This window comes from Sminthopsis crassicaudata, chromosome 1 (assembly GCF_048593235.1).
Source record: "Sminthopsis crassicaudata isolate SCR6 chromosome 1, ASM4859323v1, whole genome shotgun sequence".
Taxonomy (NCBI): domain Eukaryota; kingdom Metazoa; phylum Chordata; class Mammalia; order Dasyuromorphia; family Dasyuridae; genus Sminthopsis; species Sminthopsis crassicaudata.
The window spans coordinates 515,654,303-515,942,660 of NC_133617.1; the positions used below are offsets into that span (position 1 = coordinate 515,654,303).

At 34.6% G+C, this 288,358-nt stretch overlaps 2 protein-coding genes across 8 annotated transcripts in view; one reads left to right on the forward strand and one right to left on the reverse strand.

Moving 5' to 3' along the window:
* The window catches only part of AOPEP (aminopeptidase O (putative)), a 504,306-nt gene extending 497,028 nt beyond the window's left edge, over nucleotides 1-7,278 (forward strand). Inside the window, 3 exon segments of the mRNA XM_074281675.1 lie at nucleotides 1-75; nucleotides 2,352-2,496; nucleotides 5,902-7,278. The exon segment at nucleotides 1-75 is cut by the window's left edge and continues 12 nt beyond it. Coding sequence (XP_074137776.1) covers nucleotides 1-75; nucleotides 2,352-2,492 — 216 coding nt within the window. The 3' untranslated portion in view covers nucleotides 2,493-2,496; nucleotides 5,902-7,278.
* A 29,864-nt stretch (nucleotides 7,279-37,142) lies between these two features.
* FANCC (FA complementation group C) lies at nucleotides 37,143-218,416 on the reverse strand. 7 transcript variants are annotated; one of them, XM_074281678.1, is made up of 16 exons: nucleotides 218,276-218,415; nucleotides 203,866-203,894; nucleotides 173,875-174,083; nucleotides 167,349-167,433; nucleotides 160,989-161,083; nucleotides 116,803-116,916; nucleotides 115,487-115,551; nucleotides 105,623-105,787; nucleotides 100,188-100,347; nucleotides 75,797-75,849; nucleotides 74,350-74,449; nucleotides 60,921-60,996; nucleotides 58,754-58,835; nucleotides 56,597-56,771; nucleotides 50,261-50,443; nucleotides 37,143-38,464 (listed from the first exon to the last, which is right to left on the reverse strand). In XM_074281678.1, exons 3-16 carry the CDS (start codon nucleotides 174,037-174,039, stop codon nucleotides 38,303-38,305), a joined length of 1,680 nt encoding a protein of 559 aa, XP_074137779.1. In that variant the 5' UTR covers nucleotides 174,040-174,083; nucleotides 203,866-203,894; nucleotides 218,276-218,415; the 3' UTR covers nucleotides 37,143-38,302. The 7 variants fall into 7 exon arrangements, with proteins under 7 accessions (XP_074137779.1, XP_074137782.1, XP_074137778.1 ...); XM_074281681.1 differs by lacking the exon at nucleotides 203,866-203,894 and adding an exon at nucleotides 170,351-170,532 and having other exon boundaries at nucleotides 218,276-218,414; XM_074281677.1 differs by lacking the exon at nucleotides 218,276-218,415 and adding an exon at nucleotides 206,922-207,042.
* Between the last annotated feature and the right edge of the window lie 69,942 nt (nucleotides 218,417-288,358).

Below are 288,358 nucleotides of genomic sequence, written 5' to 3' on the forward strand. Positions count from 1 at the left end.
TGGTGTGAACTTGTTATTAAACACAAATACACTAAAGCATATGAAGATATTGAAAGATTCCTTCTGGAGGATCAGGCAAGTTACATTTGATAGGTTTAAAGGACAATTATTTTAGGTTTGTAGGTCTTCTTGAGACCATAATACTAGAATATGATTACTTTAATATCTATTTTGTGTCTCCTCCTAAGAGAAACTCCCCCAAATAAATACTGTCTTATCTCACTGTTGAATTTTTACATGTGCACGCACACAAATAACATTTTATTTACAGTTTATACACACATACACACGTAAGTTTTTCCTTTTTGGAATAATTCCATTATTGCTAATAAACATAATTCAATCTCAATCAATTCAATCTACTTTTAGGAGTATTTCAAGTGAATGCTATCTGTAACTTATCATTATATTTAACAATATTACTTAATGGTTCTTATATACAAAACACCCAGACAGAATAGATTACTTTGTGGTTACCAACAGCTTTTTATCATTTGGTCTGTTGTGCCCCGGAAAATAAACACAGGTATACTTACAAATGTGTGTCTCTGATATCTAAAAATTTGCAGTTCTGTAAGTTCTCTTTTATTTTTGATAAACATTTTCATATCTTTTTTTGTCTTTCAAATAGCACATTACTACCACTACTTTCACCCCTCCTTGCTGTGACTGTTATGGCACATGTTTTTTGAAGTAGTTGCTTTTCTATACTTCTAATCCAGTATTAAAGAATGACCATTTCTAATTTTGCTGTGGTTAATGTTTTCAGTGATGTAAACTTTTGCTCCCTTGATGTGTGTTGGGGCTCAGTGGAATGTAGCTTTTGAACGAGATAGCAAGCATTAAATAGTTAGATAGAATGTATCCATTTTAAAAGTGAAGAATAAAACAAAAAGACTTTTGATAGCATTCTGAGTGTTTGGGGGCAAGCAGTAAACAAAGACCAATTATCCCCACAAAGAGTACCATACAACTTCTGGCCATTATGAAATGTCACATGTGCCTCACTGGAGTAAGAAGGAGGTGGTTGCAAATACAGTGGGAACACAAGGAGAATAAGATAAAGAAAGAACTTCTCCTTAAGGTCTATACTAAAAAATAAGTTTAGCTATTATATTTAGAATAATGATTTTTTTTAACCAAATAAAGATGAACATTTTAAAGCTTTTTCTAGGGAAAGAATTTTTGGAAACTATAACTACTAAGTTTTTATCCTACTATCTTTTAGATCCTTTTAATTTGCTCCAGGAGGGTGCAATCTGTGGCATAAATGAGCTTTGGACTAAGATTGCATGTGAAATTAAAGTAATTCTTAGCTTGTCCAGATCATAATTGACTTGGCTATTTTAAAAGTCTGGGAAAAATGCAAATGTGACTGTTTTCAGCATGTTTGTTGAAACAGAAAAGCCAGTGTTTGCAGCCTTATTTTGGACGCTTACATGGAAAACTATCAGGCTGTAAGGAACTGAAATGCATCTTTCCTAATTGCATCTTGATTATTCTTCCTGGCACTGGCTGCCTCATGATGTCATGTTAGCATCATTATGCGTTAGATGGGAGATTTGTCATTTCTCTAGTATGTAATAACTTGGAAGAATTGTGTGTGAACTGGCTGAAATGTATCTAAAATCTTAGTCTCTACCATGCATCATTAAGACCAATAGTAGAGTCTTTTTGAAAAAGGAACCTAAATTACATGAGTATGTGCATATATGTTTCTCTCAACTGAGGCATTTATTCAAGTCAGTAAAAACAAGAACTTGATATCTTCTATTCAAAAGTAGCCTATGTTATGCCCTTGCATGATCTTGGGTTCTCTCTGGTGTTCATTTTATCTTTAAGATGAGTGGATCGAACTGTGATGATTTCCAAAGTCCTGCTTGTCTCTTAAAAGTTAACTAAATCCTCACATTCCAGTGACTGAAAAACAGCTTAGAATAATTGTCAGCTTCTTTTTTCCTTCTTGATGACAAGAAAGGGGAGAAAAACACTAAAAACAGTGGGTTTTAATAGGACTAAGGTGAAATCTATTTTTTTTTTTAAATTTCTATAATTGGTACAATTTTTTTTTTTTTTTTGAGGCTGGGGTTAAGTGACTTGCCCAGGGTCACACAGCTAGGAAGTGTTAAATGTCTGAGACCAGATTTGAACTCAGGTCCTCCTGAATTCAGGGCTGATGCTCTATCCACTGCGCCACCTAGCTGCAATGAGATAAGCTTTAGGTCTGTTATCATACACGCACAAAGACATAAATATTTTATAGATGTACTTACAGATAGTTTTGTTGTATATATTTCATCATATCCTCAGTATTTAAGCAATTATTATGCTATATGTATTTTCCTTCACAGGCTATGGGTGTGTATCTTTATGGTGAATTGATGGTGAGTGAGAATGCAAAGCAACAACAACTCGCTCACAAGTGCTTTGAGATGACCAAGGAAGACATGGACAGATCATCAGCCAAAGTGGTAGCAGAAATGTTATTTTAAAGAGGTAATTCTTTTATCCTCTTTCTCTCCTTTGTTTGGTGCAAACATAAAAGTGCCACTCAGTTGCTGTAATAAGGTGTCTAATCAACTAAGAGACAGGGAAGGCCTGTCTACTGAACAACAACAGTACCTTTTCATCAAGTTGCTAGAATGGATCAGGAGTTGAGAAGGGAAAGAGGGTGGCTTTAAGCAGTTTTTTTAACCATATCTTTCTTTGGTAATTTGGCAAAGCTGAAACATCATGTTTTCTAGTGAAATGGCTTTTACATTTAAAGCTTCAGTAAAATTTGCTTCTGGCCACATTTAAAACTAATTGACTAGAGAGAAGCACTAGCGGTCATATTGAGGAAGGACAAAAACCTGAATGCAAAAAACTACCACATGTAACTTAAGATTTTTTTTTTCTCTCACAAAAACGAATGTTACTTCCCACACTGGAGTCCTGAAAATGTTTTCTCCTTTTAAGTTGTGAAAGTACCTTTGCACCAGCATGCTCAGCACATAACTGATTAGGTTTGGTATGAGAGTCCTTTCCAGCCCAACATACTTCACATTTTTGCTTAATGATATAACATATCTTGACAGTCTGTTCCTCTTGTTGGATTGTTGGGGGAATATTTTTGAATTTTTTTTTTCCTTTTCACTTCAATTTGTAGGATCAAAATTCAGCCTTCTTAGTTTAGCAAGTGTCTATTATGGCTTGTTTTTAAGAAAAGGATCCTAAACCTTCCAAGTTAATTTTCCTTTTAGACAATGTTCAGGTTGTTGGGCTAGCTGGTAATTGTTTTAAAACATCTTATTTAGATCAGAGAGCAGGTATAATACCAAGAATACAAGTTAATTATGATTTTTTTTTTTTTTTAACGTGGGAACATGCACTCCTTCTAATTGGGTAATAATTACAATTCTTTGGTGTACTAAGGATAGTAAATCTTAGACTCTAAAAAGATTTAGGACCTTAGAATCTAAAATTCTTAGATCTAAAGAGAAAGTTTACTTAGCAGCTAAGCCTTTTCAAATCACTGCTTTAATAAGGAGCAGTTGAGAACGTCTCAATTATACTAAGCCCTTTGTTTTTGCTTTAGAGTCATTGGTATAGATCAGATTGCCCCTTTCTGACTGCACAGAGAATTAATATTTCTTCAAATTCTTTGAGCTACACCAAAGCAAGAACATGGAGCCCATTACTTTGTTTTGTTGCTTGACTGGTTTTTGTGGACAAAAAAATCTTATTGAATCCTTAGGTTGTTAAGGAATCATGATTTAGCCCTACACTTTACTCTGAGGACAGATCTGGAAGTATTCCTGTTGCAGATCTGCTCCTTTCTTCCTTTGTAATCTTTATTTTTATTCCCATTCTCCTGCCTCTTGATTATAGATTGACATTATAGAGTGAATTCTGGGGCCTGTTTTTTCCTTAATATGAAGTCACATCGGGGGTTGATTGCTGATATTATTAGGGATTTAGTATAGGTTGGATTTTGGTGAAGTGGATTATTTCTCTCAGGTTAACCTTTCTCAACTTCCAATTATACAGTTTTCTTCTTGGTCTATAAGAGTATCCCATGGACTAACTACTCATCCTTCTTGGAACCTATTTGTTTGAAAAACTAACTGTGCTTCTCAAATGCTAATAAATCCTGTAAATATATCTGGTTGTGCAATTGTCAGTGCCCTTGTTTTTTTTGTTCCACAGTCACAATGATCTATTTATAACTGACTTGTTCTAAAATAAATAAATAAATAAATGCAAGATCTTCACAGAACATGGACTAACCACCAAGAAAGCAAACAAAAAACCCAAGCCAAACTACTCACCTGTTCGGGTAAATTAACAAGCCCATAAGATGGAGACAGTCCTAGTGGAAACCTTTTGTTGTGAAAGTATGAACTCAAGAGGACACCATGATTTTCTTGAGTGCTCTGGCTGCTTGGGTTCCTGGCATGCTGATTTGTGACTTAAAATTAAAATCACATTGCCAGGGATTACCACGCAGCCATGACGTTGGCTGCTCTTCCAGAAGCCATAGATAATGTCCGTAGACGTGCCGTAGAACTTACTTGGAAACGCAGAAAGAATTGACCGGCGAAGATGTTCTCCAGCTCTTTAATAATGCTCAAAGGACGACCTCTCTAACAAGGTGCAGAGCTTAGCTGATTGGTGAACAGTAATTGATTTCCTCTTTGTTCACAGTGGCTAAGTTCTGCACCTGAAGAGAAGGTGAGATGGGAACCTTAAATGGGAACCAATGGGGCTCTGAGATTGCTGGCCAAGCAGCCCCGCTTAGGAAGTGGCCGCTGTCTAAGAGATGAAGAGGAGGAAAAAAGATTGGAAACTTACTGAAGAATGTACGTCACCTTGTCAAGAATATGAAGATCTTCTGCAAGTCCTGAGGCTTGTCTACATCTCAGGAACCTGTGCTGATTAGCTTTGTCTGGAAGGTAAAACCTACTTAGGTATAAAGGAACTATTCTTATGAAAACTTGAGCTCGCCAGAAAAGTCATGGAGGTCAGTGAAAGCTGTGTAATGGTGTGTGGGGGTATGTGTACACCTCTCAGAGGATTGCTTGTCGTCCGATTTGATGGTTTGGCAAAATGTCCTTTGTGTTTATAGCCTCAACTCTTTCTAGACTTCTCCAGTGATTGGCTGGTTCCCAGCGGAGCTTCCAGGTAGCAGGTAGCAGGGCTGCTGTTCTGAGCTGTGGATTGGACCCGCCCTCCGGTGCCTACTGAGCTGATAACAGTTCTGATTTTACACACTGGCTCAGTTCAGCAGGAACAGGAGTCGAGCCCGAGAGCAAAAAAGACAACGTCCCTTTTGTAAAGGGCACAGATGCTGACCAGAAGCCATACCTGGCAGGGTGAAGACGGCCCCGAGCGCCTACTGCAGCAGCCTGATGGAAATGGCTAGTGGTTCACAGAATAAGGGGACAAAAAAAACTGAATGTTTATATGTTGTTTGCAGAATCACAGATATGTGCAGATGTGTATGTAAGCCCCTAAAACATGAATTTGATTAACTTAGAATGATTTTTAAACCAATATATAGACTATATTTCATTGTCTCCTGTTGCTTACGTGCTCTAAAACTCACAAAGACATATACAGGTGTTGTTCTATGGTATTTCTACCAAATGAAACCTTTGCTGTAATTTCTTTCATCCTATAATAGTCCATGGGATGGTCAAGCTCATGTCATGTAGTTTGAATGCAAAGCAGTAGGATTGCAAATTCCAGACTTAAGAGTTATGGGCTGTAGACACTATTCTTTTCCTGTGCCCTCCAATGAATCTTTTTTTTCCCAAAGCTGAGTGGCAAGGAATACAAAGACACCTCTTTATTGAGACTCTTTACAAGAATTCTTTCGTTGGGACTGAGTAATAAATTTTATTGCTGTTTCCTTTGCAGGAAAGATCACAGAGAGATTCTTTTAATATATCTACTCCTAAACTCTGGTGGTACTAGGATTTCATTGACCCTGGACATCAAAGGAAGGATTATATGACTGCTAAAACAATCAGCTGACAAGAAACATTTATTTCTTTTTGCTTATCTCTTCCATAGGCTTCTTTCAACTGAACATATAGAAAAAGAAACTCCACACACAAGTTTACATATATGCTCCCACACAGGACCTCATTGTGAGAGCTCCATCTTATTCCACACAACATGTCCAGAGTTTTTTGTGTGTGATTCAGATCTGCCATGACAATCTCTATGCAGACATGCAAGCATCTGGTAAAACCTGCTGAAAAGAGCTGGTTCCTTCTACATGTGGGACTGAATAGATAGAGTTCAACATTTCCAGAAAGAAAGCACATGGTTTCTATCTAGGGGGGCCAGCCAGTGGCCAGATGTATTTAGTGCTGTTCTTTAAGCCATTTCAGCCAATCATGCCCAATTTGTTTTCTGTGGCTATCCATGTTTGGAATTTTGTTCTGAATTTTTCCAGGTATTTTTAAAAGGGTTATTCAGAGATACAGCATAAGTTTAAAATGTTCTCCAAATAAAATATAACATAAAAAATTAAAAATGTTTCACTCTTAAGAGGTTTCTTTACAAACATTAACTGCCTGAATTTTAGGCAATTTTTGATGTTCTTAGAGACCTTTCTAATGAAAAAACTTAGTAGATGATTTAATATAACTTGTATAGAAAGGGAGACAGTTTCTAATTTGATAAGGACTCCAATCGGGTAACAGCACACGTGGATTTATTTATTCATTTCTGTGGGAAGAGATAAAGACATGATTTTAGACCTTAATGCAGAAGGTTCATTTTCCCTCTTTTGCCTAAGGAGAGATAAGCCTACAACACTTGACTTGGGACTGTTGGACAGACTACTGGTGCTTTGAATATGCGACGGGATCTCAGGAATCACCAGCTTGTGATGACTACATCAGATTCCAGCTCTCTTGAGCTCCAGCCCCAGAGCAGGAATGGAAAGCTGAACCTTCAAAGGAAAAAAAAAGTTTTTGTTTTAGAGGCTAGGATTTGCCAGGGGCCCTTTACTTTCAGTCTTATTATCTTATTATGTAAATATACTTTATACTTTAGAAGCCCTTTGTGGATGAAGCATCAGGTCTCAACTGATTTGCCCCTAATAATCAAAGGAAGATTTTCCTCTGAAGATTTGCCTTGTTGAGTTTATAAATAACTACCTGTGTTTACCATATTCAAATCTCTTTAATAATTTTAAGTACCACAATGGTGGGGAAAATGGGAAAATTTGGTATATTGTTGTTTGTTTGTTTGTTTTAAATAAAACCTATTTTTCTAAGATGACATTAGAATTTTTTTTCCTTTAGTATTGAATGTCTGTGATTGACTGATGTGAAATGAGGAAGGGAGTACACTATGTGTAAGGCAAAGAAAACTTTTATTTAACATCATGTTTCCTTGTCACTTTTTCCATTATTTACTGAACTCAGATCAGCATCTTCCTCCAATGGAATGGTAGAAACTAAACATCCCAGTGTTTCCTTTCCAGAAATCAAAGCCAAACCTTTCTTTCTGCCCCAGTCATTAAGACAGAGTCCCGCTGATGATTTGGGTAGTTTTGTACACAGGGGTCTTTTTTAATCCCCTTTCTCTTTTATGCCATGCTTCACCAAAGTCCCCAAACTTGCTTTTAATTACCTGGGTTATGGCCAGTCAGCAACTTTAAAGTTCAGTCTTTCAAACTCAGTAAGGATTAGGAGATAGTTCCCTATCCTGCTGAGCCAGCTCCTACACTGGCTACCAAAGTAGTTGTGCCATCAAATGGACTTACAGACTGCTATTCATTAGAGTTTTATGCCCCATTTCACATGTTTTCACAGAGGTTATGTGGAATACAGCTTTTGCTACTTCTCCTTTGTGGAAATAGCAAAAACTTAGAAAATCTTCCAGGTCTAAATACTAGGAAGGGATTCAGAAGAGATCACATATGTGACTGCCTTTATATACTAAGGATTTTCTTGGAAGCAAAATAAAAAACAGGATTTTAAAAATAAAATAAAAAAACCCTTTCAAAATTAAATCCAGTAGATAGAATACTTCCTGCCCTTTTTTTATTTTACAACTTGTTTCAAAACATTTATTGCCAATAAAAGATATCTGTTCTGGTTTAAAAATTATCCCACATCAACTTTATGATATTACTAAAGAGAGCAACAGGCAAAGGATAACTTTAAAATAAAGATTGATAGCATGGCTTAGACTATGGTTTATCCTTTTATCCTTGATCCGAAAGTGATCTTGATGAATATGAGTTTTTCATAGGAAGCATAATGGAGTCCTCATTCATACCAAGTTTTAGAACTTGGATATCATCTAGTCTCAGAGTTCTTAACTAGTTATTTTTGTGTCATAGACCACCTCTGACATTCTCATTAAACCTATGCATCCCTTTCAGAATAACATTTTTAAATGCACAAAATGATATCTTTTGTAGGAAACAAACTATACCAAAACATAATATCATAGAATAGAACTGGAAAGAATCTTTAGAGGATAACAAGAGAACCATTGTAGTTTTTTAGATAAAGAATTTCAATTGACCTGGAATCTTTTTCTCTTCTGTTTACTACTTTTGTATTTATTTTGGAACAGAATTTGTTTCTTTTACATCAGCTAATCTGAGTGGAAGAAGAGATATTGTACACAAATATAAAAGCGCTACATATTTTCACTGGAAATTAATTTTTACATTAGATAGGACTGTACAGAAGTGATGCAGAATTATTAGAAATAATACCATACACAGTTACAGCCTGATGTGAATTTCTATTCAGAACAAGAGAGAAGAGTGCACAAAGTAGCTGTCAGGACTTTCTTCCCAAAGTCAGCAATAAAGGCAACAGCATGCAAACAGATATTTTGGAATTAATTACCTTCCTTGATGGTGGTGGTGGTGGAACTGCTGCTGCTGCCGCCGCCCAGATTACATTCTGGGATCTTTATCTTTTAATTTTCAATAGTATTTTATTTTTCCAAATACATATAAAGAGTTTTCAGTATTCATTTTTGTTCTAAATTTTTCTCCCCTCCCCCCCGGTATTTTATTCTCCTCTATCCTGTTTAGCAAGTAATCTAATATAGATTAAATATATGCAATTATTTTTAAAAATTTGTGTAATTGTCATGTGCAAGAAACATCAGACTTAAAGGGAAAAAAATCATAAGGAGAAAAAAATCCCAAACAACAACAAAAGGTGAAAACACTATGCTTCGATCTATACTCAATTTCCCTAGTTCACTCTGGGTGTAGATGGCATTTTCCATCTCAAGTTCATTGTGATTGTCTTGGATCACCACATTGCTGAGAAGAGCCAAGTCCATCACAAGTAATCATCACATAATCTTGTTACTGTGTACCGTGTCCTCTAGATTCTGCTCATTTCATTCAGCATCAGCTTATGTGAGTCTTTCCAGGCTTTTCTGAAAATCATCCTGCTGGTCATTTCTTACAGAACAACAATATTCCATCACATTCATATGCCATAATTTATTCAACCACTCTCCAATTGATGGGCATCTACTCAATTACCACTACAAGAAGGACTGCTACAAACATTTTTGCATGTGTGAGATCTTTTTTTGAGGAGATTGGTGACTTTTAACGCTCTATCCACTTGTATTGATCAACTAAAAAAAAATTAAATTAGTAACTTTATTAGCATAAGTAGGATATGAATTGGAAGATTCAAACTAATTTATTAGACTAGTAGGGAACCTTCATTAATGGTGTCAAACGATTTTTAGCCAGAATTACCTTAGAAATTATTTTTATTTCTAAAGTATTTAAGATCCTCTAGAAAAGAGAGAAGAGTGCATAAAATAGCTGTCAGCCCAGTTCAAGACTTTCTTCCCAAAGGCAGCAATAAAGCAGCAGCATCTTTTCTAGAGTAAAATGTTGCTGGGAGGACAACATGAATTCTTGAAGGCAAAAGATGTTAATGGGGAAAAATTAGGAGACAGGAAGAAGCATGGGATTTAGGGACTGGTAAGCCCTACTAAAAGTAGTGCTTAGTTGGAGAAGAAAAGAGATGAAAGTGACTGAAATTGATAAATTTTGAGAATCGGGGAAACCAAGTCAAAAGAGAGTAAGTTGAGATTTGAAACTTGTCAAAGAAAATAACAAAAGTAGCAACACTTTCCCATCTTAGAAAACATGGTCATAGAATATTCAAGCTATAGGGTCATAATTGGTTAATGCTCTTTACTGGGTGGTGACTGGGCTTATTAGGAATGGCCTGAGAAATAGTTATATATGATTAAATGTAATCAAATAAGTGACTTATTCAGAGCCTCAGTGTTTAGAACTGGAGAGGAACCTTAAAGGCAGTAGAATCTAATCTTTTCATTTTGCAGAGGAGAAAACTGAAGCTCAGATTGAAGGGATTCGACCACAGCTCCTTATAGGTAGTTTGTTGGTAAAAACAAGATTGAAACCCATGTCCCTTGGACAGGCAGCTCAGATTTAGGATCTTGTAAAATGATTCACTATGAAGAGAAAATTGCATTATAAGCATAGAAACATTTCCAGCAGAACAAGCCAATAATGATAATAGTTTGTGTTTAAATAACATTTTTCTAGCAAAGCTATATATACAATATATATGGGTACATACACGTGTATCTTACATATATATGTACACACATATACGTTATATACATAAACTAAATAACATGAAAACTTGGGAAGCTTATTAGTGCCACTGATTTCCCCTTGCCAATTACCAGAACCTTGCCCAGCAAATAAAGAATAGTCCTCAAGCCAACCCGATTAATTTTTAAGTAGAGATTCTTTGGATAGATTTCTAGTGGGGCAAGTGTCTGAATTTAAAACATCTTTTTTTAAATTTACTTTTTGGTTTCTTTGGTAATCTTTTTTTCTCTTTTCTTTTCTTTCTCTCTCTCTCTCTCTCTCTCTCTCTCTCTCTCTCTCTCTCTCTCTCTCTCTCTCTCTCTCTCTCTCTCTCTCTTTCCTCTTTCTTTGATGAGGCCAATTGGGTTAAGTGACTTGCCCAGGGTCACACAGCTAGAAAGTGTTAAGTATCTGAGGGCAAATTTGAACTCAGTTCCTCCTGACTTCAGGGCTGGTGCTCTATCCACTGTGCCACTTAGCTGCCCCAGGTAATCTTTAAAAAAAAAAAAGTATTAAAGCTGTTTATATACAAAACATATGCATGGGCAATTTTCCCACCATTGACTCTTGCAAAACCTTTTGTTCCAAATTTTCCCTCCCATTCCCTCCTCTAGGTGGTAAGTAGTCCAATGCATATTAAATATGTTAAAATATATATTAAGTCCAATCTTGCTGCACAAGAAAAATTGGATCAAGAAGGAAGGAAAAGAAACCTGAGAAAGAAGACAAAGTGCAAACAAATAACAAGAGAGAGAGTGAGAATGCTATATTGTGGTCCTCATTCAGATCCATGGTCCTCTCTCTTCATCACTGAAGAATTGAAACTGGTTTGAATCATCTCATTGTTGAAGAGAGCCACATTTTGGTAATCTTTTGTATTTCATTTTATGCATTTATAAACATTGTTTAAAGGGAATCCTGGGCTTCACCAGACCACCAAAGAGGTTTGTGACACACAAAAAATATATAGATCCTTGTTATAAAGAGTATGTAGGATGCCTGGATTCTCCTAAGTGCCTGAGAAGCTGAATCTGTGTTAGGAGAAAGAAGAGAATAGAAAGTGAATGATTTAAAAGTTGAAAGATAGCTAATATCTACAGGCAAGACCTATTGGATAAATATGCTAAGTTCCCTATGTTATAGTTACTTCACTGGTTATGTGTTAAGTGTCTTCAACAAGAGGGAAAGAACAAATATACAAATCATATATGGAAGGGATGGAGGGAACATGTTAGGAAAAATTTTAGGAGAGATTTCCTTCTTGAGGTGAGCTATATTAGGATTGCTTTATGGAACGTTTGGCCTTTGAACTGACTTTTGAATGATATCTTAGAAATGTGACTAATTGGGGCAATATCTGACTCAGAAAATTATTTTTAATCCATTTTTTTTCACCAGGGAATAACTCCATTCAGAGTATAAAGTTATTGACCACCTCTAATCTGGAAAAAAAAAATGAAGAAATTGAGAAAAATATTAGCATTGAGGAAGCACCTTTGGCTAATGGAATGACATTTTACACGTGCCACAGAATAAAAAAGTGGAAATATGTAGATTTTTATCATTCTCCAAATTTGTGCAAAAAAAGAATAAAAGGGAAATTGCTTTCAGCTACGTGCTTTTAGTATGGATGCTATCCGGCTTCTTTGTCCAGATGGCCAGGAACTAACTCTTTAAATATATGTTATTCATTTGAAAACATGAAATCTGATAATAATTAGAAGTAATCTTGATCTTTTAAAATACACATAAAAACAAAAACACATAAGAAAGTATAAAATTATTTGAGAGCAGAGTAAGACAAAAGCCCAACATTAGCTAATTATAACTACAGTATGCTTACCAATATAAGCAAGGTACGTAGGTCAATTACTGCTTCAGAATTTGGAAAAAATATTTTCTAAAACCTATAGAGTCTTGGGGGAAGAGTTCAGGGGGAAGGACTGCCTTTGAACCATTAGCCCCAAGGCATAAAGATGAGGAGACAGTGCTGTGCAGAGGAAACATCTAATAGGTCAGTGTAGCTACAATGTAGATTGTATGAGGAGATTAGTTTGGGGAGTGAACAGCTGGCTAAGAAGGTGGTATCTAAGAATAGGATTTTGGCTTCTGGACCAGAGCTTAAAATATAGAAAGGGAGGACAGATTCCTGGCCAGAGATGAAGTACACCTAACAAAGGCTGGTAGGAATATATTTTTCACTTAGCATAGTTCTCATCTACAGTGCTTTAACTATAAAAAGATGGGGGTGAGCAGAGGGCAAGGCTGTCTCTGTTAACCCTTGAGCCAGAGACTAGAAAGAGTAGCTATACTGAAGAATTGAAGTTGACATTCATAAATTCATAGCAAACAAAAACTTTAAAAAGGATCCAGTAATAAAATTTCTTTTAAAAATATTTATTTTTTCTCTAAATTTTTCTGTCTCTGCAAATGCTCAAGTTTAGGTTTCCCTCCCTGCAAAAAAAACCCAACTCCAAACAAATAAGAGAAATTGCAGTTTCTAGATAAAAAAGAAAAATTTGAACTCACAGCTATCAAATTTGGAACAGGGTGGGGTATATATTAAGATATTTCATGTAAGAAAATTCAGCAACCATAGGAGGGATGCATAGTGGAAGGCATATGGATAAAGGTTAGTAGAGATGGAAACAAGCAGTTTTGTCACTGAAGTAAACTACAGACCACCTGTCACCTAGTACAGTGCCTAGCACAGAGCAGATACTTAATAAATGCTGGTTGGTTGATTGAAAAAGGAAATTAGTTTAGGAAACAGATCACAAGTCTGGCACCAGAACATGATATAGTAGTGATGGGGGATTTAATTATCCAGACATCTGCTGGAGTTGTCTGCCAAAATCAGAATAGCTAATAACTCTTACTTGCCTTAATGATAATTTTATTCTTCAAAACATGAAGAAATCAACAAGGGAAAATTCTTCTCTGGATCTGATTCTCACTAACGGGGAGGAACTATTGTTGTTGGGGAGTAGAAATGATGGAAAACCTGAAGAGAAGTGACTTTTTCCTTGCAGTACACTAGAAATCCAAGCATGATCTCATTTTGCATCCTAGATTTCTGGATAGCAAGTCTCAGAAGAATAATAGCATCCCATGGACAAAACTTCTACAGGGAAAGTCAGAGCAGAAGGAATGGTAGAATGAATGAAACTGATGACAGTCAAAAGGGAAATAATTATAATTAAGAGGGGGAAATGGGATTGGTTTAAAAAGAATAATCTGAATGCACTGAGAATTGGGTCTAATAATAGTGAATGAATCATGGTTGTGTTCTGAAAAAGTGTTGGGTGCTAAACTTCATAATGAGCCAAAGCTGGCAAGGGAAACCAAGGAGCCCTCCCTCATCCCCATTCCCCCCTTTTTAAAGCCATTATTAAAGGGATAAGAAAAGGATAAGTCCTTGTGGTGGATAGAACAATAAACTGACAACAGTTTTTTGGTTTAGTTTTTTTCATTTTGCTTTTGTTTTCTCTGCTAAAAAGAATGACCTTTCTCCCCCCTCCCCTCCTGGACATGCCAAAATAAAAATGCAAGAAGGAAAGTATTCTGAGCATAAGAAAGATGATAATAAGTCTCCTGGTCTAAATGAAAAACTGGCGACCACGGTTGCTGAATCATTGTGATATTTGAAAGACAGAAATGAAGTACCACAAAAGTGGAAAAGGAAACTGTCCTACTCAAAAAACAAAACAAAAAAACCCAAAAAACCTGACAACTATAGACTGGTGAAGTTCACCTTGGGAAATTCTAGAATGAGAAGTTGTCATTACAAACAGCAACATGACTTTGTCAATAATTTATTGTTGTTCTCTTGTTCTATGTCTGACTTTTCACGACCCCGTTTGAGGTTTTCTTGGCAGAGATACTGGAGTGGTCGGCCTTTCCTTCTCTGGTTCATTTTCCAGATAAGAAAACTGAAGCAAACAAGGTAAAGTGACTTGCCCAGGACCACGCAGCCAGTAAGTGAGGTCATACTTGAATTCAGGTCTTCCTGATTCCAGATCTGGCATTCTCTCCATTCCAGCACTTCTCTGCCATGTCAAGAAAAGATCATCCCAAACCAATCTTCTTTTCTTTTTTTAATGTTTGTTTTACAGAGTAAATGTCAGAAACTCTCCTTAAACAGGTATATGGGGACAATGATTTAGATATAATTTACATGGGAAAGTAAAGTACACATTTATTAAATGCCAGACACTGAACTAAGTCTTTCTCGTTATTGTCATACCCATATACTAGAAGGACTTTTGATAAAGTATTCTTGCCAAAAAGGTGGAGAGAGATGGGCTAGCCTTTTGAGTGCACTAGCAAATGTTCATGGCTAGTTCTCTGAAGGAAGAAAAAAAGATTTACGCATGATACTTTAAGTTTAACAGGGATGGCCTAATATTTTCTTCATCACTGTAACTGGATAATAGACAAAAAGACAAGTTAAACTGATTTATAGCATGAGCTGATTATCAAGTGTAAATGCTCACTGAATATTCAACACCGGGCTCTCACAAGCTGGTATGAGCTGGATCCAGCAGACATAGCCTTCACTAGAAGGTGGTAGAACTGGATGGGTGTACAAATTCAAAAGAACAGCTAGATGGTGCAGTGGATAGTGCTAAGCCTGGAGTCTGGGCAAGTCATTTAACCCTGTTTGCCTCTGTTTCCTCATCAGCAAATTAACTGGAGAAGGACATGACAAAACATTTCAGAATGTCTGCTAAGAAAACCTAAAAAGGGCTCATGAAGAGTCAGACAACAAACAACAACTAACAGCTTTAAAGAGTAGTCTGTAATGTATTGAAGTCAGTGTGGATGGAAGACTCCATTGGAGTGTCCCTGAGAGTCCTTGGTCCTTTTTGGTTTAAAATTTTTGTTGAATATTTAACATGTATTATACTACCTGCCAGCTAGGGGAGGGGGGGAGGGGAAGGAAGGGAAATTTTGGAACAAAAAGGTTTTGCAAGAGTCTATGTTGGAAAAATTGCCCATGCATATGTTTTGTAAACAAATAAATAAAATAAAATAATATTTTTGTTGAACTTGAAAAACTGTATGTAGACGGCATAATCAACCGAACTGGGAAGGATATTTAACCTTTCTCAGCATTCTTCGAGCAGAGGTTGGATGACCATTTTTGGCTCATGCAGTAGTGATTCCTTTGGGATATTCAGACCAGATGGCATCTGAAAATTCTCCCTAAACCCAAATTCTGTGATTCTGAATGGCAATAAGGATCCAAAAAGATATTAACAGACTCTAGCATAAGACTACACTTAACAAGATCGAGGCAATAATAAAGAGATAAATGTAAAGTCTGTTGGGTACAAAAATGAACTTCACAGTTAGAAGAGGCATTGTGAGAGGCATGGGATTGAAGCTTAAAGTGAGTTATCAGCAAGTCAAGTAAGTTAATTTGGGGCTGCTTAAAGAGGAATAACTTCCAGAAACAATGATAATCCCTCTGTGCTCTGCCCTTTATCATCAAACCTCACCTAGAGTACTGCGTGAGCTACCGGGTACCACAATTTAAGACAGATATTGGTAAATTAGAGAGCATCCAGAATTATGAAAGACCTGGAAGTCTGGTACCTTGCCCCAAATTATGTTGTATTGATTTTGTGTATAGTTCCAAATGTAATTATACAAATGTATATATACAAATTGTTATAAATACAGAACCATTCCAGGGAGGTTGGGGCATTTACTTTTCTATTAAAAGTGGTCCTTGGCTTATGACTCCTATTGACTACGTTCAGTTCTAGGGGATCCTGCCCTCTAAAGAGAAGTGTTGAGGTTTTTTCCCTCAAACTCTGACCCTTTACAACCGAAGTCACATCCCCAAGTAGAATCCCTTAGAAATTGGGGCTCATCCTGAGTCTAAAAAAGGGGGATAGAAAAGTACTTAAGTGTTGTGCAGGCGAGGTCTAGAACAGCTATTTCTTTCTTACAAAACAAACGCCCATACATTGAGAAGAGGTTTTCTCTCTCCACCTTAAAATGACTATCTACTCACCACATCTGTCATAGGGGTAGAAGGCGGAGGGGAAGGATTGAGAAAGAGCTCTGATTTTTCTATTTCATCTCAGAGAACCAAGTATTTCATTGCTGAGCCAAAACATTTATGGTGTGACTGAAAATGACCCTGAAGTCCCACAAATCATGAGGTAGCTGAGGGTAGAGCAAATGGATTCTCATACCAGTTCATACTCATCTTTAATGTATGGCTATGTTGTATCTCCTGAGAGAATGTAAGTTCCTTAAGGACAGCAGTTTGCTTTTTTGTCTTTATGAATTTCTAGTGTCCAGCAGAGCATCTGACACAAAGTAGATGTTTCATAAAAGCTTATGTTCATATCATATGAGGACTGATGGATCAACTGGAAGATGGAAAGACAATGAACATTTTTTTGATATTTGTGAATGAAAAGGCCATTATTAAGTGCTTCTTATATGCCCAGCTCTGTGCTAAGCAGTATCTGTACCAAAATTAAAACCCTTCTCCAGAACCTCAGGGGGAGATAATATATAAAAGAAAGGTCAAGTATAAGGCTGAGGGGAATTCCCAGAAAACTAAAGTTCCTGCACCTAGATTTATGTAACCTACAGGTTACATAAATAGCTCAGGAAATGTTGAATGTTTAGCCTGGAGACGATTAAAACCAAGGTGGGACATATCAGTATCTGAGTATTTAAAAAGCTGTATGTGGATAATAGACTACTCTTGTTCTCTCAGCTGTAAAGACCAAAACCAGGCGCACAGGTGGAATTTGCACAAGTTTGCAGGTTTGATGTCAGGAAAAATTTCCTAATAACCAAGAGTTGTCCCAAAGTGGAATGGGTTATTTCAAGAAGCCACGGATCACCCCCTTCTGGGAGGTCTTTTAGCAACAATGATGGCTACTGATCAGGTATGTTGTGTTGGAAATTTCTATTTGGGTTAAAGTTATTCTAGACTAGTTACAGAAATCTCTCTTGTCTCTCACAATCTGCGATTCTTTGTGCTTCTCCAAAGAATTTTGGCAAAATTCCACCTTTTCTTCTACCTTTCCTATATCTCCAAAATTTTACTTTTGCATATTAAATTCCTTTTTTCTAATACTCATTCTAAAAGGAATGGAATCATCATTTCCATGTTAGCTTTTTTTCTCATCATTGGTTGATGGCAGTCAGATCCAGAATTTAATTTCCCTTTGTTATTTCCTCCCCCTCTTGAGTTCAAAAATGATCAGTCTTTCGCCTTTGAGAAGAGAAAGGCAGAGCCCTGACAAATGTCCAAGTAAAATAATCCCCCCATTACCACTGTATTATGCCTCTGAACCAGTTCTGTGATCGTTTTCCTAAATTCACCTATTTTTTCTCCCTGAGTGCTCTATAGTATAATCTCATGTTTCTGCTTCTAAGGCTATTCACCTAATTGGTGTCCAGTGTGGTACTTAGGTTGATTCCTAGATTTACTCAAATGAATAAATGTTTTTACGTACAATGCTACTCTGTATGCACCTCGTTCCACCAAGTCTCATCGATAAGTATAAGGTCAGATGCGCCTTTTTCCTTTAGAATCTCTAACTCACTTTGCTTATGACCTAGATTTAGCTCATTTGTGCAGGGAGATTTGAGATGCTTGCTTTAATTGTTGGCTGCTTTCTTGGATTTTGTTTCCTCTGAATTTTGGTACAACTCTCCTTTACATTTGAGCTGCTCTCTGCAGTATGTTAGTTTGATAGCTATACATGGGTGATTTCTTTTCTATCTCCTTTTCCCCGCTTCCCTTTCAGTTTAAAGCCTTTTTGATTAGATTTGCACAGGGAATACATTTTTCCTAGGATTGGCTAGGCATCTTCCATCCTTGATCTGGAGTCTTATTATTATTGAGCTATGACTGACTTCATGGGCTCTTTTTGGGATTTTCTTGACAAAGATACTGGAATGGTTTGCCATTTCCTTCTTTACTTCATTTTACAGATAAGGAACCTGAGGCAAACAGGGGTGGGTGACTTACCCACAATCTGAGTAAATGTCTGAGACTAGAGTAAAACTCAGGAAGATGAATCTTCCTGACTCTAGCTCAGCACTCTTATCTACTGAACCATTTAGCTGCCCCCAGCCTGAAACCTATATTCCTGTATTTTAAGCTCTTCCTATTCCTGTGTTTTCAGCTTTTCTTTACTGCCATATTTTTAGCTGTCCGATCTGAATTGAGGTTTTTTTTATTTTTTTGGTGGGGTGAATGGGAAGGGAGGAAGTAGTGAGGAAATAGTGCTCCAAATTACCTTTTTTTTTTTTTTTTTTTTTTTTTTTTTTTTTTTTTAAGCTTCATGAGTTAATTGAAAATTGAATAGTGCTGTAGCTAAGACTTTTCATCTTCAACTTGGGAAACTAATCCAGTCAAGCAGCAAACAGAATTAAGCAGTGTTTATGGAACTGGTTTTAGCTTTTCTTTTTGATGCTGAAAAATAGACTTGTATTTACCATTCACATGTTATCACTCTATCCCTCAGAATTCATGGCCTATAAATATGAAGCAAACTAAACTTTTAGGCAACAGGAAAAGGAAACAGCAGCAGTTCTTGACTTTATTAAGCCATCATGTGCACATTCTTGGGCCTGCTGTTCTCCCACATGCTTGCAAGGAAGCAGGAGTGGTACTCATTCCCCCACACTTTCTTCTGGCTGCCTCTAATTTGTTTGCCGCTGACCTCCCTATTAATCATCATAGAAGAACTTATTGCTTGAGCCAACCTGAAATGGAGAGATAGCAATGAGTTCTCGAGGAGGACAGCTCCTGTCTACACCCACACACTAGTTAAAACTTATTCACTTGTTTCTTATTTCAATTCTTGGAACAAGAAATATTCCAGAGAAATGTGAGATGCTTCTGGGAACAAGTGTATATAAAGAGCAGCAGTATGAAGGAAAGATAAAGAAGGCTAGTAGTGGAGACCCCCACTACTAGCCCCCAGTGTCCATCTCCCGGAAATCCTTTCCTTCCTGCATCCCTGGCGTGACCCTCAATCTGTACTTGGGCTTTGTTTGGGTTCCAGCAAAGGAAAGAGTAGTCCTGGAGTGACTCACAGAAAGAAAAGGGCAGGAAATGGGTGGGGATCAGTGAAGGAACTGAGGAGTTCCTCTGTTCTCTACTTTGGTTTGACCTCTATTTTAAGAATTAAAGGATTTAAGGCATTTGTTTTTTTTATAGGAATTTCTTGTTAACACATGAGGGTAAAAAAAGTCAAAAGACTAGTTTGCTCTCTTTTTTTTCAATGTAGAAATATCTAACATTAGCAAACAAATACAAGAAGAAACTACTTTAAAGAAAGTTAAATCTTACCTTAAAAAAACATCACCTAGAAAATAAATTTCAAATGTATATGTATAACCAGAAACCAGCCCATTAAGCTCAGAACTGATGAACATACTTTGTATGATCAGGTGCTATGACATAATTCCTACATAGATTTTAGAACTTGTGCAAGCATTATGGAATTGCCTCTGCTCTGAGAGCCAGTGGTGATGAGGAGCCTCCTTGACTGTGGAGCCAGAACTAGAGTGTATTCAGAATGCATTAGGCATTCAGAGCTTGTTCCCGTAGTCTAACTGCTTGCTACGTGACTAAATTCAGTAGGAGAAATCTTCTGAAAAAATCAGGAAAAATCTCTCCAAGAAAAAATGTGGCCTAGAAATAAGCATCTTTGCATTTATTTTTCCTGTGTCTCAGGAAGAGAGATTGGAGGTGACTTCAAAGTATCAGACCAAGCCATTAGGAGAAATGGGATTGCGGTCCATTACATGTTCAGCATCAGCCTTCAAGAACAAGGAGTCAGTCCAGCAGCCCAGCAGTGGCTGAGACAGGGCCCATCCAGTGGCCATGCCATACTTAAAACATAAATTTAGAACAATGCTTTATAGAAACTGACCCTCATGGTTTTATATATGAAAATTGGAGGAAACTTTTTGCAAGAAGTACCTGTGATAAAGACCTCATCCATTTCTCAAATAGAGAATTGAGTCAAATATAAAAATACAAATCATTCTCCAATTGATAGTCAAAGGATATGAACATGTGTTCAGACGAAGAAATCAAAGCTATCTATAATCATATAAAAATATGATTAGAGAAAGGCAAATGAAAGCAACTTTAAAAAACTTTCCAAACTGTTGATTAATTCTTACCTTTATTATAACCTATTTATAAATGTGAGGAAAGGTAGAATGCTACCCAATATCTTTTACAAGGGAAATGTATGGATTTTAGACCTCAAGCAAAAAGATAATAAAAATGAAATTTGTAGATAATATCCATAAAGAAGGATGCAGGGTGTCTTTCAGGTAAATTCAGAGACACACTGACTCCCATTCTTCTCTGCTACAAGTTTGTCTCTTTGTTAATTTTCACTAGTAGAGTTAAAAGGCGGGTCTAGAGGCTCAGAACAGCCTCTGAAATGAGCTCTGGCATAACCTCAGAAATTAGCAGAATTGGAGACGTTCATTTTCTAATCATTTTTGCTCCCAACCTGGAGTAAAATTCAAAGAATCTCTTCTCCCACAGGATAGTCTCTTTTCTCAAGCTTGAAATTAAATCTTGTAGAATTAGGTAAAAACACTGAGAGTATGAACAACTTTTTAGAAATATCAAGAAATATAAAAACAAAGATAAACATTTAGATGCCCACCAAGGTTAGGGTATGGGAAAGAAGAGGAATGATGCTGAAGAAATATATTGTGATTTAAATTCTAAGGTGAGGAGGAAAGAAGGAGTTGTGAATTAGCCTTTACTCTTGCCAACCATCACAAGCATCAATCATCCTTGTTTCAACTGTCACAGTCATGATCCCATGCTCCTATTTTCTGTCCATTTCTAGCTCTTACTTCTTTCCTCTCCTGCTTAATTCCTTGAAACCAATAAAAATCCCTTCTTCAAAGCTGTTGCATTTCTAAAACAAACTGAGCTCTTCTGAGTACCTGATGCACAATCTAGCACAAGTATTCTCAATCACCAGAGAAAGTTTCTCCCCAAACTCTCTGATCTAGAGTCTCATCAACCCAGGGTTACTTGCCTCCCACAGTTAAAATTTTGTGGTCTTTGGGGAAAGCATGTAGGGCGTATCAGACATCTGCAAATGTATATTGTAGCCAGCACAATAAATCAGCATAACAGAGCATCTCACATATCAACTCTACATTAATTTCATGCATTAGATACAGCACAGTACAAGAATATCTGCCAAGTTACTTCAGTGACAAAATGTCTAAAATATATGTAAGGTCTATGAAATACAAACAGAACAATAGTCTGTATATAGCATGCAAGCAAACAATCATAAATAGCAAAAAATAGCTATAATAGCAATATTGATGATTGACTTATATAGTAATATAGGCATATTATTAGCATACATAAATATAACAAAATATGCAATAAATCAGATGTAGTTACAGTACCTACAGAACACTAGCAAATAATAACATAATATTTACATCAACATGATGCATGGAGTGCATTTCTCATAGTTCCTCTGGAAACCTGGTTATTACATTGATAAGAGTTCCTAAGACTTCTATAGTTTTTGTCTTCTTACAATGGTATGGATATAAAGTATTTCTGGTTCTGCTCACTTCATTCTGGAACAATTCATGTGAATTTTCCAAGTTTTTTTTTTTTTTCCTGAAACTGTCCCTTTAATAATTTCTTACGGCACAATAGTATTCCATTATATTTATGAACCATAATTTGTTTGGTCATTATCCAGTTGTTAAATACCTGCTTAATTTCCAGAACAAGAATAAATATTTATCTACATATGGTTTCTTTTCTTTTGGGAGGTATTACTAAGAAATAGCTGGACAATTCGTAGTTCCACCTGTTTTTCTAATTTTTTTTTTTTACTTTTCTAGTCTGAGGGGTGTAGAGTATAACTTCAGAGCTGCTTTAATTTTCAATTTTGGTTGTTTGGAAATTTTCTTTTTACATGTGGCTATTGGCTATGATGTTTAAGCTCTATAGGATGTTTCTGCACTCCAGGAGTCTCTCTGTAAGTAGAAAATGTGTTTTCTCTGGGTTTGGCCTTTAGCTGCTGCCTTCATTGGAAGTAAAGTCCCTTTCAGTCCTAGGCAAGACCTTTTCTCTAGCTCAGTCTGTCTCCCAATTTTTTCTCCTGACAGTCTGTTTAGCTAATTGTCCATCATTTCTTCTGTCTAGCATTAGACTCTCCTCTGTGCATAAACAGAGGGACCCCATCATTCTCTCATCAAGTAAGTTGAACAATCTCCCAACAACTTGATATGAATTAGCTTTTTACAATCAGCTAACTTCTTTGTTTCCTAAACATGGAAATTTCTCATTAAAACTATTATTTTGCTGCAGTTATTGTTGATGTACTTAGGCATCAGGCGATAATTTGTACTTATCTTAGTTTTTTTGAACTGAAGTCATAACTACTTGGAGGGCTTTCTTTAATCTCTCTCTTAACTGAGATGTGTTGGATTTGAATTCTTGTATCTTCTCTTATTTGTAAAAGAAGGAATGCCTGTCATCAAATTTCAGCAAGTTTGGTATAAAAGCATCAGGCCTCTTCTTAATGTGTGATTGAAACGTTCAGGCCTCCTTGTGGATGGTAACCTAGTTTTTCACTTTTTGGTCCTGGCTAAATCTTTGTGTAACTTTGTCAAAATGGATCCTTATTGAACTCCAGAAATAATTAGACTAAGAAATGATTCTCCAACGACACTTTGGCAAAAGTGGAAGTTATTTGGTTCTGTTAATTATTTCTGTGAATTCCTAAAAAACCAAACCAAACCAAAAGAATACTTATGTTATCGTCTTCTCTGGGCTGAAATTATTACATTTTGTTGAGAAATTATATAGCCTAAATATTTGATAGGGGCTTTTCTTTTTTTTTATTAATTTTATAATTATAATTTTTTGACAGTACATATTCATGAGTAATTTTTTTTACAACATTATCCCTTGTACTCACTTCTTTTTCGAATTTTCCCTTGATAGGGGCTTTTCAAAATTGACTCTGGTCAATTGACAGCTTTAAACCACTTTTCTTTAGTCAATCAATCACTTTTATCAGTTTCTTCTTATTCTTCCATTATCTTACTTTTCAAATTCAATTTAAAATTATCAACATAAGCACCAAATGTAATTTTCACATACTGAGAGTAGAGCATAAAAGGTTTGTAGATGAATAATGAATTTCTCTTTCATACCATTTCTTTTTTGAAAGTATATAAGTTCCATACATTACTTTCAAAACTGTCCTGCTTGTCTGTTTCCCTTTGAACTTCCTTGTTCTCTTCATTAAACATTATTTTCCAATGCTCCTTTCTTTTTGAGTTATTATTACTAATTCTCTTCTACCTAACCCTACCCCCCCCCAAAAAAAGTAAAACCTCTTAGCACATAAGCATAGCCAGTCAAAACAAATTCACAAAATGGACACATCCAAAACATGTATAGGTTTCTGTACTCTGTGTCCATCAACTCTGTCAGGAGATGAATATCATGCTTGAATGATATGTCATTATACTAATCAAAACTGTTAAGTCTTTCAATATTGTTTTGAAAATGTTGCTCTATAATTTGTAATCTTGGATGTATTCATGTCACTCTGTATCAGTTCATATTACCCATGATTCTCTACAGTAGTTTCTTTCCTCCTCTGTTTTAACACACTAAAATTCCATTACATCTTATTATGATTCAACAATTTTACTCTTTCCCCCCCATATTTAACAACCCTCATCCCCATTTATTATTCTGTTGAAGTCGATATATTTCTACACCAAACTGTTATGTGTTGATTGTTCCTTTCTCTATCAGATAAAAATGAGCTTCATTTGGTACTTCTGCTTATCCATTTCATGAAAAATGGCACATTCTACCCCCTCCTTTTTTCTTTCATTCCACTCTAACGTATTCTTCCCTCTCCCTTCTCTTATCTTTTCTCCTCTTCAAATTCCCAAAACAGAACCATTTGCCCCAACCATGTCTTCTATTTTTTTTTAAAGTGTAACTGAAGACATTGATATTTTAAAAGGAATTTCTTTCCCCCATTAGTCTGTGAATACTATGTTATTATACTCAAATAAATTTGCCTTTATAAATTTCTCTTGACTCTTGCGTGTGTTTGTTGTTCCAAGTTCTTAACTCAGCTCTGGTGTTTTTCTCAGAATGCTTTAAAGTGCTCTATTTCATTAAAAGTTCATCTTTTCCTCTCTGGGAATTATACTTAGTTTTTGCAAGGAAGTTATTCTTGGTGACATAGTCCCTAGAATATAGTAAATACTTATTCAATTTGACTTCAAAGCCAATTCTTTCTACTTTTGGAATACTGTATTCCCAGATATTTTCTCTTGTATATTAGAATCTTGTGAGATCTTGATGGTAGATACTTTGAATTTGAATTTCTTTCTGGATATTAGCAACATCTTTCTCATATTTTTATTCATCCATTCTTTCATTTGACGAACGCTCTGGATTTTTACATTCCTGGGACTTTTCTTTTTTTGGGTTCTTTTCATGGAACTGATGGTGAATTATTTCACTCTCACTGTGCCCTTTATTCTTCATACATCTGGCAAATTTTCATTTTTAACTTCTTGAAATGTAGTGTCCAGGCTTTTTTCAGAGAATGCAATGATTCTTAAATTATCTCTTTTTGAGCTGTTTTCCAGCATTTTTTAAGCTAATATTTTTTTAAATTAAATTTTATTAAAAAGGAAAACCACACCCTTCTCCTTTCATTGAGAAAGGAAAACAACCTCAGTTACAAACACTAATAATCAAGGAAAACACATTTTTGCCTTTGCCATGCAAAAAAAAAAAAAAAAAAAAAAAAAGTCCCATTTTGTACTTTTTTACTTTTCCCCAGGAAGTGGTAGAATTAGTATTCTGGAATAGTGGCTGGCCAAATTTCCTAAGTAAGTCTTTCAAAGTTGTTTGACTTTATAGTGCTGCCTTCTCTCTTTACATTGATCTGGTTCATATCACTCCTCATCAGTTCCTACAAGCCTAAGTTTCTCTGAAAATTTATTTTTTTTTAATAGCACAATAGTGTTCTATCACACTAATATTATAATGTGTTCAATCATTAGAGGGCAAGCGCCCTCAGTTTCTAATTCTAATTCTTTGCTATTACAAAAAGAGCTCTAAATATTTTTGTACATCCTGAAGAGTTTGTTTTGCTTAGCATTAATCCCTCCCTTAGCTTTCCCTTCTCTAATCTCTATCCTCTTTCTCCCTTCTCAATTTCCCCTCTTATTTCCCTGACAAGTGAAACATTCCTGTGGCCAACTGCTTGCTTTGACCAGTTTAGATAAGTATGGTTCAAATATCAGCTACTTCCTCACCCCTTTCTCCTTTTTTGTATATACACATTTACTTGCACACCCTGGTGATCATTTCTCCTAGTCTTTCTCTCCCTTTTTTCTCCCCACTCAAAATTATCACTAATCTTTTATCTAATTAGGTTCCTTTTATAATTCTAAATAATAACAGATTTCAAAAGGGACACCTGTCATTTCCCCATCTTAGAGTGTTTATCCTTGTGTAGATCCTTATGATTTTTCACTGTTTACTTTTTTTAATGTTTCTCTTTGTTTCGCTTCAATCTTGTGTTTGCATTTCAAAGTTTCTACAACTCTGATCTTTTTTTTTTTTTTTTAATCAGGAATATTTGAAGGTTATCTATTTCATTAAAGGCCCATTAAACCACTTTCCCTCTCCCCGCAATAAGAATATCCTCAGTTTTACCGAATAACTTATTTGTGGTAAAGTCATATCATTTGTCTTCTGGGATACTGTATTCTAAATTTTCTTTTCCTTTATAATGTAGCTGGTTCACATTACTTAAAATTCTTTTTTTCTGACTGTTTGCAATATATTTTCTCTTAAAAAATATTTTTTTTTAGTCAGCCAAAATTCACCTCATTGTCCCTTCTTCCCCAGTTGAAAATATAAAAAACAAAGACTATTACAAACATGTATAATAAATCAAATTTCTCCATTGGCCACATAAAAAAAAATATCATTCTGTATTCTAAGTTTATAAAGCTTCTCTGTCAGAAGTTGGGTAGCATATTCATTTGTTAGTCCTTTAGAATTGTGGTTTTTGCTGATAAGAATTCACCACAACTGAACATTGAATAGACATCGTAAGCTAAAAATGTCCAAAATGGAATTAATCTTTCACCCTAAACATTCCTACCCTACAAACTTCTGTGTTAATGAAAAGGGCAATACCATTCTCCCAGAAACTAGGCTGGCAAAACTGGGCGTCATCTTTCACTGCTTTTTGTATCTTGAAACTCCCATATCTAATTTGTTGCCAAATACTGTCAGTTTTTTTTCTCAAATATGCTCCTTTCTTTCCTCTGAAATTTTCTCCATGCTGTTGCAAGCCCCAGATTGTTGTAGCCCATTTAGGGGAAAGGGAAGAATCTGACTGCCTCAAGTCTCTCCTCAATGGGGCCCACCTTCCATTCGTCCTTCTGTGCAGGTCCAAATCACATCCCCTCCAGCCCTTACTCAGTCCAACAGCCCCTTATTTATCTCTAGGATCCACTACACAATCCTCTCTGACCTCCAAAGCCCTTCATGACCTAATTAATCCCTTTTGACCTTTCCCATTCTGGCCTTCTTGCTGTTCCACAAACAAGACAATCCATCTCTTTGCTCCAGCATTTTCTCTGGCTGTACTCTGTGTCTGGAATGCTCTTTTCTTTATCTCTACCTATTTATTTTCTTGACTTCTTTTTTTAGTCCCAAGTAAATCTCATCTTCTTTACCAACTTCTTAATTCTAGTGTCCTTAACTCTCTTATTTCCTATTTATCTTGTACCTACATGCTTGCCAGTTGTGTCCCCCATTAGAGGGGCTGTCTTTCTTCTCTTTTTGTGCCCCCAGTGCTTAGAACAGTGCCCGGCCCAGAGTAGGGACTTAATGTTTTCTGACAATAACATTCCATAGCATTTGTCTAGAACTTGTTTCACCGTCCCCCAATTTATGGACACCCCTTTAGACTCCCATTCCTTGATACCTCAAAAAGAGCTGTTTCTGTATGTAAATTTTGTTTAGCATTGATTCCTCCCCAGCACTTATCCACCTTCTAATTCCTCTTCCTGTTTCTCTTTTTCTTGTTTAAACCTATTTCTAAGCCCAGGATGTGTCTCTCTGGATTGGTTTTCCTTCTTTTGACCAGTTCAGATTAGAGGGAGCCTCATCTCTTCAGCTGCTCCTTCCCACACCTTTCTCCTTATTAGTATGGATGTCTGCTTGATTACATGAGATAATTTACCCTTAAATTCCTCTCCCTTTCTCCCTCCCTCCCAGTATATTTCTCTTGCTTTCTCTCTCCCTTCTTTTCTTATGAACAAGACAGATACAACAGAACACAAGTTTTGTCAGTTAGACTTCCTCTCTAAGCCCTCATGATGATAAGGTTCAGAAAGGACACATGTATCATCTCCCCATTTTTGAATGTAAGCAATTTGTCCTTGTTCTTTATTATTGTTCATTTATGTTTATCTTCTTGTTTCTTTTTATTCCTGTGTCTACATTTGAAAGTTTCTTAACAGTTCTTTTCTTTCCTTATGAATGCTTGGAAGTTCTCTCCTCCCCCCCCCCCCCCATCCGCTCAATAGTATTATGCCCAGTTTTGCTGCACAACTTATTCTTGACTCGAACTCATCTCCTTTGCCCTTTTGGAATACTATATTCTGTTTTCTGCTTCCTTTATAGTGGTAGCTGCTGCTCCTTAGGTACTTGAATGAATTCTGTCTGTTTATAGTAGTTTTTCTTTGACTTGAAAATTTTGGATTTTGGTGTAGGAAGTTTCATTTTGTTTTTTTGTTTTTTTTCCTAGGAAAAGACCTGTAGATTCTTCTATTTTTATTGTGCTATCTTGTTCTAAGAGATTTGGGTGCATAAAAAGGTAAAAAGAACTCTTGAGAACTTTATTTCTGTTATGGGTAAAAAGTACATGTATAATTTGATTTTACTGTTATAATATAAAAAAGGAATAGAGGCAGAAAGGAGATTATACCAGAAAAAGGGAAAAGTGGAAGTAAAAAGAGGGAAACTATATCTCACCAAGAGGCAAAGAAAACCTATTGTATCTAAGAGAAAGAGGCTGGAGGGGGATGAACACTGTGTGAATCTTACTCTCATCAGATTTGGCACAAAGAGAAACTATTAGACATATTTGGTTTACAGAGAAACTTCTCTCACCTCATTGAAAAGTGGGAGAGGAAAGGGGAAAAGGGAAGGGGTAGGCTAAATAGAAGGGAATACAGAAATACTAGGGGAAAGTTATAAAGAAGAGGGAGGGACTCTAAGGGGGAGGGCTGCTTGAGGCAAGTGGTTCTCATAAATTAAATACTGGGGAGGAGTGAAAGGGAAAAAGGAAAGAGAAAAGTATAATCTGGGAATAATAAGATGGCAGAAAATACAGAACTAGTCGTTTTAACCACTAAAGAGACTTGGGCAACTTCCTTTAAAATAAGATCTCTTGGTTCAGTTTTTGGTCATAATGTTCAGATCAATAATAGACCTGTACAAATGGTCGAGGTTTGCATTGGGCATAAAACAGCAGCTAAAAGACTAGGAAGACATCTGAGAAAGATTGTATTATTTGATGTAAAGTATCACAGGATCCACTTTTAAACTTTTGTAGGGTTTTTTTTTGGGGGGAAGGCATTTTGGGGTTAAGCTAGAACGTGTTAACTATCTGAGGCTGCATTTGAACTCCTAACTCACTCCAAACTCCAGAACCAGAGCTCTTATCCACTTCATCAGACAGAAAAGATGGAAACCACTTGTTAACAGGGCTTGCAAAAATTGAGATTCCCATTACTGGCCTGGGCTAAATGCTGACATAGCTTCCTCCAAGTTTAACAAATATTATTCAACACAGAATTGCCTTTTAACTGTATGATGCAAGTTGGATTGTTTGAGATTAGTGAGGATGAGGAATGATACAGTAAAAGAGAAAATACAGAATAACCCAGCTGGAAAAAAAGACTACAAAGAAAGATAGCTTGAGCTAAAGGATAATTTACAAATGTTATAACAATGACAACAACAAAATATTTCATTTGTGGGTAGTTGCTTGAAAAACTATAAAGGTCTTTGAAAAATGAACTGAGGGAATCTCAGTTAGTACAATCTGGGAAAACTCAATTTGACTTTCAGCATATTTTCTCATAGTGGGACCACTGAAGCAAAGCAAGAGGGTCTACTGATTTGAAGGCAAAAGCCTACAAAGCAGAATTGTTGAAAGATGGAACTGTGGACAAAACTGTTCTTGGAAAAACATAGAGCCAAAGGAACAGAGGCTGCAGCTGTTTAATATGAGAGTGCCACCAATAGGGCACAACCAAAAACAAGTTAGAAAGGTGGGCCAGCTGGTCATGCAAATGGCAAGTAGAGGGAGATTGGGGCAAGTAATTTCATTTCACCTTATGAGAGGATTGATTTGGGAAGGCCTGGATTGAGATCCCAGCTCTGTTAGTTACTGACTATATTATGGGAAAAGTCTTTCTGGATTCTCAGGATTCTCTTCAAAACAATGAATCTAAAACTATTTCCAGCTCTAATTCTGTGAGCCTTATAAGTACTCTGGATCCTCAAACTCGGGTATTTTTAACCTTTAAAAGCTTGAAGTGTTGTGAGATTTTCCTTTTAGTTTAGAAAATAAGTTGGTCACTTCCAGTTGATCAATGATGATCAGAGGTAGCTACACCCAGAAAAGAAACACTGGGAAGTGAATGTAAATTGTTAGCACTAATATCTGTCTGCCCAGGTTACATGTACCTTCAGAATCTAATGCTTATTGTGCAACAAGAAAATGGGATTTACACACATGTATAGTATCTAGGTTATATTGTAACACATGTAAAATGTATGGGATTGCCTGTCATCGGGGGGAGGGAGTAGAGGGGGGAGGATAATTTGGAAAAAGGAATACAAGGGATAATATTATAAAAAAAATATATAATAAAAAAAAAGAAAAAAAAAGAATGGGAAGGCAGGTTTGTGGAGGGCTTTAAATGCTAGGTTAAAAAACTTAAATTTTGGAGCCCCTGAAGATGTATGAGAAAGAAATCATCCAGCAGTAAGAGAAAGAGATGAAGGATGCAAGAGTTTTTGATGAAGAACATATGGGAAAGATATAATTATATAAATTAAAAGATCAATAAAAGTTAATCTCTAAGTAACAGAAATCATGTGAAGGTCCTACTGAAGAGTCAATGATACATACCTCCACCCTCATGGCACAGAGATAGGAAAACTACTAAGTTCTTGAATATGTTGTCAGAAAAGGATATTTCTACATAGGATATTTTATTTTGATAGTTTTTCTTTGCCACAAGAAAGAACTCTATTTAGGGGAGTAGAGTGAAAAATGACCTGCACAAAAGCAAAATATATCAATAAATGAATTTTCTAAAATGTCACAGTAAAGCAAGATCCCAGAGGATATGATGAGCAGCAGTGGGGAGAGCATCAAAGGTAGGGAATGGAGGGAGTGAATGATAGAGCTAAACTGAGTGAAAAATGGGAGAGAAGGCAAGGTTAAGAAGTTTTCCGATGATAATGATAGACTGGAAAGTTCTGAGAAGAAAAATCACTGGTTTTAGCAATAAAGAGATTATGAGTTAAAAAAGAAAAAGAAAAAAAGTTGGAATTTATATTATATTAGTATTCACTGATAGGGTAGATCTGATAGCAGCTGAGATTTCCATGCAAAAAACCCCAAAACAAAACAAAATAAAAAATCTAAAAGAAATACTAATTTAAGGGAAAAGAATATATACTGTTTTGATTAGTTGAAAAGGCTTAGATTTGGCATTGAGGTACAACAAATTGAAAAGAGAAGTAATGAAATTTTTAGATTTCTTTTCTTCTACTAGGATATAGAGAGCAGGTTTCTAGATAGAAAAGGGAAAAGGATAATGATCTCAGATGGAGGATGGACCCATAAATCTTTCATACCTGTAATTTTCAAATTTATACTTGGGAAAATTTGGGTCATGAGTCTGTAGTCTTTTCCAGTGTGGGGATACTCTTTCTTGTAGCTTCTGTACCAATGAGCTCCCATTTTCTGTTTTCTGATATACCTAGATTTGATTGCAGCTAATAACATTTTTGAGAAAACTTGATTTCTGAAGCTAGAAATAAGATGAGCAGTGTGAATGAGCAATAAAAATACCAAAGATTTATAACTACCATGCTGACTAAAGTTCAAGGAATGTGTGTGCAGATGTCTCCTTTTAAAGTTACAGATGGCGTTTATGGACTATTTTCCTTTAAACTATCTCAGAACAGTAACCCTATTTTGGAACAGTCAAGAAAAGACAGTTTCCTTTAGGGGCCAACAAAAACGAGTCTAAAAAGTCATTTCTCTCCTGCTTTCTTTCTTGATGTTTTTAGGTCTTAAGGTCCTTATTATATAGTAGGAGTTCTGGTCCAACAGAATGTCACACATTTGACCATTTTTTGAGCAAAGCCCATGCAATTTTCAAGTCTTTCAGGAAGGCAGAATCTTTTATATGCTGGGGGAATTAGAATGAATGAAAATCTCATTCATGGTCAAACTAGTCTTTTAACCTAAAACTCAAATACAATAGGAGCTACTGGCATGCTAGGGCAAAGGACAATATTCACTTAAACTTGGATTAGAGAGTTTTGGATTATATATCCAATCCAAAATAATATGATTATTGACTCAAAGTTTAGTCAAATTTGTGGAACAGCACATTATAACAGTTCTTTGTATTGTTTGTTTATTTTTAGATAATCATGTCTTTGAAAGGCAGTCCAGAGTAATATAGAATAGAGAACTGGAATTGAAGTGACTTAGCAAACTCTCTAAGTTGCAGACATGATGCTGGCCTGAACTGGTGGAGGGAGTTTCCTTATCCACACAAATGAAAGCTCTAGACCTTCCTTCTCCTTAATATCTTTATGATTTTTGTATGTCCAACAGCTAAGTGATCAATATTATTAATAAATAGATTTTAAAAAAGAAAACTATAAACAGTGAAATACTGTCAAAGGAAAAGTTTTATTAATAGAACCAACCAGAGAGGCTAGGGGTGAAGCTAAATGAAAAACTATTTTCCTTTCTTCCTTGGAAGGCAAAATAATTTTAGATTCCTGATTTCTATGAGGAAGAACATTCCTCACATTTGTTCCCACTAGACAAATTCTTCAGGGTTTTTCCTCCCCCTCTGGGTAACATGGGGACAGCAGTCTCTTCTGTTTGATTTTGCCTCAAATGTAATATACAGGACTGACATCTTTTCATGGTCTCTTTCTTAAACAGAAAATGCAATTTATCACTTGTTGAAATGTTTATATTACTATCAACATGATTCCCTCATCAGGTAAGATCTCTCAGAAAATGGAGGCTGTAAACACAAAGATGCTAATAAACACCAATGTAGTACAAGTAATCAGTGGGACACGGGTAAAGTGATCTTTGTAGAAACTTAACTATCTCGTACATTTTACTATTTACCTGAAGGAATGCTTCCTCGACTTGCCAAGAAGCTCCTGGTCCGCTATATCAGAAAGCATATTGGTTATTCTGAAAATGTATTTGAGATATTTGGCTACAATACAATTAGACTCATTCCAGCCCAGGATTTGCTGAGGTCAATAGGCAGTTACTGTGATACTCACATGAACAGAGCAGGCAATCCTCCATTTTTCAAAACTCCCTAGAGAAACGTATGTAAGTGAGAGTGGAAGAAAGGGTTGTGAGCTAGTTTCAGAATAAGAAGAGGATATGGGCGTCAAAGATTTATTCTTACATCTTTCCAAAAGGAAAAAAATAGAACTGCTGAATGACATAATATAGATTTTAAAAAAAACTCCTAAAAATCCCATATAAAAAAATCTCCCATTAAAAAAAAGAATGTCAGACTTCAGTCCAATGGGAGACCTAGATTCTGGACCTAACTCTGATACTAAACTAGTAGACAGTACTTTACCTTCTTATGGATTATTATTACAAAACAAAATTGTTGGGCTTGATGATTTTTATGATATTCTAGCTATATTCTTAAAAGTAATGAAGCCAGCTAAAGATGTTCATATTCCTAGCAATTTTGAATCCTGACCTACCCAGGATCTGATCCTGTTGTTAATTTCTATAGATTTCTGCTTGCAGTTTCTAAAACATTTGGTCCTGTCCTTCCTTCCTTCTTTCCCTTCCTACTCCCTTCCCTCCTTCTTTTCTTTCCTTCCTTCCTTCACTTTGACAATCTAATGAAGTGGAATTTTGGAGTTGTTTAAACTTGCATTTTTCTCATTATTAGCATTATCATTATTGATAGTCTGAATTTCTGTCTTAGAAAACTGCCTGTTGCTATTTTTCAACCTTTTATCAAATGGGAATTTTTTTGGGGGGGGTGAGACAGTTGGGGGTAAGTGACTTGACTAAGGTCACACAACTAGGAAGAATTAATATCTGAGGCCAAATTTGAACTCGGGTCCTCCTGATTTCAGGGCTGGTGCTCTATCCACTATACCACCTAGCTGCTCTGATTTTTTTTTTTTTTTATATTCCTAGAAATTTGAATAAGTTCTTTATATATTTTGGAAATGAGATTTAAAATTTGGTGAAATTTATTTACCAAAGAAAATTGCTTTATTTTTTCTCCCTCTATTTATGGACTTCTAGGGTTGTGCTGATAATTTTTTTTAAAAAATGGTTCCCTGAGGGATGAGGGGGAGAGAAAAGTAAGCCCAAATCTATATTAAGATTTTTTTCTATCACTTACATGTAGAGATAATCAACACAACAATATGTCAATTTTAATTTATAACATTTACCAATCTGCAAGGTATAAAAGTTTACACTCAAATTTTAATAACTGGTTTTCCAAGCTGGTATAAGCTGATTCCAGCACACTCCTTTCCTTTTAGTTCTCTCCACATTCCCTATAAGGCACTCTGCTTTGGGTCTTCTTTGGAGATCTCTATCATGTTTTCCTTGTCTGGAGAAAATTCATTAATGGGAAATCTCATTATATTGCAAGATTGAACCTCCCTTTTCTCTACAAGTGGAGGGCAAGGCCAGGGGTTCTAAGGCCACTATTTAAAGAAGAGGCTCAGAACACTTTTTCTTCCCATTTCTCAGTAACTACACTGCTTTTGAAATTCCCTAGGACTTTTTCATCATGCTCCAGGAATGGGTATTAGCTTTCCCAATTAGTAAGTTCTCTGATGGCAGAGACCTTTTATTGACTAATTTTAGTTGCAATGAATTTGTTTATAAAAGGCCTTTTAATATTGTGTAATTAAAAATCATCTATTTTTGTTCTGTTATTCATTCTGTTTGATTATGAACTGTTTCCTTATCCATAGATCTGAAAGGAAATTTCTTTCTTGATCTTCTGATTTATTTCTAATGTTATCCTTTAAGTGGCAAGATAAACCACTTAGTTTATCTTGTTATGCACTGTGAAGTTTAACTTATATGTAATTTCTATCAGACTGCTTTGCAGTTTTCCCAGAAGAATTTGTCAAATAAATTCTTAGAACAGTAGCTAGAAAATTTGGGTTTAATAAAAACTGGTATACTAGTTGCATCTGCTTCTATTATGTTGTATATCCAATTTATTTAACTGATCAGCCTATTTTTTACTGATAGCAAATGTATTGTTCATTATTGCTTTGTGGTCATCATTGATATAGTATTGGTAGGCTTGTTTCCTTTTCACTTTTCCTCCTCATTTCCCTTGAGATTAACATCTTGCTCCACTAGATCAATTTTATTATTGTTTTTCTAGTTCTGTAATCTCCTTTTGATAGTATGGCACTAAATAAGTTTAAAAAAAAAACTTGGGTAGCTATTATCATTTTTTATTATGTTGGTTTAGCTTACCTATTGTTGTGATATGGAGCCACCTGCCAGTGGCTGCTGGAGGTCTAACTCAGACCTGTAGAATGGATTTCTTCATGTGAGTGGATGATAATATGAGGAGTTCGAGAGGCAATTGTATTCTCTGACCTCTCTCCTCTTTCCTCTGCCTCCAATTTATTTCATTCCCAATCCACAAGCATCAGTAAAGGCTGCTTTGCAACTCTCAAGTGTTATGATTCACAGCAGTGGAGGCTCTTGGAGAATTGACCTGCCCCTTCACTTAGGCATGGTCCTTAACAACCTATGAGCAATTAATTTTTCTTAAATTTTTAAAGTCTGAATTCTCATAAACCTTATTTTGTATTCATATTAGTTCATATATATTGTATTCATATAGTTTCCACATATATTTTGGCAGATATACACTTGTATTTACATAATTTCTTGTCAGTTATACTCAAGTATTTTGTGTTTTCCATAGCTATTTTAAATGGACTTTCTTTTTTGGGTTTTATTGATATCATTCAGAAATCCTAATGCTTTAAGTGGATAAGTTTTAAATCCTTTAGTTTTGCTGAAGTTATTGTGTCAATTTTTAGTTTGCTTTCCAGAGTTCTTTATGTAAATCATCACATTAACTGCAAAAAGTGATAGATTTGTTTCCATTTTACCTATACTTTTAGATTTCTTTTTGTTGTCTTATTGCTGAAGCTAGCATTTTTGAACTGTATCAAGAGCTAATAATGATAGTAGACATCCTTGCATTTACTCCTAATTTGGAAAAGAACTTATTCCCATTATATTTGATGCTGGCTCTTAGTTTTAGATAGATATTATCACATTAAAGAAAGGTAAATTTACTCCTAATTTTTAATGTTTTTTTAAAATGGGAATAGGGTATTATATTTTGTAAAAAGGCTTTTATATACATATATATCTATATTAATATAATCACAGTTCTATTATGTCAATAGGTTTTCAACCTTACATTCTTGGTAGAAATTCAAACTGGTTATAGCATGTAATCTTTATATGTTGCTATAATCTCTTTGCTAATATTTAAAATTGTGTGAGCTCCTTGGAAGTGAAGACCATCTTTTGCCTCTTTTTGTATCTTAGCACAGTGTCTAACATACAGTAATTTATTAATAAAGGTTTATGGATTGATCGAATGAATATGCCTCAGTCAATTTTTGTTTTGATTCTCCTTAGTTTAGGTATCAAGATTATATTTGAATCATAGAATATGATAGAACCTTCTTTTCCTATTTTTAGGCACTTTTTTTATAAAAACCTTTTAAGCCTGGAAAGACTCATATGAACTGATGCTGAGTGAAATGAGCAGGACCAGGAGATCATTATATACTTCAACAACAATACTATACCATGATCAATTCTGATGGACATGGCCCTCTTCAACAATGAGATGAACCAAATCAGTTCCCGCAGAGCAGTAATGAACTGAACCAGCTACACCCAGTGAAAGAACTCTGGGAGATGACTATGAACCACTACATAGAATTCCCAATCCCTCTGTTTTTGTCCACCTGCAATTTGGATTTCCTTCACAGGCTAATTGTACACTATTTCAAATTCCGATTCTTTTTGTACAACAAAACAACTGGACGTGTGTGTGTGTGTATTGTATATTGTATTTAATTTATACTTTAACATATTTAACATGTATTGGTCAACCTGCCATCTGGCGGGGGAGGGGGAGCGGAGGAGGGAGGAAAGAGAGGAAAAATTAGAACAAAAATGTAAAATCACCCATGCATATATCTGGTAAATAAAAACTATTAAAAAAAGTTAAAAAAAAAAAACCTTTTAATTGCCAAGTTTGATTTCCCTCCCCCCCTCTTATCTTTCTCAATTTATCTGCTATATTTGACACAACTGACCCTTGTGTCATATTGGATGCTCTCTCCTCTTACCTGCCTGACCATTCCTTATTTTCCTTTGGCTAATTATCTTTATTAAGCCTCTCATCTAAGGGAATTCTCTCAGTTTGTCCTCGGAGCTCTACTTCTCTCTCTCTAATCTTTCCTTTTATAGCTCCAATCTCACCTATCTGCAGATGACTCATCCATGTTCTCTCCATCCAGTCTCAGACCTTCTTGAACTTCAGTCCCGTAATAGGCTATCCCAGAGACATGTACAAAACTGAGTTATGTTTCCTCAAAACCTCCCCAAGTTCTTAATCTTGGCATTATCCTAGACTTTTCACCCAACCCCACATAGCTAACCAATTGCCAAACCTTGTTAGTTATTGATACTTTCACATCTCTTACATTTGATATCCCTCACTTCTCATAGCAAAAAAAAAGAAAATTTAGTTCAAAAATTGTAAACTCTTCTCTTTATCTTTTAAAGATCTACAAGTTGGCCAAACCTATCTTTCTGGCCCCACTGGACCTCTGTTCCAGTCAGATGGGCCCAGACTGTCCTGCTTTACCTGTTTTGTTGAGTCCTATTTCCCTGTGAGACATAGTTCAAGGACCACCTTCTACACGAAGCTTTTCCTGATCTAACAGCTACTGTCCTCCCTCCCAAACCACTTTATCTTTAATTGCTTTGTGTCGATTTTTATTTATTCTTTTCATATTACACACACACACACACAGTATCCACACTGCGTGGCACACAGTAGACACTTCATAAATACTTGTTGACTGATTGTTTTTCAAGACTCATGACTATGAGTTATGAAGCTAAACTCCTTTTACTAGTTCTAAAAACATGGAGGAAACATTTTCAAACCAAAAATGATGGCAATAATGATGAATTATTACAAGAATTCACTTTTCATTGTATAACACCGTAGTTCTTGAAGGAGGTCTTTTGCCAATTTTCCTGGTCTTTGGGTTTCAACACCAAGATGATTCCATCTGTATGTAGTACGGGCAATGAGATTCAAAAACTCATTGACTATTTCATCAGTCTGAGTTATCTAGAATTGAAGTAAAATAGAGAGTCAACTTAAAATATTTCCTAGATAAAGGAGCAACTGTTTACCTAATTAATGCATTCCTTTATAAATGAAAAACAATAATATATTTTATTAATCCCATACAAAAGATCCTTTTCCTTTATTTTGTTTTTAAAATGGGGAATGTCTGTTCTCCCAGGAAGATGACAAAGTTAACTAAGTCATTTCCTAATGATCACTCTCTTCCACAGAAAGCTTTAGCTCTGAAATGTTTTGGGCTCACAAAAGGCTATATACAAATTAGGAACATTCTAAGAGAAAAACATTTAATGGAATTTCTGTTGTAAGCACTTGGATTGTTAGCAATGGTAAAACCAGATGAATGTGTGGTTGCCTTGCTTTAAAGTTCAAACATTACAAAAAGAGGGAAATATTGAAAGTAGAAGGGAAAATTCTTCCTATTTCCAAGCAACCTTAAATATATTTTTAGGCTAATGACTCACCTGTGGTCATGTCTTAGGACATGTCCAAGATTTCTAACACGCTAACCATCTGGGGAACAAAAAACACAGGAATGTTTATTCTATGTAATAGAGCCCAGAGGACTAACTAGTTCTGTTTATGCCTGAAAGCATTTTCCTAGGCCAATTAGTAGAGGGAAAAACACAAAAAGACAAAGAAAGGAAATAAAAACTCAACTGTGGGGGGGATTAAGGGGAGTACATGATTTCCAGATAGAGGAATATAATAGGAGTCCTAGGTTTGAAAAAGCCTGATTTGTACATCCTCTTCATCACAACTCTGGGTCTCAGGGCTTCCTCTTCCTCCCCCTCTGGCCCTTCAACTCCAGGGGCAGCAATAGTAGCAGAAGTACAGATGGTGGGAAAGACTTGAATAGCTACTGCTGTTACTATGTTTACTTGGCAAAGTAGGAGAGAACAGGGATTGCAAGCTTGAAATTGGGGTGTGTGAATTCACATATGTTCAAAAGGTATATACCGAGAGCATGGTACAGTAAATATAATAATGGGACCTGGAATCAGAGCATGTGGTTTCTTTTTTTTTTTTTTCTGCTTTGGAATATTGTTTATGAAAGCCCATTGTTACAGAAATGGGCATAGATCTGACCAAGAGGATGACTGGAATCCACATTGAAAGAAGAGAAGAGGGAGCAGAAAGGTACAGTGGAGAACACTGTAAATATCACCTTCATTACAATTTTGTCCTGGAAAAGCTGGGCTATGGACTCACCATAAACAAAGTATTTGACTTGAGCTATTTTGCACTCAGAAGTGGGATTATCTTTTGACTAATCTACTCAAACCCTCCAGATCTGGCCTACTTTTTAAACCAGTGTTAGAAGGGCCTCCTTTTGGGAAAGAGGAGTCTAAAGATTGTATCTTGGTACTCATTTTACTTCATTAAGGCCAGAGGATCACAGATAGCTGAATAAGAGAGGTCTTTAAAGATATTAACTAATTCCCTTATTTGGCAGATGAGGAAACTGAAGCTCATTCATTTTAAATGTATAAATAGGATTTGGTTTCAATCCTATCGCTGCCACTGACTATCTAGAATTCAGAAAAACATGAGAAGACTTATATGAACTAATATAAAGTGAAGTAAGTAAATCAAGAAAACAGCTGCCATTTCTGTTGTGGCAAAGAAATGGAAACTGAGAAAGGTATTCATCAATCAAAGAGAGGCTGAACAGTTATGGGATATGAATGTGATGGTACTATTATGCTGTAAAAAAATGTTGAAGACAGTTTCAGAAAAGCCTAAGAAGACTTACAGAAACTGATGCAAAGTGAAGCAAAAGAGTCAAGAGAACAATGTATACTGTTAACAGCAATATGATAATTACAGTCACCTATGAAAGATTTACTAATTCTGATCAATAAAATGATCTATCACAATCCAAAAGAACTCATGATGAAAAATGCTATATCCCTCCCAAAAGAAAATTGAATAACAACTATTGCAGATAGCAACAGTTTATTCTTTTCCTTATATTTCTTGTCTTTTTTTTTGGGGGGGGGGGCAGGGAGGACATGGCTAATGTAGAAATGTATTTTTTACATGATATCAAAGTAAGAATATTATATTGCTTGCTTTTTCCAGAAGAGAGTAAAGGAAAAGCTCCATGGAGGGGAGGCAAGAATTTGGAACTGAAAATAAAAAATTTTAAATGTAATTAGGCAACAGTTAACCAAATTTAAAAAGACCAAAGAAAACAGCACACACAATAACTATGAAACTTAGCAGTGCATAATAATAATGACTAAAATGACTAAACTTGGTCACAACAAAGAATTGATAAAATGTACTTCCTTTTGTTGAAAAGACAAGGGAGGGGCAGCTAGGTGGCGCAGTGGATAGAGCACCAGCCTTGAATTCAGGAGGACCCTAGTTCAAATCTGGTCTCAGACACTTAACACTTCCTAGCTGTGTGACCTGGGCAAGTCACTTAACCCCAGCCTCAGGAGGGAGGGGAAAAAAAAAAGATGGGGAATTGCAAAATTACATATGCAATATTACACAGATGTGGCAGAAATGATGGATAGTTTTGCTAAACTTTTTTTTTTTTCTTTTATTACAGGGAAAAGCTTACTAAGAAAGGGAGGAAAAAGTATATATATATATGGAAATGAATGTAAAAACAAAAGGCATCAATAACAAAAAGGAGGAAAGGATTTCAAAGACACAGGATACTGTACAAAGCAGTTAAGATATAGTCTTTGTCCTTGGGTACTTACAATGTATCACCAGAAGAATACTCTGAAAGCCTTAACTCATTTGCTAAATGGTAGAAGTTCAGCATGATTTTAAAAAAGTAACTTTTTCATTTATTGCTCACAGGTATGGTGATTCATTATGATAATGAAAGTCTTGATTTTCTTAAAGACATGAAAGAAACTGTATTTTAATTATTATTTAGGAACTACATTCAGTTTTATCAATCAGAAAATATTTATTAAGTACATACTACATGCCAAGGACTATATTAAGTAATGAGACAAAAACAAAAGTGAAAACAGTTCCTCCTCATGAGGAATTTATATTCTAAGAGAGCATGGAAATATCTCATTCTATGCAGGATCCATACAGAATGAATACCAGGGAGGAGCTGAGAGGATCAAGAAGAGATCATATAAAGGTGGTCTCTGAGCTAAGTTTTTATGGAAACCAGGGTAATGATGAGAGCATTCTAAGCATGATAGACTAACAAAATGAAAGCAGGAAGATGAGAGAAACAGAAAATGGCTCAATATGGCTGGACCATGGAATGTGTGGAGGGGAAAAACTGGAGAGACCAGAACTACAGAGAGGGTCCAGGTGGTGAGACTTTAAATGTCAGATAGAGGAGTTTATATTTGATCCAAAAGGTAACAGGTAGTTATTATATGGAATGAGGATAAAGAACGTAATATGCTCTTATCCATACTGCAAGTTAGGAAAATCACTTTTGTGGAGGATGATATGGAGTAGGGAAGTACTTGAGGCTGGGAAACTAAATAGAATCCAGTGAAGGAGTCCAGGTAAGAAGTGATAAAGGTCTTAAACTAAAAAATATTATAAAAATAAAAATGCCATCTTTTGGCAGCTGAATGACTATGTAAATAACTATAGGAAGATAGTGAACCTAAGTAATTGGAAGGATGATGCTACCTTCAACTCTAATTGCCATGAGTGGACAAGAAGTGGGTTTATGAAATGTTTTGGACATTTTGAATGTTAAGATGTCTATAGAATATCCAATTCAAATGTCTTAACAGGCAATTAGTTGGTGATGTGGACATGAGCTCTTCTAGAATTGGAAATGCACGACTGGGAAGTTATCTACACAGAGATGATAACTGAACCCCTGGGAACTAATGAAGTCAGTAAATGAGAACATATATAGAGAAAAGAAGAGTCCAGGCAAAGACTTGGATAATGATCCAGAAAAGGACCAAGAATCAGACAAGTACAAGAACCAGATATGAGTAGTAATATGAAAAACTAGAGGAAAGACTATACAAGAGTAATGTCAATTGCTGCAGAGGTCAAAATACTGAATGTTCTTAGGATGAAATAAATCCAAAATCAGCCTGAGGATTGAAAAAAGGATCATGGACATTGTGGGTGGAACTGTGAATACATCCAGCCATTCTGGAGAATGATTTGTAACTATGCTCAAAAAGTTATCAAACTGTGCATACCCTTTGACCCAGCAGTGTTACTACTGGGCTTATATCCCAAAGAGATAAAGGGAAAGAAGGAAAAGGGACCTGTATGTGCAAAAATGTTTGTGGCAGCCCTCTTTGTAGTGGCTGGAAAATGGAAATTGAATGGATGCCCATCGATTGGAGAATGGCTGAATAAATTGTGGTATATGAATATTATGGAACATTATTGTTCTGTAAGAAATAACCAGCAGGATGATGTCAGAAAAGCCTAGAGAAACCTACATGAACTGATGCTGAGTGAAATGAGCAGGACCAGGAGATCATTATATCCTTCAACAACAATACTATATGATGATCAGTTCTGATGGACGTGGCCCTCTTCAACAATGAGATGAACCAAATCAGTTCCAATAGAACAGTAATGAACTGAACCAGCTACACTCAGCGAAAGAACTCTGGGAGATGACTATGAACCACTACATAGAATTCCCAATCCCTTGATTTTTGTCCACTTACATTTTGGATTTCCTTCACAGGCTAATTGTACACCGTTTCAAAGTCCAATTCTTCTTGTGCAGCAAAACAACTGTTTGGACATGTATACATATATTGTATTTAATTTATACTTTAACATATTTAACATGTATTGGTCAACCTACCATCTGGGGGGGGGGGGAAGGAGAGGAAAAATTAGAACAAAAGGTTTGGCAATTGTCAATGTTGTAAAATTACTCATGCATATATCTGGTAAATAAAAACTATTTTAAAAAAAAAAGGATCATGGAATTTGACAATGGAAGATCAATTTCAGAAATATACTATATACAGAATAATAGTAATGTTCTGGGATGACCAGCTGTAAATGACTTTGTTATTGTCAGTGGTACAATCATCTATACTTACTCTGGAGGACTTATGATGAAAAATCCTATCCATACTCAGAGAAGGAATTGATTAAGTCTGAATATAGATCAAAGCATTCTTTCTCTCTTTATTTTTAATTTAATTTTTCTTGAGGGTTTTTATTTTCATTAGTGTGGGAGATCTATATTTTCTTTCACAATTTGATTTTTTATGGAAATGTTTTGCATAATTTAATATGTGGTTTCTTAATTGTGGGTAGGGATAAGGGAGAGAATCTAGAACTCAAAAATCTTAAAAACAAATGCAAAATCACTTTCAAGAACAGCTGTAAATAAGTGATGATATGACAAGTCAGATATCAAAGATTCTTTTTCTCCCTAAGTATCTGTTCCTCTTCAGTCCCCTTTGCTGAATCTTCACCTGGATCACTTACTCACTGATTGTGAGTGTCCCATAGCGTTCAGCCTTGGGCCCTCTGCTCTTTTATTTGGATTCTCATCAGCGTCCAAGGATTCAATTATTTATATGCTAATCATTTTTAGATCTTCTTATCTAGTTCTAACCTCTCTGCTGACCTCTAGTTTCAAATTTCTAATGGCTTATTAGACAGCCTGAACTGGATATCACATAGACCTCATTATATTATTCCCCCACACCTCCTCTTCTTCCTAACTTCCCTGTTACTGTCAAGGACATCATCATACTCCCATTCACCAGGCTCCTAACCTAGTGCCATTTTTGATTCCTCACTCTCTTTCACACTCAAACTCAATCACCAAGGTCTCTCCATTCTGTCCTCAGCCAGTGCAAAATGCTCACTTCACATCTGGAAGACGGCCAAAGCCTGCTGGGGTCTCTCTTCCTCAAGTCTCCTTGACTCCAGTCCATCCTCCACGCAGTAAGCTCCAGTGACTCTATATTATCTTCAGGATCAAATATAAAATACTTCATTTGGCAGTATGGCCTTTTATAATCTGATCCCTTCTGATTTTCCCTTGTCCTTCATTATACTCTGCAATCCACTGATACTGGCTTCTGTGCTGTTCTTCAAACAGTATACCCCCACCCCCATCTTGCAATTTTCACTGGTTGTACCCATATGCCTGGTATGTTCTCAAATACCAGGTATCTTCACTTCTGGATTATCCTTTCTCTAGGAACTTTTCTTGATCATCCATAAGTCTAGTGCCTCCCTGATTTCTTATTCATCCCACACAGAGCTTTTTGATATACATTTGTTGCCCATTAACTTCCTCATTAGACTATTGGCAACTTGAGAGTAAAAACTATCTTCTGTTCTTCCTTGCATCCCCAGCACTTATCAAAAGACAGAAATGATAGAACAGAAAAAAAGCAACAAAATGGATTCAGAGACAGAAAGACCAATAGAGAGGTTTGTGGCAAAAGTAGCCAGAGAGCCAAGAAGTGAAAAGAAGGTGTGAGAGGAGAGTGAAAAGTCAGGGCCATGGAAAGGATGGATGGGAATGAAGATAGGGCAATGAGGGACAAAGTAAAAATGTACCCAAAAAGATTAAGGCAAGAATAAAATGATCCTGTGTTAATTGAATTTGTGAAACACTATGAAAGATGTTGAGAGAGCTGGCAGTGTGTACAAAAGAGAAGAAAAACAGAGCCAAGTTGTTTAGGGTTTATTGAATTTTAGAGTGTATAGGGGATACAAAGGAGCCATAGAGAGGACGTTATTCACTGAAATGATCAGAGAATCCTGTAGAGGTATAATTCTGATTCCTGCTTAAAGGGAAGACTCAGATGATTGACTTTTCAGGGATCTAATTTAGGAAGGAACTGAATGTTCTTAGGACAAAATAGATCCAAAATCAGCCTCTGGCTGTTCCAGAAGGAGGTATTTGATCTCCTGCTTGCCAGTCCTATCACACAAATCATCTCTCTCATATCCAGTGTATAAAGCACTTTCCTTTCATATCCCCCAATTTTGCATGTCTAATTAAACCAGAAACTAGAGCTGGAATGGATTGGAGTAGTACTCAGTCTTGTCAGAATGATCCATTTAAATCATAGTAAGAAAACCTCTAACATGAAGTTCTTGCTTCACCAATCTTAGAATGCCCTACCTCTGGCTGACACAAACATTAATAATAAATCTAGCCTCTTTATAAAACAAGCCAGTTGGTAACCACCTGCTACTTGGAATGGGAAGCCCTTAGAAAAGAAGGTCTGATGATCTTATACAACTGTCACAAGAAAATGGTCATAAGGACTTCAGAAATATTTAGCTAGAAATTCCTTTGTCAATTATATTTAGTTGTATTACTCAGGCTGCCTCTGATATGTCAATTCAGCCATTGTTACAAAGCTTAATTTCAAATGCTGATAAGGATAAAGTTGGTTTTCAGAACATCTGTAGGCATGGCATCCAGAAGGTACATATATTCTACTATGATGAGCAACAAGATGGCCAGATGGCACCCAGCTGCTAAAGATGCATATTTGTTTTGTTAGTTTCAGAAGCCAAGGCATGAAGGGAAATATTGGCTTTTTATCATTTAATGAACTTCCCTACTATCTTCAGTGAATATATTCTTTCCAACTGATCTGATTTATTAAATTTAATGAAGACACATTAGGATTTTCCACTGAGTTACTGCTTTCCATCAGTCTCAGGGTTAGTTTAGGAGCATTAATTTATAGCCATAGTTTTCTATGGGAAATGAGCTGCTTGTTGAAAGTAGCAAACTTCAGAATATAATTTAAATGTAGGACTCTTCCTTTACAATCTAACAATTGATAAAAACTTGCATACGAGGTTGAGTTTTGCTGTGGACACTTCAATAAAGTAGATCCCCAGTCCTGCATCCAATTATTAAAGAGAAATGCAGTAGACATAACTAAAGCAGGGTTTTGGTATATTTCTTATGTGTTCTTTTTCTGTCCCTTTCTCCCATACTGTGTCATCCACAGCAGGACATGATCAATGGAATACTGCCTAATTCAGGGACTAATAAAACCTCCCAAGTTATCCGTGACCCTCAGGAAAACTGAGGTCACAATGTGGGTCTATTCTCCCATTCCCATGGGTGGCAGAGATTGGGAGTACAGTAGAGGATGTGTGTTTCCCTGGAGGAATGAAAGGGGCAAAAGAGAGCAGAGAGGAGGAAATGCCTTGTGCTGATATTTTCTACATAAGTAACAAGGCCTGCAGGCAAGTTCTTGCAAGGCTAGGGTTGCTTCTAAAAGATGCCGACATGCGTGGAAATGGAAGTCAGAGAAGCAAACAATGAAAATGCTGACAAAGCCTTCTAATAGGCTTCATTGTTGATTTACCCAAAAAAAAAAAAAAAAAAAAAAAAAAAAATCCTGAAAGGATTCTCTTTATGAGAAAAGAGAAAAAGAAAAAAAAATGAAAAGAAAAACAGCAGCCATTCACTCATCACTAAATGTGTGTATTGCTAAGAAGCAACATGGATTGCTGAAAAGAAGGCCTTTCTCTGCAAACCTCCAAGGTTCTGTGATACTCAATTTTAAATGTTACTTTATGTAATTCATAATAGTGAAGATCGCTATAGAAAGATGAAAAATGTAATATATAGTTTGGAAGGAGGTTAGAAAGATATACACTGTCTTCTAATTAATTAGGGATTATAAATATGAACTTGGTTGGATTTGCAGGGTAGGGAGAAGATCTTGGTTATCTGGAATATTGCAAAAATTGTAGAGGGACCACTAAACTATGGAGAATGTGCTAAATTATCTTGGTTTGGGGTTTGGAACCCTCTATCTACTGATTCTATTAGACACTCTTATCTCACAATTAGAAGTGAATGAATTTGGCCTTCAAAAGTAAGAGGTAACAAAGACCAATCAGATCCAGTGTTCCTGATGCTCAAAGTGGTAGAAATGTGGGCTCCTACTTCTATCTTTTGACTTCTTAAGGTCATGGCAATATGAAATAACATTAATTAAAAGAGTATACAGAACCCACCCATCTGGCACAAGATAAGATGAATGCCTTCCTCTCTCACAATTCCTTCAAGCTATCTCATGTTCTCTTGGCTTTTACCTTTGGCCACATATTCCCTTTTATCATTTTATTGAACAGGTTTTTCTTTACCTTTTATTTAATATACAGCTTAGCTATTCCTGTTCACACTTGGATGTTTCATATAGTAAGTTTTAAAATCACTTGTAAGTTAATTGAAAGGCCATGGTGTAGAACTTTGTACACCATAAATGTTTAAAAAAAAAAAAAAATCTTGCTTTCTCCCAACTTTCAAAAAGACTTATTATTTAAATAAAAATGAAACATTCTCTGTCCTCAAGAGATTATACTTCATTTTATGTGGATGGGAAAAATTCTACACATGAATAAATAAATAAATGAACAAATGAATGAAATGTAGAGCAATCATGGTGTGGTGTGGGGGATGGAGAGGGCAAAAGCAGGGAATAATCAGGAAGCTCAGAAAAGGCCTCATGTAATAGATAGCACTAGAGTTGGTAAGAGAAGGTATGCCTTGAAGGGGGCCAGGATTCCAGGAGGCAGGTGACAGAGGTTTGTAAAAGGGACAGAGTATATAGGCCAGTTTGTTTGGAACATAGTATATATACATCAGGTGTAAAAATATGTTGAGCCTTGGAGGGAAATAAAAAAAAATCTGTTGAAGTCAGTGCATGAGCAGTCATTTTTTTCAGTCATATCCAACTTTTCATGACCCTGTATGAAGTATTTTTGTCAAAAATACTGACATGGTCTGCCATTTCCTTCTCCAGCTCATTTTGCAGATAAGAAAACTGAGGCAAATGAAGTACAGTGATTTGTTTGAGGTCAGATTTAATCTGAGACCTTCCTGATGCCAAGCCTGGTGCTCTCTCCTGCACCCCGCCCCCAAAAAGCCACTTTGTGGAGAGCTGGAAATGCCCCATGGAGGAGTTTATATTTCATCCTAGAAGCAATAAGGAGCTAGTAAAAGCTTTATGATCATGGCCATACGAGTGCGTTCATGTATGTACCTGACATTATGTAGGGGATGGATTAGAAAAAGAATGGATATAGGGAAGTCAGCCAGCAAACTTCTGCCATACTCAAACTCAAATTGTGTGGAGACAAGACTGAGGAGAAAAACAACAGGAGCAAGGATGGATTTATGTGGAAAGATAAATATTTTTGACAAATTGAGATGAGGTGTAAATGGGGCACAAAGGAGGGGATATCTAGGAGGCATTTGAGAAATATGATCCTAGATCTCAAGAAGAGATGACTGCACATAAAAACTGTCCACACTGAAAGAAACTGATTTGATCCAACTTTGAAATAGCTTTGGATGACAACTGGAAACGAGACATACCCTAATCAAGTTAGTCAGCAACACTATCTGTTGTGAAAAGAATGTTATTCTTAGGATTTTATAATTTTTTTTCAAGAGTTACATAATGTTATAAAACCCTCATTAGAGCATCATGTCCTGTTGCCTCTAATTTTCTTCTTCCTAGTCTGCCTTTTCCCAAAATAAAGTTTATACTCCCTTAGCTAATGGCTGCCCCACTGTGCTCCCACTTTCTTCCACTGATGCCAGAAGCATGATCAGCACTTTCTTTTGAAACAGTGAAAATTACATATGAGTATAGAGTCCCACACCTTACCCTGGCATCAAACTCAAGCAACTGTTGTGACTCAGAGATAGCTAAGTGAGATATTTGGGAGCTGCCTCATTTTATTTTTTTAAATATATTTTTGAGTTCTAAGCCAAAAGAGTTTTCCTGCCTTATTATTCTGGAATTATTATTCTGAAATTATTCTGGAAGCAAATGAGGCATACCACATACATAAAGAAATTAAAAGAGCTCCAGAAACCCAAATTAGCAGAAGCCAGGCCCTCATAAGGCTGATATACTACATAGGAAGAGAGAAGCAAAAAAATGGGTTTTTCTCGAGTTTTCTGCAAGTTTATATTGCAAGGCCTTTCTCTAGACACATAGGCCTGGAACTCTTTTTTTGTTTTTTTAATTAAAGCTTTTTGTTTTCAAAACACATGCATGGATAATTTTTCAACATTGATTCTTACAAAGTCTTATGTTCCAAATTTTCCTCTTTCCCCCCCACCCCCTCCCTAGATGGCAAGCAATACAATATATGTTATACATGTTAAAATATATGTTAAATATTTATACAATTATCTTGTTGCACAAGAAAAATCAGATCAAAAAGGAAAGAAAATGAGTAAGAAAACAAAATGCAAGCTAACAGCAACAAAAAGAGTTAAGAACGTTATGTTGTGATCCATACTCAGTTCCCAAGGCCTGGAATTCTTGAAGGTGATGCCAAAATTGAGACATAAGGGTAGAAAAAATAGAGTTTTAGTTTTAGAATGGATTTTTCTGATATTGTCATGGACCCTAGAAAAATAACTCCCTAAATGTTTATCTCCCTAGAACAGAGCAATCTCTATGGCTCTTTGCAATCACCCTTTAATCAGAAGGCACTATGAAATCTGTTTTAATTTGCCTGGTTCTTTAAGCCATAGTCCAGAATTCATATATTATTTCTTTGTGATAATAAAGAGTTGGGCCCATAGAGCAATGAATGCTTTGTGTCTAAATATCCTCTCAGAAGCTCTTTTTCTTCAAGAAGGATACTTAGACAGTCTAGTTTCCTTTAGTTTGGTGCCACTCTTGCCATAGGATAGACCATGGCCTTTTTGTTTGGTTCCTGAGGGCCCTTCCAACTCTAAAACTGTGGAGCTGTTCCCTGGGTTGGCAACTACAGACTAGAAGTAAAAAAAAAAAAAAAAAAAAAGACACTTACAATGAATTCTTGGGCAATCTTATGTCCGTCAGGAGACAACAGCAGGAAATTTAAAAGGAGGTGCCTGATTAACCGTTGAATACGAGGGTGTCTTGTGTCTGCCACAGTCTGCAGATCCTTCACTGAGAGGGGAGTTTTGCCAAAGAGTTTCATGATGTGCCCGTGTGCTTCTGCTGCATCTACCTGGTAGGAGCAATCAAAGAGTGACAGATTAGAGAATGCAAAGCAAGCAAGCTCAAATCTAGGATTTGTTCAGCACTATGCAACCAAAGTGGTTTAAGGAACCCCTCACTTTAAACCCAAAGCATTAAGTATGAGGAGGATGGGAGGAAGAGGCAAGGCATGTCGGAGCTTACACATGACTTCTCCCCCACAAGCCTAAAGTGGCAGAATAGACATTTCTTGACTTCTTGGGCTTACACAAGCAGTCGGGGCATCATGCCAAGATTTGATCTTTTTTTTGTAATGAAAGGAAACCAAGAAAGTCTTAGCAGAATGCAGTGAGAATTTTACACTGTGGGAAAAAGAACAGAGGACTCACTTCAGGATCACAGCTACAAGTCAATTAAAGCCCCGTGCGATCTGACCTCCTTCTTTGATCAAACATGCTGATAACTGTGCAGGTTTAGTTTGTACTTTGGAATAGTTAATACATGTGTTTTGAAAGTTAAATACACACATCTTTTACAGGACAAAAAAGGCTTCAAAAGTCAGCATAATAATGGGAAACCACTGCAAGATTACAAGCAGTTATTCTAAGAGAAAAAGAAATACACATTTCATGCTGGGATTTATGCTTGCAACAAAAAAAAGCAGATCAAACTGTGAATGGAAAACAAGATGCAAATTTAAAGACATGATTTTGAAATGCCACAGGGATCCTGGGAGAACTATCTTCAAGCAGTGTTCTAAAGAATACTCCATCCTGGGCTAAGAATTCCCATGACTGATTTTATGTAGTTTGGAAGAGTCAATTTTTGTTGTTGTTGTTGTCATTGTTGGAAAGACAGATCTCCCTCACAGAGGACTGTCACAAACACCAATACACTAGGGGTGTTGTCTGAAGTCCTTCTGACACCACACAAGACCGTGAGAAAGTATGAAGTCCTCCTCTTCTGTTGGCCCAGGACTGACCCCAAAAGAAGCAGAAAGTATGCACTTTGATTATTACTTCTTCTCACTTGCCATACTCTTCTCCATCATAATCTCTCTGTTGAAAATCCCCTCACTCTTGTATTCAGGGATTCTTGGGCTATCTAATGTGTCTGCAATAACTTGAGAGTTTAAAACATGTCTTTCTTCTCTTATCCCACTTGGTTCATGATGTCTGCTGCAGTTTCATTCAGAAAGGATGTGTTCCTTTCTTCGTCCTCCTGATCTGACAAGTTACCTAGATACTCTTCCCTGATACCCCTTTGCCCTCCAATGTACCGTACATATTATAAACTGCTACCATAGATTTTCAAATAAATTTTCCTAGAAAGGACATGAATTACTTAAAGATGAAAACGCACAGAGGGTTTTGATTCTTTTTAAATTCAGAATTACCCATGGGGGCTACTGGTTTATAACATGAGATCAACAGAAGGTGAGAGGGGGAACCTTTGTGTAGAAAGGTGAAAATGACTGAGAAGAAGGGATAGAGGAGTTGTAAGGGGAGACCATGTCACAAATGTGCTTAGATTGCCAAATTCCTCTAATTCTGATACCAAGCTCTCTGAAATACACCTTGACCAAGACACAATAGCTATGGCTTTAAGATTTACAAGAATACCAGTGTTCTTGGATAGGCCGAGCGAATATAATAAAGATGACAATACTCCCCAAACTAATCTATTTATTTAGTGCTATACCAATCCCAAGAAACTATTTTAATGACCTAGAAAAAATAACAACAAAATTCATATGGAAGAATAAAAGGTCGAGAATTGCAAGGGAACTAATGAAAAAAAAGTCAGAGGAAGGTGGTCTAAGTGTACCTGATTTAAAGCTATATATTATAAAGCAACAGTCACCAAAACCATTTGGTATTGGCTAAGAAATAGACTAGTTGATCAGTGGCATAGGTTAGGTTCACAGGGCAAGATAGTGAATAAAAATAGCAATCTAGTGTTTGACAAACCCAAAGATCCCAAATTTTGGGATAAGAATTCATTATTTGACAAAAACTGCTGGGAAAACTGGAAATTAGTATGGCAGAAACTAGGCATGGACCCACATTTAACACCACATACTAAGATTAGATCAAAATGGGTCCAAGATTTAGGCATAAAGAACGAAATCATAAATAAATTGGAGGAACATGGGATGGTTTACCTCTCAGACTTGTGGAGGAGGAAGGAGTTTGTGTCCAAGGGAGAACTAGAGACCATTATTGATCACAAAATAGAACATTTTGATTACACCAAATTAAAAAGTTTCTGCACAAACAAAACTAATGCAAACAAGATTAGAAGGGAAGTAACAAATTGGGAAAAAAATTTTTACAGTTAAAGGTTCTGATAAAGGCCTCATCTCCAAAATATACAGAGAATTGACTTTAATTTATAAGAAATCAAGCCATTCTCCAATTGATAAATGGTCAAAGGATATGAACAGACAATTTTCAGATGATGAAATTAAAACTATTTCCACTCATATGAAAGAGTGTTCCAAATCACTATTGATCAGAGAAATGCAAATTAAGACAACTCTGAGGTATCATTACACACCTGTCAGATTGGCTAAGATGACAGGAACAAATAACGATGAATGTTGGAGGGGCTGTGGGAAAACTGGGACACTGATGCATTGTTGGTGGAGTTGTGAAAGAATCCAACCATTCTGGAGAGCAATCTGGAATTATGCCCAAAAAGTTATCAAAATGTGCATACCCTTTGACCCAGCCATACTACTACTGGGCTTATACCCCAAGGAACTACTAGAGAAGGGAAAGGGTCCTGTATGTGCCAAAATGTTTGTGGCAGCCCTTTTCATAGTGGCTAGAAGCTGGAAGATGAATGGATGTCCATCAATTGGAGAATGGTTGGGTAAACTATGGTATATGAATGTTATGGAATATTATTGTTCTATAAGAAATGACCAACAGGAGGAATACAGAGAGGCTTGGAGAGACTTACATCAACTGATGCTGAGTGAAACGAGCAGAACCAGAAGATCATTATACACTTCAACAATGATACTGTACGAGGATGTATGCTGATGGAAGTGGATTTCTTCAACATAGAGAAGAGCTAATCCAATTCCAATTGATTAATGATGGACAGAACCAGCTACATCCAGAAAAGGAACACTGGGAAATGAATGTAAACTGTTATTTTTACCTTCTGAATCCAATTCTTCCTGTGCAACAAAAAATTCGGTTCTACACACATATATTGTATCTAAATTATACTGTAATATATTTAACATATATAAGACTGCTTGCCATCTGGGGGAGGGGGTTGGGGGAGGAAGGGAAAAAATCTGAATAGAAGTAAGTGCAAGGGATAATGTTGTAAAAAATTACCCATGCATATGTACTGTCAAAAAATGTTATAATTATAAAATAAAATAAAAAATTAAGGAAAAAAAAAAAAAAAAGATTTACAAGAATACTGAAGTGCCCATAAAATCTTTACTGTTAAGTTAAGCACTAAGATAAAAAGGAGTATGTTTCTATTACGTAAATTGCTAAGTAAACTTACCTGTTTACTTAGTTTACTTACACACTTTAAGCAGACAGTTGAAAAGAATTGGATATGGAATCAAAGAGCTTGGGTTCTTAGCTCATTTTGGTCATTTGCTACCTATGTGAACTTGGCATTATTTAATCTCCTTTAGGCTCAGTTTCATGTTCTATAAAAAGATGGGGTGGAAGAGGATGCCCTTCAGCTGAAGAAGGACTGAAAAAATAGTTTTAAATGTAATAGAATATTTTTCTGCAATAAGAAATCATAAAAGGGATGGACTTAGAAAAACCTGGAAGGATTTATATGAATTGATGCAGAGTAAAGGGAGAAAAACAAGCACAATTATAAAGTGTTATAACACTATAAGATAAAACAACTATGAATGACTTAATTGATCAATGCAATGTCCCATCTTGATGTCAAAAAATTATTAACAAATGAGCCAGGCTTTCTATTTCTTGAAAGAAGTGACAGAGTAGAAGTGCAGAATAATGTATATACTTTCAAGCATGGCCAATTTGTAGGGTTTCATTTGTTAAATTATACTTGTTACAAAGGAGAACTTTTTAGGGAGAAAAGAAAGAGTAACAGGAATGAAGGGGGTTAATTATAGTGAATAAGAAAAAAAGAATAGAAAAAGAAAAGGATGAAATAGGTATCAATGAAACATTAAAAGTATACATTAAAAAAAAAAAAAAAAAAAAAAAAAGCAGAAGTTGGGACATTGCCAGAACCATATTAAATCAAATATTTCCTTTAAAAAATCCTGCTTGTAAAAGATGTCATATGTAATCCTTTATTTTTTTTCTGTTCTTGTTTATATAAGGAAATATTTGTGTTTGTCAAGTTGATAACTTTTAAATAAAAACATGAGGTTGGATTAGATGACCTCTAAGGATATTTCCAGCTCTAAATCTATGTTCCTGTGATTCTCGTTAGGCACGGTGTTATGGCAAAGGAGCCAGTCCTTGGATCCAATTCATTTGCCTTTTCTCCTTGACAAGCAGCCTGTGTCTGAGACCTGGACTGGCTTTTTCAATCAGTAAACAGACCCTCAGGTTACAAGCCTTTTTTAGAACTAGAAATTAATGCAATTACAGTTTAGTTAACACTTTGTTTCAGAAAAGAAATTCTTCAGTTTCCTTAGCATGATGTTAGTAGGCACTAAACTGATTAACTATGCCAAAGATAATAGTTATCTCATATCACTTTAGATAATAAGTGGATTAAAGCTTTGGCTAAAAATATCAATACTTTTCTCTTGCTGATACTCATTCACAGGGTTAGAAAGCTTTAAATGAAACTTTCAGACTTTTCTTCCATTTATACTTTTATGCAAATCACAATAGAGTAAAGGAGGCTTCCTTGAATTTTTTGAGTTTTTCTGTTGCTTGAAAAATGACAACAGTAATACAGATGACTATGTGAATCCTCTTTGTTTCTCTTTGTCTTGTCATATAGAGAAGAGAGAATTTTGACTTGGAAAAAAACAAATTTTGGCACCAATTTATTTCTTTTTTAAAATAAAGAACAAATTAAGTAAACAAACTTAAAAAAAATAAGTAAAGAAACAAATTCAAGGATATCACCTGGGAAAAACAGTGATCCCAATATGCTCCAAGCCACTGCTGTGGGACTAGGATACTCTATTTAAAGAGATAAGTGAAAAGGATGACCACTGGATAGGTGAAAATTATTGCCATAATATGATTTGTGTTCTACCCTGAGAATTTGTTCTAGACTTTGCTCTGCCACTAACTCAATCTATGACTTTAAGTAAGTCAATTTTCCATTTTTGAGACAATGTTTTTAGTCAACAAAATCAGGGATTTGGAATTGCTGATCAATAGCTGCAACCTTAAGACTCTAGGTCTCAAGCTTTAATAAGTGAGTTCTCACCATATCCTGTTGGAAACTTGGGCTTTGTGCCACTTTCTGACCATAATCATATTATGCTATTGTACACCCCCCCAAAAAAATTCCACTTTTCCTTTATGAGCTATCTTCTTCATTGGTATATAGGATCTCAGAATTTAAAACAAATAGTCCTTTTAAAAATCTGTCTCTCTCTTACAGTTCTGATATTCTGTGCCTCTAAATATCAAAAAGAAGGAAAAATAATATAAGGATAAATATGGGATAATTAAGATAAGTTTTTCAAAAGGCATATAATGGCACAAAAACTATATATCATCTTCCTTATGTCTCTGAGGAATTTCTAGTGCTTTTTAAAGAAATCTTGCTCCTTGGACCAGTTTTAAGAATAAGATAGGGCAGCTACGTGGCATAGCATATAGAGTATCAGCACAGAAGTCAGGAGGACCTGAGTTCAAATCTGGTCTTAGACATTTAATACTTCCTTTTTGTGTGACCCTGGGCAAGTCACTTAACCCCAATTGCCTCAGGGGGAAAAAATAATAAAACAAGAATTTACAGGGAGGAAGAGCCTGTATAACCTGATTAAGGGCAGGAGAGGGGAAAAGCAATTTATTTTACTTAAATGGCTACAGCAAGAACCTGGGCAAACCTTAGTAAAAACATAACACTTCAGTTGAATGTCATGTTCATTTTCTGGCTCCTGCTTATAGGAAACATCCCCTTCCATGCCCCTACCCCACAAGCCCTAATTAGTTATAAATACTCCTAAGGCAATTCTGCCACCCACCATTGTCTGAGTCCTCTGTTGATTTTGATCTTGTGGGTTATAGTAGAAGGCCAAGAGCCATAACAAAGTTGCAGGGGATTCAGCTCTCAACATCAGTAATTCCTCAGCAGCAATATCAGCCCATTCTCCAAAATGAATAAATAAAAACCAGTGTTCAAAGAAACTTCTGCAGGATCTGGAAGAGAATTAAGATACATGGCAGCTGTGTAACTTCACTCTCCATTCCCCCCACCCCTCCCAGTTCTTAAAGTTAACATAATGTTTGCAGAAATGCCTCACTCACTGCAGTACTTATGACCACAACTCAGGGGGCATACCTGTTTAGTTTCAAGTAAACAACTAACAGTGCCAGCTTGTTTCCAATCCAAGGCATTCAAAGGATAGTTCTCAAAAATACCTCTTCTTGGGAACTTTGGGCACAAGTTCTACTAAGTACTTATTAATTTTTAACCTTCAGAGTCTTCGTGATTGTGCATGGACTTTGAAAAAGGATTTTCTTTTCATGACGAACAGGAATGTTGTAAAATTAAGATCTGTAGATGGTACCTTTGGGCTATCTAACTGTTCTAACTGAGCTGCTAATGAGAATGGGGCCTCACCAGTTGTACATGTCTGCTTTCCAGCTGGCTGAAGAGCTATAAAATAAGAAAGAGTATTCACGAAATCCAGATGGAGTCCAGAAAATGGCTACCCTGGCCATTCAGTGATAATGGCAGATGTGCTAGAGGCACTGCTGCCATGGTAGGGCAGTGCTGTTTTGTAGCCAAAGTAGACAATAAAGTCTGTTTCTCTGAAATCCTTTTATTTATCCCTAAACTTTATTCGTTTACCTCACAAAGTCCATTTCAAACCTTTTCTACTCTGCTCAAAACCACCATGTCCTTTCTTTTAGAAGATTGAGATCCTCCAATTCCTTATCTTCCCCCCCTATTTGCCTTAAATTCTCTCATACTTTCTTCCAGTATAAGGCAAAGAAGTGGCCCTCTTTTCAAATCTAATCCAATTATGTTCCTAATCCTTTTCCTTTGGTTTCCTCCACAATCTTACCACATCAATTATCTCCTCTCTCTTTTAATCTTGCCCTCTTTACTCATTCCTTTCCCTCTATTTACAAAGAAACTCATCTCCTTTACCCATGAAGTCTTCTCTTTATTCCAGAGTTCGCAAAAGAACAGCTGGCATTCATTTCTTTACTTTTCTAGCACATATTTGTCAGCTCTCTGAAATCTGGTGTCTGCTGCTGCTACCACACTGAAACTATTCTCTCAAAGGCAAAACTTGAATATCTGACAAAATAATAATCTAGTGGCATTTTCTTATCTTTGATTCTTATGATGTACTTGACACTGATGATTGTCAGCTCCTCCTTTAATTCTATTTCCTTAGGTCTTGTGACATAGACCCTTCTGATTTTTTTTTTTTTTTAATTTTTAATTTGCCTTGTTTGTTAGTTCTTTTAACTCCTTCTACCCATTAAATGAATTATCCTCTAAGGCACTATTGTCTTTGTTTCTCCATTTAAATGTCTTAATGATCTCATCCATACCTACAGTTTCTATCATCACTATATTAGGAATATCTGGACTGAATTCTCTTCCTCTAGCCCTGATATTGTCCTTAGCTACAAATCTGCACTGGCAACTTTGTCTCTTTGCTGTTTTCCTCTACTTGGGTATTCTCAATGTCACCATATCCAAAACCTAACTTATCATTTCTTCCCTAAAGCCTGATTCTCTTACTGATTTTCAACCTTCTAATAATACTATTCTCATCTCTTCTTATTGCATTTTATGATTATCATTGTAGTTCAGGATGTCATTATTTCTTACTTGGATTATACAGTAATTTACTAACTGGTTTCTTTGCTTTTGTTCTCTCCTTCTTCTACTCCAATCCATTTTAGTTAATTTTGCTAGATTAGTTTTACTAAAGTATAGCTCCTAATCACATCACTCCCAGAAAGCAAAAATAGAAATATTACCCCAGTGATTCCCTATTGCTTAAAGAACCTCCCTTCCCAAATCCTTCAAGGTGGTCACACAATAAATGCTTACTTCCTACAACTCCTTCCCCCATCCCAACTTTAAATGAGATGAGAAAATTATAAAAAACATGGGAAGCAAAATACAAAAGCAACTAAAAGATATTATTGCTCACTGAGTACGCTGGTCTTCAACAATTTTTTTGAGTATTTCTGAAATGTGATTCAAATGCTGGCACCAAAGTCCATGTGGTAAATCTAGGGGGGAAAAAATCAAAGAGAACTAAAATATAATAGAGACAAAACTATTAGTTAAGATTTGGAGATCTTGTGTGTGGCAAGCTTTGTACCATTTTTCAGTTGTAGAACCCACATCTATTCCACACTCATTTTTTTCTAAATCCTATCTATTATGTGTCCTTGTTAGCTCCTGGAACAAAGTTTCATCTGTATTACATAAGGCTAGAGTTCAAAGGATTCTTCAAATCAGGCACAGTGTGGGCAGAGATCGTATAAGCTTCCTGGAATTCAGAGTTACTGTGTCCCTGTTTTCCCAGTTCTGTGCCTCTTCTGATCATAAAAGACCAATTATATCAAAATATGTGGCGACTTTCTGAAACATTCAATAGGGGATTAGAAACAAATTACCCAACTAACTCTTTTACAGTGATGACTTACCTCAGCCTATAGGTAGGCTGATATAAAAACAGCCTTCTTTTCAGGTTAACATTTATTGTTAACATGACTATGCTATGATTTTGAACATGTCCAATTTAAAACACAATTTAAAACTATATATAAGTACTGAATTTTCAGAGTCGAAAACAAATATCCCTCAAATTTATATAAAGTATGTAAAATAAAACATTATTTCTTAATTATTAACATGTCACAGAAACTACAGAAACAGTATAGACAAAAACCCAAATTGGCAACATTAGACCTTCGGCAATTAAGAGGGCTTGTCTTCTATTTAGGTAGCTTTTTTTTGGAAACAGTTTTTCTCACTAAGTGTTTTTTCTGCTGAGATTAACAAATTACTACTTGTACCTGACATGAGTGCTTAGGTCAGGGCTTTCCACTCACGACCCCTTTTTGACTTAGAAATTTTTATGTGACCCAGCATTTACATATATAGAAGACATACCAATTAAACATTTACTGATAATAAATCATAATTTTGTGACCCCTCCCCACATTTAATTACATGAGTTTAAGAAGTTTTGCTCTAGATAACCCTATGAAGGCACATTGGATTCTGTGATTAAGAGAACTTGAGTTGGCTCAATGATTTGAAGGGAATGACAGATAATTTTCATGTCTTTCTGTCATATCATTTATTTCAACTTTCTATCTTATCATTTATTTCATGGTCCCAGGAAACTGATGCTTCTTGTAAGACTGAGGGTTTTAATACTAACACATCCATGTTGTCTTATTTGTAGTTATCAGAATTTTCAAGAAAACCTCCTTCAGAGATTATTTTGTATCCAGTACATGATCATTTTGACTCAGCTGTCATGAAAACCAATACATGCAAATAAGTCTATCCCAGGTGAGCTAGTCATACTCAAAGAAAAAGCAAACCTTTCCTTTATCCATTGTGACAATAACATGTTGTAATGAGAGCATCAAAAGGATTTAGAGAGGACTTCCAAGCCAATAAAGTAAATCCTAAAGAACTTCAAAAGTTCTTTACTTTTTGCATTCTTCCTACTTCTGGTTACAACCTCTAGAAGGAGAATTTAAATGACATACTTAGAATTATCTCTTTTTCACAATTGTGCTCAGTAATTAAATTTGTTAAAGAAAAAAAAGCACTAAAAGGAAAACATTCTTTCTTAATTTATTTTTCAACTTCCCCTTTCTTCTGAGTTCAGATAAAATACATGTCCTTTCTATCTGTCCATATCAATATTATCTTTCCTTTTGATTTCAAGTTTCTGGTGTTAAAGAACCATGCTTTCTTCCCAATTCCATATTCAAGAATACATCAAATAGGTACTGTCCAAAACAGGGCAAAAATAAAATTAGGAAAATCCATGTTCAAATTAAAAAACAATGTGAGGTTAAATAATATAGTAAAACAGTAGTAGAGATTATAGGAAGACTTTAGAGATTTTCTGTATCTAAACTAGTTATCTTTGTCATAATCAAAATATTCTATATTCAGGTGGTAATTTTTATAAATATAGAAAACTTATGTGGGAATATTTCAAATACTACATACACAACTTTTTTTTTTTTCCTTTTTCCATTTTATAAGTGAATCTACCTGGGAAAATCTTAACATCAGTGTTCTCAGAAGTTATTTTATCACTCATAAAATCTAGCTCAACTTACCTTTTGGGTTTTGGAGTAATACCATGATAAGAGATGGTGAGGTATAAGGAAAGTAGGACTTAAGTGGAAATTTCAGCTGTAACATAAAAAAAAATAAATCATCATTTAAAAACTAGATATCAAAACCAGCTCAATTAGAGAATTAGGGAATTCTGGTAGGATGAAAACAATTAGAAAACACGATGAATATTTTTCTCAAGAAACATGGACTAAGAAATGATAGATGAACAAATCCAAGAGGCACTAATGTTTGATATCAATTTGTAACGAACTTTGTAGTGGAGAAGTCCAGGACCTGAGCTTTTTACCATATTTACTAATAACTTGGTTAAGGATATAAATGTCATATTTATCAGCTATAGAAGAGTCAGGATGCAAAAAGGGCTTTATAGTCCAGAATATTAGGCCAAATCTAATAAAATGAAATTTAATATGGGACAAAGTAAGGGGAAGTTATAAAGTTAGGTAGGAGTTTGTCTGAAAGACTGTAGTGTATTTCAAACTTGATATAAATCAATAGGTAGCATATGGCACCCCAAAAAGCTAACTCAGTCTTACACTGTATGGGAATCTCTGATGTATTGCTGTGACATATGGATAACCCTAGGTTTTCAAAGGCTATGCCAAGTCAGTGAAACAGACTCTTATCTACCACATTAGAAAGCCTTGACAACTGATTATGTCCATTTTCTTTTAAGTTGCACTCATATGCTTTGTTTATTATTAACTATTAACATTTACAGATTATTCATAAAGGTCACTTGCAAATTCAGTAAAGCAATTAAGTAAAATTTATACAATGACTTAATAAGAGAGTGCTTACAACATTTAACATCTATAGCAAGCTCCCTCTTTTCTATTTAAAAAAAATTATAAAAATTGATTTTTTTTTTTCTTCTTCACTCTTTCTACTTACTTTCCCCCACTCTGGGGGGAAACACCCAAAAACAAATTTCTCGGAACAAATTTGCATAGTCAAGCAAAGCAAATTCTCTCAATGGATGTTTACAAAAATATGTCTCATTCTTCACCTTAAATCCATCACCTCTTTAATGGATAGCATATTTAATATTCAATCCTCTGGGATTATAAATAGTCTTTGTATTGATCAGAGTTCTTACAGCTTTCAAAGTGTTTGTTTTTAAAGTGTTGTCATTATATAAATATATTTTTTTTTCCTGGTTCTGCTCATTTTATTTATGTATTTTTAAAGTCTTTAAAATTGTATATTTAAAAAATATTGGTGACTCTAATAGATATATGATGAAGAAAGCCATCTGCATACAGAAAGAGGACTGTGGACTGAATGTGGACTTTTTTTCACCTTTTTTGTTGTTGGTTTGCTTGCTTTTTGTTTTGTTTTGTTTTCTCATTTTTTTCTTTTTGATCTGATTTTTCTTGTGCATCATGATAAATGTAGAAATATGTATAGAAGAATTGTACATGTTTAACATATAGTGGATTACTTGCTGTTTAGGGGAGGGGGGGAGAGGGGAGAGGAAAAATTTGGAACACAAGGCTTTGCAAGGATGAACGTTGTAAACTGTCTTTGCATGCATTTTAAAAATAAAAAGCTATTATTAAAAAAATATTGGTGTTAGTAAAAACTGTTCTTCTGGTTTTATTTCATTCTGTATTAGTTCATATAAGTCTTTCCATGTCTTTGTGGAAATATTTATCCCCTAATTTCTTAAAGGTAAAATAGTAGTTCACTACATTAATTCACAACTTATTCAGCCATTCCTCAACTGAGGAGGATATCCATATATTATCAGGGTTTTTTTGCCATCACAAAAAGAGTTGCTATAAATATTTTTGTACATGAAGGACTTTTTCCTGCCTCAGAGTTAGGTTAAAGGGTATGTATGCACTATTAAACATTTTGTATATAATATCAAAATGCTTCTCCAAAATAGTTGTACCTATTCACAGGTCCACCAAACATGCCTACATGGTTTCCTACAACCTCTCTTAACATTTATAATTTTTTAACCATTTTTGTAAATCTGATGTGAGGTAGAATCTCAGAACTTCTTTAATCTGGATTGTGTCCATTTTCCAAGGATAAGGTTAATGTAGACTGGCTATTTGATGATACTTTTTGTGTGTGTGTGTGTGATACATTCTTTAGCCACTGCAAACATTAAAATAATGAAAAAATACAAAACAATCTCAGTCTTGCGTGACCCATTTTCAACCTATAATGGCAGAAGTTACTAGGATGCACATAATTTTCAGACTTTTTATAAATATTAACTTAGCCATGAGAGTACTGAAATATTAAATTGAATCATTTACCATTTTTTCTAAAAACAAAACCCAGAAAAGGAAGGGTCAATTAAACAGAAGGGTTAGCTACAAGTTCTTCTTGGAGGCAATAAGACAATCAGTCAACAAACATTAAATGTCTACTATAGTATGTCAGGGGCAAGTTAAGTGTGGCACAGTGAACAGAGCTCCAGGCCTTAAGTTAGAAAGACCTGAGTTCAAATTCAACCGAGACACTACTAGTAGCTATGACTCTAGACAAGTCACTTCACCCTTTTTGCCCAAGTCTGCTAAACTGAACTAGATAAGGAAATAGCAAAACATTCCAGTATCTTTGCCAAGAAAATCTCAAATAGGATTGGACTCTATTGGAAATGACTGACAGTGATGACAATATGCCAGACACAGGGGACACAACAAAATGGAAAATCCATGGCTGTGTGTGTGCTGTGTGTGTGTGTGTGTGCTGTGTGTGTGTGCATATGTAAATAAAGTAATTAGAAGAGTTAATTACTTATCTGCATTCAAAGGCAATAAGAAACATCATTTCATGGAGCAAATAAGTATTATAGTATTGCAGTATTTATGATAAGTATTTGTCAAAAGATAACCATTAAAGTAATTGTAGTATGCCAACATCTGTTTCAGAGGAAGAAGAGGTAAAGGATTAAATTCTCTATATTAATAAAAAAAAATGTACTTTGATATTTTGGGACTTCAATTCAACAACTGGCATAGGTGGAATGATGAAAAATCCAGTTCCAAATTGGGGAATGAAAGTCTGTCAAAAGTGTCAGACACAGCAGATAGGTCAAGAATGATTAAGACTGAGAAAGTTTGAGATCTAAATGAGCAACGTCATCTACAGAACTTTTTAGTATAAACTGAAGAAAAGAACAGATTTGAGAAATGCAAAATGTTTTCAAAAGTTTATGTATCTATTCTTTTCACTGTAGGACAGTGGGGCTGTCACATTTTGACTCTAACATCAGTCTTGGAAATGACAATGAAGAACAGAGAGGATTCTGGGAAGATGGCAAAATAGGCCGGTGTTCAGCTCTTCAAATTTCCACATAAAAAGACAAACACAGCAGAAATAAACAGGAGTTGTCTCTTAAGACAACATGAGAAGACCCCAAGAAAAACTCAATCTTCAGAAGTGGAGAAAAGAGCAAACATAGGATGACTCAGTGCAACAAACAAAACCTGGGGGCAGATTGTTTGGAAGGTAGCCTCAACTTCAAGAACTTTCTTTAATCAAGGACAGTGCAAACTTGGATGGCTAAGTAAGAGAAGACTGAAGGACCTTTTCCTGTTGAGGGACACCAAGCCCAGCTTCGCTGACCGACTGGGTCTTGGTTGCAGCTGCAGGGGAGAAGCAGCTAGCATATGTCTGGGGAGTACAGAGGGGGCACTGCTGGCTGTGGATATTTGCAGAAGAGTGGAGTCCCTTGTTTCCATTCCAAAGCAGAGAGGACAGCTGTAGTTTGCTACTAGAGGGACCTTAGGGAACAAGAGCATTTGTAGGACAATATGGCTAGGGACCCTTGGTCTGGCTTGGGAGGAGAGAGGAGTGCCCAAGGATGGGCCCTGGGACAAAAGTCAGAAAATAACAATAAGAAGGACATGAATCATGAGTTTTTATTCTCCATCTATTGGGATTAGAACTTGAATATAATAATAAGATGCTGAAAAGAAAACAAAAAAATAAGCAAAAGAGAAAGAACTCAACCATAGGTTGCTACTATAGGAATGAAGAAGAATTGGGTTCATATTTATGGGAAGACAGTGAAGCTTAAAAAGCCATTAATTTTGATTGAGAAATGTTAAATGTCCCCAAACATAAAAAAAAAGTTCTTGGAAGAACTTTAAAAATCACCTAAGAGAGATTGAGGGGAAAAAAAAAGGAGCAATCCAAGAAAATTACAAAAGGAAAGTCAACCAACTAGAAATAGAGAATCCAAAACTTAAGGAAGAAAATAATTCCTTCAAAACTAGAATTGGGCAAGGAAAGCTAATGACGTTATAAGACACCAAGAAATAATAAAACAAAATTTTAAACATGAAAAAAAAAAATAGAAGCACATGTAAAAAAAGCTCAGCAGAAAAATAACAGATCTGGAGAGCAGATCAAGGAGAATATAAGAACAGCTAGACTACCTGAAAGATATGATTTTTAAAAAGAATCCCGATATAATATTCTAAGATATTATCAAAGAAAATCACCCTGAAGTTTTAGAGCACGAATACAAAGCAGCAACAGAAAAAAAAAAAATAAAAAAAATGTGAGCACTATTTGAGAGTGATCCTGAGGAAAACTTAAAGGAATATCGTAGCCAAGTTTCACAGTTCCTAGGTGAAGGAGAAAATATTAGAAGCAATAAGAAAAAAACAATTTAAACATCATGTAGCTACAATGAGGATTACACAAGACTAGCAGCTACTAAGAATCAAGTTGAGGGAATATGGTTAGTGCTGGAATCTTACTCTCATGGAAATTAGGTTAAGGAAGGAACAACATATATATCCAGAAGGATATGAAAGTGTTCTAAATTCAGAAAGAAATAAGAGGGCTAGACAATGGGGAGTGGGGAGGGGGAGAACATAGGATAAGGAGGGACTCTTTCAGGGGTGGGTAAGTTAAGGAATAGAAGGGGTAGCATGTAGAAGTAATTGAAGAGATGTGAACAGAAATGGGGTAAAAAGGATGAGACTGATAGTGAGGAAAAATAGGAAGGAGAGAAATATACAAGTAATTATAAATTAGAATGTAAAGGGATGAATTTACCCATAAAACAAGAATAAACAGCAGATTAAAGATTTGAATTCAATAAACACAATAAAAATGAGAAATACATACCAAGATAAAATAAAAGACTGGAGTCGAATTTATTATGTAAAAAAGCAAGGGCATTATGTAAAAAAAGCAACTTAGCAAAGTTAAAGCTAAAATAGATTTAAAGAGAAAAATAAGGAAATCACATTATGTGCCACCAATATTATTCAATATTGTTTTAGACTATAAAATAACTAGACAGAATAACTTGAGAGTATACCTATTAAAAGACTTAAAAATAAGGCCTTGAGAATAACTTTGATGAAGATAGTAAGAGAGAAAAGGAAAGCTTTTGCAAATGATATTCCATGACAGACCACATCTTTACAATTACAAAAAGGACTGGAAGGTAAAGATAAAACAAGGTTCCAATGTTGTTGTTTGTTGACCCTATAAAAGCATTTGATATGGTAGAGCAAAATGCTCCCTAAAAGCTTTTTCTAACATATCTATGTCAAAATTATATAAGATTCCTTGGAAGATGTAACAACAGAGATAACGGTTTTGTTCAATTATTAATAAGGCATACAATAGAGAAATAAATGCTTGCCAAGAGACTTTGCCACCATTATGAGGATGATTTTATAGATCAATGAATCAACAAACATTTATTAAACATTGATTATGTGTTAAGCCCTGTGCTAATTTTACAAAAAAAAAATTCCTACTTGCCAGGAAGTTACATTCTAATAGAGGAGACAACAAATGAATAAGTGAATAAATAAACATAAATTGAAATAACTAATTTGATATGTAAGATCCAGGAAAAATTAAGTGAACATTAAAGACCAAGTTTAAGGTTAAATTATTTACTCCTTAATATGTGAAAATGCTATCAGTACTTTTATATAATTCTAGAGGTAACAAGAAGCCAGCCTTCTATGGAAGATTTTTAAAAAGTCCTACTACCAACATCTCAACCACTTCCTTTTTTGAGGTGCCTCTTCAGGACTCTGAATCCAAAAGTCTTGGGTCACTAATCCTGCTTCCAAACCCATGTTCTTTAGCTATCAATGAAGGTATCTATATAAAAACCTTATGAGAATCATCTATCCAACGGCATGTTTAACAAGGGCATTAGTAAAGAACAAGCAAGCTTTCACATGATATTCAACAATGGAACACATATATAACATTTCACAATTAACTAAAAGATATAGAGAATATAAAATTCCATTGTGCTTAAAAAGCATTTAGTTAGGTAAAATAAAATATTACTTTAGAATCTTTTTACAACAAGATATCTCCTATGCCTTAAAAATACAGTAGAAAAAATCTGGTTAAAATCTTTCTGATCTTAAACGCTAAGTAAGGCATAAAATAGAAAGCTGCAAGCTTAACAAACTGCATGCTTGCCAAAGCTATTTGCTCTAATGCAGAATGCAAGTTGATAAAATTGTTACTGTGAGAATGTAGAGATTCTTTGGTTTCCTGATATTATGCTGATTGCAGAACTAGACCATGATAGTCTCCTTGAAAAAAATCTATAAAAACTCAAATGAATTTTGTCTGTCCTTCCACACATGAAAATAATGATGGATGAAGAATGTCTATTGGTTAGATTATAAGATGGATACTTTATAAAAAGCACACACACATATATATACAAGTTGGTTGTTGAACTAAATGGAAGAGTAGGAAGAAAGTAGCCTGGACTGCCTTTATGAAACTGAAAAGTTGCTTTAATGAACTGAAACTTTTGATGAGAAAGCAAAGGCCCATATTTTTAATATCAATATTCTACTGTTATACTATTCATGTTGTTATTGAGTTGTTTCAGTCATGTCTGACTTTGGTTCCATGATCCCATTTGGGGTTTTCTTGGCAGATACTGGTATGGTTATTTCCTTCTCCAGTTTATTTTATAAATGAGGAACTGAGGCAAACAAGATTAAGTGACTCATTCAGGGTTAGATAGCTAGTAAGTGTTTGAGGCTGGATTTGAACTCATGAGCATGACTCATCTGGACTCCAGGCCCAGTGTTCTATCCACAGTGCCTCCTCGCTACTCTAATGCTATTCTAGGGTAGTGAAATACAATGATCAACAAGAGTTTAACAAGAGTTAAAAATCAACATCACAGAAAGGGCGAAGAAAAGTAACATATTTGGTGTGACTAGGATGTCAAGGATGACAAGCTGATGTCAAATTGAGGAAGAATAAGAATAAAAGATATCACCAAAGAATTGTATGAATAGAAAAGAAGATACAGTCATTAATGGGTTCATTCAGTGATTGTGAAAGAAAGGAAAGACAGATGGACAGTGAAAATACTCCATGACTTCATGGACTTCAACTCTTCATGTAGATTTCTTATAACAAATTTATAGAAGTAAATGGACAAGAGTCAAAAAAGATGGGTAGGCATGAGTGTCCTATTGGAAGAAATTACCAAATCATAGATCCACTTAAACAGGAGCATATAAATACATAAATGTGTTCACAGAGAACAACCCTACAATATGACATTGAGAAAAGCTGAAATTAATTTAACAGTCTTTACTCAATTTGGTTATTACATTCTAGATAAATTATTTTCTCTGTTCAAAAATACTGAAACTAATTAAAAAAAAATTACAATCCTGATTTCATTTACAGTAAGCCTAAATCACAAACCTGAATTGTAAAACTATTAAACTTAGTTTTTGTTTTTACCCCTCCCATTTTGTTCATTCCCATAAATACATGGCTCCACTACTATAGTAGTTGATGTTCATTGCCTCTTGGCTCTCTTTGCAATGTTTGAAAAATCACTGGACTTTTCCTGTAAAACTTGGTCATATCCACTCATGCTGCTTTGACCATCGTTGCTTCCTCCATAAGCCCTACTCAGCTGCTGGCTAGTTGGATCACCATAACTACACTGATTTGACAAACCCATGCCTCCCAACATTAGTTCCCCTATGTATCACTGCTTGCTCCTGTGCAGAATTCAGGAAGAGCTGCCATAGCATCTTTATGAGCAGCAAATTCAACATCTGCTTCTACAATCACACTGCCATCAGGTCCAATTTCAATGTGTACTTGAACTCTGTGTGTGTGTGTGTGTGTGTGTGTGTGTGTGTGTGTGTTTGCGCACGCATGCACACATGTGCACATGCATACATGCAGGTCTTTTCTTATTGTTCACAATCTTAGTAAAATGAATTCCCAATATCGGACTTTCTATATCATCATATAATTCTTACAATTCTAAATTATCTTCCAGAATTGTTGAAACCAATTTTCATTTTTATCAGTAGCAAGTTAGCATGTCTATCATCCTAATCAATCTAACAATAAGTTTTTCCAACTTCAACAACAATACTGTATGAAGATATATTCTGATGGAAGTGGATATCTTCAACATAAAGAAGATCCAACTCACGTCCAGTTGATCAATGATGGACAGAAACAACTACACCCAGAGAAGGAACAATGGGAAGTGAATGTAAATTGTTAGCCTCACTGTCTATCTACCCAGGTTACTTATACCTTCGGAATCTAATACTTAATGTGCAACAAAAAAATGGTATTTACACACATATATTATATCTAGGTTATACTGTAACACATGTAAAATGTATGGGATTGCCTGTCATCAAGGGGAGGGAGTAGAGGGAGGGGATAATGTGGAAAAATGAATACAAGGGATAATGTTATAAAAAAAAATTACTCATGCATATATACTGTCAAAAATTTATAAATAAAATTTTAAAAAATTAAAAAAAAAAAGTTTTTCCATCTTTTCCTTTTTTTTCCCCCTAAGCTTGGTGAGTGAAAAGAACCTCAGAATTGTTTTAATTTGCATTTGTATAGTTTAGAATATTTTTCAAGTTGTTCTTGATCATTTGCATTGTATTTTTCAAAATGCTTTTCACGTGCTTTGATCAAATGTCTAATGGGAATTAGCTTTTGATCTATATATTTGAACCAATTCTCCAATGTTTTAGATAAACCAGTTTTCTTACTAATTGATTAGATGGTTAGACTTTAATCAGACATATTCAATGTAAAGAATTTTTGTAATAGATCTTTTTTTTAAAAAATTCTTGTCACTATTTTGTTTGTGTAAAATATTTCTAAACTTTAGTTTATTTAAGGATATCTAAAATAGGGCATTATTTATTCTATATCTGATTTACATTTTTGTTGATAACTATGAAACATAAATATCCTTTTGTTCTCTTCTAATTTTTGTGGTATGATTTTTTAAGGTGAATTCACAGTAACAAGAGTACCAATAATAGCTAGTTTTTATAGAGTGCTTTAAGATTTGCAATCTCATATTTCATTTTGTCCTAGGTATTAATATTAAAGTTTAAAAGAAGGATTATTACTGTGAATTCATTTTGTATCTTACTATTTTACTAACAGTGTTATTAATTAATTTTTTTGCTCATTTTCTAAGTAAACTCTCATATTATTAAGGATAGAGACTGGACCTATGATGTCACTAGTATAAAAAAACTATCCGTAAAGACAGTTCTTGATAAGTTGCCTACAAATTCTACTGAACAGGCTGAGGCCCAAAGCAGATTAAAATGCAACTGGAAATGTTAAAAAAAAAAAAAAAATAGGGGGGCAGAACTAAGATGGTAGAATAAACACAGGGACTTGCCTGTCTGATCTCTCTCCCCCGACCTCTCCAAATTCCTTTAAATAATAATGTTAAATGTATTTTACAGTATCAGAATACATAAAGATGGAGCGGAAGAATTTTCCACCTAAATACAACTTAGAAGGTCAACAAGAAAGGTCTATTGCACCAGGAGAGAGATCTCAGTAGCAGTTCCAGTGCAGGCAGTGCCAGTGCAACCCCAGCCTTAGCCTAAGAGCTGGTAAAGCAGCTCCTTGGGGCCTTTGAATCACCCACAAGACTGGTGGTTTCCAGACCTCTCACCCAAAGATGCTTTCCTAGCACTGAGAAAGGACTCTGTTGCTTTTGGCACACTGGAACTTATAGGCACAATGAAGTGGAGACCCACCTCACAGTTCCAGGACAGAAAAGTATACTTGTGGTTAGGTCCCTGGAAGGACCTCTGAAAATGGGTGCACAAAATCCCAGAAGTTTGGGACATTATACCTTTAACTCAGAAAATAGAGCCCTACTTTAACAAAAAGTTAAAATTGGGAAAATGGACAACAGAAAAAGATTCTGATCAAAGAAAGTTACTGTGGGTGACAAAGAAGAACAAAATACACCCTTGGAAAATTCCTACATCCAAAGCCTCCAAGAAAAATAATATTTGGTCTCAGGCCATATAAGAGCTCAAAAGAGATTTTGAAATGGAATTTCTCTTTGTATCTCTTGCTGTTGCATTTTGTTGGTGATATATAAGAATGCTGAGGATTTATGTGGATTTATTTTGTATCCTGCCACTTTGCTAAAATTCTGAATTATTTCTAATAGCTTTTTAGCAGAGTCTCAAAAGAGATTTTGAACATCAAAAGAAATAGAGGAAAAATTGGGAAATGAGAGTAATGCAAAAGGAAATTTGAAAAGCTAATGAGGAAAAGAATGCCTTGAAAGCAAAATTGAATGAATGAGAAAGGAGGTACAAAAGTTCTTTAAGGAAAATAGTTATTTAAAAATTAAAATTGAGCAAATAAAAGTTGATGATTTTGTGAGAAATCAAGAAACAATAAAATAAAATAAAATAAATGAAAAAATAAAATACAATAGAAATATCTCATTGGAAAAACAACTGACCTGGAAAATAGATCCAGGAGAGATACTTGAATTATCTGAAATGATCAAAAAAAGAACCTATATATCAAGAAATTATCAAGGAAAACTGTCCTGAGATTCTAAACCCAGAGGATAAAATAACAACTGAAAGAATCCATTGATCACATCCTGAAAGAGATCCCAAGATAAAAACTCCCAGGAATATTATAGCCAAACTCTGAAACTCCTAGGTCAAGGAGAAAATATTGCAAACATCCAAAAAGAAATAATTTAAGTAAAATGAAACCATACTCAGGATAATACAAGATTTAGCAGCTTCTACATTAAAGTATTAGAGAGTTTGAAATATAATATTCTGGGGAGCAATGGAGCTAGGATTATAACCAAGAATAATCTACTCAGCAAAACTGAGTATAATTCCTCAAGGGAAAATTTTAGTGGATATTCAATGAAATAAAGAACCTTCAAGCATTCATGATGAAAAGACCAAAGCTGAAGAGAGAATCTGATTTTCAAATTCAGGTTCAGGAGAAGCATAAGGAGGTAATTAGGAAAGGGAAATCATAAAGGAGTTTATAAGTTTTATATGTTTATATTCATACATGGGATAATGATGCTTGTAAATCACAAGAACTTTCTAATTATTATAATACTTAGAGGGAATATAAACAGAGGGCACAAGTGTGAGCTGAATGTAAAAGGAAATATCTAAAAAATATAAAATTAATGGGTGAGAGAGGAACATATTGGTAGAATGGGAAAAGAAGAGGTGAAATGAAGAAAATTATCTCCCATTAAAAAGCCAAGAAAAAGCTTTTACAATGGAGAGGAAAAGAGGAAGAAAGAGAGAGGAGGAGATAGGGGAAAAAAGGAAGAGAAATGGGGAAAGAGGGAGGGAGAGAGAGAGGGAGAGAGGGAGGGAAGGAAGGAAAGTAAGTAAATATTAACTCTCATCTGATTTGCCTCAAAGAGGAAATAACTTATGTATAGAAATCTATCTTACTATAGTAGAGGGGGAAAAGAATATGACAAGGGGGTAAAGTAATAGAAGACAGGGCATTTTGGGTGAGGAGTGATCATTAGTAAAACATTTTTAATAGGGTCAAGATGAAAAGAGAGAAAGAATAGAATAAAAAAGGGGGAAATACAGTTAGCAACAATATCTGGGAAAATAATTTTGAAGTAAGTTTTTCTGATGAAGACTTCATTTTTTAAAATTGTAAGAAAATGAGTCAAAAGTATTTTTAAGAAAAGAATAATTCCCCAATTGATAAATGATCAAATGATATGATCTTTGCTCAAAGGGCTATAATCATCCACATCTTTTGACCTAACAATACCACTACAAGGCATGAATCTTAAAAGAGATTTTTTTTTAAAAAGAAAAAAAAACCCTGTATATACAAAAATATTTATATAGTAGCTCTTTGAGCAAAGAATTGGAAATTGAGAGAATCCCATCAATTGGGGAATGGCTGAATAAATTTATATGATTATGATAGAATATTGTTATTCTATGGGAAATGATGAGCAGATTAGCCTTAGAAAAATGTAGAAAGGTCTTCATGAACTCAAGCAAAGTGAAATGTATTATATACAAGGTAAAAGCAATATTATGGGATGATTAGCTGTGAATAACTTTACTATTCTCATCAATACAGTGATTCAAGATTATTCTGAAGGATTTATGATGAAAAATGCTATCCATATTCAGAGAAAGAATTGATTGTATCTGAATACATATTGAAGCATTTTTTTTTAGCTTTACTTGTTTTCTTTTTTTTTTTCCCCTTCTCTTTCTTAAGGGTTTTTTTGTGAGGGGGGCAGAGATCTATGTTTTCATTCTCAACATGACATTTACAGAAATGTTTGTATAACTTCTCAATGGAGATAAGGGTGGGGAGGAAAGGAGAGAATTTGGAACTCACAGTTTTAACAACAAATGGAAAAATTGTTTAACTGGGGGAAATAATTCCTCCCCCCCCCCCCTTGAAGCAACTGGAGTTAAGTGACTTGCTCAGGGTAACACAGCTAGAAAGTGTTAAGTGTCTGAGAACAAATTTGAACTCAAGTTGAACTGACTTCAGGGCTGATGCTTCCACTGTGGTACCACCTAGCTGCCCCCAAATAAAAATATTAAATAAAACCCCAAATGTTGAAAACTATGCTTACATGTATTTAGAAAAATGAAATATTAATGAGGAAAAAAACAGAACATATCATTAATTTGTAATATCCTAAGTTAATATGCTACCACAGGAATCCATTTCTATTTGAGTTCTTTTTGAATCTGACACCAATAGCCTTGGGCCCCAAGAGGTTAACTGACTTGCTCAAGATCATCAAACCTATGTCAGAGAGGAAAGTAAAATGAAATATTAATAAGTTCAAGACTTTTTCAACTTTGTTTATAATTTCTTCCATGCATTTAACCCCATGCATATGGTTATCAAGCCTAAATAAGGAATGGATGTCAAGAGGAGATGTTATTAGTAACAAAGAATAAAGTTCAAATGAGTCCTAAAGTCAAATTCAGATAAGAGTTGACCAAGAAGTAGTAAAAGCCAAAACCTTATTAACGGCACTACAATCCACCAGTATCACTGAAAATAAGACCTTTTTTTGGTAGAGAAAAATGATATAATATGACAAACCTGATCATTATTTTTCTGGAAGGCTTGAACAAAGCATCGTGTAAATACTTGAATAACAGTCAATACTTCTGATGTCCCATTGGTTTCCAGTAGTATATTCCTAGAATTGTAAAATCAAATTAAGATAGACTTGACTATTAATATAAACCACACTGGCATTAATTGGAAGGAGGGAAAATAATGAAAAACAATTTTTTTTTTATGCTTTAAACTACCTCATCAGATTTCCTAAAAGCTTCTTAAAAATCCTGTTGACCAAAACTTTATTTCAGCATGTTTTTATAATTCAGGATAAGCTTTATCATATATATTTCAAGATCATTCAATTAACAATGATGAAAAAATAGGCAACTCTTAAGTATTACCAATTTTGTAAACCAAGAAACAAAACTCAAAGAAACAAAATAACCTTAACACAAGTAAGTAAAAAATCTAGGTGTAGCTCCTCTATTTTGAATTCTGTTAAAAAAAAAAAAAAAAAAAAAGGAACCACTGTAACACCTATAATCAAAGTGACAAGTTTACCTTTCATCAACAACATTTTATTTCGTATTTTTATCTAAAACATCATCTAATTCACAACCATATTCAAAAGTTTTCTTTTTTTCTTATTTATCTTTATAAGTGATATCTTTTGAGCATAAGATGTATCAACTCCCTTTGTTGAAGGGTAGAACTTTTAGAAGTTTTTTAGAATATACATCTATGTCCTAGAAAGTTAGTCCATACACAAAGAATTGTCCTTAAATACCACAAAGGTGATAAGAACCTTCTACCCTCAGTTCAGTCTCAAGATGTCAGGTTAACATACTTCTCTACCCCTGTGACCCCAAATACACAGTAAAAATCTATTCATGACCTTATCTCTCTGCATTTTATACTAAGAAACCTAATTCACTTTCTAAGGAACTAAGGCCACTAAAAGTAATTTTCTCATTAATAGAACATGCTGAAGAAATACAGTTCATGAATTTTAAGATTATACACATGGCTTATTTTCCTTTCAGAAGAACAGAAGAACTAAAAGCTTTTCTTAGACTTTAAATCAGCTCCTAATGAATGGTAGGCCCTCAAGTGGTAAACTGAACACATTGTATCCCAGTATTCTGAGCTGAAAACTCCCATGAGGAATTAATCCACTACTGCCTTGACATTATCAATAGAACCACAAAAAGGAAATAACATGATAGATATCTTAAATAAACCTTAAGTTTACAATTCCAAATTCATACTTTCTATTCTGAATATGATGATTTCCTGTATCTTCTATAGATAATTGTGTTTTTCCTAATATAGGAAAAAGCTAGTACAGAAAAATATGCAAATAGCTTAAATGCCAATTGTCAAAAGTCTGAAGTTATACTTGTCAGACATTGAAATTTAGTTTAAAAACTGTAAAACCATTTTAGATTAAATGCTACCAAGCCATTAGATGATTGATACTTACCAAAAAATTTCATCAACAATTCTGAATATGCTGGGATGGCAAGCTGCTTGTGGCTATGAAGAAAAAAATAACAAGAAAATGAAAATTACATTAACAATTAGTTCTTATTACTAAGAATATAAATTATTATATTATTATTCCCAGTGTAAGAAAAATAGCCTCCTGGGCTAAATAAGACTAAAATCATATTCTTTCCTAGGCTAAAAAAAGAATAAAATCATTATTCAATGATTCTTATGATGGGAAGAAATGAGCACTCATTGTTTATTCCCCCCAATTTGGTATTTACACTTACTGCTTTTTATATTTAGTTTTATCTGACTTGCTCAATTATATTATAATTACAAGTGACTCTTTAGACATTTTCTCATTGTGGAAACAAAAACAACCAATCAATCTAGTGGTTTAAAAAAAAAAAAATTTTGTGATTCTTCCTACTAAAGTAATTTAGGATTAATTTTATTTTATTTGTTCTCTATTTTATTTGTATTTATTTCTTTCATATTTAATTAATATATACTTATGTATGTAAGTCTCTTAAAAATAGGAATTTTTTTCATAGTTTTGTATTGCCCAAGACAGTATCTGAAAAGAATTTAATAAAAACTTGTTGATAGATTGATGATGATAATAGTGATGTAATATTAAAAACAATATATACTTAAGGACATTATTTTGTGAGTAGTGGTAGCAACAGATTAAAATTGAATAATCTGATCCAGGAAAGTTAAAGTAATTTGCCTAAATGAATTATTTTGTAAGTGGGCCTAAAATCAGGTGCCCAACTCACAGCGGCATATATGATTATTCTGGAGGCAAATGATTATTTGCATAAATAAAAAGAAAATTTGTAAAGTTTTATGTGAATTGTCACCAGAGAAACCTTATTGGCATAAGGTACATAGGATATAAACATTTTTTAAAGTCCTACTGAGTTGTAAATTACATCAGTTTCTCTAGAAAGCATTTTCCTACAATGGCTTAAAGAGAAAATTTCAATTCTATTAAAAAAACAAACAACATCCAACTAATAAAAACTAAAAAAAAAAAAACCAAAAAAAAAACTTTCCCAATTCCCAGAAATCATGATATTGTTTCTCAATTTTTCTTTTTGTTTCTGACCACACTCTAAAAAAAAAAAAAAAAAAAAAAAAGTAATGAATCTCATTTCTACTCATTTTATTCAGTTTTTAAACTGTTTTTAGTTGCTGCATTGAACGTACGCCATCTAGTGTTCATGAGCCATCACAGCTGCTGCTCAGGCAGGAGGCAAAGAGCTCTTGGTAACAGAAGTCTCCAAATCACCTCTGATAAAAGGAAATAGTCCTGATGTGTTGGCATAATATTTGGTTTTCTTTTAGAATGGAGCTCTATAACTTGTAAGTTATAATTCTATACTTAAAAGTGATATCGGAATTAAACTTTTTTTCATTTTTTTATTTGTTCCTAACTCCCATGGAACTTGGCATCCGTATTCAAACTAACTACAATGTTCCATAATTAAATTACCTATTTAAGAAATGTTTGGCAAAAAGGTTAGATCTATGAAATATGAAGAGAGCCAGATTACTTTTTTTTTTTTAACTCTTAACACCAGGGAAGTAATTTTGCTGTTTTTTCAGTTTCCTCAAAAACAAACAAACAAAAACACTCAAAGATGCTAGCATTACCACAGATAAGGCAAAAGTGGTCTATTAGCACATTTAGAGTGGAAGTGGTTCTGGATTTATACAGAAACATTTCCTTTGTGCTTTTATAATTCTGCTTTGTGGATAGAGTATATAGTACCTTCTCTGATATGGGGATATCATGTTAGATAGTCTTGTGGCTAAGCATTTCTGATGTTTTACAGTCAATAAAAAAATTCTTCAGATATACTTTGAGAGTATCCTTATATCACTTCTTCTGACCACCATTTGAGTGCATACTTTATGTGAATTCTTCATAAAATAGTGTTTTGGATGAGCATGCATCTGGCATTTGAACCAGGTGGCCAGTTCATCAGAGTTGTGCTTTCCACAATAGAGTTTGAATGCTTAGCAGTTCAGCTCTCAAGAAGACTGCAGTGTCCAATACCTTATTTTGATATCACCTTCAGAATCTTCTTGAGAAAATTCAAGTGAAAGCAGTTCAAACTTCTGACATGGCATGTTAAGATTATCCAAGTTTTACAGGAAAACGAAGATGCAGTCAGAATAATGGCTTTGTAGATTTTCAATCTGGTATATGGTCTGAAACCTCAAATTTCCCACACTTTTCTTTAGAATCTCCTAAAGTCTGAGTTAGCTCTGCTAATACATGCAAAAATCTTATCATCTATGTGAGAATTTCTGAAAGATATACTGCTTATGCAAGTAAACTTATCCACAACATTCAAAATTTCTCCATTTTTAATCAATGGTTCCACTATATGGTTGGTACAGTGCTGGCTGCAGAAGAATTCTGTTTTCTTGGAGTTGTTAGGACACAATTAGCACTGATAGCAAAGAATAAATTCATACTCTGTTGCATTTCAGCCTCAAAGACTGCACTGAATGTACAATCATCTGGAAACAAAAAGTCATACAGCAACTCCCTCTCCACTTCGATCTTGGCTTGTAGCTTTTTGAAGTTAAATAATTTTTCATCAGTTGGAAGCTGATCTTAATACTATTATCATCCTCATTGAAGCCTTCTCATGTTGCAGAAAACATCAAATTGAAGAGCATGGAAACAAGCACACAACCTTGCTTCACTCTATTGGTGACTGGGAAAGCATAAAATTATCCTTCATTATCTGTACAAGTATACTATTGTGGAACTGCCATACAAAAATGATGAACTTCTCTGGGCAATCAGATTTTGCCACCATCTTCCACAAGCCTTCATGCCCTTGGTCAGATCAGATTGCATACAGACCTCTGTGCTGGCTCTAGGTATTTCTCCTGGAGTAGTCAAGCTGTAAACACCATACCAACTATTCCTCAAATCTTTCTAAAACCATCCTGGCTCTCAGGTAGATGACCATCTTCCAGGCAAAAAATCAGGCTATTAAGGAGAGGTCTAGCAAGAATCTTGCAGCAATGACTAAGAAAGAAAACCCTTTATGATTGTCACAAGACAATTTATTTCCTTTATAGAAATGGACAATGAAAGGATCCTTAAACTCTCAATGGATGATTTTCTTTTTGTCATATAATCTGAAAGATTTCATCCAGCTTCTGTGTAAGCAATGGATTCCCTTTCTGCTGGGATAGAATCAGTACTAGGTGCTTTGACCGTGGAGAGGAGCTTAATGGCATTCATTATCTCTTTTTCAGTTGGAGATTTGGCTAGAAAGAAAATGATTACAACCTGAGGCAAAGAATCCATGGCTTCAGCATTAGTTGATGACAGTCTATTAAGGACTATAGAAATGTTCAGCCCTTCTCTCCAGGATCACGTCATACTCACAGCTCAGTGTGGCTCCATCAGTACTGAGCAGTTGAAATGTACCAGAAAGTGCCCATAAGCAGTCTTCAGGGAATCACAGAGGCTCTTGGGATTTACTGCTGTCAGCACAGAATTGAATCTCATCTGTCTTTTTGCTAAGGGAAGAATCCTGCATCTCTCCTAGCTTCATTTGCACTGTACCAGAATTCAACAAATACTGATTTCAATTAGCAACTTTTGAGTAAAACAAGGCAGGCAAACTAAGGTTAGCTTATTCATCCTCTCCAAGATAAACTTTCACTTTCAGGAAAAGTGGTGGCCCCAAACAAAAGGACTATTAGGAGACTCAGTGTTAACAGGGTAGAGCCTTTCTCCCTGTGTTTACTGCAGACCTGGAGGGAAAGCTGAGTCAGCACACAGTAATCATGAAGTAGAAAAGGAGTGAACATATTTGCTTATCTGGACCAGAACAACTGTAAACATCAGAATTGGTTCAATGAAAATGATAGAGAAATTCTGGAGCTAATAAATGAAAAATTAAAATTCCATAGGATTTATCAGCAGTGTATGGGATGGCACTGGCCACTAAAACAATCAGAAGTCCCAGTATGAGTGCAGAAAAAAGTTAATTACTTTATCATGAGAAAGTTTTGAGGGGGTGAGACACCCTAACAGCATTTGGGGATCCCCATGATGAGGCTTAGATTTGGGGTACCCAAATTAAATTAGGGTACCCATCTGTAAGTTTGTTGTTCTCCATCCCCCAAAATTTGCTGCTTATCATGATATTATCTTCTCCATATGGCTTAATTATTTTCATTTGTGAGCTATTTGAAATCCAGCTGAGGATATAATAAAGAAGTTGACTTGATTTTCATTTCCTACTTCATAACCACACATCTGAAAAGGAATGTAGAAAGAAGACAATTGAGCCTATTTGGTATTTATTAAGTGCTTACTATGTACTAAGCACAGGGAATATCTATTCACTTATCATTCCTTGCAATATGGCTTCTGTCCCCAATATTCATCACTGACTTCATAACTGAATTCCAATAGTTTCTTTTCAGTTCACATTCCTTGATATCTCTTTATTAGCCTAGATCCTTAACTTGATATAGTTCCTTTTTCTAATTTCCACAGTCTGGTGATTCTTTTCTCTTTTCATTTTCTTAGGATTATATCACTTTTTCCTCTTCCTGTGTAAAGTGGGGGGGGGGAACAGTCTATCCCCATCTGAGTTAAACTGAATATAAAAAGATGAATTAACTTCTAATAAATACTGAATAATTATATTGTGTTTGTATCTTTGTGTATATGGGTGAGAGAAGGCTTGTTATTTTTTTCTATATGCTTGAGTAAGACTGATTTTCTACTTTTTGGAGTCTATGTTTGTTTAGATGGGCAGGTTACATGAAACAGCAGCCCATAATATGGTGAAATCTAAGGAAAAATATGTCTACCTTGTCTATCATTTTTGATACTTGGTTTTCAATTTCAAAGCAAGGCAAGAGGCAGCATTCTAATAGTAGATATAGAGCTTGTGCATTGTGGCTAGCCTCCATTCCCCCCCAAAACCCCATGGTTCAAATTCTTCTTTTGACATATACTGACTATGACATATACTTAACCCTGGAAAAATCAATTAACTTCTAAGTGCTCTAGTCAATTCTAAGTCCCAGAAAAAGTATCTACCCTTTATCAATGAAATGTCAAGTCCAGTCCTAATTTTTATTCTATTCTAGTACTAAGAATAACAAGAGAAAAAGTTCCTCCCCTTAAGAATATTACATTGTCCTAGAGAGATATAATTTGTACATAGATTAGAAAACAAGTAATTTAAAGAGGAAAAATGCATGTTCTGAGGGAATTAGGAGATATGTATAGAGTATATGACATCTAAATTATACCTTGGAAGAAGAAAAGAGAGAAGATTCTGAAAAGAAAATGGAGTAGGTCAATAAATTTCAAGTTCTCCAGATTTCTCCCACAAATTTATTCCTCAGGACAAAGATATATTGGTGAAAAAAAATCAAGAAGACTTGGGACAAAACAGAGGTCCTCCGGGTACAATCTAAGAACCAATGTGAAATACAAATACTTCTGGGCTAGCTCTACAGAAACACCAAGTGGGACTTTTGGGGGCTAACTGGGTTTGGCTGGAGTTTCAGCAGGAACCACAAAAACTTTCACCTCTTGGACTGCAGAAGTTGGTCTGAGTCCTGGGGTACTGAGGGAACTTCACTTGATTAGGAATGCCAGGCCCAGCTTTACTGCAGAGATGCAACCAGTACACCTGGTGAGTGCAGAGGCAGTAGGACGGTATGATGTTAGCACTTGCAGGAGAGAGGAGTTCTTGGCTTGAGGTTATAGGTCAAAGGGGAGAGGCTGAAGTGAAGACAGAGGCACCATCCCCCCACCCCATGGATTAGAGGTGCTTACACTAATACTACTTCCCATTTAAAAAAAAAAAAATGAACCTTTTCTTTGGGGGGAGAGGAGCCAAAATGGTAGAGAAGGCACACATGACTTTCTAAGCTCCTCTCATACTCTCATGACCAATTATTAAATTCAGCCTCAAAAATAGTGCTTGACTGGTAAAATCCACAAAGATTAGAAGTACAATAACTTACCAGCCAAAGATAATCTGAAAAATTGCCAGAACAGGTTTTCCTGAGGGGCCAGGGCAGATCAGCGCAAGCAGGTTGATAGGAGAAACTAGCATTTGGAGCGGCCCAGCCTCTGTGGCTAAAAAAGTTATAGAGACAACTCTGCCAGAGACTGTGCTTCCCTGGACAGAGCAACTTCCAGTGCCATATGGGACTTTTGCTGGGTAACTGCTAATACCCACAACCCCACAGTGGGCTTTGGCTTGGGATAGTGACACTTTCACTGCTCAGCTTCTAGCCTCAGGGCAGTAGCTAATCTGAACAGTGGGGTTCTTCACAGGGCACTTCCACAGCTAGACCTCGCAGGCCTGAGTCACTTCTGGTGGGGAACTTTTTCCCAGAGCACTCCCGTACCCTGCAGTTCTTTGCAGCCCGTTGGCAGAACAGCTACTGTCCATACATCTATACCTGCTCTGCAGAGGAAGCAGGTAACCTCTTTGCCCGGAAAGCAGATCCTACAGGCTTAAAAAAAATGAGTAAAAAAAATCAAAAGGACAATCAATAGCTTCTATACAGAAAGAGAACAGGTTTTCAACCCCAGGAGACTAATAGCAGACAATCTCCAGACAATTGTTGGTCCCCAACACAAAAGGCTCTCCTAGAAGAGACTATTAAAAATTTTAAAAGAGAGCTAGAAGAAAAATGGGGAAAGGAAAAAGGAAAAGCTATGCAAAAGAGTAACAACTTCCTGAAATGTGAATTGGAAAAGGTAAAAAATTCCCAGGAAGTGCAGGGAAAAATAATTTGTGAATTGGAAAAGGTAAAGAACTCCCAAGAAAGTAGGATTTGTGAATTGGAAAAAGAAAATAACTCACTAAAAAAAAAAAAAAAAATTAGTGAAATGGAAAAAAATTTCATAGAGCAAAACTACTCATTTAAAAATTCAATTGGATATATACAAAAAGTTAGAAAAAAAGCTAATGAAGAAAATAACTCATTAAAAATCAGAACTGAACAAATAGAAATGATTCATTGAGACATTAAGAATCAGTCAAACAAAACCAAAAAAATGAAAAATTAGGAAAAAACATTAAATATCTACTTGGGAAACCAACAGATCTGGAAAATAGATCTAGGAGAGATAATCTGAAGATTATTGAACTTCCTGAAAATTATGATGAAAAAAAGAGCCTAGATACTACTTTACAGGAAATCATCAATGAGAACTGTCCACATGTAATAGAATCAGAAGGGAAAATAGGCGTTGAAAGAATTTATCAAACATCTTCTGAAAACGACCTCAAATAAAAACTCCAAGGAATATTATGGCCAAAATTAAAAACAATCAGACTAAGGAAAAAATATTACAAGCAGCCAGGAAAAAACAATGCAAATGCCAAGGAGCTACAATAAAGATCACTCAAGATCTGGCTGCCTCCACATTAAAGGATCAAAGGACTTCGAATCTGATAATCCAAAAGGCAAAAGAATTTGGAATGTAGCCAAGAATAAACTACTCAGATAAGCTGAGCATTTTCTTCCATGGAAGAAGATGGAAATTTAATGAAACAGATGAATTCCATTTATTTCTAAGGAAAAAAACCAGATCTAAATAAAAAATTTGATCTCCAACCATAGTAATCAAGAGAAGCAGAAAAAGATAAAAGGAACTCTTGAATACTATATTTCTGTTGTGGATAAACATAAAGTCCAAATGTATAATTTGATTTTACTGATATAACATAAAAAAAAGAGAAGTAGAAATGGAAAGGGGATAATGTCAGAAAAGGGGAAAAGGGGAGATAAAAAGAGGAAAACAAAACTCTTGAAGAGGCAAAGGAAACCTATCATATCTGAGGGAATTTAGAGAGGGGGAGGAACATTGTGTGAATCTTACTCTCATCAGAGTTGGATCATTTGTTTCTAAGGAAAAAAACCAGATGTAAACAAAAAAATTTGATCTCCAACCATAGGACTCAAGAGAAGCAGAAAAAGGTAAAAGGAACTCTTGAATACTGTATTTCTGTTGTGTTCCACAACAGAAACACAAAGTCCAAATGTATAATTTGACTTTACTGATATAACATAAAAAAAAATGGAAGTAGAAATGAAAGGGGATAGTGTCAGAAAAAGGGAAAAGGGGAGATAAAAAGAAACAAAACTCTTGAAGAGGCAAAGAAAACCTATTATATCTGAGGGAATTTAGAGAGGGGGAGGAACATTGTGTGAATCTTACTCTCATCAGAGTTGGCTCAAAGATAAAATAATTGACATATTTGTTTTACAGAGAATCTTCTCTCACCTCATTAAAAAGTGAGAGAAGAAAAGGGAAAAGGAAAGGAATAATAAGGGAAGGGTATAAGAAAGGGGAAGGAATTTCAAAGGGAGGAGGGAGAGATCCTAAAGAGGAAGAGCTGTGTGATGCAAGTGGGGCCCACAAGTTTAATACTGGAGAAAGGGGCCGGGGGGGGGGCAAGAAAAAGAAAATCATAATCTGGGGATAATAAGATGGCAGGAAATACAGAATTAGTAATTTTAACCATAAATGTAAATGGGATGAACTCTCCCATAAAGTGGAGACGGATGGCAGACTGGATCAACAGTCAGAATCCCACAATATGTTGTTTACAGGAAACACATTTAAAGCAAGGAGATACAGGGTAAAAGTAAAAGGCTGGAGCAGAATCTATTATGCTTCAGATGAAGTAAAAAAAGCAGAGGTAGCTGTCCTCATCTCAAATCAAGCAAAAGCAAAAATTGATCTCATTAAAAGAGATAAAGAAGGAAACTATATCTTACTAAAGGGTAGCATAGACAATGAAGCAATATCAATACTAAACATATATGCACCAAATGGTATAGCATCTAACTTCCTAAAGGAGAAGTTAAGAGAACTGCAAGAAGAAATAGGCAGCAAAACTATAATAGTGGGAGATCTCAAACTTGCACTCTCAGAATTAAATAAATCAAACCACAAAACAAATAAGAGAGAAATTAAAGAGGTAAATAGAATATTAGAAAAATTAGGGTTGATAGATCTTTGGAGGAAACTGAATAGTGACAGGAGTATACTTTCTTCTCAGCAGTTCATGGAACCTATATAAAAATTGACCATATATCAGGACACAAAGACCTCAAAATTAAATTCAGGAAGGCAGAAATAGTAAATGCTTTCTTTTCAGATCACAATGCAATAAAAACTACATTCCACAAAAAGTTAGGGGTAAATAGACCAAAAAGTAATTGGAAACTAAATAATCTCATCTTAAAGATGATTGGGTGAAACAGTAAATTATAGACACAATTAATAATTTCACTCAAGATAATGATAATGATGAGACATCATACCAAAATTTGTGGGATGCAGCCAAAGCTCTAATAAGGGGAAATTTTATATCTTTAGAGGCTTACTTGAATAAAATAGAGAAAGAGAAGATCAATGAATTGGGCTTGCAACTTAAAAAACTAGAAAAAGACCAAATTAAACCCCCCCCAATCAAATATTAAACTTGAAATAAATATTGAAATAAAGAAATAAATATTGAAAATAAAAAAAAAAACTATTGAATTAATAAATAAAACTAAGAGTTGGTTTTATGAAAAAAAAAACCAATAAAATAGGTAAATCTTTGGTAAATCTGATTAGAAAAAGGAAAGAGGAAAATCAAATTGTTAGTCTTAAAAATGAAAAGGGGCAACTTTCCACCAATGAAGAGGAAATTAGAGCAATAAGGAGTTACTTTGCCCTAAGTGAAATGAATGATTACCTCCAAAAATATAGGCTTCCCAGATTAACAGAGGAGGAAATAAATTGTTTAAATAGTCCCATTTCAGAAAAAGAAATTCAACAAGCTATTAATCAACTCTCTAAGAAAAAATCCCCAAGACCAGGTGGATTTACATGTGAATTCTACCAAACATTTAAAGAACAATTAGCCCCAATGCTATATAAACAATTTGAAAAAATAGGGAATGAAGGAGTCCTACCAAATTCCTTTTTATGACACAGACATGGTACTGATACCTAAACCAGATAGGTTGAAAACAGAAAGAAAATTATAGACCAATCTCCCTAATGAATATTGATGCTAAAATTTTAAATAAGATATTTGCAAAAAGATTACAGAAAATCATCCCCATGATAATATGCCATAATCAAGTAGGATTTATACCAGGAATGCAGGGCTGGTTCAATATTAGGAAAACTATTAGTATAATTGACAATATTAATAACCAAATTAACAAAATCCATATGATAATCTCAATAGATGCAGAAAAAGCATTTGATAAAATTCAACATCCATTCCTATTAAAAACACGTGAGAGTATAGGAATAAATGGTCTTTTCCTTAAAATAATCATTAGCATCTATTTAAAACAATCAGTAAACATCATATGTAATGGGGATAAACTGGAACCATTCCCAATAAGATCAGGAGTGAAACAACACTATCACCATTACTATTCAATATTGTATTAGAAATGATAGTTTTGGCAATAAGAGTGAGAAAGAGGTTAAAGGAATTAGAGTAGGTAATAAGGAAACCAAATTATCACTCTTTGCTGATGATATGATGGTATATTTAGAGAACCCCAGAGACTCTACTAAAAAGCTATTAGAAATAATCCATACCTTTAGCAAAGTTGCAGGATACAAAATAAACCCACATAAGTCATCACTATATATCACTAACAAAATCCAACAGTTAGGGCTACAAAGAGAAATTCCATTTAAAGTAACTACTGATAGTATAAAATATTTAGGAATCTATCTGCCAAGACAAAGTCAGAAAATATATAAGCAAAACTCCAAAACACTTTCCACACAAATAAAGTCAGATCTAAACAATTGGAAAAATGTTAAGTGCTCTTGGATAGGGCAAGCAAATATAATAAAGATGACAATACTACCTAAACTAATCTATTTATTTAGCACTATACCAGTCAGACTCCCAAAAAACTATTTTAATGACCTAGAAAAAAATAACAAAGTTCATATGGAAAAACAAAAGGTCGAGAATTTCAAGGGAATTAATGAAAAAAAAAAAATCAAATGAAGGTGGCCTAGCTGTACCAGATCTTATATTATATTATAAAACAACAGTTACCAAAACCATTTGGTATTGGCTAAGAAATAAATTAGTTGAACCTAGAAAAAATAACAAAATTCATATGGAAGAATAAAAGGTCGAGAATTGCAAGGGAACTAATGAAAAAAAAAGTCAGAGGAAGGTGGTCTAAGTATACCTGATCTAAAGCTATATTATATAGCAGCAGTCACCAAAACCATTTGGTATTGGCTAAGAAATAGACCAGTAGATCAGTGGAACAGATTAGATACAAAGGTCAAAAAAGGGTACATCTATAGCAATCTAATCTTTGACAAGCCCAAAGATACCAACAATAGGGATAAAAATTCATTATTTGGAAAAAACTGTTGGGAAAACTGGAAATTAGTATGGCAGAAATTAGATATGGATCCACACTTAACACCATATACCAAGATAAGATCAAAATGGGTCCATGATTTATGAGATAATAAATAGATTAGAGAAACAGAAAATAGTCTACCTCTCAGACCTGTGGAGGAGGAAGGAATTTATGACCAGAGGAGAACTAGAGATCATTATAGATCACAAAATAGAAGATTTTGATTACATCAAACTAAAAAGTTTCTGTACAAACAATACTAATGCAAACAAGATTAGAAGGGAAGTAACAAATTGGGAAAATATTTTTAAAGTTAAAGGTTCTGACAAAGGTCTCATTTCCAAAATATATAGAGAACTGACCCTAATTTATAAGAAATCAAACCATGGTTAAAGGATATGAACAGACAATTCTCAGATGATGAAATTGAAACTATATCCACTCATATGAAAGAGTGTTCCAAATCACTACTGATCAGAGAAATGCAAATTAAGACAACTCTGAGATACCACTACACACCTGTCAGATTGGCTAAGATGACAGGAACAAATAATGATGAATGTTGGAGGGGATGTGGGAAAACTGGGACACTGATACATTGTTGGTGGAGTTGTGAAAGAATCCAGCCATTTTGGAGAGCAATTTGGAACTATGCCCAAAATGTTATCAAACTGTGCATACCCTTTGACCCAGCATTGCTGCTATTGGGCTTATATCCCAAAGAAATACTAAAGAGTGGAAAGGGACCTGTATATGCCAAAATGTTTGTGGCAACTCTTTTTGTTGTAGCTAGAAACTGGAAGATGAATGGATGTCCATCAATTGGAGAATGGTTGGGTAAATTATGGTATATGAAGGTTATGGAATATTATTACTCTGTAAGAAATGACCAGCAGGAGGAATACAGAGAGGCTTGGAGAGACTTACATCAACTGATGCTGAGTGAAATGAATAGAATCAGAAGATCGCTGTACACTTCAATGCTGTATGAAGATATTTTCTGATGGAAGTGGATATCTTCAACATAAAGAAGATCCAACTCACTTCCAGTTGATCAATGATGGACAGAAATAACTACACCCAGAGAAGGAACACTGGGAAGTGAATGTAAATTGTTAGCACTACTGTCTATCTACCCAGGTTACTTATACCTTCGGAATCTAATACTTGGTGTGCAACAAGAAAATGGTATTTACACACATGTATTGTGTCTAGGTTATATTGTAACACATGTAAAATGTATGGGATTGCCTGTCATCGGGGGGGAGGGAGTGGAGGGAGGTGGGGAATGGTTTGGAAAAATGAATACAAGGGATAATATAAAAAAAATTACTCATGCATATATACTGTGGAAAAAAATTCTAAATAAAAAAAATAATAAATAAATAAATAAATTGAAAAAAAAAATAGATTAGGTGAGCAGTAGAATAGGTTAGGTTCAAAGGACAAAACAGCCAATAACTTTAATAATCTAGTGTTTGACAAACCCAAAGACCCCAGCTTTTGGGTTAAGAACTCACTGTTTGACAGAAATTGCTGGGAAAATTGGAAATTAGTATGGCAGAAACTAGGCATTGAACCACACTTAATACCATACACCAAGATAAGGTCAAAATGGGTTCAATTCTCAGATGAAGAAATTGAAACTATTTCTAGCCATATAAAAAGATGCTCCAAGTCATTATTAATCAGAAAAATGCAAATTAAGATAACTCTGAGATATCACTACACACCTGTCAGATTGGCTAGAATAACAGGGAAAGGTAATGCAGAATGTTGGAGGGGATGTGGGAAAATTGGGACACTGATACATTGTTGGTGGAATTGTGACTACATCCAGCCATTCTGGAGAGCAATTTGAAACTATGCTCAAAAAGTTATCATCAAACTGTGCATACTCTTTGACCCAGCAGTGCTGCTACTGGGTTTGTATCCCAAAGAGATCTTAAAGAAGGGAAAGGGACCTGTATGTGCAAGAATGTTTGTGGCAGCCCTCTTTATAGTGGCCAGAAACTGGAAACTGAATGGATGCCCATCAATTGGAGAATGGCCAAATAAATTGTGGTATATGAATATTATGGAATATTATTGTTATGTAAGAAATGACCAGCAGGAAGATTTCAGAAAGGCCTGGCGAGACTTACATGAACTGATGCTGAGTGAAATGAGCATGACCAGGAGATCATTATATACTTCAACAACAATACTGTATGATGATCAATTCTGATGGACGTGGCCCTCTTCAACAATGAGATGAACCAAATCAGTTTCAATAGAGCAGTAATGAACTGAACCAGCTACACCCAGCAAAAGCACTCTGAGAGATGACTATGAACCATTACATAAAATTCCCAATCCCTCTATTTTTGTCTGCCTGCATTTTTTATTTCCTTCACAGATTAATTGTACACTATTTCAAAGTCCGATTCTTTTTGTACAGCAAAATAACTGTATGGACATGTATACATATATTGTATTTAACATATACTTTAACATATTTAACATGTATTGGTCAACCTGCCATCTGGGGGAAGGGGTGGGGGGAAAGAGGGGAAAAGTTGGAACAAAAGATTTTGCAATTGTCAATGTTGAAAAATTACCCATGCGAAGTAATAAATTGGGAAAATATTTTTACAGTTGAAGGTTCTGATAAAGGCCTCATCTCCAAAATATACAGAGAATTAACTTCAATTTATAAGAAATCAAGCCATTCTCCAATTGATAAATGGTCAGAGGATATGAACAGACAATTTTCAGATGATGAAATTAAAACTATTTCCACTCATATGAAAGAGTGTTCCAAATCACTATTGATCAGAGAAATGCAAATTAAGACAACTCTGAGATATCATTACACACCTGTCAGATTGGCTAAGATGACAGGAACAAATAACGATGAATGTTGGAGGGGATGTGGGAAAACTGGGACACTGATGCATTGTTGGTGGAGTTGTGAAAGAATCCAATCATTCTGGAGAGCAATCTGGAATTATGCCCAAAAAGTTATCAAACTGTGCATACCCTTTGACCCAGCCGTACTACTACTGGGCTTATATCCCAAGGAAATACTAAAAAGGGAAAGGGACCTGTATGTGCCAAAATGTTTGTGGCAGCCCTTTTCATAGTGGCTAGAAACTGGAAGATGAATGGATGTCCATCATTTGGAGAATGGTTGGGTAAATTATGGTATATGAATGTTATGGAATATTATTGTTCTATAAGAGAGGCTTGGAGAGACTTACATCAACTGATGCTAAGTGAAATGAGCAGAACCAGGAGATCGTTAATACACTTCAACAATGATACTGTATGAGGATGTATTCTGATGGAAGTGGATATCTTCAACTTAGAGAAGAGCTAATCCAATTCCAATTGATCAATGATGGACAGAACCAGCTGCAGCCAGAAAAGGAACACTGGGAAATAAGTGTAAGAACAGGTTCATCTTCAGAGGAGAACATTATTACCCCAAGAGTACCACTAAATGGCTCCAAGCCCAGAGAGAATTTATAGAACATTAAAAAGAATTTAAAAATCAAATAAGAGACATTGAGGAAAAAATAAAAAACATCCAAGAAAAACAACAACAACAAAAAAGTTAACCAAGTAGAAAAGGAGATAGCATCTAAAAGATGAAAATAACTTTTTGAAAATTAGAATTGGGCAAGGGAAAGCCAGTGAAGGTATAAGAGACCAAGAAATAATAAAATGTAAAGAATGAAAAAATACACAGAATGTGAACAGAAATACAATATAAGAAAAACAACAACCTGGAGAACAGATCAAGAAGAGAAAATATAGTAATAATTGGAATACCTGAAAGCTGTGACCAAAAAAAAAAAAAAAACCCAAAAACAAAACCTGGACACAATAATGCAAGAAATAATCCAAGAAAATTATCCTGGTGTGACTGAACATGAGGGGAAAGTAGAAATAGCAAAAAAAATCTGCTGATTATCCTCTCAAAGAGATCCTTTGTAGAAAACACATAGGAACATTACTGCAAAATTTTAAAACTCCTAGATCAAAAAGAACATTATATAAGAAACCAGAAATAAAATGAACTTAAATATGTTGGAGCTATAATTAGAATTGTGCAGGACTTATCAGCAACCACAATAAAAGACCAAAAGTACTGGAATCATATATAGTGGCAATCAAAAGAACTAGGTCTGTAGCCAAAAACATATCCAGCAAAATTATCCACATTAACCAATGGGGGAGGGGGGGAGAAAGGACATTCAATCAACTTTAAGATTTTCAGAATTTTCTATCACCCAAACCTGAACTCAGTAGAAAATTTTAACATCTGTCAGTATCTAAGAATAATTTCAAGGAACTTACCTAGATGCCCCCTGTTTATGTTTTTTATATAGAAATGTATACTACATGTTTAAGATTGACATTAGTAAGTATGTAGCTCAAAAGATTTACACAAAGGAGGTAGAGATATTAGAGAGGGGAGAAAGCCTCATAATTTTGAAAACCTACTAACACTGGGAATGGATTAAATAATCACACTATATATCCTTCATGAAGGATATAGCATCCTCCAAAATCTATTAAAAAACAAAGGAGATGGAAGAAACTAGGCATTGATCCACACCTAACATGATATACCAAGGTAAAGTCAAAATGGGTTTATGATTTAGATATAAAGAGCGATAGTATAAGCAAATCAGAATATATGATAGTTTAGCTCTCAGATCTGTGGAGAAGGAAGGAATTTGTGACCAAAGAAGAACTAGAGGTCATTATTGAACAAAAAATAAATAATTTTGATTATATTAATTTTTTTTCAAACAAAACTATTGCAGGCAAAATTAGAAGGGAAGCAATAAACTGGGAAAACATTTTTACATTCAAAGGTTCTGATAAAGGTCTTATTTCTAAAATATATATAGAACTGACTCAAATTTATAAGAATTCAAGCCATTCTCCAATTGATAAATGGTCAAAAGATATGAACAGACAATTTTCAGATAAATAAATTAAAACCATTTCTAGTCATATGAAAAGGTACTCTAAATCACTATTGATCATAGAAATGCAAATTAAAACAACTTTGAGGTACCACTACACACCTCTCAGATTGGCTAAGATGACAGGAAAAGATAATGATAAAGATAGGAAGGGATGTGGGAAAACTGAGGCATTAATACATTGTTGGTAGAGTTGTGGATTGATCCAACCATTCTGGAGAACAATTTGGAACTGTGCCCAAAGGGCTATAAAACTGTGCATATCCTTTAATCCAGCAGTGTTTCTACTGGGCTTGTATCCCAAAGAGATCTTAAAAAAGGGAAAGGGACCTGTATGTGCCAAAATGTTTGTGGCAGCCCTCTTTATAGTGGCTAGAAACTAGAAACTGAATGGATGCCCATCAATTGGAAAATGGCTGAATAAGTTATGGCCAGATGAATATTTATGGAATATTATTGTTCTATAAGAAATGAACAGCAGAATGATTTCAGAGAGAGTCTTAAATGAACTGATGCTAAGTGAAGTGAGAAGGAACAGGAGATCATTGTACACGGGACCAACAAGATTATATAATGATCAGTTCTGATGGACACGGCTCTTTTCAGACCTATGAGATGATTCAGACCTATTCCAATAATCTTGTGATGATAAAATTTAAATAATGAAGTCCTTGACTACATTTAAAATAATGTACTTTATCAAAATTCTGTTTGCACCACTAATGTAAAATATACCTATTCATATATTTTTCTCATTGTGTCATTATCCTTTTCTTTATTTCTGCCAGTACTAAAAAACACTAAACAAGAAGAATGTAAATATCCATTTTACATTCAGGATCTATTTATTTCAAAGTATACAAACTGCTTTCAACAACTTTTAGTTTGGAAAAAAAAATATTCTTTCTTTTTAGTCTTTACCAAATATTGTTTATACTCAAAGATTTTTTTCTAGTACATACAGTTAATGTTTAATTAGTGATCAATCTGTTACTCCTTCAATTTTTTTGTTTAACTTAAGAAATATTAAATATACCACTGCTTTGTAAATGCACAAGTTTATTCTAATACTATGAGTAAGTAATGGAAAGAAAGAAATACAGAGCAAAATAGCAATCATTACAGGTATGTATTATTTTGATTGTTAAATAAAAATCTGAACAAAGCAGCATTGCTATAACAGGATTTAAACCCAGTTTCTTACAACCAGATGACTTTTGCATACTGATCTGAATGAAGAAAATCTTGGTATTCTGTTGCCTTAAATATGAATCATTGACTTCTAAAGTTACCCAGTTCTACCAATACTTTAGTTCCTTTAATCTCTCTGACTATTCTGCAAATCTCTAATTCTAGTAGGAAAAAATAAATTTCTAAATGACATTCCCTACCTTGTAAAAGGATGATTTATAAACATACTAATACAATGTTGGTAGAGCATGTTGGGATTTTCTCTTACTATGCTGCATATCAATTTGAAATTATGCAAGAAAGGAAATACAAACCTAAGTAATTTCTCATTTTAGCTAATCATACTATTTGGCATATACTCCAAGGAAGTCAAAGATAGAAATAAAGGTCTAATATATTACATCCCCAAACATTCAAGGCTGCCTCTTTGTAGTAGTAAAGAATTAAAAACAAAGCAGATGCCAATCAAAAGAGGAATAGCTGAAAAAATTCTAATTTATGATTAATGGATTATTATTTTAGGAAAAAATTTTAAGTTTGTGGAATTGAGAGCAATATGGAAAGACTAATCCCCATGGTAAAGAATGAAAGAAATAGTATCAAAAGAAAAATGGACACATAAATATTAGAATGTAAATAAAAAGATCACAGAATATTGAGTAACTAAAAAAAACAACCAAGGACTTCCAAACAGAAAATGAAACATAATCATTTCTGCCAATGGCAGAAAACTAGAGGACTACTAGTAGAATATTATAATATGTTGTCATTGTGATCACTTTAGCAAGGTCTGGCATATAAGATCAGTGACTTTTTTTTTTTTCAGCTAAAGAGCCATATATATGCCTAAGATAATTTTACTTAATGACTTTTCTTGGTTAGTGAGGTGGATATAATCTGTGATGTGGTAGGTACTAAAACTTTTTTTTTTTTTTTTTAAAGGATGGTGTCAAAGGATCTAGTGCCCCCCAGAGGCTCACAATGGTTAGTTTAACCAGTATAGGGAGTTTATAATCCTATCTTTTAGTTACAAGTATAGTTGTTCTTTGTAGTTATGTTTTTTTTTTAAATCTATTTTACATTATTAAATTACATACTACATATTGAAGAATTAATGTTTTTAATGAAAAGACATAACATATTCAAAACTAAAGCATTACTGAAAGGTTATTCAACCATAAACAGTGTATGTAGATTTTGTTCAGGACAAAATAAATACTTCAGTTTTTTACAATATTGTCTTAGATATTAGAAAATAAAATAGTGGATTAAAAACTCTGCAAATAAAGAATTTTCATTTGAGACATTTGATGATCTCACTGGGAACATAAAAATAACCCAATTTATCCTATTCCACATATAAGCAAATAAAGATAACATTGACTTGAACACTTCAGAAAACTTTGCCAATAGAGAAGAAAAAAATATTAGTAGAATCTTACTTTAATCTCTCTTAGCAGAGTCTTAGCTGAGAATCAATAAGGAAAATTTGATTTAAAAAAATAATATATCTACAAAAAATTGTAGTTGCACTACTTACTTATGCATGTGTGTCTTTCCTTTATCTACTGTTCCCTACCTCTTTTTCATTAACAAATCTAGTTGTGAAAGGTGAGTAAGTAGTTCTTTTGGACCTAGCAGGAATGTCAGTGTTGTGGATTGGCCAAAGGAGTGGGGTAATGGAAGGGCATGGGAACCAGAGTACAATACTAAAGCCTGGTATGCTGGATGGTAGCACAACATAGTGTCACCATGCCACCCACTCAGCACTTTCCACTCTCATGTCGAATCCAAACAATAGCATTCTGGGCTCCAAAGCCTGAATCTTAACTGGAAAACATAACATACTTCTGATTCTGAGCCAGGCTTGGGAAAGTGGATGGTGCCAAGAAAGCTGCATAATTAGTGAATGGCTTTCAGAGTTTGAAGTGACATCAGTTTTTAAGGTCAGAATCTGAATCTACGGATTACAGTCTTCCTGTACCCTGGCTGTCAGAGAAATACAAGGACATCTGCTTCTGAAGAGTTTCTAACACAATTTACGTAGTAAATGACAAACTATGGTTAACACTGTGATTCATTGAGGGGCAACAAAATATTGTGGGTAAGCATGTAGGTAGAGGAGAGAAAGCCACAAGATGAGTTAAAAAAGCAACTAAGTTACTGAAAAATTATTTTCATTTAAGAAGCAAAATGTCCTTTTAAAAAGTTAGTGCCATTCACATTCTCTTTATTTTCTTGTAGTTGTATTGGAAAATGCAGTACCTCCAAGTTCCTAAGAGGTCAGAAAACATTTATGAAAGTTATTTCCTAAAGGACAACCTGTAAAAAAATTTTTATCTTTTTGTTTTTATTATGTCTTGGTAACTACAGAATTTCCAATCTAATTCTGTATTTTCCCAAAGGATAAAAACACAAACAACATATTCTCTATGAAATACAAGTTACTTAGACCATCACACTTTAATTACTCTCAGAATTCAAATGTAATGTAATGGCTATCAGGTTTCTGCTGTAAGAAGAAACACATAAGCAGTCTTATACTAGTTGGGTTCTATAGACCTCTCTGATATTTATTCATAGTCATGTCACTATTCCCTGATATTTTACTGTAATAAATAAGTCACATAATACAATTATGGAACAGGTTATTCAAGTTATGTGATAATCAGGGATGTCATTAACTCATTCTTTTTTTTAGTTGACTTTAAATGTCCTAAAAAGTACTTTCCAAATCAGTCAGTGACTTTGTATTCTTCATTTTGTATTGTAATTACCTTCTTGAACTGTAATGTACTCAAAAGTCATATTCTGCCAACGGCATAATATATTATTACTTTTTATGACTTCTCCTTCCTTGAAAAAAGAAAGGCCTTTTAAACATCGTAATATATATTCTGAAATTTGGTGGCAGTTTTTGGGTGAATATCATGAATCATTTGCCCTAGGAAGAAATAAACTGCCTGACTTAATAAAGAAGAGAAGACATATGTGATCCTGACAAAAGATGGAAGTAAATACTAGATGTTCTAACAATGCTTTTCTTTAAACTTTCTTTTTCTTTTCTTTTTGTTTTAAATCATGAAAGCTAGAATATCCTTCAAATAAACTAAGTCCCATTGAATCTACCTACAGAATAAAACAGTAAGAACTTAAATTATTACAATGTTACCCTAATTAATTTAATAATTCTAATTCTGAAAGGACACAAAGATAAAGGAAGAATCAGTTTCTAAAGAATGAAGGATAAGGCAAAGATTATTATAAGTTTTATAAAAGATAATATACATGAGAGAAAATACTGCTGTAAGAACCATAATAGAAATAAGTTAAAAAAAATTTAAAGGAGACAAGGATGAGAGAGAATGTATAACTTAATAAAAAAAGCTTAGATTTAAATCAAAGGGAAAATTTGAGAAATAGTTCCATTTATATATTAACAAGCTTAAGAACATCTCACATGAAAAAGATTGCATAATCTACATCCTAAGTAAAAAGGAAATGGAAATCTATGTTGCTTTCCTGGCTCCCCATCAGTTAATTTCATATTTGTGGAAAAAAATTATTTTCTTCTCCATATTTGATTTACCAAGTTCAAAAAATAGTGAAGACAGTCTTTAGTATCCACGATTTCTTCTGGTTATGAAAATCAATGAGAAAATATTTAAATACTAATGAAATTCACTGAAGATGCAGTATAGATGCAACATGCCACACTTTTCTGAGTTAATTGTTTTCCATAATTTATCTATATTCATATCACAGTTCCTAAAAAGACCAACTCTGATTCCTCCAAAAAAAACCCCATAGCTATTAGTCATTGAGCAAGTAATGATCAAGAGAGACCAGCCAAGATGATAGAATCGAAAGAAGCAATACATCTAAGCTACTCCCACCACTATTCCAACAATGATATAAAAATGCTAGATACAGTAATGATCAGGAAATCAAAGGAGAAACTACAATAAGTCATCTTTCTACTCTACAAAGTATAAATTTAATCTATGGGCAAATGACCAGAGAAGGAACAGTGAAATAATTACAAATTATGAGACTCACAATTAAATCAATAGTGAAGAGACTCATAGGGTACATCACAAACCCAGACCCCGACCCCGACCCAAACTCATACCCAGTAGCTAAGGCATTTCCCAGAAAGCCCAGAAACCTGTATTCTAAACTTAGAACTTGGTAGGCCAAGTTGACCTAGTCCAGTTCAGAAGGTCATGGAACACAAAATCAGCACAATGACAGTGCACAGAGTTTCCAACTCATGGTTGGTTCAGAGTCGATACTGGATTTAATTACCTACTCGAAAGGAAGCTTAGAGTGGTGTTTGGGGTGTGTTTCTAAAAATAATCAGTGTCCCAAAGCTCCTAGCTAGGGTAGCAATTCCAAGTTACCTATCTAGAGTGCTGGAAGAATAACTTTTAAAAACTAACAGTTATCATAACATGTTGAGAGAAATGAACAGAACCAGAAGAACATTGTACAAAGTAACAACAAGATTATGTGATTAACTATGATAAACTTAGCTCTTCTCAATAATGTAGTGATTTAAGACAATTCTAATAGACTTGGGATGCAAAATGCTATCTGCATCCAGAGAGATAATTATGGAGACTGAATGTGGATTTTTAGCATAGTATTTTTACCATTTTTGTTTGTTTGCTTTTTCTTTCTTGTGATTTTTTTCCTTTTTAGTTTGATTTTTCTTGTAAAACATGAAAAAATTAGAAATATATTTAAAAGGATTGTACATGTTTAACCTAAAACAAATTGCTTGCTGTCTTGGGGAGGAAGGAGAAAAATTTGGAACTCAAAATCTTCTAAAAATGAATGCTAAAAACTTATCTTTACATGCATTTGGAAAAATGAAATACTATAGAGGGAAAAAAGGGGATTCAGAAGTAAGAACTTGAGAACAAGAAACACACTGGGAGCAAGGTAAATAAAATCATGTGGAAAGTCACCAAGGATCTAGTGGATTACAGCAGTAAACACCAGTGTCAGAAAGCAGATCAGTCTGATAAGGATATATTTAGTGAAGGGGTTCCTTTGGCTATTTGTTGGGAAGTATCTATTATTTCAATGCAATGCAAATAAATATAACACAAAACATTAAAAAAAGCTATCATGAAGCTAAGATTTCCTAAGACACAAACACAGTAGAAAATAACTTAAAATACCTCTAAGAAAGCTGTAAAGAAAAAGGACTTATCCATAAATTAGAATTCCTAGAAGTAATGATGCAAAAGTTTAAAAAAGTAGTGAAAGTGGTAGTGTAAAGGAAATGAAAGTTGTTATGGGCCAGAACTGTACTTGAAGCAAGGATTCTTACAAGGTATTAAGTCAGTGGAATTGATAAGACAATGGTTATTTAGTTTAGTATGGTGATTAATAGTTCTCTAGTTCAATAAATATATTTAGTATTTAATATAAGCTCTACCAGATTCACATCTATGATAATGTAATTAGAATAGAGCATATAAGCTGGGACAAACTCAGCCAGGATCAGAGTTGGGGAAGACAGAGGACTGGAGGTGGGAGGTCAAGCTCTTGGAGCCAAGAAGAGAGATTCATTCCATCTTCAGTCAGGCTCCTGGTGGCTCTCCTGTGGGACTGTGAGGCTCGGAGACAGACTAGGAGAAGACAGAGAACTAGAAGTGGGGAAGCTCAAGCTCTTGGAGCCAAAGAGACAGATTTACTCCATCTTACATCACCATGATGGCTGGCCTCCTGCATTTCCTCCACTGAGACTAAACTAGCCCGGGATTCAGGCAAGGAAACAATAAAGAATTTGAACTTTAACACCCGGCTATTCTCATGGTGATTAATCTGCTGAAAAGAAGGCTTGTCCAGAGACCTCTAGAAAACCAACAGGAACACTATAGAAAGTGATAGAGAAGAGAAACGTAAAATATATAAGAGAAATGGAGGAAAGACTTTGAAAGAGAATTTATAGCTTAACACACTTCATCCAAGTAAAAGATTCCCTGAAAATTAGAGTGAACAAGGAGTTAATGGACTCCATGACAAAAGAAAATCATTAATCAAAGAAATAAAAGTGGGGAAAAAAAACAGGAAAAAAATATAAAATATCATATGCCAAAAACAACTGAGATAGAAAACTGAGGAGAATTTAAGGATCATGTACAACTTTAAAACTCTGACCAAAGAGCCTAGACATTGTATTTCAGAAATCATAAAAGAAATCTGCCCAGATCCCTTAGAATCAAAGGGCAAGGCAGAAATAGAAATAAACCACCAGTCACCTCCAGAAAGAAATCAAAATGAAACTCCAAGGGACATAGCTTAAATTCAAAAGTTTCCAGCTAAAAGAAAAAATACTGTAGGCATTCAGAAAAAAACCCAGATTTGAACTCAGGTTCTCCTGACTTCAGGGCTAGCGCTCTAATCATTGTGCCACCTAGCTGCCCCCTTAATTGCCTTTTTAAAAAAAAATTATAGCTTTTTATTTACAAGACATATGTATGGGTATCCTTAATTGCTTTATAAATAAGAAATCAACAAACATTTGTTAAAACACTTACTACAGGCCTAACATGTCAAGTCTCTATTTAATTCCCCAAACTGTGTGCAAGGCACATAGGAAGGATGCTCTAAATTTCTACAAAGTAGAAAACATAAAATGAATTTTAAAGGTTACAACTAATTTTGCTTGTGTTTTTTTCCCCCCTGAGCTAAGGCAAAATAACATTAAGCATAAAACAAAAATTTCTCTCATTATCAAAATATCATACATACCAGTAATGAATCTTTTATAAAGCATTCCATCTCCTCTGGAGTGGCACTTCTGTGTCCAGAAATTAAATTTTCAAAAAGATGCAGTGTTGCTTTTTCCAGACTGGGAAGGTGACGAAGCCAGAGAGAGAGTACGGCTGATTCAGAAAGGGCAATCTTTTTCCTTTTATGAAGAGAGAAAAAAATATGTATATACATATAGATAAGTTATACATTTACATCCATATGAATGTATATATGAATGTATATATGTATATTTTAAAAGAAATAAAGTTCAGAAAAAATTGACAAAAACTGACACAATTATTCATAATGAACTATAAACATTTTTCTATCTTCACTAGTGAATTACCTTCAATTAATTAACTGCCTTCAATTAAATGTATCTATTATACAAGAACACATCCTGGAACCTCAACTCACTAAAGAACTTTTCAAAGAAGCAATACCAAACCTAAGTTCAATTAAACAAGGAAAAGGTAGTATATGAGGGAGAGGGAAAGTTCATCATAAAATAGTGGCAATATGGCAATAATTGTTTTTAGGAATGACAGTCAGGAATATAGCAACCTTATTAACAATTAAAAAGCAAAGCCAAATGTTAAGCAACTGCCTACATCACTGGCAATATCATCATTATCAAAGGAACCCATTAGCTAGTAGAATAGCAATCGGGAAGACCATGGCATAATTTACCCTTTTTTCTACTAAGGTCCAAGTACAAAACATAGTTCTCATGTGACTAGAATGAAGACTCATCATTCTGTTAAGATAAGCAGACAACCCTGATTCAAAACTTGTTTTTTCATATGAAAGGGCATCATTGACACTGGGCAGCATCTACAGATGTGGAATACTTTGAAATACAAAGGTGCTGATGCTTCCAAACATCAGGGGAAGCTCATTTCAGATAACAGGTTCATTTGATGCTCACTCTTCCAATCCCTTCTTTCATATTTGCATATTCTTTTTATGTTGCAATCCAATTCTGAGATCAAAAAATTTACCTTTTCTTCTATTTATAGGAGTGGATTCATTTTATCCTTTCTTTTCATTCCTTTCTTCAGAATAGAGTAATCCAGTCCTAGAATCTTTTTTTTTTTTTTAACTCCCTTAAAAAGCCTTTGAAAACACCAAAGTTCTGAAGAGACTGCTTTTCTTCTCCAATTACTAGAATGTTACCACATCATCATAGAATCCTTTCATTTGTTAAAATAAATTGAATTATCTATGTTTCTCTTGACTCTAGCATTTGCACTCCAAATTTCTACTCAGATTCAGGGTGCTTCTTTTACTCTTCATGATTGTCCCAAAAAGACAAGAAAGCAAACGGCTGACTCTCCTAGACCTGCTTTCAGATCTTTTTTTTTGCTGCCATCACTCAACCACCTATTTTTGCTTAAAGTTCACTTCGTTTGCTGATGTCCTTGTTGTCATCATCTACTGGTCACTCTTCCTCCTTCATGAAAAAGTCTGGTTCCTAGTTCAGTCTTCTTTTCTCTCCCTATTCTTTGCTCTCATACTTAGAAGTTTCAATATCCATTCTTTTATAAAATTTCTCTCTCCTTATATTTTATCTAAAATACAAAATACATTTTATTTTTCCTTACTCCTAAACCTATTCTTCATCCCTACTACAATTAGAGTTCCACATTTGAATCTTCTGTTCACTTGTGCTGTTACTTATGTCCTGCCAATTGTTTATCATGAAAATCACTCACACTATCTATGTTTTCTCCTCCTATTACCAAACTACTGAACAATGATAAGGGAAGTCACAAAATCAGACTGTGTCCATTACAAATTTACATCATCTATTCTCAACAGGGCTCACTATTCTGCTATATTCCTTTTGTTTTCTAGTCTAAATCTTCTCAAATTTCCAATATAGTTACTGTTCCCTTTTCCCTGGGAAAATCAGTGTCATCTGTCTTAAGATCCTTTTTTCAAACCTGATAATTAATATTCATGTATTTTACACTTGGTCTCATCTTGTGCCTCGTAAAAGTGAAGACCCCTAAGAATCAGTCCTAGACCTTCTTCTCTTTCTACATTCTTTCAATTAATGATCTAATCTATTACTATAGATTTAATTATCATGTTTAAACAAATGACTCCTAGTTTTATATATCTTATCCTATCTGGCTTTCTGAAACTATTATCCTTCATTACTATGCCTGTTGGACACCTCCATGTTAATATCCCATAAGCATTTCAAACTCACGTCCCAAAAATAAAACAAAACAAAACAAAAAAATACCTCATTTTTTTCTTGCACCTAAATCTGCTATTCTTCTGAATTTCTCATTTCTGCTGAGGGCACATGAGCTTTACACAGGCTCTCCATCTTATACTTCCTTTACTTGTTTCACTCATCCCTATATTCAAATAGCACTTGAGGTTCGTTAATTCTGTTTGACAATATTTCTCTTCTGCATTTATTTCTTGTGCTTACATGAACACTACTCTAATTTAGGCTTTCAATATTATTTACCTGGACTGATGTTATATCTTCTTAATTGGCTTCCTTGCTTCCAGTTTTTCCTCTCCTATTATCTGATATTCCTCTCTTATTCACCACAAAATTTGATAAAAGAGAATTTCAATTGTTTGAACTCTCCTGCTCAAAATCATTTAGGTATCCATATTGCCACCAAGACAAAATTCAACACCTCTTAGTTTGAGATTTAAAATCTTTCATAATCTAGCTCTTTCCTTGCTAGTTTTGTTTAATATTACTCCTATTCATGTATTCTCTAATAATACTAAGTCTTACACTCCATTTCTCACCTTTGTCAGTTATGACAAGTTGGAATGTATACTTTTAGAATCCTTAAAGTGATTTTTGGTTCAGCTGCCTTTCACTAATACTTTTTGCTTGTACTCTCTTCTTCTTTTCCATATACATGATGAATCTCTCCTCTAGAATATAAACTTCTTAGAAGCCTTCTGTTTCTGTATCTCTAAGGGCTTACACACCAGTGCTTTACATAGAACAGGTACCAGATAAATATTTGTTAGCTGAACTCCCAAATATGCTGAAGTCCCCAAAATGAAACTATGTATCTTAGAAGAATCTGGAGTCTTAATATAGGAAAAGATAACAATTTATGAATTATTGAGGCTAAGCTGATTATTATTTTTGAAATATTTCTTAAATTTAAAATAATACTGAAAAACTAAAGTTGTTTTATTGTTAAATATATTAAAATACAAGTAACACTGTTTCTAATACTTCTAATAGATATATGGAGAGCTCTGAATAGCTATCCCAGAAAGAATGGAATAATACTTTAGAAATCTGGACTCAGTCAACTTCTATGACTACAACCACAGAAATGAGTAGCCAGAGAATTGAAAAGTTCCTTAAAATTATCAAAACCTCAGTGGAAGAACAAGTATCTTTTGATGGAAAAAAGAAAGTACAACTCTAATCACATGAAAACATAAGACTAATTTTTTCCAAGAGCAAAGACACCCAGTCAGTTTTTGTTTATTTGTTTGTTTTTTGCTGAGGCAATTGGGGGAACCAGGCAGTTTTAACACATTAAATTCCATAAGTATATTATACTAAACAAATAGCCAAATAATGGGCAAGATATATGAATTAGAGAAATGGTGTGGTTTGTAAATGACCACATAGGACATGACCTTTATTTATTTGTCTGGAATTCTGATAAAAAAATAAGATAATTAAATGCTCATTCTTTAAGACCACATATAATCACAGAATTATAAAATATTTAGACTAAAGGAAACCTTAAGATACCTGTTTCAAATTCCCAACTTCAAGTTGGGATAATCTATAACAATAATCTCTCTTACTTTTTAAAAGAAAATTGTATAATATGCAATGTTAGGAGATAGGAAAAAAAAAAAAACAACAAAACTTGTAGTGAGTGACTGACTCAAATATCACAGAATCAACATGCAGTTCAGATGTTCTGTCCATGGGCAATCATCCATGGAAACTCTCCAAAATCTTACACCACTGCTTGTGGAACTTGCTGAGCTGAAGCCACAGGAATTGGACAAGTGAAAGACCACCCAGTATTTTTGAACAGTCTGTTCCTTATGTATTTGCAGAGATAATTTTCCAAACCAAATAAATTGTGTTCACTGCTGTAGAGAACCTGCTATAATATGTAAAAATAAGAATGTATGAGGTTAATGCCTATTTTGTAGAGCCAATGTTTTAAATTTTCTGTCTATTCATTGGTAGGTGAAGTATTCTGTTATTTCTAAGCAAATACTTCCTTTCCTCCACTCAATCCTGAAAGAATTTTGTTAGGTTTCTAAAGAATGCTGAAGAGGCACTCTCCTCTGCTTTGAGGTTAGTTCAATTGCAGGGTTTGGTAAATGAGGGAAAAGAAAAGCTGCTGAGATTAAAAATTAGGAGTCATCTGTATTTTAGCAAAATATTCTTCTCTACTTTAGCAAAATTAACTGTTTAATAGAACAAGTAGAGGTTAAGGTAAAAATGAAAAACAAAAGGGCAGTTTATTTAAAAACAATAATAGTTTGGGAAATTTTCCATAAATGTAAAAAGGGAGACAGACAAGAGATAACATAAAATATTTACTCTGTTGACGAATATATATGAGGCATATTCAAACAAGAATCTGACTTAGTGACTATTTAAGAGACACATAAAAAAAAAATGACAGTCAAGTAAATGCCAATGAAAATTTAGATTTACTAAGTCATTTTCACAAAGGCTTCAAGATCCTAGAAGAGAAAAAGTAGGTATGTTTCTGAGCATTAAATTAAGTGCTTGCTCTAGATTTGACAAGGATTTACTTTCTATAATTCTTTTCATAAATCTGCTTTAATAATATACAGATGCATAATATTTCAGGTAAAGTGAAGCTAAAATGTTTTTTATTTCCAGGAAAGTATCTCTCTCTGATTTTTAAGGATTACATAAGAAAAAGAAATCAAACATTTATATTACAGCATTAGGGAGTTTAATATCAATAATAATGATTTCTGAGGTATTCTTATTTTTCATACTAGTCTTTGTGGGGAACTTTGCATGTCCAAAAGAGTCTACCTATAAGTTCTCTCCAAAAATTCTAAAGTCCTTAAAGAATTCAGGATGAAAGGAAGTAAAGAAATCCTAAATTCCAATAATGGTTAAATCATATGAAATTTTATTATTATAATTATTAATATAAATAGGCATCTCTTACAAAATATAATTAAATCAAATACTGAAGTTTTTTTAATCTCATTATTTGAGACTAAGTAAAAGATGTAATTACTAAAACAGCATTTATTTATATTGAGGAAAGAAAACAATACTCCAAGTAATTCTAAAGAAAATTACTCTAAATTTGAGAATATAGCTCCACAGTTCTATACATTTGTCCATACAAAGACAAAACAACAGAAACATAACATCATTGGGGGTAAAGAATACATTTTATGTGACTTACTGCAAAAATGATTCATTTACACCTTCTAAAAACTCAGAACAAAGGATTTCCTTAGGTTCATCTCCTTGGTAGGTAAGCAAAGCTTCCAGCAAGGGTAAGATATCTGGCAAAGTGAGGAGTGGAATACAAAGCAGGGACATGGCCTTTATTTGTTTGTCTGGAATTCTGATAAAGAAATAAAATAATTAAATACTCATTCTTTAAGACCACATATAATCACAGAATTATAAAATATTTAGACTAAAGGAAACCTTAAGATACCTGCTTCAAATTCCCAACTTCAAATTGTAATAATCTATAATAATAATCTCTCTTACTTTTTAAAAGAAAACTCTATAACCTTCCCTTATGATCATTCCAATGTTAACAACTCTTATACCTGGGAATTTAACTCATACTTTTTCTTTGTTTTATCTTCAAAGAAAATAGAATAAAGACCACATAACAAAATTATTGATCAAACATATTATCTATTAGGTATTCTATATGAGGAATAGGAGAAAATTTTTTGAGATAAGGTTCATTAAACTGTTTTTGTTTGTTGTTCAGTAATTTCAGTCATGTCCAAGGTGATCTTGATGACCTCTTTTGGGGTTTTGAGGGTAAAATTACTGGAGTATTTGTCTTCATTTCTTCAGTGGATCCATTTTATCAGACAATCAGAGGTTAAGAGACTTGTCCAGGGTCATAGAGCTAGGAAGTGTCCGAGATTGGGTTTGAACCCAGGTCTTCCTAACTCCAGGTCCAATGCTCTATCCACTGAGGCACCAGCTACCTCTTAAACAAACATTTATTGAAAGGCTACTATGTTTAAGAAAAAGTTATGACAATGCTATTGTTATGCCACAGTTCTCTTTTATTGTCCTGACTCAGTTTCCCTAATTATCCTGACCCAATCCTGACTCAGTTTCTCTAATTGTTGTGCTTCAGTTTATAATTGTCAGCTCAAAGCTCCCTTCCCTCTTTATCAGAATATTTGATAAGGATAAAAGATCTTATGTTTTAGAATATCAGAATGCCTCTCCCCATCCCAAGCTAGCGGAATGTCAGATACTGTCTGCAAGTTGCCTCCTGCCTCCCATCTCCAGTGGCTCACCCCACCCTGTCAGAGTCCTGTTCTTGCTCTCAGCACCCGAACTCTGCCCTTACCTCAATCTACCCCTTGAGTCTGAGCCACATGTATATAGGTCATTGAAAGCTCACATTGTTGCTGGATTCTTTGAGATGATAGTCTCATTCAGCCCCGGGACCAAAATCATGGATCCATTTTTGTCCCAGTAAATCTCTCCCATTTAATAAATTATTAAATACTCTCTAATCTCTATCTTGCCTCAGTATTTCTGGCATTACACTATAAAGATGACTAAAACATAGGGAAGAGTTAAGTGCTAAAGCTTATGTAGCATTCACATAAAGCCTTATAAAATATTTAACATTATCTCTTTGAACTGCATTGAGCATTATCCAATTTGAGAGAAAAGGAAATTAAGTATTGAAAGCAAAATTTGAAACCAAAATTTCCCTATTCAAATCCAACATTTTATCCATTATTTCAAATGTACATAAATATTATATACTATATATTGTGTGACCCTGGGGAAGTCATTTAATCTCTGCCTCAGTTTCCTCAAGTATAAAATGGGGAGTAATAATAGCACCAGTCCTTCAGGGTTGTTGTATCAAATCAAGTAATACTTGTAATGTGGTTTGTAAACCTTAAAGTATGCTTTAAATTCTGTCTTTTCATTATTTAACTATATTATTGGCTAGCTTATATCTATCTCATTCATAAGAAAATTAAGAGATGTTTTTAAAGGCATTAGGCAATATGGCTTATGAGAATAAGTAGAGACAAAGTTTCTATCTTACTAGGCAACTGGACGCTGTTTCATGAAGGACAAAAAATATCAGTAGAATTTAACTGTTTTGAACCCATGGCAAAAAAAAAAAAAAGATGGGGAAGAAAAAAAGCATTTATTAAGTGGCTACTATGTGCCAGGAATTTTACTCAATTCTTATAAATATTATCTTGGCAAGTGCCACTTAGTTAAGAAAACGGAGGCAGATAGTGTTAAGTCATTTACCCCATGCAGAAAAAGCATTTGATAAAATCCAACATCCATTCCTACTAAAAACGCTTGAGAGTATAGGAATAAATGGACTATTCCTTAAAATAATAAGGAGCATATATTTAAAACCTTCAGTAAACATCATATGTAATGGTGATAAACTAGAACCTTTCCCTGTAAGATCAGGAGTGAAACAAGGTTGCCCACTATCACCATTACTATTCAATATAGTACTAGAAACTCTAGCCTCGGCAATAAGAGCCGAGAAAGAGATTCAAGGAATTAGAGTAGGAAATGAAGAAATCAAATTGTCACTTTTCGCAGATGACATGATGGTATACTTAGAGAACCCCAAAGACTCTGCTAAAAAGCTATTAGAAATAATTCAGAATTTTAGCAAAGTCGCAGGATACAAAATAAATCCACATAAATCCTCAGGATTTTTATACATTACCAACACAATCCAACAGCAAGAGATACAAAGAGAAATTCCATTCAAAATAATAGTCGATAGCATAAAATATTTGGGAATATATCTACCAAAGGAGAGTCAGGAATTATATGAGCAAAATTACAAAACACTTGCCACAAAAATAAAGTCAAATTTAAATAATTGGAAAGACATTCAGTGCTCTTGGATAGGCCGAGCGAATATAATAAAGAAGACAATACTCCCCAAACTAATCTATTTATTTAGTGCTATACCAATCAGACTCCCAAATAACTGTTTTAATGACCTAGAAAAAATAACAACAAAATTCATATGGAAGAATAAAAGGTCGAGAATTGCAAGGGAACTAATGAAAAAAAAAGTCAGAGGAAGGTGGTCTAAGTGTACCTGATTTAATGCTATATTATAAAGCAACAGTCACCAAAACCATTTGGTATTGGCTAAGAATAGACTAGTTGATCAGTGGCATAGGTTAGGTTCACAGGGCAAGATAGTGAATAAAAATAGCAATCTAATCTTTGACAAACCCAAAGATCCCAAATTTTGGGATAAGAATTCATTATATGACAAAAACTGCTGGGAAAACTGGAAATTAGTATGGCAGAAAGTAGGCATGGACCCACATTTAACACCACATACTAAGATTAGATCAAAATGGGTCCAAGATTTAGGCATAAAGAATGAAATCATAAATAAATTGGAGGAACATGGGATGGTTTACCTCTCAGACTTGTGGAGGAGAAAGGAGTTTGTGTCCAAGGGAGAACTAGAGACCATTATTGATCACAAAATAGAACATTTTGATTACACCAAATTAAAAAGTTTCTGCACAAACAAAACTAATGCAAACAAGATTAGAAGGGAAGTAACAAATTGGAAAAAATTTTTACAGTTAAAGGTTCTGATAAAGGCCTCATCTCCAAAATATACAGAGAATTGACTTTAATTTATAAGAAATCAAGCCATTCTCCAATTGATAAATGGTCAAAGGATATGAACGGACAATTTTCAGATGATGAAATTAAAACTATTTCCACTCATATGAAAGAGTGTTCCAAATCACTATTGATCAGAGAAATGCAAATTAAGACAACTCTGAGGTATCATTACACACCTGTCAGATTGGCTAAGATGACAGGAACAAATAACGATGAATGTTGGAGGAGCTGTGGGAAAACTGGGACACTGATGCATTGTTGGTGGAGTTGTGAAAGAATCCAACCATTCTGGAGAGCAATCTGGAATTATGCCCAAAAAGTTATCAAAATGTGCATACCCTTTGACCCAGCCATACTACTATTGGGCTTATACCCCAAGGAACTACTAGAGAAGGGAAAGGGTCCTGTATGTGCCAAAATGTTTGTGGCAGCCCTTTTCATAGTGGCTAGAAGCTGGAAGATGAATGGATGTCCATCAATTGGAGAATGGTTGGGTAAACTATGGTATATGAAGGTTATGGAATATTATTGCTCTGTAAGAAATGACCAACAGGAGAAATACAGAGAGACTTGGAGAGACTTACATCAACTGATGCTGAGTGAAACGAGCAGAACCAGAAGATCATTATACACTTCAACAATGATACTGTACGAGGATGTATGCTGATGGAAGTGGATTTCTTCAACATAGAGAAGAGCTAATCCAATTCCAATTGATTAATGATGGACAGAACCAGCTACATCCAGAAAAGGAACACTGGGAAATGAATGTAAACTGTTATTTTTACCTTCTGAATCCAATTCTTCCTGTGCAACAAAAAATTCGGTTCTACACACATATATTGTATCTAGAATATACTGTAATATATTTAACATATATAAGACTGCTTGCCATCTGGGGGAGGGGGTTGGAGGAGGAAGGGAAAAAATCTGAATAGAAGTAAGTGCAAGGGATAATGTTGTAAAAAATTACCCATGCATATGTACTGTCAAAAAAATGTTATAATTATAAAATAAAATAAAAATTAAAAAAAAATTTTTTCCCCAAAGGACTAAAAAGTCCATCATATGTGTACACACACACACACACACACACACACACACACACACACACACACACACACACAAAATAATAATAATAAAAAAAAAATGTCATTTACCCCAAGTCACACAGATTCCTATAGCTAGATTTGAACTCATGTCTTCTGGGGGCAGCTGAGTGGCATACTGGACAGGCCAGCCTTGGAGTCAGGAAGATTTCAGTTTAAATCTGGCTTCAGGCATTTTGTAGCTTTGTGACTTCTGGCAAGTCATTTGACCCTCTTTGACAACAAAACAAAACAAATGAACTTAGGTCTTCCTGACTCCAGGCCTAGCACTCTATATACTGAGCAATTCTGCTATCTCTGAAGAATATATATATATAAAATTGAAATAAGAACAGATGTGTGGAGAATAAAATCTAAAGCAATGCACAGCCCTGCCAGAACAGTGTCCAGAGTAATAAAGTTCAGACTGAGTTGAGATAGATAAAGGAAGATATGAATGATAAAGAGAAATTTTAAAGCAATAATTGGGAAAATAAATGCACCAAAGGAAAAAAAATGCATCAGAATCTGAGTCAAATTTATAAGAATGTAAGTCATTCCCCAGTTAATAAACGATCAAAGGATATGAATAGGCAATTTTCAGATGATGAATCAAAACTATCTATATTTATATGAAAAAAAAATGCTCTAAATCATGCACATCAGATTGGCTAATATGACAGAAAAGGAAAACAATAAATATTGGAAAAGATGTGTGAAAACTGAGACACTAATGCTGGTGGAGTTCTGAACTGATTCTATCATTCTGGAGTGTAATTTGGAACTATGCCTAAAGAGTTATCTTACAGCCATATTAGGTCTGTATCAAAAAGACATTTAAAAAAGGGGTGGGGAGACCTATTTGTACAAAAATATTTATAGCAGCTCTTTGGCTAAGAATTAGAAATGGAAAGGATGCTAACCCACTGGGAAATGGCTAACAAACTGTATGTAATTATAATAGAAGATTTTTGTGGTATAAGAATTGGACAAATCTGATTTCAGAAAAACTTGGAAAAGACTTAAACTGATACAGAGTAAAATGAGTAGAACCAGAGCAAATGGTAATAACAATAAGGTATGACAAAAAATTGTAAACGACTTAGCCATTCTCAGCAATATAATGTTCTAAAACCATCCCAAGGGACTCGTGATGAACCATGCTATCTGCTTCAAAAACAAAAAAAACAAAAAACCAAAAACCTGATGGTATCTGAATACAGCCTGAAGCATACTGATTTTTACTTTTTTGGGGTCAAATTTTCTTCCACAAAATGACTAATATGGAAAAAGAGAGTGAGAGAGGGGAAGAGAGAAATGTGATAATGTGATGATGATACACATTATCATATCTCTCTTTCTATACAAGGGACAGGGCAAGGAAGGTAATGAAATGTGGTGAGCCAAGGGGAAGTGACATATAGGAAGGAGTATCAAAAAAAGACTTTAAAAGGACAAAAAAAGATTTAGATTGAGTTATATTTTTTAGGAATTTTTGATTTATTAAGTTGTAAGCAACTTTTATACATTTAATTGATTGTACTGATCTTTAATTTAAAAAAATTTTAATACAAAAATGGATCATGTCAGACAAACTGCAATTCTTTTTCAGTTACCTGATTTTTGGCATGCATGCATGCATGAATGAATGAATGAATGAATGAATAAACAAATAAAAAAACCCTTAAAAACATCTTTTAATTTTCTTATGAATGAGATAGATATAAGCTAGCCAATAATATAGTTAAATAATGAAAAGACAGAATTTAAAGCATACTTTAAGGTTTATAAACCACACTACAAGTATTACTTGATTTGATACAACAACCCTGAAGGACTGGTGCTATTATTACCCCCCCCCCATTTTATACTTGAGGAAACTGAGGCAGAGATTAAATTACTTCCCCAGGGTTAAACAATATGCATCTGAAGTAAGATTTGAACTCAGATTTTCCTGACTCCAGACCCACTGTACTATCTACTGCTATCCACATATCCCCTGTGCTATATTGTGTCTCACCAACATGAAGATGGCTGAATTACTAGACCAAAAACCAAAAGGATCATTAATGACTATCTCATGGATGGAGCACTACAGGAATTTGTGCTTGGCCTAGAGCTTAAGTTTAATATTTTTATCAGTAATATGGACAAAGGCATAAGTGGCAGGCATGCTTATTAATTCTGTAAATGATACAAAATTAGGATGAATAGCTAACACTGCTAGAGAGGGAAATGCTAGAAAGCCTGGCCAAATATTTTAAGGTAAAACTGAATTTAAAATTAAAAAAAAAAATCAACTTATGCAAGATGAGAAAGTCATGGCCAGACAATAGTTTATATGTACAGAATTTAGAAGTTTTAGTGTCACACAGACTCAATAAGTCAAGCTTGGTGTGAAATGAACAACATCTTACATGTAGGAGACATTTACTAAATGAAAGAGGAATAAGAAGGGAATAAGCATTGATACAACGTCTACTATGTACCAAGGGCTGTACTAAGCACTCCAGATATTATCTCATTTGATCCTCATAACAACTCTACACTCAAAGTAGGAGCTATTATTACTCCCATTTATAGCAGAGGGAACCTGAAGCAAAGGTGAAGTAACTTGCTCAGAGTTACACTGTTTGTTTCTTAGTGTGTGAGGCAGGATTTGACCTCAGGGCTTCCTGAGCCCAGCTCTCTACACTAAAGTTTCTTTAAAAGGTATCATTTAATTCTTTATGTAAAAATAAAGAAGCATATCCATCTGATTAATATGAAAATCTGCTTTCATCTTTAATAAGTGATAAAATTATACCTATGTCAAAATATTGTTTCAAAATAATTTCTTTATGATTTATTATCAGTAAATGTTTGATTTTCATATCTATTTTACATACCACTATACCTGGAATTGCATAAAAATTTCTTGGGTAAAAAGGAGTTATGAGTGGAAAAAGTTTAAGAGCTGGGCTCTAGACCATGACACTAGCTATTTCAAATAATAAATTATTTCTGTATTCTTGGCCATGTCACTTAACTTCTATCTGGCTGGGTTTTCTCCTTTGGAGGAAAAAAAAAAAAAAAAGATAATACTTCTAACACTTCTTTTATAAGGGCTATTGTGAGAATAAAGTGAGGCATTTATTAAGCATTATATAGACTTTGTAGTGCTATGTAAGTATAAGCTATTATTGTTACTGAAGTGAATATAGTAACGTAAAAAGCAAATGTGAATCAGGCTGGAAGCAACAGGCACTGAACTCTAATTATCTGACAGAAGAGAAGAGACCAAATACTTTTAAAAGAAAGCATGAATCCATTCCCTGAAAAGGCAGCCGAGAAAACATCAATTATTTCCAACTCATATGACTGCTTTCCCACTTATTATAAAATCTTTATCAGAATAATTTACATATTCATCCAGGCATCCTGATGGAAAAAAAAAAAAAAAAAACAGAGGAGAATAGACAAACTTTTGAAAACAAAACTATATAGTCATTAGCACCATTCCAAAGTAGAAAAGACTGCCCTAGGAGGGAGTGGTTTTCCTCCTTACAAGAAACCTTGGGCAGCTAGGTGGCACAATGGATAAAGCCCCAGCCCTGAAATCAGGAGGACGTGAGTTCAAATCTGGTCTAAGACACTTAACACTTCCTAGCTGTGTGACCCTGGGCAAGTCACTTAAAAAAAAAAAAGTTTTCATTTAGAAGTAGAATCAGGGTGGGTGGGTATGGCATAGAGTTAGGGTGGAGAGCATAGCCATAAACTGCTAGAGAAATCCTTTGCATAATCAACTGCAGAACGACTGCTGAAGTTCTATAAACTGAAAATTTTATATGGCCCTTATATGGAATAATCTTATAAATATCCAAATGGCCCTTGGCAGAAAAAAATTCCCAACCTTGGTAGAGAGGAATGACTTTTCAATTTCAATTTAAACTAGACAACCTCTGAGAACCTTTCTAACCTTGAGATTTTGGGCACCTTCACTAAAATAACTGTCTAGATAATTGGTGGTGAAGGAGCACTAAGTCTGTGTAGCGTGCTGTTGTCTCCAGAAGCTGCCGATCGCTCTCTGGGAGGAGAGCTGCTGTGTCAACTCAAATCTCTCGGACAGATTCTTCTTCCTGTAGAGAACCGTTGTCTTCAGGCAGTTGCCGTTAACTCTCGTCCAGAGAAGTGACTTCCCTTCCTGCAGAGAGCCCCATCAAGCCTGGTCTAGAGCAAAGACTCCCTATCTCTGGAGTGCTGCCCTCTTTATCCTCCCAGAGAATGGGCGTGGGATAATTCAAGGGCTTCTGGGAAGAATTACTTCAGCCAATGAGCTTGCTCCTCCTAAGCATGCAAGCTCTTCCCCAGGAAAGGCCGGAACTAGAGAATAGTCAAAGTACCGACTTAGCACTTAGTAAGAACCTAATATCTCATTATCTCATTAGCACTTAGTAAGAACCTAACAAGTCTGGAATCAGGAAGACCTGAAGTCAAAACTGGTTTCAAGCCTGTCTAAAGCTGGGCAAGTCACTTAACCTGTCTACCTCAGTCTCTTCATTTGTAAGGTGAGGATAATGTAGTACTTCTCTCCTAGGGTTGTTGTGAAGACAAAATGTATTGATATTTATAAAGGGTTGTGTAAATCTTAAAGTATTTATAAATGCTGTTATCATTATTATTGACTAAATCTCTAAATGTTTTAGAAGGTGCTCCAGATAAAGGGGGGAAAATGAGTGGAATGGTGAAGGACAGGAATGCTTTCAAAGTTTTTGCTTTTGATAAAGAGGGAGTCCAGAGTTAAAGAAACATATACTAAGCAACATAAATTATAGAAATTCTGTAGTAGTTGGAGGTGAGGAAGCTAATGAGCTTCCAACTCCTGTGTGGCTGTTACCACTAATCCCTTTTTCCTTCTCTTCTTGTCATCCTCATTTCACATCACTCTCTTCTTACTTAGATGAGATGACATTGCCTAAGTCAAGTTAACTCTATCTTGATCCCAATTCCTGTCCCCCTGGCCCCATACTCTTGAGCAGATTGCTTAATGGAAGCTTTTTACTTATTTGTCATAAGAGTACAATTATGTTTTTATCTAGAATTTTAAAACATCTAATTTTTTTTCCTTTTCTTTACTTCTTTTTTTGTGAGACAACTGGAGTTAAGTGACTTGCCCAATGTTACACAGCTAGGAAGTGTTAGGTGTCTGAGGCAGGATTTGAATTCAGGTCCTCCAGACTCCAGAATTGGGACTCTATCCACTAGGCCATCTAGCTGCCTCATTAAAACATGTAACTCAAAATTTAACTTGTTCATTTTAAAGCTTGGGAAGTACCTACGTTTTTCCCATGCTAAATCCATTAAGATGATTCACTCTGAGTTCATTCACTAATGATAAGACCATCTGTAAAACAAAATCAGTGACAGGTTAATATATATTGCAAACAGAATGAGATCAATTCTATTTTGCTGATGTGAGTGGCATTTCTTGAATAATTTCACTCCCCAAACCTCTCCATTTGTTTTATTTTGTCAGAGCCACTTATACTGTGATAGTATTTTATGTCTGTGATATCTTATTTTTGCTCAGACATATGAACAAAAGTTAGATTGGCTTTCCAAACTCACAAGAAATTATTCTCTAGAACAAGGAATGTTTGAGAGGAATGCCTTGGGTGAATTTTTAAAAATAGACAATCCACAAATATTTAAGATTTAAAGTTTTCAAAGACTAGTTTGATCAACAAATACTTTTTATTTTATTTTTCAAATTTTCTTTTACTATGGAACTTTATAAACATCAACAAAAATAAATATAAATGTTTCTATATAAAAAGACTAGAAAAAGGTTTGTACAAGAAACTATGAATGTATTACATATGGAACTTTAAGTATATATTAAACTTAAAATGAGTGCTTTTATTGTGTGGTTAATAATTTTATGTGTTTCTTTTACGCTCTGCTACTTTATCAAAATTATTTATGTTTTAATTGACTTTCTGGGATCTTGAAGTAATTTGTTATATCATATGTAGTGGAGTTTTTATTTTATTTTTTCTTGTCTTAAGCTTATTAATATCTCAATTTAATCTTCTTATACTATTACAAGTATTTCTAGAATTATATCAAATAAGATTTCCTATAGTACTTTTTAAAATATGCAATATCAATTATTTAATAAACATTTTAAATTGGCTGATATACGGAACAGCATAAACATAGTTTTACTACTAAGATGAATTATTTGATTTAATTTATTCTCTACGATAACATGAAATCTTAAAAAACAAAACAAAACAAAAACCTAAGGATTTCTAAAGTGTAAGATTTGTCTAATACTACCAGGCACTGTTTATATGAATCAAGGAAGTTTATACTAAAACATTTAGATGAACAAATGGGCTTTGTTTAACTTTAAAAAAAAAAAAAAAAAAACCTTAAGATTTAGTATAGCCTTTCCAGGCTTCCTTCTCCTTTTTCATAAACACCTTTTTTAAGTTTCTTCCTTAAATGGCTATATGTATGTCTCCAAGGTAAGAAGATATAAACAGAGCACTGATAAACATCCTTCCTGGAGTAGTGAAATATTTCTATTTACCTTTCTAATGATCCTGTGTTTGACAATGGACATTTTAATACTTAATAAAGTACTCACATTTTTTAGCAATTTAGGATAATAATCTGGAGATGTATACCCAAGAGCTTGACTAACAGTTCCAATTTCATTAAGTCCAAGTTTGGATGATGAAAGTAGATGGCATAATAAACTCTAAAAGAATTATTGGAAAGAAATTAAAAAATTAATTATCTTTAAAAATTATGTTGTCTTATATCTCTTATATAGAATATGGTCTGTTTGTAAATGGTCTAATCCGATGGCATCAAACTCAAATAGAAATGGATCTTTATGAGCAGCATTTTGACCTAGAAAACTACTAATTAACATATCTATGTTTTGTTCTATTTTTTTCAATTTTGTTAAAGATTTCCCAATTACATTTTTTCTGGTTTGGTCTGCTCTTTGTGGGACAAATGTGGTCTAGTCTGTCTGGCAGATAGTACCTACTTACAAGCAGAAAACAGTGTAATTCAAGATCTGAATAATGGGAAATTTAATTTAAAAATTTTTTCACCTGACAAAATTGTACTTTTAAAAAATATGTGATTTAACATCAATTTGAAATAAGATTCCTTCACTAATATAGAAAAAAAAACTTTAGTAGCTTAAGGAGAAATAATTTTGTTTTTTTTAAAAACCTTTTTCTGTAGTATTTTTAAAAGATGAATTGTATGGAAACAGATTAAAAAAATAAGACTGCATCAAAAGCCCATTAATTCTATGAATTCCTTAAAAGAGGGGTAGGATTTTAAATGGAAGAGATTGGGAAAAAGGAACAGGCAGAAAAGAGAATACATCTCTGGCATGGGCAATGGCATAAACATGAGAAAATAGAGGCAGAAAAATCAGTGAGTATCCAAGATATTTTTTGAAGTACGCTGAAATGAAAAGGAATGGTATCAAAGACAATTAGTCTTTTTGGGTTGGAAGGAGTTGTTATGAATAAATCCAGTTGAGGAGAGATTACCTGAACACACATGAAACAATTAGAGAATAAGTAACTCTAAAATATGTGTCCTTTTAAATGCACAAGAAAAATTTTGGTAGAGAAATGTCTATATGGGTCAGAATAACAGTAAAGAGTTAATGAATATTAGATAGATAGAAAGGAGATGAGAAGGCTATTCCAGGAAGCAGAGACTAATAGAAAATATAGGAGAGCAAAATATAATTCAGACAACAGAACTTGGTAATAGGATGGACTGTGTGAAGTACAGTAAGGAGACTAGACAAATAAGACAGGAAAAACACAAGGAGGAAGTTTGAGTTGATGTTTAAGGAATGAAGAATCCCTCTAAACTTATGAGGACAGGAGTACCAAGATGGAATGGTAGCTCACCACAGATTAATCTGATAATAATATGTAGAATGGATGGAGGAAGAGAAACAAAAGTGGGACAGGGCAATGAAATCAAGAGATTATTATTAAAAATAAGGCATGAGGTCATAGGATCATAGTATCATAGACTTGAAACTAGAAAAGGCTTTCTTTAGAGATCGTCTGATTGGGATCTCCCTACCCTACCATTTTATTAATGAGAAAACTGATGTAGAGATATAGATAGAGATGGAAATATCTTATGGAATTTATGAGAGACATTATAATGGAAGGTCTGACTTCTTTAATGGGCTCCAAACACCACCAGGATTATCTGTAAGGTAGTTGTTTCTGAGTGATTAATATTGAATGCTATAACATATTGAATTCATAACATAATTGAATAATAAAAAAAAAAAAAAAACTAGAGTTCTTCCTTTTTTTACCTTACCACCCTCGTGGCAAATAAGATCTGAGTTTCCAAACTAATAAAGTAAAAAGCTTAATTTTTCCCTAAGATGTTACGATATGGTACGTATAGTAGGAAAAGTACTGTCTCTAAAGCCAGAGGAACTGGACTCGAATTATAGCTCCTAAATCAGATCTCAGAAAAGTCATTTATTCCTGGGCCTTTTATAAAATGAGAATACTCATCTAAGAGTCTCTTGAGTCTAATCAATCACCAGAGCCTAGTCTAAGCCTAGTTTTTCCTTACTGCGTGAAGATAATGGGAACCAGTATTCTTCTAGATAAAACCATCACAAAATAACCTTATAAATCCAGGTACAGCTTTGTATTTCTTTCTTTATTATCTCATTTTATAACATCTATAACAATACATTTAATTTCCTTTCAAAAGATTTATATACATTTATAATAGCCATTTATAGCAAGACCAATTTTTTTACTGCCACCTAGTGGCATAAAGCCTAAAACAATGAAGAAGGTAAGATGTTTTGGGGTCGGGACCTTTTATAAGAAAAAAAAAGTTTTAAGTGGAAAAGACAGTAACAAGAACGAATAAAGATAAAGGTTCTGACTCAGAGAGGTTAAATACCTAATAGGCTAATAATCTAAAATAATTTAAATGTGTGCAATGTAACTAAACAACTGTGCTAAAAATATTAATCATTACATTATCACTGGGGTGCTTATTTCCTACAATATCCTTTTCATCTGTTTATTTTTTCTGAGGTAATTGGGGTTAAGTGACTTGCCCAGGGTCACACAACTAAGGAATATTAAGTGTTTGAGGCCAGATTTGAACTCAGGTCCTCCTGACTTCAGGGCTGATGCTCTATCCATTATGCCACCTAGCTACCCCCATCTCTTTATTTTTAAAAATATTTTTACAAAGGAAATTCTGTTTAGAAAGAGAACTTAAAATGTTATTGGCATGAAGGTGAATTTTCACAAGTAAAAATTTTTGAAATATCAATGAATTTACGATGGGAAGATGCTTCAGAAGTAGCCCAATTCAATTCATGCCTAGAAGGAATCTCTATTATAACATATGACAAGGCAGCCCATTCTACTTTCATATAGCTCTATTTATTACAAAGCTTTTCTTAACTTAAAGTTCAAATTTGCCTCTTTGTAACAAAAGAGCATAAATTTAATCCCATATTACAGCCCCTCAAATACTGAAAATAGTCATCATGTCCAAATAATCTTCGCAATGTAAGACTGAAGTTCCCCAGGCTTTTTTGGTGGAATTCCTACTTCATGGATAGTCTTCAGCTTGTCAATAATAATTTTTCTACTGCCACCTAGTGGCATTTGGCCAAAAGAAAAGAATAGAAAAGAAAAAAGAATGGAAGATATTTTGGAGACAGGAATTTTGGTAAAAATAAATTAGAAGAGTCAAGATCAACATAAAAAACAGTGAATGCAAAATTAAACATTATACATCAAGATAATCTAAAAATGTTTCTTAAATTACACTATCCAAATAAGCCAATCAATAATCATTTATATTAAGCACCTATTCTGTAGCAGGTATTATGCTAGATGCTGAAATAAAAAGACAACACTGAAACAGTCCTTACCATTAAGAAGTTTACATTCTATTGAGAAGATGGCATGCTCATAGAAAAACCTATACAAACTAGGGGGCAGTTAAGCAGCAGCTGGGAGGATCAGGAGAGGCTTTCCACAGAAAACTCAGTCTGATCATTCAACCATAACATAAGATCACAGATTTAGAGCTGGAAAGGACTTCAGAGATTACCAAGTCTAATGCTTTCATTTTATATAAGAAGTAAATGAAGTCCAGGATGAGAAGGCTTAAGCAAAATTACCCAGGTAAAATGATAAGCTTTCTTTCTCACATTTTTCTTTGCAAACTTTATAAATACATCAAACATCATCTGAGAACTGAAAGGAACTTGAGATTGATATACATTTTTACTCATAATAGCTCTTTGTTGATGAGTTGTTTCAGTCATATTTGACTATATGATCCCATTTGGAGTTTTCTTGGCAAAGGTATTGAGGAATGGTTTGTCATTTCCTTCTCTAGCTCATTTTACTAATGAGAAAACTGACACAAACAGAGTTAAGTAACTTTTCCATGGTCATATACCTAGTTAAGTGGCTGGATTTGAAGTCCTCCTGACTCTAGGCCCAGGAATCTATTATTGTTCCATCTACATGCTCCTCTAACAGATTTTAGAGGAGAAAAATTGCATATCACTGTCTAACCTGTCATCCAGAAAATTAAAAATGAGATTGGGACTCAATAGAGACTGTACTCAGGCAACCAGAAGTAGTAAGGGAAGCAGCTGCAAGGAATATTCACAATAAAAAGATATTTTTTGAGGTACACTGAAATGAAAAGGAACGGCATCCAAGAACACTGTCAGATCAACAAATGTAGACTTATTTCTGATCTGCTCCTAGCATTTCTCTTGAAAATGTCAGGCAGCAAATACCACATCAACCATTCTTCAATTTTTTCTGAAGCCATAGTGGCCCTTAGATAGATGATCATCTTTCAGGTGAAGGATTAATCTATCAAGGAGGACTCTGGGAAGAATTTTTCCAAATACAACAAGAAAGAGACCTCCCTCTGTAATGTTCTCTATAAAATGTAATGTTGTCTGTTTCAGTTTCTTGGGGTCTCTGGAGGCAGCCTTCATTTCACTTCAGTAATCACTATATGAGTAGCCAGGGGTTGAAGTCCAAACCCTTTATTGTCTCCTTCCAAGTCATGTCTCCTTTCCTGGGGCCCCACTGGCTTTCTTATAGTCCAGATCCTTTATTATCTCCTTTTTGGGGCTGGGCAGCTTTCTGGAGAGCCTTTCAGTCTGGCCTTGATCTTAGTGGGGGAAGTACAGGAGTCCAGGACAGTCACCAGGTCAGTCAGCAGGAAGATCGAAGATCGAACTGAATTTCTCCCCTTGGTTCTGAGAGCTTAAGCTTCTGCCTTTGCCTTCTCTCCGAATATCTCTGAATCTCCCTGGCTGAGGCTTCTAGCTTATATGCTCCACACCAGAATACAAACCAATCATTATATCACTAGAAAACCATTATTTGTTGTAGGGTTAATCAATACTAAACAAGATTGTCTCCTCAATTTCACTTAGTACCTCGTAAGCATCCTTTGTTTCAAATTCAGAGTTCTGGCCCATAACAACCCTCTGGGACTGTCACACAATATTCTACTTCTTTATTGGGATGAACAATGGAAGCATCCTTTAAATCCTGGAGGATAACCTCCTCTTGCCTATAATATGGAATAATTTCAGGCAGTTTACCACCCCTGCCTTTCAGTTTAAATTCAATCAGCATTAGATGCTTTGCCACAGGAGAGGAGCCTAATGGTGTTCAACACCACTTCTTCAATTGAAAGTTCAGCTAGAAAGGGGTTGACTTCAACCTGAGGTATATGATCAATGGCTTCAGCATTGAGTAATGATGATCTGTTCAGTCCACTCTCCAGAATCACATTCTTATCACTAATCAATGAAGCTCCATGAACACAAAGTAGATTCATCATAGATCTCTGACCCATAAATAGCTTCTCAGAATCATGAAAGCACTTTGAATTGTTACTGTTAGTATAAAACTGAATTTCACCTATCTTCTGAACCAAGAATCTTGTATCTCTAATCTTGCCTTTACTACTATATGAGTGACTATAGAAAAGTCTTAAGTGCATGTCTAAAATAAGCCCAAGACTTTTGGGACACCCTATTAAAAAAAAGAATAAATACAAATAAAAACAAAGTAGCTAACTAAAAGCAGACATCCAGAGAGGCTTCAGGTGGAAGGCAGTGTTCAAGCTACATCTTTGAAATTCTTATTATTAGAGCAGTTAGAAGGAATGCACATAGGGGGATGGGTGTGAGTTAATGTGTGTTAGAATGATGTCCAATAAAAATGAAGAGGTGGGAAAGAGGGATGAATTTGGAAAAATGAAAGAAAAATACAACAGGAAATTTTTTCTTACATAGGAGACATACAAAGAAGAGCTTTTACAATAGAGGGGAAAATTGGAAGGGAGGTAATGCTTAAACTTCACTCTCACTGCAACTGGTTCTAATAGGAAAAAAAAACAACACATACACACATACACACACACACATTCTCTCTCTCAAGTTGTGTATAGAGATGTAACTTACCCAAGGGGGGGAGAAGAATGATAAAAGCAAGGGCAAATCAGGGGAGTTAGTGGTGAAAAGTAAAATAGACTTTTGAGGAGGGAGAAGATTAAAAAAAAGGGGGAAAGAAAGAAATAGAAGAGAATGGGACAGAAGTAAATACACAATTAGTCATCATAAATGTATATGTGAATGGTATGCGCTCACCCATAAAATGGAAGCAGCTACCCTTTGACCCAACCAAATAATTTGTTCTGAGTTGGGCCTGAATCAGGCCATTCCTCTGGAAGATTAGGTTCAAAATTAAAACAAAAAGGTCATTCAATGAGTAACCAAAAAAAGATTTGCTTAGTCATACTGATGAGATTTAGATTTAGGGAACCAAAATGAGATTAGGGTTTCTGGTGGTCAGGGAGTTAAATAATATAAGGCCTAGTGGCAGATTCAGGGTTCAGGGAACCAAAGGGAGAGGTTTGGCTCCCTTGCAACTCCTTGGGATTTGGCTAAAGGGTAGGGAGTTTTGGGGAACTCCTTTCTAGAGGTGCAGGGGTTCTCTGTAAAAGAATTTACAGACCCTAAAACCTAGATTGATAAAAGGGTTTATTATAGGAATTGGAAGATTAGAAATCCTGACAGAGAAGCATAACGTCTGGTTAGGGAAATAGGTGACGGTAAGGAGAGGATAAGACTGGAAAAGAATATTATTCCAGCAGGCAGATGTACGGAAAATGGAGTTTTGCACTGAGGATGCAGTACTCAGTAGACAGAAGGTCCTGGCAGAAAAGGGAGCTGCCAAGGTCCATCTGCAAAGACCTTAGTTGATGGAAGCTCATTATGTTGGTTGTCTTGTTGGGGGTTGGGAAACCAGAGCAGATCATTAGAATGGAGACTGGGACAACCAGAACAGATCAGAACCAGTGGGGGCTGGGAGAGCCCAAGTTGGCTCAGATCCAGTGGGGGCTGGGACAAGCTCAGATCTCCTAATGGAATTCAAAGGGATGCTTTTGACCAGGATTTGTGAATCAAAGGCCCTGGCATCTAGGAAAGACAACTTTTTGTCCCTCCCCCAGGAGGGACTGAGAATCTGAAAGAATCACAGATCAATAGGAAATATATTTTCTTAACGGGACCACAACCCACTTCAATATCAAGAGGATATTAAGAAGACTCTTAAATTGAGTGACAACAGTGCAATTGCAATCCACCAGCTAACTACATCGAGAAGTCCTTCCAGCTTCCTGTGGCTGCTTGTTATCCAAGCAATGCAAAAATTATGTTAACAACCTCAGCCTTTGAACCAATCAAATTTTAGGAAGGTCTCAATAGATTTTTAAGGTGTGTCTGTGTGGAGGGGGGGTGAGGAGTAGAGAGAGAATGAAACCTAGCCTAATCTTCACTAGGGGAAGAGTCAGGACAGTATATCTGTCATACTACTTCTAGGTGTATTGTCCTAAAAGTTTAAAAAAAAAAAAAAAAAGTAGCTAGACGGTGCAGTGGATAGAGCACCAGCCCTTAAGTCAAGACCTGAGTTCAAATTTGACCCCAAACACAATACTTCCTATCTATGTGACCCTGCTGCAAGTCACTTAACCCCAATTGCTTCAGGAAAAAAAAAAAGAAAGAAAGAAAGAAAAAAAAAAAAAAAGAAAAGTATCTGTACATACAAATATGTTTAAACAGTTCTTCTGATTGTTGCCAACATTTAGAAAAATAGGGAGTATTCTATTTGGGAACGATTAAAGAAATTATGGTATGTAGATGGACAGTTCCTGCTTGTTCTTTCTCTCCAAGATGAACTCCAATGTATCCTGCATGTATTTTATTTGTAAGCTGGTGTGATCACCATCAGACATTCCTTGCACAAGACACTCTAATCTCCCAACTCCAGGAATTTTCACTGGCTCTCTTCCATACCTGAAATGTTCTCCCTTTTTATCTTTACCTTGTGGTTTAATCCCACCTTAAATAAGAAGATTTCCTATTCCCCACTAATGCTAATGCCTTTGCTCAGGTGATTATCTCCAATTTATCCTGTCTTTACTATGTTTGTATATAGTTGTTTGCATGTTCTCTTCCCCCATGAGAAGAGGAGTTCTTTGAAAACAGGGAGTGTTTTTGGTCCTTCCCTGTGTCCCTTCTTCTTAGTGCATTGCTTGGCATACAGCAGAAGTTTAAAAAAATGCTTGAATACATACTCGCTGCATAATTGGCACATCATTTAAGCTCTTGGTCTCTTCAGCAAATATATGATTAAAAGTTCTGGAACAGTTGCTGCTCAGAAGTTCCCTACACGGATGGGCTCCACAGCCTCTGTCTTATTATTCTGAATATGGTAGAGTTCATAGACAAAATATCTTTATCTTTATTTCAAAATGAAATTTCAATTCATTTTTTTATTCTTAATTTCAGTCATATAGAGAATTTCTATGAATTAAAAACTTGCCTCAGATAAATTTCTTTTGTATATAGCATAGTACATAAGTGCAGGCTTACTAGCTATTACTTCAAATATTAGTTGAACATTATTTTACCAATTATTTAAATTTTTTTAAATTATAACTTTTTATTGACAGAATATGCATAGACAAATTTTAAACAATGACCCTTGCAATCATTTCTGCTCCAACTTTTCCCTACTTTACCTCCACCCTTTACCCTAGATGGCAGGCAGTCTCATACATGTTAAACATTTTAAATTATATCTAAAATACAATATATGGGTACATATTTATACATTTCTCTTGTTGTACAAGAAAAATCGGATTTAGAAAGGTAAAAATAACCTGGGAAGAAAAACAAAAATGCAAGCAATCCACACTCATTTCCCAGTGTTCTTTCACTGGGTGTCGCTGGTTCTGTTCATCACTGATCAATTGGAAGTGATTTGGATCCTCTCATTGCTGAAGAAAGCCACTTCCATCAGAATTGATCCTCATGTAGTATTGTTGTTGAAGTATATAATGATCTCTTGGTTCTGCTCATTTCACTCAGCATCAGTTCATGTAAGTCTCTCCAGGCCTCTTTGTATTCACCTTGCTGGTCATTTCTTACAGAACAATGATATTCCATAACATTCAAATACCATAATTTACTCAGCCATACTCCAATCAATGGGCATCCATTCAATTTCCAGTTTCTAGCAACTACAAAGAGGGCTGCCACAAACATTTTTGCACATACAGGTCCTTTTCCCTTCTTTCCCTTTATCTCTTTGGGATATAAGCCCAGTAGTAACACTGCTGGATCAAAGGGTATGCACAGTTTGATAATTTTTTGAGCATAGTTCCAAATTGCTCTTCAAAATGGTTGGATCCGTTCACAGCTCAACCAACAATGCATTAGTGTCCCAGTTTTCCCACATCCCCTCCAACATTCATCATTATTTGTTCCTGTCATCTTAGCCAATCTGACAGGTGTGTAGTGGTATCTCAGAGTTGTCTTAAATTGCATTTCTCTGATCAATGATTTGGAACACTTTTTCATATGAGTAGAAATAGTTTCAATTTCATCATCTGAAAATTGTTCATATCCTTTAACCATTTATCAATTGGAAAATGGCTTGATTCTTATAGAGTCAATTCTGTATATATTTTGGAAATGAGGCCTTTATCAGAACCTTTGACTATAATGTTTTCCCAGTTTATTGCTTCCTCTCTAATCTTGTTTTGTTTGTTCAAAAGCTTTTTAACTTGATATAATTGAAATTTTCTATTTTCTGATCAATAATGATCTCTAGTTCTTTGGTCACACATTCCTTCCTTTTCCACAAGTCTGAGAGGTAAACTATCCTATGTTCTAATTTATTTATTATCTCATTCTTTATGCCTAAATCATGAATCTATTTTGATCTTATCTTGGTATATGGTGTTAAATGTGGGTCCACGTCTAGTTTCTGCCATATTAATTTCCAATTTTCCCAGCAGTTTTTGTCAAATACTAGATTGCTATAGTTATTGACTATTTTGTCCTGTGAACCTAACCTATTCCACTGATCAAATAGTCTATTTCTTAGTCAAAACCAAATGGTTTTGGTGACCACTGCTTTATAATATCAACTATTTTAAATTAAAAGATGAGACAAGTTAGTTCCTAATCTTTTCTGCAATTTAAAATTCTTATCCAAAGCACATTATTGTACACCAATTTCAGTAGCTTTTTCTTTAAAGTCCTGCATGCAGTGGTTTTTTTCTTGTTTTTTTCCCCCCCTTTTTAAAATTTATATGTCCCATGCCAGTCTAAGTGAAATGATCTACAATAAAAACCTAACTGCCCTGGTATTTTTAGAGCCCTTTTTACTATGAAATAAACACTTAGAAATCTGGAGAATTGCAGTGGTTAGGTCTATAAGTGAAAAGGAAGGTTTCTCATTCAGAGAATATACCAACTTCCATTATTTACACAGCCTATTCTCGAACAGGATGCTGACATAACACAATTCACAGAATTTCCACACTCTAGTCCAATCATAACAGAGTCTGTAATTTCTAGTTTTGCTTACAGGATCTCTTGCTTGCTAGCTAGCTCACTCAATGCTGGAAAAAATACATTTATGCTATATATATTTTTCTGTCTCATATACATAACAGATGGTTTTGCACATACCCATATTAAAAGACTTTAGAAAATAGGATTAAACTAGACAATAAAATGAACTATACAAAATTTGTAGAGACATCTTAAATTTTCCAGGACCTCTTATCTAGATCTTCCCTTCCCCTTTTCATATTCTGCCTTTTACAGAAACATAGATTTCAAATTAAAATGTATCTTACACTAAATTCAGCCCATGCATTTTAGAGATGGAAACTAGAGTACAGGGAACTTATTATGTCTGCCAAAAACAGAAAGAGGGGGGCAGGTAGGTGGCCGAAGTGGATAGAGCACCACCTCTGAAGTCAGGAGGACACGACTTAAAATATGGTCTCAGACACTTAACTCTTCCTTGCTGTGTGACCTTAGTCACTTAACCCCAACTGCTTGGGGGGAGGGGGGGAGATGTGGAGAGAGGGCTAAATGAGAAGTCAGATCTGGATTCAAATATTCCTTCAGCCTCTTATAAGCAGGAAGATAAAGAATCACTTAATATATATGATCCTTAATTTCCTCATCTGTAAAATAGATAATAACCTAGAAGTAACTGGGAGTTGTTATAAGGCTGCAATGAGAATTAATAGGTAAAGCACAATTAAAAGTCCTATCTGTCAGGAATGATTAGCAATAGAGCTGCCATTTGAATGTAGATTCTCTGACTTCAGTTCTTTCTAATAAATCATATTTGTATGCCTCTCATATTGCCCATGTTATCTGCATGTTCTTTAATGGTAAAAACTATATCTTTTTTTTTTAATCTTAATTTTCTTAGAATCATAAAGCTGCAAGAGAACTATCTTATAAAGCAATACACAACCAGTTTTCCATGACCCTGCCATAGATATATAAAAAGAAAAATCCATTTCCCTCAAACACAAGACTCTTTCCCTCAATATAGACATCTCAGATAGGAAGGACAGTTGGTTTTGTCCTTACTTTTGGAGATCTTTGAATTGTAGAGGACATTTGGTACATTTTCCCATTCCTGTATAAAGTTTTGCTTTTAATAGGCTGCTTAATAAATGTTTAAGGGTGGTTTTTTGGTTTGTTTGTTTTTTTTTTGGGGGGGGAGAAGGAGACGAGGTTTATCTCAAGAGTCAGGATCAAAGAAATTCAGAAACAGCAAATGGAGAATACTAGCCAAAGGACAAGACAAATACCAGGTGCTTAGGGTCCTCTGTTTATCAACAGAGGATGGACAGGGAGGATAGAGTGGTCAGGAGACTCACATGATAAAGGAAGGAGATAACTTTTTGCTTTGCCTTTTTTTTTTTTTTTTGGAGAGACAATTGAATAAGTGACTTGCCCAGATCACACAGCTTGGAAGTATTAAGTGTCTGAGACTAGATTTCAACCCAGATCTTCCTGATTCCAGGGCTGGTGCTCTATCCATTGTGCCACCTAGCTGCCTGGGAGGTAGCTTTTTAAAGAAAAGTACACAACTGGTGAGGCGCCTTCATTCACTTATTTTCTATCATAAATCTTGAGAAAGGTTAGGGGAATCCTGAAGGATTCTAAAAAAAGATTCTAAGAAAACATTCTGGTCATCTTTAAGAATCTAAAGGGTTGTCTGTCACATGGAAGAGGATTAGACTTGTTCTCTTTAGCTGAAGAGAGCATAAGCAGGAGCAATGAACAGAAATTATAAAGAAGCAGATTTTTGGCTTGATGTCAGGAAAACAAGTAGACTTTCATATGTTCTAAAATGGGCCCTATCTAGTCAAATCTCACACTCACATTCCTGACACACCACTTTTCATCTCCCTTCTAGCTATCTTTGTACTATTTCTCCCCCATTCCTGGAATGTTCTCCCTTATCAAATCTACATCTTAGGTTTTCTGGTGGCTTCTTTCAAAATAGAACTCAATGGCCTTTTATAGAAGCCTTTTCCATGCTTTTGCAGCTACAAGTGCCTATCCCCTCAGAAATTTTCCAATGAATGTATAAGCACTATTTTTTCTTTAACATAATTATTAACATTACAAAGCACTTTACAAATAACAGCTCATTTTTATCCTCCTCCTTTTCTTCTTCTTTTTTTTTTTTTTTTTTAAACAAATGAGGAAGTTGAGGCAAGTAGGTTTAAATAACTTGCCTAAGGTCATATAGAAAGTTTAAAATCAGATTTAAACTCAGGTCTTCCAGACTCTAGGTCCAGCTATACTGTCAGTTTTCTGACATCAACCTAAATTTTGTCTCTTTGCAGCTTCTATCCATTGTTTCTGGCTCTGTTATCTGGCACCAAACAGAACAAATTTAATTCCTGTTCCATATAACAACTCTTCAAATAAGTGGAGATGGTTATCAGGACCTACTCCTTATACAATCCCATTCAACTGAGTTTCTTCTTCAAGCTAAAAAGTTCTGACAGATGCTCATATGACATGGATTTAAAGTTTTTCAGTATATTGTTGTAGCAATTCATTAGAAGATAAGCATATACAAATAAGGGTCTACATGCTGTTTACTTTAAAGAAATACAATAATCCATGTAGAATATGTATCTATTTTTACTTCAAGTTATTTTGTTTAGTCAGTAACCACCCTTTTTGGATTAGGAACAGTTCATGGTACATATTCAAAAGTCTTCTTTCATATGCAGACAATTAAAATGGATAAAGAAGCATAGCAAAATAATGCTGAGCTCTTCTTTATCTGTAAAATACCTATCCAAAGGAGAATACATATACAGAATGACTTGTCTTCTTTCTAAATTGATCTGGGAATGTCCAACATAAGATAACTCAACAACAACAAAAAACTGAATCCCAGGTAAACAAAACAAAACAAAACAAAACAAAACAAAACAAAAAAGATTTTAAAAGGAGTATAATTTAAAAACCCAAAAAGATACCCAAATCCCAAATATTAAAACATATTATACATGCATCCTTTAGACTTCCAACTAAGTTTAACCTTTGTGCATCTAGCACTGGAAAAATATGCAGCGCTGCTACTGTGGCTAAGACCACACAGCTTTTTAATGGACCAGTTCCAAAGCTTGAAGTTCCATTTGCAAGACATTAACAAAGCCTTTGGAAACATTAAGAAAAAAAGCCAAAGAACTCAGCGACTAGCAAGCCTCAAAGTCTATACTTATCCACAATCATGAAAAGTAATGCCAAGTCAATTTCAATACTCTCATTTTCTTTAAAGGAGTTCCATAAACAAAACTGCCATTCTTCTTTCAGTGAAAAAAAAAGAAAAAGATGAAGGTAGGAAGAGGAAGTGAGAGTCTCTCTTAATTAGGTAAAAACATTTATGCTAATACACAACAAGAATTATAATAGTTTTTTAACTAGTCCATTTGATTTAACTAGTCCTGTTGATTTAAATTTTCTTTCTGTGTAAGAAACAAATACCACACATCTAAATAGTTGACACAGAAGGGAAGCGGAAACTATAAAAAAAAAGGTTTTGCTCCATTTTACTGATACCTAGGTTTAAAAAGTTCTCAAGTAAAAAAAGACATACAAAAATTAATTAACATTTTATATTCCAAATCTCAGATTAATAATATTGTCATGCTGGAGAAACTGAGGCAAGATAGAGATTAGAAAGTATTTAATAATTTATTAAATGGTTGAGATTTACTGGGACTAAATGGATCCATGGTTTGGTTCCAGGGCTGAATGAGACTATTGTCTCTAAGAATCCAGCAAACAATGTGAGTTCTCAATGACATATATACACATGGCTTAGGCTCAGGAGGTAGACTGAGGAGGGAGTAGAGTCAGGGTGCTGAGAGCTGGAATGGGATTCTGACAGGGTGGGGTGAGCCACTGGAGATCTGGATAAGATGATATCTGATATTCTAAAAGCTTGGAATGGGGAGAAGCATTCTGATATTCTAAAACATAAGATCTTTTATCCTTATCAAATATTCTGATAAAGAGGAAGGTGTAAAGGGCCTGAACTGAGCACTGCACTTGGATAATGAAGCACGTGAGACTATTTGCCAATTGGAAGGTTCCCTATTAACTTGTTTGAAGGTTGACCCTCCCCAGCTGTTCTGTGCTGACTTGATTGGTGGGACAAAGAGAGGGAAGTGACCTGTGGGAGGAGTAGGAGGAGGAAGAGGAATTGAGACGTAGAAGCTGACTCAGTCTCTCTGGGCGTTTGAGTGAGGAAGGTTTGTGTGAGGTTGCTAGGCCTAAGCCCCTGAACTTGACTGTAAAAGATCAAGAATAAAGACGTTTAGTGATCCTGACTCCGGCTGATTTCTGGGAAGATAGAGTTCCAGCAGGGAGGGGACTGAGCTTTGAGCTGCAGCAGAGAAACTGAGTCAGGGCTGGGTCAGGATAATTATGGAAACTAAGAATTGTGGCATAACAATACATTTCATTATTTTCTATTTTTAAAAGGACAATCCTACATTATGCTTATTTAAAGAAGTAGATCACCATAATACCTCATATTTATCCAATTTAATTCAACAAACATCAATAGCCTACTACATGTAATATACCATCTTAGTCAGCCAGGAGAAAAGTATAAAAAAAAGTCCCTGCCCTCAAAAAGTTTATAAATCAGTCTCACACTGCATTTATGGAATGAAAGGTACAAGGTTCCATGCCACATCATAAAGAGCCATCCATGTGAGGCTTTAGTGAACTTAATTGGACGAATGTAAATATAAAATTTTAGGACCAGAAGACCAGATTATACAAAAACAAATTATCCAATCTTCAGTGTCTGGCACGTAGTAAATACATAATAAAGACTTGTTGATTGACATAAATAAAATAAATTGATAAATAAATATTGGATGGTTCAGTTGATAAGTTTGGTTGAGCATTAGGAAGACCTACCTAATGCAGCTGGTAGTTCAGTGAATAAATCTCTGAGCCAGGACTCAGGAAGACCTGAGCTCAGACCTGGCCTCAGACACTTGTGACTCTGAGCAAGTCACAGAATCTCCTTCACCAAGTAAGTTGGAAGGATTAAATGGGACAAAATTTGTAAAGCTCCTGGTCATGAGAGGAAGGAAGATGAGAGAGGTAATGATGTTGTGCCACAGTTCTCTTTTATTATCTTGAGCGAGTTTCCCTAATTATCCTGACTCAGTTTCCCTAAATTGTCCTGCCTCAGTTTGTTATACCAGTCACCTTGAATTGCCCTACCTCAGTTATTCTGCCACTAACCCCAGGCTATCACCACTCTTCCCTCTTAATCATCAGAATATTTGATAAGGATAAAAGACCTTCTATCTTAGACATCATGACCCCAGCCCTTCCCTACTTACCAGAATGCCTCCCCTTATCCTGTCAGAGCCATATCCATACTCCTGTTCCCTCTCTCAGCACCCTGGCTCCATCCCTGCCTCACTCAGTCTACCCCCTGTATCTGAGCCACGTGTGTGTGTGTGTGTGTGTGTGTGTGTGTGTGTGTATATATACACACACACATATATATATACGTATATACATATATATATATATATATATATATATATATTTATTTATTTATATATATATATATATATATATATATATATATATGTATGTATATATGTCATTGAGAACTCACATTGTTGCTGGATTCTTGGAGACGATAGTCTCATTCAGCCTGGGACCAAACCATGGATCCACTTGGTCCCAGTAAATCTCTCCCTTTCAAATAAAATATTAAATACTCTCTAATCTCTATCTTGCCTCAGTTTCTCCAGCATTACAATGGCAAGACAGTAAAGAGCCCTATCTAGCCCCTGGCATTCTGCTGTTTTATCTAAATAAGATACACACATGTGCACAGAAACAGATACACACACATTCCAGTACCAAGAAAAAGAGAGTGAATAGATTTTTCTTAAGCACAGGAATGAGCGTATCATTCCTCTAATCAATAAACTGCTCTGTTTGAATTTAAAAGCTTTCATTTTGACCCCAATTCCAACTTTCTCTGCAGCTCTCTTAAGATGTTAACTCTCTACCACCACACCATGGTCCATACAAATTTGTTTCTCTTCCTCACACATGGCAGGGAGCCATCTCTGGACTCTCTAGCTTTGCAATGTCTAATCCACAAGCCTACAATACTTTCCCTCTGAAATGGACAAGAGATTAGCCTCCCCTCCCCACCCTGGATATTGGGTCAAGGGGGCCTTAGCCCCATTAAGAAATACTTAATCAACCATGTTCCAAGAAAAGCTTGCCTATAGGATATTTGCTTAATAATGTCCATATCCTGAGAAGTGTCCAACCTATGGAATGGTTGCCTAACAAGTCTGATAACCCTGATCTATTTTCTTCTAATCTATGTCAACACTTGCCCCTACATCCCGTAAGGTCCCCTGAATCCCCCTATTTGGGTGCAAAGCCGAGTCAAGTTGTAACCACAAGGCAGAACATGAATAGCTTATAAACCTGTCTCTATTTGGGTTCAGGACAGAACTCAATCCAGAGATCCATTCCAGCTGGTAAATAAACTGCTCTCTAAATTGTAATTACCTTGGCTGTCCTGTATTTTATTGCCTGGGCTATTTCACCCTCCACCTCACAGAACCCCTTACTTCAGGGACTTGGCTTAACCACTTTTATGCTTTTTTCTACAAAAGCTTTTACACAAAGCTTTTCCTGATCCTTCCAAATAATTCTCTTTATTGTATATCATATTCTCCCCCTCTCCCCTCCCATCTCCTCCCTTTCCTTCCCCCTCCCTCTTTTTCTCCTTTCCCTCCCTCTCCCCCCCCTCTCTCATTCCCTCCTTCCTTCCCTCCCTCCCTCTCTTTTTCTCATCTCCATTTCCATCTAACCCTCTCCACAAGCACACTTTGTTTTCTGAAAGACAATGTAAAATACTTGAGGAGCAGGGATGGTTTCATCTTTTTTTTTTTAATTTTTTTTTGCTTTTGTATTTTCAGCACCCTCAAGGTCTGGAATATAATAGATACTTAATGCATATTGATTTGATTGATTTCTGGAAAGATCCAATCCAATAAATATTTATTAAAAGCTTATTATGTGCTAAATTCTAGGGATATAATTAATAAGAGATAGTCCTTCCCCTCAAGGAGCTTACAATCTAAAGGGAAACACACACAAGGAAGAAGGAAAGGATGAGGGATATAGAGGACAGCAGCAAAGGAGCATATTGTTATGTAGATATGAAACCAGGTAGAGCAGCAGATGCAAAGTGATGTGGATGAGATATGGAAATTCTTACCAAGATTCAGAAATACAGATTCTTACCAAAATACAGAAATACAACTTATATGCATCTTAAGAATCTCTGGAATATTGAGAAGCTTAGTAGATTGGCTATGGCCAAAAGGAAGAGTGTAAACCGAGGTCTTAATGTAAATTGAATGTGGTAGAAATTATTCAAATTTCAAATACTATCTTAGATCTACTTCCTGAATGTGACAAGTGAAAGTTTCTCAGAGACTGTAGGATAAAGTATGTCAGATCCTAGACCTAAATTTGAGATTGCTCTTGCCAAAAAAGGAGACATCATTGGACATTGGCCAACAGGTCCCTTCCATGTTCCTGAAGAATTCAATCCAACCAATGAATTTAAAAGTCAACAAGATAAAGGAGGATTTGAGGTTTTTGGCTATATAATCCAGCTTTTACTTCTGCACTGGGCCACATCTTACTAGATTGCCATATGAGTTTGCTGGCCTGCTTCTTGCAAGAACCAAATAAAGGCTTTCTGCTTGTATCTGGAGACACCTCCAAGTAGTCAATTGGGGTAAAGGGAATCTAGCATCCTGTCCAACATATACCTATGTGATATAAATGCAAATCACTTAAGATCCTTGTATCTCAACTTACTCAAATGAGGAGATGATCTCTAAGTCTGTGCTTCCATGATTCTAAGATTATTCATTGCATCGAGTTGCTTCTTCTAGTGAGATTTAAGAATAAAGAATGGGGGGAAGAGGGTGGAGCCAAGATGAAGAGCAGACATGGTTTTCTGTGACCTCCTCTGACCTTCTCTGAAACCAAAAGCAGATTAAGCCTCTAAACTAGTTTTGGAATAAAAAAACCTACAAATATTAGGAGTACAACACATTTTCAGAAGAAGATATCTTGGAAGAACTTCAGAACAGGTCTATGTCAGATGGGTAGGGGGATAGTCTACCAAGTCCAGACTACAGAACAGGGAGATGGGGCAAGAAGATAGAGCAGAGTCAGAGTGTTGCAGCTTCCACTGATGAGGGGGGACGCCGAAACTCTCTAAAACTCCTTGAAGGACAGATTCTCCTTGAATCCTGGCCTCTGTAAAAGACCCCTTTTGAAGGATAAACAGCTTCATTCTGTTATCCTAAGAAATGGGCACCAACCCCACTGATAATACAAACTATTGATTAGGCTTCCCATTAAATTAAAGATTAAACCTAGAGACATTCATTCAATTCTATTCAAATTCCAGCTCAAGATGAAACCAGTCCCCATCAAGAGCAAATCCCAGCTTGTAGACAAGCTACAAAAAAGACAAGACTCTTATAAAAAGAGCTATTTTAAACTCAGTCCTTACAGAGGACCTAACATGCCATGCCATACATAGCAGCAACCCTCTGCCTGCTGAAATGATATCTCTTTCAGCCTTACCCTTTCTTAATCTGGCTCACCTATTTCCCTAACAAGACTTTATACCTCTCTGTCAGGATTTCTCTACTAGAAACTTTACTTCTCTTACTTTGGCACTAAGGAATTCAGTCTTTCTATTCATGCATAGCAAAAGCTGACTTCCCAATGCCTATAATAAATCTCTTTTTACCAGTCTAGCTTTTTGGGTTCAAAAATTCCTTTATGAAAGACCTCTGCACTTCCAGATGGGGGTTCCCACAATTCCTTACCCTGTGCCAAATCCTAAGGGGATTTAGGGGAGCCAAACCTCTCCATTTGGTTCCATGAACCCTGAATCTGCCACTAACCTCATGATTTAATTCCCTGACCACCAAGAACCCTAATCTTATCATTTGGTTCCCTGACCAGGAACACCAAAATTTAGACTTCATTACCACCACCTGGGAATCTTCTGTGAACCTCTTAGAATGCTCTGTCCTTGTTGCAAGCAGGTGGTTTGACAGATTTGCCAGAAAAGGCAAATTATAACCCACTAAATCCCAGAAGAAAGCTAAGAACTAGCTGGAATTACCTAGCACCAGAAGTCAATCAGCAGAACTGCCCCAGGGAACATTAAAGCAGCTATCGATCCTCTGATTGAACAGACCTCAAGCCTTTAAAAAATGAATAAAAAGCCAAAATGAACAATCACTATAGACAGCTTTTATGGAGAGAGAGAACACACCTCAAATCTTGAGATTCCTAAAAGCAAAGCAACTCCAGATGAAGCCCCAAAGGAAGACATGAGCTGGTCCCCATTTCAAAAGGCTCACTTGGAAGATTGCATCAAGGATCTTAAAAAAGGGAATTAGAAGAAAAATGAGGAAATGAAATGAGATCATTTCAAGAAGGAATGGAAAGCATATAATGTCCTACAAAAGAGATATGAATATGATACCAATTCACTGAAAAATAAAATGTGTGAAATGGAAAAAGAATGCAACGAACAAAACAACGCAACTGGCCAATTACAAAAGAAGCTAAAAAAGATAACTGAAGAAAATAATACACTAAAAATTAGAACTGAACAAATGAAAGTAAATGACTCAAGAATTCAAGAATCTGTCAAACAAAAACAAAAAAATGAAACAAATAAAAGAAAATATGAAATATCTCCTAGGAAAAACAACTGACCTTGTATAAATAGATCTAGAAGAGATAATTTAAGGATTATTGGACTTCCTAAAAGCCATGATTAAAAAAAAGAAAAAAAGCAAGACATTACCTTACAGGAAATCATAGAAGAAAACTGCCCTGATATTTTAGAATCAGAAGATAAAATAGCCATCAAAAGAATTCACTGATCACCTCCTAAAAGAGACCCCAAAATAAATATTGTGGCTAAATTTCAGAACTATCGCACCAAGCAGCTAGAAAGTAACGATTTAGATACCGAGGAACCACAATTAGGATTGCCTAGGATCTAACAGCTTCTACCTTAAAGGACCAAAGGCCTGGAATCTGATGTTTTGAAAGGCAAAGGAACTTAGATTACAGCCAAGAATAAGCTATCCAGCTAAAATAAGCATTATTTTTTAGGGAAGAAGATGTTGTGAAAGAAAAATCAGATATTTGTGGCAATATGTATAGAAGAACTGCACGTGTTTAACATATATTGGATCATTTAACATCTACAGAAGGGAGGATAAAAATTAGATCACAAGGTTTTGTAAGGGTAAATGTTGAAAATTGTCCATGTATATATTTTGAAAATAAAAAGTTTTAATTTAAAAAAAAAGAAAAGAAAAATCCAAACAAAAGGGAAAAAGCCACAAGAAAATAAAAGCAAAAAGGTGAAAATAGAAGCTTTGATCTGTATTCAATTTCCATCGTTCTCTGGATGAGGATCATGTTTTCTTTCCCAAGTCTATTGGAATGAGGCTCATTTTATCTTAAGAGAAACACATTAAGTAGTCACTATAAATGTAAATCAGCTGAACTACCACAGGGTTTCACAGTATATTTGGCAGTAATCTCTAAATAAATCTAAAATGAAGCATTAAGGACTTAAACAAGAGTTCTCTCTGCAGTCTTAAGGGAAGACCCACAAAGGAAGTGAAAACTGTAAGCATTCTAAAGACCTAGATTACATTAGCTACATTAACAGTTAACTTAGAGATGCCAATATTTCTGAACTTTAAATGTTTTCTCCCCTTAAAACTAAACCACTTTTTATCCATGTCTGCTTCACATAAAATTATGAGCAGTCCTTCAATTCATAGATAAAAGACAGTTCTAAAAGATGATTGGATTCAGCATCTTTAACTTGCCCCAGCATTGCACTTAGGTTCTGAATTTCAAATGTTCTGTCAGAGTCCCACATCAAACATTCTATGTAGTTACTCAGAAATTATAACATTTTGTAGAATAAAGGGTGACTTCAATATGTTCAAAATACCTAAGGAGATTAATTAGTTTACAATCCCCCCCACCTCTATCTCCAAACTTCCCACCCCCTTAAATTACATTGTGATCTGAAGTTTGTTTTAGTAGTAGCTAATAATTAGATTACTGTTTTCTCATAAGTAAAAAGGGAACAACAAGGACAACGCCACTCTCCACAAATGTGCACATAGGTCTAGGTTTCATGCCAGTGTGATTTTAAGTGAAAGTTATTTTAAATCTCTAGGGAAAAAATTAAGATTCAGAAGCATTTAGATTTTCCTTAGGGATGCTCTTGGCACTACCACTTCAATTTTAAATTCTGATTACTGATCATTTTCCCAATTTACATCAAAAAAGCAAAATAGTACTGTTATATTTATACTCCAGTTACATCTTATGATATAAATAAATCTATTTTAATTAAACGATAAAACAGTATGTATCTTTTTTAAAGCAGAAAATTGGCTCTTGGGCCAGAGTAAAGGACACATGGTTAAAGCCACATACATGAAATCACAAATTTCCATTCCATTCAATAAGTAACAAACATTGCTGACACAAAAGAGATTGCAAACAATCTCTGCCCTTGAGGGACTTAAGATACCTATTCACTGAAATAAAAGTAATGTTTGAAGAAAAAAAGTAATACACCTATATTCTTTTACAAGTTTCAAACAGATATTTCCTGGCACAGTGAGAAGAGAGCTGGACTTGGAATCAGGAAAATGAGTTCAAATTTTGCATTTTGCCTTAGACACTACTTGTGTAACCTTGGGCAAGTAATCTGACTTCTTTGACTCATATATAAAGTGTGAGGTTGCAATTAATGGCCTCTCAGATCCCTTTCAGCTTAAAGTCTATGATTTTATGATAATTTATCATTTTTAATGATCTTTCCTAGCTAGAATAAATGTCTGGGCACTTGAATTAATGCCAAAATTGTTGTAAGGATATAAGAGACATTCACAACAACAATACTGAAAAGATGATTAGCTGTGAAAGACTTGGCTATTCTGATCAAGACAATAATCCAAAGATCCAATGATCCAAAGAACCCATAATGAAACATGCTATCCACCTCTAGAAAGAAAACTGATGGCATCTGAGTGCAAATTGAAGCACACTTTTAAACACTTTAGTTTTCTTGAGGTTTTCTTTTTAGTTGTGTTTTCTGTTATAACACGATTAACATGGAAATATTTTGTATGACATTACAAACATAAGTGATATCAATACTACCTACTTTTCTCTAGGAGAGGGGAGGGGCAAAAGGGAAGAAGATATAATTAAGAAATGTTCAATGAAATAAAAATTGATTGGGGAAGAAATAAACATTCACAAGAATCATCTAACATTTAAGAGTCTATTCTGCATTAGGTACACACTGTGCTAGGAAAGGATACAAAGAATGAAACAATTCCTACTTTTTTTTTTTTTTATTATATATATATATATATATATATATATATATATATATATATATTTTATAATATTATCCCTTGTATTCATTTTTCCAATTTACCCCCCCTCCCTCTATTCCCTCCCCCCGACGACAGGCAATACCATACATTTTACATGTGTTACAATATAGTCTAGGTACAATACATGTGTGCGAATATCACTTTCTTGTTGCACAATAAACATTAGAATCCGAAGGTACATGCAACCTGGGCAGACAGATATTAGTGCTAACAATTTTCATTCCCCTCCCAGTGTTTCTTCTCTGGGTGCAGCTACCTCTGTCCATCATTGATCAACTGGAAGTGAGTTGGATCTTCTTTATGTTGAAGATTTCCACTTCCATCAGAATACATCCTCATACAGCATTGTTGTTGAAGTGTACAGTGATCTTCTGGTTCTGCTCATTTCACTCAGCATCAGTTGATTTAAGTCTCTCCAGGCCTCTCTATATTCCTCCTGCTGGTCATTTCTTACCGAGCAATAATATTCCATAACCTTCATATACCACAATTTACCCAACCATTCTCCAACTGATGGACATCCATTCATCCTCCAGTTTCTAGCTACAACAAAAAGAGCTGCCACAAACATTTTGGCACATATATGTCTCTTTCCGCTCTTTAGTATTTCTTTGGGATATAATCCCAGTAGTAGCGCTGCTGGGTCAAAGGGTATGCACAGTTTGATAACTTTTTGGGCATAATTCCAGATTGCTCTCCAGAATGGCTGGATTCTTTCACAACTCCACCAGCAATGTATTAGTGTCCCAGTTTCCCCACATCCCCTCCAACATTTGTCATTATTTGTTCCTGTCATCTTAGCCAATCTGACAGGTGTGTAGTGGTATCTCAGAGTGGTCTTAATTTGCATTTCTCTGATCAGTAGTGATTTGGAACACTCTTTCATGTGAGTGGATATAGTTTCAATTTCTTCCTCTGAGAATTGTCTGTTCATATCCTTTGACCATTTATCAATTGGAGAATGGTTCGGTTTCTTATAAATTTGGGTCAGTTCTCTATATATTTTGGAAATGAGACCTTTGTCAGAACCTTTGTTTTTAAAAATATTTTCCCAATTTGTTATTTCCCTTCTAATCTTGTTTGCATTAGTATTATTTGTACAGAAACTTTTTAGTTTGATGTAATCAAAATCTTCTATTTTGTGATCAATAATGATCTCTAGTTCTCCTCTGGTCATAAATTCCTTCCTCCTCCACAAGTCTGAGAGGTAGATTATCCTCTGTTCCTCCAATCTATTTATTATCTCCCTCTTTATGCCTAAATCATGGACCCATTTTGATCTTATCTTGGTATATGGTGTTAAGTGTGGATCCATATCTAATTTCTGCCATACTAATTTCCAGTTTTCCCAACAGTTTTTTCCGAATAATGAATTTTTATCCCTAATGTTGGAATCTTTGGGTTTGTCAAAGATTAGATTGCTATAGATGTACCCTTTTTTGTCCTTTGTATCTAATCTGTTCCACTGATCTACCGGTCTATTTTGTAGCCAATACCAAATGGTTTTGGTGACTGCTGCTATATAATATAGCTTTAGATCAGGTACACTTAGACCACCTTCCTCTGAGTTTTTTTTCATTAGTTCCCTTGCAATTCTTGACCTTTTATTCTTCCATATGAATTTTGTTGTTATTTTTTCTAGGTCATTAAAATAGTTTCTTGGGAGTCTGATTGGTATAGCACTAAATAAATAGATTAGTTTGGGGAGTATTGTCATCTTTATTATATTCGCTCGGCCTATCCAAGAGCACTGAATGTCTTTCCAATTATTTAAATCTGATTTTATTTTTGTGGCAAGTGTTTTGTAATTTTTCTCATATAATTCCTGACTTTTCTTTGGTAGATGGATTCCCAAATATTTTATACTCTCAACATTTGTTTGGAATGGAATTTCTCTTTGTATCTCTTGCTGTTGCATTTTGTTAGTGATTTATAAAAATGCCGAGGATTTATGTGGATTTATTTTGTATCCTGCCACTTTGCTGAAATTTTGAATTATTTCTAGTAGCTTTTTAGCAGAGTCTTTGGGGTTCTCTAAGTATACCATCATGTCATCTGCAAAAAGTGATAGTTTGATTTCCTCATTTCCTACTCTAATTCCTTGAATCTCTTTCTCGGCTCTTATTGCCGAGGCTAGCGTTTCTAGTACTATATTGAATAGTAATGGTGATAGTGGGCAACCTTGTTTCACTCCTGATCTTACAGGGAAAGGTTGCAGTTTATTTCTATTGCATATTATGCTTACTGACGGTCTTAAATATATACTCCTGATTATTCTAAGGAATAATCCATTTATTCCTATACTCTCAAGAGTTTTTAGTAGGAATGGATGTTGGATTTTGTCAAATGCTTTTTCTGCATCTATTGAGATGATCATATGGTTCTTATTAATTTGATTATTAATATGGTCAATTATATTAATAGTTTTCCTAATATTAAACCAGCCCTGCATTCCTGGAATAAATCCTACTTGATCATAGTGTATTATCTTGGAGATGATTTTCTGAAGTCTTTTTGCTAATATCTTATTTAAGATTTTAGCATCAATATTCATTAAGGAGATTGGTCTATAATTTTCTTTCTCAGTTTTCGATCTACCAGGTTTAGGTATCAGTACCATGTCTGTGTCATAAAAGGAGTTTGGTAGGACTCCTTCATCCCCTATTTTTTCAAATAATTTATATAACATTGGGGCTAATTGTTCTTTAAATGTTTGGTAGAATTCACATGTGAATCCATCTGGCCCTGGGGATTTTTTCCTGGGGAGTTGATTAATAGCTTGTTCTATTTCTTTTTCTGAAATGGGACTATTTAAGCAATTTATCTCCTCCTCTGTTAATCTAGGGAGCCTATATTTTTGGAGAAAGTCATCCATTTCACTTAAGTTATCAAATTTATTGGCATAAAGTTGGGCAAAGTAACTCCTTATTATTTCTCTAATTTCCTCTTCATTGGTGGAAAGATCCCCCTTTTCATTTGTAAGACTATCAATTTGATTTTCCTCTTTCTTTTTTTTGATCAAATTTACCAGAGGTTTATCTATTTTATTGGCTTTTTCATAAAACCAACTCTTGGTTTTATTTATTAATTCAATAGTTTTTTTACTTTCAATTTTATTGATTTCTCCTTTTAATTTTTGTATTTCGAGTTTAATTTTTGGTTGGGGGACAATTCCTACTTTTAAGGAACCTACATTCCACAAAATTATTATTTCACATAATTCCACATTATGTGAAAATAAGCACACATAAAAGTATGTACAAAATTGACAAAAAAATGAATATAAATGAAAATTGATATAAGGAAAAATGAATAAAATGAAAGCAAATAATATTTAAAGGACACAAGTAATTGAAAGAATGAAAAAAGGCTTCATCCACGGAGAAAGTAATACTTAGTGGCATCTTGGAGGAAGAGAAGGATTCCATGAAGCAAAAGTAGTGTTTTTTGATGCACTAAGAGAATGGAGGGCAACTAGTATAGTTAGTATATACTATATAGAGAGACCAAAAATGGTTATCTTTCACAAAAGTGGGTCAAATTTAAATAGAAATGGATCCTTGTGGCAACATAATTGACTTAGAAAACCATGGATTAACATTATCTCTACTGTATTGTATTTTTATCTATTCTGTAAAATATTTCTCAATTATATTTTAATCTGGTCTCCACCACACTGTGACTGGCTGAAAGTTTAACAGTTCTACTGTAGAATCTGAGAAGGGAAATAATGCATAATGAAATTGTAAAGAAAGGCTGGGCTAGATTGTGAAGGGCTTTAAAAAACAGAATTGAGATAGGAAGATCAATTAATTATAATGCCCTTAATAACAATCTAGGCAAAGGATAATAAGAGTCTGAACTAGGATAGTGACTGTGTACATTGATAAAGAGTTTGACATGAGATGCTGAGACAGAAATGAAAAAATTTGGCAACTGAATAAATATGTAAAGTAAGAAAGAATAAAGATAATGTTGAAATCATGAACCTAGGAGGTAGAAGAAAAGAGAAGTTCAGAAGAAAAGTAGGTTTGAGGGAAAGAATGATGAATTCTGTTACAATCATATTGAGCTGGACATATCTCTGAGCAAGATTGACACTTGGACAAAAGACTTAGGATTGGATATATTAATGTGAGTTATATGCATAGAAATGATAAACCAACGAGGCTGCTAAAATCATAAAAACAGAGTATAGAGGACCTAGGAGAGAATATATATTTATTAATGGTAATAATTTCTTGCTTAAATATTACAAATAGTTTGGAATATTTGGGGAAGTTAAGAATTTGTAATTAAAACAAATGATACATTCTTTGCTAAGACAAAATTAGCTATCAGAATATGCTGCCCTGGACTTCACTCAGGCCAATTCCCTGAGAATCTAGGTTCTATACCATAACAAAATGAGACACTCATAAGTCATTCAACAGTTAACAAAATTTACTTAGACCTAAAATGAGAAAGGTATTTAACAAGAATAGACAGTGAATATATCTCAAATTGATTTAGCTAAGCAAAACTTTCTAGCCTGAGTTACACTGTGAGCCAAGTATCAGAGTTAGCCTGGAGCTCCTTATTGTTGTTTGGTATTCAAGCCATTAGGTAGTGGTATTAACAGTGAACCTTTAGTCCCCAGGGACCACTAAGACTCAAGTATCAAGGTTTCAAAGTCTTTCAAAGAAAAATCAACCTAACTTGCAAGGGCAAAGGGTTAGCCTATTGCTCATACCAAACAAGGACATTTTGAGTAAGTCAGAAAATATTAATTGTATTCCTGTGTTCTGAGGATTAAATATCAAGAGATATTGAGACTAAAGTTAAGCAGTATAAAAATGAAAGTCAGCAAAAAAATGGAAGTGATTAATTGCATTCAATTTAATATGACATATTAATAATAATAAACTGTTAATAATCAAAAGTAGAAGTGGTCCCTGAGGAGTGACAGCTTCAACAACAAAAAAGCATTCAATTAAAGAAAGAACTTGAAAAGTAACTTTCATTTGTTATTTTAAATGATTGTGTACGACTTTGAAAGCAAAAAACAGAAAGTATTTTGGAAATGTGATATGTTTCATTTTGTTTCCTCCAAATAGCAAGAGAGTGAAAAGCATATGCTGTGTGATTTTGCATGAAAGCAGACGCAGTAAAGGTGAGAGGTCTAGGATGTTGGCTAGAGAACCAAAGTAAAGAGAAATGTGGGTAGATGGAGAGAAAGAAGTAAAAACAAATTAAAAGAATAGTTATACTTTCTCAAAATAAAAATCCTAAAAAGTCTGTGGAATTCTGTTTACTTGAGTTCTGTTTTACAATCACTTCTGCATGGGGAACAGATTGACTGAAATGTCTATAGTACAGACTGTGACCACCCACACTATGGGAAGCACTATGATTAAAGAGAGTTCTGTATTCTTGTATCTGCCAGCACAGTCTGCTCCATGTTGTAATTATTATATTTGCAGTCTTTTTATAATCTGTTGCATGTGTTGTGGCAAGTCCCCTACATTGTCTAACAAGAAAACCACTGAACAGCAAGTTATTTTTAACTTGCACAAATAACTAGAAAACTGGATACATTTAATATTGTGCTTTCAACTTTTACAAAAAAAAAAAAAAAAAAAAAAAAAAAAAAGTTTAACTTTAACAGCCAACACTTCAATGAAACATGCCACCCAAAATTTTCTTTCAATCCTTTTAAAGATTATACATGTGTATATATACAAACACTTGCAAAAAGATATGCTTGCACAAACATGCTACATATTCTGCCTTAAAATTTAATAATTTATTGAAATTTGCCCAGTGATAAAATACAAAAATACCAGGAGACATAAGTGTTGTACAAATTTATTTTCCATTAAGAGCTTGACTTTGATTGTAGATCTCATTTTGCCCACAAAAGTAGACATCTTTTAAGAATGTCACTTTTAGAAGTTAGGAAAGGAATTGCTTATATATTTATTTAACAAAGTAGAATTTTAATAAAATGAATGGAATTATAAAGAAAAAGAATAAAGAATATTTACTGAAATATTACCGAACAGCAAAAATGCTCCAAGTGTATCAGGTCAAATAAGCTTTCATCTTATGAATACTACTTTTCTTTTTAAAAGTAGAGAAGAGGTAAAGTTTTCACAGGTGAATAAGATTCAACAGAAATTAACAAGAAGGCAAAAGCATAAAGGAATGAGTGAATACTAATTACAAAACCTTATCCAGACCAGGCCACATCTGAAGGAATACTTTGGATACCTGAGATTGACTAGGATTTAACCACCTCAAACATATCTGCCTAAGACTCCCAATGTCAAGAAAAGGGAAAAAAAAAAAAAAAAAAAAAAAAAAAAAGGAAAGGAAAGTAAAATTATCATAGGTTTTTTAATTCTTTTTTTTTAAGCAAGGATACAATCAAAATAACAATAAAAAGTTAAACACAGACATTTATATACTCCTATTTCCAAGAAAGGTCTTTCATCTAGAGAACAGACTCCCTATAATATCTTCACAATAATTAAAGTCCTTGAAACTTTTTACATAGGTTAAAGGGGGAATGAGGACTTCTTCCCAAACATACCACAACACTACCCATAAAATAACTAAAACCACAACCCTAAGCCTCAGAAAGTGATTAACCAACTCTTAAACATTAGCTTCCAGTAGACAACATTTTCCATTTTATTCCTGGAAGTATATGCCCTGGAATCCTGGTTGGTAGCATTATTTCTGAGACAAAGAAGCAGGAAAAAGAGAGACTTCATGTTTTTCTCTCTCCTTTTTCCAGTATTGTGCACGTGTACACACACATACACACACACACACACACACACACACACACACACACACACACACACAATCACTCTCACTCTCTCTCTCTCTCTCTCCAATACTTTCTTTACCTGAGGAAAATAAAAATAATATAAAGTTTAGTCAACTAATTGATCCCACAGCTATAAAATAATTTATGTTCATGTGTTTAATTTTTTTCTTTTTGTTTTAATTAAAGCTTTTTATTTCCAAAACATATTCATGGATAATTTTTCAATATTAACCTTTGCAAAACATTGTGTTCCAATTCCCTCACCCCCTCCCTTAGATGGCAAGTAATCCAATATATGATAAACATGGTAGAAATATGTGTTAACTCCAATATATGCATACATATTTATACAATTATCTTGCAGCACAAGAAATATCAAATCAAACAGGAAAAAAAGGAGAAAAAATAAAATACAACCAAACACAACAAAAAAGAATGAAAATGCTATGCTGTAAAATGAATAAGTGTAAACACTCAGTTCCCACAGTCCTCTCTCTGGGTGTAGATAGCTCTCTTTATCACTGAAGATCTGAAGATCTCTTTATCACTGAAGATTTATCTGAAGATCACTGAAACTGATATTTTTAAGAGCACTTGATTATTTTTCCAGTTGCTTATATCTGACTTTGTGTGGAAAATGTTACACAATTGGGTTCATATAATTCCTGACTTTGTCTTGGCAAGTAGACTCCCAAATATTTTATATTATCAACAATTATCTTAATTGGAATTTCTTTTTGTATCTCTTGATGCTGGGCTTTGTTGGTAATATATAAAAATGCTTATGATTTCTGTGGATTTATTTTGTATCCTTCAACTTTGCTAAAGTTGTGGATTGTTCTTAGTAGTTTTTTAGTTGATTCTCTAGGGTTCTCTAAATATACCATCATATCAACTGCAAGGAGTGATAATTTGGTTTCCTAATTCCTTTAATCTCTTTTTCTTCTCTTGTTGCCAAAGTTAGCATTTCTAATATAATATTGAATAGTAATAGTGAACAACCTTGTCTCACCTCTGATCTTATTGGGAATGGTTCTAGTTTGTCTTCATTACATATGCTTGCTGATGGTTTTAAATAGATGCTACTTGATCACTTTAAGGAAAAGTCCATTTATTCCTATACTCTCTAGTGTTTTTAATAGGAATAGATGTTGGATTTTATCAAATGCTTTTACTCCATCTATTAAGATAATCATATGATTTTTGCTAGTTTAGGTGTTTTTGGTTTTTTTGTTTGTTTTTTGTTTTGTTTTGTTTTGTTTTGTTTTGTTTTTGCTGAAGGAATTGGGTTAAGTGACTTGTCTGGGGCCACACAGCTAGGAAGTGTGAAGTGTCTGAGGTCAGATTTAAACTCAAGTTTTCCTGACTTCTGGGCTGGTACTCTATCCATTGTACCATTTACCTGCCCCTTGTTTGATTAATGATATAGATATATGTTTAAGTTTAAATAATGAATTTTACTCCCAACACAAGTGATAATGGAGGGAAAAAATAAACCACAAACACTCTAAATTGAAGATTCCAAGTTCTTTAGGCGTTTTCTTTATGACACTAATGTTACAGTTTTAATTAATACATAACAGTTTAAATTTATGGGTACAAAACAAAAAAGTTTTGACTAGACTTTGTTTTCATTTAGCTTGATATATTTCTTTTAACACACTTTCAAATTGGAATGGGAAATAATTCAATTCTTTCAATAATCTCTGACAATTCTTAAGATTTTTAATGGATTAGTTCACAACTCCACCTACAATGCATTGGTGTCCATCCCAATTTTTTCATATCCTCTCCCACCATTTTATCATTTTCCTTTTTTGTCACATGGGCCAAACTGACATGTGGGGATATAGTACCTCAGAGTGGTTTTCATTTGCATTTCTCTAATAGTGAGTTAGAGCATTTTAAAAAATATAACTATGGTTAGCTTTGATTTCATCTGAAAATTGCATTTTCATACATATCCTTTGACCATTTATCAGTTGAACAGTGACTTGTATCTTATACATTTGACTCAATTCTCTATATAGTTGAGAAATGAGGACTTTATCAGAGATACTTGCAAAAATTGTTTCCAGTTTTCTGCTTACTTTTAATCTTGATTACATTGGTTTTATTTAGAAAAAAAATCTTTTTAAATTTAATACTATGAAAATTTTGAATTTAATACAATCAAGATATCCATTTTATATGTTGTAATGTTCTCTATCTCCTTTGGTCAAAATTTTTTCCCTTCTCCACAGACCTGACAGATAAACTATTCCTTGCTTTCCTAATTTGCTCATGGTGTCATACTTCATGTCTAAATCATGTACCCATTTAGATTTTATTTTGGTATATGGTTTAAGATATTGATCTATAATTAGTTACTATTATACTGTTTCCAGTTTTCTCAACAGTTTTTGCCAAATAGTGAGTTTTTATTCCAGAAGCTGGAATCTTTAGGTTACAAACAGTATATTTCAATGGTCATTTACTATTGAGTCTTTTTTTTTTTTTTTTAAATTAAGGCTGTTATTTTCAAAACATATGCATAATTTTCAACATTCACCTTTGCAAAATCTTATATTCCAAATGTTTTTCCTTCCCTTCCCCCCTCCTACACAGCAACAGTAATCCAATATATTAAACACATGCAATTCTTCTATACACATTTCCACAATTATCATAAGAAAATGAGAAAGAAAAAATGCAAGCAAACATCAATTAAAAAAAAAAAGTGACCACTTTGGAGATAATAATTCACTAGTTGACAAAAACTGCTGAAAATTGTAAATTAGTAAGGCAGAAACTAGGCATTGACCCACACTTAACACGTACGCCAAGATAAGGGCAAAATGGGTTTATGATCTAAGCAAAAAAATGGGATTATAAATAAATTAGAAAAACATACCTCTCAGACCTGTGGAGGAAGAAGGAATTTGTGATCAAAGAAGAACTAGAGATCATTATTGATCACAAAATAGAAAATTTTGATTATATCAAATTAAAAAGCTTTTATACAAACAAAACTAATGCAGACAAGATTAGAAGGTTAACAATTAACTGGGAAAACATTTTTACAGTCAAAGTCCTGACAAAGGCTTCATTTCCAAAATATATAGAGAACTGACTCTAATTTATAAGAAATCAATTGATAAATGGTCAAAGGATATGAATAGACAATTCTCAGATGAAGAAATTGAAACTACTTCTAGCCATATGAAAAGATGCTCCAAGTCATTAATAATCAGAGAAAGCAAAGTAATTGTATGGATATGTATACATATATTGTATTTAACATATTTAACATGTATTGGTCTACCTCCCATCTGGGAGAGGGAGTGGAGGAAGGAGGGGAAAAGTTGGAACAGAAGGTTTTGCAATTGTCAATGATGAGAAATTATCCATGCATATATCTTGTAAATAAAAAGCTATTAAAAAAAAAAAAAAGTGAAAATACTATGTTGTGATCCACAGTCAGTTCCCCCAGTTCTCTCTCTGAGTGCAGATGGCTTTCTTCATCACAAGACCATTGGAACTGGCCGGAATCATCTCATTATTGAAAAAAGCCATGTCAGTCAGGATTATCATTATATAATTTTGTTGTAACTGTGTACAACGATCTCCTGGTTCTGCTCATTTCACTCAGCATCAGTTTCATGTAAGTCTCCCCAGGCCTTTCTGAAATCATCCTGCTGATTGTTTCTTATAGAACAATAATATTCTATAACATCCATATACCATATTCAGAGATTCTCCAACTCATAGGCATCTACTAAGTTTCCAGTTTCTAGACACTATAAAAAGGGCTGCCACAAACATTTTTGCACATGTAAGTCTCTTTCCCTCCTTTAAGATCTCTTTGGGATACAGGCCAAGTAGAGATACTGCTGGATCAAAGGGTATGCATAGTTTGATAACTTTTTGAGCATAGTTCCAGATTGCTCTCCAAAATGGTTGGATCAGTTCACAACTCCACCAATCATGTATCAGTGTCCCAGTGTTCCTACATCCCTTCCAACATTCATTATTCTCTTTTCCTAGCATCTTATCCAATCTGAGAGTGTGTAGTGGTACCTCAGAGTTGTCTTAATTTGCATTTCACTGATCAATAGTGATTTAGAGAACCTTTTCATATGACTAGAAATGGTTTTAATTTCTTCCTCTGAAAATTGTTTGTTCATATTCTTTGACCATTTATCAATTGAAGAATGGCTTGAATTCTTATAAATTTGAATCAATTCTTTATATATTTTAGAAATGAGACCTTTATCAGAACCCTCAGATATAAAAATTCTCCCCCAGTTTATTGCTTCCCTTTTAATCTTGTCTGCATTAGTTTTGTTTGTACAAAAACCTTTTAACTTAATATAATGAAAATTATCCATTTTGTATTCCATAATATACTTTAATTCTTCTTTGGCCCCAAATTCCTTTCTTCTTCACAGATCTGAGAGGTAAAACTATCCTTTGTTCTTCTAATTTGCTTACAATATCACTCTTTATGTCTAAATTATGAACCCATTTCAACCTTATCTTGGTATAGGGTGATCGTTGTGGGTCAATGTCTAATATCTGCCAACTAATTTACTATTGAGTCTTGTATAACTAATCTATTCCACTAATTTACCACTCCCATTTCTTAACCAATACCAGATAGTTTTCATGATTGCCTTTTCTTAATATAGCTTAAAATTTGGTACAGTTAGGCCAGCTTTGTATTTTCCCCCCATTAATTTCCTTGATATTTTTGACCTTTTGTTCTTCCAGATGAATTTTGTTACTGCTTTTCTAACTCTATAATAATTTGTGGGTAGTTTGATTGACATGGCAATGAATAAATTAATTAATTTAGATAGAATTACCATTTTTGTTATATGGGATCAGTCTATCCATGAGCAACTGATACTTTTCCAATTGTCTAAATCTGATAATTTGTGTAAAAATTTTTGTAACTGTATTCATATAGCTCCTAGATTTGTCTTGGCAGGTAAACTTCCAAGTATTTTATATTGTCTACAATTATTTTAAATGGAATTTCTCGATTTCTCACTGCTAGGCTTTGTTGGTCACATATAAAAATGCTGATGATTTATGTATTTATTTTACATAAAAAATGTTTGCTAAAATTATAATTATTTCAAATAGTTTTTTTATTGAGTCTCCATGATTCTTTAAGTCTGCCATCATATCAGCTGCAAAGAGTGAGTTGTTTCCTCCTTGTTTATTCTAATTTCTTCAATTTCTCTTTCTTCTTATTGCTATAGCTAATATTTTTAGTGCTATATTAAAAAATAATTGTGATGGTAGCTAGGTGGTGCAGTGGATAGAGAACCAGCCCTGAAGTCAGGAGGACCTGAGTTCAAATTTGATCTCAGACACTCAACACTTCCTAGCTGTGTGACCCTGGGCAAGTCACTTAACTCCAAAGCAAAAAAAAAAAAAAAAAAAAATTGTGATAATGGGCAACCTTTCTTATGTTTTTAACTGATCCCCATAACAGATAATTCTTGCTGAGGGTTTAAAATAGATACTACTTATCAATTTAAGGAAAGCTCTATTTATTCCTAAACTTTCTAGTATTTTTAGTAGGAACTGGTGCTGTATATCGAATGGCATAGTTTTTCATCCCACTTTAATAACACGATGACATGATCTCTATTACCTCTCGGAACTGTACTTTTTAAGATCGTAACTTTATACATTCACTTTCTTTCAAAGATCTACTTAAAACTCTAACTTTCCCACTTTGATATGAACTAAACCTATTTCTTGCCTTTCCCATCTTTTGGTCCTCTGACCCAATTACTCATCTTCTGTGTCATTTTAGTCTTATCTTGTTTCCAACTTTAGCTGTTGCCTTACAATCCTATAATCTAATCTTACTGACTTCCTAATTCATTTCCTGGAGCAACTATTCCAAATCTTTTTTTCTTCTTTCATATTTACACTACATAATTTAGAATCCTACTGCAGTGGAAAGACTGTCATGTATCACAGTTCTTTCATCTCCCTTCCTTTAATTCTCATAGTTTCCCAACATCATCACCATACTTCTTCCCCTTTATATTATAAAAGATGCATCTTTACTCCTCCTTAAAACTATTTTCTTAGCTACACCCAGCAAAAGAACTCTAGGAGATGACTATGGACCACTATATAGAATCCCCAATCCCTCTAATTTTGTCCACCTGCATTTTGGATTTCCTTCACAGGCTAATTGTACACTATTTCAAAGTCCAATTCCTTTTGTACAACAAAACAACTGTTTGGACATGTCTACATATATTGTATTTAATTTATACTTTAACATATTTAACATGTATTGGTCAACCTGCCATGGGGGAAGGGAAAAATTAGAACAAAAGGTTTGGCAACTGTCAATATTGTAAAATTACCCATGCATATATCTGGTATATAAAAACTATTAAAATTTTAAAAACTAGTTTCTTAAACCCAGTTGTACCAGACCTAAAACTACATTATAAAGCTGTAGTCATCATTTGGTACTGGCTAAGAAAGAGTAGTGGATCAGTGGACACAATAGTCAATGATTATAGAAATCTAGAATTTAATAAACCCAAACACTCCAGCTTCTGGGATGAGAACTCACTGTATGACAAATGCTGGGAAAATTGGAAAATAGTATGGCAGAAACTAGGTACAGATCAACATCTAACACACTACACCTAGATAAGGTCAAAATGATTTCATGATTTAGACAAAGGGTGATACTATAAGCAAATTAGGAGAACAAGGGATAGTCTACCTTTCAGATCTGTGAAGAAGGAAGGAATTTATGGCCAAAGAACTAGAAAACATTATGAAATGCAAAATGGATAATTTTGATTCCATTAAATTAAAAAATTTTTGCACAAAGCCAATGCAACAAAGATTAGAAGGGAAGCCGAAAGCTGGGGAAAAGCTTTTACAGCCATGTTTCTGATAAAGGCCTCTTTTCTAAAATATATAAAGAACTCACTCAAATTTTTTAAGAATACAAGTCATTCCCCAATTGATAAAGGGTCAAAAGACATATAAGATCAGGCAGTTTTCAGGTAAAGAAAGCAAAGCTATTTCTAGTTATATGAAATAATGCTCTAAAATCACTATTGATTAGAGAAATACAAATTAAGATAACTCTGAGGTACCTCTTCACACCTCTTAGATTCGTTAAGATGACAGGAAAAGATAATGATAAGTGTTGGAGGGTATATAGAAAAACTGAGACACCAATGCATTGTTGATGGAGTTGTGAACTGATCTAACCAATCTGGAGAGCAATTTGGAACTATACCTTAAGGGATATAAAACTGTAAATATCTTTGATTCAGCATAATTATTACTAGATCTGCATTTCAAAGAGATCATAAAAAAGGGAAAAGAACTGACATGTGCAAAAATGTTTGGAGCAGCCTTTTTTGTAATGGCAAGGAACTGGAAATTAAGTGAATGCCCATGAACTGAGGAATGATTGAATAAGTTATGGTATATGAATGTAATGAAATATTATTATTCTATAAGAAATGAGCAGACTGATTTCAGAAAAACCTGAAAAGACTTACATGAACTGATGCTAAGTGAAGTAAAGAGAACTAAGAGACTATTATGCCTAGTACCAGATTATGTGATAATTAACCATGATGGACTTGGCTCTGCAACTAGAGAGAAAACTATGGAGACTGAATATGGATCAAAGTATATTTTCACCTTATTGTTATTTGCTTATTTTTTCTCATTTTTCCCCCTTTTGGTCTGATTTTTCTTGCACAACATAACAAGTATAGAAATATGTTTAAAAGAATTGCACCTAAGTTTCCCTCATCCTCTTCTCTTCAATCCAATTATTTATAATTTAAAGCAATTCCCAATACAACTTGTATCCATTCATCTTTCCTATTCCCATTCTTAATACCCCCAACAGTTTCATTATTACCCATCACCCACTTCCTTACATATCATCAAACCCAGTATTATGTTCTTTATACTGCTGACAAACAATATTTCTTATGCATGCATATGTTCATACATATTCAGTAGCTTATTACTGACTCACAAATGAAATAAAAATTCCTCCTAATATCATTGAAGACCCTCCATAATCTGTATTTGTCCTTCTTTTCTAGTCATTTCATATTGTTCCACTTCACACACTCTCTGTTGCAGTCACACTGGACTATTCCCTCTCCTCTCAATGAGCTCTGTGCCTTTCTTTACAGTATCCCATATATTTGGAATATTTTCCTTTGATTCTTCACATGCTAATAGACTATCTTTCAAAGTCTAATTCAAATACCAGCTTTTTAGTAAAAGCACTTTACTTTGTAACGCTCTAATTTACTTTTCATGTGGAAGTTGCAGTGGTGGCTCACAATAGAAAATATGTTCCTTGGAATCTAGGATTACATCTTATTTAATTTCTTCCCCAGCTTCTAGCATAATTTCCTATACTTAGCCAGCATGAAATAAATTTTGTTGTTGCTAAAAGAACACAGAAAAGTATATTTATTCTAGTTATACAGGGGAAATATATTTACTAATATTTAAAAGTAATACTTATTAAATTGCATAAAAAACTTTCATATAATGACAAACTAAAAATGAATAACAAAAGAAAAGCAAAGGAATTGGGGAAAAGGATATCACATACATAATTGCTAAATATTTGCAACAGGTATAAAACTGTTGACACATAAGCATTTAATTTTATCTATAAGTAGCTGGACACATATACCAAACCATACATTATTTTACAATCTCTAATAACCATCTCCTTATCATTTAATCTGCTGCTCAATGTAGAACAAGGAATATCTGAGATCACACCCTTAGTGACTTGATCACTTAGCTTTGAAATAATTTCCTAAAAGCTTTGAAATTTTAACTGGTTAGTTAATCACTGAAAACACATGTAGCCTATTATGGCTAACCATGCATCACTGTATTCCTTCTTTCTTTTGGAATATATATCAAATAGATTCAGGAGGACCAGCCTCAGACATTTTTAAAACTTTTTAATTGTGTTATCCTAGACAAGTCATTTAACCCTAATCACCTCAAAACAAAAACAAAAAAATCAAACAAGAACAACAAAAACACTCTATCATTTCCAAGAACCTTTGAATGGCAAATGCTTCCAAAATCTGACATGACTTTATCAAGGGAAATGATATTAAAACGAGTTCTGATTTGCTGCTGCACCCTAAGGACCATAAAACTTTCCAAATATGACTTGAAACTGAAATCTTTCAAATGTAGCACTTCTCTGATTAAAACATGAGATTCTTGAAATTAAGAGCAAGGATAATCTTATTTTTTAACTTATATCTCCAGCCTTTTGTATACACTAGGCAATTAATAAATGTTTATTCATTCATTCATATAAGAGGAAAATGAAGAATATATTCAATAAATAGATTGCCTAGTACTTATCTACCAGTAATGTAGCAGGGAAAAGGCAATAGATCATTACATGGAAAAACCCCACATCCTTGTGAGCAATTAAATAACAACTGAAACAACTTTAAGGAACCATTATGCTGATAGAAATAAAAATGACAAAACTTAATTTTAGTGACTCTATGAAGATTCTGGTAGAATTCTAAAAGTTGATTTAATCTTCTTTTAAAATTTTTTTTAAAATTGTTTTTATTAATTTTATAATTATAACATTTTTGACAGTACACATGCATAGGTAATTTTTTACAACATTATCCCTTGTACTCCCTTCTGTTCCGAATTTTCCTTCCCTCTACCCCTCCCCTAGATGGCAGGCATTCCCATACATATTAAATATGTTATAGTATATCTTAGGTACAATATATATGTGCAGAACCGAATTTTGTTGTTGTTGTTGCTGCAAATGAAGAACTGGATTCAGAAGGTAAAAATAACTTGGGAAGAAAAACAAAAGATGCTCACAGTTTACACTTATTTCCCAGTGTTCCTTTTCTGGGTGTAGCTGATTCTGTCCATCATTTATCAATTGGAATTGGATTAGCTCTTCTCTATGTTGAAGATATCCAATTCCATCAGAATACATCCTCATACAGTATCATTGTTGAAGTGTATTATGATCTCCTAGTTCTGCTCATTTCACTCAGCATCAGTTGATGTAAGTCTCTCCAAGCCTCTCTGTATTCATCCTGTTGGTCATTTCTTACAGAACAATAATATTCCATAACATTCATATACCATAATTTACCCAACCATTCTCCAATTGATAGGCATGCATTCATTTTCCAGTTTCTAGCCACTACAAAAAGGGCTGCCACAAACGTTTTGGCACATACAGGTCCCTTTCCCTTCTTTAGTATTTCTTTGGGATATAAGCCCAGTAGTAGCACTGCTGGATCAAAGGGTATGCACAGTTTGATAACTTTTTGGGCATAGTTTGATAACTTTTGGGGCATAATTCCAGATTGCTCTCCAGAATGGTTGGATTCTTTCACAATTCTACCAACAATGCACCAGTGTCCCAGTTTTTCCACATCCCCTCCAACATTCATCATTATTTGTTCCTGTCATCTTAGCCAATCTGACAGGTGTGTAATGATATCTCAGAGTTGTCTTAATTTGCATTTCTCTGATCAATAGTGATTTGGAACACTCTTTCATATGAGTGGAAATAGTTTCAATTTCATCATCTGAAAATTGTCCGTTCATATCCTTTGACCATTTATCAATTGGAGAATGGTTTGATTTCTTATAAATTAGAGTCAATTTTCTGTATATTTTGGAGATGAGGCCTTTATCAGAACCTTTAACTGTAAAAATGTTTTCCCAATTTGTTACTTCCCTTCTAATGGTGTTTGCATTAGTTTTGTTTGTACAAAAGCCTTTTAATTTGATGTAATCAAAATTTTCTATTTTGTGATCAATAATGGTCTCTAGTTCTCCTTTGGTCACAAATTCCTTCCTCCTCCACACGTCTGAGAGGTAGACTATTTTCTGTTCCTCTAATCTATTTATGATCTCATTCTTTATGCCTAAATCATGGACCCATTTTGATCTTATCTTAGTATGTGGTGTTAAGTGTGGGTAAAGTTGATTTAATCTTTTGGGAAAAGAATCCTAAGCAGAGATCTATCAATCTATTTATACCTTTTTTATTTGATGTTTTTCTGTGGGGCAATATATTTTAATATAACTCAAAAGAAAAACCTGTACTCTGAGTGTGGAAATAGGATGTTTCCCCATGATTCCTTTAGAATTGTGGTAGATTACTATGTTTGATCAGATTTCTACAATACTTACCTCACATGATTATTTAAGGATAAAATGAGATATTTCTAAAGCACTTAAGATAGCATATGGTATGCTATAAGTTAATTGCTTATTCCCTTCCCTTGTCCCAAGTCTTTCAAAAATAATTATTTGTATAGTATTATTTTTATGTTATAAACTGTTCTCCTGGTTCAGCTCACTTCAATACAAAACTTTCCTGTTTTTCTAAAATTATTCCCTTCATCATTGCTTATGACCCAATAGTATTTTATCATTGCACATACATAACTTATTTAGTCATGTGAAAATCAATAAACAGTTATGTTTCCATAGAAGAGGAAAACTAGAAGTCTGGAAATTGAAGTAGTGCAGAGGAGGGGGGTTGCGGAGCTCCTGAAAACAGTTGAAAGTAGGTAAAACTGTTAAAACTAGTTGTGTAGTTTAAAAAAAAAAAAAAAAACTGAAAGTAGGACTAAAGGCAATGTGCTTAATTGTTTCATAAATATTAACTTCTCCTCACGAGGAGCTAAGGCTCATTTTGATGGTCATATAATATATGTAGTGGAAGGGGAGGCATCTAAAGGGGTGTATGTTGTAGGAGGTATGCCCTGCAGGAGTCAGAATAAGAGGTGGAGCTGGCAATTTTTTTATAACTCTGGGATTTAAACAGAGGCTACACAAAAGGGGCCTGAACTTGGGGCTGACATGGAACTCTCTGGAAAGTCTCTGAAATGACAGGGATTTGCAAAACAGATGGTGAAAAATAGAAATAAAATCTATGATGTTGAAACAGAGTACAGTAAATAGTCTGTAAGTAGATAGAACTTTGGACTCATTTGCAACAAGTTCTAAGGTAGCTAGTCAATATAAATATATTAAAAAGTATTTTAACAACACTTATAGGCTCATGGGATATATGACCAATAAAACAAAGGACTAGATATTTTCTCCAAACACCAATAACTCTGAAAGGGGAAAACATTATGTGCTAAGTATAGATAATAACTGTAATCAAAGGAGAAAGAAAAAAAGCCCAAAGGGTTAACAGTTTATTAATTAACAGAAGAGAATGATAATATATCATATTTTCATTCACTACCCATCTACTAACATACAAGCTCTAGCAGGACATAAGCCAACCCACTATAGTTTGGAATGCACTCAGATTCCCTGTTTATAGCATATTCTACCCCTGTCTTTCCCCCTGCCAATCTATTGTTAGCAAGAAGTGGGTGTTGGTTTGCCCAGCCACATGAAGTAGGGTGGAAGGGATGTGAATCAGGCTTCTTTCTGCCTGGAGCAGCCCTTTAGATTAGGAAACTCCTAGTCTAAAAGCCTCTGCCCAAATTATACATCTTGCCCTGAAGCAACATTAAAAAAAAAAAAAAAAAAAAAAGCAGTAAATACTGATTCTGCCTAGACAGGGAATTAAACAGTGTGTTTGGCTGTGCCTGCATGGAGCCTGAAAAAAAGTGCACTATAATCGGGGCAATGTAATCCCAACCCCATCTCCAACTCAAGCAATGAGAGGCAGACTTCTTAAGAGAAGGATAATTCAGTCAAAAAACCTAGTGCACAAGTAGATCAACAGAAAAGATATTAAAATTAGGAAGATGGATACTAAAAATATCTAAAAATATTGCAACATTTCTAAATATAACAAAAGAAACTGAACCAATGCCTGATCAACAATGTGATATTCCAAGAAACTGTAGAACATAAGAATTTTCCAGAATTATTCAAAAGAGAAATTAAAAATTAATGTTTTCCACATCCTCCAATAATAAAAAAGATTCTGAATATACCCTCTGATATCTAAGTGTTAATTTATTTATAACTCATATGGATATTTACATATAAATTATATAGATATTTCATAAGAGGCAGCATTGTCTAGTGCAGTGATTCTCAAACTTTTTGGTCTAAGAACTCCTTTACTCTTTTAAACATTGAGGAAAACAAAGAGCTTTTTGTTTATATGGGTTATATTTACAATATTTGCTGTAGTAGAAATTAAAACATATTAGTATTATTATGGAAATGTTTTTGACCTTTTGGATGCCCTGAAAGGGCATCTGGGATCTGCCAGGGATCCCCCAAACACACTTAGAAAACTTAACATAATGGAGAGAAAGACAGGCACACCTGGATTTAAATATCTCCTCTAGCATGTACTGGCTGTGTGACTCTGGGCAAGTCACAACTTCTGAGAGCATTACTATGAGAAAAGTTTACACAAAATATTGTAAGCTCAAGGTAATATAAGATAAGAAGTATCATTGACCCATGAGCAGTTAGAAAAAAAATTTGACTTGGCTACAAAATTTGGATAAAGGGGTCTAGGCTAGAAATTAGCTTAAACCAGCCAAAATCAATTATGGGGAGAAGGCTTTTCTTTACAATGCTTACTTAATGAGGCTCATGCATAGTATCTTCTCCACTCAAGCACTAACACAAATCTAGACACAACAGGGTGAGGAAGAGGGTGTTCCTATGGCATACCAGGAACTGTTCCTCTAGTTAATTAAAGGTTAATGGGGAGGAGACAGAGTAGGGACTAACCTAGAAAGCTTCCTCTAGCTTCTGAACAGCACTCTCTCAGGGAAGTGTGCCCCCTTCTCACTAGTGAAGGCTGCATCTTCAATCCTTTTTTACTCTTTCAATAAAAAAACCACAGATTTTGAAATTGAGTCTTGAGTCTTCTTTCTTCAATGATCTAGACCAGAGTTATCAATCTCATCTAGGCACACAAGAGGACGGTTCCATTTGAGTTTGATACCATGGCTCTAAAAATAACATTCTAAGTTTATAACTTGCAGGAAATGGTGACATGCACTGGTGAAGGAGTATTCTTTTGCCAATGAAATAAAGTCCCTATCCTTATCCCTAGATACTACTATATTAACAATTATGTGTATCATGAAAATCAAATAAAAATAACTACTGAAAAAGTATAAGATAAAGTTCATTATCATGTAATTAAAGTTTCTTCAAATACCTGAGTTTTAGATTATAAGTAGCACAGAAACATTTAGCACCACGGATAGAAGAAGCTTTAAGGAATTAACTTTAAGCAAAACCTGAAGTTAATTTTTAAAAGGTGACTGTTGCTAATATTGCAGCAGGCTATAACTACTACAAATGCATTAGCATAAACAGTATTTAAAATAGTTTTTTAAAATGATATAGTCAAGAATATTTAAATCACCAATTCAAGTGGTTCAGAAAACGATTCATTCTCTCACCCTTATCCAGAGGTTGACTTCCAACTCTATAGTATTCCATGGTTCACTGCAGTACAGACAACATAAGCACCACATTAGAATTTTCTGGTTTTCATCTACAGAAAGGAAAACAAAGAAAGGTAAGTTTTATTACAGTACACACCCAAAACTGAATCAAATTTTTTTTAATTTCCTGAAAAAAACAAAACAATTCCAAATTTACAGAAAACTCAAGATCATTTGTGACATTTGACATTCAATTTTTTTCTTTCCTACATTATATATGCTTAACTGAAAGTTTTAGGTAATTACTTTCCTTCCAATCATAACTGATTCTAAAGATAATCAGTCACTATTTCCAATTTTGATATTTTAAGTATTTGGATGATTATTTTACAAACAATTTTTCTGACTTAAGATGACATATCGAAAGATGTTAGAAAAGCCTAGTTTTAGATATTCCACAGAAATATGTGAAAACAGATACAGAGCAGTAAGCTGCTCAATTCAGTTCATAACTGCACAAAAAATGAGTCAGAAGATGGAGTTTAGAGAGGACAACAATAAGCAAGGTAATGTTAGTAGTAACATGTTAAATTTAATATGTTTAATTTTTTTTCTACAATTCTTTATTTATTTATTTATTTTCCTGAGGCTGGGATTAAGTGACTTGCCCAGGACCACACAGCTAGGAAGTGTTAAGTGTCTGAGACCAGATTTGAACCCTGGTCCTCCTAAATTCAAGGCTGGTGCTCTATCCACTGTGCCACCTAGCTGCCCCAAATTTAATATGTTTAAAGGAACAAGCCATGTGTAATAAATTTTTCATGTAGAATATCTCTTTTTTGATCTTTTTTTTAATAAAAAAAATTGACTTTCTGGTTCACAATTTTTGAAAAAAATCAAAGTAATCTGAGAAAGGAGAAACACTAACAATTTTGGAAGTCAGGAATGGCTTAAAGGAGCAGATGGTACTTAAACTGAGGAAGATAAAGATTTTAAGAGCAAAAATTATGGATAGAAGAATGAACAGCTTTTTACAAAACTACAGGACAACAAGATTTGGTGTCATAACACTTAAGTTTGAATCCTGGCCCTGCCACTTAATACCTGTATGATGCTGCTCAAGTCACCTGACTCTACAGGACTCAGTTTCTTTATCTGTAAACTGAGGGAATTAAATCAGATAACCTATAAGGTCTCTTCTAGATATGCACGTATAAAGACTATTGAGGACTATAAAAGACAGTGCTATTTAGAGCCAAATTTAGAGCCAAACTGAAACACCACTAATTCATATTCTGTGTGTGTGTGTGTGTGTGTGTGTGTGTGTGTGTGTGTGTGTGTGTCTGTATATCACTTCTTAAACTCTATGTTATGGTAGTGATTCATTTATCAGAAAAATAATCTGTCAAGAGGTTAAAGTCATTTATACTAAAATAAATAGATCAATTTCTCAGATGGTGACATAAAAGACCATGGCTACATGTGGTCACTGGACATATGCAATAAGACAGGTATTATAGACATTAATATGCCCACATTAGATATATGTGTAGCCTGGGCAGGTCCCTTAATCTCTTAGTGCTTTAGGCAACTCTCTAAAAATAGAAGTTGTAGAGAAAGTGCAAGTCATTACTGGAAAAGTGAGTTATTTCACTTATGAATTCCCTAAGGCAATGATATTACAGGTCTCATTTTTTTAATTTTTAAAATTAATTTTTATAATTATAACATTTTCTTTGACAGTACATATTCATAGGTAATTTTTTTTTTTTACAACATTATCCATTGTACTCCCTTCTGTTTCAAATTTTTCCCTTCCTTCCCTCCACCCCTCCCCTAGATGGCAGGCATTCCCATACATATTAAATATTTTATAGTATATCCTAGGACAGGTCTCATTTTTAACTCGTATTTACAGATAAAGAAACTTGAGACTCAAAGGAGATGATTGTTTTCTTTTACTTCTGTCTTTATGTATGAAATAGAAAATTGTCAACAAACTAACATTTCTATATACAAGCATGAGGAAAAAAGGCATGGGAAACCATGAATCTATTAAATTATATTTTCAAAATAAAACATGTTAAATTTACCAACATTAACCTATTGTGTTTCTCCTTTAAAATAATAGCTTTTTATTTTTCAAAATACAAACATTTTTCAACATTCACCCTTGCAAAACCTTGTGTTCCAAATTTTTCTCCCTCTCTCCCCCTTCTCTAGACAGCAAGCAATCCAACATAAGTTAAACATGTGCAATTCTTTTAAACATATTTTTACTTTTATCATGCTGTACAAGAAAAATCAGATTAGGGGTGGAGGTGGGAGTGGAATGGGGTGAGGGTGGAAAATGAGGGGGAAAAAAAAGCAAACAAAAAACAACAAAAGTGAAAATATTACATTGCGATCCACATTCAGTCCCCATAGTCCCCTCTCTAGATGTAGATGGTTCTATCCATCACAAGTCTATTGGAATTGGCCTGAATCACCTCATTGTTGAAAGAGCCAAGTCCATTAAGATATTCAGACTAGCTCTCTGGAGGATCTCAGTACCATCCCAAGCCCTGGGTCTTAATGGAGAAGTAATAAGGCGGGACTCACATGGATGGTCAAACATGGAGTTCATTTATTCCAAATTCTCTCACCTTTATATACCCTAATACCCTTATATAACCAAAGCAACACTGCACACGCACTAATATACTGCGTGTGTGGAATCATATAAACAACATGCTATTGTATGTAGATGATTTTTGCCACTTGGTATCACTCTGCTTTAATTGCAGCACAGGCTGTCACTGCCCATTTCTCAGAAAGGCTGAGACTCTTTAGGGGAGATGGGGCACTGACTCAGACATTGTCAGTAGGTTCCCTCTGGGCTGAAGGGTCTTATACCTTACCCAGAGTTCCCCCACTATCTGTGGTCCTCTACACATCACAGGTGATCATCACAAAATCTTCTTGTTGCTGTGTGCAATGTTCTCTTGGTTCTCCTTACTTCACTTAGTTTCAGTTCATGTAAATCTCTCCAGGTTTTCCTGAAATCATCCTGCTAATCATTTCTTATAGAAAAATAATATTCCATTACATCCATATATTATATGGTATATATCACATACTTATACTATATGTACCCCCTCATAATATATAGTATAACTTACTCAACTATTCTCCAATTGATGGGCATCAATTCAGTTTCCAGTTTCTAGCCACTACAAAAAGAGTTGCCACAAACATTTTTGCACAAAGAGTCCCTTTCCCTCCTTTAAGATGTCTTCGGGATATAATCCCAGTAGAAACACTGCTGGATCAAAGGGTACGCACAATTTGATAGCCCTTTGGGAATAGATTCATATTGCTCTCCAGAATGGTTGGATTCATTCACAACTCCACCAACAATGTATCAGTGTCTCAGTTTTCCCACATCCTCTCCAACATTCACCCTTGTCTTTTCCTGTCATCTTAGCCAATCTCAGAGGTATGTAGTGGAATATCAGAGTTGTCTTAATTTGCATTTCTCTAATCAATAGTGATTTAGAGCATTATTTCATATAACTAGAAATGGCTTTGCTTTCTTCATCTGAAGATGTCTGGCACTAAGAAAAACACAGAAAAGGGAGGAGAATGTTATTAGTACAAAAGAGATGACTTGGAAGTAGAGAGATTGGAGGTCTTGGTGAAGACAAAGAATAGAATTAGGGTTTACAAGGAGATATAGAATAATTGTGATCAGATAAGGAAACTTTAGAGTTCATGAACATAGAATTAGAAGATTTGTTAGTTGTGGTAAAATCAAGGGTATGACCATTCCTACATCTTGCTGACATTCTGTGGAGGAGAAATGATAGAAATTGGGGAAGCTAAATAACTAGAATTTAAGGGTAAGATGGGATGACAAGAAAAGATAATGATGAATGTTGGAGGGGATGTGGAAAAACTAGGATACTAAGTTATTGTTGGTGGAATTGTGAACTGATCCAACAATTCTAGAGAGCAATTTGGAACTATTCCCAAAAGGCTATCAAACTGTGCATACCTTTTAATCTAACAGTGTTTCTATTGGGCAAGTATCCCAAAGAGATCATAAAGGAGGGGAAAGGACCCACATGTGCAAAAATGTTTGTGGCAGCCCTGATTGCACAAGTATAACATATATTGGATTAGTTGCCATCTATGGGAGGGGGTGAAAGGAAGGAAGGGGAAAAATTTGGAATACAAGGTTTTGCAAGAGTGAATGTTGAAAATTATCCTTCATATATTTTGAAAATAAAAAATTTTAATTAAAAAAAAGAAAAAGAAAAAGGGGACAGCTAGGTAATACAGTGGATGGAGTACCAGCCCTGAAGTCAGGAGGATTCCAGTTCAAATCTGGACTTAGATACTTAATACTTTCTAGCTGTGTGACTCTGGGCATGTCACTTAACCCCAATTGTCTCAGCAAAACAAATAAATAAATAATAAAAGAAATAGAATTATATCTATTAATAGAATTATTCATTAATTTATCAAAACTATTAAAATAAATTTATATTCTCTCTCAATCAAATCTTGGGGCAATTCCTCCTATAGCTTTATATATTTATACTTAATAGAATTCCCTTTCATTTTAGATGCAACTAATAATAATAATAATAATACATATAGTATTATATGATTTGTAAAGCACTTGATATGAATCAATAAATATTAAATATCTATCATATACCAGGTCTGAACTAAAAACTAGGGATATGAAAAAGAAACAAAAGATAGTCTCTGCCCTCAAAGAACTTATAATCTAACGTGAAACATACATATACAAATAAGTTATGTATAGGATAATATGCATAATTTCACTTGTTCTTTACAAAAAAAAGTAAGATGGATGTTATTGTTGGAAACAAATTTTGAACCCCAAACAAGGGTACAGTAAATGAACAGCCTCAGAATGAGCGAAGCAATTTAAACTTCCAATATGTTCATGTAGAAAGCAGATGTCAAACTCCAAATGAGTTTACCTATTTTACAGAAGCAACAGCATAGTCTTTTATCCCTTCTCCCAAGCACAAAGTCCCTATACCAATCCTCCAATGGCTGGAAAGATAAGGTTAACATTCTTTCCTGATTCTCCTACAACATATACCTCTTGGTATACCTCTCCCACTACATACACTGTATAACCATTAAAATGAGCTTCAGCTTCTGGGGAGAAGCTAATATGAAGCAATTAAGCATGTGTACTCTAGCTAAACTATAACCTTTGTCCTACTTTCAGCTTTTTTACTAAACAAGGTACTATCCAGTTTTACCAAGCTTCAATTGGTTTTGGGAGCTTCCCTAATTCCCTATTCTGGACTACTTTCAGTTCCAGACTTCCAGTTTTCCTTCTCTAAGGAAACATAACTATTTGTTGTTTCTTCCATTATCATAACTTTTTTATAAATAAGGAAACTATGGGGCTGAAAAATCAAGTGACTTGCCCAGAATTACACAGCCAGAAAATTTCTGGGGCAGGGGAACTATGTTAAAATCCTAACACTTTTATTTATTATGCAACAATGCCTCTTAAAAGGCTTATCAGAATTGGAGTGGGAATGGAGAGGGGGTTCATATTTATATGCTATGATATGTAAGGATTTCAAAATTTAAAAATAATAATTTAATGAAAATTGAGTCCTCAAGATAGATAGAGTGAGCACCAGGTTTAGAGTCAAAAAGGGGATGAGCTTTGCAAGTCAGTTCTTAGAGTGTAGTTTCCTCCTCTGTAAAAATGAGGATTTTGGAATAGATCTCCTTTGAGTTCCCTTTCAACTCTAAAATTATGAACATATGACTTCAACAAGGTAGAAAGAGAAACAAAGAATTAATGTATGATCATTATACCCACAAAATATCAATAGAAGTATTAGATATAATAATGCCCACCCTTAAAGTGGACATTCAAGGGGACTGCTAGATGGTGCAATGGATAGCGCACCATCCCTGAATTCAGGAAGATCAGAGTTCAAATCCAGCCTCAGACACTTAACACTTCCTAGCCATGTAATCTTGGGCAGTCACTTAATTCCAAATGCTTCAGTTAAAAAAATAAAGTGGACATTCAAATAGAGGTGGTATAGATTTTATTTTTCTCATGCAAGAAAAAAAAGTTTATTTCCCATGCCAACAAAATTACATAACCACAATAGTAAAGGATCTTTTTCTGCCAGAGAAACTTACATTTTAAATTAAATTTGAAAAAAAGATGAAGAAGCTTATTAATGGAAATTCTACAAAATTTTGAATGACTTTTGAGTAATAATATAAAAATTCAAACTGATATTTAGAAGTCTGTTATTTGGTAGAAATAAATTCATCAAAAATTTGTTCCAGAAAAATAACTCTTTAAAGTCTTACCATATCCTATGACAAAAGGATTCCAGCAAAGCCTTCCCAGCAACTGACCAATTAAGGGAAATCTCTGAATAGCTGTAGGAAAATCCTGTAAAAAAGACCATAAAAAGACATCTCAGAGAGACTAAAATGATATCAATAACTATTTCAAATGCTAGTTATATCTTTTGGAAAAATAGAAAATATAACTGAAGTCCTTTGGGTAGTTAATCAAAGTAAGACTCTTAGGCAATGACTAATTTCATAGGTCATCTAAAACTAACATGCATTATTTCCTTAATGTAATACATGAATTATGTCAAAATTTTAATTTTATGTAGTAGATCAGTGGAATAGGTTAGGTTCACAGACACAATAATTGATGACTATAATAATCTTGTGTTTGATAAACGCAAAGACTAATTTCTGGGACAAGTATTCACTATGTGATAAAAATTGCTGGGAAAATTGGAAAATAATATGGCAGAAACTAGGCATTGACCAACACCTAATACTCTGTACCAAAGAGAAAGGTCAAAATGTGTTAGGATTACTAGGTGAGAACTCAGGTTGTCTGGATAGTGACAAGGTGAGAATTCAGGTTGTCTGGACAATTACAAGGTGAGAACTCAGGTTGACTTGATAGAAGGAGCAAGCTCATTGGCTGAAGTGGTTTTTCCCAGAAGCCCTTGCATTATCCCACGCCCATTCTCTGGGAGATAAAAGAGAGGACACCCAGAGATAGAAGAAGACTCTGCACTACATCTAGCTTGACGCAGCTCTCTGCAGGAAGGGAAGTCGGCTCTCTGCAGGAAGGGAAGTCACTTCTCTGGACAAGAGTTAACAGCAACTGCCTGGAGACAATGGTTCACTACAGGAAGAAGAATCTGTCCAAGAGATTTGAGTTGACACAGCAGATCTCCTCCCAGAGAGCCATCGGCAGCTTCTGGAGACGACAGCTCACTACAATTGGCGTCCACACGTGGGGCAAGGACTTTTGCTTATTCTGACAAGAGGAGCTAGACCAGACCTTTGCAATTTGGCGCCCGAACAGGGACAATGATGAAATTGGTTGGCTAAGTGGCTATAATGAAACAACAGGGGAAAGAAGGGACTTTCCAGGAACTTATGTAGAATATATTGGAAGGAAAAGAATTTCACCTCCTACACCAAAACCTCGTCCACCCCGCCCCCTTCCTGTAGCTCCGGGCTCTTCAAAACTGGAAACAGATAATGAGCAACAAGGTAAAAGAATGTGTGCAAGGTACAGGTGTAAGATCTTAAGACAGACGGACAATCAGTGGCAAGATCATCACAACGGATGGCATTTGACTGGGAAATTCCACTAAATGTTTGGAGCCCAGAGAATTGAGAAAAGGAGCTCATCTGAAGATAGGAAGTGGCTTATGTTCTTCTGCCATATCACTGATGGAAGACACATGGGCAGCAGAATGGCAGATCACCTTTCTTTCTAAATCTTTGAAGAATTCAGTTTTAACTTTTTCTGGAATCACTTTAGGTGTTTTAGTACACTCTCCCCAGGCTCTTCTCATATAAACGAAACGCACTAGTTAACACTGGCAAAAATGAGTGCTGAAGGATACCAATATAGAGCCTTGTATGAGTATAAAAAAGAACGGGAAGAAGATATTGACTTGCATGTGGGGGATGTATTAACTGTGAATAAAGCGTCCTTAGTAGCACTTGGATTCAGTGAAGGGGAAGAAACAAAGCCTTACACCTTACCCAGTGCTTGTGGCTAGGATTTTATTAAAGGCTATTAAGAGAGTAACACAATTATCTGGAATAAGTCCTGAAAAAATATACACATTCTATACTAACGCACAAATTAATGTATGCTGTGAGACCATCCCAGAATGGCAAATTTTATTGGCCATTGCTCCAAATTTTGCACATGGATCTCCATTAAAGATAACCCGGCTACTACATAATTGGCGATGGATCTTTGAAGAAAAGGTTTCTAAGGTTCCTCTTAAAGGACCAACAATCTTTACAGACGCCTCCAAAGAAAATATTTGTGCTGTATACTCTCATGATTTAACCATAAAGAGAGTAGTCAGGACTCCTTTTCAGTCCACTCAACAGAATGAATTATTTGCTATTATGCTAGCTCTTACTTATTACCCAGGAGACGTAAATATAATTACTGATTCAGCCTATTCTGTAGGTGTAGTACAAAGAATTGCCACAGCCCAAATAAAATTTGCAGCCTCCAATATTTATCAGCTCTTTAAGGAACTTCAAGAGCAAGTGAGAAAACATCCAGGCAAGATTTATATCTTGCATGTCCACTCACATAGTGGACTTCCAGGTCCCATTTTTGATGGAAATTCAAAGGCAGATAACCTTCTAACCATGTTAGCCAGTAGTCCTTTATTTCAGGAAGCACAAGAATCTCATTCTAAATATCATCAGGCTGCTCGAGCTTTACGTTTACAATTTGGAATCACAAGAGAGGAAGCTAGGAGCATAGTAAAAAGCTGTACAGCTTGTCTTCCTTTCCACGCTCCTACACTCCCTCCAGGGAAGAATCCTCGTGGTTTGAGACCCAATGAAATCTGGCAAATGGATGTGACCCATTATAAATCTTTTGGTTGTCTATCTTTTATCCATGTCGTGGTAGACACCTTTTCAGGATTCACATTTGCAATGCCAGCAGCAAAAGAGACAGCCCGAGTGGTCACTGAATTCCTTATACAAGCATTTGCAATTATGGGTGTGCCACAAGCAATAAAAACAGACAATGGGCCTGCATATACGTCCAAACATTTTACACACTTTTGTGCACAGTATAAGATTTTACATACCACGGGCATACCCTTTAATCCTCAAGGGCAGGCAATAGTAGAGAGAAGAAAGAGACATTAAGACACTCCTCCAAAAACAAAAGAAAGGGGGAGCCACAGGTAACCCTAGAGAACTTCTAAATTTAGTTCTCTATACCATTAATTTTCTAATTTTTGACCAAGATGCACTGGCTCCGGCAAACAGGTTTTATAACCCACCAGAAGGGCAGTGTCCAGTGCAAGCATCTCCACTGTCCTTAGATAATCGCCAGGTGATGTGGAGAGATCCAGAAAGTGGTGAATGGAAGGGACCAGATAGGTTAACTGCCTGGGGGAGAGGGTTTGCTTGTATTTCTTCAGCAGGAGAAGGAATCAGATGGGTGCCAACAAGTCGTATTCGCCTTGTCCATCAGAGAGAGACAGAAAAAGAGAAAGACCTCAAAATAAAGGAGAAGATCTAAGAAACATCTTACACTGAAAGAGCATGGCTAATAAAAAGACTGTTAAAGAACTTTAAAACCATCAGGAATCATTGGACTTCCTCACACAAGATGAGACTAATGGACAATGGACTTATGGACATTTATAAATTTTCAATTTATGATTATTTGATTATGTTATTTGTCATATACTTCTAGCATGTGTTATGTTACTATGTTACTATGTGCTTATGTAATTTATGTAATTATGTGTAATACTTCCCATATTGATGGATTTATGTTTCAAGGTCATGACTGTCCTATGTTCTAAATCAAAAGAAAGGGGTAGATGTTAGGATTACTAGGTGAGAACTCAGGTTGTCTGGATAGTGACAAGGTGAGAATTCAGGTTGTCTGGACAATTACAAGGTGAGAACTCAGGTTGACTTGATAGAAGGAGCAAGCTCATTGGCTGAAGTGGTTCTTCCCAGAAGCCCTTGCATTATCCCACGCCCTTTCTCTGGGAGGATAAAAGAGAGGACACCCAGAGATAGAAGAAGACTCTGCACTACATCTAGCTTGACGCAGCTCTCTGCAGGAAGGGAAGTCAGCTCTCTGCAGGAAGGGAAGTCACTTCTCTGGACAAGAGTTAACAGCAACTGCCTGGAGACAATGGTTCACTACAGGAAGAAGAATCTGTCCAAGAGATTTGAGTTGACACAGCAGATCTCTTCCCAGAGAGCAATCGGCAGCTTCTGGAGAAAACAGCTCGCTACAAAAATGGGTTCATGATTCAGCTATAAAGAGTAATACTATAAGGAAATTAGAAGAACAAGAGATAGTCTACCTCTCAGATCTGTGGAGAAGGAAGACATTTGTGGCTAACGAAGAACTAGAGAACATTAAGAAATGCAAAGTAGATAATCTTGATTATATTAAATTAAAAATGGCTTGTACAACAAAATCAATGCAGCCAAGATTAGAAGGGAAGCAGAAAACTGGGGGAAAATTTTTATATCCAAGGTTTGATAAAGGCCTCATTTCTAAAATATATAGAAAACTGACTCAAATTTGTAAGAATATAAGCCATTCCCCAATTGATAAAAAGTCAAAGGATATGGACAGACAATTGCCAGATGAAGAAATTAAAACCATTTCTATCATATGAAAAGGTACTCTAAATCACTATTGATTAGAGAATGCAAATTAAGACAATTCTGAGGTATATACACCTCTCAGATTGGCGAAGATGAAAGAAAAAGATAATGATAAATGTTGGAGGGGATGTGGGAAAACTGAGACACTAATGAATTGTTGGTGGAGCTGTAAACTGATCCAAACATTCTGGAGAATAATTTGGAACTATGCCCAAAGGGCTATCAAACTGTGCATTCCCTTTGATCCAGCAGTATCTCTACTGGATCCCAAAGAGATGCAAAAATGTTTGTAGTGTAATGGCTAGGAACTAGAACAGATGGCCATTAGTTGGGGAATGGCTGAATAAGAAAGTAATGGAATATTATAGTTCTTTAAGAAATGATCAGCAGGTTGATTTCTGAAAGATATGGAAAGACTTACATGAACTGATGCTAAGTGAAATGAGTATGTGATGGTTATGGAGATTGAATGTGAATCACAACATAATATTTTTAATTTTGTTATTATTGTTGTTTGCTTGTTTTTTCCTTCTTTTGATCTGATTTTTCTTGTGCAGCCTGATAAATATGGAAATATGTTTAGAAGAATTGCACATTTAACTTATTTTGGATTATTTGCTGTCTAGAGAAGAGATGAAGTGGAGCAGGAGAGAGAAAAATCTGGAACAGAAGGTTTTGCAATGTTGAAAACTATCTTTGCATGTATTTTGAAAAATAGAAAGCTATTATAAAAAATTTCAAATTAAAAATGTTTTTTAAATTTCATTTTTTTCATTCTTAGAAATCATGAGAAGTTACAGGATTTGAAGATAACAAGGACTTTGTAATAATAACATATGATAAGTTTATATTTGATAATTTATAATTAGATATTATACTTAAGTTTTGTGCTGAAACGTAAACCAGTGCCCTAAAATTTGTAAAGGTCTAATGGCACACAAGGCATAAGGGTAAATATTTCTATATATTATTACTTGTGCTCATTGTATGCCAAATGACATTATAACCATTATCTCCTGCTAACAGATGAGAGGAGAAGGGAAGGGTGAAGGCACAGAAGAGAAGGAAAGGAAGGGTCAAATAGAAAGGTATTTTTTAAATAAAGAGGTAGAGTAAATTCTATAGGTTGTTTTGTATTTGGTCTGTTTTCCCTTTTCTGTATGTTTACTGTTATCAATATAGAAATAATAGTCATTTATTGATGCAATAATTTCCTAACATTTGCTTCACATTCAAGGATAATCTTAGAGTTTTGGGAGCTATTCACAGAAGGTCCAATTTAAACCAAGTTTCATGGCTTTGATAAACCAAAATGATATGAAACAATGAGAATGTATTAAATATTATGCAAAAATATGCTTTTGTATACAAGTTTCTAAAATACACATAAATTTATTTGATCATCACAAAGATATATAAAAATATCTAATTTGCTTGATATTTATAAACCCACTAAAATATTTCACATGCAAAGCTTTTAGTTCTTATAAAACTTTAACTTTAAAGACAGGTGCTTTACAAATGACATTGTTTCTGTAATATTTAAAGCACAGATAAGTATAAAATAACGTTATGCTGAAATAATTTCCAAAGTGAAAACATTTTATACAAATGGTAAATGATGTAAAATACAAAATTTTCACTCACCAAAAACAATTATTAGAAAATTATGTAACAGGGAAAATACTTATGTAATATTTACCATACTTCTCAGTGATCTGAGCATGGTGATTTTCAGCTTAAAGTAGTACAGAGTAAAGTTTGCATGTCAGCAAGCTCTTCAAGATTTAAGGGATCAGTTACAATATAACATAGAAATACCTTTAAATAATCCAATTTATGACCTGACAACCAGGATCAAATTCTTGTTTACTTTAAAGAGAGGGGTTTTTAAGCCTACTTGATTGGTCAGGAAGTCTCATGTGACAGTATAACCAATCAAGAAAAAAAAGACTTCTTTACCAATAAATCAGGAACTCAGGAAACACATTCTTGTTTGCATTACCTGTGGCTATTTCCCCAATTTGCCTCTCTGATCCAGTAATACATTAGGTCAATACCACAAGCCTCTTTGCTACCATTAGCTTTCTAACTTGCTGAAATCTGGGGTGCAGATTGTTTCTGAAACTGTCTTCAAAACATTTCATTCCTCCAGTAAGCTACTTACCATATGTTTCAAGGTTTCATAAATCTGCTGCAGGAACTTCTGTAATTGAGGCAGGTGAAGGCAGACATCTTGCTGGGATTCCAAAGTAGTGGCCTGGCCCCATGCAACAGCCTTATTCAGCCAAAACTCAAAATTTAAAGATGAGTCTAGTATATCCTGAGCCATCTCAAATGAGAGAAAAGGCAGAAGAAACAGTTGTGTTGTTCAGGCTACAATTCAAGAGAAAAAAAGGTGACAACTGGTAAATATTAATCAGCAAAACAAGAACATATCAAAAATATTCTACTCTCTGTCTCATACACCACAGCATAGTTAATGATAAAAGTACATGGGACTAAGAAACTAAACCTTTGGTGCTTAAAAAAAAGAAAGCCCCTACCGCTTCAATAGTGGAATGTTTAAATTGCTTCACAATGTTTCCCAACTAGAGATCTGATTTCTTATCATATAGATAAGTCAGATAAATTATATGCATTTATTGAAGGAAACAAAGACTTCTAATTTAGTTATAAATTCAATAATTCTAAAACAAGTGAAAAATCACAAAATCACATGCATAAAGTCACAGAATGGAAATCCATTAAAGAGGATGAAGCTTAGGTCCATTGACATTAAGTGACTTTTCCAAAGTCACACAATTAATGAACAAGTATTTAAATAGTACTTATTATGTTCTAATGAAACAATCACTATTCACAGTTAGCATACATTTTAAGGTGTAAGACAAGTATACCTAAATATATACACAGCATAAAAATAAAATTAATATGGCATAAATATAGGCAATTTAGGAGGAAAAGGAGTAGGAGGTAAGGAAGAATGGTAGATGGGGGAGAGGGTGATCAGTGTAAGTTTCAAGCAAAAGATGAGGTGACTGATGGTGGTGGTTGTTTAGTCACGTCTAACCCTTTATGATATCAAAGCACACCAGATCTTTTTTTTATCTTCCACTCACTCTCAAAGTCTGTTCAAGTTAATGTTCATTATTTCCATGGCACTATCTATCCATCTCATCCTCTGCCACTCCTTCTCCTTTTGTCTCCAATTTTTGCCATCATCAGGGTTTTTTTTTTTTCCAATGAGTTCCACTTTCTTATTGAGTGGCCTAAATATAGCTTCAGCATTTGACCTTTCAGTAGACAATATCAATTAACTTCTTTAAGTATTGATTAATTTGATCTCCTTGATGTACAAAGGATTCTCAAAAGTTTTCTCAAGCATTTCAATTTGAAAGCATAAATTCTGTGATGCTCAGCTTTCCTTACAGTTATAAATTGCTTTTAATTTCATGGATGCAGTTGCCATCTGCAGTGATCTTTGAGTTTAAGAATATAAAATCTGAGAGTGCTTCCATTTCTTCTCCCTCTGTTTTACCAAGAAATGATGGGACCAGTTGCTAAGATTTTAGGGTTTTGTTTTCTTTTGTCTAATTTTAAGTTTCAAGTCATCTTTTGTACTCTTCTCTGTTACGTTCATCAAGAGGTTTCTTAATTCTTCTTCGCTTTCTACCACTAAAGTGATGTCATCTACATATCTGAGACTACTGGGCAAACTGGCCCAACTAGCTAAAACATTGCATCCCAGGAGAAGGATCAGTTCAGCTAAATAGTTAAGCTCCTCATGGTGAAATCTGTGAGGGCCCTCTAAATAGAGAAGAGACATGAGATCCTGGAATTCTGGAGCTATTAGTTGTATTAAATCATGTGTGCCTTACCACTAGTGTACCAGAAGTCCATGTACATTCTTCTTCCCTTTTGGACTCCAGTTGTATTTTTATGGTGAAGTATGTATCTAACATTATGATTTCTAATTACTGATTCTGTTGTGTCATTTTAGTAAATACCTTTGCTAAAGATCTTTTTTTTTTTTTTTAAATTGTACCTGAGTTGCATCTTGGGGGAAAAAAAGGACTCCATAAGGCAAAAGGGATGTGTTCCAAACATGGAAGGTAGACAGTGCAAAAGCACAGAGACAGAAAATGAGAGTGTCATGAGGAATATGCATCAATCACTTCAGTTGGTTTGATTGAAGTGAAGATCATGGGAAGGAGAGGAGACCGGAAGAGGCTGGAAAGATATGGTGGCTTTAGTTGTGGAAGCCTTTAAACACTAAGCAAAGGTGTTTACATTTTATTTTAGAAAAAATATAGAAAGTCATTAGAATTAGTTGGACAAAGGGTTCATATGTCCGGATCATGCTAACAAAATAGTATTTTGGCACCAGTGTAAAGGATGGATTGAAACAGAAAGAGAACAATACAAGGTGATTGTAGATAGGATTTGAATCTAGATCCTTTGACTCAGGAATCCCAATTCTTTTCATTGTATAATTCTCATTTTTTTTTTATTTTGAATTTAGATTGATTTATATCTAGATTGATTCATACATTTGAAGATGGCTAGTATTTGTTTATTCCTTTTAAAAAAAAAATAATGAATACCTATGATGATAATGAATACCTAAAAGTTCTTCCCAGTTTGCTCTAACTACCTAGTATTTTCTAAAATTCGTGTATCTAGACAGTATAATGTCTGGACTAGCTTTCTGGAGGATCTCTGGATGAGCCTCGGTCTTAAGTGGAGGAGTGATGAAGGCAGGAGAGACACCAGGAGGAGATCTCTGTTTCTGTCTCTATCTTCTGTGTCTGTGTCTCCTGTGTCTGTCTAAGTCTGAGTCTGAGATAGAGTTCGAGCTTCATCTTCAGTCCTCTCAGCCCTTAAATACCTCAGTCAGATTGCATCATTACATCACACTAAGTATATGCCAGCTACAGTGATTACATCATTATCTCACACTAAGTATATGTGAACTAGACAACCATTATCTCATCAATCACAAGGAGTATCCTTGCTTCAAGTAGAACACAGATGGGTCATGCCCTCCATGACTTCTCAAGGAGGGAAGTGAGAAATTCCACAGGGAAAATGGGGAGCTAAACCAGATATTCTTAGCAGGTTTTCTCTGGGCTATAGGGTCTTATGCCTTACTCAAAGTTCCCCCACTAATCTTCTGGCTTCTACAAGATAGGACAATGGATAGAGCACTGGCCCTGAAATCAGGAGGACAAGAATTCAAATTCAACTTCAGAGACTTAACACCTCCTAGTTGTGACCATAGGCATTTAACTCCAAGTGCCTCAGCAATAAATTTAAAAAAAAAAATTTCCTGAAACCATTTAAGTCTAGAAATAGAGTATTATTTAACTAAGACAACTTGAAAATGAAGTCATGTTTTGAATGAGTAAATGCAAACAAGAATAATAATATAACCATTCTCTTTGCTTTTTCAAACTTTGGTTAGGTTCAAGTTATACCAATAACTATAGTAATTTAATTTCCTTCATTCTGTCTTTTTAAAGAAATGTCCTCATCTGTAAAATGAAAGTATTAGACTTTAGGACATCTAAGGTCTCTTCCAGTTCTAACTCTGTGATGCTAAGGTCCCAGGCTGACGTTTATTGTACTACCACTGCATTACACAATGGCTGGGGTACTGAAAACTAAAGTAGCAACTAAAGACTCAAATATTTTTAGAATTCATGCTCTGAAGAGTTTATTACAATCTAAAAGTGATTTGTCTAGGATCTTTTATGGCTACTAAGTGTAAGAAGAGGAAGACAAATAGAAGTATCTCCTGAATCCAAGTCCAATGCCTTTCCATCAAGCTCCTAAGGTCAGTGGGATAATGAATATCAGATAATTACAAAAAAATGTCATAGGACAAAGTACTGAAAAGGAGACACAGAATCTTAGAAACGCTAAAACAACTTATGATAAGGCATGAACTTTTAAGGCTAGCTAAAGACTGTCACCAATTAACAGCAGATTAACTGCAGACTACAATCTCCCTTAAGTACCAATATAAATCATATTTGGAAGCCTGCCAGGTAACACCATATTTGAAGTTTGCTTTCCTTTTGTCTCTGATATTTCCCAAATTAGATAACACAAGAATTGAGCCTAGATATATCAAATATGGCTCATTCATCCATTTTAGGTAGCAATCTTGTAAAGATAATTTTTCTGTATATCCCTTTGGTATAAGTCAATCCAAGCTTATCCTACTCTCACTTCCTCATAGAGGAGAACAAAGTGCCAAGTTCAGATTTATGGACAAAATACTAGAAAACACACTGATTACATAAAACTAAAACCAGAAAGAGAGAACTATTTCCCCTTAAAATGTCAATGGTCTCCTTAGTAAAAAAAAAAAAAAAAAAAAAATTCATTTAGAGCCTAGGAGCATTTTACATGCATAAGCAAACTATTATATAACTGTATAGTTAACTGTAAGTTTGAAAACATTTCTGTTTCTCTCTAAAATCTTTATAGTGATCATTCTTAAATTGCTGAAAGGTTAAAATTAAAAATATTTTTACCTATGTATTTTTGATTCTTGGAGAAAATGCTCCTGATTATGCAAATTTTCTTTTCCTTATTTGAGTGGTTAAGAGAAAATACATGCTAATAATATTTTCTTCCTTCAAAATCAACTATTTTCTTTTGCCCATAAGAATATTTATGAAAAATTCCACTAGGAGGAACTGGCTTTTCCTGTGTGTAATCAGAAAAATATCAGTTTTTGAACAGTCTAATAAAAAACATTAACTAGAATTTAAATAAAATTTCAAAATGTAAATAAAATCTATATATTTGAAGCATTTCTAGTACAAAACGTCAATCCAAAATAAAAATATATATAGTCAGGGGCAGCTAGGTGGCGCAGTGAGTGGATAGAGCACCAGCCTTGAATTCAGGAGGACCTGAGTTCAAATGTGATCTCAGACACTTAACACTTCCTAGCTGTGTGACCCTGGGCAAGTCACTTAACCCCAGCCTCAAAAAAAAAAAGGGGGGGGGGGAAATATATATATATATATATATATATATATATATATATATATATATATATATATATATATATATATATATATATATATATATATATGTATATATATAGTCTACAGGTAGCCCAAAAGAATTAAAGGAAGCATGAGGGAAATTACTCTTCTCAATTATCTCCTTTATAGCCAGAAGAATGTTAGTAATATATACTTCCAAACATGAAAAGGAAAAACTTCTATTTCTCCCCTAAGATGAAATTTCTAACACACATAAATAGTCTATAATAATACAATACCCCTTAAACTTGGAACTACTCCTCTTACAGTACATAAAAGAACCAGCTATTCAAGAAACAATCAGTACATATAAATTTTCTCCACCCCAAATAATGCATGCATATATATGGGAAGTATTTAAATATATGTGTATATAGCATATGCTTTCTCTCTTTTTCTCCCCCCCCCCAACCTCTCATTTAAAAGAAGCACATATGCAAAAGTTATGCAAAATAATTGAAGGGCAATACCAAGTGGAAAGGGAGATCAGGAAAGGTCATAGAGACTCAGAGACCAGTAAGATGAACAGCAAATTTCCTATTTGTTATACTAAACCCCTTCTTTCATGTATTATAAAAAAGCCCTTAGTGCTTCATTATTCAATTTACTTCAACATTTATTATTCATCTACCATATATATATATATATATATATATATATATATATATATATATATATATATATATATATATATATATATATAAGGCATTATCCTAGGGTAAGGGGAATACAAAGACAACAAATAAAGTCACTTTCCTCAAGTTGTGAGCAACATATGAATGGGGGAAAAAGGCAAATATGACATGCCATATCTAGTAACGGATTAAGTAACTGATCAGATTTGGGTGGTAAGGGGCAAAAAAGAATTGGAGATGGATGAATCTAAGATTATGCACCTGAGTGAATGGGGATATGGCAATATGTCCAGTAGAAAAGGGGACATTTGAAGAAAGAAAGTTAAGGGGAAAGATGTTCAGTGCAATTTTGAGCAGGTTGAGACTGAGATGCCACAGGGACATGAAAAAACAAGAATAGCAGAGAATCTGAAGCACAGGACTGAAGTTAAATAGAGAAATCAGTGCTGCACAGAGAGATGAGATCATTTATCATTTCTAGAGAAAAGAACTGAATGAATAGGAACTTCTATGATCACTAAAAGAAAGAAGAAAAGTCCAAAACAGAGCCCGAAGGGAGACTCATATTTAGGAAGTGAATTGTTGTTCAGTTGTTTCTTCAACTGTGTCTGACCCTTCATGACCCCTTTAGAGATTTTCTTGGCAAAAACACTGCAATGATTTACCACTTCCTTTTCCAATTCATTTTACAGATGAAGAAACAAATTGAGACATTAAGTGATTTGTCCAGAGTTATACAGCTAGTAAGTGTCTGAGGCTTGATTTGAATTCGGATCTTCTTGATTCCAGACCTTGCATTATATCCACTATGCCACCTAACTATCCCAGAAAGCAAGAGATAAGCTTTCAACATTTCAAACATTTCAACATAATTGATTTTTTTGGGTAATTTTATGTATTTTCTTTTATACACTTTAATCTCAACATTAATGAAAAGTGGACCATAGGCTTCACATTAATGAAAAGTGGACCATAGGCTTCACTAGACTGCCAAAGGGGCAAAAAAGAGGCCAGGAATGTAAATGGGATGTTTATCATCAATCCATGCTATTTAATCTCTCAGAACTCCGTTTTCTTTTTGAGGATCAGCTAAAGTACCAGCCCCTATAAAGAGATTGTCCCAATGCTATTTTGTTTTAATTTTGTATATATCCTATACATTTTAAAAATTTCAAATCCCTTTGCCCAAGTCTTTGAGTGCAGAAACTATCTCCATCTTCATACTTTTACCTCTAGTGCCAAACACAATGCCTGGCATATATTATATATTTCAAAAATACCTCTTAATTGATTTATTGAAGTCTTGATGTCATATAAAATGTTAGAAAGAATTTTATTTTTCCTACAGCTAAAAAGCAATTATTATTTTTATTCAAAGTAATATGGCAATGTAATTCTGTTGACCATTCGCTTGGGCTTAGAATTTGAAGATATAGGTTCTAGTCCTCCAATAACCAAATCACAAAATGAATTAGCTGTGGTACAATGAAAAGTACCCTGGATTTCGAGTCAGTGGTTAAATTCAAATTCCATTATATTATCATGTTGTCAATTACTATACTTATGACCCTGAGAATATCACAACCTCTCTAGTCCTCAATTTATTCCTCTTTAAAATAAGAGAGTGGGACCAAGTGACCTATAAAGTCGCTTCAATTTTAGGAAATCTAGTTCTGAGTTGTTTATTCTATCTGGATGTTAGTTTCCTTATCTATTAAAAAAAAAAGTGATTTATATGATTTTTCATATCCCTTCCTGGATGAATATCCTATGATAGCTTTATTAAATAGATAGTAGTAAATTATATTTCACGAATATAACTGAAGAAAAGCAATCCTAATCAGAAGAAAAATGAAAAAAACATTTCAACAATGTTTTAGACATAGAAGGTACTGAATAAATGTTTATATTACTCTATAAAACAAAAGGGGGGATGAATTTAGATGATGCTTAAGGTCCTTCTGGTTCTAAACTTATGATTTTATAATCTTGATCAACTGGACCAGAAGATAATTAATAAAATAAGAAAATGTGCAGAGGAAAAGGAACATAAACGATATTTAAATTATAGCCAAGGTAAAGTAGATCCTTTCCAAGAAATTATGATTTAATCATCAATAGCAAATAGTTTCCTCATCAGGAATTTTCTATACCTATGAAATCATAAGTCTTCCTAGCCACTCTGCTCCCTCCCAAAAAGTATCAGGTATACTATTTCAGAGCTTTCCTTTTATATTTCTAATTGTTTCCAATACAGGCTTAAACATTTCCCTGTAAAACTTACTTAATAGAATAAAATGATGGGTTATTACTGCAATAGCTTTCTGGCACTGAACAGTCCTAAAAACCCTGACATAAATAGACATCCACCCTTAAATAATTAACATAATTCTAATGGCCATGAGTCATTTAGCTTAGTTATGTTTTATTGGTCTAGTGAGGGTACTATATGAGTACCCTCATGAGACATTGTGTATAACCTTTTAGTCTTTTAGAAGAAGGAGCATGTTATGATTATTTTTGATCATATCTGTTTACACTCTCATTGGGCATTAGTCAAGGTTTATCTTAAAACTTAACAAATACTAGCTGTATGACCCTGGACAAGTTACTTAACCACAATTGCCTCAGCAAAAAACCACAAGTTAGCAATCTGACACATATAAAAGCAAAGGAACAGATTAGAAAATCAAACTAAAATTATGAAACTGCATTAATAATTCATTTTCCATTTTAATTTCTCCCAAACAGCATAATCACTGTATTAGAAAACTCAAATTAAAAATAATTCAAAATTATTTGAAAATTTAGGGTACTGGGGCAGCTAGGTGGCACCAGCCCTAAAGTCAGGAGGATCTGAGTTCAAATCCAGTCTCAAATACTTAACATGTTCTGGACGTGTGACCCTAGGCAAGTCACTTAATCCCAATTCCCTCAGCCAAAAAAAAAAAAAAAAAATTAGGGTACTGGTCAATCAAAAATAAAATTAAGTTCAACAACAATAAATCATAAAATAAGGCATGATTAAATAGATGTGGTTAAAGAAGAAAATGAAATTGGGAAGTCACTGTAAACCCACAAGCAGAAAAGCAAATTATAAATGCTATGAAATGCCATAGTAAAGAGAAAAAAAAAGAGAATATAGAAGTAATTTCACTATATTCAGCACTGTTCAGTTTTGAATCTGAGGAAAGTTAAGTCTCAGAGATTACAACAGAGTCCAAAAGAGGTAAAGATGGACAAGTAAACCATGCTTCCTATGAATTTTCCTACATAATTGTCCCTATTGTTCACCCTCACTGTTAGAGGGAAACAGACTTTGTCCAATCCTGGTATCAGAGAGAACAGAAATCAGGGAAGAAAATCAAGCACCAAGCAGGGGACAGGATTGGGGGGGGGGGGGGGGAATAAGCATATTTTCAAAAAGACATAAAAAACAATGGACAAAACCAAATAAAAGCTAAGTGTTTTAAAGCAATTGTTAAATGAACAAATATTCAGAGAAAAGATCCATTCCAATAGATAAATATTTTGTGACAAATGAGAATAAGTCAATCCCCTGAAGAAAGTGAAGAAGAGGAAGTTGTTCTTCTGGAACAACAGAGCATCTTTTAAAAAAAACTTTGGTTCACTTACATAAACTGATGCTGAGTGAAATGAGCAGGACCAGGAGATCATTATATACTTCAACAACAATACTATATGATGATCAATTCTGACGCATGTAGCCATTTTCAACAATGAGATGAACCAAATCAGTTCAATAGAGCAGTAATGAACTGAACCAGCTACACCCAGCAAAAGAACTCTGGGAGATGACTGTGAACCACTACATAGAATTCCCAATCCTTCTATTTTTGTCCACCTGCATTTTTTATTTCCTTCACAGGCTAATTGTACACTATTTCAAAGTCTAATTCTTTTTGTACAGCAAAATTACTGTTTGGACATATATACATATATTGTATTTAAATTATACTTTAACATATTTAACATGTATTGGTCAACCTGCCATGGGGGGGGGGGAGGGTAGGAAGGGAAAAATTAGAACAAAAGGTTTGGCAATTGTCAATGTTGTAAAATTACCTATGCATATAACTGGTAAATAAAAACTATTTAAAAAAATACTTTGGTTCTTTAGCAATATCAATCTTAAACTATAAGGTAGTAATTATCAATTATTATTATTTAGAAAGCAGTCTTGCAGAAAATGAACATATATTTTATACCCAAGATAAGGCCAAAGTAAATACAGGATATAGATATAATATAAGAAAATTAGACCATGGAATATATTACCTATCAGATTTATGGATAGGAGAACAATTATGAATAAAGAAAGAGATAAAACATTGTAGAGTATAAAGTGGATAATTTTGGTTACATTAAATTTAAAAAGGTTTGTGCAAATAAAACAAATGTAGTCAAGATTAGAAGAAAAACAAAATTGGGAGAAAATATAATTTAATTATATAGATAATTATAGATAATTTCTCAGGTAAAGGTCTCATTTCTCACATAAATAAAAGAATTCTGTCATATTTATAAGAATACAAGTCATTCCCTAATTGATAAATGGTTAAAAGATATGAACAGGTAATTTTTTGATGAAGAAACCAAAACTATATGTAGTAAAATGAAAAAAAAGGATCTAAATTACTACTGATTAAATAAATATAAATTAAAACAACTTTGAGATATCTTATGCCTATCAAATTAGCTAAAATAATAGAAAAGTGACAAATGTTGGAAAGAATATGGGAAAATTGGGACACTAATTCACTGTTGGTAGAACTATGAACTAACTCAATCATTTTAGAGAATAATCTGAAATTGTGCCCAAAGAATTAGAACACTATGTATACCCCTTGACTCAGCAATATTAGTATTATATCTGTAGTCGCTTTGTAATGGCAAAAAACTGGAAACTGAGGGGATACCCATCAATTGGGGAATGGCTAAATAATCTATGGCATATTATTGTAATGGATGAGTAGTTTGACTTTAGAAAAACATGGAAGGACTTGTAAGAAATAATGAAGAGTGAAATAAGCAGAACCAAGAGAATGCTAAACACAGAAATAGCAATATTGTTCTAAGAACAACTTTAGTTATTATTAAGTCATTTCGAATACTATAAACACTCCAATCAACTACAAACGACCTGTGAAGGAAGATGCTATCCACATTCAAAGAAAAAAACTGATAAAAAGGATGTACCGTGTGGTTTTACATACACACACATGTGTCTAATGGTAGCTTTCTCTAGGGCAGGTTGGGGAGGAAAAGGAAAAAAGTACACAACAGAGAACAAATGAAAACTTAGAAAATTAGGGTAGCTTTCAGAATGTTATGTAGTATTTGTTAAATAGTTTTTCAAAATAAAGTGTGAAATGGAAATTCATAGTTTTACATAGTGAATCATCTTTTTATGTTGTGCTGTATATAAGGAAATGTTTCCTTTTTTGTCTTTTGGTATTTAACCAAAATAATTTGGTTCAAAAGACCAAAAAGCACTAGTGAAAATAGCTGAAAAATAATTTATAATATCTAAAAAACAACAACATAGATTAGAATCCTCAAGGATCAGCAAATCTAACAAGAGAACTTAGACCAAAAGTTAAAAGCAATTCTCATAACCTTAGATTCTCTAAAAAAGAAAAAGAGAGAAAACATTAAAATGCATGGAAAGAAGGGAAAATACTGGCCCAAAATTTCTTCAAGTTTAGAAAAGGATTAAGATTTGGAAAATCATGTGATAGCTCTATACAACAAGAATGTTACGCCTGAAAATAACATGAAAGGAGAATGGACCATATAGTCTTTCAAGGGAAAAAATAAATTATAAAAAGGAAATCTTAAATACTCTAAAAAGAAAAACAGCCCAACAACTTTAGAAGCAGAAAACAAATTACAGTAAACCATAAGAGCGAAAACAAAAACAAGTTAATATAGATAACCATGATCATAAATTATAAAGATTAAAGGAAGAAGTACACTTATCAAAGATGATTTTCATTATGAGACGTTTCCAGCACAGAGTCCAAAGGGAAGAGGTATTTCATAATGTGAGCTTCCTTTTTATATACTTGTTTATTGAAGATACCATGCATTAAGACACAAACAATAAACGAATCTCTTGGAAAAAATGTATAACCATTGAAAAGAATTTGGTCTAACTATTCTCAAGAAAAAGAAAGGAGTTGAAAAATGTCCAACTGCCCAGATCATGACATACAATTGGAGACATAACCTATAAGGTGTGTCCTCAATATGTATATCTACGACAGAACAAATGAACAATAAATTGGGCCCAGAAACAAAGAAAGAGAGGGGATTGGCTTGCTTCAAGAAATTGCAAAGATCTTTTTAATGACCAAAAACTTTCCTCAGAAGTGAAGACACATCCATCAAGTGGAGAATGGCTGAATAAGTTATGATACATGAATGTCATGGAACATTATTTTTCTATAAGAAACAATCAGAAGGATGATTTCAGAGAGGTCTGGAGAAACTTACATTAACTGATGCTGAGTGAAATGAGCAAAACCAAAAGCATGTTGTACACAGCAACAAAAAGATTATATGATGATCAAATCTGATGGACATGGCTCTTTTCAACAGCTAAGTGATTTGGGCCAGTTCCAGTAGGGTTGTGATGAAGAGAGCCATCTGTATTCAGAGAGAGGACTATGAAGATTGAATCCTTAGAGTGGATCTAACAAATAAAATATAAACCAATCCTATAAATCCATACGATAGCATAGTATTTTCAATTTTCTTGTTGTTCTTTTCTTGAATTTTGTTTTCTTCATTTTTTTTCATTATTGATCTGATTTTTCTTGTGCAGTGTAATAATTATGGAAATGTGTATAGAAGAATTGCACAGGTTTAATATATATTAGATCTAGGGGTGGGAGGGGAGGGGGGAAGAGGGAGAAAAAATGTGAAACAAGGTTTTGCAAGGGTAAATGTTGAAAATTATACATATATTTTGAAAATAAAAAGCTTTAAAAAAAAAAAGAAAAAGAAAGGGACATCTTACTCCCAATATTCTGCCAGTATTATTATATACCTATGAGACATTAATACAATATCTGAAGAAATGAATATGAATATTACGCAGAGGATAATGGAGAAATGAACAAATGGATATGAATCAGTCTACAACATAAAATCAATGAAGAACATCAAAGAATAGAAATAAAAAACATCAGTGAAATGAATGTCAGGAAAAGAAAATGGCCACATAGTAAGGGCAATAGTTATACTATTTCATTCAATGATGAGTACCACATTTTGAAAAAGACATTAATAAATCTGAATAAGTTTAGAAGAGATGAAAGAACTAGAAACTATCACAGGAATATCAGTTGTTTAATCTAGAGAAAAGATGAACTTGGCAATATGTGACAGGTCTCATCAAATATCTCAATGGTAAACATATATGAGCTTGCTTTACTTGGCCTAAAAGAACAGAATTGAAACATTAATGGAAAGGACAAAAAAAGATTTCAGCCACATAAACAAAAATCGTTCTTCCTAACAATCAGAATTTTCAAAAACTGGTAACTGCTGCCTCTCAAAGTAACATAAAAAATTACTTAACAGATCCTTGAAAATCTTCAAGTCAAAGTTGGATGAACACATGTCAGGAATCAGAAATACTATAGAGGGTATGTGTTAGTTGACCATTGAGATGCCTTCCAATTCTGAAATTCTTTGAGAATTTCTAGGGAATAGGAGAGGTACTGAGATTCAGGTTAGGCTCGAAAGTATTAAAAAGAATTCAGTTGATTTCCAGCATGTGGATTACAATAATAAAAAGCAAATGAGCCTAAGTACCAATCATGAGAAGCTTGTTATGGAAACTGGAGAAAATTACTTAGATCTAAGACATTCCTTATAGTCATTCCTCTACTTACAGACTTGAGAGGTTTATAGATTTTGAAAAGTCACCAAAAATGGGTTACAATATATAATAAGTCAATTTCAGAAGTGGGGGAGAACTCCTGATTGACTAAGAAGAATGTCTACCTTCTGCCAGGCCTTTATAAGTAGTATTTAGGGGTTTCCACAGTGTCCCTAGTATTCTAGGGGCTTTTGTTAGGGTCGGAGGAGGAGTCAGGCATTGCACAATCAGGAAGTAAAAGAGGCTTTGAAGCCTGAGACCCCTGGAAGAGGTGCCACCTCATGAGCTGGAACTCTAGTCCCATTGAGATCAAATCATTAACAGGAGGCTCCTTCTCTAATTGGCTGTGCGTATGTCCTCATAAACCCTATTTAAGCTGTAGAGACAAGGAAGTCACTCTCTTTGATAGGGGATTCATCAGGAGTTCACAAGGAATCAGCAAAAGATCAGCAAGATGTGAACATGTGAATAAAAGATCTTGAGCTTGCACATGGCTGTTCTCAAGACTCTATTGTGTATTTAAACCATCGTTCTAAGAAATGATAGCCAGAGATCTCTGAAGACCTCAGTCAGAGATAACCTTGGTAAAATTGGTTTAAGCACTGCAAAAGACAGTGACCAGAGAATTCTCTGAAGGCCTGGGAAATAGGAGAGACTGGCAATAGTGAATGCAGAGTGGGCATTAACAAGGGTATTCACAAAAGTAGTGAATGCCTTGTGGGCATTCACAGGTTTTCACAGCTTCTAAGAGTCTCATGGACTCTTAACAATGGACCATTCATGACAGTGAATAAGGCAAGGGAATTATGGGGTTTTTTAGGCATAGTTCCCTCATAGTTTTACTTATAGCAAATTTCTAATACAAGTTCATATAAATCCTTAGAGTGGATCTAACAAATAAAATATAAACCAATCCTATAAATCCATAAGTATAATTATCATCAATACAAACTGGATTAATTATGACATTTATTCTTACAACATTGACTACAATTTATACTTTTAAAGTATATGAAGATTGGAAAGAGAATATAATTAAAGGCTTTGAATGTCAAACACAGGATTTTATAGTTAATCCTGGAGGTTAATAGGAAGACAGGAAAGTTTACTGAAAAGGTTGAGGAGTGATAGAGTCAGACCTGAGATTTGGGAATATGGACTAGAATGGGGAAAGATTTGTGGCAGGCAGAATAACCAACAGGCTACTGCAATAGCCCAAGTGAGAAAGGATGAAGGCCTACCCAACGTGCTAACAATATCAGAACAAAGAAGAAGGCTGATACTAGAGATGTTATAAAGGTAAAATTTTTGATAACAGATTGGATATGGAGGTAAGAGAATGAAGAGAGAAGAATGGCATATAAGTTACCAGCCAAAGGAACTGGAGGTACCTTCAACAGTGATAGAGAAATCAGGAACAGAGGAGTGATTGGAGAAAATATAATGAGTAAAGTTTTGGACATGAAGAGTATAAGATATTTGTAGGACAGCCATTTTGAGATATTCAAAATGTAAGTAAATGTGAGACTTAAGATAAGTAGGAAGGCTGAAACTGGATCCAAAGAGTTGAGAACATCACCACAGAGAAAAAAATTGAATCCATGGGAACTGATGAGATCACCAAGTAAAAGTATAGAGGAAGAGAAAGAGGATTCATGACATACTCTATGTGACACTCACAGTAAGCAGGTCTGATCTGAAGATTCAGCAAATTAAATTTAGAAGGAGTAATCAATCAGATGGGTGAACCAAGAGAGAGTAATGTCCTGAAAATCTAGTGAAAAGAAAAATATCAAGGAAGATGGTGATTGAGTGTCAAGGGGTATAGAGAAGCCAAGAAAGTTGAGGACTAAGTAAAGGTTGTTGAATTTGGCCATTAAGTTAGTAACCTGGTAGCTTAGTAGCACAGTGAATAAAGTGCTGCTCAAGAATATGAGTTCAAAATTGGCTTTAGACCCTCACTGCCATGTGAGCCTGGGCAAGTCACTTAAATATCTGTCTTGGCTTCTTTATCTATTAAATGGGAGTGATGACAGCACCTACTTCATGTTATTGTGAGGATCAAATGAGATAATATTTATAAACAGCTCAGCACAATGCCTGGAACACAGTAAGTACTTAATAAATGCTTAAACACCAGTTTTTTGGGTTTTTTTGGAAGGACCACTTTCAGCTGAATAATGATATCTGAAAACCAAACTGTAGAGAGTTAAAAGAGAGTAAGAAGAAAGGGTGGAGAAACCCATTTTAGAAAGTTTTCTCAAGAGGATTTAGCAACAAAAGGTACATATTGGAGAGAGATGGGATGATAGTTAATAGGGATAGTTAAAGGATGTTTGTAAACATCGGAAGAGAGTGAAGATAAGTGATTGAGAAGAGATGATACAGAGTCAATCTTTTGCAATGGAATAGAAAAATTTGTACATGTAGAATGATTTGCCTTGAAAATGAAAAAGGCCACCTCATTATGTGAGATAGTCGTGAAGGAAGAATAGAAGACATATAAGTGGAGGAAGAGGGGGAAGAGAGAAGGGGGAGCTCTAAACAAATAGCTTCAAGGCTTTCAGTAAAAGGAGGCAAAGTTCTGAGGGGAGGAGAGAAAAGGAGAAACTAAGGGAGATTTACTGCTACAATGAGTGAAATAATGAGTTATTTAAGGAGATGGAGAAGGACTGTTTTGAAGCAATCAAGGGTCCAGTTATGGACCCAGTCAGTCAGAATGGTTGCATGATTTTCTTGCAAGACAAATTCAGAAAACATAAGGGGGCAAGGGAGAGAGCGGGGCAGTGTATAATTGAACTAATTCAACAAGGAAAAGGGAGAAAAGTAAATTTAATGCAGGGGCCATGGCCTGGAAAGAAATGAGTGGCCAATTGGAGATCACAGACTGGAAGAACAGGATTTGGGGTTGCAAGATAGAAAGATAGAACAACAGACAACATATTACGATCAAAGAATTTCAGAGTTCATGAATTTCAAATTAGTGGATGATAGCAATATCAAGAGAGAGGGAAGTCTTATAAAAAATAAGGAATTCTACACTATTTGGCAAAAATTGTTGGGAAAACTACCAAAAAGTATGGCAGAAACTAGACACAGGCCAATATCTCACACCATATATCTAGAAAAAGTCAAAATGAGTACGTGATTTAGAGATAAAAAATTATACCATAAGCATATTAGGAAAGCAAGGAATACTTGCCTGTCAGATCTATGGAGAAGGGAAAAATTTATAACTAAACAAGGAATAGAGAATGTTATGAAATATAAAATGTATTATTTTGATAACATTAAATTTAAAAAATGTTGTACAACCAAAGCCAATGCAATGATGAGTAGAAGGAAAGCAGAAATCTGTAAAAACAATTTTTTATAGTCATTATTTCTATACAATAAAGATCTCATTTCCTAAAAAAAAAAAAAAAAAAAAAAAAAAAAAAAAAAAAAAAGAAAGCACACAGGGAAAATAGTCAAATTGATATAAATGGATAAATGGGCAGTTTTCAGATGAAAAAATTACAATAAAGTGCTCTAGATTACTATTGATTAGATAAATGCAAAGAAAAAAAGGGTACTACCTCATACCTTTCAGACTAACTAATATAACAGAAAGGAAAATGATTCATGTTAGAAAAGAGGTAGGAAAATTGGAATAGCAATGCATTGCTGGTAGAGTTGTGAATTGGTTCAAGCATTCTAAAGAACAATTTGGAACTAGGTCTAAAGGATTATAAAACATTGCATACTCTTTGATCCAACAATAACACTACTAGGAGTATATCAGCCCAAAGAAATCACACACACAAAAAAGGAAAAGGACCCACATTTACACAAATATTTAAAGCATTTCTTTGTAGTGGCAAAGAAACAGAAAACGAGGAAATGCCCAATCAACTAGGGAATGGCTGAACAAGTTGTGATATATGAATGTAATAAAAAACTATTGTGCTATAAGAAATGATGGGCAGACAAGATTTCACAAAAACCTAGAAAGACTTACATGAACTGAAGTTGAATAAAGTAAGCAGAACCAGAAAAACATTGTACACAGTAGTAGCAACATTGTATGATGATCAACTATCACAGACTTCGCTCTTCTCCACAATACAATGATAGATAGAAGACAATTCCAACAGACTCATAGAGGAAAATACTATCTACATCCAGGGATAAAAGCTATGGAATCCGAATGCAGTTTGAAGCATACTATTTTTAGCTTTTTTCCCATTTTGTTCTGGTTCTTCTTTTACAAAATAACTAATATGATTATTCATGTATAACCTATATCAGATTACTTGCTGTCCTGGGGAAGAGGAGAAAAGGAAAAAAAATTGGAACTATAAATCTTATAAAAGTGAATCTTGAGAACTATACATGTAACTGAAAAAAATAAAATACTATCAAGTGGAGAAAAAATAATAAGGTCTGTTTTGGATTCATTAATTTTGCAATGTCTATGAGATATCTAATTTAAAATGTCCAACAAGCAATTGGTGATGCAAGGTCAGAGGAAGAGGTTAGGCCAAGCAAATGAATAAGAGAATTAACTGCATAGAGATGATAAATTAATCCATAGGAACTCATGAGACTGCCAACTGAGATAGAATATAAAGGGCCTAAAACAGTCTTGTAGAATGTCCATAGTGACACCCACTGTTACTGGGCATCACCTCTATGAAGATTTAACAAAAAAATTAGGAAGAAAAATAAGATACATGAGAAAGGTAACAGGAGAGAGAGAAGAGTCATAAAAATCAAGAGCCTATGAAGCTCTGATAGGTTGTGATTTGCCTAAAAACACATAGCTAGTAAACAAGGAAGCTTGGATTCAAAATCAGGTCTTTTTGTTGTTGTTGTTGTTGTTGTTTGGTTGGGTTTTTTTTTTACTTTCAAAGTATATCTTTTTTCTTTTTCCTTTTTTTTTTTTTTTTTTTTTTTTGATTATAGCTTTTTATTTACAAGATGGGTAATTTTACAGCATTGACAATTGCCAAACCTTTTGTTCCAATTTTTCCCCTCCTTTCTCCCCACCCCCTCCCCCAGATGGCAGGTTGACCAATACATGTTAAATATGTTAAAGTATAAATTAAATCCAATATATGTATATATGTCCAAACAGTTATTTTGCTATACAAAAAGAATCAGACTTTGAAACAGTGTACAATTAGCCTGTGAGGGAAATCAAAAATGCAGGCGGGCAGATAAGATTAGAAGGGAAACAATAAACTGGGAAAACATTTTTACAGTTAAAGGTTCTGATACAGGGCTCATTTCCAAATAATATAGAGAATTGACTCTAATTTATAAGAAATCAAGCCATTCTCCAATCGTTCAATTGATCCAATTGATTGGTCAGAGAATATGAACAGACAATTCTCAGATGAAGAAATTGAAACTATTTCTAGCCATATGAAAAGATGCTCCAAGTCATTATTAATCAAAGAAATGCAAATAAAGACAACTCTGAGATACCACTATACACCTGTCAGATTGGCCAGAATAACAGGGAAAGATAATGCAGAATGTTGGAGGGGATGTGGGAAAACAGGGACACTGATACATTGTTGGTGGAATTGTGAATACATCCAGCCATTCTGGTGAGCAATTTAGAACTATGCTCAAAAAGTTATCAGACTGTGCATACCCTTTGACCCAGCAGTGTTACTACTGGGCTTATATCCCAAAGAGATCTTAAAGAAGGGAAAAGGACCTGTATGTGCAAGAATGTTTGTGGCAGCCTTCTTTGTGGTAGCCAGAAACTGGAAACTGAGTGGCTGCCCATCAATTGGAGAATGGCCGAATAAATTGTGGTATATGAATATTATGGAATATTATTGTTCTGTAAGAAATGACCAGCAGGATGATTTCAGAAGGGCCTGGAGAGACTTACATGAACTGATGCTGAGTGAAATGAGAAGGACCAGAAGATCGTTATATACTTTAACAACAATACTATATGATGATCAATTCCGATGGACGTGGCCATCTTCAACAGTGAGATGAACCAAATCAGTTCCAATAGAGCAGTAATGAACTGAACCAGCTACACCCAGTGAAAGAATTCTGGGAGATGAGTATGAACCACTATATAGAATTCCCAATATCCCTATTTTTGTCTGTCTGCATTTTAGATTTCCTTCACAGGCTAATGGTACACTATTTCAAAGTTCGATTCTTTTTGTATAGCAAAATAACTGTTTGGACATGTATACATATATTGTATTTAATTTATACTTTAACATATGAAACATGTATTGGTCAACCTGTCATCTGGGGGGGGGGGGAGGAGGGGAAAAATTGGAATAAAAGGCTTGGCAATTGCCAGTGTTAGTGTTATAAAATTACCCATGCATATATCTTGTAAATAAAAGGCTATAATAATTAAAAAAAAAAAAAAAAAAAAAAAAAGAATGTAGGCGGACAAAAATAGAGGGATTGGGAATTCTATATAGAGGTTCATAGTCATCTCCCAGAATTCTATCGCTGGGTGTAGCTGATTCAATTCATTACTGCTCTATTGGAACTGATTTGGTTCATCTCATTGTTGAAGATGGCCACCTCTATCAGAACTGATCATCATATAGTATTGTTGTTGAAGTATATAATGATCTCCTGATCCTGCTCATTTCACTCAGCATCAGTTCATATAAGTCTCTCCAAGCCTCTATGTATTCATCCTGCTGGTCATTTCTTACAGAACAATAATATTCCATAACATTCATATACCACAATTTATTCAGCCATTCTCCAATTAATGGGCATCCACTCATTCCAGTTTCTGACCACTACAAAGAAGGCTGCCACAAACACTCTTGCACATACAGGTCCCTATCCCTTTTTTAAAATCTCTTAAAAATCCCTTCTTTTAAAATCTACTTCTGGATCAAAGGCTATGCACAGTCTGATAACTTTTTGAGCATAGTTCTAAATTGCTCTCCAGAATGGCTGGATGTATTCACAATTCTACCAACAATCAGTGTCCCTGTTTTCCAACACCCCCTCCAACATTCCGCATTATCTTGCCCTGTCATTCTAGCCAATCGGACAGATGTGTAGTCGTATCTCAGTTGCCTTAATTTGCATTTCTCTGATTAATAATGACTTGAAGCATCTTTTCATATGGCTAGAAATAGTTTCAATTTCTTCATCTGAGAATTATCTGTTCATATCCTTTGACCATTTATCAATTGGAGAAGGCTTGATTTCTTATAAATTAGAGTCAATTCCCTATATATTTTGGAAATAAGGCCTTTATCAGAACTTTTGGCTGTAAAAATGTTTTCCCAGTTTACTGCTTCCCTTCTAATCTTATTTGCATTAGTTTTGTTTGTACAAAAACTTTTCAATTTGATATAATTGAAATTTTCTATTTTGTGATCAATAATGGTCTCTAGTTCTTGTTTTTTCATAAATTCCTTCCTCTTCCACAGGTCTGAGAGGTAAACTATCCTGTGAAAGTTCCTCTAATTTATTTATACTCTTTCTTTATGCCTAGGTCATGAATCCATTTTGCCCTTATTTTGGTGTATGGTGTTGTGTGGGTCAATGCCTAGTTTCTGCCATACTAATTTCCAATTTTCCCAGCAATTTTTGTCAAATATTGAGTTCTTATCCCAAAAGCTAGGGTCTTTGGGTTTGTCAAACACTAGATTATTAAATTTATTTACTGTTTTGTCCTTTAAACCTAATCTATTCCACTGATCAACTAGTCTATTTCTTAGCCAATACCAAATGGTTTTGGTAACTGCTGCTTTATAATATAATTTTAGATGTGGTACAGCTAGGCCACCTTCATTTGATTTTTTTTTTTTCATTAATTCCCTTGAAATTCTTGACCTTTTGTTTTTCCATATGAACTTTATTGTTATTTTTTCTAGGTTATTAAAATAGTTTTTTGGGAGTCTGATTGGTATAGTGCTAAATAAATAGATTAGTTTAGGTAGAATTGTCATCTTTATTATATTTGCCCACCCTAACCAAGAGCATTTAATATTTTTCCAATTAGTTAGATCAGTCTTAATTTGTGTGGAAAGTGTTTTGTAGTTTTGCTCATATAATTTCTGATTTTCCCTTAACACATAGATTCCTAAATATTTTATACTATCGGTAGTTACTTTAAATGGAATTTCTCTTTGTAGCTCTAACTGTTGGATTTTGTTAGTGATATATAAGAATGCTGATGACTTATGTGGGTTTATTTTGTATCCTACAACTTTGCTAAAGGTGTGGATTACTTCTAATAGCTTTTTAGTAGAATCTCTGGGTTTCTCTAAGTATACCATCATATCATCAGCAAAGAGTGATAATTTGGCTTGCTCATTATCTATTCTAATTCCTTTAATCTCTTTCTCAACTCTTATTGCCAAAGCTAGCATTTCTAATACAATATTGAATAGTAATGGTGATAGTGGGCAACCTTGTTTCACTCCTGATCTTATTGGGAATGGTTGTAGTTCATCCCCATTACATATGATACTTACTTACTGATGGTTTTAAATAGACGCTACTGATTATTTTAAGGAAAAGTCCATTTACAAAATCAGGTCTTTTGACTTCAAGTCTCATAGTGTTCCAACTATATTACAAAGAATAAATTTTTATTATAAAACCACATATATAATTATCTTATAAAATTCCTTTTTTGTGTGTTTTTTTTTTTTTTACTATTTTTTGATCCTTTCTCTTAGCATAGTGAAGAAAAGTATACATTTACTCCTGAACTGAACACTAAGTTTTACCTAAAAATAGGTAAGCATAAAAAAGTACATTTTTTATATTGTACTAAATTTTTCAAAGCTAGAGACTCTTCTTAAATTTAGTTTTAGTAAATGTGTACAATTTGAAAAATTCTGTGCAACAATAGAAAGAATGCTAGATTTAAAAGATGAGAGTTTAAATAACTAAAATTTTGAGACTTATTTATCTGTGTGACCATCCAGAAGTCATATAAGATCCCAGATTTATAGAAGGAAAGGCCTAATCCCTCATTTTACAATTGAGGCAAATGAGGCAATAGATCTACAGTAATTGGTCCTGAGTCACACACAAACATAATTAGCAAAGTGGAAAACTGAACTCAAGTTTTCTGATTCCAAATCCAGCATTCTAATCTCCTATTGTACTATGCTGTGATATTGCTGCTCAAAATTTCAGTTTCCATATCTATATTTATTAACATGTACCTTTTCTTTTTCTTTTTTTGCTTTTTGTTTTTGCTGAGGCAATTAGAGTTAATTGACTTGCCCAGGGTCACACAGCTAGGAAGTGTTAAGTGACTGAGACCAAATTTGAACTCAGGTCCTCCTGACTTTAGGATTGGTGCTCTATCATACATTCCTTCTTGCCCCAACATGTGCCTTTTCTAATAGGACTACAACTTTGTCTAAGGGCTCAACTGAGATAATACATGCAAAATTTTTTTTTGCAAATCTAAAGCACTCTATAAATGTCTGTTGGAAGGGAGAGTGAAGAGGAAGATAATCTCATAGTAGAAACAACCTTTACTACTTCACATGAGCAATTTATTTGGCCCTCTACTCACTATGCTACTCTATTTCTCAAATGTCAATATTATTACTACTTGGATGAAGATATGTTCATCTTTGTTAATAGGGTCAAGAAAAGTCACTATCAAACATATAATTTTATATGTAATGTTCCACAGTCTATTGCAAGGTAGATAAAATAATTCTTTTTTTGTATACTAGTATGTAAGCTCATTCTCTGGAGATTCACTGAAAGCATCTTTATTAGAATTCTATTGCTTTGCCCATATTTAGATCTGGGTAGCAGTGCAGGCTCACAGTACAGATTCCCAGAAAGATCTCTGTAAAAAGTTGAACCCCTAAAGCTTAGGATATTACATTCTTCACATAGAGCCCTATGTTAATGAAAAGTTAAAGCTAAATAATAGGCTGGGAAAATGAGCAAACAACAGAAAAATATTCTGATTATAGAAAATTACTATGGGGAAAAGGAAGATAAAACACACATTCAGAAGAAGATTACAAAGTCAAAGCTCCTATATCCAAAACCTCCAAGGAAAATAGAAATTGGGCTCAGGACATGGAAAAAAATCAAAAGGAATTTTGAAAATTAAGTTTGAGAGAGGTAAAAGAAATATTGGAAAGAAAAATGAGTGATACAAAAGGAAATTTTAAAAATCTAATGAAAAGAATGCAAAACTGGCCAAAGGGAAGAGGAGGGACAAAAGCTCATTGAGGAAAGTAATTTCTTTAAAATTAGAATTAAGCAAATGGAAACTAATGAATTTACAAGAAATCAAGATTCAATAAAACAAAATAAAAAAAAAATGAAAAATGTGAAATATGTCATTGGAAAAACAACTGACCTAGAAAATAGATCCAGGAGAGATAATTTTCTCTCAGGAAAAGGAGATAATACTGCAAGCATCCAGTAACAAACAATTCAAGTAGAATGGAGCCACAGTCAGGATAATGCAAGATCAGAAGGTTTGGAATATGATATTCCAGAGAGCAATAAAACTAGACTTATAACCAGAATTCCCTATCTGGCAAAATTGAGTATAATCCTTCAGGGAAAAGATAAGACATTCAATGAAATAAAGGACTTTTAAACATTCATGATGAAAAGACTAGAACTGAATAGAAAATCTGACTGTCAAATAAAGGACTCAGAAGAAGCATAAGAAAGTAATCAGAAAAAAAGAAATCATAAGGGACTTAAGATTAATCTGTTTACATTTCTACATGAGAAGATGGTATTTGTAACTTATAAGAACTTTCTCATTATAATGGCAGTTAGAAGGAATAGAGACAAAGGGCACATGTGTGAGTTGAATATAAAAGAATAATCTTTTTTTTTTTAAATGAAATTAAGGGATAAGAGGGGAATGTACTAGGAGAAAGGGAGAGGTGAAATGATGTACATTATCTGCCATAAAAGAGGCAAGAAAAAGATTTTACAATGGAGAGGAAGAGGTAGAAAACCACTCCTATATCTTTGCCAAGAATATGCCAAATGGGGTCCCAAAGAATCAGACATAATTAAAAATTATTAAACACCAAGTGGAATTGATGGAAGAATTGTTGCATTAGTGAGTCTTAAAAGATGTAAATTTTCAGGTACCAGGAATGTTATGATGGGAAAGTAGGAGAGAATATGAATTCATGGGGTATTATAAGTCTTCTATAAAAGTTGTGTTATGTTAAAACATAAAATGCACAGTTGGGAATATTAAGAAATAAAACTAACAAAGTGAAGTTGCCCCAGATATTTGAGGATCTTGAATGCCAGGTTAAGTTTTGAGCAGAGACCAAAAAGGCATTCTATGAAGCTATAATTATAATCCAGGAAGGAAATCTCAAGGGATTACATTAGGGTGGTAACAGTGGGAACAAAGAGGAGTTGAGAGATGATGTAGGGAGATAAAATCTATAGGATTTAACAACAAATTTGATATAAGAGTTGAGGAAAAATTAAATGTCAAAGAAAACAGCAACTCTTTGAACACAGGAGCCTGAATCACAGCACTGGAGATTGGGAAGACTGGCTGCCTAGTCCAAGACATACACAAGAGGAATCATGACTGTACCATACCCACAAAAGTGGTCATGACGTCTCTACTTGAAGATCACCAAGAAATAACTGTGACATCTCAGGTCATCCAATTCCACTTCGGGATGGCTCTAATTGTTAGGAAGCTTTCTCTGACTTCCAGACCAAACTTAACCTCTTCCTACTTCTATTCACAACTCCTGGTTTTGCCTCCTACAGCCAAATAGAACAAACTAATCTCCATATGAGAGGCCTTTATATATTCAAACACAAACTGTCTGTCCCCTTTGAGTAATTTTTTCTTCTAATGCCTAATTTCTTCAACTTAACTTCCTAAATCTTGGGCTCAAATACCTGTACCATGTTGGTTAATCTTCTCTGGACCTTTTCTAATCTATCAATATTCTTCCTAAATGATAATTCTTATAACTGAACAATTTACCTCAAATAAGATCTGAGGAGAGTGGAATATAATGGGATTATTACTTCTCTGTTCCTGAAAGCTAAGTCTCTCCTAATAAAGCTCAAAATCAATTAGCTTTAATTGCTTGCCATAGGAACACTGCTGGATTAGATTGAACAGACAATTGCTATTTATCCATGCCTCCCTTATCTTACATTTTGGAATTTTTAAAAATTAATTGCATGACTTTACAGTTATTTCTATTGAATTTCATCTTATATTCATCTCAGTGTTCTAGTCTATTAAAATCTTTTTCAGTTCTGTCACCCGGAATGTTAGCCCTTCTTCTCATGTAATGGATACTTTTATTCTAGTTGGCATTTAAACATTACAAGGACAAGTACAGATTCCTGACATCTAGCTACAATGACACTGAACCATTAACTCATCTTTGAGTCATCATCCAACCAGGCTTGAATCTGACTATATTACCACATATACTTCCCTCCCTTTTCTCTACAACAATGGTATGAAATACTTTATCAAAAGATTTGCTTAGATTCAACTATATCCATAGCATTTCCCTCATCTAGTAGTCTACTAATCCTCATTTGTTTTTTTAATTTTTTTTTTAATTTTTATTTTAAGGAAACAAGATTAGTCTTGATCTGTTCTTAATTAGTTTTTTCTGGCTCTTTGTAAAAAATAAAGAAACTATATCCTTAATAGATAATATTTTAATATATCAAACTCTACAAGCTACAATAATGAAAGCTTCAAGGAAAATAAGATCATATAGAATGGCCTAAATAAACAATAATATTTAGTTAAATATTAATCATGCAGGGTGATAGGAGGAAGGGAAAGAAGAGAAGAACTTTAGAAAGGATTTTAAATACTGAGAGGAAAAACCCCAGAAATTACAATATAAGTATCGTAAATTTGGAGCAAGAATGGGCCATAGAAGTCAATTCCTTCCTTTTATAAATGAGGTAACTGAGGCACACAAAAATTAAGGGATTTGTACAAGGTCACACTAGTACAAAGTACCAGATTTGAATTACAATTCCCTGAACCCCAAGCCAAGTCTTTTTTTCTATTATATCATGTCGCCCACCTCCTATGATTTCTGAAAAAGTATCTTAAATGATAAAAGGTAATGAAACCAAGAGAAATTATGGTATGATATTATAGTGAACTATATAGGGAAAATATGAAGATCAAAAGCAAAATCTGAGGTCTACATTCATGGCATTTAAGACTAGAACTGGCAGGTTAGATCTAGTCTGGCAAGCACTTTTATGATGAGCTATGCTTTAACATTATGCAACTGTAATTAAGCTAAGAGGTAATTCAATTTTGTCTGTAGTGGTTTTTATAGCATGGAAATATCTCTCACCCCCATCCATTCAATCTTAAAAATAACACTTCTAAAATCTCTTATTAGAAAGATTATCTTATCTCTTCTTAATCCCTTGTAATCTCTTTTAGTAAAATTTCGATTAAAGTTGGGAAGGGGGAACCCCAAAAGTCCCTGACTGGTGTTGCGAGGTGTCTCAAAAGAATTTGTAGGCTTGAACCCATCTCCTAGTCAAAGGGCAAAACTTTATTGCAATTTAACAAAAGTAGACTGAATTATAAGGGAATTCAGTAATGAAACTGAAGCTAGGCGATACACTTACACAGCTTTCAAGCACAGATGTTAATTCTATGGCTCAAGGATAAGGCCCTTAGGGAATAATCTCCAAATAAATTGAATGTGGTCTCCAAAATTTGATTATCACTGACTAGATTATCAGTCAGCAATGAACTGAGAAATAGTCTTATTCACTATTATCCAGGAGTTTGGTCTAAGGGAGTTTCCTGAGGTCAGAAGCTATCTGGCTAAAGAGTGGTTAGAATTAAATATATTGGGAGTTTCCTGAGGCAGACTCCACAGTCAGAAGACCCTGGACCATTGACCCATTAGAATAGAAGCCCCCCTATTTGTTCACCCTGAATACCATTAGTTACTGATTCTGACACTCAGTACCCCTCTGAATGCTGCTACTGCCATCATGCCTCCCCTCTTCAGTATGGACCTCCACTGGGGCCTGTCCCTACAGCTCTACGCCCTTTGTCAGCCTCAAGCAACTCCAGAAGATCAGACTTCTGTTCCTTTGTCCCAAAAGAATTTGAAGGTGACGACTTGAGGAGGGAAAATGATGCAATGTGATTTTGTGGTCCCTTGAAGTTGGGGGACTTCTGTTCTAATGGGTCAGTGGTCTTGGGTCTTCTGGCTGTGGAGTCTGCCTCAGTAAAACTCCCATTCTATTTGATTCTGATTACTCCTTAGCCAAATAGTTTCTGGCCTCAAGAAACTGCTACAGATCAAACTCCTGAGACAATAGTGAATAAGACTATTTCTCAGTTCACTGCTGACTGATCAGGTCAGTGATAATTGTAATTTCCAAGATCACCCTTAATTCATCTGGAAATTACCACGCTACATGATAGACTCCCTAGTTCTTGAACCACAGAATTAGCATAGCTATGGTAGAAGGTGGATAAAATAGTTCTCCTAGGTTCTGTTTCTGTATTGAATTCCCTTACAATCAGTCCTGCTTGGTAATGGCATACATTACTTTTTTTTTCTTTCTTTCTTTCTTTCTTTCTTTCTTTCTTTCTTTCTTTCTTTCTTTCTTTCTTTCTTTCTTTCTTTCTTTCTTTCTTTCTTTCTTTTTTTTTTTTTTTTTTGCTGAGGCAATTGGGTTAAATGACTTGCCCAGGGTCATAGGACATGTTAAGTGTCTGAGGTGAGATTTTTAACTCAGGTCCTCCTGACTTCAGGGCTGGTGCCCTATCTACTGTACCCCATACATTTACTTTCAGTAAATCTTTGCCTCTTAAACAGGAAATGGGTTCAAGCCTGCAAATTCTTTTAAGACACCTCACAATACCAGTCTGGGACTCTGGGATCCCCTTTCCCAACCTCAACATTTCTCATCCTTTTCTATCCTCTGCCACTACCATGTTTTATGTTTTAGATCTTTATCACCTCAAATGTGGGCTATTAGCCTTGGTTGACCTTCCTGCCTCAATCTTCTTCCTACTACAGTCTACCAGGTACTCAACTGTCAAAATCTTAAATCAAGTGCAGATCTCACCATGTCACTCCCTTAATTCAGTAAACTTTATTGTTTCCCTGTTACCCACAGAATCCAAAATGAAATCCCATTTGCCTTTTGAAGCTCTTCACCCCTGGTTCTAATGGGGGTTGAAGTCCCTTTAAGATTCCTTTTTAATTGCCCAACCCAGGCTGACCTTGATTCACAAACCCTGGTCAAAGGCACCCTTTGAATATCTGGGCCCAGCCCCCACCCTCAGCTCAGCTTCCCCCAGCCCTCACCTGATCTGAGCTAACTGAAAAGCCCGCCAAGAACTTAGGGGTACCGCCCATCATCTTCTAGGTATAAAAGAGGTAAGCCGGAACTCCCTCTTCGCAGGAGCCCTTCCCCCAACACATGGTATCCTTCCAGCCATGTAAGGGTTCCTGCCACCCAGCGGCCACCTCTGGCCCTGGCGTCTTTCTAACTGAGCTTTACTTCCAAATTCCTACAATAAACCTTTTATTTATCAATCTAGGTTTTCGGGCCTGTAAATTCATTTACAGGGGACACTGCACCTCATGGGATTATCTTACTATCTATGTGCCGAGAAATAGGGTTCCCCCTTTCCTTTCCCTCATTAGTTCCATCTCATCTTTCTATTTTCTTACATCTCATTCTCTTCCATGTACTCTGTAATCCAATGACACTGATTTTCTTTGGTTCTGATGTAGGTTAAGATTCTTTTCTAATTCCCAGCCCCCATGAATCCCAATGGGAGATATCCCGGCTTTCCCAGCCCCCACTGGATCTGAGCTAACTTGGGCTGTCCCAGACCCCACTCTAATGATCTGCTCAGGTTTCCTCAACCCCCCACCCCCAGCACAAACAGTTCCTTATCTAAAAACCCATTGAATTCTATTCAATTCTAACTCTGGCCGAAACCTGCCAGGAGCCAACCTTCGACTCCACCCACCTTCAAGATTACCAAAAGCCCCCATTATAAAAAGGGGAACCCTGGAGTCCACTCTTTGCAGTAGCCCCAAACATAGCAAACGCTGGCTATGCCAAGGGTTCCTGTCTGCCCGGTGCCAGCCCTGGCCCTGGTGTATTTCTACCTTTAACCTTACTTCCAAAACCCAAAATAAACCACTTTTATTAATTTAGGTTTTTAGGTCTATAAATTCCTTTACAGAGAACTCCTGCTTCACTACTAGACCTCATTTAACTCTGTATCCTTGCGCCGAATCCAAAAGGGTTGTAGGAGAGCTCTCTTTGACTCCCTGAACCTGCCACTAGACCTCAATTAACCCTAATTTCATTCAGATACCCCTTACCTAACTCTCAAAAGTTCTATGCACAAGAAACTCCACTCCCAATTCCATGAATTTTTACAGGCTGTAGCCCAAGCCTAGAAAGTTCTCCATTCTCATCTCCAACTTCCAGCATCCCTGTGTTTAAGAATAAACTTGAATCTTACCTTAGAGAATCCACCACATCCAGTCTCAGATACTTACCAGCTATGTGACTGCCTCAATTTCCTAGACTGTAAAATAAGCATAATAACAGCACTCACTTCATAGGCTTGTTATGAGAATCAAATGAGATATCTGTAGAGCACTTAGCATAGTACCTGGCACATAGCAGGTTCTTAATAATTTTCATTTTCTCCCTTCTTCCCTTCCTTTCTTTCCTTCCTTCCATAAGAGAAGCCTTTCCAATCCCTACTCCCACCTAATGCTAAAGCCTTCCCCTTGTTGTGCCACAGTTCTCTTTTAATGTCCTATAATTTCAGCAATAGGAGTTTCTTTAGAAAGTCCAGCCACTATATGGCTGCACACCTTATTCATTCCCTCTTTTAGTAGTTGCCTAAAAAGGTCAGAAGCACAACTTTTCCCCATGACTCTGTCAACTGCTGTTCTTAATCGGGACACAATCTGCTGTATCAGCCTCTCCTTATTTATTCTTCCCAAGCCTGTATAGCACACTGTGAAACAGGTGCAAATGCAGTCACATAGTATAAAATCTGAGCTTGAGTTGTGGAATACCAGCCTGTACTAGTAATTACAAAGCACAGATTCTTCTGGGTCTTGATGGTCATTGGCCACAGCATATTTCCAAGCAGAGTTAGTAAATTCTGATAGTCATACTACTGATTAACCAAAAGTAAAACAAGCAGATGCCATAGATTTCTAATCATTTGGGTAAGGACACATCTACTTAATATTAGTTGTAAAATTTATATAGTATAGGGAACATTCGGGCCATAGCTTTCAAAAGCTTGTTTCACCTCTTAACATTTTAAATGGGATCTGTCTGACCTCTGGCCTGTCCTCCTCTACAGGATAAGCCTGTAAACCCTAATCAGAATCCCATGGAATTATATCTTCCCTCTCAGCAGCTGCCTTCAATAAAGCTTCCTGTAAAGTGGGGGGGGGGGGTGAAGGGGGAGAGGTCTTTCTATGCTCTATAGGAAAAACAGCTGGTCTTTGCAAAGCAATCTCCTGTCTCTTCTCTGGCTCAGCCTATAACAGAGAGAACTCTTGCTCTCCTCTCTGCAGTAAAGTATCCGGATTCTGCTTGAAGGCAAAGTTCCTGCATCTTTTGTTCTCTCAGTTTAATCCCCTCACTCATCCTCTCTTGGAGCCCTACTTAAAGAGTATTTCTTTATTATCTTGATCACCTGAGGGCACATATCCTATAGGCCTTTTTTTTTTTTTAATTAATTTTATAATTATAACTTTTTGACAGTACACATATGCATGGGTAATTTTTTACAACATTGTCCCTTGCACTCACTTCTGTTCCGAATTTTTCCCTCCTTCCCTCCACCCACTCCTCTAGATGGCAGGCATTCCCATACATATTAAATATGTTATAGTACATTCTAGATACAATATATATGTGCAGAATTGAATTTCTTGTTGCAAGGAAGAATTGGATTCAGAAGGTAAAAATTACCTGGGAAGAAAAACAAAAATGCAAACAGTTTATACTAATTTCCCAGTGTTCCTTTTCTGGGTGTAGCTGATTCTGTCCATCATTGATCAATTGGAACTGGATTAGCTCTTCTCTATGTTGAAGATATCCACTTCCAACAGAATACATCTCCATACAGTATCATTGCTGAAGTGTACAGTGATCTTCTGGTTCTGCTCATTTCACTCAGCATCAGTTGATGTAAGTCTCTCCAAGCCTCTCTGTATTCATCCTGCTGGTCATTTCTTACAGAACAATAATATTCCATAACCTTCATATACCATAATTTACCCAACTATTCTTCAATTGATGGACATCCATTCATTTTCCAGTTTCTAGCCACTACGAAAAGGGTTGCATTTTGGCACACATTTGGTCTCTTTCCCCTCTTTATTATTTCTTTGGGATATAATCCCAATAGCAGCAGTGCTGGGTCAAAGGATATGCACAGTTTGATAACTTTTTGGGCATAATTACAAATTGCTCTCCAGAATGGCTGGATTCTTTCACAACTCCACCAACAATGTATTAGTGTCCCAGTTTTCCCACTGCCCTTCCAACATTCATCGTTATTTGTTCCTGTCGTCTTACCCAATCTGACAGGTGTGTAGTGGTATCTCAGAGTTGTCTTAATTTGCATTTCTCTGATCAATAGTGATTTGGAACACTCTTTCATATGAGTGGAAATAGTTTCAATTTCATCATCTGAAAATTGTCTGTTCATATCCTTTGACCATTTATCAATTGGAGAATGGTTTGATTTCTTATAAATTAGAGACAATTCTCTGTATATTTTGGAGATGAGGCCTTTATCGGAACCTTTAACTGTAAAAATGTTTCCCAATTTGTTACTTCCCTTCTAATCTTGTTTGCATTAGTTTTGTTTGTACAAAAGCTTTTCAATTTGATGTAATCAAAATCTTCTATTTTGTGATCAATAATGATCTCTAGTTCTCCTTTGGACACAAATTCCTTCATCCTCCACAAGACTGAGAGGTAGACTATCCTCTGTTCTTCTAATCTATTTATGATCTCATTCTTTAGGCCTAAATCATGGACCCATTTTGATCTTATCTTGGTATATGGTGTTAAGTGTGGATCCATATCTAATTTCTGCCGTACTAATTTCCAGTTTTCCCAACAGTTTTTTTCAAATAATGAATTCTTATCCCAAATGTTGGTATCTTTGGGTTTGTCAAACACTGGATTGCTATAGTCCCTGTAGGCCTTCTAATGAGGGATATATACTCTTTGGAGCTGGGGAGCTCTCCTCCTGCTTTTCCTTTTCATCTGGCATGTTTTTTGTTAAAGAATCAGAATCATTCAGTTTTCTAACTCATAAGCTTGCTCTGTTTTTACAACTACGCTCTCGGGTTTGGTCACAGTTTGACCCATAATGTTTTTCTATCTTCTCTTCCAAGAGGAACTGTTGTCTTCTCAAATATTAATTTTTCGACTATTAATATTTTGATGTCTGACAATCTAATGTGCTAACCCTCATGCAAATGTACTATCTTTGCATTTACTATTGCCAGTCTCTCCTAATTTCAGGGCTTCAGAGAAATCTCTGGTTAAGTATTTACATCAAGCTTACCTCTTTCTGAGGTCACCAGAGGCCCTGACTGCTATCTCATAGGGATAACAGAGCCCTGGAGAGCAGTTGCAGGCAAGCTCAGGAACTTTATTCATGGGGTTACATCCTACTCTACAATCTCTTGTACTCTCTTCCTTCCTTCTCCTGGCAGAGCTCCATGAGGTCACACGCACAGCCAATCAGAGATGGAGACACTTACTGTTCCTGACTTCAGAGTGGTTAAGTCCCCACCAGAGTGGTCAGAGTTCCAGCCAATGAAGGTAGTCCCTGTTGATTCATAGCCAATCACATCAGAGACCTCAAAGCTACTAGGTTGTTTATTTCCTGCTTGCATTGACCTGACCTTTCTTTGACCCTTATATTCTCTGACCCAGCAATATCACTACTAGGTCAATACCCCCAAAGAAATTAAAGAAAAAGGAAAAAAGACCCATACATACAAATTATATACAGGAGCTCTTTATTTGCTGACAAAGAATTAGAAACTAATGGGACGTCCATTAACTGGGGAATGGCTGAATAAATTATGGTACGTGAATGTAATAGACTACTACTATGCTGTAAGAAATGAAGGAGAGGATAGTTTTAGAAAAACCTAGGAAGACTTCTATGACTTGATGCAAAGTATTGTAAGTAGAACCAGAAGAAAAATTTACATAGAATGAACAGTATTATAAAAATATCTATGGACAATTTAACTGATCAACACAATTCACCATAATTCTAAAAAACTCAAAACACAATCACCTCCAAACAAGGAACAATCTGCATAATTAATTTTTTTTTCAATTTCTTTTTCTTTTTTTCCCCCACGAACACTGCTAGTACAGAAACCTGGTTAGAAGAACTTAAAATTTGTAATAGGGTTTGTACTTGTTTGCTCTTAAATCATTTAAGGAGAACGAAGAGAAAAAAATTTAGAATTGAAATTAAGAATTATTATGCAACTAGATAAAATTATTGCTTTTTGTAACTAAAAAAGAATACTGATCAAGTAGTCTTCTCTGAATTCACTGAACTGAAAGTATCTTCTAAACAATTCAGCAGATAAAATTACAGAGATGCTGTTCCATTATGGTTTTAATTTCTTTTTCTAGGTTTCTATATTTGGAAAGCTTTTCATTTTGTTTAGTTTGGAGATTGTTCTTAAAGCTTTATGGATCATTAAGTCTGGGCAATTGTGGGTAACATGCATGTCAGTAAGGAAGCTCTTAATTTCATTACAATTTATTGATTTCTTAATGATGTTTTGGAATTTATATCTATATATAAGATGTGTCATGTTAGTTTTTTAAAGATAATGTGTCCAGTGTATAATTTTAACTACTTGATCAGGTTGTTTTTTTTTTTGTTTGTTATCTCTTATTTGCTCAATTTTTTGTAACCTACAAAGTTTTATTAGATTCTTTCATTTCACTGCATATCTGCAGAAACCAAATAAAGTCCAAGTTTTATAAGGATACTCTTCCTATACTTTCTAATGGAAAAATTGATTTTGAATTACTATCATGGACTCAAGCATTTATATAAATGAAGCTATAAGAATGAGCCACTTGTTCAATTTCTTTATCAATATATTCTGAGAAAACTAAATTGATTCCTTTTTGGAACTGATTCTTTTTTGAGCTAATCAACATATTGTATAATTGCTTAAGCCAAGTTTCCAAGTCAAGTTCATAAGTTTAAGCCTTCTTGTCTTAGTTAAATTTAGAAAACTGCTAATCTCTGTACCCTTAGCTATCCTTGCAAGGACACCAGTGGACATAACCAATCATGCTTGTACCTCTGCAGTTTACCTTTGTTTACTTTGTTTACAAGATAAAGTTAAACTTTATCTTGTAGCCTCTCTCTGCCATTTTCTTCAACAATGGAGACTTTCAGACATACACTTCCTCTGGTTGAAGTAATTTTCCCCAGAAGCCCTTGTGTTATCCTATTCTCTGGGAGGATAAAAAAGGGCGGCACTCAAGAGATAGAGAGTCTTGTCTGGACCAGACTTGAGGTGGCTCTCTGGAGGAAAGAAGAGTCTCTGCTCTAGGCCAGAGTTGAGGCGGCTCTCTGGAGGAAGAAGTCTCTCCTCTAGACCAGAGAGCGATCAACAGTTTCTGGAGACAACAGCACATTACAAGCAATAGTTGTCCACATGCTGATTAAGAGTGGATTCTGCCAGCAAAGTAACAAGAGTTCAAATATGCCTTAAAACAAAACAGGACTTTCTACACACCCTTGTGGCAATGTGGTCCATTCTTCCAGGTGAACAGAAACTAGGAGTTGGGATGTACCAAAATGCTTTAAAAAAAAAAAAAAAATCGAGCACAAGCTATAACCATAAAACAAGTAATTGAGGAAGGAACTGAGGATAATATGATGATGGGGTTGGAGACTTCAGGATCAGAAGAATGTCCTGGGATCACATAAACATTAATGTCTCAGAGATCCTATTCAAATTGATATACAGGCTTCCCATCCAGGTTGAGTGTAGATTTTTTTTTTTTTTTTTTTTTTTTTTTTTTTTAAACAGAAAAACAGGACTATTACAGGGGAACTTGAAAGGAATTATCATGCTCTGTAGGATAAGGGAGTCAAAGGGTGAAATACCATTCTCTGCTTCTCAATCAAGAGAGTTCTGAGAAACTGAAAGAGGCTGCCCCTTTATGGTGATGATTTTTACAAGAGATTTATTCCATAAGAGTCTCATACCTCTGAGGAACTATTTTCCTATAGATTGTTGGGGATCCTAGGAGGAAGCACAGGATTTGAGTGCTCAGTTTCCCATTTTGACTCTGAGGCAGTGCCAAGAAGAGAAAGGGTACAGAGTGATTAGGGATCTTCCAAAGTAATGTTCTCTTTGAGGAGCATAGTCTTAAGCTTATCAGGAAATCCATACTGTGAAGATAATTTTGATACTCCTACTCAATTTAATCTACATTTGTCCAATTCATTGTGATTTATTGGATATTAATGATTGTATTAGTGAATTAAGAAGAACAGAATTAAGTCTGTTATTTTAGTTAGTGCTATTAGGTTGAGTCTTGATTAATCCACCATAAATTAATGATTATAGCAATTGTATATGATTATCAGCTAGCAAGTGCAGGTCTAGTATAAGATTTAATTGGACAGCCTGGTGTCACAATGGAGTTCCTGAGGTAAATCTAGCTTCAAACACTACTTACTTAACTAACTGAGTGACTTTGAGCTAGTCATTTGCCTTGGTTTCCTCATGTGAAAAATGAGCTGGAGAAAGAAATGGTAAACCATTCCAGTTTCTCTGCCAAAAAACAAACAAACAAAAAAACAAAAACAAAAAAAACCACAGGAGTCAGGAAGACTGAGAAAACACAAAAATGACTCAACAAGGATAACAAAAGATTTAATTACTGTATTACCTTACCCACCTCCCCACTCTAAATTCAGTGCTTAAAATAAGGCACATTTCTATGAGTGCAATTGCCTCTCCATTCTTGTGAATAACTACCACTAGTAACCTTTGCTTCAAAAATCACAATTTCCTAGAACCTTATGATATTGCTGGTTAATAGCCTTAAGTCCAAGACTTTGCTGATAGTCTTGTGACCTATAGAAGGTTCTAAGATATTGTTGACAGTCTTATGATATTTAGAAAGCCCCTGATGAGATGGTTTGCAGTTGACAACCTATAGTGTCTCTTGCCTCTTTTTGCATATACAGCTTAACACAGTGCCTGATAAGTACTTATTGTTTGACTTAGAGATGCTATTATGAACCTAATCTCACTAACAGGGAGGAACTAGTTGAAGAGGTTGTCTACTGTTGACTGACCAGGACCCTCTTAGACCCCACTTGAGTCCTGTGAGGGACGTAAGAACCAAGAGTCTAGAGCCAGAGGTAATCCAAGTACATAGTTTTACTGTAAGCAGAACTGCACAGACCTAGTCTGAGAGCCCAAAGAGGAGAAGGGGGACAGGGTAGTTAAAGCCCCCAGACCACAAAGTCAGCTATTCATAGCAATCAGTTCTTGGAACCATTAAACCTTGCATTTTTCTTATTTTTCTTGGAACCAGATAACAGCTGCATGTGGAAATTTCTCATGGTGCAAGCCCTAACATGCCTTATGGCTCCAGGTTTGCTTTAGTAACTAGTTTCAGCACTTGCAGCAGAGAATCATGGATATGTCAAGCAAGAAGCAGTCTCTGATTGGTTGGTTCTTGGTTTTCCAGACTTCACCTTCTCCTAGATAGTAAGGAGGTTCAAGCCAGTCCAAATGGTTAATGTAGTACTTTATTATCTCATTTTCACAATCTTCTTCACAAGGTAGAAAGATAGGAATGCTGAGAGTAAATGGCTATACCCTCTTAAAGTCTGTAACAAAGAGTGTGAAATGCATCACAGACTTTAGAAAAGCAGATTTTTTTAGAATTTTTTTTAACCTATATCAAATAACTTGCTATCTTGGAAGGGAGGGATGAAGAGGGAAAAAAGATCTGGAACACCAGGTTTTGCAGGGGTGAATGTTGAAGACTATCTTTTTATATCTTTGGGAAAATATAGTAGAAAAGCAGATTTCAAAGGGTTCAAAGATAGACTAGTTAGGACGCTAATGACTAAAATTCTACAGGAGAAAATTCCAATGAGGAAGAAACATGGGATTTCTAAGAGACAAATGTGGATGCACAGGGAACTCAATAACCAACTTATATTTTAGGAAAGCTACAAATATAAAAATGCAATAGTTTTTTTCCTTCTACAAGTCTGAATTCTAATAAGGGGAGAAAACATATAGGGAAGTAGTATCTAGGAAGAGAAGTTTTTCTTTTGGAAAGCCACAGAGATGATGAACAGAGTTATATGAACACACACTGAAACTCATTCTAGCATAAACAGCTGTCTTTATTTGATTAGGGTTCCAGAATTAAAAAAGGAGGCAAGAAAGAAAAGCAGATGGGGAAAAAGGATACACACAGAGCAGTAATGAGAAGTGGCAATAAAATGACCAGATTATAAATTGAAGCACAGCTATAGCCAATCCAAATATAGTGGGTCATGAGAGGCACTTCACCAATTGGAGCAACATGGGTCCCAAGTTAAGAGTTATGGTCTTTTGTCCAGAAGACACAGGATAGATACAGAATAGATGCTAGAAGATGGCCAGAGCATAGAAAAAAAAAGAACCTGCTCATAAAGTGAGGTAACAAAGGATGAATATAAGACCAAGTCTTACAAAACCAACAAAAAAGGCCTTTTTAAAGCTATGGTGGGAGAAAAAGACTCGTAAGAAGGGATGGAAACTCTGCCTGGGACTGAGAATGATGATACCTGGTGATAGGTGAGAAAAATGATTATTAAATAGATGCTAATATTGGGGGAAAAGGATTTATCCCTCTTTGAAATTTCTACTAGACCAAGCTAGAATCTGAAAGACATTGCTGATAATGAGACTGGATTAATTTTCTCCTCAATCATGCTTAGATCCCAGTCAATTGGAGAAGCTCAATGTATTCTACTCAAGTTTGGATGTGAAAAAATTCTTTGACTATATTGCCCAAGGCTGGGGGTGATTTGGAAGTAAATGACTTGATCAAACTCCTCCAGGTGATGAGAGTTAGGGAAGGGGAACCCCCTTTTGGGTGGTGCAAAGATAGTCGCGTGATGGCGCAGAGTCCCCTGTAAAAGGAATTTACAGGCCCGAAAACCTAGATTGATAAAAAGGTTTATTGTAGGGATTTGGAAGTAAAGTTAAAGGTGGTAGAAAGATGCCAGGGCCAGAGCTGTTCACTGGACGGGCAGGAACCCTTACATGACCGGAAGGATACCATGTTTGGGGGGAAGGGCTCCTACAAAGAGAGAACTCCAGTTTGGCTCTTTTATACCTAAATGGGCTTGTGGGTAATGTCCCAAGTTGGCTCAGATCCAGTGGGGGCTGGGACAGGCCCGATGACCAGGATTTGTAAATCAAAGGTCAGCCATGGGGGTTGGGAAAACCCAAGTTAGCTCAGATCCTGTGGGGGTTGGGAGACCAGGATTTGTGAATCAAAAGATCCTAGCTTAAAGGGACCTCAACCCCCCTCACAGGCACTCATTAAAACAGATTCCCCTCATCCCCCCTTCATTACATGTTAACCAGAGTCAACTACCTTCCCCAGAAATACCTACTCTTCCAAGGGTGGCTAGGTGATTCCTTAGGATGTGTGTGACATTTAAAAAGTTCTAGAGACATAATTTCTGGGTAATTAATTTTTTTTTAATCATGTTAGCAATAATTAATAACAGGGATCAGCTTTGAATGCCAAAGACGACTCCTGGAAAACTTAAGTACCCTTGGAAGAATAGGAAACAATGCAGTGTAACATGAACTACTTATTTTCCTAATCAATGTTTTTTCCTTTCTGGATGTTGGTCTGTGATGTCTAGTGATCTATTCTGGAATTTTTATAAGAGTTTACCTCAGACTCACTGTCTTTTGCATATAGACTTATCTTTTTAAATTTTTGAAAATTAAGCTATCTGCCCTTCTCCAATCTTGTGTAAGGCTTTAGTAAGGTTTTTAAAAATCCCTAATAGCAGCTCTTTATCTTGACTGCCTGTTATTTCATTTCCTGAGGTTATAGTTCATGTGGGTCAGGTGACTACTTTGTTTCCTATTTTGGTATTATTAGTAAACTTATAAATTGGGGGACAGATACTATAAAATAGACAGGTTTTAAATTCCTTGCCTTAACACAAGTGTGGCCCAAAACACTTTTGAGAAGGGACAGGCTAAAAGAAGAGAGAATAGAATAAATAAGGGAGAAATACAATTAGCAATAGTAATTGGGAAAAGAATTTTGAAGCAAGTTTCTCTGATGAAGGTGTCATTTCTTAAATGTGTAGGGACCGAGTCAAATTTATTTAAAATAAAAGTTATTCTCCAATTGATAATTAATCACAAGATATGAACTTTGCCCAAAGGGCAAAGGGCTATAAAATCAATCAAGGGCCAGATGAAGCCCCTGAGGACGTTTATGCGGCCCACCAGGTTATGGCAAATGGGCTGAAGGGTGGAGAGAGTGTGAGCTTTTGTTTTTGCTATAGTCCGGCCCTCCCACAGTCTGAGGGACAGTGAACTGGCCCCCTCTTTAAAAAGTTTGAGGACCACTGAAATCAAGCATATCCTTTGACTTAATATTACTACTAGGCATGAATCCCAAAGGAGATAAAAAAAAAAGAAAGAAAGAAAGAAAAGAAAGAAAGAAAGAGAAAGAGAGAAAGAAAGAAAGAAAGAGAAAGAAAGAAAGAAAGAAAGAAAGAAAAGGAAAGAAAGAAAGAAAGAAAGAAAGAAAGAAAGACGAAAGAAAGAAAGAAAGAAAGAAAGAAAGAAAGAAAGAAAGAGAGAAAGAAAGAGAGAAAGAAAGAAGAAAGAAAGAAAAGAAAGAAAGAAAGAGAGAGAGAAAGAAAGATGAGAAAGAAAGAGAGAAAGAAAGAAAGAAAGGAAAGAGAGAAAGAAAGAGAGGAAAGAAAAGAGAGAAAGAAAGAAAGAAAGAAAGAGAGAAAGAAGAGAGAAAGGGAAAGAGAGAAAGAAAGAGAGAAGAAAGAGGAGAAAGAAAGAAGAGAAAGAAAGAAAGAAAGAAAGAAAGAAAGAAAGAGAGAAAGAAAGAGAGAAAGAGAGAAAGAAAGAGAGAAAGAAAGAAAGAGAGAAAGAAAGAGAGAAAAGAAAGAAAGAAAGAAAGAAAGAAAGAAAGAAAGAAAGAAGAAAGAAGAAAGAAAGAAAGAAAGAAAGAGAAAGAAAGAAAGAAAGAAAGAAAAGAAAAAAGATCTGTATGTACAAAAATATTTATAGCATCACTCTTCTCAGGGCAAATAACTGGAATCTGAGGGGATGCCCATTAATTGAAGAATGGCTAAATTAATTGTGGCATGTGATTATGATGGAATTCTATTGTGCTATTGAAAATGATGAGCAGGATGCTTAGAAAAACCTAGCAAGACCTCCATGAACTCAAGCAAAATGAAATGTACAGTGTACAAAATAAGAGCAATCTTGTTGGATAATCAGCTGTGAATGGTTTTGCTATTCTCAGCAATACAATGATCCATGGCTACTCTGAAGGACTTATGATGGAAAATACTATCCATACCAGAGAAAGAACTGGTTGTGTCTGAATACAGACTGAAGCATACTTTTTAAAATTTTATTTTTCTTAGGTTTTTTTGTTTTTGAGAGGAGATTTGTTTTCTTTCACAGCATGATTTTTATGGAAATTTTTTGCATAACTTCACATATGGTTTTTTAATGGGGGCTGGGGAGTAAGGAGGAAGGGAGAGAACCTGGAACTCAAAGTTTTAAAAACAAATGTAAAAAACTTGCTTTACATATAACTGGGAAAAATAAAATATTAAATATAAAAGAAAATTAACTTTAGAAATCTCTCATCTATGCTACTGCAAGTCTCTCTCTACTTTAAACCATGATCCACAAAGCTGTCAAAGTGATTTCTTAATATACGGGTTCTAATAGTATCTCACTATTCAATAAATTCTAGAAGCTCCCCATTAATTCTAAAACCAAACTTTTCGGATTTGACAAGTAAAGTCTATTATAACATCATCTCTTTCTTCTTATCTTTCCAATCTTGCCTATTGCTCCCCCTCAGCATACTGTAGAGTCCAGCTCTATTGACCAACTGCTGCAATATGCCTTTGTGGCTGTACCTCCATGGTGAGAGGCATGATTTCCTTTCTTTACTCCTGCAAAGGTTTCCTTCAAGACTCAACATAATTATTGCATCACTTTATACAAGAAGCCTTTCTTGATTCTTCCTTGCTGCCCCCTCCCACCTCAGCTGTCAGAGTCCTTACCAAAACTATATTTTTAATACATACGTATAGCTTTATATGTTGTTTTCCCTGTAAAAAATATTCCCTAAGGACACACACTTAACACAATGCCAAGGACAGAATAGGCACTTAGTAAAAAACTACCAATTTATGACTGATTTTTTTCTTATTAGTATGAGCAGTGGGGATGCAAGGGAGATCTGATAAGTTTTCTAGACTCATAGATTTCTGACGGGTTCTTCAAGCTAGAAAAAAAAAGTGAATTGTCTTGACTTGCTATGTTTTTAACTTTGATGTCTCTGTTTTCTGCCAGTTGAAATAAAACATGTTTTATGTTTAATGCTTTGTTACCCCAAATGCTTGTTGTGGAGAACTGGACTTGAGTCTTGGGCAAGGGAACAAATAAAAAAACTGTAATTACTGACCCACTCTGAAGATTGCCCCCTATCCATGTAATCCAAGGCCTGAATGGATTATAAGTATTTTTAATAATTATAAATATTCTTGATTTTAACAGTGAGTATTCTAACTACTAATAAAAATTATATATTACAACAATTGCCAGTTTCATGAGTTGCTGTGGTTAATCTTATAAGTTCTATGTTAGTCCTGAAAAGACAGTCACCAAGCCTGTACACAAATCTTTTTAATTTAGTAGGACCTGCCACTAGCCAAAAAATTCAGGATCACTTCCAAGATATTACTGTAATCAAAACTTTTGATGAAAAAATTATGTTTAATAAAGTGCTTAAGAATCAGTTATATTGATTCAAACATTTTCAAACAATTTAAAACTTTTCCTTCTCAAATTGTTTTCAATACAGAAATTATCTCCCTTTTAAAAAATCTGTCATTAATTTAGCAACCATAAGTATAAAAAATGTACAAATGTTAGCGTAAAAATCATATAAGTATCTTTTCTGCTAATTTCTAATAACTTGAGAATTTACTCCCATCAACTTGGAACCATTTTATGGAAGATTTTTTTTTTTTTTAAGCTCCTTTTGAAGCCTACATAATCCAGCTTTGTACTATCCATGGCTGCCTTTAATAAATATTAAATATATATAATCAATACTGGTAAATGTTGATATTTGAGAATCTTAACTCCTCTTCCTCGAAAACACATATGCATAGTTCTGCATAAACACAGAAAATATCTTCCAAGTCCTGAGCCAATAAAACAATAATTGTCAATGTTGACAAGGGGCATAATAATTATTTCTCAAGGTAATGAGAATATGACAATGTGCTTTTAAAAAAAGCTTTTTGTGTATAATATTTCAAAATACTTAAGTATATTTTTTTAAAGTAAATCCTTTATTTGTTGTGAAAGGAAATATGTAAGCCACATTTTCTTGAGGGGAAAGTATTACAAATTATAAGGTTATTCTAAAGTGTGGTACATTTGCAAACTTTCCTTCCTCACGGGTATGTGTAAATACCTCACTCTCCCAGGCTTTTTAAATACAATAGAAACATCAATTTGAAATAGATTACATGAACAGTCATATTAATTACATTTTTCCACACAAAGTTATAGAATGGAACCCAACACACGCTACAAATTCCATTCCATATAACCTCCTTTCCTTCTTTAAGAAAGTCTTCAAAGACTAAAATCAGCTGCAGCTGGGTGGCCAAAAAAACAAAACAACAAAAAAAACTGCCCTCAAGCCACAACAATTAAAATAGATTAAAATCTAACAGATCGAACTTAAACCAGGAACATTTCAGTGAAGCTTTCCAACAGCAGTGTAGGAATTCTGCTGGTGGCAATCTTGAAGATGAATCATCACTGGTCAATTTCCTCGGACTCTCCTTAATTCTATTTTAAATCATCTTTTTTAGGGAGAGGAGGAGGAAGAACTTTTTTTTTTCCTCCAGGTGCCCTGCACTAATATGAGAGACTACCGAATTCCAATTTCATCTTTCATCCATCTTTGTACTCCCGGGAAACACGCCCCCTATACGCAGGTTTTAATAGAATTCTGAAGGGCAATCCTTAGGTTCAAGTCCTCAACAGACAAAGCGGGGTATTTAACTGGCATTTAGAGCATCTTGCAAGAAATATTTTTCCCTAGTAGTATCTTAGATCTGTCACGATAATCGTGACAGGACGGAGCCAAAATAAAGAGGGTTTTTTTGTTGTTGTTGTTTTTAAGATAGAGTTTTTAAAAGGGAAAAAAAAAAACCGTGGATCACTTCTCACAAATCTCGGGGATAAAAGGGAAATGCATCCAACACTTCCCCTCACGCGTCTCCTTTCCAGAAAGCCAGTGGGGTCCAACCAACCGAGAGAGCGCGCCTCCCTCTCCGCGCCAGCCCCGCCCCTCTCCAGGTTGGCCCCGCCCTCAGCTCGAGTCTCTCCTAGTCTCTCTTTTCCCAACCCCGCTCCCTCCCGCCGTCAAGTAACAGAGGCGCGAAGTGAGGAGCGTGACCTCTCTCCTCCCCCACCCCCTGCAGAGGTCAAGCTGTGGATGCAGAGGCGAGGGGAATGTGTGGGAACGTAGAACAGCACTTCTTTAGTTCAGCTTTTTCCTCCCCTCTCCCTTGCTTACCGGGTGGTCGTCTCCGGGGAGGCTCCAACTGTTAGGCGGGAGGGGAAGGGGGGGAGGGACCGAAGGAAGCCGGCACCGGGAGCCTCCTCCGTAATTTTAGAACTTTCCCGCCGCCGCGGCGCGCGCGTTCTCAGGCCCTCGCAGGGAATTCTGGGCGTATCAACAGGAGTTAGGATGTGTGTGTGCGCGCGCGTGCGCGCGCGGCGCATGCGCCCGGGCAACAGCAACGAATTAGGGAATTCGGTTACCTTTTGCTCCAGACCTTGTGGAGAAGAGAAGGGAGTGACCTGTGTTCTAGTCTCGTGATCCATTTGGACCCCCGCAAATAGTAACTCGCCACCGAGAAAGAATAGCTTGCCGAATTTTTTCCTCTCACTAAGGGAGAACTCTCAAAAGCAGGATGCATCCCCACTCTACAAACTTACCCAAACTTGCAGCATGCCTGGAAGCCCCTTTTAAGGTGCAAGGAACAAGTGAACAGGGAAGAAAAGAACTCTTAGGGGTCATTAGGGTCTCCGATTTTGAGCAGTACCGTCAAAATATAAACGAAATAAGGACATAATGGAAGTTCGTTCCTTTAAAATCCTTGGCGACGCTTTAAAAGGAAAGAAAATATTGAAAGGAAGGCAAGCCCAGAAGATGGATTTTCCTGGACATGGTCAAACCAGCCTCCTATCTTTGTGTAGGGATTTGTGCCCTCAAATCGCTTCCAGATAGTGCTGGGTTCAAATTCAAATTAGTTCCATGCTCTATTTAAACCATTTAAATAAATAGAAAGCAGCGTTTCTATAAATTTACGTTTTTATCAGCGGCTTTGGCTCACCCTATTTGCTATACTCTTATTTCTTTGTGGTTTCTCTAGGGTTGCTTTGTGTGTGTGTGTTTTAATTTAATACATAAAGTGTAAAAGGATTTCAGAAAAACTTTTAGGGTGCAACATTTTGGTATGAGAAGGAAACGCTGATTATTTGAGAATAACAGAATATAAGCTAGTACTTTATACCATGCTAGAATGGATTCATTGTGACATCGTGTATATTTTGAGGGGGAAAAAAACACCCCTTTATCACAGAGAGGTTTATCTCCACTGGCAGCCCCTGAAATATGGAGGAAAAAAAAACAAACTAGTAAATGGACTTGGCTCTTTGCAACCCCTTTTTGCTTTTACAAATTTCCATAGACCCTATCAGTGGTCCTCACACTTTTTAAAATAGGGGCCAGTTCACTGTCGCTCAGACTGTGGGAGGGCCAGACTATAGTAAAAACAAAAACTCCCACTCTATCTCCGCCCCTCAGCCCATTTGCCATAACCTGGGGGGCATAAACCACCTTAGCCGCATCTGGCCCTGGGCTGTAGTTTGAGAACCCCTGTCCTAGATGTTGCTGGATTACTTCCAGAAAAATCACTTTATTACAATAGTTTACATGCTTAGCTTATACCTGTTAGTAGATTTACTATGACTTTGTGAAGCAATAATAATAGCATTTATATAATGCTTTAAAGTTTACCAAATATTTTATAAATATCTCATTTGATCTTCATAATATTCTGGGAGATAGGTAATATTATTAACCATTTTACAGATGAAACTAAGCAGTTACATGAGTTCACATTTGAACTCGGGTCTTCTAGGCTCTGGACCTCCAACTTATCCACTAGGCCACCAGCTGCATGATGAGTTTGTAAAAAGCCCTCCATCAACATTTATCAGATTTATTTAGTGTCTTGCTCATTTCCTTTTTATCATTGTTAAAAGGATTGGCTGTCAAAGTAGAGGAAATGGAGAAATACTTTAGGAAATTAAGATGATGGAAAAAATCTAATAAGTTTTTTTAAAACATTAAGACCACCATGAAGCTAATTGTTGACTATGTACCAACTGCAGAGGATTTATAGGTGAGGAATTCTTCAGATAGTTTAATTAAATCCTCCAAGTTACATAAACATATTCTTTTCTACTCTGACTTCAGTCCAAAGTAGAGCATAGGGAAAATCATCAGGAAAATATGAAATAGGAGTAAGAATATTACACTGATGTTCCCTAATGTTATGTGAATATTTTAAGAGAATTGCATTCAACATGGTGAACACCAAATAACAATATGAAAAATTAAATGTACTATATTTTGACAGGAAACTACTGATATTGCTGTGGGACCCTTCTGCAGGAGCACTCACCTCCTTTAAACCCAGTAACAACACTTTGCTCCCCACTTCCTCTGCTACCCTGAGAAAATCTTGGCTGAGACCCTTATGTCCTGTGGGATGGCTGTCTTTCCTAATCACTTTTTTCAAGGAAACCTCAGCCATCAGGTTTCATTTCACTTTCTACTCATTGTCTTTTCTATAACGTTGCCAATTTCTTTGCTACCTTGCCTTAATGAGAGTACATTTTTTCTCCCCTTGTTCTTGTTCCCAGGGACACAATCCAGAGTGTGGATACCCATTTTGTAATGTACACTCACAGTTCAATGCAGTAATAATAATATTTCATATTTAATCTCCATCCATTTGAAGCAATGGCTGGAAGCTGGACTCTTTGAGGTCCAAACATTTGCAAGTGAATTTCAGTAGAAACTAGGCCTCCTGGTCTGATTGCCACTTAAAGTCAACTGGTTTCCTTGTGCTCTTCCAAAGTATTTTGTAGGTAAAGTCACTGAAGACTCCTTAAATGTAATAAAAAGTCCAATCAAAAAAGCTGCTCCTGATCAACTGCCTTCTGCATTGGGTAGTTCAAATAGATAGTGAATTTTATCTTCAACTAGTCCCTGACTTAGTAAGTCCTCTTATCTTCATGGTGGTCTTAATTGGTAGTTATGGGCAATCTGAATCAATTACATTTATTCACAATTGATTATATCTCAGAACAAAATAGTTTGGGTTGTGAGGTAGACATGTCTGCATTTCTCAGAAGAGCTAAGGCCTAGGGATAGGAACATGATGGTAAAATCACCAATCAGGGCCTTTCACAAGCTTAGGAAAACTGGTTACCTGAGTGGGAGGGTATTCTAAATTGACTATGTAAAGTCAAAATATCAGCTTATTATTGCAAAGGTATAAATGCCAAAATAAAAGAATAAAACTGAGAAAATATAAAATACTCTGAAAAAATTGTCAGCTTGGCCTATTTTAAATCATAAATAATTGCTGAAAAAATAGGCAATACATAAAACAATGCACATTAAGACCCATTAACATCTTTTCTCAAGGAAATTTAATGGATATAAATAAAGCCTAACAATAAGGAGATGTTAGAGTTTTCCCAAGAAGGAAAACATTTTTCCTCTTCATAAAGTGGAAAAAAATATTAGCCAGGAGAGATTGTATCATTGCAATATTGGCTTAAATTTTACGTATTTGTAAGCCCATCTGAAGACAAATTATGAACAAGTTTCTCTTCTTCCTTCCCTCCCTCCCTCCCTCCCTCTTTCTCTCTATTTCTGTCTCTTTTTTTTCTCTCTCAAACACATTCAGAAGAAATAGTAGAGAAAGAAATAAGTTTACAAGAACTTGTAAAAGTCCAAGTTGAACCATATCATCCTGAGAAAATTTAAGGATGAAATTGGGAAGAAGGTAACAAATGTAAAAGGAAAAGACTTGCCAATACTTATTCTCCATGAATTATAGAGAACACATTTGAATTCTAATATTACAGTCACTGATGTGCTGCACGAGAATATAGGAATGGCACTAAATAAAACAAAGATGGAAAGAACAACTAGACTAAGCCAAATATGCAAATAAGAAGTCTATGATAGAGATAGCACAATTTTGAGGACACTGAAAAATTATCTCCATACATCTGAAAGAGAAGAAGGTATGAAATGTTTAGAAGGGGGAAAAAATTGTTATTTTGGTCCATACTGGGATTTTATCAAAGTAGTAATCTTCTAATTTGGAAATAACCTACACCTATGTTGGCTGATGATCTGTAACATATCTAACCTTTGAGAATGGCCTGTACAATTTTCAGATGAAGAAATTAAAGCTATTTATAGTCATATAAAAATGCTCGAAATCAACATTGATTAGAGAAATGTAAAAAATAGCCCCGAGGTACCACCTCATATCTATCTGATTGGCTAAGATAAAAGAAAATGATAAATGTTAGAGAGGATGTGGGAAAACTGGAACACTAATGCATTGTTGGTGGAGTTGTGAATAATGCCCGAAGAGCTATAAGATAGTGCATACTCTTTGATCCAGCAGTGCCATTATTGGATCTGTATCCCAAAGAAATCATAAAAGAGGAAAAACGACCCATATATGCAAAAATGTTTGTAGCAACTCTTTTTATAGTGACAAGGAACTAGAAATTGAGTGTATGCTCATCAATTGAGGAATGATTAAGTTATGGTATGTGAATGTAATAAAATATTATTGTTCTCTAAGAAATGATGAACCTGCTGATTTCAGAAAAGCCTGAATTGATGCTGAGTGAAGTAACCAAAACCAGAGTAACATTGTTCACAGTAAAAAACAACATTGTGTGATGATCAGCTATAATAAACTTAGACAATAATTCAATACAATTCCTATGTACTTATGATGAAAAATGCCATCTACACCAAGAAAAAAAAACTTATAGAGACTGAATGCAAAGCTAAGCATCTATATTCACTTTTCGTGGTTTGTTTTTCTTTCTAGTGGTTTTCCCCTTTTATTCTGATTTTTTTCCCAATATGACTAATATATAAAAATATTTAAAATTATTCTACATGTATAACCTATCAGGTTGCTTGCCATCTTGGGGAAGGAAGAGGGAACGGAAGGAAGAATGGGAGAGAAACTTATGTCTCAAGTTGAGTGTCAACAAAAGAAAGATCAATGAATTAGTTATAAAACTAAAAGAATTAGAAAAGTAACATTAAAAAAATCCAATTAAGCACAAAATTATAAAATTCTAGAAACTAAGAAAGATTAATAAACATTTTTGGGAAAATGATTATTGAAATTAAAAGCTTAAAAAAGAATGTTTAAAATAGCTGATTAATTTTTAAGAGGATGAAAAACCAATTGTAGCAAAAATAAAAAACAAGTATTCACAACAAAGAAAAGTAAAGGAATTATAGGAAAGTATTACCTAATTGTATGCTTACAAAACTGATAATTTGGATCAAATATATACATTTTTATGAAAAACATAAAAATGCCCAGATAAGCATAATAAGAAACATTTTTAATATGTCTCAATATTAGGAAAATATATTCATGAGTGAACTCCCAAAGGAAAAAAGAAAACAAAACTCAGTATTAGATATATTTACAAGTGAATTCTATCAAACATTTAAAGCAATAAATTTCAACTGTCTGCAAATATTGAAAAAGAAGGGATCCTTCTAAACTTTTTTATGATATAAATGTGATCTTGATATCTAACATAGAGAAAAATAAAGTAGAGAAGGAAAATTGTAAAATAGTATCTCCAATAAACATTAATGCAAAAAGAGTAAAGAAAATATTAGCAAAGAAACTACAATTTCATTTTTAAAAAGATAAGACACTATGACCAGGTTGGATTTATGCCAGAAGGCATAAGCCTAATTCAACATGTTTGAAAACTTCAAACAAAATAAACAAACCACATGATTATAGCAATGAATACTGAAAAATCATTTTGTAATATATAACATTTCTGTAAAAAAATTTTGAAAAAAACATTAGAAAACACAGAACTAAAAGAACCTTTTCTTAGTATGGTAAAAAACACCTATTTGAAACCCAAAATTATGTGTAATGAAGAAAGGTGAGCTGTATTTGCAATAACATCAGCAGTGAAGTAAATATGTCCATTGCTTCCATTATATTTTATAGTTCTAAAAATGCTAAATACAGTAATATGACAAGAAAAAAATGAGAGAATAAATATAGACAAGGCATGCTTTCTACATTTGGGAATATGATTGATATAGAGGTCCTAAAAACAAAATAATTAGAATATTCAATAATGAACAAAAATGAAATATATAAAATAAATGCACATATTTCATCAGCTTTTCTTACATTAGAATCAAAACATAGCAAGAGAGATAAATTCCCTTCAAAAGAACTACAGAATGTAGTCGAAAGTCTACCTATCAAAATATACATAGGTATATGAATACAACTCTAAAACATTATTTACAGCAGACTTAAATAATTTGGAGGTGTATTCATTGTTTTTGAGTACATCATGCCAATATAAAATGATAGTGCTTCCTGAATTAATTTATTTAGTGTTATACAAGCAGACTTACAAAGGATTATTTTTTTGAGCTAGAAAAAAGTGATTCATCTGGAGGAACAAACTGTTAATAATCTCAAGGAATATGATGAAAATTTTGATAGGATTGCCTATCAAATATTAAAAAGCAATAATTATCAAACAGTTTGGTACTACTTTTGAAAATAAGAGTATTCGTGGAATATATAAGGTACATAATATATAGAAAGTAAACATGTAATAGCAGAGTAGTGGCTAAATCTAGATTTATGATACTTTAATCTATATCCTGGGCGGGAGAGGGGGGGGAGTATCCACATTTTTAAAATACATCTAGGTATCAAATATAAAAGAACCTAGCAACATAACATTTTCCATGTTTTCTTAGATTTTTTGTTTGCTTTTAAAAGTCAAAAATTATCCTTATTTGTAATCTTTAAAATTTAATAGATGCCTGTATAATCTCAAAGTATTCATGATCCTATGCATGTAGGTATAACATCCAGCAATTCATGTAGTGCCCCATCTATGTTTGTCAATCCTAAGTGAATCTTCTATAACATCCTAATAATGATGCAATTAAGGACCAGCAAGTCACTGAAGCTATTCCTCCATGCTAACATTCTTTCTAACCTCTGGCCTTATATAACTAAAAATTAGATTCTTGTTGCCCTCCAGCTTCAAAAACTTTATATCCTGCCCAAATAGAGAAAATTCTGGAAGTCTTCCCCTGCATGATGGGAAAGAAAGACTATGTGCATTGACAGATAACCTTTTTTTGTTGTGTTTTGTGGTCAACAGAGAAATTTTATTTTCCTTATCAATCCCAACCCCCCCCCCCAAGAAAACAAAACAAAACAAAATAAAACAAAACAAAAAAAAAAAAACAGCAGCACAGCTGAAAGCATCACGCCAAGCACATCCGGACTTCTGTTTGAAGAAGTATAGATGAGGCCTGTGACATCACCTGCTGGGAACTAGATGAAGAGCAATGCTACAAATAAGAGCAAACTTTAACAATGCCTCCTTGATAGCTAAAAGAACTCACTGGAGAGCAACATTTTGCTTTTAAAAATTATTAGTAAATTGGATATATGCTTTTGCAACTTGAGGAGTTAAATAGTACAAATAAAATTATAGTTCATAATGCTAATTTCAAAGCTCCTTGAGAATTGTCTAGTTTCTCAGTTACCTTTTAAATTCCAGCCATCTACTATGTCTCCCAAAGGGTCAGACCAATATACTGTGTAAGGAGGTGGGACATCTTGAATGGAGGAAAAGTTCTGCTGAGGATGAAGAGTTAAGGTTGCAGGGAGTAACAGCATATAACTACTGAGGTAAATGACACTGTTCAAGAGGATGAATGACTGGGTTATGTGTATCTTTAAGATACAAGGGCTTATTAAAAGTTTCTGTTTATTTTCTAAGTGTTCTATTTTATATTATTCTTTCTTTAGACTTGCAATAAAATTTTCTTTTAATTTTGTAAAGTGTATAATTGCACGTATAATTACAGATAATCCTTGATCTCAGTATTCTAGAATTTTTTTTAATGTAAGTTACTAGATTGTGGCTACAATTAAAATCAGAAAGAAAATTCCACAAAACATATCACTATCATTTCTGACCTAAGAATCCCTTAGGGAAGAGTTGCATGGCAAATATCAAGTAAACACAATCAAAGATTTCTGAAGGTCCATGTTTAACTTCTATTCTATGCCATTTAGAATTGTTGAAAGAAAAGAAAAGGAACAGAAATAATCACATGTTGTATATCCATATTGTGTACAGAGTTTTAGGTCATACTGTATTTAAAGTTACTTCAAGCTTTAAATTACCTATTAAGGGAAGAAATGTTTCATTGTGGACCAGGTAGTCATAGATATATAACTAAATCTCAATGGTGAATTAAAAACTTAAAAAAAATAAAGTCACTAAAGAAAATGATGAATAATGCCTTAACTAATTTGTTCACTAGAAAAAAGTTTCTGCATGTGTTTTAACTTAGAATTTTTAAAAATTCTCTCAGCAAAATATTTTGGCACAACTATGAAAACCTAATGTCCCTAAAAAGTCTTATGTCATGAATAATGTGATCCTTTCATATTTCATAAAATTTGAGAATTGGAAGGGACCTCAGCAGTCATCTCTGCCAACTATACATGAAAAAGAAACCCACTATATCATATCCAACTAGTGGTCATCCATCATAAGTGCTTTTTACTTTTAAATATTTTTTCTTATGAACTTAAAATGATCATTATATTAATACTAAAGGCATGTCACAGTTATCCAGCATGTATTACTTTTTCAAAGTAACTTCACAAATATATCTCATTTGACCCTCATCATAATCACATGAAATCACATTGCAGGTACCATATTATCAACCACATTTGACAAATGAAGAAACTCAGGCAAGAAGTAACAAGTATTTAGTAAGCACTAAATATTATTTATGTGCCAGGCATTGTACCATTAAATGCTTTGCAAGTATCTCATCTAATCCTTACAACAATCTTTGTGAGGTAGGTACTATTATTTACATTTTACAGTTGAGGAACTTGAAGCAGATAGGTTAAATGATGTAGCCAGGTTTAGATAGCTAATAGGCATCTGAGACCAGATTTGAAATCAGATATTCTTGACTCTAAGACTAGTGCTCTAACCACTTTAACGCCAAGCTGCCTCTTTCAAGAAGATGTTAACCAAGGTTATATAGACCATTACTAAAATGCCTTAATCCTTAAAAATATAATGTGAACTAACTATCCTCTATACCTTACATTTTCTGCAATATAGCATATATGTGTGTAAAAATACAGATGTGTATTATATACCCATATTTACATATATATATATATGCATATATGTACACGTGTGTATATCTGGGCTTTCAGAGAATGTGCAGGTTATCTAACAGAGAGATGTCCTGGGAGCCTCTAGGACATGCCCAGAGAGCCTAACATGGAGGCAATAAATGTCCCCTACTTGATTGGGGATAAAAGGGGTAAAGTGTTTCCCTCGATTGACTGTATAGCCAAAACAGACCATTTTTCCAGGAAAAAAAAATTTAAAACTGGAGCTACTGAGATACTTTTCTTTTTCTGGATTTCTAGTTCATGTCTTTTCCTAAGAATTCTTTCCTTCTTTGTCCAGAGGGTGAAGATCATAGTTCATCTACAGTTTAGGTGTCATGAACTGAACCAATAAGAGAGGAAACACTGCTCCCCCCCTTTGCCCCAGCTTTGGGAAATGAGCCTGGGAATGTATTTTTCTGTTTTGTTTCATTTTTCTTCAGTCTTAGGTGCCAATGGTGGTCCTTACCCCATAGCTGTAGCCATAGGAACCCTGGAACTAGGACTGTAGGTGAGATAGTGCAGCCAATCAGCAGCCCAAAGAAGTTGGGGTGTCTGAGACTCAAGAATCAGGTGAATTTGACTTGGAACTGACTTTATGCTCCATAGGAACCAAATTGAATGGTGAACTAATTCCCTTCTCCCTCCCCAGAGTGAGGGGAAGGGAAGTAAGCCCCATATTTTAGGAAGTAAAATTTTTGCTAAATTTGCTAAAATAAAGCAAATTTTGTACGTTTATGATTTTAGATTATGAAGATTTTTTTTTTGGTAAAAGCTAATCTGATTGTTAAGTGGAACTAAAGTACAGGGGATTACTCCCTACAATTGAAACAATACCACCAATGAACACTGAAGCCATCTTCAAAAAGCCTAGATATCCCCAAGTATGCTAATGGTACTGGAGAAGATGTGAAATCTAATATATGTGGCCTTCCAGGAAGTGAGGGTTACAGTAGTGTTTCACATAATAAAAGACTAAATTAAAAAAGTCTAGATTTATTGTCCTGAATGTGAAAACTGGTCAAAATGATCTATTCTCACTCTGCCTTTTTACCTACTTTCTGAACTAATGGCAATTATGGATATAGCTCCTTACTTCCCTATATCCATGCACTGATATGATTATACTGGTTGCAGACTCAAGTCCCAAGCCACATTAGGACTGTCTATCTAGTAGAAACAAGATTACAATTCCAAGTCACTAAGTGAGAAGAAACAATAAAAGAAGCAATGGTGACCTGACCCACCACTTATAATATAATATAATAAATATAATATAATATAATATAATATAATATAATATAATATAATATAATATAATATAATATAATATAATATAATATAATATAATATAATAATATAATAGGTGATGAACTGCTATCTTCAGAACAAGCAGGGCAGGGAGAATGGGACTTTGTCTCAGTCTAAAGAATTTAGAAGGCAAAGACAAAATCTTTCACTTTCACTGAATTAGCAAGAATGATTAGTTAAAATAAGGAGATACCAGATGGGAAACCAGGGTGAAATCCTACCCTGTCTCCTGTCTTTTGTTCCATTCGGTCTCTCCAACTGCAGCCTCATGGCCACTGCTCAACAGTTCCTTTGTTTCCCATAGTCTTGTTGTTGTTCAATAGTGTCTGACCTTTTTTTTTTTTTTTTTTTTTTTTTTTTTTTAACCTTATTTGGGATTTTCTGGGCAAAGATACTGCAGTGTTTTACTATTTCTTTCCCCAGACCATTTTATAGATGAAGAAACTGAGGCAAACAGGATTAAGTGACTTGCCCAGTGTCTGAGTTCATATTTGAACTCATTTTCCTGACTTTAGAGCTCTAATGTTCTGTCCATTGTACCACCTAGCTGCCCTTAGTCCTTTGTTCTGCTCAACTGAGGGACTTAAACTGGATGCAAAAATCCCTAATTATTACTTTAGCCAGTTTTGCTTCCTGACAAGAGAAGTAGAGAGTTAAGGCTAACAAAGAAAGAAGCTTAGAAAACAGTTATTGTTCCTGTAGTTTAAAAGTTAAGGCAATATGTGCACATTAAATCTTGTGACCAGTGATATATCTAGCTCTCAGCTTTCTGTCTACCTATGGAAAAGGAGCCATTTTGTAGGTATGTGTGCACACGTGTGTGTGTGTGTGTGTGTGTGTGTGTGTGTGTGTGTGTGTGTGGTATGTGTGTGTGATATAAGCATTGTTATATAAAAATTTCACTAGTTTAGAAAAAAAGATGTACTTCCTATCTTAGTTCCCTTTTAGGTCATTGGATCTCAAAGCTCATTGGTGTCCAATTTACAAGAGAAAAATGTGAACCAAGACCAGTAGGGAGAGACAATAGGTAAAGCTTTGTAGGATTGGGGTTTATTCTTTGCCTTTATTCTCAGAATTTGTAGTAGGAGAGAGTCTTACTTTTCATGTGATAGTCTTGAGACAGTATAGATACTTTTCAAAAGTGACATTAATTCAAGACCATAGTTAATGTCATTAAAAAATTGTGAAATTATAAACCAAACTGCAGTCCAAGGAAAGAAACTTTCTTATATAAAATGCCACTAGCAGAGGATGGATAGTATCATTGTACAACCTCTGTCATAGAGAATTTCCTAAACAAATTGTCTCATTTATATTTGATCAATGGCAAACTCAATTTTAAAAGAATATAGATTTTTTTAAATCCTGCAAATACTTAAGTCATTTTTTATTCATTAAACACTGCTTTTCTATTTAAAGAATGTTCTCATCAAATATGACATGTGAGAACTAATATAGCACATTTGCCCCCTCAAAGTAATAAATTATGCTTTATAGTGAGCACATAGCTTCAAAATAATTTTCCTCATAAGTAATTCATAATGAATCACTTTAGTGTGAAATTAATTTTAAAAGACTTCTAAGAATAAGCATCTTCAGTTTTTTTTAATTAAAAAGTAATCATGTGCATTTGTTATTTGAAAAATTTTGGCAACCATGAGACAAAATAAGAACAAAAATTGTTCATCCCCTCCCTGTGTCTGTTTTAAATTGATCCTTTAAATGATTGGCACTTTTTTGTGAGATTAGTTAACCACATTTTTTCTCTTGTTTATTCATTTTCTAAATTAGACTTTTAGGACATTTAAGATAGTATGATAGAGTAAATTATGATGAAGTTTAAAAAATTATAACTATTAAACAACAAATCCATATATTTTTCTGTTCTAACTTTGAAGAAAAAACTAGGGCCTAATACTATACACTCCAACACTCCACTGAATCTGTAATCAATTAATCAACAAGCATTTATGAAGTGCTTACTATGTGTTAGGCACTGGGCTAAAGGACTAAGTGTACCAAAACAAAAACAGTGGAACATAATATTCTTTTTCCTACAGTAATTTGTTTAAGCTTCTTTGAATTACTTTTTATTTCTAGCCTTACCTTTTCTTACATACTGAGGTCCATAAGTTTACTCATGGATGTGAGTAGGTCAACCTATGATTTGCCCTAACCTTACCCTTCATTATAGAAGAAACCAGTTCAACCCATTTGAATGAAGAATGGAGAATGAATAGAGCCCTTTAATTGGCTCTATAATTCTTAGACCAAGGAAAATAACTTCCAATTGAGAAGACAATATAGGCATATTATTATTATTATTATTATTATTATTATTATTATTATTATTATATTATATGTTGTACAATATATAATATAGTACAGGAGAAATAAATTTAAGGAAAGTAGCTTTAGTTGCATATATATTTAACCTATATCAAATTTCTTGCTGTCTTGGGGTAGGGGAAAAAAGAAGAAAGGGAGAAAAATTTGGTACACAAAGTCTTACAAAAATGAATGTTGAAAATTATCTTTCCATGTATTTGGAAAAATAAAATACTATTGAGGTAAAAAATGTACACATTAAAAAAAAGATTTTCATGAACTGATGCTGAGTATGAGCAGAACTAGGAGAACATTGTGTACAGTAACAGCAAGATTGTGTGATAATCAACTATCATAAACTTAACTTTTCTCAGTAATAAAATGAACCAAGGCAATTCCAAAAGACTTGGAAGGAAAATGCCATTTGATCCAGAGAAAGAACTGTGGAGATTTTAAGTGGACCAAAGCACACTATTTTCACTCTTTTGTTTGTGTTTTCTCTTTTGTGGTTTTTTCCTTTTGTTCTGATGTTTATGTTTAATATGTTAAATATGTTTTAAATGATTGTATATGTATAATCTATATCAGATTGCTTGCTGTCTGGGTAAGAGAGAGGGGGAGAAAAAATTTGGAACTCAAAATCTTACAAAAATAAATGTTGAAAACTGAAAAAAGAAGGAGAGGGAGGAGGAAAAGAAGGCAAAAAGAGGAGGAGGAGGAGGAGCAGGAGGAGGAGGAGGAGGAGGAGGAGGAGGAGGAGGAGGAGGAGGAGGAGGAGAAGGAGGAGGAGGAGGAGGCGGAGAAGGAGGAGGAGGAGGAGAAGAAGAAGAAGGAGAAGAAGAAGAAGAAGAAGGAGAAGAAGGAGAAGGAGAAGAAGAAGAAGAAGAAGAAGAAGGAGAAGAAGAAGAAGAAGAAGAAGAAGAAGAAGAAGAAGAAGAAGAAGAAGAAGAAGAAGAAGAAGAAGAAGAAGAAGAAGAAGGAGGAGGAGGAGGAGGAGGAGGAGGAGGAGGAGGAGGAGGAGGAGGAGGAGGAGGAGGAGGAGGAGGAGGAGGAGGAGGAGGAGGAGGAGGAGGAGGAGGAGGAGGAGGAGGAGGAGGAGGAGGAGGAGGAGGAGGAGGAGGAGGAGGAGGAGGAGGAGGAGGAGAAGAAGAAGAAGAAGAAGAAGAAGAAGAAGAAGAAGAAGAAGAAGAAGAAGAAGAAGAAGAAGAAGAAGAAGAAGAAGAAGAAGAAGATGATGATGATGATGATAGCCTTAGAAGGAGAAATATGAACAATTGGGAGTTGGGGGATGTGAAGTGCCCAGGAAGCTTCTCCTGCACAAGGCTTTTCTAAGCTAAACATTAAAGGAAGCCAAGGAAATTCTAACAGGTGGCACACAATACCATTCTAAGGAACACCATTCTAGGCAACAGTGATAGTACAAATGTATAGAAACAGGAAGTGTCTCATGGATGTGAGTAGGACAATCTTTGATTTGTCCTAACCTTATCTTTCATTATAGAAGTAACCAGTTTATCCCATTTGGATGGAGATTTTTAATTTATTTATTTGTTTTGGTGTGCTGATAAATGTTTAATAGACAGTTATCTGAAAAACAAACAAAAACCTCATGACACAATTTTAATAAACATTATTAAGATTTTCTGTATCATTTTCCTCAGTCTAGACAATGAACAAATCAAAAAATCAAGCCCTGATTTATAGATGACTTTTGAAGCATTGATGTTCTTGCTGAAAATTTAACCACTGTCACCTCCAAGCTTATTTGAATTGGCTTTACTATAAATCTTGGAAGCAGGTAAATATTAAGGTAGTCTACAGTAAGACTATCTCATTGTATGTTTTTTCTCTCTTTTTTATTATTAAAGCTTTTTATTTACAAAGCATATGCATGGTAATTTTTTCCAACATTAATCCTTGCATAAACTTTTGTTCCATATTTTCCCCTCCTTCTTCCCATCCCCTTCCCTAGCTGGGGTAGTCCAATATATAAAAGATCACAAGAAAAATCAGATCAAGAAGGAAGAAAAAGAAAAACTGAGAAAGAAAGCAAAATGCAAGCAAATAACAACAGAGAAAATTAGGATGCTGTGTTGTGTTCCATACTCTGTTCCCATGGTTCTCTCTCTGGTGTAGATGGCTCTCTTCATCACTGCACAAGGAGGATGGAGACTTTTTATCTGGCTCTATAATTCTTAGGCCAAGGACCTTCCATTGGAGAAATATACATATGTGAGGATTAACCTGCAGACTAGTATGGCTGAACAAACAATATTGTGAATCATCTGCATAGAAATGAATATTGAACCCATAGAAGCTGGTAAGATCACCTACTGAAACTGTATAGAGAAAAAAGTAAAGAGGATCTAGGGCAGAGATGGGTGATTTTTCATCTAGAGGACTGAAGATCCAGAAAAGGAAACTGAAGAATAGTTAGACTAAGAGAAGATCAAAAGAGAAAAAATAGCAAAAACCCAGAGAAGACAGAATATTCAGGAAGAAAATTTGTCAATAGTATCAAATACTGCAAAGAGGTATTCCTTCTTTTGATGCGTTATTGTAAAACCAACCTATGCCCATTCATTCTGTGCATTCATATTCATGTTCTGATATAAATTAGCTACAGAGAGTCCACCAATCATGCTGGGGAATCCCCTTGCACTTTCCTAATCTGAATTTATCGTATGATCAGCTAATCTTTTTTTGATATTAACATTTTCTAGATGACATATTTTATTTTTTTCTTTTTTATTATAGCTTTTTATTTACAAGATGTACGCATGGGTAATTTTTCAGCATTGACAATTGCAAACCTTTTGTTCCAACTTTTCCCTTTCTTTCCCCCACCTCTTCCCCTAGATGGCAGGTTAACTAATACATGTTAAATATGTTAAAATATGAGTTAAATACAATATAAGTATACATAGATGACATATTTTAACAACAATGTGTAGTACCAATATGCTAGCCTTTATGGTTATTTTTTAAAAATTTCTTTTATGCTTGTTTTTCATGTCAACCAGTGATTGCACCTTATTTTTAGAAACAATGTATCTAATGTGGTTGCATTAAACAAAAATAGGCATTAAAGTTGTTTCTTGCATAGCTTCATGTGAGCATTTTTAAAAGACTACCATGAAAATAATTGCAATTTAGGTAACAACAGATGATGAAAGGATAGATAAATCCTACAAAAAACTCAAGAAGACCCTCCAAATTAATATGTGTATATATATACACATATATATATATATTTCAATTCAAAGTTTGGTATAGAGGAGTATAGTGAAAAATTAGTTGGAAATTTCCATTTAAAATGGAAATATGAAAGACCCTAACTGAGCCTAAATTCCCTGACAAAAACCCTAACAAATACTTAAAAATGCACTACATGAAACAATGATCAATAATATCAAAGAAAGACTGCTTTCTTTGATAAAAGGAAGTAATAAACTCCTTCAACTAATCCAAGACTATAAGAAAATAGCCAGAAGCATGCAAACAAACACTCTGGGTAGGGACATGCCAGGTAGGGGTAAAGCAGCAGGATCTAGGCCCTGACCTGTTAAAGTGTCAACAGGTGACAAAGTCAGTTTTCAGTTTCTTCAGAAAGAGCCCCAAGCAATTTAAAGAAAAAAATTACAACACTTAGAAATCATTTAAGTACCAATAATAGCTGCTTATTATTAGAACTTAGACAAACAGAAGGGGATTATGAGAAAATATAGAGTCAAAGAAGGAATAATCATAAGACTAACAAAACTTCAGGGCTTGAATCATCATCTGGGAATTCAAAGGAGGAAAAGAAAGCACAGAAACTAGTGATTGGAGTCTGGTCTGTATGAACAGGGGCAAAGTAGTGGGATCACACTTTTAAAATTACAGATTATTAGTATTGATGTCATTTCTTTCATTCTCTACCTTCCTTTTTCTTGTAGAGGTATCAGACTCTCTGGGATAATTGTGTTTCCTAGTGGACAACCAGCTTCAGTTATAGAGAGTACCCCGGAGGTGATTACTTTTAACACTATAGCTCATGATCCTTTACTAGTGTGCTTCCCATCAAAAGTCAGACAAAAGATACAATTCGAATAGTAAGAAAATCTATTAAGAAAGTTTGTCCCAGTTGTGGGGGGAACTCTCCCCATAAATACAGATGATATCTATATGATGGGTGAGCTCAAACATAATGGTAGTGAGATCCATGTACCACAAAGGCAATCACAACTCTTAGGAATTCAAGGCTTATAGCACTTTCTCCCTTCCATGGAAGCCGTTTAATGCAAATAGGTTGCTCGTTTGTGATCTCAGGTCTGCTTTTCTCCATAGACAGGTCTCTTCACTGTTGCCAAGGATCCTGTTCTTCCTCAAAGTGTTTCCTCCCTAAAGTCTGTGCTTTTCCATACATTTTTCTCTTTTGGAGTTTGTGTCTCTGATTCTTCAAGTGTGCTTAAACTCTTGAATCCACAAAATTTTGAACTTGTGGGTGGAGTATCTCCCACTAGGCAAGTTATTGCTAGACACATCGGCCAATGAAAGGGATAATGGGAGAAAAATTCCCTTCTCCTATAGGAGTCTCCACCACAAATTACTAGATTTTTAGTGTTTAGATTTAATAGTAAATATATATATATATATATATATATATATATATATATATATATATATATATATATATACATATATATATATGAATAAATCTATTTTTTCTATTCTGCTTCATTCAAGACACTAAATATAAAGATAGTCTTTTTATTACATGAAAATCTTATCATCTGTGACAGAATATTATAACTACATCAACAGAGTAAGAAGGTGGGGTAGGAATCACATTCCCCCTTCCTTCACCTAAAAAGAAAAGCTGAGGGCTAAGGAAGGAAAAATCATTAGAGGATATGAAAGAGGAAAGAAACAGAATTAACAATTATAACTGTTAATGTGAATGAAATGGACTTATCCATAAGATAAAAGGATGGGAGAATGTTAGAAAACAATTAATGCGGTTTTTACAAGTAACTCACTTGAAACAAACATTTGCAAAGACTAAAATGAAAGATTGGAGCTTACTTGTTTATATGTTAAATGAATTTTTAAAATTCAGGGATGGAAATCACATTCTCAGACAAGACAATATTAAATGTAGACAATTAAGAGATAAGGAAAACCAAAACATGCTTCAAAGTACCACAGATAATGAATTAATACAAATTTAAACATGGAATGATTGATTAACATGATTGAATTCATGATTAACATGTATGAATTGTTGAATTCATACATGTTAAATGATACATTTAACATGTATGAATGATATGTTGAATGATTGCTCTATGCCACTTTTCTCTTATTATTAGCTATTTGGAACATTTTTAATATGATTCTCAATAGATTGCATTTTTTTCTTTTGCAAATTGTCTATTCATATCCTCTGGTCATTTATTTATTGGATAATGGTTCTCCTTATGTATCTTCTATCAAATCCTGATATATATCTTAGGTATCAAACTTTTATCAGAGAAAATTTCTGTGAAGATATTTCTGTTAACTATTTCCCTTCTTATTTTGCATTGATTTTGTGTAAAATCTTTCCAATTATGTGTATTTAAAATTGTCTACTTTATCTCCTATGATCATCTCTATCCTTTGTTTGGTCTTGTACTCTTCCTCTAGCCATGGTTATGAAAAGTAATTCCTCTGATTTGTGTTTGATATAATATTTTCAATCTAGGTTATAGATCCACTTGGAGCTTTTCATGGTATATGGTATGAGATATTGATCTAAATTTAATTTTTTCCAGACTGCTTTCCAGTTTTCCCAGATGTCTTTTGTAGAAAGAATAATTCTTGACCTATTACTTGTGGTATTGGATTTATCAAACACTATTCTATTATGTTCTTTTGCTTCTGGATTTTGATAATCTCTTCCAGTAATAAACTTTTCTATTTTTTAATCAATATAAAATAATTTTAATTATTGTTGCCTTGTAGTATATTTGCAATTTATTTCTTAACGAGACCATCAATGTCCCAGTCACCTAGGCTTTTTAAAAAAAATAAATTTTATTAATTTATTTTTGTGTTTTACATTACTCATATTTCCCAATGTATCTACTTCCCCCTCCCAGATGAGAAGAAAAAACTCATTTTAGCAAAACTAACCACATATCAGACAAGCCTAATATTGTACTTTTCTACTCCTTAATCCTTACTTTTGTAAAGAAGGAGGAGACGTATCATTCTTAGATTTTTAAATACCAAGTGCAGTGATTATAATTTCACAGCATTCAGTTGCCAAATGCTTTGTTGTTGTTCTTACTTTTTATATTGTTATATTATTGTGCATATTGTTTTCCAGCTTCTGCTTACTTGATTTTTTATGACTTCACTCTTTTTGTTTGTTTATCATATTTATAATTTTTTTACAACATGGCAATATATTTATGTCTTTGCATTTATGGATTACAACTTGCTTAACAATTCCCCAATTGGTGGTATGGCTACTTTGTTTCCAGTCCATTGCTATTACAAAAAGAGCTACAATTAATATTTTTACATATGTGGAGGGGGAGTACTTTCTTTTCAAGACCAAAATTTATAGATTTTTAATTAATTATTTTCTGCATAATTATAATTAATTTCCAGAATGGTTGGACCAATTCATAGTTCCATTATTAGCACATTAGGATGGTTGATGTTTTATAACCTCTCCGATACTTATTTATCATCCCCATATTTTGTTATTATTGTCTCAAAATTAATTTGTTGAGCATGAGATGAAATCTGAGGGGGTTTTTTAGTTGGTATTTTTTATTAGTAATTATTTGGAGAATTACTTCATATAGTTGTTAATAGTTTTGACTACTTATCTACTGAGAAATGTCTTTTGCCAAGCACAATCTTGAGGTTTTAGATTCATGTTTGAATCTCCTTCCCATCATCTTGTTCAACTAACCAGTTGTCCAATCCTGTTGGTCTTACCTCCAACATTATCTTTCATAGAAGCAATGTGGTTTGCCAGATACTAGAATGCTGGATATGAAGTTACATTGGAGTATTGATTCAGCTCTGCCTCTTACTACCTGTGTGATCCTAACTTCTCTAACCTCAAATTCCTCACTTGTAAAATGAGGGAGTTTGATTAGATATCATCTAAGATTCTTTTCAGCCCTAAATCCATGATATTTTTTTAAATAAAAGCTTTTTATTTTCAAAACATATGCATGGATAATTTTCAATATTTATTCTTACAAAATCTTGTGTTCCAATTTTTCCCTTCCATCCCTCTATCCCCTCCCCTAAACAGCAAGTAATCCAATATATGTTAAACATATGCAATTCTTCTATATATATTTCCACAATTATCATGTTGCACAAGAAAAATCAGATCAAAAAGGAAAAAATAAGAAAGAAAACAAAATGTAAGCAAACAACAAAAGGAGTTAATATACTATGTTGTGATCCACGCTCAGTTCCCCCAGTTCTCTCTCTGGGTGCAGAGGGCTCTATTCATCACCAGACCATTGGAACTAGCCTGAATCATCTCATTGTTGAAAAGAGCCACGCTCATCAGAATTGATCATTATATAATCTTGCTGCTGCAGTGTACAATGATCTCCTGGTTCTGCTCACTTCACTTAGCATCAGTTCATGTAAGTCTCTCTAGGACTCTCTGAAATCATCCTGTTGATCGTTTCTTATACAACAATAACATTCCATAATATTTATATACCATCAGTCATTCTCCAACTGATGGGCATCCACTCAGTTTCCAGTTGCTTGCCATTACAAAAAGGGATGATACAAACATTTTTCACATGTGGGTCCTTTTCCCTTTTTTATGATCTCTTTGGAATAGAGGTCCAGTAGAGACACTGCTGGATTAAAGAGTATAAATAGTTTGAGCCCTTTGAGCATAGTTCCAAATTGCTCTCCAGAATGGTTGAATCAATTCACAACTCCATCAACAATTTATTAGTGTCCCAGTTTTCTTATGTCCTCTCCACCACTCATCATTATTTTTTCCTGTCATCTTTTTTTCTCCTGAGGCAATTGGGGCTAAGTGACTTGCCTAAGGTCACACAAATGGGAAGTGTTGAGTGTCTGAGATCACATTTGAACTCAGGTCCTCCTGACTTCAAGGCTGGTGTTGTATCCACTACACCAACTAGCTGCCCCTTTTTCCTGTCATTTTAGCTAATTTGAGAGGTATATAGTGGCAGCTCAGAGTTGTCTTAATTTGCATTTCTCTGATTAATAGTGACTAAATCCATGATTTTAAGATTCTATAATTCTGTCTGTTAACACCATCACAATTCACCATTCATGGCCTTACTACTTTTTTCTTGAACTGTTAAGTAGTCTTTACTGATTTCTAGCTTCTAGTTCTAGTCTGGTCTTTACATAGCTGCCCAAATAAAGCACAAATTTGACTTTTTCACTTTATTATTCAAAACTCTTCACTATTGCCTATTGGATAATATTTAAAAAAAAACTCCTTAACCTAATATTTTAAGTCTTCTACAATCTGATGAAAACCAAGCTTTCTGGATTTATTTCATATTCATAGTCTCCTTTACAAATTCTACTTCCTAGCCACATTGGGCTATCATTTATTTCCCTCTTGTCTTCTTCCACAGATGTGCATTTAGCTAGGCTTCTCCCATTCATGGGGGCGTGTTCCCTTTATATTTCAATCAATTGATATTATTGAATGTCTAATTCAGATGTCCCCTCTTTTGTAGAGTTCCCTAAATCCTTACAAAATCCCAAGTAATGTTCTTTTCCTCTTCATATTTCTTATATTATTTTACCGAAACTGCTTTTCCATGATTATATTTCACACTTTAGCAAATTTACTTATATGTATGTCTTACCCCCATTATTACTTTGTGACCTTCTAGAAAACAATGATTCTGTTTTTTCTTCAGGGCCCAGAATAGTAATTTGCAACTAAGAGGCTCTTAGAACTTATATGCATTTTTGAGTTGAATTTGTTGATTACAGCTGTCAAGATTTTCCTAAGTGGGTTGTATGATTTCTTCTTTTAAAGATCCTCCTTTTATATTTCCATGATAGATTTCCCTAATATTTCCAGATGTGCTTATTTCTAAGAACAGATGTTTACTTGACCTTTTGTTCAAATCACTGTCACCTGTTTAACAATCAAGGTTAACTCTCAAAAAAATGGAGAAACACTCATTGTTTTTCAGTGAGTGATACTTAATCCACCAAGACAAATTAGTTGGAATCCTTTCCACACATCTACCTCATCTGTAAATTACAGAACTGGTCTTGCTGTATAATAGTGAAAGTAAATCTATGTTTTTTCTCTCTTTTCTTGATCACAATCTATTTATGATCTCGACTTAGAATCATTTTGTAGCCTTTTAATTTGTGTATTTCTTGCCTTTCAACCAGATTATAAGAACCTTGAAAACAGAGAATGGCAACTCTGTAAAGAGTTTTGGTTTGTATCTTTCATTAGCAGCGATTTAGAGAATTATTTCATATGGTTGCTAATAGCTAAAGGTTCAAGCCTCAGTTGCTTAAGGAAGCTTAAGGAAGATCTGGAAACCAGTCAATACAAGATTATGGGACCAAGAAGATCCAAGTAATGTTTCCTGAAAGAAGTTATTTGTCAGATGGGGCACTGAGTCACAGAATGACTGTGTCCTGTTTCACTACACTCTCAACTGCTGTCTTTTATATTCAATTCCCATCTGAACCTACAGGAAATGAAGGTGAAGGTACAGATTAAACAGGAATTTTGACGCTTAAAGACAATAGTGGTCATTTATATCACTCATGTAGTCATATTTATCTATATTAAGTTCCAAAAAGATTGAGAAGCAAATTACAATAGGGAACTGAGATCTTTCCTTCTCTGTCACTTATTTTCCTTCCTCAGGTGACTGACCCCAACAAAAATTCCATATTTCCTCATATTTTTTCTTTAAACCAGAAGGTAGAATTAATTTGTTTAGTTTTGCAATTGTAATTAAAATTTATAGTGAATATAAAATACACCGTCATATTATTTGAATCTAGCTGCTAATGCAAATCGTGTACTTTAAGGTAAGCTTAGGAGAGCTCATACTACCATTTAGTCATTTTCCAATTATCATGGAAGTGGAACAAAAATCTCTCAATCTTACTAAGAGTAGAAAGTAATGATGCAAAGAACGTGTATTTATCACATTATATTAAATCACACAAAAAAACTTTGGCTATTGTTACAGTAACTTCAAGAAAGAAAACAGAATCTTGGAAATGGACAGTTAACTATCATAGTTGGAGGAATCAGTGGTGATACACAGAGGATTAAGCAAATTTTTTTTCCTGTTGAGATTTTGAAAGTTAATTGTCATGGAGAAACAGTCTCTGAAAAATTAAAATTTACTCTCATAAAGGAATGAGTCTATCCAAGACTTGCAGAATTTGCTTTCTTTGAGTTTGAAGAAATATTTGGAGAGATCTGAAACTTTTTCCTACCCATATGACTGCTTCTTTTTACATTCTTTTGCACACTTACTAATCATGAGTGTTGTTCCTCAAAATTTTGTGCAAACCCTTTGCTTTTTTTCTATTGTACTATCTCTCTTGGTGATATCATTATCTCTTCTGGGTGCAATTATTATCTCTATGCAAGTGATTCACAGATCTATATATCTGGGAATACTAGGAATTCAAGTTTCCTGAGCTCCACTCAAACATCACCAACTGCCTAATATTCCAATGGAATATACTGTAGATATCTCAAATTCAACATATCTGAACTAGAAATCATCTTTCTTACTAACTCTTTCCTCTTTCAAACTTCCCTATTATAATCGAAAGCATCACTATCCTTCCAGTCAATCTGACTTACAATTTTGGTGTCTTCTTCACATTTATCCTATGTATCCAATATGCTGCCAAGCCTTATTTCTATCTTCACAATTTATCTCATATATTTCCCCCTTTCTCCTCTCACATAGCTTCCATTATGGTACAGGCCTTAAGTGCTTTATTTAGGCCAGAAGTATTACAGTAACCTTCTGGCGATTTTTCTACCTCAAATCTCTTCCCATAACCAATCCATCTTATGTTCAGCTTCCAAAGTGATTTTCTTTTCTTTTCTATTTTTTAATAGAAATTTTTCCAAATTACATGTCAAGACAATTTTAAGAATTCATTCTTATAAGATTTTGTGTTCCAAATTTTTCTCCCTCCTTTTCTCTCTTCCCGTCTTCCAAAAATGGTAGGTAATTTGATATATATCATACATGTACTATCATGTAAACATTTCCATATTAGTCATAGTGGTGAAAGAAGAAACAGATCACAAAGAAAATACCATGAAAAAGAATAAAATAAGTGGAAAAATATGCTTCCTTCTGCATTCAGCCTTCATCAGTTCTTTATTTGGATATGGGTTGCATTTTCCCTTGTGAGTCCTTTATACTTGTCTTAGCTCATCATATTGCTGAGAAGAGTTGAATCATTCATAATTGGTCATCACACAATGTTGCTGATATTGTATACAGTGTTTTCCTGGTTCTGATCATTTTACTTTGTATCTGTCAGTTTGTATTAGTCTACATTACATCCAAATATCATAACTTGTTCAGCCAGTCCCCAATTGCTGGGCATTCCTTCAGTTTCTAACATTTTGCCACCATAGAAAGGGCTGCTATAAAAAGGGCTCTTCCCTTCAAAGTGATTTTCCTTAAAGCACAGGTCTGACCTTATCATCCCTTACTGAATAAAGAGGCTTCCTATCACCTCTAGGATCAAATATAAGGTCCTCTCTTTGGTTTAATACCTGGCTCCTTTCCACCTTTTCAGCTTTTTTACTATTTGCTTCCCTCCATGTACTTTACAATCTAATGACATTGACCTTCTTATTCTCCCTCACACACTCAAACGTTGGTCCTTTTCACTGTTTTCACTCTAGGCTTACTATCCCTTCTCTGCTCACCTCTATCACTTGGTTTCACAGATTTTTTTCAAGAGTTATAATAATAGCCTGGCACATAGTAAGCACTATATAGCTATTATTATTCTGTAAAAGCTAGCTATCATTATTAGAGTCAATTAGATGGCATATTGGATAGAAAACTGAGTCTGGGATCAATTTCAAATCTAGTCTCAGACAACGTGTGACTTCAGACAACTCATTTAACCTCCATTCCTCAGTTTCCCCAACTATAAAATAGGAATCCTAATAGCATCTAATTCCAGAATTGTGAGAATTAAATGAGATAATAGTTAAAAAGTGTATGCACAGTGTATGGAACATAGTAAACATTTAATAAATGCTTTCTTCCTTCCTTCCTAGAAAAAAGATTTTTTTTCAATTTTTATAAATTCATACAAGGCTTAGCTTTAAATTATTTAATGATATATTTTGTACTTTATTAATTTATAAGAAAATGTCAGAGCATACCCTTGATTGCCTTTGAATAAAGTGTGAGAATTAATAAGGTACTGAGTCAACTAACAGAATAAGGTGTAGAATTTTGGTATATATGTCCTTGAGAATATCTGAGAGATATTGGATTATGGTCCTTAAGCATGGGATAAATATAAAGCCTACCATGTACACATATTCATATATATCCATACGTTACTGAAAAAAAATACATTATATAATTTCCTTTCAGTAAATGTATTATGTTCTAAAATTTTGTCTTTAAAATAAGAGAATTAGATAGATTATCACTTAAGGTTACTTCTAATGCTAAAATTTTATGATTTCTTATAACTTCATTTTAAAAATTTAGTTTACATTTTTCTAATCCAAACTATCAGGGTAATGTTCTGCAAATTAAAGGATGGGACAGGAATTAAGAGGTAAAGTCAGTGGGTGGAGGACCATAGGCTTAAAAGTAAAACAGACCCCAATACCAAGACAAGATGAAAAATACAAGTATAATCTAAATGACCCCCACCTCTGTAAACACACATACATACACACACTAAGGATCCCCAGTTAACTACCCTAGGTTCTAGACACTTTAGTCTGAATTTTTCCCAGACTGTAGTTCACAAACCTCTACTAATGCATTTTACTTGTTACTAGTAACAAGTTTATCACAAAAACATTTTAATTAAATAACAATATAAATGAATTAACCACAGAACTGTCTCTTCTTAATAAACTTTAAACTTAATCTCCCATAAATATGTACATACATAATGAGAAGAGTAGATCTTTATAAAACTTATATGTAAACATCCACATATGCAGAATATATATATATATATATATATATATATATATATATATATATATATATATATATATATATATATATATACTACATACTATGGAATTCACATACAAGACACATGCATGATCTCTACACATACATGGAAGGGCAAGATACCTCCAGTCACTTGTTTGCTTCAGTTTCCTCATCTGTAAAAGAAAGTGGCAAACCATTTCAATATCTTTGTCAAGAAAACCCCAAATAGGGTCATGAAGAGGTTGATACAACTGAACCACAACAAATAAACTCCCATCTAAAAGGGATATTGCTCTTTTCTGGTAACATTCCCAGCCAATAGCTAGGAAGCATTTCTTCTAAGCCAGACTTTATCAGAAGATACAGGATACAAAGTTGAGTCTTCCTTTTTGATTCTTTTCTTAAAAACTAATTTTAATAGTTTTTTTTATTTTTCCAAATACATGCAAGGATAGTTTTCAACATTAAACTTTGCAAGACTTTGTGTCCCAAATTTTCTTCTCCATCCTTTCCCTTCCCCCTTAGACCACAAGTAATCTAGTATAGGTTAAACATGTACAATTCTTCTAAATATATTTCCATATTTGTCATGTTGTTCAAGAAAAATCAGATCAAAAAGGGAAAAAATCATGAGAAAAAACATAAGTAAATAAACGTCCAAATATGTTGTGATCCACATTCAGTTCCCATAGTTTTCTCTCTGGATGCAGATGGCTCTCTCCATTACAATTCTATTGGGATTGCTTTGAATCACCTCATTGTTGAAAAGGGTCAAATCCATCCCACTTGGTCATCACATAATCTTATTGATACTCTGCATCAGTTCATGTAAGTCTTTCCAGGCTTTTCTGAAATTAGCCTGTTCATCATTTTTTTTAATAGAACAATAATATTCTGTTACATTCATAAACCATAACTTATTCAGCCATTACCCAAGTGATGGGCATTCACTCAGTTTCCAATTCTTTGCTAGTACAAAAAGGGTTGCTACAAACATTTTTGCACATGTGGGTCCTTTTCCATTTTTTATGATCTCTTTGGGATACAGACCTAATACACATACTACAGGACCAAAGGGTATGCGCAATTTGATAGGCTTTTGGTCATAGTTCCTAATTGCTCTCCAGAATAGTTGGATCAGTTCACAACTCCACCAATAATATATTTGTATCCCAGTTTTCTTTTTTTTTTAATTTTTATTATTATTATTTTTTTAATTTTATAATTATAAATTTTTTTGACAATATATATGTATGAGTAATTTTTTTATAACATTATCCCTTGTATTCATTTTTCCAAATTTTCCCCTCCCTCCCTCTACTCCCTTCCCTAGATGACAGGCAATCCCATACATTTTACATGTGTTACAATATAACCTAGATACAATATATGTGTGTAACTCCAATTTTCTTGTTGCACTTTAAGTATTAGATTCCGAAGGTATAAGTAACCTGGGTAGATAGACAGTAGTGCTAACAATTTACATTCATTTCCCAGTGTTCCTTCTCTGGGTGTAGTTGTTTCTGTCCATCATTGATCAACTGGAAGTGAGTTGGATCTTCTTTATGTTGAAGATATCCACTTCCATCAGAATACATCTTCATACAGCATTGAAGTGTACAGAGATCTTCTGGTTCTGTTCATTTCACTCAGCATCAGTTCATGTAAGTCTCTCCAGGCCTCTCTGTATTCCTCCTGCTGGTCATTTCTTACAGAGCAATAATATTCCATAACTTTCATATACCATAGTTTATCCAACCATTCTCCAATTGATGGACATCCATTCATCTTCCAGTTTCTAGCCACTACAAAAAGGGCTGCCACAAACATTTTGGCACATACAGGTCCCTTTCCCCTCTTTAGTATTTCTTTGGGATATAAGCCCAATAGCAGCAATGCTGGGTCAAAGGGTATGCACAGTTTGATAACTTTTTGGGCATAGTTCCAAATTACTCTCCAGAATGGTGGGATTCTTTCACAACATCACCAACAATGTATTAGTGTCCCAGTTTTCCCACATCCCCTCCAACATTCATCATTATTTGTTCCTGTCATCTTAGCCAATCTGACAGGTGTGTAGTGGTATCTCAGAGTTGTCTTAATTTGCATTTCTCTGATCAGTAGTGATTTGGAACACTCTTTCATATGAGTGGATATAATTTCAATTTCATCATCTTTTGTGTGTCCCAGTTTTCAAACATCCTCTCCAACACTCATCATTATCTTTTCCTATCATTTTCTTTTTAGAACTTTTCTATTTCTCTGAACTTCTCTTCTGAATTTAATTGAACTCAATTCTCAGGCCCATTCTCATCTAAATCATGGACAGAAATTTATTTTTGTTCTTAGGTCTTATAATATACACATCCACTTGCTGAAGTAAGTATCCCTTTGGTTAAATTTCTTTAAACAGAAAAGAGAATGAAGAGCACTGTGGTGAAGTGTTTTTGTTTTGTTTTGTTTACCACACTCATGCAGTGCCTCTATTATAGGTAAATAGTAACAACTGTATGGACTCAAGAATTCTAAAATGCTGTGGGGTTTTTGTTGTTGTTGTTGTTGTTATTCCCCAAAGCACATCACAACCGTCTCCCTCTTTGGCCTTTTTACACTAGGGACTTATGTCAGGAAATATCATTTTCCTTGACTGAATTTCAAGATCTCATGAACTAGGGGTAGGTAGCAGGTATGACACATTTTCTTCTCTTCCCTTTGCCTTATTTCCTTCCATTTGAATGATCGGAGAGAATAAAAGATGTCTCTTTAAAAGCTAGCTTCTCAGTTGTGGTAGAAGGGTTGAGATTGAGAATGAGAAGAAAGAAAAAGCTAGAGAAAAGAGAGCAAAAGTTTATAGATAGAGGGAGAAGAATATAGAGGTTTAACTACCATCTTTCATGAAGAAATAGCACTGAAAGTTGGAGAAATCACGAAATTTGTTTTCACTTAAATTGAAAAACTGCATGGATCAGAGAAACTTGGGGAAAGCCATTAAAAATGACAGGAATATGAATGGAGTGGGGGTGTGGAGAGAATCTCCATACCCTTCTCTTCAAACAACTAAGAGCAATAGGCAAAGATAATAATTGTAGTGAAGCAGATACCAGAATAGCTCTGATTATTTCAGTTTTATATATATCTTGGATTCTCTAGCATATTAAGCTTCTGTCTTTTGTTCCCTAGAAAAGATATAAGATGCCTGGGTGAGGTATATTTTCTCCTTATCTTGAGCTCTCATTGCTTCTCTGATGAAGGGTAATAAAAGGGAAGAACATAAAAAGGGACCACATACAGATTTACATTGGCACAAATCAGTCTTGAATTTTGGATTGTATGAGATATCTGCCATCCTATGCACTTTTAGATAACCAAATATCAAGTTCAGACAGGAATAGTTACACAAAAATTATTTTGCTCTTAGACTTAATAAATTCATTGTTAGACAAATATTCTAATTGTTGCCAAGAATATCAGCAAAAAAGCTCTCTTCAGAGATTTTCATAGTGGCATTGTGTATAATTTTCAAAAGTGCCACAACATAGAATTGGTCCAACTTAATAAGAACTCAGTACTAGTATGGTGTGAACAATGAAAAAAATGATAAAAATTTATAGATAATATATCTACCAAACTCTTAAATACCAGTATCTGTAATTTAAAAAAATTAAACAACCTCAATACCAAACAATAGGTCAATGATTAAATAGATTATGGTATATTAATTAATACTCTATATGCAAATAAATATTATACTATATTATAATGCAATTATAATATGAAGAAAAATGGAAAGAAATATGCTCACTTTGCAAAGTGAACAAAATAGAAGAGAATTCATTCTTAGTGAGAATGAGTAATAATACTAAAAGGGAAAACAATTCTGATGGAAGCTTAGAAATAGACTGAAAAGTTATATCATAAAATTCATTTATTTAAATGTAAATAGTTACAAAGCAAGTTAATTGGTTATACTGATCATAGGATCTTAGATTTAGTCCTGGAAAGAATGTTATATGTCATCTAATCTAATCTCATCATTTTACAGATCATAAAATTAAATCTCAAAAGGTGATTTGCCCACATAGAAGGTATAGAAAGTATTTGAACATGGGTTCTTTGATTCTGGATATAATACTCTTTATCAATGTATCATCTTTACTAGTAATTAAAAAAATTTTTTTCAGATCTGTAAATCTGAGGTTAGTCGTTGGAGTTGAGTGATTCCATCAAGGTATAATATCTCAACGATTTGGTTGGAAGAAGCCAGCATGTCATCACTAATTATTATATATTATTCCAGTAGGGGAACAAGGAAGGATGTGAAAGTCTAAAAATTATCCATAGATGATCAGAAGTTGACCACATTTGTGCCTATATTTCAATAAATAAAAATGCATATAGCACAATTGTCCTTTTTTTTTTTTTCAAAAACTATTTCTTACAGATTCTTGTGTATTTTTTTGGAGCTGATCAAAATTCAAAGTATTCAGTGACTTAGAGGAAAACTTTATAAGAGGCAGATAGATCACAAAGAGATTTTGACCTTGTTGACTTTAAGTGAAAAATCAACCAAAACACAAAGCAAAGCAGTTATGGTAATTATAAAAACACTACCTAACCTGTGAAAATGAATCATTGATTCAATTAAGACTAATATTTGTGTTTAAGGAGTTATATAATGTTTAGTATATAGTTACATATAAGGACATAAGGAACATGAGAATGTTTTTTTTTTTTTACAAGTTTACAAGTGCTTATACCTCTATGCAACCAAGATCTGAAAATATTGTTTCTTTAAAAAATACTTGAAAAATATCAAATGATGGTCTGCTGAGAATGATTATTTTGCTACTATGTAACAATAACTTAATTTTATAGCATTAAATCAACATCTAATTTCTCTGTTTCTGTTCAGTGCTATTGAGTATACATAATTGGAGAAAGTCACAAAATTAAGTTAATTTCACTCACTATTAAATTCAGAGTACATAACCCGAAAAAGGCAGCTTGGAACAATGAATAGAAAGCTATCCCTAGAGTCAGAAAGAGTTGGGTTGAAGACCTACCAGGGACTTAGCTGTGGGGAAGGAGCTGTGGGATCACAGATGGATCCCTTAAGCTTTCAATACATCAGACACTGATACCATAAGATTGTAGAGACAATTATGTCAACATCTACTGTCTATCAGGTTCCTTACAGATCTTTCCCTCTTCCCTTCCACTCTATCTTAATCACTATTACCATCCATCAATAATACTGTTGTCAAAATAATGTTTTATGCATAAATTTACTTAAAAATATTCTGTCTCTTCCTGTTGTCTGTTGGAAAAAGAACTGATGGAGTCAGATAACTTAAGTTCTTTGATTCTCCTGGCTCTGCTATTAACTATTTGGATGATACTGAGTAAGTTCATTAATATTTAGAAGTGAAGAAACTTGAGAGAACATCTAATCCAACATCCTTGGTTTACAGAAAAGAAAAGCTGGGGGCCCAAAGAGGATAAATTAAGTTGTATAATACTATGTCTTTTGCCACCAGGTATCATTGATAGCAATTAATAGGAATCCCACACTCTCCCTGCAGGATCAGATATGAAATTCTTTGTTTGGCATTTAATTCCTTCACAACCTGGCCTCTTCCTACTATTCCAGGGTCCTTGTATTTTTTTCTCTTCCACTAACTCAGTGCGCCAACCAGCCTGTCCTATTTGTTCCTCAAATACATCTATCTCCCAACTCTATACATTTGCACTGATTCTTCCTAATTCCTGGAATATTCTCCTTCCTTACCTCTACCTCTTGACTTTCCTGACTTATTCCAAGATTCAACTCAAGGACCACCTTGTGTGGAAGGCCTTCTTTTCTCCCTCCCCACCACATGCCCCTTTCCCAACAATGCTAGCCCCTTCTTTCCAAGATTATTGTTTTTTTTTTATACTGTTAATCACTTGTTTGTACATTGTTATTTGTATGTGGTAGCCCCCAATTGAGTGTGAGTTCACACCAGGAACTTTTTGTCTTCCTTTATATCTCATTGCTTAACATACAGCTTAGGACACAGTAAACTTTTCTTTTTCATTAATTAAAAAAATTTAATTTAGTTTTGAAAAACAAATTGGGTTGCCTTGGAGAAGTAGTGAGATTCCCTCCCTCACCTAAGATATTTAAACAAAAGATGGAGGACCTTCTGGCAAGTCTATCTTAGCATGTTCTTTTTCTCATATAGATTGGACTAAATGGCTTATGGGATCTTTTCCAACCCAGAAATTCTGAGTTAGAAACAAGAAATCAAACAGGCAAGGACATCTAAAAAGTATAGCTTAGGTAGAGTAGAAGAAATAGCTGGTGGCAACAGTTATCTTTCAAAGCTATGACTGGTAGTAGTTGGTGAAAATTTTAATTCAATAAATGTTTTTGGGGTCCCTGAAATTGTGCAAAATGGTTGGTGATGGAAGTATTCAGATGGGCAAATGGAAATTGAGACTGGTACCTAGTAGGTTCACAAGTATATGAGGGTATAGTAGCAAATTATATATATTCCAATGGTTCTCAAAGTGTGGTTCAGAGAATCCTTGGGGTCTCTGAAACCCTTTTAGAAGGCCTACAAATTCAAATTTGGTTTTTATTTGTAATATGGTCAATATCTACAAATATAAGCACATAAATAAAAACTCTTTGGATAGATCTTCAATTATTTTTCAATTGGGGCTTATTGGGCAATCAAGGTTAAGTGACTTGCCCAGGGTCACACAGCTACGAAGTGTTAAATGTCTGAGATCAGATTTGAATTCAGGACTGGTGCTTATCCATTCCACCACCTAGCTGCTCCTTAATTTTTAAAAAAATTAATTAAATAAATTAAATTTTGTAAAAATTTTATGCATAGGTAATTATCCAGCATTTCCAATTGCAAAACCTTTTATTTCAACTTTTACCCTCCTTTCCCCCACCCCTTCCCCCAGATGGCAGGTTGACCAATACATGTTAAATATGTTAAAGTATAAGTTAAATACAATATATGTATACATGTCCAAACAGTTATTTTGCTGTACAAAAAGAATCGGACTTTGAAACTGTAAAATTAGTCTGTGAAGGAAATAAAAAATGTAGGCAGACAAAAATATAGGGAATTCTATGTAGTGGTTAATAGTCAGCTCCCAGAGTTCTTTTGCTGGGTGTAGCTGGTTCAGTTCATTACTGCTCTATTGGAACTGATTTGGTTCATCTCATTGTTGAAGAGGGCCACGTCCATCAGAATTGATCCTCATATAGTATTGTTGTTGAAGTATATAATAATCTCTTGGTCCTGCTCATTTCACTCAGCATCAGTTCATGTAAGTCTCTCCAGGCCTTGCTGAAATTAACCTGCTGCACAGTAAACTTTTAATAAATATTTGTTAACTGATAGACAGACTCATTTATGTGTGTATGTTAGTTTGCTTGCTGAGCAATTGGTATTAAGTGACTTGCCCAGGGTCATACAACTAGGAAGTGTTAAGTTTCTGAGGTCAGATCTAAACTCAGGGCCTTCTGACTTCAAGGCTGGTACTCTATCCACTGCACCAACTAGCTGCCCCGGACTTATTTATGCATGCCTTGCTTACTTGGAAGTAATGTTAAGGAAGTTCTGTGTTCAATACATTTCAAGACAATCAATGACCTTATAATCTAATCTTCAGCGCTGTCTCTCTCTATGGAGTGTCATTTTTCTTAATTTATTGTCACTACTTCCTCTCCAACTTTGTCTTCAAATTTTGTTTCTGCCATATGACATTAGTTTTTTCAGTATTTTTATTATTAAAGAGAGTGGTTTTTTTTAACTCTCTGAAGCTCCATGATGGTATAGTTTTATTTAATTAGGTTCTTTTAAAAATTAATCATAAAAGAGACAAAACAGTATATAATTATATTTTACCCTATAGTAAAATGTTCAAATATTTATACTACTATATAGTACATAAGTTGTCTACTAAAACAATATAATAAAAAAAGTCCCCTGAGCGAATCATTTTACTGATACAGACTCAGCCCCAAGCTAACTCAAGAGACTCAAAAAATGTCTTTTTCAGACTTGTGATAGAAAGTGCCATCTGTATCTAGAGAGAAAACTATGGAGACTGAATGTGAATCAAAGTATAGTATTTTCACCTTTGTTGTTATTACTGTTTATTTGCTTTTTTTCTTTCTTGTGTTTTTTGTTCTGATTTTTCTTGCACAGCATGACAAATATGAAAATATGTTTAGAAAAATTGCATGTTTTAACCTATATTGGATAGTTTGCTGTCTTGGGAGTGGTGGAGAAGAAAAAAAATTGGAACACAAACTTTTGCAAAGGTGAGTGTTGAAAACTATCTTTGCATGTATTTGGAAAAATAAAATACTTAAAAAAATGTCACTTCAATGAAAGAAAAAGCATTTATTAAGTGCACATACATACCAAGCACTATGCTAAGTAAGCAGCAGAGAAAGAAGGTAGTTCTTGCTCTCAAAGAACTCATACTCTAATTAGGTGAGACAACACATGAAAAATAAATTATCCTAGTCACTGTAAAAAAAATTCCCCGGAAGCCATCAAAGTCCCAGAAATAGATCACTAGTATCTTCTGGATTGGCTCTATCAAAGACATGGGAAGGATTTATAGACTTTTTGAAATCTTCATTGGGCCTAGATTATGTCTATCTTAACTGGCAAGGACCAAGATTATGAGAGTTGCCAGGTGGTGTTAAATATGATTCTCTACCACCTGTCACTCACCAGGGAACATTTGCTTTTAGGGCAGGTGTTCAGGAAGTGGTAGTTGGGCTAGGATTGCAAGGAGTATTCAGCTCTCCTCCAGCCTGATGGGGGTGATCAGGCTATAGAATGAAATCCACATTCCTTTTCAATTGGAGCCTGAGTTGCATTCCACATGGATAATAGCCCAACTCTGGACAGCAACAGATGGCTTAGCCCCTGAGAGCTTCAGATTTGACCCTGTCTGGAGAAATTTTCTACTGGTATAATAGTATATAAAGGAAATGTGCTGAAGCAAACAGAGGACAGGAAAAAATTCCCTGTCAAATCTGATCTTATAGTATTTTGGGGTACCTTTATAGACCTCATGATTGTGAAGCATTATCTTCAATATATTATGCCACAGAGAAACATTATAAATATAAAGCCATTAAAAGGTGCTTTATCAGTAGATTAATGAGGATCTGAAAGATAAGTTAAATCTGATCTGTAACTGAGTAATGTTTTGATTAATGTTTGTGATGTAATATGGAAAACCTAATTTGCAAAGTACTATGGTAAGGAGTGGGAGGGTGACCCAACAGACTTTTTCACTTAACCAAAGCATTTACCTTGGAAAGAAATTTTATAATATCCTCTAGTTAGCTTAGTGACTCTGGATTTTAAATCATATGAAAACATTCTAAATCTTGACCAGAGAATTTAGAATTTAGATGTTTTACTTAGAGTTGATAACTTAAAAAAAAAAAAACTTCTAATTCAGAGCAAATTATAGTAAAATATGATTTGTGATTAATGCAATAAGCCAAACTAATTTTGTAATAGTCTCAACTGTATTTTGGATTTTCTAACCTTGAGAAGCACATAATACCATTTGTGAAGGATTAAATGAGTTTTATTCTGTGAAATCTAATGGTTGCTCACATAATTTTTTAAAAATGTATTTATTTAAGGTATTACTGAAAAAGTTGTTCTGACACCTCAAAACTATCTGAAAGTAAATTTTCCATTTCATCTTCTTTTGTCAATAAAAAGCTTCAGATTCATAATAGGTCTTTAAAAATTCTTCCCTAAGTCACATATTCAGGTCAGATTTTTTTTTTTGCATATTGGAATTAAAGAGTAAAAATTAAAAAAAATAGAACTTTAGATTATCTCTAACCTATTACATATGACAAATAAATTTTCTTGCTGGAAAACTTGAATATAAAGGAAATTATTAATCAACTTCCTGTTATGTTAGTGAAACTTCAGTCATTCAGTTTAGCAGTAATGATCAAGGGCAGGTCAGTTCTTGGAGGTTAATAACCAGATGAGAAAAGTCAATGGTCTCTTGTCAAGAATCATTAACCCTATCCGATCATTAGCTGCTAGAAAATGTCTGGTATCTAGATAGTTACTTATCTCGGTTTCTAAATTAAGGACAAAGACATATAAAAACTCATAGATCTTTATGAGAACAGTTCTGGTTGGTAGATAAATGATCTATCCAAAGGATGAATGTTCTGTAAATAATCAGTTAAGTTGCTGAAAGATCCTTTTAAGCTCAGTTCAGTATTTAAATGTGCTATACTATAAAGAGAACTGGGCCTGGATCTGGCTTCACATTCTTGCTAGATGTGTGACCCTGGGGAAGTCAATTAGTCCTGTTTGTCTCTTTTGTAAAATGAACTAGAGAAGGTAATGGCAAATTATTCCAGTATCTCTGCCAAGAAGATCCCAGGTAGAGTCATCAAGAGTCAGACACAATTGAAAAATGACCCAATTACAAATAGTAAAAAATGAAGAGTTTTAATTTTTATGTGTATTTAGTTGACTTTTTAATTCTTTGTGAGACAAAGATAGTTTTACATAGGGACAGGTAAGGGTACAGATCTTTGACATTATTAGTACGGGAACTTCCAGGTGAGGAAAAAATACCTCTATTAATTCAGGTCAGCTTCCTTTCTATAATTTATAGTCTTACAGAGTTGCAGAGAATATGAGAGATTAAGTGGTTTGCTGAGGGTCACCCAGCCAAATTATGTTAAAGGCAGAACTGATTTCCAGGTCTTCCTGATTTTGAGGCCAGCTATTTATCTACTCCTCTATATTTTACTTATAGGTAATAGGGGTAACAATCATTTGTTACTCACTATACTCACTATACGTCAGGCATTTAATAAAAAGAGACCAGGGGTTTATTCTCAAATTTCTTCCTGTGATATGAAGTCCAAAAAACCTCATTTTTAGCTGCCTATGAATCGTCTGGCAATCCTTACTCAAAGATTGAAGTTATTTAGGACCATCCAAAACCTAGAGAGCTAGACTTGGAATTAGGAGATGAGTTCAAATTCTTCCTTCTGAAGTTACTACCTGGGCAACCTTGGGAAAACCTTGTAATCTCTCTGTGTTTCTCTGTTCAGAAAAATGAACTCTGGCTTTATGATTCGATGAGTTCAAATTTTATCTCAGATATTTACTAGCTATAGGCTAGAGAATGTCACTTAAATTCTCTGTGTCTCAGTTTTTTTATTGCAAAACATAGGTGTTATAATAGCACCCAGCTAAGCTAAGTGTCTCAGTGGATAGAGTGCTAGGCCTGGAGTCAGGAAGATTGAGTTTAAATCTGATCTCAAACACTTACTAGCTGTGTGATGCTGAGTAGGTCATTCTTTGCCTCAGTTTCATTTGAAAAATGAACTGGAGGAGGAAATAACAAAACATTCCAATATCTCTGCAAGAAAACCTCAAATGGGATCGTAAAGAATCAGACACAAGAGAACTGGAACAACAATAAAATAAAAACACTAGCTTATAAGATTGCTGTGGCTATCAAATAAGAATGTGTAAAGTGTTTTGAACATTTTGAAGTACTATATAAATGTTTGCTAGTGTTATTCTTACCAGTTATCAAAATATCTTTTACCAGAAACAAAACTCCATCTTTTTAATATTGATATTCTATTATTATTGTTATATTGCTGAAATACATAGAGCACAACAGTTTATGAAGAACTGAAAATGGTTATTCAGAGAGTAGTTGAGAAGCCCCTGGTGAGTATGAATTTATTTTAGGAATCAAATCAAGTATAATACATAAAATCTTTGCAAAACTTAAAACCCTATATAAATGTTAGCCTGAATTATTATTGACTTTTACTAAAATATTCTCTCCTGGAAATAAAGGTAAATATTTTTCATACTAATATGCATTGCTGTTGGTGTCAACATGGAATATAATAGTTTGTAAACAATTGAAAATTAATATTGCGCATAGAGCAATAGAAAAACAAGTGCTGGGGAAAAATACAAAAGAGAAAATCGGTCCCTACTTTCAAAAAACTTATGATCAAATGGGGGAAGGTCAGACATAAAGGGGTACTGAAAAGAATGGGTGGGGAAAGAGGTATTCTGCATAGTGACATGGAGACCAATCCAAAGGATAGAAAATGAAGTTGGCATGGGAGTCCTCCTTAAATGGAAGCTTTGAAAGAAGCACTCACTTATATTGGTAACTGCCAAACTGAAAAATGTGATTCTGACTGTAGTTCTTTGGTACTCGACTTGGCTGCTTCTGCATTTTTTTTTAAAAAACCTAGATGCTTTAGATTTTGGTTATAATGTTACTTGGAGTTTTCATTTTTTGTTTTCTTTTAGAAAGTGACTAGGGGATTCTTTGCATTTGAATTCTGCCCTCTAGGTATAAGAGATCAGGGCAATTTTATTATATGATTTTTTTAAGATAGGATATCTAGTGGCCCCCCCCTTTCTTTAATCATGGTTTTTATGTAGTATGGTAATTTTATCTCTCCTTAATCTATTTTTCAGGTCAGTTATTTTTTCTTAAAGATACCTTACATTTTCTTCTGTTTTTTTTCCCCAAAAGCTTTTTCCTTTGTTTTCTAATTCTTTTTGTCTAATGCAATAATTTATTTATACTTTGTTATTCTAATTTTCAAGAAATTTGGGTGAGGTATTTTCCCTCTTGTGTCAATCTACTAATTTTCCAATTCTTTATTCTATAGTTTTCTTCCTCCTCATTTTTTCCTCAAGCATTTTCATTTCTTTTATCTAAATATTTTAACTTGAAAAAAAAAAGTTCCTATTTGTGCACATGCTCTGTTTTTTTTTTTTTTTTCCTGAGGTGTTGCTTGTAACTTTATATTTTGGAGTCATTCTCTTGTGACTTGGGTGATCTATCACCATAATCGTTTTTGTGTTGGGATTCTTTTTGTTGTTGTTATTATTCATTCTTTCAGCCCAGTTCCTGACTCTGGAATTTAATTTTGGTCTTACATCTTCACATTTCTGAAGATAATGTCTAGGTTGAATCTGCTTTTGTTTTGGGGGCATTAAGTTTTGAGTTATTGTAGGATTTCATGGATGTGTCAGGCAGGAGACCTTTAATTTTTTAGTACTTCCAAAGTGGTCTGATCCAGAATAAAGTATGACTTCTACCCTCTTGTTCTGTGCTTTGTAAATTCCTGACCTGGACCTGGATCTAAACAACACACTTGTGGCTTGTCCCTGATTGGACTTTTAATAGACTGTTGCTTGACTCAGTCATGATCAGGCATCTGGAAATCTCTGCTTTTCACAATGATTCGCTGTAGATTCCCTATTGACTTGGATTTCTTGTCCTTGTCATTCCAGGGTAAATTGTAGACTGAGGTAATAGCTCAAAGCTAATACCTTTAGGACCAAAACCAAAACCTTTTGTTTAGCCTTCAAAGCCCTTTGTAACCTAAACTCCTCTTACTTTTCTAGTGTTCTTACCCCTTACTCTCTGCCATGTAGTCTTCAATTCAGCAGACACTAGCTTCCTGGTTGTTCCACAAATCCAACACTTCATCTCTTAGGTCCAGACATTTTCTTTGACTATCCTCCATGCCTGGAATATTTTCCTCTTGATCTCTGCCCACTGACTTCCCTGGTTTCCTAATCCCAACTAAAATCCTTTCTTCTATAGGAAGTATTTTCCAACCCCATATAATTCTAATGTCTTTGTCTTAATTATTTCCTATTTATCCTGCATATAGCTTGTTTGTACATATATGTTTGCAGGAACTATCTTTTGCTTGTTTTTGTTTCACTAGAGCTTAATATATTTCCTGGCATCTATCAGGTACTTTATAAATGTTTATTAACCGATTGACTGGGCACAAGCTCTTTTTCAGTTAGCCCTGGATCTATTACCCAGAATTAGTTGATGAATAATAGAACTGCCAGTTAATTTCTATTCTTATATCCTAACATAGTTCTTTTTTTCTAGATCCAGAACTTCTTGCTCTAACAACCTATTAACTGTAATATTTTGTGGCCATTCTTGGTTAGATACCTCTCCTCAGTGTCTACATACATGTTTGTCTCCCTGTGCTGTACTAGGCTGGAAAAAATGATTCACTGTGATTTTTTTTTCTTGGATTTCTCATGACTTAATCTGGTGCACTTTCTAGATTTTTTGGAGATGGGGGGGGGAGTCAAGAGCAGGAAGTATTTCCTGCTACACCACTATCTACTCTTCTTACTACATCTAAAATGTTGGGCTTTTACTTCCAATTATTGACTAAGAGTATCAGAAATTTCCGATTCCCTTTTATTGTTTGTATTCATGTTTATGTGTTTCCCTTTTGTTGCTTTTAATCAAATAATATGATGTTGAAGCTTTGTATTAAAATGTACCAGTCAGATAATTGATTTTTTTCCAGCTCTTTAATCATTTTCTAAAGCTATTTTCTACCATAGTAGTAGGCAGCGAGGTAGCTCAGTGGAAAGGGACTGGAGTAAAAAAAAAACTCATCTTCCTGAAAAAAACTCTTATTAGTGAAAACAGAAGAATGGACTGGCAGAGAAACCATCATCTCTGTGAGAGAATAAAGGCTAGGCTTGAGACTTCTAGTGCCAAGAAAAGAATCCTTTGCCCTGCTCCATCCACTCACCCATGTATCCAGTCCCTACCTTCTGTCCATCTGCTCTTGGATACTGTGTGTCTGTCCCCAGCCACCATATGTTTCTCTTCTTACTTCTCTATGCCCAGTCCCTATGTGCCCTTGAACAGAGTGCTAGCTCCTCCTGTCAAGAGAACATGGCTCCTTTTCTGCCTTCCTCTTTCCCTCTTTTCCCCATTTCTTGAGTAAATTTACAGAACAGAAAAATCACTTTATATAGGAGTCTGCAAAACGGTCCTATTATTTAAAATGAGGATTAGTTGTATAGTTAATGACAGTTATAGCATATGCCAACTTTTAATAATTATCATTTTGATAAACTTCACTATGGATTGGAGTTGTACCATCAACCTGGAAAGGGGTTTTGCAAAATTCCATTTTAAGTATGCCTATCTTCTCTTCAAATCATTTCAGATATCAGCACTATTTATTACCATCTGGAAGATTTTTAATATTTTTAGGTTCAGCTTCTCCATCTCTGGATTTATGATTAATAATAATAATAATAATAATAGCTAACAGTTACATAGCAGGTACTATATGCCAGACACGTGTGTTATAACTCTCAGTTTTTTCTTTTCACAACATGATTAATATGGAAATGTTTTGTATGACTACCTATATATAACCTATATTGAATTGCTTGCCTTCTTAATATGGGGATGGGAAGGAAGGGAAAAAATTTGTAACTCAAAATTTTAAAAACAAATGTTAAAAATTGTTTTTACATGTAACTTAGGAAAAATAAAATTCTAAGTATAGTTATTGTATCTCATTTGATCCTCATAGCCCTATTGGGTAGGTGCTATTATCATTCCCATTTTAAAGCTAAGGCTACTGAGGCAGGCAGAAGTTAAGTGACTTTTCCAGTGTCACACAGCTAATAAGAGTCTGAGATCAGATTTGAATTCAGATCTTCCTGATTCCAGATCCTGTGCTCTGTCCTCTGAACCACATAGCTGCCTCTCAATTTTCATTTATACTTTATCTAATCTGAACTTAAGAACTAACTTATTTCTATGATTGCTCTGCATTGGTTCTAAAACATAAGTTGTGTAACTCAGAGCTGAGGATACCATTGACAAAAAAACAAAAACAAAAACGGTATGGAGCTCTTGCCTATGATTATTATGGTCTGTTTTTAATTTTGTTATGATGTAGTCCTGGCACATAATAAAAGCATTTATTTCTTTAGTCCATTTCACATGTACTTATGCTTTGCCTGCTATAGTGGTTGACACCATCTGTTCCAAAATATGTGGGATACTGGAAGTTCTGATTTATTCTAATGATTTCTTATGATACCAGAAAACAGAGAAGCAAGACTCAATTTACTGCCCACTGTGTCAAGCTGTCTTGTCACTTCTGAGTAGGTCCAATATGACACGCAATGCCTTCCTGTCTATTTCTTAGATTCATAGGAGCAGTTATATCACAATGATCAGAGTGCTAATCAAGTCAGTTATATCACCTTTGAGAAATTATTCATTTGAATCCCTATTCTATCCCAATCAGCATCAATACATCTGATAGAATCATATCTAAGTTATGAATATGAGGTCCCAAATCTATGAGCTACAGATTCTAAGCTCACTTGTTTAATTATAGGAAGTTAACTAGAGGCTCTCCACCCTTGTTTTTCTTTGTCATAGTTTCCAAGCCCAGAATGACAGGGGTGACTCAACTACATGGAAAGTCCCCCAATATATTTTTGTAGCTCCAGGCCAATTTCTTGTCCAGTAGAAGGAGGTGACCATCTTATGACCACTTAGGTCACTGACTATGATAACTTGTACCATTTCTTCCTGTCTAATTTAAGGAGAAACCTATCCATCTTGTGTGGAGATATTCCTTGCTTCTTCCAATTTGTGACTCTGCTGACATAGTATTTTGTTTATTTAACCTGTATATCATGTCAATCAATGAAATTATTCTGTATTTGGTATCACTTTTCTTGAATGTCTGGATATCTAGCCCTATAAAAATAGGACCTTGGAAGAAGGAAGCATCTCAGATTGTGAGGAAGATCTGAGGTCCACTTCATTAAAGGGGACTATGGACCCTTTAATAAAATGCCATTGGCTCAGAGGTCTGTTTCAAACTTTTATTATAGGTGGGATCTTTTTAATACCCACACCATAGCTCAATTGGCTGGTATTTCTGCCAGTACTTTCTAGATATTTTAGTGGTATTATGACACAAAGTGGCTTAACTTTACATTATCCTAACTGATATTCCTATATTTGACTCTTGTCAACTCTCATCCTCTCACCTCATGGCCAGAGCAATGGGTTGAGATTTGAGAAAGTAATAATAATAATTAGTATTAAAACTATTATCTCATTCTTCTCATCTTTTATGAGAGTCAAAAATGGTCAGAGGATGTCACTATTCTACTATTATTTTTATTAATTTAATGTTTTAGGTACTATTGGCAGATAAAGTTATTGCTTTCTGTAAATGAATATGATTCTTGGAATGTAAGGTCATTTTTCTTCTTTTTTTTAATTATAGCTTTTTATTTACAAAACATATGCATGGGTAATTTTTCAACATTGATCCTTGCAAAATCTTGTGTTCCAACTTTTCCCCTCCCCCAAGATGGCAGATAGTCCAATACATGTTAAATATGTTAAAGTATATGTTAAATCTTGATGCACAAGATCTAGAAATAAAGAAAAAACCTGAGAAGGAAAACAAAAATTCAAGCAAACTATAAGAGGAAGAATGGAAATGCTATGTTGTGGTCCATACTCATTTCCCACAGTTTTCTCTCTTCATGTAGCTGATTGTCTTCATTACTGAACATTACTGAACTGGTTTGGATCATCTCATTGTTGAAGAGAACTACATCCATCAGAATTGATCATTGTATAATTTTGTTGTTGCCATGTATAATGATCTCCTGGTTCTGCTCATTTCACTTAGCATCAGTTCATGTAAGTCTCTCCAAACCTCTCTGAAATCATCCTATTGGTCATTTCTTACAGAACAATAATTTTCCATAACATTTATATATCATAATTCAGACATTCTCCAATTGATGGGCATCCATTCAATTTTTAGCTTCTAGCCACTACAAAAAGGGTTGCCACAAACATTTTTGCACATGTGGGTCCCTTTCCCTTCTATACGCTCATTTTCAATAGGTTCACAGAAAGCATCTTTGGAGCAACACCAGTAGTCAACAGGATGAAAAAGATAACCATGTGACCCCACCTTGCTTTATATTATTAATTTCTTCTGTGAAATCTATATTTGGAAAGATTTTCATTACATGTAATTTGGAGACGGAATATTCAGGATGTTGACATCAATTATGATGGGGTCATAGATTTAGAGTTAGAAGGGAACTTAGAAGTCAAGAAGTCCAAGTTCTTATTGTACAGATGAGGAAACAATGTCCCAGAGAAGTTAAATAGCACTCAAAGCCATGGAGGTAGTAAATATCAGAGCCAAGGAAAAGCCTGGTTCTTCAGGAGATCAGTGTACACAGCAACATCAAGATCAATTCTGATGAACATGACTCGACAACAATGAGATGATTGATGCCAGTTCCAATGATCTTGTGATGAAGAAATACATCCATACCCAGAGGGAGGGTTGTGGAAACTGAATGTGGATCACAACATAACATTCTCTCTCTTTTTGAATGTTGTTTACTTGCATTTTGTTTTCTTACTCATTTTCTTTTTTTTTTTTTTTTGATCTGATTTTTTTTGTGCAACAAGAGAATTGTATATGTTTACATATGTTGGATTTAACATATATTTTAACATGTATAACATATATTAGATTGCTTGCCATCTGGGGGAGGGGGTAAGGGAAAGAAGGGGAAAATCTGAAAGATAAGGCTATGCAAGGGTCAATATTGTGCATATGATTTGAAAATAAAAAGCTTAAAAAAAAAAAGCCTGGTTCTTCTGACTTAAAATACAACACCTTTTCCATTCTACAAATTTTTTATGAATAAACATTGGACTAGGTCTCTGTATGAATCAAGAATACTATGAAGTGGTCACAAAATTTGAATTCAAGATAAATATTTCTATTGGGCTAGAACCAATTACCATATTTTATATTATAACTTCAAAGAATGCTACCACTTAATGGGATTCATTCTTCACACTAATCAGGACTGAGGGATTAGGCTGAGGGGTTGTGGGTAACAGTTCTGTCTGTAATGTTCTGATTCTAGTATATTTTTTTCTTTTTTTTTTTCTTTTCAAAACATATGCAAAGATAATTTTCAATATCCATCCTTGCAAAACCTTGTGTTCCAAATTTTTTTCCTTTCCTTCCTCCTCCCTCCTCCCCTAAATGGCAAACAATCTAATATATGTTACACATGTGCAATTCTTCTTTACACATTTCTATAATTGTGCTACATCAAAAAAATCAGATCAAAAAAGGAAAAAAAATGAGAAAATAAACAAAATACAAGCAAGCAACAACAAAAAAGTGAAAATACTATGTTGTGATTCATACTGAGTTCCCACAGTCCTTTCTCTGGGGGCAGATGGCTCTCTTCATCACAAGACTATTGGAACTGGCTTGGGTTTTGTATTTTTGGTATAGGAACTTATAATGAATTAGTTTATAAAGGATAGTGAGATTTTAGTGTATAATTTTAACAACTTATTCAACTTTATTATTATGATTACTCATCTTTTTCTAGATAATTTATGAGGAAGTGTTCCTGAGAGAAGTTATTTTCCTGTTTTTTAAATTTAATATTATATAGACTATGCCAATAGATAGAATAAAATAACTGCTTCTTATAGGTGTATACAAATATTATTAGGATGCAAGTTCATAACTCTAATAGCAGTAAGGACAACAGGGATGATATGTACCTTATCCTAATTCCATGTAATTTGATGTTCTCTACTAAGTCTATATTTTGAAACTGTTTTGCTCCACGAAGCTTAGGGATTATGAATACTTAGGGTGACAACATCTACTAAAAATAGTTTTCATTTTTTATGAATCAATATTATGCTTACATTATTGTGGGAAACATAGAATGGTCTGATTCAAGTATAGTTTATTGTTCCAATTCAAGAATGCTATATATATTTTTAATATATTCAATGATTTTTATTCTCTAATTTACATCTTTGTTAGAAATATGGTACAAGGATAAAAAGAACTCAGGAATGTCTGAAGTAAGTTGGTTTTTATGGTTCTTGCAAAAAAAAACCAGGTGACCCTCCCAGGATAGTCCCTAAGCAGATGTGTGCTTATAGATACAAGAATGAATCTTTTATCCCCTATCCTGAAGCCCAACTTCCCCTTTTGTTGCCTCAATTGACTGGGAATGAGGAAGTTAAGAGACTTCCTGGTCCTTCTATTGCATGTTTCTCCTTGATGTTTTCTCTTCCTCATCATACAACCCATGTTTAAAAATAGCAGAAAACTCCTTTGGGGAGGAGAAACTAACATTAACTAACACAATAAGTATGTTCACTCAGTGATTTCTGTTATCTTTCATCTTTTTTTTGGGGGGTGATTTTTTATGTTTTATAAGTTCAGTGATTCATTATCATGTTTTATACAACTAACTCAGCAGATATGGCCTTCCTCTAAGTTTTTATTCCTATGGAAATAAAATTCTATAGGCTGCTTACAATGTCCACTTAATAATTTTGCTGCACTGGTTTGGTTTGTACAAAATTATTTAATTTGATATAATTGAATGGGACCAGGTGAAGATTTCTCAAAAAGTCTATGAGATGGAGTGGATTAGACCCTAGGCCTAAATTTCAGGAAGTCATGCGTGATCCCTATTCTCAGAGGGACATAGGGCAGAAAAGGTCAGTTTCTAGGTTTAAACTTCAGGAAATTATGAGATCCACAGGAAGTAAACAGCATTGCTGACCGTTGGTCAATGGTTACTTCCTTTTCAGTCCATCCAATGAACCTAAGTCTTTTGGTATTTAACCAAATTCATTATTTCCTACTCCCTAGGCCAAACACAATGCTGGGACATAGGAACTGAAAAGCTCTGGTTCTGTTCAGCTGGTATGCTTGGACCTCTCCTTGCAAGGACCAAATAAATGCTTCCTGTTTGTGTCCAAAGATGCCTCTGAGTAGTCAATGTGGGTAAGGAGGTAAAGCACCAGTCCCACACATAATCAAAAAGCATAACTGACTTTTATCAATTTTTCTCTATTATTTGATTATAAATTTTCTCCCATACAACATTAAAATTCCATGTAGTTCTTTGGGAAAGAAATAGTACCTCCTCCCTCATACTCTAACCAAAGCTAAAAGTATATCAACCACTAAAACAAATTAAATACTCAATACGTACCTCTATATTGATTAAATTGTATTAATGCAATACCTCTAAATACATATCATAACTAATTTGTATGTGTTTTTTTTAAATTGAGAAGATGAATGTTCCAAAAAAAATCCTAAGAATGATAAAAATGGAAAGGTAACTTGTTTTTTGAAAGAATGTTCTATTTTAAGTTTTTTTTTTGACATTGTTCAGATGATGCTGAGAAATTTTATGCAAATAGAATATCCTCAAAGCATTCTAACTAGCCCGGGCCAACTGTCATTCATTCCTCCTTATTAACCTCTTACTTCTGGCAGTATTTGGGGGGGGGGAAGGAGGGGAATATCACAAAATGCAAATAAGGCAGTAGAGAATAACAGCTGCAATAACACTTTATGTTTATAAGGGATCCTTAGAGGAGTTCAAAGCATTTTATAAACTACTTAATCTTCTATCTTAAGTAGATTGGCAGAATCATTATCCTTATTTTGCAGATGAGCAATATAAGAAACAGAAAAGTTAAAGATTTGGGGGAGATTGGATTAGGGATTTTTTTAGTTGGGTTTTTCTTTCTTTTTCTTTTTCTTTTCTTTCTTTCTTGTTTTCTTTTCTTTTTTTTTTTTTTAGCCTCAGATCTTAGATTGGGTAATTAGAAAGTAAGAGAGAGAAACTCAAATCTTCCAACTTATACTACAACTCCCAAATTATACTTCATCAGGGATAATAGTAACTTCTAACCTCCAAAGTTAAATTTTAAGAACTGTTTCACCTGACAGATGATGAGGCAAGGGATAGAATGCTGGGCTTAGAGTTAGGAAAAACCAGTTTTAAATCTCCTTTTTAGCATTTGCAATGTGATCCTGGGCAAGTCTTGTAAATTCTTTGTCTCAAGCACATCTTGAATAATCAATAATCAATACTTAATAATCATAGAAATTGAGCACTGTTAAAAGGAGATCCCACATTGGAAATATATACATATGTATATTCCTTGTATATTATTATACATATGTATATATACATACAGGCAAAGAGAGAATTCTTGTCATTCATGATAGTTATACTCTATAAAGTTGGGGCAAACCCAGAGCTGCCAAATACCGAATCATTGCTCCTAAGGGAAACACAAGGTTAGGTTCCTGTAATTTGCCTTTGGTCATATTTACTTTAGCACTTTCTGGAGCAACCTCAAATACAGATTACTGGTGAATTTCCTCTTCCTCTTGCATGAGCATTGAACTCATGGACTAACACATGCATGTTCTCCATAGAGTACATCGCAGCATTCTTACACTGAGACACACTATACAGAATCTCAGCACTCTCCCTTTTAAAGCAGGGAAACCACCAATAAAAAGGAAAAAAAAAGAAAAACTTAAAAAAAAATACATGGCACTAACTAAACTAATTGTTTATAGTAGGAAAGGTGAAATAAGAAGCCAGTGTTCAAATTTTTTGTTGCAGAATGACCACAAAAGCCTGCTGTAAGTATTGATTTGGGAATTGCACTTAAATTTTAGGATATAGGAGAAGTCACAAATACAGAATCCATAAATAATGAGAATGTGCATACATATATACATATGTTTATAAGGTGCTCCTTATCTCTAGACTAATGCACAGACTGGTCTCAAGCCTAGGGGATCTTGGACTCTATCTAAGGAGAAGGATGTGATTCTTTCTCTGTCTCTGACTCTCTCTGTCTCTCTATCTCCTTCCTCCCCACCTTGTGTCTCTCTCTGCCCCTTCTCTGTCTGTCTGTCTCTTTCTGTCTCTCTCTGTGTTCTTTCTCTCTGTCTGTGTCTCTCTTTCTCTGTGTCTTTCTCTATCTTTCTCTGGTCTCCTTCCTCCCAATCCCCCATGTCTCTCTCTGTCTCTGTCTTTATCTCTCTGTCTCTGTCTGTCTGTCTGTCTGTCTGTCTGTCTCTGTCTCTTAGTGTTTGTCTGTGTCTCTATTTCTCTATCTTTGTCTTTTCCTATCTGTTTGTCTGTTCATCTCTCCCATAAAACCACAGAAGGTAAACTGTGAGCCAGACAAGGCCAGACCAACCCAGTGCAAGGGGCAAGTGCAGAACTGCTGGCTCCAGAGTAATGGAAAATCAGTGAGAGGCCCTCTGAAAAAAAAATTTTTTTGTTACAGTCTCCTCTGTTCCTAGGAGCAGAACTCAACTTTTTAAAATGAGCAAAAAAGCAAAAGAGTCCTAACCATAGAAAGCTACCACAGTGACAGGGAAGATCAGAATGATTGATATGTTTGGGGTTTAGCCCCAAATAATGAGATTGAGTAATTGACACAAAATGTTGGGGTTTAGCACCAAATGTTGGAGTTCATGCATATGCAGAATTCACAATGGCCATTCTTTTTGGAAAAGGCAGGTTTATTTAGGAGAAAAGGTTACAGATAAAATGAAAAGAAATGGTAAATATGAAATAGAATTGGGAGAACATATAGTTAAAACACCATGAGGTATTGTGGGGGGATGAAAGGAAATATATCATGAAGTATGGGGGAGAGGTGAGGAGAAAGACACCACAGGGCAGAACACCATGGCACAAAACCAAAAGGGATTCAGCAAAGATGGCATGAGCCACAGACAGATTTATGGGGAAATTTAACCACAGGAGTTTGACATAATTTGGGTTTCTGATTGAACTCAGCAAGATGGGGCTACCCATGATCTCCACAGAGGATGAAACTATAAGGTTGACATGATCCCCATCAATCCCCTTCCCTTCTTGCCTCAAGGAATAATCTTATCCTACTTCAGTCTTTCTCTGCCAACCCCATCTAGTTACTCAGGACCTCATCAAAAACACAAACCTAGAAGAGGACAGCAATGGCAAAACAATTATTAGTAAAGCCTCAAAGGGGAATATGAGTTTTTCTCAAGCTCAAAAGGTTCTCTTAGAGGTGATCAAAAAGGATTTTTTAAGAGACAGAAGAAAAATGAACAAAAATGAAAGCTATGTAGGAGAACCATGAAAGTTTTTGGGAAAAAAACCAGTTTGGAAAAGAAAACACAGAAATTGACTAAGAAAAAAACTAAATTTGGTGAAATGGGGGGAAATATACACCAAAGAGAACAACTTCTTAATAAATAGAATTGGCAAAATGGAAAGAAAAGATGCACCGACCAAAACATCTTTTAAAAGTCCAATTGGGGGGCAGCTAGGTGGTGCACTGGATAGAGTACCAGCCCTGGACCTGAGTTCAGACACTTGATACTTCCTAGCTGTGTGACCCTGAGCAAATCACTTAACCCCAATTGCCTCATCAAAAATTAAATAAATAAATAAATAAATAAATAAATAAATAAAAAATACTATTGCATTTCCTTTTTCTCTCCCGACTTTTCAAAACTCTCTAAAGTGTTTCTTCACCCATTAAAATAACTTTTGAAGGGTAGGGACTTTCTTGCTTAATTGTATCTCTCAGAACCTCATGTAATGACTGCGACATAAGTGCTCAATAAATGCTGGTTTTATCTAACTACCTAACTAGCTAGCCACACAAAAGATGATTAGCAAGAGACAAGTTCTTATTAACAAAGATTTTAAAACAACAGTAATAACTTTTCCTCTCCCTGGAGACTGATATGTAAAACCTCAAAACAGAAAACATTTCAAAGGACTCTTGAATTAGCATTTCATTTTCACTTTGGCGAAGCGCTGTCAAATCTCCTTCTGGCAATCCAGGCCAGCTGGGAAGCACATTCATCCTCCAACGTTCACCTTCTCTAGGAAGTGTGGTAATGGTGGCTAGGGTTCTTTAAATGAAGGCCATACTAGCTAAGGACCCAGGAGCATATAACCGTTAGAACTCATAAAGCTGCTTTCAAGGGTGGAACCGTCTTTCTCAGAATAGCTGCTCAAATATATATACTCAGGAAAGAAACACAAAGTAAAAGAGGTAGCTAAGGCTTTGAAAATTCAATTTCAAGTTAACAGAGAGCAGCACCTGGTTTGACTGCCAAGTGTAAGAAATTTGACATTGTCCTTGGGGTTGGAAAATGAACTAGGCCTTTCTCAACCCTTCAGAGAGAGCTTTAAATATTTCTTACATACTTGAAAGGAAATTGAAATTATGCTGTATCATTTAATAATTAATTCTATTATGTAATTGACCCTATTCCCCATTTTTTAAGACCATTTCTCAGTTAAGCTCAAGAATGCCCTCTCTTCTATGGCTTAGAGACTAGTTGAAAGCAAATGATATCACACATAAACTACTTTAATTGGGACATCTGTTTATTATCTAAAAACAATAACCAGTTTAAGCTAGATCTTCCCCCAAAAAAATATCTCTTCTGCCCTTGCCTCTCTGAAATTAGAGAAGATTTGAAAGCCACCAAGAGGCAGGGGAATTCCATAAAGCAATTAACATTAGTCAATTGTCACCACCCAGAATTCCTCTTTTCTTGCCTCTCAATAGAAATGATTTTTCCTTTCTCATGTCATCCCCAGCTGTTAATAAACTGATTTTACTTGGAGAAACATGTCTCAGTTTCTCTGTTATTCCCTTTAGTCACAATTCTTGGCAAAGAGGAAGAGAGTTTTATAGCAGGGCTTCTTAAATTTTTTCCAATTATGACCCCTTTTCACTAGAGAAATTTTTATGTGATCCTGGGGGTAAGTATATAAAATAGATAAGAGAAATAAAAAAAAATTTACTGATAATAAGTCATAAAATTTATTTTAAAAAGAATTCTTTACCATTTATTAAAGATGAAAGTAAATTTGCATACTAATGAGATGGATGTGCTTATTTATTTTTACATAAAGAAATATTTTTAAAAATTTTTTTTAATTTAATTGATACTTTTTATTGTCAAATTTTTCAAGACTCCTACATTCAAGTGCCTGACCCCACATGGGCTCATTGCTCACAGTTTGAGAAGCTTTGACTTAGAAGGTAAGGTTTGTCCCTCCAAGATCCATTCAATGAGTTACTCTTCTTGGCTTAGTAGTCAGCCCTTTCTGCTGAAGTTTTAATACAGCTCATCGTACTTCAGCTTCATGGATTGTGACACTATGAAAACATCAAGGATTTATCACCTCAAAACAACTAGTTCTTCAGAGTATTGTTAGTATTACTCTTGATGCAGGTTCAGCTCTCTTTGTAGTATGCTCTAGTCAGATCAGAGCAAGGAGCCTGCTGTTCTTCCTTTGGGTGTGTTTGTGGCACACACACACACACACACACACACACACACACACACATACACACTGTGTATAAAGTAAAAAGATTTTGCTAGGCTACTGTAGGAAAGAAAGAATTTTAATTCTTATTCCCTCTTCCTCTGGTTCATCTCTCTCTCTTTCTCTGTTTTCCCCCCCCATGCTGCCATTCTCAAGAATGAAATGCATTCAATAATCAGATATTGTTAGAGTTGACCTTACTTTGAAACTCAGTTTTAATTCTAATTGGAAAAAATGTAAATAAATTGAAAAGCACAGTTAAAAAAAAGTCCCTAGAGCAAGGGGAAAGGGGATTGCTGAATGGGAATTCAGTAATGACTAGTCTGCCCATTCATGCTTCTCATCTTGCATCAGGTTGCTCTCCTAGTTATGGCAGATAGAGAGGCCAAGTTTCATTGGATTCTTAGAGGCAGATTACTTCATCTTCCAGACTGCTCCAATATTTCTCAAAACTCCCAGGCTCAACCAAGCACTTATCACCTCTCAAGAGATTTTTCCTCTTGGGACAGGGGGAGGTAACTCTTTCTCTTTAAACATAATCCCTCTTTAGTTAGTAGATCAAAACAAACTAAAGATTTCTGTAAAGTCCAGCAGGCTTCATTTGGGCTGTCCCAAATCCCTTTGTGGAGGAAGGGCTTCTTGCACCTACCCAGTTTGTTGCCCTTCTGTTTCGTTCTATGTGGTGCAGCCTATCAAAGAAATTTTACATGAACTTTCAAAGATTACCACAGATACTTTTCCCATAGTTATTCATCCAAACTTTACGTGGCATTCTATAATTTATTAAATTTAGCCTTTTTGGAATAGCAAACATTTGGGTTATAGGCAAAATGCAGATTTAAAATAGTGACAAGATTGGACTGAATGAGAGGAATTGATGCTGGAAAACAACAGTAGCAACAATGACAAAGGGAGCCGTTATAATTCCGCTCATGTCTAGGAATATATTGGAGACAGGTGGAAATGATTCATGGGGACTGATTGTTAAGTTTCCATGGATCCCTTGGCGGTCTCTAGATCCCAAGCTAAGAATCTCTACTTAGAGGGTGACTTGCTACAAAACATTTCTTTTAAATGCACATAAAGAACATGTAGGTGGCACAATGGATAGAGTAGCGGGCCTAGCTTCAGAAAATCTCATCTTCCAGAGTTCAAACCTGACTTTTGACACTTATTAGCTGTCTGACCCTAGATAAGTCACTTAACTCTGTTTACCTCAATTTTCTCATCTGTAAAATGAGCTGGAGAAGGAAATAGCAAACCATCCAGTATCTTTGCCAAGGACATCTCAAATGGGATCACAAAGAGTTGGATACAACTGAATAATAGCAACAACAACAACAATAATAATAAAAATTTTATCTCATTTTCGGCTATTTGTAGAATTCTTTAATAGAAATGAATTATGGCAAGGTAATTTACATAATATATTATTTAAATTCTTAGATTTTTGAGCCACAAAATCATCTAAAGAAATTTCTAAAAGTTTTTTCATGTGTTTTTGTAAGTGTAAGCTTAGAATTTTCCAATTTATCCCTAGGAAGTTTTTTGGGTTTTGTTTTGGTCATTTGGATCTTATTAGATAGTTTTAAGAAGCTAACTTCTTTAACTTTTTGGGCATTTTTTGGTGTTTTTTTTTAATGGTTATCTTTTGCTTTTATATCATTCACATTTTTCAATATATATTTCTGCCTTCCTTTTCCAAATATCTATCTATGCCTTAGAGTAAAGAATAAAAGAAAAAAAAAAGCCCTTAAAACTAATCAAGGAGGCAGCTAGTGATGCACTGGTTAGAACAGCAGCCCCAAAGTCAGGAGAATCTGAGTTCAAATTTGACCTCAGACACCTAACACTTCCTAGCTGTGTGACCCTGGACAAGTCACTTGACCCCAATTATCTCAGCAAAAAAACAAACAAACCCCCCCAAAAAACAAATTAAATAAATAAATTAATTACTTTTTAAAAATTTAAAACTAACCAAGGTATCTGATATATATGCAGAGAGGAGGTTCCACTTACTTCTCTTTGCATCAGTTCATATATTACCATGCTTCTCTGTATTCTTCTTGAATATAATGCCTAGCAGTGGAACTTCTAAGTTGCATTGTAGATATTTTAGTCATTTTCTTAGGACGTTCCCAAATGGTTGGACTAATTCACAGTTCTGACAACAAGGTATTAGCAGCCAATCTCTCCACAACTCCTCCAACATTGATTATTTCCATCTTTTTTCATCTTTGACAATTTGCTGATTGTAATAAAACTTCAGAAATGTTTTGATGTGAATTTCTCTTATTATTGATTTGGAGTAATATTTCATATTGGTTTTAGTAGTCTTCAGTTCTTGGTAATTGGGGAGGAGGATTCTAGGAAGATGGTAGAGGAGTAGGTCAATAAATTTCAAGCTCTCCAGATTTCCCCTATAAACAGAACAAATGTGTGCCTCAGGGCAAACTTAGACTGGTGAAACACAAAGTAGACTTGGGGCAGGGTATCCTCCTAGGACAACCAAAGAAGCCCCCCCCCCCAAAAAAAAAAAAACCATTCCAGGATAGGATTTAACCTGTGTGAAGTACAAAAACCTCCAGGCTAGCTTCACAGAAACAGCAAGTGAGCACCCCTGGTACAAGCTGGATTTGGCAGGAGCCTCAGCCAGAACCACAAAAATGTTCACCTCCCAGACAGCTTGGGGAACAAGGGGTCTGAGTCTGGGGAAGACTAGGGAAACCTCAGCTGATAAGGAACACCAGATCCAGCTGTGCTGCAGCGGAGACAGCCGTGGGAGAGAAGGAACCATCATAGCTGGTGAATGTAGAAACAGGAAGGCTGGGATGCTGCTGGCTGCAGGCACTTGTAGGAGGAGGAGAGCTTTTGGTGTGGGGTTCCAAGTCAGAGGGGAGAGCTGAAGTGAAACTAGAAGCATCATTCCCTTGTTTTATGATTAGAGATGTCTGCACTGATAACTTTTCATTTAAAAAATGAACTAGCAAAGAAGAAAGAACCCAAAAATAGAAACTTACTATGGGAATAGGGAAGATTGGAGTTCATCTTTTACAGTGAAGAAAAAAAGCTTCTTCTATCCCAGAGAATAATATTAAATGGCTACCTATCCCGAGAGAATTTATAGAACTTTTAAAAAAAGAATTTTAAAATAAAATAAGAGACTGAAAAAAATTAAAAATAAACCATCCAAGAAAAACAAAAACAATATGAAAAAAAAACTTAACCAATAAGAAAAGGAAATACAGAGTCTTAAAGAAGAAAATAATTCTTTGAAAATTAGAATTGTTCAAGGGGAAGCCAATGAAGCTCTAAGAGACCAATAAATAACAAAAAAAATAAAGAATGAAAAAATAGAACAGAATTTAAAACATTTTATAAGAAAAATGACTGATTTGGAGAACAAATCAAGAACAGATCAAGATTTAGATAATTGGACTGCCTTAAAATTGGCAGTCCTTGACACAGTAATGCAAGAAATAATCCAAGATATGTTTACATATATTGTATTTAATTTATACTTTAACATATTTAACATGTATTGGTCAACCTGCCATCTGGGGGAGATGGTGAAGGGGAAGGAGGGGAAAAATTGGAACAAAAAGTTTGGCAATTGTCAATGCTGCAAAATTACCCATGCATATATCTGGTAAATAAAAACTATAATTAATAAAAAAGAAATAATCTAAGAAAATTGCTCTAGAGTGATAGAACATGAGGGGAAAGTTAAAAGGAAAAAAATCCATTGATCACCACCTCAGTGAGATCCTTTGTGAAAAACATATCAGAATATTATTGCAAATTTCAAAAAAAACCCAGATCAAAGTGAAAACTTTGCAAGAAACAAGAAAAAAAAGAATTCAAATATGCTAGAATTACAATTGGAATTGTACAGGACTTAGCAGCAGCTACAATAAAAAATCGCAGGTCCTGAAATCATATATATTGGCAATCAAAAGAACAAGGCCTGCAGCCAAAAATAACATATTCAACAAAATTATTCATAATTTTGAATAAAAAAGAAGGATATTTAACAAACTTACAAGTTTTCAAGATTTTCTTTCAACCAAACCCAAACTTCATAGAAAATTTAATGTATAAGAGCCAATATAAAAGATTAATTTCAAGGAACTTAACGTGGACATGTTGTTTATGTTTTTAGCATGGAAATGTATACCATATGTTTAAGACTGATATCAGTAATTGGGTAGCTCAAAAGAAAGAATGCGGCAGAGTTGTATATGATCTGACTCTAAACATCAAAACTGTCCAGGAAAAAGTAAAAATAGTAATTATGTTATACAAATGAGGTACAGAGGAAGAATAACCACAGAGGCATGGGGGGGAGGGGAAGAGGCTCATATCAGGAATGGGTTAAATAAACAACACTACATATACCATGGAAAGGTATAGCACCCTCCAAAATTTATAAATGAGAGAGGAGGGATGATAGGAGGGAATAGGATAAGATGCAATATAGAAAGATGTATAGAAGGATGACAGTTGGACAAAATGTGTACATTAATGGGCAAGGAATAAAGAGGGGAGAAAAGGTAGCATAAGATGAGGTGAGGGTACAGAAGGGTGTTTAGATTATTTGGATTAGGCTAAAGTGTATGGATTAATGGAATGGGATAGAGAAGGAAAGGAGGGGAAGATAAGGGAGGAATCCATGGGTGGGAGGAGGTTAAGAAATTGCAAGGCAAGTTAAGAAACAGAATTAAAGTAGAACAGTTATGAGGGTTAGGAAACAAGAAATATACAAAAATAAGGATCAGGAATAGAATTAACTAGGAAAAGAAATAGGACTAGTAATTATTGATCTTAGACAAAGTCAAACTTAAAGATTCTATTAAGAGAGAATCTACATTATATGTCAGCCATATTATTATTGTTTAGATGCATGGTTACATACAAGTAAATGCATATGCATATACATGTGTGTTTGATTTTATGTGGATAAAAATGCATATAAGTCTATATATTTATATATAGACACATGTATATGTGGGTGGGTATGAATGTGTACATATATGTATGTGTGTATATTTGTACACATATAAGTATGTGCATATAAATATATCTGTGCTTAACTGGAACCAGGTGGGGAATGAAAGAGGAAAAAGAATAAAGTTTAAAAGTGCTCAGCAGAGAACAAAAGAATAAACTACAAGAAAGCAAAGAAAAATTAATAATATAATTAATATATATTTAATATAATTTATTCTATTATTTTACGTACATATTATATATATATTCCTTGAAATGGAAATTTATTGTTAATATTTTGAATTCTCTCTGATGTTCTGCTAGCACATGACAATTTTATTTTTATTTTCTTTTTCTGTCAGTTTTCTATTTTGTTTTTTTTCTTTGTATTTGATCAATAAATTTTTTAAAAACTAAGAAAAATAGTCTTCAATTGTTTACAATGATTCATATTCTCTAGCCACTTATTAACTGGGGAATGAGTTTCAAACATATATTTGTGTTCATTTCCTATATATCTTAAATATCAGAACTTTATCTGAGATGTTAGAAGCAAAGATTCTTGCATTCTTAACTAGTTCCCTTCTTTTCCTAGTTAGGTTAAATTTTTTATTTGTTCAAGAGCTTTTCCATGCCATATGATCAAAATTATTTATTATATCTTTTGTGGATCATTACTGCCTTTTATTTGGTTAAAGAACTCACTCCCTAGCCATAGATATGAAAGATATTGATCTAGTTCTCTTCTAATATTATGCAAAATGGTAGGATCTTTAATATTAAGGTCAGATATCTATTTTAAGTTTATTTTTATGTAACCCAAGTCTTGTAATCCATTGCTATGGGACTCGCTCCTCCCTAATGGAGATTTGTAAGATTGGGCTAGATAATTTCTGAGGTCCCTTTGAGTTCTAAATTAATGATCCTATCAAACAACAATATATTTGCATGATGCTTTAAATCTTTCAAATGCTTTCTATACATTCTATTACTAGAAACTCCCAGCAAATCCAGAAAGTAGGTACCACAGACACTATTATCCCCATTTTATAGATAAGGAAATTGAGACTCAAAAGTTAAATCATTTGCCCAGGTAACTTACCTATAATTTCTTCTAGAATTTGGAAGAAGGAAGTGTTAATTATAATTTTTCAAATATAAATTCACTTATATGTTACTTAATTCAAAATGTATCTTTTGTCATGTATTTTTTGGATTATTATGTGGCAGTTTTAGGAATTCCTTTTTTTATGTTTTTTTTTTCCCTGAGGGAATTGGGGTTAAGTGACTTACCCAGAGTCACACAGTTAGGAAGTGTTAAAAGAAATCACATTTGAACTCAGGTCCTCCTGATGTCAGGGCTGGTGTTTTATACATTATGCCACCTAGCTGCCCCAGCTGCCCCCTTTTTATGTTAAAAAAAGAACCTATATATTTGAAAATCATCATAGTCTCATGTAGTCTTATGCTTTGCTTTCAGCAAATGTGTGTCGTCTGCATTTTATTTTTGCAAAGGTAATGTCATATGTAAAACTTTCTATAAAATAAAATAAATTACAGTTGCACTAATTTTATCATATTTTTCAAAAATGTCCTTCATTGTTCAAATATAGATTATTATATTTTTCACTTTTGGGAACAAGTAGCCTGGTGTAGTGAAGAAAGAACTAGTCTAGAAGCCAAGAAAACCAGGGTCCAAGGATAAAGTCCTACTTTTGACCCATATTAGCTAAGTATCCTTGGGCAAATCATTTAACCCCACCAGAAAGAGCCAGATGTCAAATTTTCAGTGTGCATATTTATACCTGAGAAATCAGTAAACACTACATATCAGGGCTTACTTTATTATTTTATTGATTGTCTAGTCAGAAGAAAGTGATGGAGAAAATGTTAATAATGCAAGTTGTGTTTTGTATGTATTTTTTCATGAATACCCATTTGTTAAACATTTACCAGAACATCACTAGTTAATACTAAATTGAAGAAAAGGTACCACCCTACCCTGGTAGAAAGCATTCCCTCAGTGGGAGTTTCTGTTTCTCAGTGAGATCAGAGATTCAGTCTGTATCTCTACTTTACATTAAAAAAAATTATGAATGCTATAGAATTAAAACATTATCTCTGAGATAGACCTCTCAGCTTTCAGAATATTTAGACATGTTATAGCAGCTAAAAGAAAAGGATGTCAAGTACTTATTTTAAACTATTCCAATTTTTCCCAACACCAAATGGTTCAGCTCTCTCAACAAGTCTATTAATAAAGCCCTCATTTAAAAATGCAAGCATAACCAAAGTTTAGCTTAATTATACCTAAATATTGAGTATATAGATTATAATTTATTTTTAGACAAAACACTTCAGTGACAGGAGAGGTGTCAGGAAATGGAGACATTCTGGCTTAAGATGAAGCCAGAATTGTTGTCTCTATCATTGGTAGAGTTGTTACTACCTAGATTTCCAATCAAGATCATTTGTGAAATGAGTTTCCTGGAAGACTTTAACATCTGTAGGCTCTGGATATCCATTAGATCCATTAATGGTCTCAATGCAATGCTTCTTCAGTTTCAGAGATATCAAATTCACCATTTTACTCGTGGAGGGCAAACAGATTCAATCATTTCCATGAATAAATGAAAATCTACCTTTTTGCCTTTATTGATTTCAATTTGAGCTTTTCTTTCTTTGTTCCCTCTCTCCCCCTCTGAAGCAGAAAAATGCTTCAGGCCATCGAATCATAAATTATTTAGAGCTGGACAGGACCTTGAGAGAGGTATACTAATAAATGATTAACAACTGGTAATACAGAAAAAAAGGACTTATCACATACTTTTTAAAGTTTAATCTGCATTATTAACATTTTCCCATCACTTTCTTTAGCTTAGATGATCAACAAAACAAAATTTGTAGCATTTGAAGATTTTCAAGGTAGAAATATTTACATTGAAAATTAACAATTAGATTTCATGAGCTAGTACCAGTTGGCTCCATCTCACCCTAATGAACTTAATGGTATTATAGTAAAACTCATTCATTTTGCATGTGAGAATTTTGAAATTCAGGGAAGTTTAATGGTTTATCCAAGATCATACTACTAGAATCCAGCTCATAGGGCTAAGGTGTTAATTTAACAAAGAAACATTATTGGAAACTATAAATGTTGAATGTAAACTATTTTTTGTCTATATTCTCAGCATGTAGTATGATATAGGCATTTAATATATGTCTTTGAATTAAAGTGTAAGAATAATTAATTGCACTGGCAGTGGGGGAGGAGATGAAGGAAGCTAGAATTCTTTTCACTATATCTTGCTACCAATCTCCCTGCCAATTTTTCAATAGAACCAACTCCAGCAGAGACTAAAAGCCTACTTCTCTCTCTCCCCTCCATTTTTATGGACTCTAACCTTCCCATTCTGTGTTTTCTGGGGAATTATCAAAATACCATTCTACTTCCTGCTACCACCAATCCAATAATGTTTTCCAGGTAAACATGATCCAAAATTGTTTACTACTCCTGGTACCTTGGGATCATTTGATGGGCGAATTACTAGTCTATTAGTCAAACTCCTAAATTGTGTTATTTTCCTCAAGATATACATGTCGATCTTTATGCATATGAATAAGAAAACTTTTATTGATATAATTCTTCAGAATTAAAGCTGCCTTCCAAAAATATTTGTGCAATTAGGCCATTAAATAATGCAATTGTGGCACAGACGTGTGTATTCCAAATGACACAAAGTCCTATAGTTGGATAAAGCAGCCACATCTTAGATTCTGTTGAAAGAAAGGATATCCCTTTAATATAATCAGCAAGGGAGAGTATTTTATAACTTTGTCCACTAGGTGGCTTGTTATTCCAGCCCCTAATTTAGTAGTTCCATCAAGATCTCTTTGACACATTTGCAAGGGCAAAACAAGAGAAGAACTTTTGGTGGCCAAGAGCTAAGTTTATGCCAAGAGGTTGTTTAAAAAGAAAAAAATAAAAAGGTTGCCCTGGGATATTAGAAAATGGAAATATCCTGCTGTGCATCAGGCTTGGGTCTCACAGAATTCAACATAACCACTTGCCTCCCTGAAAGGACTTCTCTTTTCCAGCTTTTAGTAACTGCTTGAATCCATTCCTCAATGGTTAGCAAACTCTAACCCCTTCTCATACTCCCCTCATTTAATGATCACAATCCCAACCCATCCTGGTAAAACTTTGTTCCTTATTCCTCACTGCTCATTTCCTTATTTTCATTTTGCTCAACTCTTTCTCACAAATAACCCACTCCAGAAGTACCCACTCCTTCCACTGCGCATCCTGGAATCCCCCCTTCATAGATAACAAACTTGCTTTCATCTTAAACACTCCCACTCTTTCCGTATTCCTGTTGGCACAGAATCCTTGATCTTTCCAGTAATTATTATTTTCACTTAGATCACCATCTCTCCCTTGAATCATTATATGATGTGGAGGGGTCAGGATATTCTTCATTCCCTATTGCCACTTACAGACTCTTCCTCTACAACTATCACTCAACAATTGAGGTTCAATTAATCCATATTTATCACCCTATCAAAATTTTGGTAGGCATTATCTATTGATCTCCAGGACATGATCCTTCCTTCCTCATTGAGTTCAGTACCAGGTTCACAATGTTTCTCTGTAATTCAGTTGGAGTCTAGGAGACTTCAACTTATGTATTGACATTCACTTAAATGCACCTCTTCCCAGTTTCTGAATCTACTTATTTCCCATGACTTACTTTTCCAGTGAACCTACATATAGTGTGAGCATACCTAAAAGAAAGCATTACCTTTGATCCTTTCCCTGAAGGGAAACTCATTGGTAATGCTTATCTCAGATGACCCTGCTGTTCTTCCTCCTACACAGGTTAACAGGATGAATAATTTTCCTCTTTTTTCCTCTCCATAAATTTTTATGTCAAGTTCAAGACAAGTTCCTGTGATCTCTGGGGAATAGGTAGTTTTGGTTTTCTGGTAATGCTTATGTCCAGAAGATGAAAAGTTATACTTTCATCCTAATGTGGAAACTGATTATATAATCATGGAATCTATTTCTCTCTTTCTCTTTCTTTTTCTATTAATCTCTCTGTTTGTCTGTTTCTCTTGATTCTCTAGATCCGTTATTTTAGAGTGGAAATATGAGGATCAGAAAAGTTACATCACAAAATAAATTAATAACAGAATTTAATTATTAATAACGAACAGAGATTAGTAATAAATGCTTGTTTTGTTCATTAATAAATGCTTATTTTCTTCCTCTTATCCCTTTTAATTCCTCTTCTTCTCTAGAAGAGAGGAGAGACAGAAAGTAGAACCTACAGAAAGTAGATTCTTAATGAGGGAGCTACTCTTTCACTCAGATTAGAGATGGAAAGGGGAAAAGAGAATAACAGAACATTTATAATCAGAAAAGTAAAATCCAGGACTACTAATTCTTAGTCTAATACTCTTCTTATTAAATTAAGCTGCTTCTTAATCATCAACTCAATCTGGAATATAGTAGAAAGAGCACTCTATTTGAAGTCAGAAGACCTTGGTTTGAATTTGCTACTTTCCACCTGAATAACCTTGGCAAAGAAATTCAAGTGATCTCTCTGAGCCTCAGTTTCCTTCTATGTAAAATGAGATAGATGGACTAAATGATCTGTAAGTCTCTTTTAACTCCAAATCTTATGATTAATTCATTAATTTAGTATAAAGTTACCAAAAATAAAAAAGCAGATTATAGCTACAGGGAACTCACAGGCTAGTAGGGAAGATAAAAGACATACTTAAATGATTATAATACAAGGGATAAGGGGAAAGTTAAAAAAAAAAAAAGTGAGGTGGTTAGTTCAGGGCTGAGGGAAAGTTTAGTGTTTCCTAATTGTAATTTATTATCACAGTAGTACATAGCATAATACTCCACATGAATACAGATGACATTCAATAATGGATTTCAGAATGGATTGAGGAACTAGCCTTTTGACATTTATCCACCACACTGCAGCCCACCAAAACGGAATCTCAGTAAGATTTGCTTCAGTCTTGGTAGCCAGGCTGTGCTCAGGAAGTTATGGGTAATCTGATACTATTTAAGTATGGGTTCAACCAAGCAGTTTTGCAAGGATTGATGAGTATTATAGGTGACACTGATGAAACCGCACAAGACCTCAGGGTTTTGGGGTGTGTTTTTTTAAACTAGAGGAATGAGCCCTGGAATTGGAATCAGAGGACCTGTGTTAGAATTCCAGATTCATTGCTTACTAGTTGTAGTATCCCTTAGATAAATCTTTTATTTATTTGGGTCTGAGTTACCTCATCCATAATCAACAAGCATTTATAAACTACCTCTTGGATACCAGAGAATATGTAGTTCCAAATCTTGGGATCCCTATGACACTTGTTAAATAGCCTTAGTATATTACATAATGCTGAGGGACCTGAGAACCCTTATGGGAAAATAAAAATGACTTCACCCTCATCTAGCTAAGTAAGAAGTTCTAACAAAATTTCAATGAGATATTCATCAATTCAGATTAATGATGATTTATTTTATTTTATTCAATATTTTGTCTACTTGAACATCACAAGTACAGAGAAAAAATTTTAAAATGCAGTAATAGGGTAGGTAGGTGGTGCCGTGAATAGAGCACCAGCCTTGAATTCAGGAGGACACGAGTTCAAATGTGGTCTCAGACACTTAATACTTCCTAGCTGTGTAACCCTGGGCAGGTCACTTAACCCTAATTGCCTCAGAAAAAAAAAACCCCAGCAACAATATGGATTTGCTCCTACTTTTTGGGAAGTAATATTATTAGCCAGTGCTAATCTAAGCAATGAGAAATAGTATTTTTTAAAAATCTATGAAGTATATAGCTATAAAAACTGTTAAGCAGAGAGAATAATAGAGGTTCAAAACTTTTGGTCCAGTTGCTGTCCAGGGGAAGGATCTATTCTAAAAATCATGTATCTCACTCATTTACCTAAAGTTCTGGATCCAGGCTCATGTGACATAACCAGACCAACTTATTATATATTCACAATAATCACAGTTTTAAAGTTGTTTCGAATCCATTGGATTCTCTCTCAGAAGCTTAGAAACTTTGCTATAACTCATTTGACATGATATCACAAGATAGATGGCTAAGTGAAATGCAATTTTCTTTCATTAAATAAGTAATACTTAATAATATCTGAGCATCGTGTCTTAGACTACCTACCTTGCAAATTCCTAGTCCCCACTCTGCTAATAAACAGATTTATTCAGAATTAAAAGTAGTGGAAATCACTTAGAAAACAGATTTTGCTGGTAGACACATAGACTCCAGTAAATGATTCTTAAATCAGTTAAGCATAAACCTCAAATACAATCACAGGCTTGCTAGGATTTTATGCTCCTATGTGTCTTGTATAAAGTAAGTACTTAATAAGCAATTGCTGAATTTAAATTTGAGTTCCTTGCTAGAATAAATATTTTTTTAGATAATGCTGATTTAATTTATTTTATTATCTGTGCCTCTTTCATGGGAACAGTAGTAAATTCATAACCATTTTGTGGAGTAATGGGTTTTCTGTGCTTATAGTATTTTAGAAGTTCCATAATATATTTTTAAAATAATAATATAACTATATATATATGTATATATATATATATTATACTTTTAAGTGGACCATAAAAATATCTTGATTAGATCTGAACCAGTTAGAGCTGAGTAATATGAAACTAAAGGGTTAACAGTAGAATCTAGTCAAAAGAGCACTGGACTTAAAATGAGAAAAATCTAGTTTCTTGTTGTAGCTCTGGCTTTTATTAACATGTAAGTATGGAAAATTTACTCAGCCTCAGCCTCTTCATCTGATTCAATACAATTTAACAAATATTAATGATAAATACAATAATCCTATGAGGATTGCTACCTCATAGTATTGGATCAAGTAAGATAGCACTTTGTAATACTAAATAGCCATATAATTGTTGAGTTATTGTAACTCAAGGAAGAGAATAGAAACACTTATATTCTACAATCAAACTACTAAGTTAAATAGGTCTACTGTTCCCCTTCACTTTACCTTGCTTCCTGTTCTCTGTTTCTACTCCACAGGTCCTTGAACAATGCTAAAGAAAGACAGGAACTGCTGTTGGGATTCACTACAAATTCATGTTAAAAATATTAACTAAATCTGCACTACTGCACAGCAATCTTTTTATTTATTTCTGATCGACTATCATAATCTTTTAATAAGTATTCTGAGCCTTTTCCTCTATCAAGGTCCTCATGCTACTCTTGCCTCTGTTCTCATAACATGTAATATTGCTTACTATTCTGAGAAAAGTTAGTCATGAGTTCCTTCATTTCTTACTGCACACCTGAAAGTTCCAATTAATAAGGGTTTCTTAATTATTTTTGTGTCATGGACTTTATTGATGGTTTGGTAAAGTCTCTGAATTTCTTGGCATATTTGTTGCCTACGATTATAATTTAAGGAAATTGCAAAATTCAATTAGAGATTAGTAAAAATTTGTTTCCCCATCTATGTTCATCAGTCACCTTGATCTCAGAAGGTGAACTTTTTCTTCTTGCCAAGATTAACCTTTTGACTTGATCCCATCCTTTTCTCCCAACCTTGTCTCATAGCTAGCTAAGGATAAAATATTAAGGAAGAAGTAAATCCAAAATTGGTCTTCTTGGGATCTGAGCAAATCACTTAACTTTTTTTTAACTCATTTGTATCTAGGGGACAGCAATAATACATTCTGAGGATACAGAAGTTAAAAAGCAAACAGCCTCTACTCTCAAGGAGCACACAGTCTAGTGAAGGAGATAAAAATGTAAGCAAATATGTATAAACAGAATATAGGAGAAATTGGTATGATAGGAGAATATAGGAGAAATAGTCTCAGAGGAAAGGTATAGCACAAAATTGTGAGGATCAAATGGAATAATAATTGAAAAGTGCTTAGCACAGTGTTTGGCACATAATAAGTGCTATATAAATGTTAGCTACTATGATTATTATCATTCCCTCTTCTTATTTTCTCCTTCTCTACTTGTTCCTTTCTTGCTGCCAGAAAAACAAATTTTAAAAAATGCTCATGCATTCCTAATGAAAAAAAAAACTTTCACTATATGCTATTCCCTCAAGTTATTATCCTATAATTCCTCTTCTCTACTATTAAGCTCCTAGAAAGAGTACTAGACAGTCACTATTTCTACACTACCTATTCATTCCTCAGAATCTGGAATCTAAATTCCATCACTCTCCTGAAATTTCTCTCATAAAATTTACCGATGATCTCCTAATTTCCAAATCTTATAGCATTTCCTGCAAGTTCTCTTTCTTCTTGAGATTTTTTGCAGCTTGTTACATTATCAGTCATATATCATTTATTAAGCTTCTACTAATGTCAGACATTGTGCAAAATGCTGATGATAGAGAGGCAAAAAATCCCTCCTAATCCAACCCCTAAAAAATAAACAGTCTCTACTTTCAAGGAGCATACATTCAAATGGAGGAGACAAAACTATAACAATATACAAGAAATAGGATAAATTGTAGGGTTATTTCAGAGGGAAGGTAGAGGAATGAGAAAGACTTTTTAAAAAAAACTTTTAAAAAGATTTTTATTTTCAAAATATATGCATAGTTTTCATCATTCACCCTTGCAAAACCTTGTATTCCAAATTTTTTTCTCCCTTTCTTCCCCCTATCCCTCCCTTAGATGACAAGTAATCCAATATATGTTAAACATGTACAATTCCTCTATACATATTTGAGAAAGACTTCTTACAGAAGGTAGAATTCTTTCTGAGGATTGAAGAAAACTATTTAGCAAGGAGGCAGAAGTGAGAAGGGAGAGCATTCCAAGAATTGGAGATAGCCAGTGAAAATGTTCAGAGGAATGACATGATGTATCATGTTTGAAGAGTCCTATGTCATTAGAGAGGAGTAAAGGGTAGGAAAACTGGAAAGGCAGAAAGGAATCAAGTTATGAAGAGCTTTAAAAGCCAAAAAAATTATATCTCTGATTCCTGGTATGATAGGAAACCACTGGAGCTTATTAAATAAATGGGATGAAATGATCAGACCTATGCCCTAGGAAGATTGCTTTGGCAGCTAAGTGGAGGGTGAACTGAAGTGGGGAGACCCTTGAAGCAGGAAGATGAACCAGAAGATTATTATGATGGTTCAGGTATGAGGTGATAAAAGCTTGCAGTAAGGTAAATGGTAGTGTCAAAAGAGAGAAGGAGCATATAGGAGGGGTGTTACAAAGACAAAATTGTAATTTGGTAACATACTGATAACATGAGAGTGAGGAGTCAAGGATGACAACTACATTTGGAGCTTGGATGACCAGGAGCATGGTGATAACTCTCTATAGTAACAGAAAAGGGTTTTTGGTTTTTGTGGTTTGTTTTTTGTTTTTGTTCTGTTTGTTTTACCAGTCAAGGAGAAAGACAATGTTAAATTCTGAACAAGTTGAGTTTTAGAAAATGGTACATCCTATGGCATATTCAACTTGCAATATTTAATAGACAAAGATAAATGTCTGGAGATCAGGAGATAAGTTAGGGATGAACAAATAGATCTGAAAATCTAAGGATATGATAATTAAAACCATGGGAGCTGATAAGTTTACCAGATGAAATGTATAGAAGTGTAAGCACAGGATAAAGCTTTGGGAACCTCCACAATTAGCAGGTGCAGATTTAGCAAAGGTGACAGTAAAATAAGTAAATAAGTCAGAGGAGAAGTTGGGAAGAAGAGTAACAATTGTTGACAGAACCATCCTCCTATATATTTTTTTTTCTTTCTTAGCTTCCCTGGCATAAATCTCTCTTGGTTCTTTTCCTGATTCTTCTTTTTCAACCATCTTATCTAAATTATCCTAGATTTCTGGTCACACAACTCTTGATGTCCCCTCAAGCTTTGATCTGATTCCTCTTCTTTCCTTTTTTTAATTATCTCTTTTACTGATTTAGAAAGTTAATTATTGCATAAAAGCAAGCAATTATCTAATCAATGTGTCCAACACTAATCACTCTCTTAAATTCTAGTCCCATATTTCATTAAGCTTCTGAATATTTCTATACATGGATGTTCCTCCAGTATTTCAAACTCAATATCTTTCCAAATCACCCAAATCCATCTTTATTTATCTTTTTTATTACTGATTAAGGTTGATCATCCAATTTCATAATTTCAGAATCATAAGTGTGCACAAAATAAACAGAGTTTGGGTGCACTCTTGTATAACTTCACCATTAGAACTTGCCCTGGAGGGAAAAGCTCCCTTATTATTACATTTTTAAATTTAAGAGTAATGATAATTATTATTAACCTTTGCCATAATCTTGATTCAGATTCTTATTGCTTCCCATCTGGACTGTCATAAAAGTCTATTAATTTTTCTGGCTTCTCCATTCTCAGATCTATCCTTTACACAAGTGTCAACATAATCTTTCTAAGGCATAGGGGCAAGAGAAGGGAAAGGAAATAAGCATTTATAAATAGGGCCTACTATGTGCCAGACATTATGCTAATAACTTTATAACTATTAACACATTTGATCCTAATAGTAAACCATAGGTCTATTGTTCTCTTACTCAAAAATATGTACAGGTTTTTTATTATCTTAAGGATAATATACAAATGCCTTAGCATGGTATTTGTGGCCCTGCCAAGTCTAACTCCATACCACCTCTTCAATCTTTTCTTCACTATTACTCCTTTTTCATGTACTCTAAAAGAAGCATTTTGCTTCTTGTTCTACATATTTTCTTCCACATAAGCCATCTCCTCAAGACTGGAATATGCTCCCTTCCCATCCCTGCAGCTATTTCATGCAAAAATTTGGGTGTCTAATAGCACTAGACATTTCTTTAAAATAAATGGTGAGCATTAACAAAGAAGTAACAGCTCACTTGAACACTATGGTTTGCAATTTACAAGCTGACTTTCCCTTAACAATCTATATATGGATTGTTCTCTCAGTAAGTCAGTAGAACCAATCTCTTCATTTCCATAGATTTGATGTTATTAAAGTCTTGTGAATTTTCCTCCTGATAATTCATTAGGGTTGTTAAGTTGCAACAATTCTTTTTCCTTTTTAAAATAGCTCTGCCCTGAACAGATTGAATAAAAGAGGGGCACTAGCTTTTCAAGAAAATGGCTACATATTAAGGGTATTATTAGCTTCATGGGAATTAGGATGTTTTTAAGAGTATGATTTTACTATTAGCAAGAGAGCTCCTGGACAATATAAATGAATCCCAATAGATACTGCAAGGCCTCCTGTGACCAATCTGAAACAGAAGATTCTTATTCATTAGATATTTTTACTACTCAGGGGCCCAGATTCTTTGCATCTGCTCTATGATCACATAGCTGTTAAGTCCCAGCTTTGTATTATGCATATGAGCAGATTTTTAAAATATAAGAAAGGGTCATAAGTAATATGGTTTTACACAACCTCCCCATTAGCTATTGTGGAAAAAAGTGCTTTGTCATCAAAAAGGAGTCTAAGAAAGATCTTAATCATTCCAGATAGTCCAAAATTACCAATATGATTGCTTTCAGTTTCCTGTTCTATATGTAGCCAGTGATGTTTGACCAAATGACACAAGAGAAAAACACATAGAGAGGACTAAGACTTTTGCTTTACTTTTCTGACTATAACTGTGCAGCTTCCAGGAGAGCCACAATTCACAAGCCCCTCCTGATGTATTTACCTTTAACAATCTAGAGGAAAACAAATAGTTCAAAGCAAAAGCATTTAATGAAATTACCCCAGTGAGAAAAGTAGCAACAAAACACTTCCCTCATAAAAATGGGGCACAAGAATAGCAAGAATGCCTTCATCAGTGAGACAAATCAACACATAGGAAAAATGTGTAGAAAGCCACACACATAGAACATGTATGGCTAGGGCATATGCTTGAAAGGGCTCACATATAGGGAGCACATGTGGCCAAGGCATATGGGCAAAAAGGGGACAACTCACTACAGGGCTGCTAATATC

What these genes read in the sequence shown, in the direction of transcription:
- FANCC (XM_074281676.1), bottom strand. Translation starts at nt 174,039, where the DNA reads ATGGCTCAGGATATACTAGACTCATCTTTAAATTTTGAGTTTTGGCTG. An exon ending in TCCTTTTGTCATAGGATATG is followed by an intron (nt 161,084 to 167,348) that starts GTAAGACTTTAA and finishes TCCTTTCTGTAG; the next exon opens with ATGAAAACCAGAAAATTCTA. An exon ending in AACAGAGGACTCAGACAATG is followed by an intron (nt 50,444 to 56,596) that starts GTGGGTGGCAGA and finishes TGCTCCTACCAG; the next exon opens with GTAGATGCAGCAGAAGCACA.